Here is a 288,358-nt window from a genome sequence, read left to right as displayed (position 1 = left end):
TTTGCAACTGGTCGTTGAATATTCCAAGCCTTTTTTATCACATCACATTGCAACCAATGTTATTCCCCATTGTGAGCTCATAAATTGATGTTATCAAATACAACATATTTCTTTCCTTATACTCATAGTGTCTGGTGGTTTTTTTGTAGCTTAACTGAAAGGGTTTATGTTTTTAACGTCTTCAATATCGAGAACCAAAGGTCCTTATTTGGTGCAGTTTCACAATGTAATAATTTGCAAACTAATGCTTTAGGAATTGTGTTTATTATGGCAAGGTGCGCAATATGCGTATCCATTATGGATTTAATGCATTGAATTACTTCACATTATCATCCCTTATAGCGTAAGGGTCTCCTTCACTTAAATGGTAGTTATCTTTATGAATTTAGCTCTCAGCTACATTATTCATTATTTTTATTTTGTAAACAATACTTTGGGTTGCTTGGGAGTTCTTACTGCATTCCACATATCATGTTCATTTCCTAGGACACAAATTCCCCATTCAGTAGGTGCAACATATTCCCTAAAAACAATCAAGAATCAAGCTTGTCTAGTAACCTTTTTTGGTGATGGTGGCACAAGTGAGGTCAATGTCAGTTCCCAACCATCAAATTTTTTACTATATCCTTCCAAAGAAAAATGTTATCTCAATCTGTGCACCTATTGTTAATTCAAAATCTCTATTGCTTTCAGGTAATGAATTTCTCCTTTTTGCCTCGGGGAGATTGTCATGTTGTCTTAAACTTTGCAGCAGTTCTAGAAGTTATAGTTGAATTTATTTGGTGAAACAATGGATGGGAAATTATTACCCCATCTTCAGAATAGTTCAAATTACTCTACATATTTAATAAGTTTGTATTCCTATTTATTGTTAAAATTACCCTCTCTTCTGGAAGGGCCCTCAAATTTGATTATCTATTTGTTCCCTATTTTTTTTGGCAAATTTCCAGGTGATGGTGTAGTTGTTAGAGGGTAAGGTTATGGGATAAGAATCATTCCTATAGACAAGAACAATGCACTTTCTATGTACGCTATAGTTAGCAAGGCATGATAGATGGAAATTGATGTGTCTAAACCAATCTTAATAGAGGTATATTTTCAATGGTTTTCACATACTTCAAATTTCTTTATATGTATCACAATTATAACAATATTGAAGAAACATGTTTGTATGTCTACTTTCCTATATGTATGCATCTACACAAATGTGTATGCTTAATTATTTGTGTCTAAAGTTAAATTGCCTATGCATCCTACTAAATGCACATTTCGTGACAACAAATATTAACATACAATAATAAAAATATGAAAAATGATATTTTCAGGGTGAGATATTGCCATGGTTTGTACATTTGATAAGTATCCCTCTCCATATGTATACTAGTAATGGCACATGTCAAACAATTAAAATGATCTAGTAGTCAATCTAGGCTATCATTATATGTTCAATGGGGTTTGCTCAACCTTTACCTTTATGTCTTTGCTGGTGTTGGGACGTGGAATTGGCATCTTTTTGCATCCACTTTCCTATCCTTTCCTTACCCTTTTTTACTCTTAAGTCCACACTTTATCACTATAACAACCATTATCAACCTAGGTATGTCTCTTTTTATGTGTCATCCTTATGATCTAATTATGCTTGTAATTTGGCATGAGAACTACTACTTTAGGTTATTTTTACCATAAAACCGACAAATGGGTTGTTTTAGGATATGTGGTCTGTTGAAGTGTCATTACATGATTACACTTTCTAATTTTGCCTCGCTAAAGATGGGACAAGGACTCATTGAATGTTGTTGATACATGCGAGACTTATTTTTGACACATTAATTTCCTTCAATCAGTAATGAAGACTAATCTGGAAAAGTATATGGACAAAGTTAGTTCAATCGTCAAAGGAGATATTCATGGACAATACATCTCAAGCAATTAGGATTTTCCATAGATGGATTATTGTAATCTGGAAAATTTGTTACAACTTTTTCCCAACCATGGAATTATTTATTAAACTGTTAATGTGTATTCTTGATTTAGATCACATGATAATCAAGAGATTCTCACAATGATATTATCTTTGTATTCTGGAATTATAAAAAAGTGTTCTCTCTTCCTACGAGTAGATATAGATCGACATAGAGAGAAAAAAAGAATAGAGGGGGAGAGCAACAACATTTTAATCATGTATGTTTCATAAATGCAAATCTCAATATTCGTAGCACCATACCTTTCTGCAGATTAGCTTGTGTTTTGTGTAGTATACCAACCCCTGCTAGCGAAGAAGGGCCCTCCTTCATAGTAGGGATCATTGGTTAGGAAGGTATTGCATAATTTTTATTTATTTCCTCTTAGTTATGATTAATGTATGATTACTGGTGTTGTTACTATTACTATTAATCTTATTCATACTTTAATTATTGCATAATTCTAACCTTTGTATCGTGTAACAACATAGGTCCTGGATTGGTCCCTTTGTTAGTGTGACAATTATTTGATTCCTATTACAATTTTGTGGTGTGTTTATTTTATTTGAATGTGTGTTTCAGCATTTACTTGAGTGAATGTTTTCAAGGAGTGTTATTTCCTTTTGAATAAGAGTGATTGTGTGACAAAGTGGTTTGTTTTGTAATGTGTGTTTATTTTCTAACAATGTGAGCAAGGTTTCAGAGTGTAACATCCAGAGTGTTGGATTGTTGAGAGTGTTATTACAATGATTGGGTTTGAGATTCATTAACAATAGTCATAATTTGTCCTTGCATATACTTTGCATGATAACCTTGAAATAAAAATGCGTACCTAGATTAATAATTAATGTGAGCGTTAGATATGTTACTCTGAATTAAAAGAACAATTGTTCCACCCAACAACTGGCAAGAAGGGCTTTGTCTTGCAGGCCCTTTTGGCATTGTCAACCCACATATCATGAGCTTGGTGAACCCACAAGGCTTATGCTATGCGGGTTTGTATAGTCATCTTGCATCCATGTAAGGTGAGTATGGAATAAGGAACATTATTCATTGTATATATTACAATTATAATATGAAATTTTACAAATTTCGCAAATTGCATACGTCTTCATTATTCTTGGAAACTCATGTGTTACCATATGCTTTACAGATCAACCTCAAAGGTTTGGATGGAATCCAGGGCCTAATTTATGTGGAGATAGGATATTTTTTCAATGAGATATCATTGTATGGTTATAATCTCCCCCATCAAGAATAATTTTTGTTTGCCTAATTGTTTTTATATGTGTTACAATGGAACTAGAACGAACAATAAAGTGGACAAAAATAAATGCCAATGACACAAAACAATAAAGAAAACTGACAACACAATTCCTATCTTCAACTTGGAAGATATAGAAGAACGCGTTGAAGGTAACTTCATTCCATTTGGTGAAAAATATGCCTAATGATTGATTTTCAACTCATCTTACACTTTTCTCTTTTTTGGTCTTTTGGACTCAAGTTGCAAGATTTGATGATGAAAAATCTCTGCTCATGTCTCAAAAGAGCTTAGAGAAAATATTTGGTCAATCATATTTATTTGTTGCATCCACCCTAATGGAGAATGGTGGTGTTCATTAGTTGGTTAGTCCCATTTAATTATTAAAAGAAGTTGTCCATGTTATTAGCTATGGGTATGAAGATAAGACTGACTAGAGACACAACGTATACAAGACTTTGAAAGATTATCATATTATTTCATGCAGCTGCTTGATACCTCATTTTTCAATTAATTGTTAAATTGAATCAATATTTTGTCTGCAAGTTGGTTGGATTTATGGTTCAATCACAGAAGACATTTTAACTGGCTTTAAAATGTATGCTCGAGATTGGAGATCCATTTACCTGTATGCCTCCTCGCTCCGCATTCAAAGGGTCTACTCTTATAAATATTTCTAATTATTTGAGCCAAGTACTTCAATGGGCATTAGGTTTTGTTGAAATTCTTCTCAACCATCATTCCCTAATTTGGTATGGTTATGGTGGAAGACTAAAATGGATAGAGATACTAGCATACATAAACAGTATATTCCATTACTTATATCCCTAAGGTGGTTTATTGCACATTTCCAGTTGTTTTTCTTCTCACTGGGAAGTTTAATATACCACAAATTGTAAGTTATTTGTCCATTTTACTGTGATTGACCACTTGTGACAACTGTCATTCCAAAAGGATAGATGTATGCAATATAAAAACAATGTAGTAGTTGGATTAGCTAGATCATTTTTCATCTCTGAAATATTCTTTGATAAATATCTTGTGATTGGTACTTTTAAACTCTCCCATGCTTGTGAATAAGATAAAGAGCATATTCCATCCAATTCTTCTATTCTGTCTAGACTTCCTACTTGTAACTCGTATTGATGCGGTAGTTTTCTTATGTTTTAATTAAATTACCTAATAGTTTAAGGTGCCTAGAATAAAACTAATTTTACTGCTTAGAATTTCTAATCAATAAAAAATGCATATTTGATTATGTGTGATATGAATAAACAAAGATTTTTATTAGTGTATACATATGAATGTGATGCAAGTTTCATACTAGTATATCACTAAACCAAGTTATTCTTTGAATTTGTGATGCCTTTGATGCAGGTTATCTTTAAACGAGTGTTAGAATAACACTTCGATTCCTATCCTCAAAGTTATTGTTACTATCCCTTCATACAATTTTCTTTTGAGGACTAAATTGGTTTTGTGTGCCACACATTATAACTATAGTTGTATGCAAAGAAACTATCATCGAATTGACTTCCATGTGGTGTATTAGGTCAAGTATATACAAATTTAAAATATGCCCCCATTGACTTTGCTTCATTGGTGAGGTTGCAAAAGCGTCAAGTTGTTCACCAAAGGTGTATGCTTACTATGATTTATGCCATCTGATATGTCATACTTTATCCCTATTTTCTTGTGGACTTGAACAAATACATTAAATAGAATTCCACCAAATTTGTTAGACTACATGCACAAAATCCACCTATACAAAGAAGCAATGACATGCCACCACATGGATCTTGTTTAAAATTGTCACCATGGATAGAAAAATCATCCATATAGATTTGCATCATGGCATTACTAGAGTTAAGGCATCTATGGTGTGCTAGTGTGACCTCCTTGCATTGAAAAATACCTTATCATCTGCATTTCTCACACAAGATCACTTGGGGGGGACTATTTCTAGGTAATCTTCCTCTTTGCATTTTCTATAGGTATCCCTCCATCTTGGAAAAATAACCTGAGAACTTAAGAGAACCTTAGTGTATTTGAATATTGGTCACATTGGCTAATTTTCAGGTTTAGCCAACTACATGATGGATCTGAATTGTTCTAGTATAATCTCCATGTCATTGTCTACTTGTTCAACAAGTTCAATAATTGACGCTTTTTCCATTGGGTGATTGTTTAGGAGTTTTAGAGGTTGACAATTTGGGAGGCATGCTATTTGTAACATGATGAAAACTAGAATCACTAAATTCATAAAAAAATATTATTGATACATAAACTAATTTAGCTATTCATAGATATATAAAAATTTCTTAGATAATAGAAGAAATAAAACTCTACTTTAATTTATCTAACAATAATAGAATTTGACAAGACACATAGAATACATGTTTTCACAATACTAGCTTGGATTGCTTTAGACAATATCTATTTTTTTTTAATGTTGATCTCATCTCCCAATGGAGGTAATGAATAACCCAAATGCTACAAGTAACATTTTTCATAGAGACATTACAACAACAAACACTACTACTCTTCTACTTGTACAAGACTTAACAAAAAAATGAAAAAAACTATGAATAACCACATGTTTAATGTGAAAATTTATAAATCTACACATCAAAAATCATATTGCAATCACTGGTTTATCATCTCCTACTTATTTTACATTCAACAATTTATTTAATTATTTAAATAGCGATGAAAACACTATTTCATACTACACATACATACAGATCACGAATTGAAATGAAATGAGACAAATACACAAGGGACACCGTTATTTTTGGACAATCATCCTTGGAAAAAACCCAATTCAGGAAAAATGGTGCAACACATAGAGGGTTTGTATTACTAAGAACATTTCTGAATACAACTAGGGTGCCAAGTCCGGCTCACCCAACAGAGAATAAACCCGGCAGAAGTACCTCTATCTAGAGACATATGAACAAACCCCACAAGTGATTGCATTGTTCCCAGCACTTGGCAGTGATGGTTGCTCCAAGCTCTGCACTCGAACTACGTCATGTCCTCCAGGAGCTACATCACTGCATTAGATCTCTCCCTCTGCGTCATTGCATCAGAGCTCTCCTGGTGCTTCTCTGCCTCTCTACTATGTATTATTGGTGTTGGACTAAAGTCCCTCTACTGAACTGCCCCTCACTACAACAGATCACTTGTTCGATTTTCTCAGCAAACCTCACCCCAGAAAAATCGAACTTACTGATCTCTCAAATGTATCTCCAACTGACCCTCAAGCCTCCTCTTATACTTTTCTTGTTGATGAATCAACGACCGAGATTAAGTCCCTAATCAATGGCTAAGATTAAAACAAGCTTGATCCTCGTCACTTAGAAGTTTCTCACCCATATTCTTATTGATACCCATTAAAAATTTTATTTTCCTAAGTTTAGACTTAGGAACCCATTAAAAATATTAATTATTTTAATAACTCATCATCTGGGCGGAATTTCTCCAAACAATTTATGGGTTTTGAAGATCTCATGTGTTTTAGCCCCTCCATAAAATTTTGGAGCTAGAGCACATCTGATGCTACTATTGAGTCTTGAAAATGTCATTCATTTCCATTACACTTTCACTATTATGTCCATTATATCACCTCCATTTCACTACTATGTCACTGCATTCATCCCACTTTCATTATCATTGGGCCACATTTATGTTTTTCCAAACTTTATTAATTCTTAGCCTTTTTAAGTGAATTTGTGGTTAAAAATTAGAAAATAATGTGCATATGCTTATACCTAACAAATGGGTTGAGATTGTTGACATGTGTAGGTTGAAAGGAGGCTTCTAGAAGACCCTTATGTGGCACTCTAAGGTCAAATTCGAATTTGAGTGGAAAGAATCATGGGATCATGAGGATATCTGTCGCATCTCCTAATTATATTGTAACTCTAAGAAGACATGTGTCTTATCAGTTCCTATTTTGATTAGGACTCTAGAGGTAGAGGGAGAAATTCATGGACTCTCATTAATGAGATGGCTTCTCATCTTTTTGTATAAATAGGAGATCTCTCTCCTTCATTTGTTAGTTCTTAAGTCTTAGCTTGTTAGTTCTTAAGATTGTTAGCTTGTGAAATGGCTTTGGAAAGCTTTGGAGAGCTTTGTTGTACTTTGTAATTTTGAAGAATTTGAATAAAGCTTTGATGTTCTCAACATGGAAGGAGATGTGAAGTAGATGTCATGGAGCATATTATAATGTAAGGTAGAGTAGATTTCATTTTGTAGTTTTGTTTTGATTTCATTATGTCATTTGATTGCTTTCAAGTTTGATAGTTTAGATTTTCCATTCATGCAATTTTAATTCATGTAAGTGTGTTCAACCGGTTGATTGTAGATTAGTTTTTCTTTATATGTTTTTGCATCAACTAGTGACATGAGATTAACCTCTCTGTTGACTTTGCTTTTCTTAGTTTTTTTTAATTCCAGTTCTGTTTTGATTTCAGTCTTCTTTACTTGCTTTGTTAGTTAGTTTAGAAATCAACTTGCTCATATCATTGACGGTTACCTCCGAAAGCCATAGCGGGACTACTGGTGAGGGATCGAATTATGAATGTGTGATTTGATTTTAGTTTTACTTTTCTGCAATTAGATATTAAATTGCTCATATCATTAACGCTTACCTCCGAAAGCCATAGCGGGACTACTAGCGAGGGATCGAATTATGAATGTGTAATTGTATTTTAGTTTTAATTTTTTGCAATTAGATATTAAATTGCTCATATCATTGACGGTTACCTCTGAAAGCCATAGTGAGACTACTGGCGAGGGATCAAATTATGAATGTGTAATTTGATTTTAGTTTTACTTTCATTGCAATTTTTTATTTCTTTGAGTGCAGTAGCTTAAATCTCTTTTCTATATTTAGACAATAACAGAGATAATAGTTTCATGATCAGTAGTTCATTATTTACTTGTTTAAATAGTAGCACATTTTCCATTCTTGTTCAAGCATTACTGTCATCACTAGTATATTCTAAGACCTCCTGAAGTGTTAAGTTCTGGAAATCATTATAGAGGACATAATTGTCTTAAAATCTGTATCCATACTTGCCTTCTAGAGAGTTAGGAATAGGATTTCCATTTGCATTAGACACTTTAGGAGATCAACAAGAACAAAACCCCAAAACAAAACAAAAAACTATAAAACAACGAAGTAAGAAAAATGTTAACTAAGCACATATGGTGCACCACACTTCATCAGTTTACGATACCCGGATTGATAATTTATGTAGAGAAATTTAAGACGTTAAATTGACTAGATAGCTACCCAAAATCAACACTCTCTCTTAGCAAGGAATGTGCTCTAGTAACACTTCTCAATAGAAGTAGTACATTGATCCACAACATCGGTCCTCTGTGCTGCTGATGCTTCGCCTAATGCCCTTCATCCACTGCACTATTTCTTCCTGTACTGTTGCCTAAGACTCTGCCACTGCCACTGCTACATATGTACTACATCTCCCTCTTAAAACGTTGCCTCATGATGCCCATAACACTACCACTGCTAACCACTGCACTGTAACTCAGTTGCTGAGAAGTAAGTAACTGAAAATTCACTCTAAAATTAACATGATGGCCAGTCTAGATGCCTCGTGATGTTGAAGCTACCTCTACTACTAATCTGTGCTGACCCTTTGTTGCTATTGCGTTGTTGCAAACTGCTTTGTGTCTCTCGCACTGCTACAACATCCACTGCATTGCCTAAGACTTCGACACTCTAGCTCTGCCACTGTCGCTCCATCACACCTCACAGCAACTGACACAAGTCATTTTGTGACTGTCATTAAGGGCTCCCATAGCCATATGTGATCGAAGATTTTGGGCACCTCAAGGATCTTGCTCGCTTATGTAGCCCTCTCAACTACAACTCCATGTTTCCCCGCCTCTTCTCCAAAGGCGCATGAGCACTCATGGCACAATCATCATCCTCACCTTCCCTATCATCTTTCGCTGGAGCAACCTTCAATTCAAAATCTTTCTCCATGCCCTTCTTCCGGGGCCACTGAGTGGCATAATCTCCAAGTTCCCCACACTTGAAGCATATGACCTTGGAAATATCCTTCTTCTTCCACTTCTTTTGCCTTTGCTATCTCGATGATGTGAGATTTGCATCCTCCTCCTCCACCCTCTTGACCTAGGCTCCTTTGCTAATACTCCCCGCCTTGGTCAACCTCCTAATCTCTTCTTGTCGAAGACCTGCCCTCATCTCCTCCCAACTGGGGGGAGTTTCTCTCCCCAAGATACTTTGGACAAATGTCTCCTAGTCCTTGGTGATTGCATTCAGGGCAATCCTGACCATGAACTCAGGATCTGGTATAGACCCCACAAAAGTCAATTAGTCTCTAATCCGTTGCAACCATAGGAGGAAGGGATCGATATCTTCTCCCTTCTGCATCTGATATTGTCTCAATTGATTTTCTAATAACATATTCTGTTGGATGGAAGTTCCCTAGTACAAGGTGGTCAATGTCTCCCACGTCGCCCTTATTGTGTCCTTCTCATCAATGTGTTGTACTACATGATCTTTGACCCCATCTAGGATCATGCACTTGGCCTTCACCGGGGCCTCCTCGTAATTCTTTAACGACTCAGCGTAAACTAGAACAACAACTACTTTCAAGGCATAGTCCTTGATGTGATGTTTGTCTAGGATTGCCAGGATATTGGCCTTCCAGATGACAAAATTGGATGCTTCATCCAATCTGTCATGATTCCTCAGTCCATGGACTCCTAACTTTTCTCAACAAATATAGGACAGGTTCTCTTCTCCCTTTCCTGCTGCTAATCCAGCAAGACTTGGATTTGGATTACTTTGGTGCAAGAAACCCTCTAAGGAACAAGCTCCTCTAGACTCCCTCTAAGTCCTGATTTCCTTCATGGAAATACTCTGGCCAAATGTCGAATCACTCGTCTCCAATTCTCCTTTGCTGTTGCAACCCAGATCTAGATTACTTTGGCTAGAATTTTGTCAAGGCAATGACTCCCACTACCTCGGCTCCAACTCCACAAACATTGTTCTGCACCGACAACAACAATGTCCCACTAGCTCCTCAGATCGAATACGCTCCTCTAGCCCTGATAACTCACTGATTCAAACCTCTCAGGCTCTGCATTGGCCTAGAGAGCTGACACAATCACTGCGTAGGCTCCTCCCGGGTTCTGGGTCACCCTCTGCAGGCTCGAAATGTTGACGCAGGCGTTGCATGAGCCTCTACGTCACTTCTTCTGCACTGCGTCACTCTCCCTTTGTGTCTCTAGCTCTGGATCAGCGTTGTCACTCAGGACAGTTGCTTTTTTGCAACAAATTCTCTGGATCTCTTGGCTAGTGTCATCAGTCTCCTATGATCTACAATGCTCTAATACCATGTGAAAATTTATGAATCTACACATCAGAAATCCTAATGCAATCACTTGTTTATCATCTCCTACTTGTTTTTACATTCAACAAGTTATTTAATAATTTAAATAATGATGAAAACACTATTTTAGACTACACATACATACAGATCATGAACTGAAATGAAATGAGACAAATACACAAGGACACCATTATTTTTGGACAATTGTCCCCGAAAAAACCCAATTGGGGAAAACCATTGCAGCATATAGAGGGTTTGTATTATTAAGCAGATTTTTAAATAAAACTAGGGTGCCAAATTCGGCTCACCCAACAAAGAATAAACCTGGAAAAAGTACCTTTATCAGAGACAGATGAACAAACCCCACAGTTGATTGTGTTTTTCCCAGTGCTGGGCAACGATGGTTACTCCAAGCTTTGTGTTGGAATTATGTCACCTCCTCTAGAAGCTACATCACTGCGACACTGCGTTAGAGCTCTCCCTCTGCGTCATTGTGTTAGAGCGACACTGCGTCACTGCATTAGAGCTCTCCCTCTGCTTCACTACGTCAGAGCTCTCCTGGAGCTTCTCTGCCTCTCTGCTATGTATTCTCGGCCTTGTACTGAAGTCCCTCTGCTGAACTTCCCCTCTCACTGCAATAGATCACTTTGTTCGATTTTCTCAGCAAACCTTGCCCCAGAAAAATCGAACTAACTGATCGCTCAAGTGTATCTCCAACTAACCATAAATCCCCCTTTTATATTTTTCCTCTTGATGAATCAATAGTCAAGATTAAGTCCCTAATCAATGACTAAGATTAAAATAGACTTGATCCTTGTCACTTAGAAGTTTCTCACCCATATTCTTATTAATACCCATTAATATTTTTATTTTCCTAAGTTTAAACTTAGGAACCCATTAAAAATATTAATTATTTTAATAACTCCTCATCTTGGTGGAATTTCTCCAGACGATTTATGAGTTTTGGAGATCTCATGTCTTCTAGCCCCTCCACAAAATTTCGAAGCTAGAGCACATCCGATGCTACCCAAAATCAACATTTAAGTTGAGTGATTCAGTGGTGAATTTGTAGGATTATGGATTTAGTAATATTTGGAGCAATAATAGACTATTTATTCCAAACAAGACCACTCAACTACTAACTAATTAAAGTATTAAGTAGACATGATGAAGTTTAACAATCACTGGGCAATGTTTTTTACTTTCAATAATGCCTAAACCTAACATTTTGCTCCTCAAATGTTTCAATAATGAAGCAAAAGGTGAATTGATGAGTGACAAGAACAACTTTAAATCGTTGAGAAAGTGGAAACAAAACTTCAATAAAGCAAAAATATAGATTTCAAACTTTAAATTGGCATGGAATGCATTAGAGAACCATAAACACTTTCTTATTGTATATTCACTTTTGATTGAGTTGAAAACCATTTTCTCCTTTATTCATTAGATTATGTTTAACTTTTTTAATTTGATGAGATGTGAGAATAGATTTTTGTTGAAGTTCTATATTCACTTTGGTTGGAGTTAAAAGTTTATTTTCACTTTGATCTAAATAGAATTAGCTTCGTGACAATGTTGTCAAAGGGAAAATTTGACTTTTAGTGAAATTAGAAGTTTATTTTTTCTTTGATCCAACATCATCAAAGAGCAACTTTTACTTTCCTCGAAGTAAGAGATTCACTTCCACTCCAATGGAAACAAATTATTTCCTCTACAACATTATCAGAGGTTATTTTCCACTCTTACAAAATATCAAAGTGTGAACCTTCCTTTGATAACCCAAAACTATCGACCGACTTATGACTTTCATTGGAATTGAAATTGGAGTTTCAAACCCAATTAAGGTAGAACTTTTCTCTAAAAAATGTTGAGAAGTTATTTCTTGAAATTTTAATTATGAGTTTTATTTTTAAGTTTTAATTAATTGAAACTCGAATAAAACAAAAAACCCATTCTTACATTATCTGTAAACTGTTGTGTTTATTCCACTGGATAGTTAGTCACAACAAATATGATAATATTATATTAAAAATATAAAATTCTACATTGTTACAGTTTTATTATTTGTCTAGGTCCATAGATTTTAATGTAATTAGTGCATGCATGCAAATGGAAATTATGCAGAAAATAGAGAATGGAAAATAAAAGCTCTCTCTCACACACATAGGATATAAGATATGTTGTGGGAAACCCTTTTGGGAGAAAACCTAGCTGGAAGGTGAGGCCACTCTGCTCTCTTTCTCTGTTTGGAAATATGGATGTAGGTACAAAGAAGTATGGTTTGTGGGTCATGGGCTACTATAGTGCACAAATCCTCTATGTGTGATCTACCTCCTATCCCTCTTAGATTTTTTTCTCAACTATGGAACAAATGAACTCAAAAGAATGGAATGCCTCTTTCTCCTAGTGGTCTGATTATAACATAGCCCGATAGCCTACCAGTGGTTAAGTTTGATTATCTCAAATCTTAACTAAAGTTACAATATAGAATCTTCTAGATTCTTCTACATCATAATCATGTGGGTAGCCCATTTTCCATGTATAATGGGGGTTGATGCAACATCCTCTCGAACCATGATGGTGAAAATAGGAAGGTAAACTTCTAAGTGGCATAACTTTCGCATACAGACTCCTATTGACGCGCTTCTTGCGCCATTGGAAAAATATCTATGTGTAGAATACTGTGAAAAAGTGTGGCACTAAATCAACAATTTTTTACCCCAAAAAACATCGTTTGATGTCTTAAAACACTTCCGTAAGTTTTCAGACCTCGTTTTTCTAAACTGCAACCCACCGGTAAAAACGAACCTGTGAGCTAATTCCTCCACTTTCTCCACTCTGAATGCATCAAGATGGATGAAAAACAATATAATGATCCAATTAGGATCATTATATTTAATATTCATTATACTTTCAATTGTGGATAATCTATACTTAAACACCTCTCAATTTCTTCCTCCTACATAAGGCATTTTCCCTAGACCTTAATGTTGAATTTTCAACAATAATGCAAGTAGAAATTGATCTTATGATCTAATAATTACTTTCCAATTATTTTGAATCAATATGTCTTATGCCACATATATCATTAAGCAATTACACACAGAAAATTTCAACAATAATGTAGTGAAAATAGTGGGATAAAAAGAGACAACCATGGACAATAGAGACAACAAATATATCATGGGAAAACCTAACCTTGGGAAATACTCAACAAATTTTCTTTCTAGGAGAAATTGTTCTTCAACAATATTTACAATTAAATAATATTCTAGAAATCAATGCCAAAATCCAAGCCCAAGATACCAATCAAACCTGGTCAAAATTCTAGCTTAGTTAATGTTGGTCAAACCTCCAAAATAGTCAATTCTAGTCAAATTTGGGTTGGTCAAATTATGTCCTTGTTCAACATTGAACCTGTAGTTGATGCTTGTTGTCAACTCAGACCAATTGTTGACTTCTTGCAGTTAAGCAATGCCTTTTCTGTGGTTAAACTTACCCCTTTTCTGTGATCAAACTCTACCAACTTCTTGGTCAAACATAACCAGAATCTCGATTAAACAGAGTAGGTTAGAACTTGTTCAAATGGAAGCTTCAGCTCAGTTAATCAAAAATTCAATGGTCAACTTTAGTCAAACTTTAAAATTAGTCAAAAATCTGTAAATTTGTCCTTCTTCTACTCCCACATGTGGTTGTTGGATAAGAGATTATTGTATTATTTGAATTGGTTCAAATGAGGTGCTAAACATGTAATTTTATACTAGTCAAATGAGTTTCTTTTGACAAAAAGTTACACCCCTTCATGGTGAAGTCGATTTGACCATTATGGGCCGACATGAAGCACAAAAATGTAAATTTTATTTTTTCATTTCCATAATTTTCTTTGGCTAACTTGGGAGGCCTTTTAGCATGTGGGAATATCTCTTGATGCTACATAAAAATCAACACTAAAAGGGCATGTTGATTGCACCTTAATTTTGGAACCTTCTTAAACTAGAGGAGAACGAGATTGTTATCCCCTCTCAAGTTTTCCTCATTAGGTTTAAATTTATACATACCCTTGATCATAGGCTTCCCATTTTTGGTGGATTCCAATACTAAGCGACACTCCCTACTCCTTCCCTTACCCCACCCCTCAAAGAAACCTTAGGGAGAAGACCCTTAAACCCTAGAATTCATTCCAATCTATAAGGTTTGATAAATTGAATATTTTTTCATTATTAATGCAAATTAGAGTAACATATATAAACTTACTGGTGTTTATCAAAGGGAGAGTTAAGGGGATGTATCCCTAATAACCATTGAATTAACTGTTGAAGAAAGTGTAACAAGGTTTGATCTTCATAATGACATGATCTTTGTATCTGATGTAATAAATAGAATAAATTACTTTTGTATATCTTGCTACATGGGTTTCATGAGCAAGAAGTGTCATTAGGTCAAAGACTTCTTCTTGATGTCTTTAGGATTTTATTTATATGTCAAAGAGTCATGTCATGTATTGAGAATCTCTTTAAGAGCCTATGTAAAATATATCTATGTCAATGCTGCCCTCCAAGACCAAGAAAAATCCTCCAAGAGCAAGCACACTGAAATCTGCAAGCAAAACAATGAAGAAATCTTATGTCGGCTCCAAAAATGAATTAAAAGGAAATTATTGAATAAATGGAAGTCATATCAGCTTGGGTAATAGTCACGACCGTTCATACACTCACGTTGGCTCAAAATAGGAGCACTCACTACTATAAATACCCATCTAGGTAAATGAAACAGACAGATCTTGGGTTTTTCTCTCTGAAATTTTTCATGTGAATAGAGGAATAGATCTGCACTACAGGCAGGCATACGAAGAAGGGCTTGACTGCACCTCAGATGGGTTTAAGGTGTAGGCAAGCTACCCTTCAAATGAATAGAAGAGTAGATAGGACTACAACATACCTATGAGTGAAGGGTACAGTGAAGCTAGATCCCGAATAGATGGAGCCGAAGGATATCCGAATGGATAGACAGTCTCGGCATAGAGATGTCTCTACGCTTTCGAAGATATGGTCTTGGCATATTAAAGAACCGTAGTCACGACAGTGACATAAAGGATCAAATCATGATGGTGAAGGACAGCAACAGTCTCGGCATAATGAGAAGGATCAAACATAATGATCTCGACATGATTGTGACAAGCAGAAGACTCAGATCTATCACCTCAATTGATTTACGTTGCAATGAACAACAGTGATAAAGGTTTCAAAGAGTAAGTCTTCGATCTCAGCATAACTATGATTGTTTCATTCTTAAGATAAAAAGATCACAAGGATCTACCTTCTCGGCATTCTCTTAGTAATGACATTGTAGACGCAGCACATGATGATTATTGTATAATGGAATATAATCACAGTCTTAACATATGAATGATCAAGTAGGATCTTTGTGATATATAAGGAAACCTTATCTCTAGCATGGATAGAATATGGGATCATGATCTTAGATATCTCAGTGATTTCATTGTTCCGAGAATGTATATCAATAATGATTCTATACAAGAAGAACAACAAGTGAAGATGCAACAGTTGTGTGATAACAATGGCATGGTAGCAGAAAAGAGGATGATCTCAGTGAGGACAAGAGATCTCAAAAAGCAATAATGAAGATCTCAATGATGCAACAATGATCTTAATAATGCAGCAGTAATGGCTTCAGTAGTGCAACGAAGATGATGATCTCAGCAGTGGCAGAGTAAAGGATTGATGTCTTGGTCTTGGAGAGGCAAACTGTGTCAAGGGTCATGGTCTTGGTATTCGTCAGTTGGAATCTATATAAGAAGAATTTTGTGTGGGTTTTCCTCTCCAAGAGGGAGAGGTTTTGGCCCTGGAAAAAAGCCAAATATTTGTGTTTTTGTCTCTTTTGTTTTTGGTAGCAGTTTGATGAAGTGAAAACACCCACTAATAATAAAGGAAACATCAAGATAAGATGAATTGTATAAATACTTCACAAATTGTTATCATGTAATGAAGAATCATTGTAATTTCTGACTGCCCTAGATTCTTCAACATTAACCACACCAACCTCTTTTTCTACTTCCAAGCTAGAATCCAATACATTCTTCTCCTTAATCTCCTTTCTATATTATAGAACCTTGCAATTATCCTTCCCCACATCCTCTATTTCATTTATTGGCACCTTCATACCTTTCGATTGTTTATCATTATGCCACATCCTTCAACATTCCACTTCTTCAAACTTATCAAATATGCTAGTTTTTCCAAGATTATGAATCTCTAAAGGCTTCTTCTTCCATATTTTTGTAGAGAGCATTAAACCAAATTCACTGGCCAAATGCTAATAACAATAACACATTGTTACTAAAATGTGCGCTTATGTAATGCAATACTTGACATTATGTAACACCACCTCCCACATTACCCGGTTTCAATGGCCCGTCAAGGTAAACATGAGATTAGGACTATTATGACATGAATCAACCTCCTAGGTACAGTTAAGGAAGTGGAATCATCCAACCAAAACTTTACTGACATTCCTCAGGAGCTACAAGATCCATAAGAGCTAAACGACCACTCGAGGTGCCCAAACGTTGAGCTAACTTTCCTTTTGAGTGATCTAGACTCCCATTCGCTTGCATAACAAGAAAAAGCAACAACTATAACCCTCCAGTCGCATGGATAACCCTACCTCCTAGTGACTACAATCGCGAATTTCTAGTTCTGTGCATGGTACCCCGAAATCTGAGCCACTTTTTTAGGGCTAGGATCCAAACTTCTACCCATACTTGGTAGAACTTTACAAAATGATAAATGATACTAGGAAAAATCCATTAACACAAAACTTAGACAAGAACTTGACCTAACCAGGCCTAACCATGACAATCATTTCGTCAAACACATGGTGAACATGAAATCTACAGGTCATGAATGCATATTTGAACATAGAGATATGAAATTATCTGAGAACCACCAAGAAGGTCTAATGCCATCTCATAATAGCTGCAATAACATCTATTAGGTCACGCATTCAATAACCATTCATTCACCAATCAAAACATGATAAGATACATAACTTGATTAACCATGTTTATAACCAACATATAACCAAGATAATAACAATGATAGAACAACCATCAAATCCACATCATAGAAAGTACATTTACTCATAAAATACAAGAGCAAATTACCTATTATTAATGTTGTTGACACCTAATCCTCATGATTGGGTGAATATAATGTAAATAGATAAATAAGTAATATGAACAATCATCGAGAGATGAAGTGAACAGAGTCTCCCTCATATATATAATGAAGACCTACCTGATGGAATAAACACAAATCAATTTTTGGTAGAGGGGTTATTGCCTAGTCTGACATGGTATTAGAGCCAGCTCCATTTTTAGCTTTTATGCCCTTTGTAACTTCCTATTCTGCTCCTCTGCTCTCTATTTAAAAGCACTGCTCCATACAAAGCACTGCTCCATACAATGCGCTGCTCCATTCAAAAGCGTTGTCCATATAATATGCTGCCCATATAAATGTTGGTGTCAATTTCCTGACATTTTCTCAAGCCTACCTGCACCATTGATTGCTACTGCTACGCTGCTCGATACGTGCCTTGAACATTGCTGCCATTCTCCAAAACAAACCTAAACTCTATCAGACAGTGCAGCGAAAATGTGGTGATATCCTCGGACTTCGTGCAGTGAGCGATTCTAAAGAACGCTGGCGCGGTGAACAATTCTGAAGAACGCTGGTATACATTTCTCTTCACATATTTTTCCTTTAGACGCTACATCACAGTTTTGTTGAATCGGATTTGTCACATACTGTTACACAGTAGCACTTTTCGTGTGATTCTGAAGTATTCGCTCTCAAGTGTTTTGAATCATCTGTGGTGGATGAGCGGTTTTGCTAAGGAATTTGGTGTTTCTCTTCTCGAATTATCTGTTACTACACAAAATACACCAGCCCACTTTTTTATTTTGTTTCAGTTTTGAGCAAATGCATGCATGGGATATGTGCTCGTCAAGCAACTTTAGAGATGGGTACGCTTAGAACTAGAATTCAGTAGGTGGGTTGCTAGTTCGGTGTCTGTTTCAGAGTTGGGTCTAACAACAAGTCTTGGATAGATAGACGGGTGGACATCACTCAACAAGAAGTTCCTCCATATACGCAGTCAATTAGCTCGGAAAGAGTTGTTTTTTTTAGTAATCTTTACACTTTCAAATCGATGCTCCCGTCATCATCAATTAAATGCTCTTTGTTCTTCACAAAATTACGTTAGATGAAAACCGCCCTATATATTTATAACCGATTTTGGTTGAGCAAACAAGCGAATTTTGAAAAATCGTGCATGGGGGTGGCTTGTCCCGAATGCCCCTTTGAATTGTAATTTACAAAAAAAAAAAAAAAAACAAACAAACAAACAAACACAAAAAAAAAAACAAAAAACAAAAAACAAAAAACAAAAACAAAAAACAAAAAACAAAAAAACAAAAACCAAAAACAAAAACAAAAATAAAAACAAAAACAAAAACAAAACAAAACAAACAAAACAAAACAAAACAAAAACAAAAACAAAAACAAAAACAAAACAAAAAACAAAACAAAACAAAAAACAAAAAACAAAAACCAAAAACAAAAAACAAAAAATAAAAAACAAAAAAACAATTACCGCCAATACAATTTTACTGTATATTGGCAGAAGTATTTTTCTATCAGCAGAAGTATATTTCTTTTTATAGTACACAGTTTTTTTTACAGTACAAGATTTTACAATGCATTCAATCATATCAATTGTGGGAATAGTTCTCGCTGGCAAGGAGAACTATCCTGAGTGGTCCCGGATGATAAACACACCCTTATTTTCAATGAGTTGTGGAAAGGAGTGTGTGTCAGAGACGGAGACAAAGAACCAGAATAGCCTACCTCAGACAAAGAGCTCGTCATTTGGGAAAACAAGAACAACAAATCTTATGCATTAATCGCAACATCTGTAAATGAAGAGGTGAGTCGCCATATTTCGTCATTTTCAACTACCTTTGAAGCCTTACAAAAGCTGAAAGAACTCTATGACTCACATTCTGCACTTGAAGTTGTTCAACTCATGGTTAAACTCTTCACTCTTGAACTGCAAAATAATGATCCTCTTGCTCTTGCATTTGAAGTAAAGTCTATAATGCATGATATCAAATCCACTAAGGTTGAATTGGATATTCCTCTTATTGCTTTTCTCAAGGCACTTTATCCTACTTACTCCAATTATCTTGAGTCATTGCAAGCAAATGGAAATCTCAAAGATATCACCTTTGACTATCTTGTGAAAAAGTTTGCTGAAAGAGAGAAAGCTTTTGGAAAGAAGATAGCCCCTGAATCTTCTGAAGAGGTTGTGTGCCTTGCTCATAAAAAAAAGCATCCTACTCAAGGTTCTTTAAGAGGAAGAGGTGGTTGAAGAGGAAGAGGAAGATATTTCAGAGGCAGGGGGGGCAGACATTCTCAAGGAGAAAAGACAAATTTGCACTGCATTCGTTGCAAAAGAAATGGATCACATGATGCCTCTACATGCAAGCTACCATGGGACAAATTGAGCAGAAAAGAAACCAACAAAAAGGTAAAACTGATGATACAGACAAAGGTAAAGCACCTGAATCTGCTCACTATGTTGTGGCACAATGTAATATTGGAGTAAATGAAGATTTATTTAATGTTTCACTTGCTTCTTGGAAAAATGATTGGTTGCTTGATTCAGGAGCAACCTGCCACATGACTCATAGAAAAGATTTTTTTGAAGAATTTACTGACAATGTTGATGGAGCAGTATACTTTGCAGACCAATAAAAAATCATGCCATCAGGGCTTGGCACAATCAGGCTTAAACTGCCTAGTCTTCCAGACTTTCTTCTGCATTATGTTCTATATCTCCCACAACTCAAGAGAAACTTGTTGTCCTTGGTTCACATCTGCTAGCAAGGTAACTCCATTCATATGTTTAATGGCAAGCTTGAGGTAAGAAAAGCATCTGACCACTCACTTTTCATGAGGGGAATAGAAGAAGAAAGGCTTATCAAGCTACAAGGTACCTCTGCTCGTGCACAACATTTCTCATACAATTCTCGTTATGAAGAAGGTACACTTCCATCAAGTTTATTATGGCATGCTAGATTTGGACATTTGAACTATGACAGTCTCCGCTTGTTGAAGAAAAATGGTGTTTCTGGTTTGCCTACAATTCCTAGGAAATTTAAGTAATGTGATGCTTGTATGCTAGGAAAGCATAGCAAACAGTCCTTTCATGATTCACATTAAAGAGCACATAGAAAACTTGAACTCATTCATTCATATTTATGTGGTCCAATGTCTGTTCCTTCTGTAAATGGAAATAAATATATGATGACATTTATTGATGACTACACCAAAATGTGTTGGGTTTATTTATTGAAGAACAAATCTGATGCTTTTCAAACATTCAAGAACTTTCATAAATGGATTGAAAATGATGCACAATCTCATATTGGGTCTATTCGCACTGATAATGGAAAAGAATACACATCAAATGAATTTGAAAACTATCTTCGACAACATCGGATCAAACATCAAACAACTGTGCCTTATAATCCCCAACAGAATGGTGTAGCTGAAAGAATGAATAGGACAATCTTAAATATGGTACGATCCATGCTCTTCTTCAAAAATGTAAAGATAATGTTTTGGGTTGATGTTGTTCTATGTGCTGCATATATAAAGAATCGATGTCCATCTAATGTTATTAGAAACATGACTCCTTATGAAATGTGGTATGGACATGTTCCTTCGGTAAAGCATCTCAGGGTCTTTGGTTCCACCTGTTATGCCTTGATACCAAAGGTACATAGAGACAAACTTGGTGCTAGAAGTCGTAAATGTATCTTCTTGGGGTATTCAAACACCTCCAAAGCATACCATCTCTATGATGAAGTAAATAAAAAGTTTGTTGTATCTAGAGATATATTTTTTCTTGAATCATCCAAAACTGACAATGTTGTTGAGTGACAACTTGATTGCTTAGATAGATTCACAAAAGCAAAAACATTTCAAGAATTTGATAATCAGATTCCACATCTTGAAGGGGGGATTCCTATACTAGATCAACAAGTGGAATCTTCTTCTGAAGAACACTCTCCCCCACATGAAACTCCAACAACAGATGATGCTTTAAGTGATGTGATAGATAGAATTGGAAGACTCAATCTTGATTCAGTCCCGAATCAATCAACGAAGCAGCCTGGACCATCTGAGAAAGGTCCCCCAAAGTGGCTGACAAAGACACTTGAAAGTGTTCATCCTGATGAGGTTGGAAAGACAGGAACTAGAAATTCAAACCAGCAAAATGGAGGTGATGTGGATGACTCTAATTCACCTATTGATATGGATGTTTCTTATGATTGTGAATTGAACTTGTCTACAGATTTTGAACCAACTTCCTTCAAAGAAGCTGCTTCTCATGATGAATCGAAAGAAGCGATTCAAAAGGAGTATGATGCCCTCATAAAGAACGACACTTGGAAGCTGGTTGATCCTCCATTAGGAACCAAACCAATTGGCTGCAAGTGGGTCTACAAGAACAAGTATAAAGTTGATGGCTCACTTGACAAGCACAAAGGTAGGCTTGTGGCAAAAGGTTTTTCACATAAGGAAGGGGTCGATTATGATGACACTTTTGCCCCCACAGCAAAATGGGCTACCATCCGGACACTCTTTGCACTAGCAGCTCAGAATGGTTGGAAAGTCCATCAAATGGATGTAAAAACTACTTTCTTAAATGGAGATCTAAAAGAGAATGTTTTTATGTCTCAGCCTGAAGGATTTGCTATGAAAGGACATGAACATAAAGTATGCAAACTTGTGAAGTCCTTGTATGGCATTAAACAAGCACCGCGAGCTTGGTATGAAAAACTAACTGAGCATCTTCTGAAACTCAATTTCAAACATTATGATCTTGATGATGCAACTTTATTTGTCAAGAAAGTTGGCAAAACAGTTGTATATCTTGTGGTATATGTAGATGATCTTTTGATGACAGGGAACAATGAAAGCTACATTGCATCCATAAAGAAGGAATTGGGGAAAAGTTTTGAAATGACTGATTTGGGCTATGTTCATTACTATCTTGGTATTGAAGTAACCCAACATCCAAAGTCCATATTTCTTTCTCAAAAGAAATACATTGGGGATCTGTTGAATAGGTTTGGCATGACAGAATGCAATCCTCTTACTACTCCAATGGAACAAAACTTAAAGCTCACATCTATTGAAGGAAAAGAATTTGAGGATGCAACAAAGTATAGACAGCTTGTAGGAAGTCTCAACTACCTAACTACTATCAGACCAGACATTTCATTTGCTGTTGGAATCCTCTCCAGGTTTATGCAAAAGCCTTGTGAGGGACATTGGTCTGCTGCAAAAAGAGTTCTAAGGTACTTGAAGGGAACTCAAGACTTTGGAATCAAGTATACACAGGTGGATGCCTTCAGCTTGATTGGATACTCTGATTCAGACTTCGATGGAGACAAAGAAACTGGGGTATCTACTTCAGGATATGCTATGAGTCTTGGATTAGGAGTTGTCTCCTGGAGATCACGCAAATAATAAGTTTTAGCAGATTCCACAACAAAAGCAGAATACGTGGCAGCAACTGAAGCAAAAAAAGAAATTGTGTGGCTCAGGAAAATTCTTGAAGATTTGCAGGTAAAACAAGTACAATCAACTCCACTCATGATTGACAATACCTCTGCAATAAACTTGGCCAAGAACCCAAAGTTCCATGATCGAATGAAGCACATCAATACTAAATATCATCTAATTTGACATCATGTTGAGGCCAAAACAATCCATCTCCATCATTGTTCCACTAATGAGAAAATTGCAGACATCTTCACCAAAGCGCTTGGAAGAGAAAAGCTTGAATGATTCAAAATGATGCTTGGACTCACCAACATCCCTTCAGATTAAGGGGGGGAATGTTGACACCTAATCCTCATGATTGGGTGAATATAATGTAAATAGATAAATAACTAATATGAACAGTCATCAGGAGATGAAGTGAACAGTCTCTCCCTCATGTATATAATGAAGACCTACCTGAAGGAATAAACATGAATCAATTTTTGGTAGAGGAGTTACTGCCTGGTCTGACAAATATATTTAAAATCAAACCAAGTCAGGAGCTTCCATGTACTACTCGATCATAGATTGGGATGAACCAAATATTTCTTTCAGCCAATCACCCCTGTGCCATATTCCAAGCATGAACGTGGGGTCTCATGGGATAAACCAATGCATAACCAACCAAGTGAATCCATAGGTTAAACCACCTCCATCCTCACATTCCCGTGATCTCACCTAAATCGGTCCCGAGATCACAAAACAAAACTGAGCTTGGATTCCTCATAAATCCTTCACAATCCCTTGAGGAATTTTCCTGTCTCCACTCATCTGTTGAGGACTTCCTGGAGAAAACCCTTGGAATTTTCATGAGACCACCTCACCTAGATCAAAAACCTTCCAGAAATCCGAATCTCAACCGAGGATGAATCCCATCACACCATGGCTTATGGAAATGGGAAGGTAAGGCTGAAACCACTGTCAACTAGGAAAAACCCATGCCAATGACAACAAATGAACCAAATACACACATTCTTGTACCAGGCATTCCAAAACTAGCTAGGAAATCATAAGTGTAACATGTTATCTGCAAGTATTCCTACTGAACCTGTTTGATCCAACTCTCCCTTGCTTAATCTTTTCTTTCATTTGCTTTATTTTCCTTCCTTTGCTTGCTTTCTTGCTTTCTCCTCTTGGTGCTCTTCTCCTCTTTGAAGCTAATTCAATAACTCAACTGAAAAAAGGCCCCAAATCGATGCTCCGATGCCTTTTTATTATTGATGCCTCTAATTTCTTCATTTTCCCTCTATTTTCCTTCAATTTCCTCCTCACATGCAACCAATGACCTTTCATCTCCCATTTCTCCTATTTTCCTTTATTTTCATAAAATAAATTCCAATAATGTTTTTTTCCTTTCAAAGCCTTTGCCAATATCCTTAGCCATAATAAACAACAAGTGATGCTCATTGGGATGCTTTGCCCAACATTTAGCTTGGAATACGTGTCCCATGACCTTGGTCTTATTTTGCCTTTATTAACTTTATTGCATGAACTTCTAACCCATGGTTGTTACAGACCCCTCTCCCTTAGGGGAACACTATCCTCCGTGTTCTATAATACCTATAACCAATAAGACGACTGAAATGCAAAACATATTTCCCATAGAGCATTATAGCTCAAATCGTTGCAGTATTTACAATGAACAACTTGCTCAAAAATCAAAACCATCATGACAAACATGACAACATGACAAGCATATTGCTTATTGGAGCTTTATATCATAGATCATTGTGGTATTTACAATAATAACCATACATAAATATGTACATACACCAAAAACTCATTTGCGTCCACCGGAAAATAATGAAGGATACATAGCTTGGACTTGATCAAACGTATCCCATGTAGATTTAGCGGGCCCAAAGTGCTTCGACTACACTTTAACTTGCTCAATTACTCAATTTCAGAGCAAAGTTGTTTCCACTGCAATATGCACTGAGGTTTTGGTTGGAATTCTCCTTCTGGATCCACCTGTAACACAGACCAATCAATAAAATGATCAACATCTCTCACATATATTTTAAGCAATGAAATATTGAAGACATCATGGAATTTCATTGTCTAAGGAAATGCAAGTTTGTAGGCCACTAGCCCAATCCTCTCAAGGATATGGAAAGGCTTGCAAAACTGAGGTGCCAATTTAGCACATGATCCAATCCTCAAGGAGCTCCTCTTGGGCTTAATGCACAAGTATATATGCTCCCCAACTTGAAATTACTTAAATGTCCTATGTTGATTTGCATAACTCTTTTGTCTATCATGTGCTACCTTTAAATTCTTCTTTATAACCTGCATTTCCTAGTCCATCTCTGCCAACATGTCTGGTCCATTAAGTACTTTGTTCACTACAACACTCTGACTAATGGGAGTACTACAACTCCGCCCATAAAGTGCCTCAAACAGACTCATCCTCAATGAATCATGATAACCATGTTTTGCAGGCAAACTCAACCAATGGAATATACTCTTCCCGCCTCTTCTACTCGTGCATAACATACATCATCAACTTATCCTCCAAAATATTGTTAACCCTCTCTATCTTTCCATATCTCTGTGGATGATAAGTTACTCTGAAGGCCAACTTTGTAAACAAACCTGCAAACAACTCCTTCCAAAATTTGGAAGTGAACTTGTCATCTCTATGTGATATGATCTTCTTAGAAATACCATGTAATCTCACTATCTCTATGATGAATATTTGAGATACCTTGCTGGATGAATTAGTAATCTTCACTAGAATGAAGTGAGTTTCTTTGCTGGCTAAATTATTAGTCTTCACTAGAATGAAGTGAGCTACCTTGATGGCTGAATTAGTAGTCTTCACTAGAATGAAGTGAGCTACCTTGCTGGCTGAATTAGTAGTCTTCACTAGAATGAAGTGAGCTACCTTGTTGGTTGAATTAGTAGTCTTCACTAGAATGAAGTGAGCTACCTTGCTCAACTTATCAACAATAACCATGATGGAATCATGCTTCTTTGATGTCCTCATTAAAATTGCTTTGAAATCCATGGAAATGACCTCCCTTTTCCACTCCAGAACTAGAATAGACTGTAACAAACCAGTTGGTTGCTTACACTCAAATTTCACCTGTTGACAATCCAGAGATCTAGCAACAAAATCTGCCACTTCATTCTTCAAATTCGGCCAATAGTATAACTTCTTCACAATTGTACATGTCTTTTGATATCCCAGGTGACATGAATGTGGATTGACATGAAACTCCCTCAAGATAAGCTTCTTGAGCTCACTATCATCTGACACATAGATTTTGTTCCTAAATCTCACCAAGCCATCTGTCGTGAGATGATAATCCACATCCTGATCACCTATACCCTGTTGTTTTAACCAGTGCCTAAACTCGTTGTACCTGCCATACTATTGTCTTGCTTGTAGATATGATCTTGTAAATTTATCCCTCGAGTATCCTACTAAGAGCATATGCAACCCTGTTCTCCTTTCCTTTAATGTATTTGATCTCAAAGTCAAACTCACTGAGGGTATCCAACCATCTAGCTTGTCTAGCATTCAAGTTAGGTTAATCAAATAGATACCTCAATCCATTATGGTCACTCATAAAAAAAAACCTCCTGCTAAGAAGGTAGTGCCTCCACATCTTCAAGGCATGAATAATATCTGTCAACTCAAGATCACGAGTCACATAGTTTTGTTCATGCTCATTTAGCTTCCTTGACTCATAACATACTGCCTATCCCTCGTGCGTCAGGACTCCACCAAGTCCACTCTTGCAAGCACCTGTACACACCACAAACTCTTTATTAGGATCTGTAATATTTAACACAAAATCTTTTATAAGCAACTGCTTCAACTACTCAAAATGTGCTACACGTTCCATTGTCCATTCAAATTTATTTCCTTTCCTCTACAATGATGTAATAGGATATGCAATCCATGAGAAGTTACTGATGAATCACCTGTAGTAACTTACTAGCCCCATTGATTATCTAACCTCATCCACATTTCTAGGATCCGCCCATTACATGATAGCTCTTATCTTTTATGGATCCACTGTTATGCCTTCCTTGGAGACAACATGTCCCAAGTAATGTACCTTTGTCTGAAAGAAGCTACATTTACTAAGCTTGGCATACAACTAATGCTCTCTTAGCAATCTCAAGACTATTTCTAATTGTTGGGCATGCCCTTCCTCATTCTTATAATATATCAATATATCATCAATGAATGCAATCACAAACTTGTCTAGATAAGGACGCAACATGATATTATCAAACACATGAAAGTAGCTAGAGCATTAGTAAAACCGAAATGAACCACAACAAACTCATAATGCCCATACCTGGTCCCGAAAGCAGTCCTGTAGATATCCTCTTCTTTAATGCGTACCTGATGATATCCTGATCTCAAATCAATCTTTGATAACACTATTTCTCTCTTCAGCTGATCAAACAAGTTATCAATCCTCGACAATGTGTACCCGTTCTTGATCGCCACCTTGTTCAACTGCCTATAACCAATGCATAGCCTACGAGTACCATCCTTCTTCCTCACAAAAAATACTAGTGCACCCCAAGGCGATAGACTTGGCTTAATGTATCTCTTGTCAAGCATTTCCTTCAACTGCAACTTTAGTTCCACGAAATTTGGAGTGCTCATCCTAAAAGGTGCCTTTGATGCTGGTGCTGATCTTGGTACCAACTCAATAGGTAAGTCCACTTCCTTGTGGGGAGGCAAATCTAAAATCTCCGTTGGAAATACATCCTAAAACTATTGCAATATAGGGTACCTCTTGAGGACTTCCACATCCTCAACATCCTTACCCTTGTCACTGGAAATATGGACTACAAACAGTACACACCCCTTCCTACGACTGCACTTTTCCTGCATAGTTGTAACCATCCTAATTGATATAGGCTTCTTCTTTCTCTGCAAGATTCTCTTTTCCCCATTATCATCCACGCACTCAATAGCCTTGTCATAACAATCCACCTTAGTCATGTGGAGGTATAGCCAATCCATACCCAAAATAATACTATATGATCCCAACGGAAGCACATTTAGTTGTGTTGATTGTAGAATTTTTCTACAAATCAGCTAGCTCTGATACCATGTAGAAATTCTGGCTGTAGATTAACCTGATTATGCAATATAACTAAAGGAAAATACTTAATCTACTTCTACAATCAAACTTGCAGAAGCTTAATCGATCTTAAGATCAAGCGGAACACATATAACAAAGAAGAAGAATCAATACACATGAAACACAGAAGAATACTCTGGGGAAAGCCTCAACTAAAAACCCCACTATTTGTATTGTCATACAAGGTGGAAATATCTTAGAATTACACAAAGCTTTAGCTCACAAGCTATCCAGCTCTTAGTATAATCCCTCACTGTTGCTCATGGACATAATAGACAACACAGATGCCTTCCTTTAGTCCTCCAAGCCTCCTATTTCCTTGCGTAGTTTCTCCTGGGTCCTCTAGCTACAACCTGTGTGATTCTCACCTCACACACAACACTAACCTCTAAAATGGCTGTGTAATCCTGAAGGAGATAATTCCTTCTGCATGGATGAGTTTCCTTTATAGGAAAATTCCTCCAACTGATATTACATTGTCCCTTCATTTAATCTCAACTGGGTCTTTCTCTGAACTGACATGCATGAATTATTTATGAGAGAATATTCAGTTATCTGGAGAACACTAGTTGCATGCATGCATGCATTAACTGACTGAACTCACAATTAGTTCCTTCAACTATTTGGAACTAATTTAACTGAACTTAACTTAGTTAACTAAGCTAACTAATTACAACCCAAATACAACTCATCCTTATCTCCTTAACTAAGGGATAACTTCCTCAATCAAGGGGATAACTGTTGCATGTCTTCAAAGAGACTTCATGTTTGATTTTCTCTAACTAATTAACTCAAAATGAATTAATTAATTATTTTACAAACAGCTGCTAAGCTCAAATTCGAATTTTAATTCAGGGACTAATTAAAATTGGAATCTATCTTGAACTTCTATTTATAGCAATGTTATTTTTAACATTTCTATTTTTTTTGCTATTTCCAACAGAGTTGGAGTATATCCTGAAATGCTATTTATAGCAATGCTATTTTTAGCATTTCTTGTTGGTATATCCAATCCATACCCAAAATAATACTATATGATCCCAACGAAAGCACATTTAGATGTGTTGATGTAGGCATACCATTCAGCTCAAATACACAAGCTCTTACCCACTGACAAACTCTCTTCTTCGTACATGTAGCCAACTACACCAACCAAGACACTACATGCAGTTATTTTCTCAAACCACACTTATCCACTAGGTAAGGATTAACATAACTATAATTGGATCTAGAGTCAATCAAAATAAAAACAACTCGATCACAAAGATCACTTTCCATCTCAATGATGGATGCATGGTGATCTGTCTACTTGTTGTTTATAGCTGCATAAATTCGATAAATGCTATGACCAACATCCCAAACTGTTTGCACCTCCTGAGCACTATAGATCTAAGGCCTCCCACCCTAGTACAATGGACAATCCTTCTTGTGATGATCTTTGCCACAAATCAAACACTACAAAGGTCCCCTACCATCACCTCTATTCTACTGCTCTCTAGGATGAGACCCATGCCCCTTCTCAACTGCATTAAACTTCTTGTAAGGAGAAACATTTTATTTCTCACCTACATGCGGAGGTCTTCCCCACTTCAGTGGCCACTTCCCTTTAAATTTCTTATCCCCCTTCAATTCATGCTTAGGCTCAGCTTTACGCTTTGATTGCTCATAACAATCATAAAGTTTCCTTATGGCTTCTTCCAACATATTATTCTCATCAAACTCAATCCAGTCTCTATATGTTGCTAGAAACCCACTAATGAACATTTAAATCTCTGCCTTCTCATCATTGAGGTAAGACACATACCTCAACAACTCCAGGAACATGCTAGTATACTCATTGTTGTCATAGAACCCATCTGCAGCTCATAAAACTCCTTAGCTATGTCATTGTAATATCTCTACAATATGTACTTCTTCTTGAAGAGTCTCTCGAACTCATCCCAAATCAACTCTTCTTCTCGAATGCCTCTGACAATCTTCACATCTTCCCACCAAATATTTTCTTTCCCTTTAAGAATGAAGGTAGCTATTCTGGATTTTGTGTTCTTTGAATAGTTATTCAATCTAAAGAATTTCTTCATCCCATGCAACCATGCCTTTGCATCTTCGAACTTCTTCATCTCTCCATCAAATGTAGGAGGCTTGACTTTCTTGAACTCCTCTGGAAAGTACTCATTCCTCCTATAAGGATGATGGCGGTGATGATGGTGATGATGTCTCATGGATGAGGAACTATAATGAAACCCATACATACTAATCCTCCTGTCAGGTGTATCCAATGATCTGCCACCTCTTACTATGTCCCCTCTATCCAACCTATATCCTGACCGAGACTTGCTACCATATGCTCTATTAGTCTTCTCTTCTTATTCTTGACTAATCCTCTGTTGCCCCGTCTTTGCAAGTTTGAAAAACTCTGAAGGATCACTGCATTAACCTCTGTCTTCTTTTCCTAAGCCCTTGCAAGTCTTTCTTGAGCCTCAACCAACCTATCATTTTCTTCCTTGCAACTTCTGATCTCCACCCTCAAACTCCTCAATGTGTCTATTATATCAAGAGAATACTCAACTACTTGTTGCCCAACTAATATGTAGGGAGAGTCACGTGAAATATACTCCACCATTTTTCTCATCATCTTTGATTCCCTTCTTAAGTATGCCATGTTAGGTAAACTTAATATATACCATAATCAAAATCATACCTCAATGACGTTCAATGGATGCTTATATCATCTGCAAAATCAGTCCACATTAGCATGATACATGTATAATCATAATCATATCAATAGGGAAACATCACACATGAAAATACTAAATGCATACCATGCCCTCATGCATGAAAATCATAATAATGACAATGCATGCAAAACAACATGCATCTGACCCATCTAGTCCAAATATTTGAACCATGATCTTATACAAATTTGTAACGCCACCTCCCACATTTACCCACTTTCACTAGCATGCCGGGGTAATTATAAGTTGAGGGATACTATGACAAGAATCAACCTCATAAGTACATTTAAGGAAGTGGGATCAACCAACTAAAACTTTACTAACCTTCCTTGGGAGCTACAGGACCCACGAGAGCTAAACAACTACTCCAGGTGCCCAAACCTTGATCCAACTTGCTTTTTGAGTGATATGGATTCCCATTAGTTTGCATAACAAGGTAAGCCAATGATTGTAACCCTCGAGTCGCATGGATCACCCTGACTCCCAGTGACTGTAGCCAATAATTCCCAGTTCTATGCATGCGAATCCAGAATATGAGCCAATTTTTTAGGGCAAGATCCAGACCTCTGCCCAAAACTTAGTAGAAATTTCTAGAATGATAAATGACAATAGGAAAAACCCATTAACACAAAACTTAGACAAGAACGTGACCCAACTAGGCCTAACAATGAAAAAAATTCCTTCAAACACATGGTGAACATGAAATCTATAGGTCATGAAGGCATATATGAACATAGGGGTCTGAAACTTATTTGAGAATCATCAAGAAGGCTTAATTCCCTCTCACAATAGTTGCAATAACAACTATTAGGTCATGCATTCAATAACCATTCCTTTACCAATCAAAACATGATAAGAGCCATATCTTGAATCTATGATAAAACCATGCTTATAACTAGCATATAACTAGGATAATAACAATGATAGAACAACCATCAAAGCCACATCATAACAAGTACATTTACTCATAAAATACAAGAGGAAATTAGATCTTAATAATGTATGAAAAATCCAACTAAGTCAGGTACTTCCACGTACTAGATTTGGATGGACCAAATATTTCTTTCAGCCAATCACCCTGTGCCATATTCCAAGGATGAATGTGGGGTCTCTTGAGATAAACCAATGCATAACCAACTAAGGGAATCCAAAGGTTAAACCTCCTCCACCCTCACACTATCGTGATCTCACCTAAACTGGTCCCGAGATCACAAAACCAAGCTGAGCTTGGATGCCTCAGAATTCCTTCACCATCCCTTGAGGAATTTTCTTGTCCTCACCCGCCTGTTAAGGGATTCCTAGAGAAAACCATCTCCACCCCAACCCTTGCACTTTTTGTGAGACCCTCTCACTCGGATCCAAAACCTTCTGATAATCCAAAGCTTAACCAAGAATGAATCCCATCATGCCATGGCTATGAGGAAATGACAAGGCAAGGCTGAAACCACTATCAACAAGGAAAAGCCCATACCATTGACAATAAATGAACCAAATACACACATGCATGCCAAAACCAACTAGGAAATAATACATGCAACCTGTTACCTGCAAGTATTCCTGTTGAAGCTGTTTGATCCAATTCTTCCTTGCTTGACCCTTTCTTTCCTTTGCTTTCTTGTCCTTCCTTTATTTGCTTTCTTTCTTTCTCCTCTCGATGTTCTTCTCCTCTCTGAAGCCAATTCCAAAACTCAACTGAAAAAAGGCCCCAAACTGATGCCCTGATGCCTTTTCATTATTGATGCCTCTAATGTCTTCATTTTACTCTATTTTCCTTCACTTTCCTCCTCACATGCAACCTATGACCTTTCATCTCCCTTTTCTCCTATTTTCCTTTATTTTCATAAAATAAAGGCCATTAATGTATTTTTGCCTGTTTAAAGCCTTTGCCAATTTCCTTGGCCATAATAAACAATATGTGATGTCCACTAAGATGTTTTGCCCAACATTCATCTTGGAATACGTGTCCCATGAACTGAGCCTTATTTTGCCTTTATTACTTTATTACATGAACTTTTAACCTGGGGCTGTTACAGACCCCTCCCCTTAGGGGAACACTGTTCTCGGTGTTCTGTAACACCTATAACCAACAAGATAGCTGAAAAGCAAAACATACTTCCCATGGAGATTTATAACTTAGCTTGTTGCAATATTTATAAGGAACAACCTACTTAAAAGCAAAATCATCATGACAATCATACTGCTTATTGAAGCTTTATATCACAACTCATTGCAGTATTTACAATAAAAACCATACATAAATATGTACATATACCAAAAACTCATTTTCGTCCACCGACAAATAATGAAGGATACATAGCCCTCTTCTCATCAGACATTTCCCGTGTAGCTTCATTAGGCCCAAAGTCTTTCCATTGCACTTTAGCTAGTTGTATTGCTGAGTTCTGGAGCATGAGTTGTTTTTGCTGCAATATGCATTGAGGTTCCGGTTGGAATTATCCTTTTGGCTCCACCTGTAATACAGACCAATCAATAACATGATCAACATCTTTCACATATCTTTTAAGCAATGAAACATGGAAAACATCATGGACTTTCATTGACGGAGGCAGTGCAAGTCTATAGGCCACTGGTCCAATCCTCTCAAGGATCTTGAAAGGCCTGCAATACTGAGGTGCCAAATTTGTGCATGATCTAATCCTCAAGGAGTTCTTCATGGGCTTGATGAACAAGTACACATGCTCCCCAACTTGAAATTCCTTAAATGCCCTGCGTTGATCTGCATAACTCTTTGTCTGTCCTGTGTTGCCTTTAAATTCTTCTTTATAACCTACATTTCTTGTTCAGTCTCTTCCAACATGTCTGATCCAATAAGTACCTTTTTCACCGGATCACTCCAACCAATGGGAGAATTATAACTCATCCCATAGAGTGCCTCAAATAGACTCATCGTCAATGACTTCTGATAACCATTGTTGTAAGAAAACTCAACCAATGAAAGATACTCCTCTCACCTCTTCTATTGGTGCATAACATACATCCTTAGCATATCCTCCAGAATCCTGTTGACCCTCTTTGTTCATCCATTTGTATGTGGATGATAAGTTATACTAAAGGCCAAATTTGTACCCAAACCCACAAACAAATCCTTCCAAAACTTGGAAGTGAACTTGGAATCTCTATATGATATGATCTTCTTAAGAATACCATGTAAACTCACTATCTCTCTGATGAATATTTGATCTATCTCACTGGTTGAATTATTAGTCTTCATTGGAACGAAGAGAGCTACCTAGCTCAACCTATCAACCATAACCATGATGGAATCATGCTGCTTCGATGTCCTCGACAAACCTATAATGAAATCCATGGAAATGACATACCATTTCCACTCTGGAATCAGAATAGCTGTAACAAACCAACTGGGTGCTTACACTCAGCTTTCACTTGCTGATAATCTAGACATCTAGCAACAAACCCTGCCATTTCCTTCTTCAAATTAGGCCAATAGTAGAACCTCTTCATAGCAGTTAACATCTTATGATATCTCAGGTGACCTAAATATGGCTTGACATGAAACTCCCTCAAGATAAGCTTATTGAGATCACTGTCATCCGACACATAGATATTGTTGCTAAATCTCACCAAGCCATCGGCCATGAGATGATAATCCACATCCTGATCACCTGTACCCTACTACTATAACTTGTGCCTTACCTCCCTGTACCTATCATCCTGCTGCCCAGCTTGTAAGATATGATCCTGTAAATCTATCACATAAGAGCTCACAACTGCAACATGGTTTACCTGCACTCTCCTATTGAGAGCATCTGCAAAATTGTTCTTCTTCCTTTTAATGTATCTAATCTAAAAATCAAACTCACTGAGGGAAGCCAACCATCTAGCTTGCCTTGCATCAACTTAGGTTGGTCAAATAGATACCTCAGTCCACTATGGTCAGTCATCAAAATAAACCTCCTGCCAAGAAGGTATTGCCTCCACATCTTCAAGGCATGAATAATAGCTACCAACTCAAGGTCTGAGTCACATAGTTTTGTTTATGATCATTTAGTTTCATTGAATCATAACATAACACTTGTCCCTCCTACATTAGGACTCCAAAAATTCATCTCTTGCAAGCATCTGTACGCACTACAAACTCTTTATCCAGATCTGCAATCTTTAACACCAAAGCATTTGTAAGAAACTGCTTCAACTGCTCAAAACTTGTTGCACATTCCTCTGTCAATTCAAATTTCTTTCCTTGCCCTCTGTAATGATGTAATATGATATGCAATCTATGAGAAGTTACTGATGAACCGCCTATAGTAACCTGCTAGCCCATGAAAGATCTAACCTCATCCACATTTCTAGGATCTTCCCGTTCCATGATAACTCTTATCTTTTCCATATCTACTGTTATGCCATCCTTGGAGACAACATGTCCCAAGTAATGTACCTCTATCTGAAAGAAGTTTCATTTACTAAGCTTAACATACAATTAATGCTCCCTTAGCAATCTCGACATTGTTACTAACTGTTCGACATGCTCTTCCTCATTCTTGGAATATATCAATATATCATCATTAAATATAATCACAAACTTGTCCAAATAAGGGCACAACACACTATTCATAAAACACATGAACGTAGTCAGAGCATTATTCAACCAAAAGGAACCATAACAAGCTCATAATGCCCATACCTGGTCCGGAAAGAAGTCTTGTAGATGTCCTCTTCTTTGATGTGTACCTGATGATATCCTAATCTCAAATCAATCTTTGAGAACAATGTTGCTCTCTTCAATAGATCAAACAAGTTAACAACCTTGTCAATGGGTACGTTTCCTTGATTGTTACCTTTCTCAACTGCCTGTAATCAATGCATAACCTCGAAGTACCATCCTCCTTCTTCACAAACAACACTAGTGCACCCCAAGGCAACATACTTGGCCTAATGTATCCCTTGTCAAGCATTTCCTTCAACTACAACTTTAGTTCCACTAATTCTGGAGTGTTCATCCTGTAAGGTGCCTTTGATGATGGTGCTACTCCTGGTAACAACTCAATAGAAAAGTCCACTTCCTTGTGGGGAGGAAACTCTGGAATCTTTGCTGCAAATACATCCTTAAACTATTGCAATGACAGGTACCTCTTGAGAACTTCCACATCCTCAACATCATTACCCTTATCACTGGAAATATGAACTGCAAACATTACACACCCCTTCTTGCAAATGCGCTTTTCCTGCATAGTTGTAACCATCCTAACTGATATAGGCTTCTTCTTTCCCTCCAATATTCTATTTTCCCCATTATCATCTAGGCACTCAATAGCCTTTTCATATAGTCATGTGTAGGTATAACTAATCCATACCAAAAAGCATACTATATGATCCCAATGGAAGCACTTTTAGATGTGTTGATGTAGGCATACCATTCAACTCAAATACACAAGCTCTTACCCAATGATGAACTCTCTTCTTAGTACCTATAGTCAACTATGCCAACCAAGACTCTGCATGCAATTCTTTTCTCAAACCACACTTATCCACTAGGTCAAGATTAACATAACTATAATTGGATCCAAGGTCAATCGAAATAGAAACAACTTGATCACAGAGCTTACCCTCCATCTCAATAATGGTTGCCTAGTGATATGTCTGCTTGTTTTCCATGACTGCATAAATCCATGGAATTCTATGACCAACATCCCCGACTGTTTACGCCTCCTTAGCACTATAGATCTTAGGCTTTCCACCCTAGTACAATGGAAAATCCTTCTTGTGATGATCTTGTCACAAATCCAACAGTGCAATGGTCCCCTACCATCACCTCTATTCTAGTGCTCTCTAGGCTTAGAACCATGTCCCTTCTCAAATGCATTAAACTTCTTGTAAGGAGCAACATTTTATTTCTCACCTACATCCTGAGGTCTTCCCCACTTCAGTGGCCACTTCCCTTTAACTTTCCCATTCCCCTTCAATTCACGCTTAGGCTCAACTTTATGCTTTGATTGCTCACAACAATGCTTAAGTTTCCTGATGGATTCCTCCAGCGACCGATGCTCATCAAAATCATTCCTGTCCCTATATGTTGTTGGAAACCCACTCATCAATGTTTGAATCTTTGCTTTCTCATCCTTGAGGTAACGCACATGTCTCAGCATCTCCAAGGACCTGCTATTATACTCATCATCTGCCATAGAACCCATCTACAACTCATGAAACTCCTTAGCTCTATCATCATAATATCTCTTAGATATGTACTTCTTCTTGAAGACTCTACCGAACTCATCCCAAATCAAATCTTCTTCTCGAATACCTCTTAAATTCTTCATGTTCCTCCCACCAAATATTTGCTTTTCCTTTAAAACTGGAGGTAGCTATTTTTGCTTACATGTTCTTTGAATAGTTATGCAATCTGAAGAATTTCTTCATCCCAAGCAACCATGCCTCTGCGTCTTCTGACTTCTTCATCTCTCCATCAAATGTAGGAGGCTTGACTTTCTTGAACTCCCTTGGAAAGTACTCATTCCTCCTATAAGGATGATGGCGATGATGATGGTGATGATGTCTCCTAGAGGAGGAACTAGAATGAAACTCATACATACTAGTGGTATTCCTCCTCTTAGGTGTATCTAATGATCTTCCACCTCTGACCGTGTCCCCTATATCCGAAATGAGACCTGCTACCGTATGCCCCATTAGTCTTCTCTTCTTGTTCTTGACTAATCCTCAGTTGTCCCTGTCTCTGCAAGTTTGACAAACTCTGAAGGACCACTGCATTGGCCTTTGCTTGCTTTTCTTGAGCCCTTGCAAGTATTTCCTAAGCCTCAACCAACTTGTCATTATCTGCCTTGCAACTTTTGATCTCTGCCCTAAAACTCCTCAATGTGCATACTATATCTGGATAATACTCATCTCCTTGCTACCCAAATGATCTGTAGGGAGATTCACATGAACTTTAGTCCACCATTTTTCTCATCACATTTGACTCTCTTCTTCCTGCAAGTATGCCATGTCAGATAAACCAAATAGATACCAGAATCAAAATCATACCTCAATGATGCTCAATGGAGGCTTATCTCACCTACAAAATCAATCCACATTAGCATGGTACATGTATAATCATAATCATATCAATATGCCAACATCATGCATGACAATACCAACTACATACCATGCCCTCATGCATGCCAACCATAACCATGAAAATGCATGCATAACAACATGCATTTGGGCCATCTAGTCCAAGTATTTTAACCATGCTCTAATACTAATTTGTAACACCACCTCCTACATTTACCCACTTTCACGAACCTGATGGGGTAAACAAGAGCCGAGGGCTACTATGACATGAATAAACCTCCTAAGCACTATTAAGGAAGTGGAATCGACCAACTAAAAATTTATTTATTTTCCTCGAGAGTTACAGGACCCACAAGAGCTAAACAACCACTCTAGGTGCCCAAACCCTGAGCTAACCTGCTTTTTGAGTGATATGGAGCTCCAACTGCTTGCATAACAAGGCAAAATAGTGACTTTAGCCTTATAGTTGCATGGATAACTTGCCTCTTAGCGATAGCAATCAAGAGTCCTAGTTTTGTGCATGCGACCCCAAAATCTGAGACACCTTTTCAGGGCTAGGATCTAAACCTCTGCCAGGAACTTGGTAGAACTTTCCAGAATGATAAATGATAGTAGGACAAAGCCATTAACAAAAAAATTACACAAGAACTTGACCTAACCAGGCCTAACCATGACAGTCATGTCAAACACATAGTGAATATGAAATCTACAAGTCATGAATGCATATCTAAACATAGAGATTTGAAACTTATCTGAGAATCATCAAGAAGGTCTAATTCCCTCTCACAATAACTATAATAACATCTATTAGGTCATGCATTCAATAACCATTCCTTTACCAATCAAAACATGATAAGAGCCATAACTTGAAACTGTCATAAAACCATGCTCATAACTAGCATATAAACAAGATAATAACAATGATAGAGCAACCATCAAAGCCACATCATAGCAAGTACATTTACTCATAAAATTCAAGAGGAAATTAGCTCTTATTAATGTATGCAAAATACAACCAAGTCAAGGACTTCCATGTACCACCTGACCATAGATTGGGCTTAACCAAATCTTTCTTTCAGCCAATCACCCCCGTGCCATATTCCAAGCATGCATGTGGTGTCTCATGGGATAAACCAATGCATAACCAGCCAAGGGAATCCAGAGGTTAAACCACCTCCACCCTCACACTGTCGTGATATCACCTAAACCAGTCTCGAGATCACAAAACCAAATTGAGCTTGGATGCCTCATAATTCCTTCACTATACCTTGAGGAATTTTCCTGTCTCCACCCACCTGTTGCGGGCTTCCTAGAGAAATCCATCTCTACTCCCAATCGTTGGGATTTTCCCAAGACCACCTCACCCAGATCCAAAACCTTCCAGTAATCCAAATATAAACCAAGAATGAATCCCATCACACCATGGCTATCCAGAAATGGCAAGGCAAGGCTGAAACCATTGGCAACCAGGCAAAACCATGCCAATGACAACAAATGAACCAAATACACACATGCATGCCAAAACCAACTAGGAAATCATGAAATTATTCATGCAACCTATTACCTGCAAGTATTCCTACTGAAGCCGCTTGATCCAAATCTTCCTTGCTTGATCCTTGCTTTCCTTTGCTTTCTTGTCCTTCTTTTGCTTGCTTGCTTTCTTTCTCCTCTTGTTGCCCTTCTCCTCTTTGAAGCCAATTCCAAAACTCAATTGACAAAAGGCCCCAAATTGATGCATTGATGCCTTTTTGTTATTGATGCCTCTAATTTCTTCATTTTGCCTCTATTTTCCTTCAATTTCCTCCTCACATGCAACTTGTGACCTTTCATCTACATTTTCTCCTATTTTTCTTTATTTTCATAACATAAATGCCAATAATGTCTTTTTGCATTTTCAAAACCTTTGCCAATTTCCTTAGCCATAATAAACAACAAGTGATGCCCACTAAGATGCTTTTCCCAACATGTAGCTCAAAATACATGTCCCATGACCTTGGTCTTATTTTTCCTTTATTAACTTTATTACATGAACTTTTACCTCGGGGCTGCTACATAATATTAGCTAGTTACTTGTCTTCTCTAAAGTTGTATAGTTTGATAACCTCTCCCTCAAATCAACAAAAACTAGGATGCATGTAACTTAACATGTTTTGGATGACAATAAAGTCTTCTCCATCTTTAAAAAACTTCCAAAGTTATTTCCTATTGCCTTAAAAATTCCACCAACTAAAAATCCAATGGCAAGCTAGGAAATTACTCAAATCTATCTGATAGGAAACCTTTTCATGCGAGGATCAAATGCGCTTCCACTTCTTAAAATCATTGATGAATTTCTAGCCTCTTCTTCTTACTCATAGTCTTCTACACGTCCTCCACCAATTTGAAAATGAAATTAAACCATCCATGGACCAACACCTAAAACTTTGGAAGACACCCTGGTATTGGCAATCATTTTGACCCCATTCATTCCTTCAACAATTTCTCTATCATACATTCACCATAAACCTCCTTATAATTGCTTGATTAACTAAATCCGCCAACTAGTGCATCTTGATATCCTTTGTTGGGATTAGCTTAATCTCGCCCCCCTTCTGCCCCGACTTATTTCATTTCTTCTTTTTCATATTTAGCTAGATTGCAAAGTGTGCTTAATCCTCTTAGTAGTGACACCTCCTCCAATACCCTATATTCATTGTTTTGTGTGTGTGCATGTGTGTGTGTGTTGTTTTTCTTTGTCCCTTGATTTCAATTGGTTAAAGCAAGGCTTGTCAAAGACCCATCATTAGTTCCACCCCTCCACAATTAACAAAGTTTTTGAAAAATGCCTCCTCTAGACCACTCAAATATGGGGCATACTCTCCTCCACCATTCTACTCCGAAGAAAATGGATCGAGTGAGTCCCTAGTTAGCACCTGAGTAAAAATCACATGTTAAATGTTTTGTCTACTAGTCATCCCTTCTACAACTTAATGAAAGTTGTGTGGGGCCTGGATGTCCTATCACAAACAAATGTACCTTTCGAGTTTATAATATTAGATACTTTGCCAACCTCATGGCTATAATTTAAGGCATTTGCATTACTTGCGCCCATGGAGCCACCATGTTGTTTCCCTTTAAATTCAATAGAGATGCCTTAGTGAAGATAGCCCTCCCCTCAAGGGGATCATTTGGATAATGGATCATCACCTTATTGCCCTCCCATCATCTGTAAAACCCTATGACTATACCTCATAATGTGTTTTATATTGCTTGGATGTATGTATAATTTTTATGTTTTATTTAATTGATGGTTTACTTTTTATAGATCAATATTAATCTCTTAATACGACACACAATTGTAAATGTTTCAAAAATACCACACATGTTCTTATTAATCTATCCTAGCTTCATATAGAAATTATAGAATCTATGGGGGCATAGAGAGTATTCACAAGAAGTTAATTGTCCCATATTCTCATGCCCAACACAAATTTTCTCCACCTTTTTTATTTTGACCCTTGCGTTCTCTTTCTCATTACTTGACAAATCATATCCACTTTGAATCCCTAAACATTTATCACCCTGTCAAAGTCACCTTACAATGTATTGTAGTAGGTCACTTATGATAGGGTGCATAATAGATCCATTTTAATTGTTTTTTTCTTTTAAAATTCATTTATTCTTGACTTAACCTTTCCCCCACTCGCTTGATTGAAGGTATTCTTGTGACACACACATATGTGCTTATCATCATCCTCCCACCACAAGGTGAAGTTGTGCCCACACACTACATTAAAAGTGCCTTCTAAAAATTCCACAATGTTAACATTTTTTTCCAATGTTTTGTACCCTTATTTTGGCTTATCATCAAGACAATGAATCAATCTAAGAGAAAAATCAACTCATCTTATAAGTACCATTTATATTTAAATCATAACCTATGCAATCCACAAATGAAGGTCATGTAAGAATCAACAAAACCCAAACTCTATGCAATGACAACTTGATAATCTCTATGTTGATTTTGTTGTTGATGGAATAAGGGAGCTCGATTTTCACTAATTTATAGGCCTCCATCTTTGTTCATATTTTTTTTCATGCTCATCTATTTCAAGGACTTGCTTAAAACACCATATAACACAATGTTCTTCTTTTGCAATGACCTCAACACTTCTCAAACAAATGTGATGCTTTTTCTTGAGTGAGTGTTCTACTAAGGTTGGGATGTGAATGTGTTCATTGTGAATATATGTTTCGTGCTCGTTCATTCCCACCTAGAAGGATTTACCCATTTATTTTATATAAGATTCGGTGTGAGAACATGAAACCTGGTAAACTCCCTTGTGTTGATGAGGATCTACAGAGTCTTTGATGGAATTCATTATTTGCCTAGTGGTATTAGGAGGCTTAAATGGAGTTTTGTCTTTTCTTTGTGGAATATTGACAATTTTGTCCATGACACTCTGGATATACAATGTGAGTGCTTTACGGACCTCTAATTGCTTTTTATGGTCCATGGATTAATTATCACGTGCGCTCTCTATGTGGTTTTTCTAATGTCGTTATCTCTATAACCAATGCTTTTAAAGACCTTCAATATGTGATCTTTTTCATATTCAATATGTTTTTCATATGAAATCTTAAAAACCCCAGTAAAAAAATTATTGATGATTCTCATCTTTTCATAGGGTGGTAAATTAAGTCCCTATGCAAGTATCTTTACATATGGGTTTTCTTGCTAAAAAATTGATGTGCTAACATCTCGTTAGGTCTTTTAAAAAAATCCCTTTAATGTGGTTCACAAACACTAAGCGACCGCTACATCAACGAGAAAATCCAGGTAGATCAACTTGAAGGGATCTACTAGTCGGCCAAACTAACAAGGCCTAACCCGAGGGGTGTCGAGGAGATTTGACTCTGTGACCTCCCAATAGGTAAAGTACTTAGCAATAGGAACTCGTCCAATTAAACTATCCCTTGAAGCTTTCTTGTTAGGTCTTTTATCAACCCACACATTAAAAATCAAGATGCTCTCATTCACCTCTATCTCGAAGGTAAATTTTTATAAAAATAAAAGATATATTTATAGTGACGTAACATCTTACCACTTGGATTTATGTTTGTAGGTGACCATGAAGAGAATACACTATTTTTATCATTTATGATAATACATATAACAATCACACAATAATTCTAATGAAATATTCCATATTACCATCCACGTGAAGATAATGTATGGACAATTCAAAATTACATTGATAATCTTGAAAGTCAAATATGAAGAGATATCTACACATAAACATATTTGCAATATGAATCATAACCATTAAGTGTATACTGTAATGGTTTATTTTTTTTAATGATGTGGATCATTTCATGTAGTGCAATGAATATAATTGAGTAACAAATGCATGATATTAAGGTGGACATAAAGTACTGAGTTCGATAACAAGTATTGTTTACGCGTGGTACACATTGAATTGGGATGTAAACCAAAGTAATTTATACCCTGTCTTTCAAAACTTATTTGTTCTAAACTCCATTTTTTGGTGATTGGGTTTGATTAAAAAATGTTTATTATTACATTATTCATCTTATTGGCATGTCTTTGAAACTACAATGGCGGTTGTTGGTTTAAGGTTTTGTACATATTTTTTAAAACATATAAACAAATGAAATAATGAGAATAGCCCCAAAGGTTAGCTCAATTCGTTGAGTCCCTGTTGTTAAGTGCCTCGTTGATCGGGAGGTTACAGGTCAATTCTCCTCGATGCCTTTGGGGTTAGTATGGCCGACGAGCTTTAAAAGATTCCCTTCGGGGTTGATCTGCCCAGATTTTCTCGTGGATGTAACGACCACCCAATGTTCATGAACCACAGCGTAAAAAAAATGAAATAATGAAAACATATACGTAAACGTTAAAAATTAAAAAATTCCAAGCTTATATTAAAAACTTGTTGTTTTTCATTTTTTTTAATAGCCACAAAGAACTCGAAAAAAGTCACAAGTAGCATGGATATATATGTATTTTAAGTATACATGTTTAGAAAGCTATTGTGAGGATTTTGCTTTCATTATGAAAGCCTTTTTTTCCAAAAGGAATTCTACTCCTATTTCAACAAAAAAAAATCACCCAAATATGCATATCTGGTAAAAGAGGTGCCAAGTGGTCAACTTTCATTTCCACTCTTTATTTTCCACAACCTTAGGAGTGTGTTCTATGTGTTTTATGCTTAGATGATCATTATAAAAGCCTTTTTTCCAAAAAGAACTCTACTCCTATTTCAACAAAAAAAATGCATATCTTGTAAAAGAGGTGCCAAGTGGTCAACTTTCATTTCCACCCTTTACTTGCCACAACCTTAGGAGTGTGCTCCATGTGTTTTATGCTTATATGATCATTTATAAGTGTCAACATGCATGTCACAAATGCAATGTCCACGATCATCGAGTAAAATACTTATAAAAACTTAAAAAAAAGGTTGTATATCACCAAAACATCCAAATACTAAGTGATCCAATAAATTCATGTTTAGAGTAACAAATAAACACAAGTTTAGTGGTCATAGGGAAAGTAGGGTGAACATAAACACTCTGAAGCACTTGTACAAACAATGAGATGAGGCTATCATGCTTGCCATGGGCTAGTGCTCAAATAGTCATTAAGGGAGTACCATCCATGCTTTGGTCCCATCCATCATTAACATATTTGGGAGGGTTTGGGTTCTCATAAATGGTCATGACCAATGTCAATATTTATCATTCTTAATTAGGTGGGAGGTAGCTATGACCATGCTCTTTCCGCTCTATGACTATGCTCTTTTCGCTCTATGACCATGTTGTCTCCTTGATGTGACAATGTTGACAAGGGGAAATATTTGCTAAGGGTATCTGATACATAGTGTAAAGGGGTCCCATTCAAAAAGTACCAAAGTTGTTCTACATGTTTATTTTGGTACAAATCATGTTTGTTTACACAATAATTTGTGACGACAAGTTGACACAAGTCATGACATCACCTTACCATGAGAAAGTGTGAGAAAGCTCCTTGTCATTAAACATCACTCCATTACATTATCTCAAGACAAATTTCAACATATTCTAACAACCATGCATAATAAAATTTAAGAGCCTAAGGGATCTTTAGATACCCACTCTGTAATATGGAGTCAAAGTCAAGTAACATGACAGTTTTCTATGAGATGGAGGAAGGGAGGGAGGTATTGTTGACACAAGGCTTGAACCTAAGGCCACACTAGAAACTCTATTTCAAAGTCTCAACTCATCCACAAAGGATAATGAAGGTTTTTCACACCTAAGTAAGTTAGTATTTGGTCCACTAGAAGGCCTCCTATAATAAGAAAATTGAGAAAGACGTCCTTCTTTCGCTCAAAGTCCATTTTTGGTAGTCTCCTTAGTGAGAAAGATGCATTTTTTTCTTTGATCTTGAGCATTAAATATTGTTTAGGATATCCTTCAACCAACGGTTGAAATAAATAAATTTGTAATCCAAGGTAAGTTCGTATCTAATAAAAGTTATGTCATGTCCCTAATTTTGGTCTTGACACTGAGCCTTAGGGATTAGTAGGCACAAATTTGGGAAAAACTCAGTTAGGATGAGGGTTGTGGCCGAGTGCTTCCCCCCCCCCATGAAGTGCGCTCCGAGTGGGATTGGATCAAGAGTGTGCTCTTGAAGTCCGCTCCCATAGGAAGCGAATTTCGGGAGCGCGCTCCCACAAAAAATAATCGCTCTCTAGCTTTCTTCACAAAAATAAAATAAAATCACAAAGACATTCCGAACACAATTTTTTTCAAATAAACAAGAATTTTTGAGTGGGGAAATCTAATATTCAAGCCTATGACCCTAATATTGATATGCAATTCATGGTAATGTTAAATTTTTAAAGTAAAAGTGACATTCTCATTTATGTTTCATTTTCATTATTTTACTTAAATTTTTAACATTACCATGAAATGACTCAGGATGTCTGAGAGTGGTTTCAACCTCATTGGATTTCATACAGAGAAGTAGAATTGAAGATCTCACTCAAAATCCAACAAACTTATCAGTTTTTCAGGATTTCAGGATTCAAGGGGGATTGTAATGTTTCCATTGGATTTTGTCATGTACTAGGGTATGAAACTCGTATTTAATCAAGAGCACCAAGCCATCTATGTACCTTGATGTTAGTGACATTGGTTGTCGAACTCCTCTATCACGACCCTACTAAAAATGTACCCATCACTCAAACAAAATCTTGACTTGACAATGCTATGTTTTTTCTACCTTATTTTAATGTTTAAAGGGTGATATTATTGACAAAGATCCCAAGATAGGCAATGCTTTTGATGATATATATGTGTTTGTTGTAGCATGATATTTGTGAATCTTAGAGGCCATCTAGAGATTATTTGTTGATGTATTTTCGATTCAAAGATGGATTGCACTCGATGTTCTTTTAGTTATGTGCACCCTTACTTGCTATATAAATGAGAACTTGTAATTTGTGGACCCATGGTTGATGAAGATTATAACTACTAGATGAATGGTGTTATATGGTTTAATCCATGTTTTTTTTTTTTTTTTTTGTCACTAATTCATCATTCTACATGCTTTTGTTGACATACATGCCTCAAAGTATAAAAAATATATATTATATAAAATTCACTCTCAAAATCGCTCCTAACCCAAGAGATTTTGAAAATGTTTTTTCTCTCACGCTCCCAAGTAGCCATGGTTAGGACAACTTACTATATAAATTCCAATATGAACTTTTTTTATGTGGGGCAACTTGAATTTATGTTTAAATTGTAGTTGGGAGACACAATCCCTTATTTTTCTGTTAATCAAGGCTTTAATTGCTTGGATACTTGTTTGAACAACAATTAGGCAATAGCTAGGTTGCTTGGTTGACAACATTCGCTCATGCAAAACTAGAGTGGCCATCAAATGTAAAGATCATTAAAATATATTCTATAACACAATGAAATATCTTTCCATGAAAGAAAATGCTTCATGATTTCTCAAGCCTTATGGATGCTCTAAATCACAAACACACCAACAACCTTAACCTTAACACATGACCGCTAAGGTTTGAAAGAAAGACCCTACCATAGTTGTTGGCCCCACAAAGAGCCCCTTAACTAATATAATGTTTGACTAATATGATGTTTGAGCAAGACCTTCCATGACACTTTTACCATTACACCCCTCACCACCCTCTTCATACAAAGAGCTCGAGTCTCAATCTTGGTTTTAATGTTATCTAAGCCACCATATTCATGAGGAGTGCAACAAAGATCTCAATTGACTTTGTGAAAGACATTGGCATTAAAGTTTTTAGCCCAAAGAAAGTTATGAAATTTATACCATTCGACCTACCTTCCCAAGCTTCCTTACGTCTTTTCCACCATCCTCTTTCACATCGAAGTTGATGCGATTGGTCCTCAATTGAGAAATAAGAACCTTTACCCTCCACGAAATGCTAGCTCCATCTAAACTTTTTAATATATTAAATTGAATAATGACTTTAAAATTTTGTTGAATTTCAAATCGTAAAACCCGAACCCGAACCAAATTACTTATATTAAAAATGACTCCTAATTTATAAGTCATGCATCGACCTTCGCCCTTGCGAAGTTCCAATTAGTAATCTCTAACTTTACCCTCCACGAAATGCTAGCTCCATCTAAACTTTTTAATATATTAAATTGAATAATGACTTTAAAATTTTGTTGAATTTCAAATCGTAAAACCCGAACCCGAACCAAATTACTTATATTAAAAATGACTCCTAATTTATAAGTCATGCATCGACCTTCGCCCTTGCGAAGTTCCAATTAGTAATCTCTAACACCGAGGGAAGGAACTAAATCATGAACTTCAAAGCAGAGGCAACAAAGACCCACTAGTATAGAACGCAGGCCAAGAGTGCTGCCAGGATGAGGAACAAGGATTGAATAATGCAGGATGCTTTATCGGAAACAAGTAGGACTGAATAACGCTGTATATTGTTGAATGTCGAGAGCGCATTCTTTGGACTGTTGGTGAATTTGAAAATTCTTTAAAGGATTTCTACTATTTTCAACCAATTATCACATGAGCAATGCTTTTTCTTGGGGTGAACTCTATTGCGGCAGCGAAGACATAACAAAGGGATTTGTGAAGAAGTACAAGAATATGCAATTCTTCTGGATCCTCAGGGCAAGCCACTTTGGCATTGATGAGCAGAGCAGTGTGGTGCGCAGTGTCGTTAGCAATATGAGCAGAGCAGTGTGGGCAGCAGTGAGAGCAGCGAGCAGTGAACAGTGAGCAGTGTGAGAGCAGGGAGTTTTTATGCAATAGAAGTATCGAGCAGGGAGCAAGCAACAACAAATGCATTCAAACATGACAAAGGAACTAGACATTTCAAAACATGTGGAGACAAATGATTTAGGACAAGTGAAAATTGCCTCATCCGCCAAAGCTGGGAAGTGGGTTTGGGTCAATGCCAAACAATATCAGGGCATTTTAAAATGAAGAATAACCCGTCTAAAATGGGAGCAAACAAGGAAGAAACAGTCTAAAAAGAAAAGTAATCGAGCCCTTCGCAAAAAGCATTCAAACAAGTCTCCTCCACAAGCACATGGCAACAAGAAGTCCAAAGGAAAAGTCATTGATGATTCTGCCTTATATAGTCCCACATCCACACCTCTCACTTGGTCATCTCATCTTTATGTGAAAGAATTGTTAAATGCAAAACAAAGGTTGGAGGTTTTAGAAGCTAAAGGGCAGGAAAGAGATCATAAAATTCATATAATAACGGCTGAGAACAAGGTGTTAGCAGAAAGCAATAAAATTTTAAAAGAACAAGTGGCATTGCTACAGGAAGCTCTCCTGATAGGGAAGACAGAATGGCAATGCATGAAGACGAATGTGCAAAACATAAAGAAATCTGTAGTGGAAAGTACATAGGTGGTGAATATGAAATCATCCCAGGATAAAGGGAAAATGATTACCCAAATAAACAACCATGAAGAGAACGCAAGAGAAGAAATGAAAGAAGATTCCACCAAATTTTCCAAAACTTGGGCTCAAGTTATTAGCAATTCTACTAATAAGGAAGGAGAAACAAATATTCAGGTTGACAACATGCAAGATAGTGAAGGCAAGGAAAGACAAAATAGGGCAACAAACATAATTATTAAAGGGGTGAAAGACTATGGGAAAAATGAATGTACTCTTGACCTTGCAAGAGACTTCTTGAAAGACAAGTTGCTATGGCAAGGAAAATTATGCCAAACATGGAGGGTGGATAAGTTTAACGGGGAGAGAGCCAGGCCCATAAAAGTCATTATGCCTAGCTTGCATGATAAATATATTATTCTAAGCAAGAAACATCTCTTGAGGGGTTCTCATTTTTCCCTATAAGAAGATTTAACTATAAAACAACAAGAGGAAAGAAGGGAGGAAATTTTAAAGGTTAGGGCAGCAAGAGATGAAGGAAAGAGAGCATAGATTTATAAAGGCAAAGCTGTGATAGCACAATTTGGACCTCCTTCCAGAATAGAGCAATAAGATGGTAATAAAGAAGAGGCAACAAACTCTTCAACAAGAAATCAAAAAGCAAGGACGGTATGGGAAAATAGGGACAAAGACTCAAATGTGAGTCTTGCATGTCAAAATAAATAACAATCAAGTCATACCTAGGTTTCCTTAAGATTAGTTTGTTGGAACTGCAGAGTTTACCCATGGAGACGAGGACCTGGGTTACGGCCTATTGTGGAAAATAGAGACATAATTTGCCTCATAGAAACACATGAGCATGAAGGGTGCAAGACACCTTTGTTTGAAGGATATTGGAAGATGGCGGTGTGGAATAATGCAACAGGGAATGGCAAAGGGCACAAGGGTATCATGGTTTTAGTAAGGGATAAAGAAGGTCGTCTCATTCAGTTAGAAAAAGAAGGCTCAAATAAGCAATTCATTTGGTTTAAAATATCAGAAAATGGAAACCACATCAGAATTGCAACATGCTATTTTGCACCATAGGTTTCAAAAATCTACAAAGGTAGAGGGCTTGACCACAAAGATCCATTTGTAGCTTTAAAAGCAGATATTGCAACATATTCGCAGCTAGGTGAAGTCCTTATAGTGGGTGATTTCAATGCTAGGACTACAAATGAGCAAGCTAGCATTCTTTGTTGTAAAGATGATTGTGACCCTATTTGGCTTACATAAGAAAGTAATCATCAGTGGGAAAGAATTTCAGAGGAAAAGGGTTGCAATCCCTTTGGTGAATAATTGCTTACTCTATGTGGGGCCTTTGATTTAGTCATTTGTAATGGCTTGACTAGATGGGCAAAGTCCGGTAGTTTCACTTGCAATATTTACAATGGAGCAAGTGTGGTAGATTATGTAATTTGCTCACATGGTTTGTGTGAGAAAATGGAAGAAGTTTTGGTTGGAGATCAACTGTGGGATTTGAAATCAGATCACAAGCCAATTTATTTATGTTTCTCTTGGATTGGAAAGAAACAATTAGAGTAAAAGATTCAGCATGTCCAACAAAATCTCCCACAGGGCATAGTTCTTTTGACCCCAGAAAATTGTAATACCTTCAAAATGACACTAGAGAGGCTCTTTGAGAAGGAGAAAATTACAATTCACAGCCTTTATAGTCATGAATTAACACATTTAATTCAATGCGCACTTGCAAAGTGCAAAAGAACAAAAATTAAGAAGTCTGAAACAAATTGCTTTTCGGTTAATGCTTGGTTTGACGAAGAATGCAAAAAGGCAAAGAGAATGTGGAAAGAGTCAAACAAGGATAACATAAAGCTCAAATCTTACAAGCAATTATTAAGCAAGAAAAAGACTATTTCATGGTCTCAAGGAGGGAAGAACTAATCTTCCTTGGGAAAAATAATCCCAAATTATTTTGGAAGGAGCTCCAACTGAAAAAGATACAAATTTGAAATAATATTACAACTTCTAAATGGTTTGACTATGCAAGACAACTCTATGAGCAGGTTCCCAAGGTTGACCCTCCCCCCTGGTCAACACTGATACTGAACTCTTCACGGTACAAGAGGTAGAGATGGGTATCAAGAAGTTGGGTGTTGGAAAAGCAAAAGACTTAGCTGAACTCCAAGCAGAGTATCTAAAGTGGGGCTCAAATATTCTTGCACCTCACATTACAATAATCTTCAACAACATCATACAACAAGGGCTCCCCACAGATTGGGCAACTAGTCTGGCAATACCTCTTTTCAAGAGCGGTGACGTCAATAATCCCTCCAATTATAGGATCATCATGATAAACCCTTTGTTTGCAAAGCTATTTGGAAGCATGCTAGAAAACAAAATTAGCAAGTGGGCAGAAGAAAGAGATAAGTGTGCTAAAGGGCAAATAGGTTTTAGACCTAAGCATTCCACAGTTGATCATTGCATAACTTTAAGGCACATCATTGAAAAAGTTTGGGAGAAAAAGGAAGAAGTATTTTGTTGCTTTGTTGATTTCAGAAAAGCGCTTGACTCGGTTCCTAGGGATAAACTTTGGCAGAGAATGGAGGAACTTGGGGTTCCTAAACATTTGAGAGCAGCTGTGCATAGGCTGTATGAAGAGGTAAAAGTCAAAACTAGAACTTCAGTAGGCATTTCTGAAAGTTTTAGAAGTGATATCAGGGTCAAGCAAGGTTGCCCATTGTCTCCTACCCTTTTTGGTTTATATATCGACAAGCTTGAGGAGTGGTTAAATTCACAAGGGGGTGATGGTATCTATTTGTGCAAGTTTGTTATAAGGCTTCTTTTGTATGTAGATGACCTTATTCTGATTGCTAAATCGGCTCTTAGTTTGCAAGAGCACTTACTATCCCTTGAGCATTTTTGTAGAAGTGTGGGGATGCAAGTCAATATCAACAAAACGAAAGTAGTGGTCTTCTCTAACAAAAGAAAACATAACCAACATAAGTTCTACTTTGAAGGCAACATTCTGGAAGAAGTTGCGGATTACAAATGCCTCGAAATTGACTTCAACAAAAATCTAAGCTGGAATGGTTGTAGAAAGAAAAGAACTTTGGGGGGTTGTAAAGCATTTTATGCTTTTCAAAATAGGTGTAGAGAGGCAGAGTTATGGGACTGGAAGACCACTCAAACTCTTTTTGGGCTTCTAGTGGTTCCGGTGACTCTCTATGGTTGTGAGCTGTGGGCTAGCAGTATCTCCGACATACAGTGGAGACAAATTGAGAAAATTCAGAAGCGTTTGATTACAAACAAATTTAAGATTAAAAGTGCAGTTCCTTATGATATCTTGTTAAGTGAAACAGGGACTGCTCCTATTGAAGCAATTGCTATGATGCGACTCATAAGGTATTTAAAAAAAATTTGAGCAAATGGAAGAGGGTAGATGGCCTAAGGTTGTCTTTAATGATAGATTATGCAAGAGCTAAAAAACTTGGATGCAACAAAATAACAAATGATAGAGTTTAGTAAATGGTTTAGTAAATGGGGTATTTGCTTGAACGCGTGTCCCATAAACAACAAAGAGATAAAAGCTTTTGTTATGGAAAAGTTCCACAAACATACTTGGGATAAGGAGCTAGAAAGAAAGAAAAATTACTATATTGAAGTGTTTAATCCCACTCATAATTATCAACCAAAAGCATACATAGAGGCCAAGATCTCTTGGAGAGCCAAAATTCTTATTGCTCAGTTAAGGACTAATTCTCATCAAGTCTGTTGTGAAATAGGGCGTTGGAAAAGGCCAAAGGAAGCGTGGGAGGAAAGGGTATGCATTTGTTGTTCTTCTGGAAAGTGGAAACAAAAAAGCATTTCATTTTAGAATGTGAGGCCTTCAAAGATAACAGGGAAAGTTATGCAAATATGCTGGCAGCTAGCTCTTGGGATAATTTATTTAGCGAGGGGTTTGTCGAGAAGCTAAGAGCATTTATTGTGAAGCTTTATAAAAAAATAGCTGAATACATCAAACATATGAAGAAGCAATCTGTCCCATAAACTATTTTTAGCCTCAAAAATCAATACAAAGTATCGATGTTCACTTAAAAAGAAAAAAAAAATGATACCTCCAACCCCTTGGGTGGGGTTTCTTTAATATTTATAATCTCAAACACTGACTTCACGACATCATAAATTCATAAAAGCATTTTAGATTTTTTTTTTTCCCTTAACTTTCGACTTACGAGATCATAAATTCACACAAACATTTCTGAACTATTTTAGCTTAATTCTACTTCCTTTTTCTTTTTCCTACAATTCGACTAACGAGATCGTAAATTCACAAACGAATTTTCGAAAATTTTTGGCCTAAAGCTACTCCATAACGGAATGTTTCTGTGAACAGCCATGCGTTTGAGACTGTAACTTGAATTCTTTCGACCTTCGACAAATTCTTTGACAAGTTGACAAATAACTTCTTTACACGTAGCATTGAGAACTATGGCAGACAGCAGTTCATCAAATGGAACCCAGTCTACTGATGCCAATATACAGCTCACCTGTTTTACCGAGGAAGCTCACGATGTTACCCTGCATTTTCAGATTATAAGCCTTACTAAACAGGTTCTGTTTAATTTTATTATTTGCAGTGACGTTTTCATTGTAGATGTAATTGATATTGTTTTCATTGTTTTACCTGGCCGAAAACCTTGATGTTTTAATGGAATCGGCCTCTCCCCTATTTCGGGTCTCTATCAAAATGATTCCATAGATATTTTCAAGCTATAACAAAATGAGTTTACTAGGTCGGCAAATAGGTTTTCAACCCTAATCAATTCCAAGTTTCATAACCTGGGTTACAGTTCTATAGGCAAAGCCTTCTATCAAGAGTTAGTTTAAACTTTACCAAGTGTCCCCAATCGTTACCATGTGAGAGACATTTGAATTAAATTAAAATAAGTTTCTGTCCCGAAACTCACCGAGCATTCAAACAACAGTTTCCTGAGTACTGATACTTGTTGTACTTGGTGCTGATACTTGTTGTACTTGCATCCTGATGACCTCCTCCTTTACAAAAGAATTTTGTTGTACCCCTTCACCCATAGTTCAAAATATCTTAATCATTATTTTACTGTACCGACACCTTACCGTACCCATGCATCATAGGTTGAAACATAAAAGCTTATCCATAAATTACTTATTCGCTCAAGAACAGAGTTTCAAAAGTGCAACAGAAATATATATAGGATAATTGAATTCTTCTTCATTGAAGTTCACTTTCAATGGATAAACAATTTAATTGTATTGCTTATCCATTGAAATAGAAATAGGATAATTAAATTTGCTTATCCATTGAAGTCTGTTTACACGAAATAGTTTGAGGCATATGACAAATTTTAGTTACTTAGAAGCTTATTTGAAGGGACTAAGATTTCTACTGCCTTTCGAAGCTCATTGAAATACCTTATATATTGTATCCTTAGTTCTTGGTTCTTTCACTACCCAAAAATATCAGGTCAGTTGAAATAGAAACATGAAGCATGTACCCTTGCAGTGTTAAAGCTCTGCACCTTGACATGGATGAAAAGTAGCTCAGACATGCCATTATATTATAAAACAGTTCTCACTAGTATACAGGTGAAGATGTAAATCCTAGGGAATAGGAGTGGCAGGCAAATCTCAGGGTTCAGAGTGCTACACTTAGTCATAACCAAGAACCCCGCCAATGTGTCATTCTGGGAACATACACTTTCAACACATTTCTCAACTCACAAGTCTTTGATATAATGGTTGGTATTATGTGTATGTATTGTTTTTGCTTATGTTTTCATAAAAAAAGGAAAATCTGTTTATCTACCTCGAATTGCAGCTACCATTTTTCAAACTTTCCATGTACATATATTTCATCATCTAACTGCTGAAAATAAGAAAATCAAAATGGCACACATGCTGAGATAATTGAAAAGAAAATATTGAAAATGAAACAAACCTAAAAATATACTGCGAAAGGGAGTGGGTGGACTGTCTTGTGTCACAATGGGGGCCTCTTCAATTAACAATCCAAGCAGATGTACTCATGCCAAGACAACTGTTCCACACACATGTTTTAGGCAGCAAGAAACTGTCCTTAGATGCCCTCCAAGGTGGAAGGGGAGAGTTTTAAACTTAAATAGTAAAAAATTAGAGAGAGCCACGTTGTTCTTTCATATCATTTGGGTTGATGCCCTTTCATTAAGCCTAAGAAACAGTAACAGTGACTCTAAGTCAAATAACCAATAATTAACTCCACCTTTAATTTTGGAAAAATTGAAGCTGAGAGTATATAAACCATGCAAAGGCCTAAATAATTAATCAGTTAGGGTGCATCTATCGCTCAAATACATGCTTTTTTTCCCTGATGCTCAAATACATGCTATAGTGGCATAAACCCCCTTTTGTAAATTGAAATAGAGTTGAGAACCTACATGAAGATGTGGAAAGTGTAATATTCTAAGGGAATTTTCTTGCCCTAGGGTTTCTATGTTGGCTAGGGTTCCCAAAATATCAAAAGTTTCTACAACAGCAGTGCACATTTATTCATTCATTCAACAGTAGGCGTACATCAATACATGAATATAATAGGTCTTCACAGCAAGTTAATTGTTCACAAATCACTCTAAATTTAGGGCTGACTGCCCATTGTATCCTTAGTGCTTGGTTCTTTTAGTACCCAAAAATATCAGGTCAGTTGAAATAGAAACATGAAGCATGTACCCTTGCAGTGTTAAAGCTCTGCAGCTTGACATGGATGAAAAGTAGCTCAGACATGCCATTAAATATCAATATTATAAAACATTTCTCACTAGTATACAGGTGAAGATGTAAATCCTAGGGAATAGGAGTGGCGGGCAAATCTTGGGGTTCAGAGTGCTACACATCATAACCAAGAGAACCCTGCCAATGTGTCAATCTGGGAACATACACTTTCAACACATTTCTCAACTCACAAGTCTTTGATATAATGGTTGGTATTATGTGTATGTATTGTTTTTGTTTATGTTTTCGTAAAGAAAGGAAAAGTTGTTTATCTACTTCGAATTGCTGCTACCATTATTCAAACTTTCCATGTACATATCATTCATCATCTAACTGCTGAAAATAAGAAAATCAAAATGGCCCACATGCTGAGATAATTGAAAATAAAATATTGAAAACGAAACAAACCTAAAAATATACTGTGAGAGGTAGTGGGTGGACTGTCTTGTGTCACAATGGGGGCCTCTTCAATTAACAATCCAAGCAGATGTACTTGTGCCAAGACAACTGTTCCTCACACATGTTTTAGGCAGCAAGAAACTGTCCTTAGATGCCTTCTGAGGTGGAAGGGGAGAGTTTTAAACTTAAATAGTAAAAAAATACAAAGAGTCACATTGTTACTTCATGTCCTTAGGGTTGCTGCCCTTTATTAAGCCTAACTAACAGTAACAGTGACTCTAAGTCAAATAACAAATAATTAACTCCACCTTTAATTTTGGAAAAAGTGAAGAGTATATAAACCATGCAAAGGCCTAAATAATTAATTAGTTAAGGTGCATATATTGCTAAAATACATGCTATAGTGGCATAAACCAATGTTGCACGACCCCCCCCCGGGATGGATCCAAACCAAGATCCACCGTCGGATTCGTGGTTCGGAACTCTAGAATCGCGGATCGGGCTGACAAATACGGTTCCTGGAAATTTGAAACCATGTCGGCCCGATCCACGGTTCCAGATTTTTGAATTGTGGATCTGACGGTGGATCCGCCTCAGATCTGTGGCAGATCGGGCACGGATCTGTACGGTTCCCGAGCAGATCTGATGCCTGATGGGCTGCTCCATAGCAGTTGATCCAAAAAACTTATTTTGTTTCTCTAACTTGAGTTGGGGGTGGGTTTAGGTTGAGATAGGGAAATAATAGATGGGGATAAAGCTCATTTCCCCCTCTCATTTCCTCACTCTTGTATTTTTGGAGAGCTTGGAGAAGAGAGGAGAAAGAGAGGAGAAGAGAACTCAGAGAAGAGAGACTTAAGTAGAGCTTGGAGGAGTAAAGAAGAGCTTCCATCTATAAGAGCTAAAGAGGTAAGTGCAAACCCCAAACTCTCTCATTTTTCTGTCATTGTTGTTTATATTTTTTCTCTTCCCTCTCCTACTCTTTCCATTCTTTCTTATTACTCATTTCATTGCAGGTTGTCCATCTATATTCATATTCCAAAATGGTGTTCTTTTGGCTTCTTTGTATTATTCGAATTTTAGTTTTCATGGTGGAAAGGGGGAGTAGGAATAAAAAGAAAGAAGAACAAGAGGATAGAGGTCCCCATATGAGTGACCCAATGTGTGATGAGGAGGAAGGGTTTGAAGAGGACACTAAAATGCTAGAGCGGAAAGCTGCATTGACACCCTTGTGGAATTATGTGACCAAACTTGAAGGGGGAAAAGATGGTGGAAGATACAAGCTTTTGTGCCTTCATGGTTGTCATGGAGGAAAACCATATAGTGGATCATATACCCGTGTGAGGAGACATCTTTGCGGGGTGTTGGAAAATGATGAAAAAAAGGGTGCCGTGGGAATTGCAATTTGCCGAAAGGTTTCAACTAAACAAAGAAGAAAATACATGCAAATAGAGGAGGCTGCACAACAGGAAAACAAGAAACAAGAAACTCATTCTGAATCAAGTGCAACCTCTAGATTTGGTAGCTCATCTCCTCATGGTACTTCTGCAACCTCTGGAAGTAGAAGAATAATAGGGGATTTCCTGAATGTTGCTGGGAGGGATGATGTGGATGGAAAGATAGTCCGGTTTCTTTGTGCTTGCGGTGTACCATTCAATGTGCTTCACTCTCCCTATTGGCATGATATGGTTAAGGCCATCAATGAAGCCTCAAAGGATACAAGAGCCCCAACTATGAGAAAGCTAGAACAATGTTATTAGAAAGAGAAAAAACAAAGGTTCAAAGAGCTTTGACACATTTTACAAATGAGTGGGTGGATTGTGGGGTATCCATTGTATCAGATGGGTGGACAAATGTTAGAAACCAACATTTGATAAATGTTCTTGGTGTTTCTGCTAGTGGTACAGTGTTTATTACATGTGATGGCTCCTCCTCCATCAATGCAACTTCCCAAAACATTGTAGATCTCCTATTGCAATCAATCAAAGATGTTGGTCCTAATAATGTGGTTCAAGTGATCACTGATAATGCAACAAATTGTAAGGCAACAAGAAAAATTATTGAGCGTACTCATCCACACTTCTTTTGGTCCGGGTGCTTGGTGCATGTTACCGCTCAAACTAGCAGGGGTCCTAGGAGGGGATCCTGTAGAGCAACTACTAGGTCAAGGGGCAACAATGATGCGATAGCCCACTATCACCTTAGCGAAGGCTCCCTGCTCTTTATGGACTTTCACTGATGGGAGGAGACCCGGTATAAGGGAATCACAAGAATGGATATGTCAATGAAAGGATGAAGGACGATTCCCAAGCCCTATTCACAAGAGAGACTCAATTATATGGCTTTCTTGCTTGAAAAGCAAGGTGATAGACTGTTTAGGAAGGGCTAAGAGGATTCTTGAGGCTAGGGTTTGGGAATATATCTTGACAAGAGGGTTACTATACCCGAAATCCTTATGGAGAATTGGCCTTTATGTGATCTTTGTGAAATTAGAGTTGTAAAGTTGCGGGATCACACACGACCAAGTGGACCCAAAATTAGGTCAAGGGTATGGAGTTGGTCAACCAAGGAGGGGCTTGACCTAATTAGGGAAGAGAAGAGGATCAAAGGACAAATTTTCTTTTGAGGATTGAATACAATGATCCTAATGAGGACACTAATCCCAAATCAACCTAGGGCAAGATTTGGTCTTGGGGCTAGGGCTTGCTATATCTGGGGATTCCACCATCAGAATTGCTTGAAATTTAGAGGACGTCTAGAGATAACCCCAACGCAGTAGTGGACCAAAATTCAAGGGTTTTGAATGGCTAGGATGAATTTCGCTTGATGACCTAGGTGATATTCTAGGGTTAGGCATAGAATTTAGAAAAGTGAAGAAAAGAGGGGTAAATTTGACCACCAAAATGATACAAGGATCAATGCCTTATTGCTTGGGCTTAATGGAGTCAAGATACACATAGAACGAGAGTTTTCGTGAGCTAAGGAGCTCTAATTGATCTTTGCTACCCTCTCCAAGGGTAACTACTCGGTCAATTGGGATTTATACTTCAAATTTGTGAAAGAGATAGTTTCGAGGTCTTCAACCTAGGAGGTGCCTCTAGGAACATTAACCCAATCCCTCAAAGATCAACATATGCGTTTAATCACTTATTCAAGGTCCCAAAAGAATTTTGCATTACATTAACCCATACAAGAATAATGATAACAAGATACATGCATTTGATAACTAAGATAACAAGAATTACATCAAAAATTCAACCTACTGAGAGAGAAAGTATATCCATTCATCAATTTCGCATTAGAAAGAATCTCCAAAGACAATAGCGAAAATCCAAAAATCATAGTGCATAAAGAAAGCTCTAGAAGGTAATCCCAGCGAAAAGTGCGAATATCTCTCAAGAGATATTAATCCAATCCAAGTGATGATGAGAGAACTGAATCACCTCTCATCTATTTATACAATCTCTAATGAGTTTGCTTTGCCTAACTGGCCTAATTAAGCCCCAAATAATAAAATAATGTGCAAAAATAACATCTCTTGGTGACAATGCCACCAAGATAGCTCAATAACATAAAAATAAGCCTCTCAAGAGGGCAAAATGATCAATAAACTGAGTCGTTGGGCCTTTGATGAGGCCTAATGAAGTCTAAAGTGTGCCATGGTGAGAAAATGGACTCCAAACAGAGTGGAGAAGGGGTTGGCCCCTTGTTTTCCAAGCAAGTCACTGTGGTGCTCCCAAGTGGGTGTGGGGGCACAAGGACATCCTCATGCTAGCGCTGCCTTAGTCTCAGAGGACTCTCCCTTACTCCTCTTCCTTGGACACTAGGTCGCATAATGACCCAGCTCCCCACAGTGGAAGCACTTGATCTTGGAGAGATCTTTCTTCTTCCGCTTTTCCTAGTTTCCCTCAGATGCTAGGGCAACATCTTCCTCCTCCTGCTTGACTTTGATCCCCTTGTTGCTGCTACCCGTCTTTGACTGCCGTCTGATCTCTCGCTGGCGAAGAGCTGCCCACATCTCATCCCAAGGTGGAAGTGTCCCTCTTCCCAGTATACTATGGACAAATACCTCCCAGTCTTCTGAGACAACATTCAGGGCTGTCCTCACCATCAACTCCTAATCTGGCGTGGCTTCTATAGTAGTCAACTGATCTTGGATCTCATTTAGTCCTCCGAGGAAGGTGTCAATCGGTTCTCCCTTCTTCATCTGATACGACCTCAACTGTTTCTCAAGTAGCATTCTTCTCTGCACAAAAGTATGCTGGTACAATTTCTTGAGAGCCTCCCACATCTCAATTGCCGTTTCCTTCTCGACTATGTGTGGTACTACATGATCCTTGACCCTGTCAAGGATGATGCTCTTGGCCCTCGCCATTGCCTCCTCATACTTGTCGTTATCATTGGGGTCGACTAGGATAGCTAGTACCTTCAAGGCGAAGTTCTTGACATGATTTCTATCAAGTACGGATAAGATTCTAGCCTTCCAGACTAGGAAGTTCGACGCTCCGTCCAGTCTATCCTGGTCTCTTACTCTGTGTAGTGCCATGATGCTCCTCTACTTCCTTCCTGGAAGTTCTCTGTTCGACTCTTCCGAGTCTCTACTTCCCGTCTAGAAGTTCTCTTTTGGACTCCCTCTGAGTCCCAATTTCCCTCCTGGAAATCCTTTTGTTGTTGTCGAGATGCCTCCTACTCTGATCGTCTTGTGCAACCACACCACTGATTCGGGTTCCTCGGCTAGAAACCCTCGGTAGCAACTCCTCTTGGCCTTGCTCTGTCAGGTACTGTTTTGACTACAGTACCTCACCAACTCCACTTTGCAATATTCCCACAGACTTCTAAACCACAACAACCTGAAGGTGAGAGCTCCTAGGCTCTGTGCAATCCTGGTACCAGCAACCCGACCTCGTCAGTCAACTGCGTCAGCCCTCCCAACTTATGCGTGGCATTGGGTGAGGCCCTCTTTGCCTTCCTTAGCCTCTGCGCTGCCTCTTCCCGGCTCACCCTTGATGACGCAGGCACTGCGTCACCCTTCCCTTGTTGCTGCTCTGCTAGAAACAACTTCTGTCACCTCGGGACAACTGTTTTCTATTGCTATTGCTCCGCTCGGCTGATGTCCTTAGTCCTCCTGTGCCTGCGTCACCCTTCCCTTGTTGCTGCTCTGCTAGAAACAACTTCTGTCACCTCGGGACAACTGCTTTCTGTTGCTATTGCTCCGCTCGCCTTATGTCCTTAGTCCTCCTGTGATCTGCAATCACCCTTTGATACCATGTTGAAGTTTCTTAGTTTACTTAGTTAGAAACCCTCCATGCACTTTATCTGATTTATTCCTACCTACTTGTTATTTTACTTAACAAGTTATTTACAATGTAAACACTGAAAATAAACACTAGTGCATGCTCAACATATTACAGATCAACAACTAAAGGAAACAAAAACAATCACACCATATGACACCATTATTTTTGGACTAATGTCCCTGGAAAAACCCAATGTGGGAAAATTGGTGCAGCTATCTGAGGGTTTTCTTATTAAGCTATATCAAAGTACAATCTAAATGCTAAAACTGGTCTACCCAATAGAGAATTTCCTTGGCAGTAATACCTCTCAGTTTTTGACAAATCTCCTAGTTGAAATCCCGAATAATCCTTTCGACAGCTTCTTAGCACCAATCTGCCCCAGAAACCCCAGCGTCAACCTCTCTCTGGACCGCGTTAGCCCCTCTCTACCCGACGCTGGCCCTGCGTCACCTCAGATGGGTCTGCGTCAGCCTTAGGAGGCCTCTCTGAGGCTCTGGCATTTCCCGGCTGCCTCTGTGTGGTCCTGCGTGAGCCCTGGCTGGCTCTGCGTCACTCTCCCCGGCTACTGCACTGCTCTCTCGGCACTATCTCTGCCTCTCTGTCTCTCTGTACTCAATGCCCCTCAGCTGCAACTCCCGATCACTAATTCTATCTCTCTTAGCAAACCCCGCTCTAGAGAATAGAATGACTGATCACTCTGGTGTCTTCTCCAAGTGACCCTCAAGCTTCCTCTTATACTTTTCCTGTTGACATATCAATGGCCGAGAAGTCCCTAATGAACGGCTAAGATTAGATCTGGCTTGATCCATGTCTTTTGGACCATTCTAACACAGTTTCATATTAATAAACATTAATATTTTATTTTCCCTAAGTTTAGACTTAGGGACTCCATTAAAAATATTAATTATTTTAATATCTCCTGAACTGTTTAGAATCTGCCCAAACTCTTTTTGGGTATTGAAGATCTCATGTGCCCCAACCTCTCCACCAAATTTTGTGGCTAGAGCACATCTGATGCTACCCCAAATCATCAAGGACCCCCAGTATAGGGAGACCAAGCCCTAAATAGAGACCCACCTGCGATCCTGCATAAGATCCAACGCGTCCCCTTGCCCTTCATATAACAAATCATTGGTGTAATGAAATAAAAGAGCTTACAAGTCATGGAATCAATGGGGCACTTCATGGTGGCATGCCCTTCCATAGTGGGCTTTGGCGTGTACAAGTGTTTCCAAGCTCAATAAGAGGGTTAGTCAAGGCCCCTATTAGGTGGTTTCAACCTTTAAAGGGGGGTGACATGTCCATGGTACATCCATCAAATGGTAGGTGGCAATTTATATAGTGATGGAACAGAGTGGGGATTGGGGGAATGCTCCAAGCCACATGCCATGGGTACAAGGATAGCTATAATAAGGGAAGCCCACACCTAGGTATATGAGTGTAGGAGGGAGCAAATCATGGTACATGAGTTACCCCAACCTTTGTTTTTCCACCCTTCTTCATATGCCTTTTGCCTTTGATTGATTTTTCTTCATAACTACTTAGGGCTCCACGGGATGAGAGGATGATGTGTAGGATGTAGCAGTAGGCATCCCTTTTTTGAGGTGGGGTATTTCATTGCCCACCAGGGGTTGGGATAATCATGGGTTCCTTAATGATGGAGGGGGCTCATCTAAGGCCCATAAGAACTAGGGTGATGGCCATGGATAAGGGGTAAAGCTCATGTTTGGCTTTTGCCCACGTGCTAAGTTTGAATGTCCGGCCATCTTTTGCATTTTGTGGTACATTTCCTGTTGAGAGTGGCCAAATTATGCTTTTCTTTTCTTTTTAGCTGCATCAACCTCCGAGGCATTGTTTCAGGCCCGACCCAAGGTGTGGACAAGGGAGGGGGAAGGATAACCCTATGTGGACCCGGATGGGAAAAGAGATGAATGGGGCTAAAATGAGCGAAGGGGAGTGATATATATGGTGTCGGGAAGCGGGACCACGCAACCAAAATCGGGATTTCCCATGTAGTGCCAACCCTAAAGCTAATGGCCAGTAAAGGAGATCCCACGAGACTAGGATACAAGGCTAATCACCAAATCGGGTAGAGGAGATAAGAGTACAAACCTAGTCCACTCCTTCCGCCGAATCCCCCCACCAATCTATGCCCAACAATGTCCATGATAAGTAAGGAAAATTACTCCACTATATAAATGAAAAGCCATACCTTCGGGGTCGGAAGGCCCACCTTCAAACATACGATCATAACAGATGGGCGAGGGACCACATGGCCGACTCAAGTGGCAGAGATAGTGGCACATTGAGCTATCTGGTGGCTGCAAGGGGCTACTAGCTGTCGACTGAGGACCATCTAGGAGAAATTTTTTCTCCCATGCATGCTACCCACAGGTGGTGGGTAACAATGCACACATTGAACCTTTTGATGCATGATATTGTGAAGCATAAAGAATGTGGATGGATTAATGAGCTTTACAAGAGAGGGAAGCAACTCATTAAATTTATCACAGCGCAAACAAGGGTAAACTACTTTTATGGCACTTCAAGTTGCAGTGGCTTAAACTTGCAAAAACAAGATTTGCAAGTTATTAACTCACCTTTAGGTGGCTAGTGAAAGTGAGACAAACTTTAACTAATATGGTGACCTCTGAATCATGGGAGGACATTAACACTGATAGAGATGGTGCTAATGTAGCCAAGGACACTATTCTTGACAATTACTTTTGGTCACAAATTAAATATGTTTTGCAATTCACCAAACCAATTTATTACATGATCAAGTTTGCAGATTTAGATCGGCCAATAATTGGGGAGGTGTATGAGCAAATGGATAGCATGTTGGGGCAGATTAAAGACATTGTTGAGCCTAGAGATATCACCTTGTACAATTATATTCGTGCAGAGGTGGAAAAACGATGGGATATGCTAAACATTCCATTGCATGCCTTAGCATATGTTCTGACACCTAAATACTATCATCCATCATGGCTTTCAACACCAGCACGGGGGGGAGGGAGCAGGAGAAAACCACACCTAGATCCAGAGGTTCTATCTGGTTATATGAAAGCATTGGATAAATTAGTCCCTGATGAGGAGTCTGCCATGCTACGGAAACATTTGAGCAACTATACACTTAGCACTAGTCCATTTGGGAGCATGCATGCAATTAGAGATTGAGAGAATTTATCTTCTCTTGAGTGGTGGAACATGCATGGAGGTGCTACTCCACTTCTACAAACTTTGGCATTGCGGGTGCTATCACAGGTGGTAAACACTTCTTCTGCAGAGAGGTGTTGGAGCTCTTATTCTTTCATCCATAGTGTTAAAATGAACAGTTTGAGTTTAGACTGGGCAGAGAGCTTGGTTTATGTTCACTACAACTTGTGATTGTTGCCCCATTACTATGATGATGCAAAGACTAATAAAGACCTTAAGGTTTGGGACAAAAATCCAGAGGAGCCCAATTTGGAGGATGGAGTGTTGCGATTAGAGCAATTGGAGGATGCTCTTATCCAGGATGATGATGATCGAGTTGAGATGCCACCCCCATCCGGTCCCTTGGTTCTCAGGTTCCATGCTTCAACACCAACACCAGGGGTTTCATCTTCATCAATTCCACTGCCACAACTTCCAGAGCCACCACTTTCACCATCTTCTTCATTATTAGTTTTTGTAGCATCGAATGTGTTCTATCTTTGAAATTTGGTGGAGAGGCTAGAATACAAGAGATCTCCAAAACCTAGAAATCGTTTCTGGAAATTCCACCTAGAAATGACTTAATTAGATTATTAGCCAATTTTTAAATATTTCCTAAGTCTAAACTTAAGGAATATGGTTAATTAATCATAATTAATTAATTCAAGGCGTGAATGATCTAGAAACTCACACAGATCGACTTCAAGTTAATCCTAGCCATCGATTAAGATTTAATCTTGGTCGTTGGAGTCCCAACAGAGGATTATAAGAAGTCGTCGATGGGCACTTGGAGAAGACACTTGGCAGGTTTGATTTCATGAGTAGATCAATTTCCAAAGTAGCAACAGTCAGTTGTCAGAGACAGCTAGTGAGATCAAAGCAGTGAGAGAGGGGCATGGACAGTGAAGCCGGAGGAAGGATTCCAGTTCCGGCAAGTGCATTTGTAGAGAGGCAAGTGAGCCACAATGAGGCTGACACAGAGCAACGCAGTAGCCTCTAGAGGCAATTTCAAATCTACTGGGGAAAAGCAAAGTTTCAGTGCCAGAAGCTGGGTAGAGGTTCCGGAGGTCAAGAGAGACATTTTCCCAGACAACAACAGACTAGACAGCTTGAGGAGAAGCTGGTTCAAGCTGAGTGTAGAAGTAACTGTGCTAGGGTGACGCAGTAGTTGTGCAAAGCCAATTTGGACGGCACGACTCAATTTGAGCTGAGGTTAGAGCCCGAATTTGCCTGTGGAGTGAGGAAATTACTCACTAGATTTTTCTTGTTAGTTTTTCTTTGTAGGATTGCCAGTTTTGGCATCTAGTTGTACTCATATTATTTCACTGCTGCTTAATAATAAATCCCTTAGCTACAACACTGGTTTTTCTAAGTTGGGTTTTTCCGAGGACTTTTGTCCCAAAATAACTGTGTTATTTATGTGTATGTGCAAGCATTTCTTCCAGCGTTTATTCTTCCGCAGTTTTATTTGTGTAGATTGTAGTGTGAATTATTCAGTGTTTGCTGTCGGAAACAATAAATAAATTGTTAAATTTAATTAACAATTAGGAGAATAATTTTTGGTTGCTGCAACAGGGTTCTTGTTTGGAATCTTCACATGGTATCGGAGTGCAGTTGATCAGCCAGAGAGCTAAGAGGCGAAGAGAGGAGTTTCACTATTCAGTGTGAGCAGCAGATTGAAATTCCCAGGGGCAACACAATCACTTTGCCAAGAGGTCGAGTTACTTGAGGAGATTCGATTTTTCTGAGTGGGGCAGAAAAATTCAATCTCTCCCGATCGAGTGATTCCAGAGGTAGAGGGAGCAACTCAGTATTTTCGCAGAGCAAATCTCTAGCTAGACGCAATAGTTTTACAGCAGTTTGCTAGGGCACAGCTAGCGTCGGGTGGAAGGAAGAAGAGCACACACTCAGGGAAAATTTTCCTCACGGAACTTCTAGTCTTAAGAAGTTTGATTTTCCTTGCAGATCAACAGTTGTTGTGAGCAAATTTTCTCACTCCAGAAGGGAGTGCGAATAGCTGAACAACTGAGCAGAAGGGAAGAGGAGGTTTTCGACATTTGTTGAGATGGCCACTACTGGGCTTCATGATCAAGACAGGTTGGATGGGGCTTGCAACTATGTCATATGGAAGGCAAGAATGTCCTTCCATCTGGATGAGTTTGGCTTGAAGATGTATATTGATGGTAATAGTACCCCAAGATGTAGATCGGCTGAAAGAGTACAGAAAAAAGATGGTGCGTGTGAAGAGGTTGATCCTAGATAGACTTCGGGATCATATTGTTTCACACATAGCTGGCAAAGATACTACCAAGGAGATCTGAGAAAATCTCTCCACGCTATACTCGGGCACTTCCGAGCAGCGAAAGATGTACTTAGAGGAGAAATTGAGATGCATCTGGATGCAGAAGGGGGAAGGCATAAACCCCTTCCTCACCAGGATTCAGGAGGTCCAATACCAATTGTTAGCTATTGGGGCAACACCTCAACCCACAGAGCTAGTGCGATTGGCACTAAAGAGTGTCTCCGAGGAGTGGCATGTATTCATCCACAGTATTTTGGGCAGAGATACCTTGCCAAGGTGGGACATGATGTGGGTCAATTTGTAGTAGGAGGAGTTGAGACAAGCTCTATTGAAGAACTCCATCAGTGGCAGTAGCAATGAATCGAAGCAGGTGAAGGAGGAGGAGAATGTGGCCCTCGCATCGAAGGGTCCCAGTTAGGGACAGGGGGAGCAGAGAAGAAAGAAGGACCAAATGCTTTAGGTGTGGTGAGCTTGGTCACTACAGTACCTAGTGTCCTCTCAGGAAGAAGGACAAGGAGGAGAAGCAGGATCAACAAGCAACATCAACAGAGATCAATAGGTTGTTCTCTAGGCTGGAGGAAGACTTCACCATGTTTGCTGATATACCTCCAGGAGTGAGGTGGGGTGACTTGGTTTTGTAGCCCCAGAGTGCTACAGATGGGCAGGATCCTTGAGGAGTCCACCTCATGGATCAATACCTTGCTACGGGGGCCCACAATTTTTAGTAGCAGGATGGCTCGGTGGCAGTTGATGTAGTGAGATGTCAGAGTGACAAATGCAGAGACTAGTAGCAGTTAGATGCTGAGTAGCACAGTGCAGAGTTAGCGTAGTGCAGAGTCAGCAGTAGTGCAAATTCCTCAGTGACAGCGCAGATACTAGCAGCAGTTAGAGACTCGAGTGACAAATGAATCATACTGATCATAGTTGATTCAGTATTTAGAATGCTTCTCAGTTGCAATTGTTGCAGTTGAAACAACAACAATAGATGAGAGGGAGTTGCAGTGCAGATGTGACTCAAAATAGAAGCAACATATATAATAACTCTAACAAAATTGTACTTGACAATCGGTCAAATGTCTTCTCATAGTCCTCTCCCTCTTCCTGGGATAATCCTCACATTGTACTTGTCTATGCCATTTACCAAATGCTAGATCTTGTAAATCCACCTCGATGTCATCACTGACTTTCCATGGATCTCGGTGCAATGACATCCTTTAGCCTGCTAACTTGCCTGCTTCCTAGGAGCCCTTTCAGTATGATAAAACAATTTCTCCCTCTTGAACATGAATCACTCTAGGAAGAATCCTCTTGCCACAAACCTTGCTTCATTCTTCCAATACTTCCATTTGCTTCCAGAGCCTTGGAAATCTTCACAGTGTACCTATAATCTTCGCTAGGAGGCCAAGGAAGAACGATTATAACCCAACAAAAGAAACAAAGACAAGAGGCTAACAAAAACAAAAAAACAATAATAATCAAGGAAGACAGATATAGAGTACTTATCTTTTGAGGATTGTAGGGAATTGTCAACTCCCTCTTGCTCCTAGCCTACTTGCAGAAATCACCGAAATCTATTTGCAATCTTATAAACTTAGTAAAACATATCCTTGTTCTTATCATCAAGTACTAATGCTTTTGTAGTATCATTCTTGGATGTCTTCTGATGAGGATGTTCATCTTCATCACTATCTGCAACTGAGGCATGATGCTTGCCCTTCCTCTTCCTATCCTCCTTCCCTTCAGGCACTTGTTTATAATGACCGAACTTGAGGCAACTGAAACATTGAATATCCTTCTTTTCTTGAGGAGCTGGTCTTCTACATGCATTCCTTTGAAGCCTTCCAAAATTTATTCTTCCTCTGCCATTTTTAGAATGGGCTGTGTTGACCTCTATTGGTCAACTACCCATGCAGTGCACCCCGTTTTTCTTGACAGAAAGGAGCAGCACCTGATCAGCATGTCCGTGCCGTCCTGCCGTCATCAGCAACTTGATCATTTTGATTGTAAACCCAGTCTGCATGTATGAATTGTAAATAATCTAAGCAGATCAGAGTCATGTATGTAAAATTGCCTAGGCGGACCTATCTTTCTATGATAATCTATGTCCCGGAAGGTTTTTCGTCTCACCGATCCATGGATCGGCAGAGTTTTCCTTCAAACCTGACCCCAAAGCCGGGATGCATTTTGTTATTAGAACTTTAGGAGAATCCTAGTGTGTTGATCTGCTAGATTATCGTTGTGTCGCAGAGATGGGTGATTTGTGAGGGTCTGTATTAAAGGGGTTTTCCCCCTTAGGATGTAAATTTGTAAAAGTCATCATGAAATGTGTCTTGAGGGTCGAAAAATGTTTTGAAACCCCTCATGAGTCCTAAGTCCTAGGTCCTAGGTGATGTTTCCGAAGGCTTAGTTCAGTGATCCATTTTAAAATGAATTAAAAAATTAAAAAATGAATAAAAATAATAAAATAAAATAAAATTTAAAAATTTAAATTTTTTTTAAAAAATAATAATAAAAAATTAAGTGAATAAATCGACGGATGAGATCAAGAGATGTCTTGATCCTCATCAACGGTCGAGATCATTTCCACATGGATCACTCGAACTAGCCGTTAGGATCATTTCCTTTATATAGGGTCTTAGGGGGTCATTTCAATGCATCTGATCTGTGAGTCTGTACTGAAAAAGCTCTCTTGTAATCTGATTTTCTGGTTAATAAAAAGACTTTGGGGTCCAAATCGTGTTGGTGTTGCTCTCTGGAATTGCTGTGAGATCTTTAATTTTCTGCATATTTCAGTTTTCAGCCATTAATCATAGCTTGTTTTTAGAGTAGTGTGAGCACAGGTATCTTGTTCACCTGCTAGGGTTTGAGGGCTGCTAGGGTTTCTGAAATAATGGCAGGTATCTCCATTATTTCCTGAGATCTAGCAGCTTTCTCTCTCTCTTTGCTGATGGTTGCTTGAGATGTGCAGGAAAACATTTTTTGAAGGAAATTTTGTGGGCGTTCGGGGAAGTTCTCGGCTGAACCAGCCAGCTCCCGCAAGCATTTTTTGCTGAGCCCAGTTGGATTTGATCCTGGGTCTATCATTCGGTATATTTTTCTAAGTTTGCATGAGAGATTTTCTGAAGTTCTTCACAGTGACGATCTGAAATTTCTTTTTTCAAAATATTTTTGTGCTTACTGCTAAATCTGGCTGCTAAGGGGCTAAATCTGTACATTAATTAGCTGTCCTAGGGTTTTAAATTTTTGCTTATATACAGATTTTTCATGTGGGTTTTGTTTTCTTTTTGCAGGGTTTCTTTTCAGGGTTTTTTTTGAGCTAGTGCGTGATCCTTCTTGCTGTTGGGTTTTCATCCCACCGCCGTCAAAGTGCAATTTTGGAAAATCGAGTTGTAATCTGCATAAATGAGTTCTCAATGGAACGTATACAATGCGTGGAAATAGCCAGAAAACCTCGGGTCTAAATCTACCTACAGAAAACAGGTTTTTTAAAAAAAAAGGTAAATCAGATATTCATCGATCCTCAGGCCATCACTCAGGTATATACGCGTCGGCAGCCAGGTTTCATAAATCCTTTTCGAATTTTGCTGAGGGAGATCACGTGGGTCATCAAGCGCCAGAGGAAATTTCTCTGCGGCTTTTCGATTGCAGTCTCCAAGCCAAGGTAAAAAATCGATTCATTCCACGTCAAAATAACCTGCAAAAAATTCATTTCCGCCGCCAAATCATGGAAACCAGGTAATGCGAGTGGTAATGCATTGGTCTTGATCAGCATTTGTCTGCGTTTTTTATGTTGACGGATAGGGTTAGCATTTGTCTGCGTTTTGAATGCGTTAGCAATAGCTCCGTCGTCGCAGTCTTAGGCTCATTTTTTTTTTTGTTTAGATTTAATCGTTTCTGATGCCTTACGTATAGGTTAGCGTTAGTTTTTTTTTTTTTTTGTTAGAAGTTTTGATATTAGTTAGATTTCAGTTTTATAATTTTAGGATTATGTTAATTTTCCTTTAGTTTAGATTGTAATTTTAATTTCGATTTAATTTTTATTTGTAAATTAGATCTTAATTAGATTTCATTTTGGTTTTGTTTTGGTCCCGTATTTCATTCTTTTGATTTTAATTCTTATTTTAAAAAATTTCAAAGATATAAAAAAATAAAAAATATAATAAAAAGCAAAAAGATTTTAGGCTTTGTTTTATTTTTTTAGATTTTAATGTTTTTAGATTTCGATTTTTTTAGATTTTAAGTTTAAAATTTTATTTTAGATTTTTTATTTTCCATTTTTTATAATATAAAAAAATAAAAAGGAAAAAGGGTTAGCTTAGGCTTAGTTTTATATTTTTTTTGATTTGGATTTTAACTTTTACATTTTAGTTAGATTTAAATGTTATGTTAGAATTTATGTTTTAGATATTAATTAGATTTTAAAGTTTAGTTTTAGATTTTTTCTTTTAGGATTTTTATAATATAAAAAAATGAGAAATATAAAAACATAAAAAAAAAGGGGATTTATTTTTATTTTTTTTGGTTTAGTTTAAATTTTTATTAATAGTTTAGTTTTAGATTAACTTTTTTAGATCTTTATTTTTTAGATTTTTATTAAATTAAAAAAAAAAAAAAAAAAAAAAATTGTGGAATTTTTTCTTTGTCAGATCCAGTTATTTTTCGGGAATTATTATTTTTCACGCTGAGATCTAGATTTTCAAGCCGAGATGCGAAATTGATATCTGGTTAATGGTTATGATTCATGGTGGTTTAAAGCATTCATCTTTTAAAATTTTCAGTTGCTGGATATCGTTTTGGTCATTTTAAGAGCATGTGATTTCGCTGATACCTTTGATGATAAATGATTGTTGTTCATGGTCCATATTTTTATATCATTTAACAAGTAATCGTTTTAACAATAATCTCTTAAGGCACTGGTCTGCTAAATTAATCAAATCCTTTAGTGCTTATCTTAATCGTGTCTCGTGTCTCCCAACCAACTGGTCGACAGTTGGTCTCATCATCTCGCAGGGTCTACCCCCCTTAGCCGCGGGAGACAGGCTTAAACGGAGGGATCGGGGATCAGAGTGACAGCCCCCGGTCTGAGGGTTGTCGTGTCAATCTGCGCGACAACAGGCTGTAAATGCTTGAGAATCACCATCTTGAGGTCTTGGAATCTTCTCCTTTGAGGCAAGTCTAGATTCTTCTTGAGTACATGAGGTCCATGATTCCTCAAAACTTGATTTTACAAGTGCAATAGTTACAAGCACAAAATTATGAAACTGATAATTACTTCTAATGATATGATATTATCTTTAGCACTTCCAATTTATCATCAAACAATTACACTTTAGAAATTCAACCATAGAAAACAGTGGATAGTAGAGATCACAATAGAACAATGATGCACAAAGACAACACAAAAAAACCAACAACCTTTTCTTTAGAGAAATTATTCAATTCAACAAGAGATACAACTGATATTTTCCAGTGAAAATAAAGTCAAATAGACCAGCAAGAGAATCTTGGCCAAACCTGGTTAAACTGTCTTCTATCCAAGTCAAATTGCTGCCCAAAAAATTCTGTCAAGTTTGATCTGCTAGGCCAAATTTCAGCCTTCTTCTTCACCTCAGAAACTCGATCTGCTGCCCTATGATTTTTTCCCAGAAGAAATTCGGCCTGTCATCCACACATGAGAGGTCAACAGAGATAGAATCCACACGTGAGATGTCAACAGAGATAGAATCCACACGTGTGAAGTCAAACAGAGAGAAAAAAGAAGCTCGGTCAACTGCTGGACTTCAACTTCGGCCTCTTGGACTTGTGACTCCTCTGCTTAGATGAACAAAAGATACGTTATGTGAGTGATCTGAATTGCCAAGACGAGGAGAGTGAGTGTTCTATTTATAGTGTTTGATGAGGCCGAATGAGTGTCTCTTTCTTGAGGGCCTATTGATCATTGGGAGGGCTGACTTGATTCATTTGGTACCAAAAATTTGAATTTCAAAAATTGAAATTTCCCTTTTTAAGCCGACTTGAAATCCACATTAAATATATATTTGGAGGGCTAAAAACCTTGATTATGAAGACTGACCATAGCTATGAAATTTAACAAACATTACCCTAGTACCCACTTTAGGGTAGAAAATATTAATTCCCCCCCATGAAAATCACTTTGACTCATAAAGTGAGAAAAAGACAAGAAAAATCAGAATTAAAAAAATTGGGTACATGCCAAAAACATGTCTCCAGTCAAACTGGGTCTCTCAATCAGTTAAGAGAAGTGAGTAAGCACATGTCAAGAGGCCAAGTGGGAGGTCGAATTGGCTTCCATCAAGGGGGCTGAGTTTGCTGCCGCCTAGTGCGAGTCAGTTCACAAAAGGGGGGATGAGTTGGTTCCTTAATTGCAGGTCGAGTCCACTTGTTCGCTGCCTCACGAGTTAAAGGCCAAATTGGAGGGAGGAGTGAGAGTTCACTCCCTCTATGTTCCTACCTACTCCCTCTCCACACTACACTTGGCCCAAGCTTCTTCTCCCATGTGCTACGCTGCCCCCTCAAGGAGATATGCAACTCCACTTGGATCAGCTCGAGCTGCCTTGGGATTCTCATTCTTGACACTTGGGAACTCGTCCCTCTCATTGGGATCTTCTCCCTCTTTTGTTATAAATTGGAAGCTCCTCTATTGAGCAAAATAGTATGGACACCTTGAGAGCTTGGGGAATTGTTGCTATTTTGTAATTGTTCTATCTTTGGTTAATAAAATAATGCTTTGGACGCTTATGGTGTTGTGACTTGTGTGGTTTGCTTGGAGCTTTCATGAGGTAACCTTGTTGTTGTTGTAATTATATTCCTTTGAGTTTGTATTCTAAGCCTTAATAGGGGCTTGTTGTCCAAAGGAGAAGGTAAACAATTGTTTGTTTGTCTTCTTGTTAGTTTGTATTATTGAAATTGAAATTTACGTGTGTTTCTCGTTTGAATATCATGTTTACTCATTTTCATTATGCAAGCTACACCTATGATTACTAATCTCTTGGCAAGATTTTATTTCTCACAGGTACCTCAAGATTTGAAGATTGGGGATCTCCTTGGTTGGAGTATCCATCTTCAAGCAGATAAGAAGCTTTATTCCTGCTTTCATCATGTGTCTCCAAGTCCTTCGAAGACCCCAAATTTCTCTCTTCTCTTCTCATATAAAATTCAAAATATTCTCTCATCTATCTTGGTTTGATTTCTAAGAGTTTTATTGATAAATTTAACAAGTTAAAGGCTCATTTTTGCTGCTGTCCTAACAGCAACAAATAAGCCAAGAAAAGTTGATTAAACGCAGCTATTTTTGGTTGTCATAGAGTAGGAGATTCATTTCAATTTATTAGCATTTTACTTAGAATATTTTTTGGCTTTTGTACCAACAAATTGTGAGTGTTCCAAAGGTATTTTGGGCACTTTTCACTTGGATTTGCTTGCTGTTTTTTAGCAGGTTAGTGAGTTTACAAGGGGAGGTTTTGCTGAAATTTTGTTTGATTGAGCCATTTGCAAGCACCCAGATGGAATCATACTACCATCATTGTAGCTTCAAAACCATTTTTTTCTCCCTTTATTCACAAGGGATACCATCACTACTAAGCATTGTAACATTGAGGGAGCTAAGAGAGTCTCTTAGGCAGCCCAATCCCCCTTACCCAACAGGGCTGCCTCTCTTGTATTTTGTGTCTCATTTCCATGGTGTGTTTATTGGGCTAAAATTAACTTAACACCACAAAACATTAGAGTAGATTTCAATTTCATATATTAGATTTCATTTTATGCTTTAGATTAGATTTCGGTTTTGCAAAGTAACGAACCCCAGCAGGGTCTTTCGGTTTTGCAAAGTAACGAACCCCAACAGGGTCTCTCATGCTCTTCACCATTGTAGATCTAGCCTGATCCTTGTGCGTGACCAGAAAGGGCTTGTTGGTGACTTAGTTTAATTAGGGAAAACCAATTCTACCATTTATTGTGAGATTGGGGGAAGGTAAAGGTTGACTTGTGAAATCAGGCTAGGAGCTAGATTCTCCTAGTGTTGGATCTCCTTGCAACTGGTTGACTTGTGAAATCAGGGGAGTCATTGAAGCTAGCTTCCTCTTGTTGGATCTCCTTGTGACCCTCTAAAACCCATTCAAAGGATAAAGGTAGAAGGGGAAGCACACATTAGATTAGATTTATTTTCATTGCTCATCATATGAATCACCACATATTCATCACACTTCACTAATTGATCTAAATCCAAGTGAAATCTAATTTAATAAAATTTACCAAGAACACTCATCACAACATTTCCTACAACATTCAACATTGGGTTATCATTTCATTTGCCAGATTTATTTCCAAGCAATATTTACTTTTGGCATTTCATTTTCAAGCATAAGCATTTACTTTCTGCAAGTGTTTACTTTGGGCATTTCATTTACAAGCATCAACAATCTACTTTGGGCACTGGTCTTTTGCTACTTATTCCTGTCATTTGATTATTTGCTCATCTTGAACATTGATGGTGAATGTGATTATTTGCTTATCTATCTTTCATATGCTGTGAATTATATATTGATGGTGAATGTATTCTTGAGTAATTCAATTAACTCCTAGATTAACATTTCTTATTTTCTATAGCTTACTCAAAGCCTTAGTTTTCTTTCTCATAGTGTTCAGCCCCCTTGGCTTCGCTTGGAGTTAGCCTAGATGGAGGAGTTGAGAATTGAGTGACAACAAATCAACTTGAGACTTGCCCCCAAGGTGTGATATTCCTACTTAGTGTTTCACTAAGTGAATATCGAATTTTGCTCAATTTTGGCGTATTACATTGTTTCACTTAGGAGAAGTGGGCTTAGGGGACCCACATTTGATTTTTGGCATGAGAAGCACCCCAACATTAGAGTTCGATGGAAAGATTGCGGCTTTGGTGGAGTGTGGGGGCCACCACAAAGGAATTTCAGCCCACATGGAGAGTACGCTCTCATTGGAGTGAAATTGGTGAGGGAAATTCAATGTGGGCCCACATGGGCAGCCTTGGAGGCAAATCGACAAAAGGAAGGAGGGGCTCTCATTTTGCTCATCATCTATCATTTTCAGAATTTGTCTTTTGACAATAGCACGCTTGAGCAGTGAGCCAAGTTTGCATGTGCTCTTCAGCACACCGAGTGTTTTTGAGCAGAAATCCCAACCCTTGCTTCGGTGGACTTCGAGTGCCAGCCCAAGGAGGGAGTTCTACTTCATTCCAATTTGTACCAACAACAGCGAGTCGAGTTACAACAGTAGGGACAATTACAACCAATGTTGCAGTAATCGTTATCGAGATAATATCGGCGAGGGAAAAAATCCGTAAAATACAAAAAATTCATTTTTTTTTTTATCTAAAGCACCTAAAACATAAAATAAATACATTGACACATAAATATGATAAAAGAACTAATATATAAGATGTGTAATATCATTTCTAGTGCTACATCACACATAACAGTGAATCATGTCCTGAATAGTCAGTCCTGACTCCTGAGTCCTAACTCAACCTCAAAATGTCAAAAAAAAATATAATAATGTATCTCATATCATGAGTCATAATGTCATATACAATGAAATGAACCAAATAACTAATACCACTGATTTCCTCTGTCCCTCTTGCGAGAAAATGCAATAGCTTTCCCTCTAGATGTAGATGTCGGTGGAGTTGGCAGTGGACTTCGCTGTGCTCTAGAAGCCGAAGAACTAGGAGCTACAGGAGGTAGACCACATCCTCTCCTGGTGACAGGGGTAGCCTGGGTAGGTTGTGTCACCTCCTCCTCCTCCTCATCAAAAAATCGAGATTTTTTTTGTAATAATCGCCATAATTTCAAGTTATTGCGATTATTTTGCGAAAAAAATTCACGTAATAACCGGGCGATAATATCGCCATTTTCAAAAAACCGCGATTTTTCGATATTATCACGATTTTCGCAACACTGGTTACAATAGTGCGGGGACTGCGTAGTCGTAGCTAGAGGCATTCTGGGAAGTTGTGGAGTTAGGGGAGTTTATGGAGGAAATCAGGAGGGAAGGCTTGGGGAGCCTTCTAACAGGGTTTGTAGACATTTTTGGAGCATTCAACAGCAAAATCTTCAGGTGGGTTGATTTATCCAGCAGGAGAGCCAGCTAAGCCCTAGAGGGTCGAAATTCCAGGGTCAAGCTTTGGCCAAACCCTTTCGTGGGTTATTTTGGGTTTCTTGAGTAGAGGCCGGGATTACTTTCCCAGAATTTTGTGAGCAGTAGAGAGGGCTCTAGCAGCAAATCATTTCAGGCAACAACACCATTTCTGGCCATTTATAGCACAATACTTGGGCCAAATTTTCAACATATTGGAGGAGGGTGATTCATTGATCATTTTGGGCTTTTGCTAGCTTGCTTAGAGCAAGCCCAGGTGCACTCATTCCAGCACCTTGTTGTACACCTCTTTCCATTAATAAAATGAGTATACAACATTGTTTTGGATGCAAATTCATGGTTTGATTGTTTGTTCTGATTTTATGGTGTGTTTGTCTATTTTGCTTTGAATATTTACTGTTAATTTTCCCTCAGGGATATTACACAAGGCCACACCGAGTGGATTAAAGATTTTCTCCATGTTAGCCCATGTGTGAATAAGGTGACAACACTATCTTCGAGTTAATCTTGATCTCCCTTGCTGCTTCTTGTACCTTCCTCGGACGAGGCACACTTGAATGGAAATCCTTCTCCACCCATTCATTGAGATCTCACTGTCACTGTGTCTTGTGCTCAAGATGTATTGTGTCTTCTCCCTTGTCCTAGCCTTTCTTTTATAAGCTTGAGTTATGATTGAATCCACAACCCTTATCTCTAAAGTGATTGATGATTGAGGCATAATCTCACTGCACTTGAGATCGACAATTGAGATTCATCTAATTCACTAATACAAAACTTTTGCATTTTAGTAGATTAACTCACTTTTGTCTATTAAATGAAATTACTTTAATCACTAAAGTGAATTGCTAAGTTTAAGGGTGTGTTAGGAAAGTATTGCACGCCTAGACACTTAGGCTGGTGCAAAAGTACCTACCCGAGGTTTAAACATTAATAAAATCATCTTCAAATGTCCAACTAGTTTATGAATGTGTACAAGTTACTGCACTTGCATATGGGAGGGTTATCATATGACCTTATTAGGTGCTTCCAACCCTAAGGGGAGGAATAATACCTAGGCCAACCCTTTCAAATGTGTCATGTCCCCATTTTTGTTCTTCTTCATAGTACAACTAGGGTGGATTCCCAGGACAGGGGGTGGCTAGGTCAGTGGAGTAGGCTTATGTCATCAGGGGTCCCGATGGAGTTTTGAGGAGTTTTTATGGGATTTGATGGCATTCGCTTGGCATATTCGATTATCAGCACAATTTGCCTTTCGTTCCATTGCATTCCAACAACCTTAAAAAATCAGCATTATTATTGGCCATAACTTAATTAATTATGCTCGAGGTGGCATTCCGGGGAGATTAATCGACGGAACACCTTAGTGTAATAGCTCGTTGGAACCGGAATGAGAAGATCTACATGATGGGACTTTTGGATGTGAGTTTCAGTGACCTGAGGAGACATGGTGGCCAATTTACCCTTTTCTCACATTAGAAAGAATATTTTAATTAAAATAAAAGAGGGAAAATTGCTCCATGATTAAAATAATAATAAAATAGAAATTTCTAGAGGGGTGCACCAGATCTATAAAAGAGGAGGAGGAGGCCATTGGAGGACATCTTGGAGTTGATATTGTTTCTTGTATGTGAGGTCGAGAACGTGGTTCTCTACTCCATTGGTAGCCCCAGGACAAAAACCCTTGGGTGATATAGAGAGATTGGGCGAGCACCCATCTCCCCTTGGTGGATTCATTCAGAATCCATAGGTGTAGTGATTGATTTCATGTTTAGTTTGTAGGTCGGTGTCAGTGTTATTACATGTCTGGGAGGGTCATTCCCAGCTTTTGTATTAGCATATATTTCTATAATAAAGATGGATTTTGTTGTTGCATGTCTCATTATTCCTCATGTGGTGATCTTTTAATGAGATTTTGTGTAATTTATGGATTTATGCTTTGGGTTTTACATGACAATCTTCTGGTAAATGCATGATAATCTGATTTGAAGTGCTTGTTTCAAATTTTTTTAATTTGGGACATTACAGTGGTATCAGAGCCAAGTTCTTGGCTCAACCTGCGGGTTTCTCACTTGTGGCTATTATGGTTTGAAGGTTTCAATTGCAGTTGCTCAAGGGTTTATATTAGCAGTGTGCAATATTAATTGCTCTACAATTTTTCTGAATAACTAAATTATTAGCTAAAGACATCTCCTTGAAGGCCGTGTGAGATTGTCGCTCATTTAGTGAGTATTCGACAATTATTTGGCTATAAATTTTTTATGTTTGGCCAAGATTCATTTTGTGGAAATTCTAATGGAGCCATCTGTAATATTCCTAATTAGCCATGGCTAATTGGAATATTCGATTTTGCTCAATTTTGCCTTCTATAGTTATTTATAAATAAAAAGGTGAGGAAAGGGGGACATAACTCACTTTTTGAATAAAGTCACTCCCTAGTAGCACGACGTTGTAACTTAAAAGGGGAGCCAAGGGGGCAAGGGACCACGTAGAGAAGGGGCCCACGTAGACACTTGGAGGAACTGTGCAGATGGAGAAGGAGCACGTGGCAAAGAGAGGCTACATTGGAGGAGGTGGGCCCTAGGGTTTTGAGAGAGGCCAACGCTATAAAGGAGAGAGGAGCCTCCTCATTTTGGCATCAGATTATGTTGCATTTGAGCTAGTCACTTCGACTTAGAGCACGCTGGCTGTTTAGCCTGTCTGCAGCACTGTTTAATGCATCGAGTGTCTCCGTTTGGAGATCTCACCCTTAGCCCCGGGGGACTTCGAGTACTTGCTTGGGCAAGGTAGTTTCATCAGTATTTTGCAGAAGGAGCAGTTTTTGGAGTTGAGGAGGAACTGAGCATTTTGATGACTGTGTAGTCTTGAGAGGGGAGGACGCAGTCCCTTTTTGGTAGGAGCTCCGGATTGGGTTTATGTGGAGGATTTGAGCTTGGAGATTGAGCAAGGGATCAACCCTTACATATTGGAGGATTTTGGCAAAGTCTCGGGTAGAGTTTTGGAGGATTTTCTTCAGGGGCAGCGCAGAGCCTCGAGGGATAGCGTAGATCCTCAAGGGGGTGATTTTTTGGGGTTAGCTATTTTAGAAAAGCTTTCTGGGCTTTTCTGGGTTTATTGAGCAGAGGTTGATTCGAGAGTTTCAGCATTTTCTTAGGAGGGGAACAGCCCCAAATCCTCACTTGATTCCAACAGTAGCAGCGGCACAACAGTGCTTCGACAGCTTGGACGCAGTTCAGAGAAAGGCCATTTCCTTACCATTCTGAGTGTATTTCTTCACTTGCCTTGTGCAAGTTGAGGTGCTATCTGTCTTATCACCTCTTGTACTCTTTCCATTACTTAGTATAATAAAATGGCTTAGCATTTCTCTCTGCATTTGTCGAGTATCTGCTTATATTCCATGTATACATTATTGTATGTTGCACTACTGTTATTTTTGTTTTATTTCTTTGAGCACCCCGGCTATTATATTGCTTGTGTTTGAGGGATACACCTAAAAGGGGATATTACACCATCGAAGAATTTCAGAGGGGCTGAATAAATCATTTGACCAAGTCGATTAATTTTGTGGTCGCGTGGAGTGCTTGAAGGCTGCATTATCTCCATTAAAGGGCCGACTGGTCGGGACATTGCCAGGACTGAGTTATTGAAAGGGGGTCGTCTCTTCTATGACTACTCAAAGTTTTTTTCACGAAAGTTGTGTGACCTTCACATTTTTTGTGACGCCGTGGTGACATCCAACGCTTAAATCCGAGTAGTAGATCGCTACAATCAGGGATCGTATCCAGTGCATGATTTGTTGAGCAGGTCCATCGGTTGGTTCGAAAGATATGTGAGCCAAATTCTTGGTGCACTAACTGTGGTTATAAAGCTGAATCATGGTGAAATGGAGGGCCAAATTGCATTGTGGGGGTCGACTGTTCGGGTGATCCCATAATATGGTCGGCTTGGTGCTTAGAACAACTGTTGGAGGGAACAACATTGACAGACTTGTCAACTGAGTGGAATCGGTGGGCTCCATGGAATATTTATACACGTCAAATTTCCATTGAAAGTCAAACAAAAGCACAATCTTGTTTTCGCATCGGGACAAAGGCGGATGTGTTGTGCGTGTTGATCATGTGCGTGGACAAGTTAATCACTGTGGCTGCTCATCTGGGAAAGCTTGAGTGTGGTCGTGAACAATTAAATCACATTTGTGACGTGGTTGCACAAAGGGCTTATCTGCGCAGGGAGAGTTAAAATACGTTAACCTGTGGTCATGCATGACAGATGTTAATTTTCCCTGTAGTGGCAGAGAGCTACATTGCAAGAAACTTAAGGGAGGTTGCACTGTTACAGGCACCAGGAATCGAAGGCAATGGGATCGGGCCCTATCATAATTCTACCTGGGTCGATTTGGTGTGGTTGATTCCTATGGACATAACCTCTGCAATTAAGGCATACCTGAACTCGATGCATATGTGCCTAGAATAGAGCTGAATTCTTCGTGATCATTGCCTGACAGAAGGACTGAGGTTGAAGTGTCATGGTTGAATATGTTTTACTTTCACTGTGGTGTTCATATGTTCTCCTGAAGTGTAAAGGAAAAACGATACGATTACCTTGATCCTATGCTTGTTGCAGAGCTAGAGTGGTGTGATTAAGAGCTTTATGATTGCACATGTGTGATATATCTCTGCCCATAGATTAATTCGCATCAGAGTTCGAGGATCGATGGTGAGTGATTAGCTGATGAATGCACCTTGCAAACCTGAATGATATGTGTACATGTTCTTGTCTACCACTAGTGCGTTGGTCCAATATGGAGTGGATCGAATGTCTGGAGCAAGTGTGTGCGTGGTGATCCAATCAAAACATTTCTAGTGCATTGTCTGTTGTGGAGTAAATCGAGCATTGACCCAATTCGTGGATGGCTGGCGGGAGTCGAGTTCTTCAGCCGGGGGAACGTGATATCACTTACAAATCAAATCAAAGACAGGGAGGCTGCCAAGATTTGTGGATGTATTAAGAGGTCGTGGAAAAATCTTCTTTGGGCCGAGCAAGGACCAAGGGTGGAGTATGCCACCTGTGCATGGGTGATTGTGGCGTGTGAAAAAAGAGGGAGTCGAGAAGTAGTTCGCCGCAGAGTGTTGAAGTGTATTTTCTAGATTAATGTTAAAGTGCAGCTGTAACTGAAAAAGGGTTGCGAGAGGATCACATGCGGTGTATTCAGGTCCCAACATATGTTCTGCGGCTGAGATAAAATGCATGGTACAATCAGATTGTAGTTTAGATATTTGGGCACATGGACAAGCTAAAACTATACATTGAAGCTTGCTTGGCTGGGAGAATAGAGTGATATGAACTTGTTCAAGAAGCTGAACATTCTTCTTGTCCATTTCAGACCTCTCTGTTTCGCTGAGTTGCCTTGCTAAAGTATTTTTCCAGCTTATTTCCGAGTACCACAACAACACTCCAGAGGTGTACGGGTTTGAAAAGTTGTTGTGCATTTGCTACCACAAAGACAATACTATAGCTTGTTCTCAGTGGAGAACACTCAGTGATATGAACTCATTCAAGCAAACGTTCAACTTCTACATTTATTCCACATTACATTTCCTCGCTGATATTTGCCTTGCTGGAGGTGCCCACTAGTCAATATCCTCAGAGGAGACGAGCTTTCTGTTATGCATATCGACATCTAAAGGATCACCCCAGGTTCCTCTGTAATCCATGTTTCTATATATTTCCTTTGTCAAGTAAATTAATTCTATGTATATATCAACTTGTCATCAAAGCAATATGTATGTTAGTGATTTATGCTAATTCTGGGAATGATGTAATATCTGAGTTGTTGGTTTGAAAAATTACATGTCATAAACCAAGAATACACCTACAACAGTATAATCATAGACTGCTGGAAAAATTATTGGCAAAGAAACTCATATAACACTGAAAATATCAAGTAGGAATTTTATAAGGGCTTGAAATTTTCGAATTTATTGGCTCATGGAAGAGTCACTGAGGCAGCGCACATCCCTTAGCGCTGACCCACTTGTTAGAAGAAATTTGATAAAGAGAATTTTTGGAGGGTTCAGATCTGAAAAAGACGAGGAGCTAAAGAAAGAGCAGTCTCCAGAACCCCCAAAGAAGAGCAGAAATCAAATGAGAAGAGAGCGGATCTATTTTACATGTCAGGGAGCGTGGACACGGGATCACAAATGTAAAATTAGAGGGGATAGAGAAGTAGGCGAGACTGCTAAAATTGAAGCAGAGATGGCAAGGAACTCAAGTCAATTGATTATGAAGAAGATTGTAGGGTCCTTAGTTGAACATGAGTCTACTATAGAAGAGTCCATTGGTTCTCTTGAGCCATCATATGGAAATGTTGACAATAGTCTTGATGTGCATCCATGTTTAAAGGCCCAATGGGTGAATGTGATGCACACCAGATTGTCCTTGTGAGGGGAGGAGACGTTCGGAGAGATGAGCTCCCAGTGAGGTTTTGGCATGGACAGCACATAGAGGAGCATGGGTTAGATCAGGAGGAGATTCCTTTTGACTCTCAGGATGAGGATTCTTCTTTGGACGAGTCCTTGGATTCGTACGAGGATTCCTTCGAGGGGCACGAGTCATGTAGAGTTGTTGACAACAGGCCAGATTCTTATGATGAGCAGTGAGTGGATCCTACGAGAGACATTTAGGATGATGGATCATCAGTGATGATTCAACAGGAGCAGCATATGGTGGAGCATGAGTCAGTTATGCACGATATGCATGATGAGCCTTCTAGGGAGGGCCAGTTGGAGGTTCATATTGAACCAGTGTTTTAAAAACCGTTCTTAAAAACCGGTTACCGGTCTAACCGGCCGGTTAGCAAGCCTGCCGGTCTAAACCGGCCAAAAAACCCGGTTTGAATGCTGATTTATCCATTTTTGTGCCCTAACCGGTGAAATCCGGCCGGTTTGTAACAAACCGGCCGGTTTTAGGCCACCTGCTTGTTTGTTCCCTATTTCTACAGTAAGTTTTGGTCCTACTTCATGCAAAGTCCTTCCATGAAAATGTCTACAGTGGGGTTTTGAAGAATTGCTGCAAAATGGATTGTTATATTCCAACCAGCATGATGTTCTGCTATGTGGATAAAAGATTTGTTCGGTGCCTCTACGGTAGAAAAGGCATCATTAATCTTTCTGCAGACGTTTAATTGACAACAATATCATAAGGAGAATTGAGAAGGTCCACTGAATTCCTCTGTGTGTGGATCAATATTTAACCCGGAGAAAAAATGCAGAGATTAACTTGTTTTCAAAGAGGGAAATTGACCAAGGTGGTATCTGGTCTTCAATTGCTATTAGGAGTGCTAGTAGTTCTCAGTTTGACGAGCTTAGTGAAACTCTACTCTTCAGGTTTCTTTGTGAATGATGCAAACAACTGCAAACACTTTTACATCCATAAAGAATATCCAAATGTTACATCTGCAGAACTCTTTTCCAAACTCCAAGACATGAAGATAAAAGTAGAGGGAATTCAGAATATGATAGAAAAATCCTTAGAGGAGATGCATGGCGAAGGATCCGAAGGCCCAAAGATAGTTGAATCAGAGCGTTTGAAATTTAGTACAGTGCTTGCAGAAATTCTTGTCCCTGTGGATTTTATTAAAATTTTCCTAGATCAAATAAGACTTCCTGGGGTGCATTTGGTACCTGAAAATGCAGATATCAATACTCAGCTTAAAGATCCAATGGAAGTAGCTGGAACTTCCACTGATGAGAAAGCCAATCCACTGGCAGATTTCTTCTTTATAGAAGAAGTTCGCAAGTATATTACAGTAAAGGAAAACAGATTGGGTAAGAAGAATTTTCTTGGAGCAAATGGAACGTTCCCAAGCATTGGTCATGCTTGCTTTTCCATGAAAGAAGAACTTGAAGAATACATGGGCTATGATATTGGTGACTACTGTAAAGATGACTGGAATATAGCTCAAAAATTAATGGTTCATGGATGTGATCCTTTACCAAGAAGAAGATGTTTTGCGAGAGCTCCTAAGTATTACCAGAAACCATTTCCCATCAATGAATCCCTTTGGAAGCTCCCGGATGATAGGAATGTTCGTTGGAGTCATTACCAGTGCAAGAATTTCACATGTTTAGCAAACAATAGGTCTCGCAAAGGATTTTTCAAATGTTCTGAATGCTTTAACCTTACTAGTCATGAATTTCCCAGATGGATGCAAGTTCAAAACTCTGCCAACAATCCAGATTTTCTTATTGCTGATGTTCTGAGCATTAAACCTGGGGAGATACGTATTGGGTTGGATTTCAGTATCGGAACTGGGACATTTGCAGCTAGAATGAGAGAGTTTAATGTAACAATTGTTTCAGCTACTATCAATCTTGGTGCTCCTTTCAGTGAGACAATTTCTCTTAGAGGACTTGTTCCTCTTTATCTAGCAATCAATCAGAGGTTACCCTTCTTTGACAACACATTGGATCTCATCCATACTACGCGGTTTCTGGATGGTTGGATAGATCTACAATTCTTGGACTATGTCATCTTCGACTGGGATAGAGTTTTGAGGCCTGGAGGATTTCTATGGATCGACAGCTTTTTCTGCACCAGAAGTGATTTGGATGGTTATCATGGTTTTACATCTTAAAAATAGTTTTGTTTCATTAAAAATTAATTATTTAATGTATTTTTTAAAAACCGGTTCGTTTAGACCAAACCAGTCCCGGTTGGACCGGTTCCGGTCGGTAAACCGGTTCATTAGGTGGACCGGTCCGGTCACCGGTTCCGGTTTTAAAAACATTGTATTGAACCCGTGATGATGGAAGATGACCACCCACCCTTGGGGTCAACCATTGATGAGGAGCAGATAAATGTACAGACCGCTGGCAGGGTGACGATATTCGCTGATACTTGTCCTCAGGAGATGCTGGAGTATAACAAGATAGTTTGGCAAGAGATTGGTGGACTGGAGGAGTGTGGAGTTTCCTATCAGGCGAGGGAGATGGCAATGCATCCATCTTTGGGTCTACCCATTGATGAGGTGCAGACATATGTAGTGGCAGCCAACTGAGCTGCAACATTTTCAGGTAACAACCCTCTCTAGGAGTACATAGATAGGGCTTGCAGTACAGTTTGGCCACTTGTACCCATTATAGGGAGAGAGGGAGGGTTTTATCGATGGGTATGGATGTCCAAATAGGTAGAGCAACATAAGTTCAGCGTGGACCAATATCAACATAGTAGACTTGTTCCCTACACCGGAGTCCATGACTTAGATTGGCGGGAGATCATGAGTTGGTATCCTTTTGATTGAGTATCAACCAATGTTGCACGAAGCGGGAGCGAAGCGGAAGCGTTTTTTGGAAGCGGGGACGCCGAAGCGTCATTTTCCAAAAATCTAGGAAGCGAAGCGTCCGCGGAAGCGTCTGCTATATATATATATATTTTTTATATTTTTTTGCATTATACTCAAAACAAACATCCCAAATACCAAATTAATTGTAGAAGACATGAAAACATGCATATTTTTGCATAAATCAAGATAGATATAACATCCATTGTACATTAATGATCTAGAATCTAGATTCTTCTCCTCTTGTCTAGCCTTTGCCTCTACCTCGATTGTCTAGGGATATTAGTCAACATTGCCCAATTTTGATCAAACTACCTAATTCAAGACTTAAAATATGGTAGAAAAAGCTTAACATGTTTGATCGATGATTTTGACTTGATTGAAAGGTAATTTTTTGCTAAGGGCGTGCCGCGTGACAAAGGAGTTCAACAATTAACACCACCAACACCAGGGTACATATAGGGCTTGGTGCTCTTGATTAAATGCTAATCGCATACCTTCATACTTGATATAATCTAATGAAATGCCACAATCCCATTGATCCTGAATACCTGAAAACTGTTAAGTCTGCTGAATTTTGAATAGGATATGAAATTCTATTTTCTCCATATGAAGTCCAATGAGGCTGGAACCACTCTCAAACATTCTGAGTCATTTCATGGTAATGTTAAAAATTTAAGTAAAAGGATGAAAATGAAAAATAAAGGAGAATGTCACTTTTACTTTAAGAATTTAACATTACCATGAGGGAGCATCTGCTATATTTATATTTTTTTTTGCTTTCATTTGTCACCCTAACCCAAGGTGGACCCACCCCCAACAAGCAAACTCACCTAAAATTTAAAAAAAAATTGAAAAAAAAAAACGATTTTCTAAATGCTTTTCCGGAAGCTTTTCTGGAAGCGTACGGAAGCGTCTGGGAAGTGTCTGGGAAGCGCCTGGGAAGCGTCTAGGAAGCGTCTGGGAAGCGCCGTACGAAGCGCGCTTCGGAAGCGCCAGCGCTTCCAAATTTCCAGGAAGCGTCTAAAAATTTCGGAAGCGCGCTTCCGGCCAAGCTTCCTAGGCGCTTCCGTACGGGACGCGCTTCGGGGCTTGGAACCGGGGGGGGGGGGGCGCTTCGTGCAACACTGGTATCAACCTTAGCTCGGGGCATAATACAATAGGAGCGCTTAGATGAGGGACTTACCATATGTTTTAGTGGGCAATGGGATGTGGACCGACAGTTCATCAGTGTTTCAATAACACTATCCTAACATCAGCAGAGTAGGGTTGACCTCAACCTATGCCTGAGGTTGGATTGGAGAGAGGTGATGAGTTGGTACGTGGTGGATGGAGCAACATTCACAGCGGGAGCTATAACACAACAAGAGCCATGGAGCATTGATATTCCTTCTTGGTGGCATTAGGATCCAGGTGGATCTACTGGCAACAGGTTGAGTCAGAGATGGACATGGGATCCAGGTATTGGAGGATCCAGTCATGTTTTGATAGCTTGGAGATGTGACGTGGACCAGTGGTTCGTATGGGATCCGGGCATTGGGTCTCAGTGGCGTTGGGCCACTAGATTGGTCAACAGATTTGGATTACTCGAGGGCAAGCAATCTTGGGGCGGGAGGACTGTCATGTCCCCATTTTTGTTCTTCTTCATAGTACAGCCAGTGTCCCAGGACAGGGGATGGCTAGGTCAGTGGAGCAAACTTATGTCATCAGGGGTCCCAATGGAGTTTTGAGGAGTTTTTATGGGATTTGATGGCATTCACTTGGCATATTCCATCATCAGCACAGTTTGCCTTTCATTCTGTTGCATTCTGACAATTTTCAAAAATCAGCATTATTATTGGCCATAATTAATTATGCTTGAGGTGGCATTTTGGGGAGATTAATCGATGGAAAACCTCAGTGTAATAGCTCGTTGGAACCGGAACGAGAAGATCTACATGATGGGACTTTTGGATGTGAGTTTCAGTGACATGAGGAGACATGGTGGCCAATTTGCCCTTTTCTCGCATTAAAAAGAATATTTTAATTAAAATAAAAGAGGGAAAAATGCTCCATGATTAAAATAATAATTAAATAGAAGGTTCTAGAGGGGTCTATCAGATCTATAAAAGAGGAGGAGGAGGCCATTGGAGGACATCTTGGAGTTGATATAGTTTCTTGTATGTGAGGTCGAGAATGTGGTTCTCTACTCCATTGGTAGCCCCAGGACGAAAACCCTCGGGTGATATAGAGAGATTAGGTGAGCGCCCATCTCCCCTTGGTGGATTCATTCAGAATCCACAGGTGTCGTGATTGATTTCATGTTCAGTTTGTAGGCCGGTATCAGTATTATTACATATCTGGGAGGGCCATTCCTAGCTATTGTATTAGCATATATTTCTATAATAAAGATGGATTTTGTTGTTGCATGTCTCATTGTTCCTCATGTGGTGATCTTTTAATGAGATTTTGTGTAATTTATGGATTTATGCTTTGGGTTTTACATGACAATCTTCTGGTAAATGCATGATAATTTGATTTGAAGTGCCTGTTCCAAATTTTCTTAATTTGGGACATTACAAAATGATAGGTGTAAATGATCAACGTTATGGCTTGGGGTTTACTTCATGAAAGGTGTCCTAGTCTTATACTAGGCTATGAAAAACTCTTGTCCATGAGAGCTTTTGCAGAGGGAGCACTTAGTATTGAAATGTGTAGCTTGGGAGGTACTCCCACAACCCTTGGGGTACCGGGTTTGTGTGGAGTTGACCCACAATAATGGAGACTTGTGGGCAATGTACCCAATTGGTGGGTTTTGTACCGAGAGTTACGGGCGCAAGATCAAGATGGGAAATTGATAGTTTAATCATTGAAAGCATGAGTGGCACCTAAGGCTTCGATAGCATGGGCAAAGATAAATGAAAGAAATCTCATTTCATATGTTAGTTGGGTTTTGACAAGTTAAAGTCAAGTCGGCTTGGGCTAAAGGTCATGCTCCTTGGTGAAATGTGAGACCACCAAAGACACTATAAGTAGAGGAGAGATTGAGATCATTTGATACATCACAAGTGCAATACTATCTCAAGAATACGTCTAGCAAAAGTGATTCGTGAGCCTCAAAGAGCTGTAACAAAGAAGGGAGGAGAAATCTGGTTCGAGTTTGCTAATGTTTGAGGAGGCTTACGCTCTGTTTTGGTAGCCGAGTCCCTAAGGAAAAGAAGCCTAGTAATAGTCCAAGTTCTGTTGTTCTGTGGGAGGTTAAAGGGTGAAGCCCTAATCTACTTGGAAAGGAGGCTAAGAGGTTGGTGGGTATGCGGATGAGAGGCCTAAGTTTCCTCAAGACTCTGTGTAGGAGAGAAAGGGTTTGTTAGATTGAGTTTAGGGCTACTATAGGTCTAAAGTGTGGGGTCGAAAGTCTGTCTGAAGTTACATGTGTTTGTCTTACAGGCCGAAGTGAATTAGGTTTGTGGATGCGCTGCAAAAGAGGCTAACATCTAAGGAGAATCATTCTTGGGTTGGTGAGGAGTACAAGTCTGTCCAAAAAGTGTTTGGACAACGTGTTATCTTGCCCTAAGTTCTGTGATATTTGGTGTGTCAAATTCACAAGTGTGTGGGCTGCCTAGAAGCCTTAGGTTTTGTCATCTTTGGTGCAACAAAGAGAGTGTGAGGGCTTTTTTGTGAGCCCTAGTTTAGAGATTTGGTGATAAGAGGGCAGTGTGTAACGACCCTAAGTACAATGAGTATTGAAGGTCCAATCACATTGTTAGAGGGCAACTTGAGAAGACCCTTTGAACAATGATCTAAGGAGCAGCTAGACATTTTTAGAGGGTAGCCTAAATTCAGTGACATTGGAGGAGCAACGCCATTGATAGAAGGTGTTTCGGTCAGCTGAAGATGCAAGCAATTATGAAGTTGTGGAAATACTGGTGAGCAACAGAAGAGGTGGCAAAGGCCCTGCCAGGTGTTCAAGGTACATGGAATGAAAGGGGGTTGGTGAAGCGGTACATCACAAAGTCAAGTGTGTCTTGTTCAAGGGTAGATTGGTTGTCATATGTTGTTGACATCAAGCCCTAGTTGTTCTTGTATCAGGGCTGATTTTAAGGGTGATGATCCCTGGTATGGAAGCCCTGTGCTTGTTGTATTAAAGATTGTAATATAACAAGTTTCGGGTTGAAAATTTTTCGTGTACTACATTGATTCACTGCTGTACATTTTATCCTGTGCAAAGTGCTTGGTGTTGTGGCATTTTAGTTTGTTTATGCTCGTGTTTTAGAAATAGACATGATTCTGAAGTGCCAAGGAAAAATCAACACTTAGCTGCTTGAGTTACCTTCTCTCGCTTTTGTTTTTTTCAGCGCCCAATATTTTCCTTTTCCTTTCTTGCTTTGATGTAGCTTGTTTAACAAGTTTTATAAATTTGTCAATAATAATGATATAATACCCCTTTAATGATGGGCAATTTATTGCTTCTTTGGGGTTGGGATGTGTTGAGAAAAATAAGGGCAACAAATTAGGTGATTTCTCTTACTTTGTTAACTGGTTGTGATGTATTTTTACTTAACTTGATTGGTTTCTTCTTTCACTTAATTATAATTAGTGTTCTTATTGTCAAACAACTACCAAACAACAAAGAACAATGAGACAAGAGGACACAAGATATAGGTGATCAACCAGGGCCAAAACCTCTCCTCTTGAGAGGAAAACCCACAAAAATTCTTCTCTTATAGAACTTCAAATGACAAATTCCAAGACTTATGAACCTTGACCAAGACCCCTCCAAGACCAAGTCAAACCACCTTTTTGATCAACTCTTCTTCCACAAAGTCAACGCTGGTTGCTGTAATACTTCAGATTTCAGCTTCTATTTAGAATTTTGCCTAGTTGCTTCAAGATTGAAGTTTTCGGCCTTCGCACATATGAGATAAAGATGGTGAGTTTCTTCTTGTTTCTCCTTTGCTTGGACAATGGCTTCTTCTTCAACAATTCAACTTGCAAGATGGTCTCTCTTTCACTTGTTCAGTCTCCTATTATGACTGCAATATTTTGGTCTCTGCTACAATAAATGATGCCCAAACGTTTTCACACGTGTGAGGAATTCAGCCCTAAAACAACCCTTAGAAATTCAAATCTTCCTTCCTTGATGTCTTCTCTTCCTTCGCTGGTTTTACATCACCTTTTTTTCCTTTTATGGAACTTCTTGTGCTTGATTGTTGTCCTTTGAATGAGGCCAAGTGCTTCTATTTATAAGATTCTTTGGGTGCCCTAATTGGTCGACTTGTTCCTCTTGGTAAGCCGACTTGTCATCTTATGAAGGCCGACTTGTTGTAGCACTTTGACAAGGTCTTTGAATCAATTAAATTTTCTTTACAATATACAACGTGCCCAAAAGGGTCTTCCATACATGACAATGACTCAATTGACTTGTTAAATTAATTACAAGCCCTAGAAGCACTCAATGGGTGCTTGACCTATACAAATAATTTTTCCTTGAGCATGAAACCCATGCCTCCAGAATGACAATAATAAATTTATTTTTCTCTTTACATTCAATACATAAAATCATGATTACATATGTCATTATGAAGACCGAACCTAGTTACATATTTCAACACTCCCTCTTAACTAGGGAGGTATTCATAATTCATACAAGGTACTTGGACATTCTCAAATTGAAGAATTCTCATAAGAAGAGTCGAATTGGTAAGCCATCTCATAAGATATCTTATCAGCGTATACCAGGGCATCTCATCATATCAACCGACATTATCAAATAGTAAGGGCTTGACTAACAACTCTATCTCTCCACCAGTGTTATAAGGACTCAATTGGACCGATTGTTTCAGATTGGTCCGACCGTTTTGAGGCAAAAACTGGTTTGAACCTGTGACTTGAATTGTTTTTGTTCGGTTTGGTACAAACAAGCCACATAGAATACAACAAGTAGGGCCTATTTTGCTTTTTTTTCTTTTAATGTTTGTCTTAGCTAGGCATTAGCTTAAAAATAGGTGCCTAATATTCAATCATATGGACCTACTATTGCTATGCATTTCATGGTAATGTTAAATTCTTAAAGTAAAAGTGACATTCTCCTTTATCTCTCATTTTCAAATGAAAGATAAAAGAGAATGTCACGTTTACTTAAATTTTTAACATTACCATGAAATGGCTCAGGATGTTTGAGAGTGGTTTTGACCTCATTGAATTTCATATGGACAAAGTAGAATTTTAGATCTCACTCAAAATTCAACAGACTTAACAGTTTTCCAGGATTTCAGGATTGTGGGGATTGCAACGCTACATTGGATTTTCTCATGTACGAGGGTATGGAACTAGTATTTAATCAAGAGCACCAAGCCCTCTATGTACCTTGATGTTAGTGGCATTGGTTGTTGAACTCCTTTATCATGAGCCTACTAAAAGAATACCCATCACTCAAACAAAATCTTGACTTGACATGCTATGATTTTTCTATCTTATTTTAATGCTTAGAGGGTGATATTGATGATGAAGATCCCAATATAGGCAATGATTTTGATGATATGTAGGTATTTATTGTAGCATAATTTTTTTTGTGGATGTTTGAGGCCATGTGGAGCTTGTTTGTTGATGTATTTTCGGTTTAGAGATGGATTGCACTCGGTGCTATTTTGGTTATGTGCACCCTTACATGCTATATAAATGAGAACTTTTGCTTATTTGTGTATAAATGGTTTGGATTCATATGGATGCACATGAATATATGTGTTTTTCTTTAAAATTTGAATATTTTATGTGTTTTGGTTGAATGATTTTTTACCGGTTTCTGTACGGGTATGACCGGTTCCCGGTCCAGGGGGTCTACCAGTTCAATGACCGGTCTGGTTCTGATAACAATGCTCTCCACAAGATCAGAGCACAATGTTGGCGAGATCAATGACTGATAGACACCATCATCATTCTCTCAAGGCACATACCCCACCTAGGTGTTCACAGGGTATGTCCTTTTAGGACAATTCCTATATTGGAATAACGCATCCTCAAGGAATTTCCTCTTCGACTACTCGTACCTATTGGATGCCCTATCACATCCTCAAAGCGTATCAGAATCAATCTCAGATGCTTACCCAATCCTCCATTCTTTCTTCACAACATGAAGACAAGAATGATGTGCCTATCTCTCCCTCTCAAGTCTCAACTAGGGAAGATGTGCTCATTCCTATAAAAGGAATATACCGAAGCTCCCTCTTACCCAGGGACTTGTCCAAGCTCCCTCTTAATTAGGGCTTTGTTACCAACAACAACTATATGCTCTTTGGTGGAGATCATGGTACTATCAGCTGCTTGTAGGGCTTCTCCATTTGATGTCATTAACTTCATCTTCTTCATTATGGAGCCTTCATCTTCTAGATTTTCTTCGTAGGGCATTGACCATCCATCACTTTCCTTTTCAACGATGGCAACATTTTCTACTAAGATGCATCATGTCATACTTACAATGCTTCTCATTTTGATAGTGATCTTTAACAATAGTAGAGGTCTTTTCATCTCCTATTTCTCTTTGCTATGAACTTGAGAGACCTTAATAGTGAAGATCTATCCCTTCCTTCTTGGATTTCTTTTCATCAGGTTCTTCTACTTCTTAGGTGAGATGTGATTCATTTCTTTCTTTTCTTTTCTTGTTGTCCTTCTTGAGTCTAGGATAATCTCTTTTGAAATGCCCATATTCTTGACAGCCATAGCATTGGATCTTTGACATATCTATCTTCTTCTTTTCTAAGGACCAAACTTCCCAAACTTTTCTTTTCTCCTAGCCATGGCAGTAAATGCTTGAACTTGTTCATTTGATTCCACATCGCTTTTTGCCGTCAACCTAGTTTCTTCAATCTTACACAATGACCAAAGTTCACTAAAGGGGGCGACCTCCTCCTTTCCATAGATGTTTGATACAAAGTTGCCCCATTCATCAGGTAGTGCATTGAGCACAACGATGGTCATTTATTTATCGGACATTATTTCCCCCAACTCTTGTAGCTGGTCTCTTATTTGTGATACCCTCATAAAGTATGAGGCTATTCATTCTTCCTTTGATATTTTCGTTTTGTATAGCTTGGTTCTCAAAGATATGATTTGTCGAACAGTGCTTATGGAGAACAATTCTACTAGCTTATCATAAATTTCTTTTGATGTCTTCAACTTTGCTACATAAGGGATGAGTGGATCCTTGATGTATAAGGATCCTTTGAGCCCTTATTTCCACTTTCATATACTTTGATAATGCTTGAGTTTGCTTTTTAGATGGTTTGGAGACTTTACCATTGACATGACTAATAACTTCATTCTCTATGAGGATCAATTCTGTCCTTTTTTTTCCATGCAAGGAAGTTTGATGACCCAACCAATTTGTTGCTTTCCTTGCAAAATGAAGTCATTTTGATAGATTCAAACATATATATAAAGGTACTTACTTGTGAAGTGAAGATACTCCTAGATGATGAAGTCTTCAACTTGATTCCTTTCTTGATTTTGATGATAGTTGATGATGATAGCTTCCTTGAAGATGACAATACTTCGATGGCAATGCTTCTTCTTGCTTCCCTTGGATGTAGAAACTTCAAGATGCTTCAATGTTGTTGTTCTTTGAGTGGAGGTAGGGTCCATGAGCTTTCCAAGAATGCTTCATGTCTATAACCCTTCTTTGAATGAGCTAGGGTTTTGAGGTCTTCTTTGAGTTGAGATGATTCTTGAGATGTGATGAATAGTCTTCCTTAATGATCCTTAGATTGCTTGACCCTTCTATATCCCTTCTTGATGGTTCAATGCCCTTTTTGATTCCTTGACCTTTCTTGATATTCCTTTTGATGGTCCTTCTACATGTTGCCTTTCCTTGTCTTGTCACCTTAGCTTCGATTCCATGTTGAGAAATATAGGGGAAACACATTAGGTGATTTCTCTTACTTTGCTAACTGCTTGTGATGTATTTTTACTTAATTTTATTATCTTGTTCTTTCACTTGATTATAGTTAGTGTTCTTATCATCAAACAACTACCAAACCATAAAGAATAATGAGACAAGAAGACACAAGATATAGGCGATCAACCAGGGCCAAAACCTCTCCTCTTGAGAGGAAAACTCACAAGAACTCTTCTCTTCTTATAGAACTTCAAATGACAAATTCCAAGACCTATGACCCTTGACCAAGACCCCTCCAAGACCAAGTCAAACCTCTTCTTTGAAGAACTTCTTCCAACAAAGTCAATTCTTTTCAAAACCACTTCACAACTGTTGCAACTCTTCCTTCGACCTCAACTTTAGACCTGCAACTGGGACTACAATTTTTGGCTAGTGCAGAAACCCTTGTTTCTTCATGTGTGGGAGAATATGGTCTTCTTACCCTTGTTTCCTCCTTTGCTTGGGATTGCTTCTTTTCTTAGGAAACTCGAATCGCAATGGAGACTCCTTTGGAGACAATTCTCGACTTCCTTGTGTGACTGCAATTCAGTACTTCTGCAGCAGAAAGTAGCTCTAGAATCTTCGCACGTGTGAGGTGTAGGTGGCCCAAGAAACAGTGCCAAACTTTCAAGTCTTCCTTTTCCTTCTTTTTGCTATCTAAGAGGCTCCTTGTTCTTCCTTTTTTGCATTTCTTATTTGCTCTTGGATGCTGGATTGATGCCCTTTGAATGAGGCCGAAAACTTCTATTTATAGTCTTCCTTGAGTGCCCTAATGAGCCGGCTTGTCCCTCTTGGTAGGCTGACTTGCTCCTTTTGAAGACCGACTTGTTGTATCGTCTTGACAAGATCTCGAAGGGTCTTTTGACTCTAAATTTGACTCAAATAAATTTTTCTTTACAATATGTAACATGCCCAAAAGGGTCTTCATACATGACAATGACTCAATTGACTTGTAGACTCAATGACAAGCCCTAGAAGCATTCAATGGGTGCTTGACCTAAAAATAAATTTCCCTTGAGCATGAAAGCCATGCCTCAAGAAATATAATAATAATTTTCATTTCTCTTTTCATCAAATACATAAAATCATGATTTACACGTCATTATGAAGATCAAACCTAGTTACATATTTCAACACTTTCATCTAATGATATCTGCTTCTTTCAACATCAACGTCTTGCACATTCATAAACACATCTCCAAGACTTTCAATGTCAAGGGTCTCCTTCCTTCACAGACTTTATCAAAGTCTTCTTATCTTCTCTGTGGAGATGTCATAGTTAATGTTGATCACTAATCTTATTTGATGTGACTATAGTTGCATATTTTATGAACTCTTCTTCCTTTCTTCACATATTGCTCCCCAGGAACTTCTAAACATAGCTCCTTCATCTTTGTAAACCACCTCACATTCCATATGTGGTCATATTATGTTGATTTCATCTTATCAATATGTGAACTAGTTCAAGGTATATACCTTCATGCATCTTTCTAAAGGAAGAGATCCTTCTTCTTCGATCATGCTCATGAGATAGAGCATTCAACCATGCTATCGCAATGATATGATCACATAACTTAATCTATCAAATATATACATACCTCTTTTCTTCTTTTGGTCATCTAGACTTCCTTCGACATCTTCATTTGAAGGTACTTCAACCATCTTGACACACTGCACTCCTTTGTCATCATACCATCATCCTCTTAAACAATGGATCCCACACAAGATGGAATGCAGACCATGAATGGGATGCTTCTTCCAAGTAGAGGTGAACCTTCTAATGAAGATTCCAATGGAGGATCTTGATTATCCTCATTCTGCAAATGCTCCTTTTTGATAATGATGATGTATGACAATCTTTTTATATCATTCTAGATGACTTTCTTCCAACCATTTATACTACTATTTCGGTTGTCTTTTCATGCTTTCAAATAGGATATCATGAACTACTTCCTTTCCATTATAATGACTGCTACAACCATGTAGATTTCTACTTCAACTATCCTTTCAAGCGTCTATAATGATGTATTGAACTACTTCAATCATATGCTTCTAATATGATGCATCCTATCATACTTATGATGCTTCTAATCTTGACTGCTATCATAGTAGAGGTCTTTTCACCCCCTACTTTTCCTTGCCATGTACTCGTGAGAGACCTTAATAGTGAAGATATATCCCTTCTTCCTTCTGGGATTTCTTCTCATCAGGTTCTTCTACTTCTTCGGTGATATGGGCTTCATTCCTTTCTTTCCTTTTCTTGATGTCCTTCTTGAGTCTAGGACAATCTCTCTTGAAATGCCCATATTCCTGACATCCATAGCATTGGATTTTTGACATATTGATTTTCTTTCTTTTCTGAGGATCAAACTTTCCTTTTCTCTTGGCCATGGCAACAAATGCTTGAACTTGTTCATTTGGTCCCACATCACTTTTTGCCTTTAACCTAGTTTCTTCAATCTTACATAATGACCAAAGTTTACTAAATGGGGTGGCTTCCTTCTTTCCATAGATGTTAGATATAAAGTTGCCCCATTCATTAGGTAGTACATTGAGCACAACGATGGTAATTTTTTTGGTGTACATTATTTCTCCTAATTCTTGTAGTTGGTCTCTTATTTGTGACATCCTCATAAGATATGAGGCTACCCCTTCTTCCTTTGATACCTTCATCTTGTATGGCTCGGTTCTCAAAGATATAACTTCTCCTGCAATGCTTACGGACTCCGGAGAACAATTCTACTAACTTATCATAGATTTCTTTTGAATTCTCGAACTTTCCTACATAAGGGATGAGGGAATACTTGATTGATTCTATAAGGATTTTGTGAGCCTTTATTTCCCCTTTCATATATTTCGATAGAGCTTGAGCTTCTTCTCGTGGTGGCTTGACGATTGAACCCTAAATATTTCCAATAAATTCATTCTTTATGAGGATCAAATCTGTCCTCTTCTTTCATGAAAGAAATTTGATGACCCAACCAACTTGTTGCTGTCCTTGCAGAATGAAGTCATTTTGATAGTATATTCAGACAAAATATAAAGGTACTTACTTGTCAAGTGAAGATGCTTCTTTGATGATGATATCTTCAACTTGATGCCTTTGTTGATTTTGATGATGATAGATGATGTTTTCTTCCCTAAAGATGACAACACTTCTTTTTCTAGAGATGTATTTCTTCAAATATGCTTGAGATGTGATTTTTTTCTTCAATGTGAAGGAGATCACCTTGTTGGAAACACTTATTCTTACTTCCTTGGATGATAATGTAGAATGTGGAGGCTTCTCAAGGTGCTTCAAATGTAGAGTCCTTCTTTGATTGAGTGGAGGTGAGGTAGGGTCCTTCTTGAAAGTAGAGTCTTTGAGGTCTTCTTCTTGATGTTGCTTCCAGATTGTACGATCCTTGTGATGCTCCTTAGATCCTTTCTTCAAGATGATGTGAAGACTAGTCCTCTTGATGGTTTGATGTCCTCTTTAATGTCTTGACTTCCTTGATACTCCTTTTGATGATCCTTTCTTCAAGTTGCCTTTCCTTGTATTGTCACCTTAGCTTTGATACCATGTCGAGAAATCTAGGGGCAACAAATTAGGTAATTTCTCTTACTTTGATAATTTCTTTTGATGCATTTTTACTTAACTTGATTAACTTATTTTTTCACTTGATTATAATTAGTGTTCTTATCATCAAACAACTACTAAACAATAAAGAACAATATATAAGAGGACACAAGATATAGGCGATCAACGAGGGCCAAAACCTCTCCTCTTGAGAGGAAAACCCACAAGAACTCCTCTTCTTATAGAACCTCAAATGACGAATTCCAAGACCTATGACCTGTTACCGCTCAAACTAGTAAGGGTCCTAGGAGGGGATCCTATAGAGCAACTACTAGGTCAAGGGGCAACAATGTAGCGATAGCCCATCGTCACCTCAGCTAAGGCTCCCTACTCTTTACAGACTTTCACAGATGGGAGGAGTCCCAGTATGAGATGGCATCACAAGAATATATGGATCAATGAAAGATATGGTGATTCCTACAGCCTATTCACAATAGAGGCTCAAATGATTGTCTTGCTCGCTTTGAAAGCAAGTTGATGGGCTCTCTAAGAAGGGCTATGAGGATACTTAGACCTAGGTTTGGAGGATATGCCTTGACAAGGGGCTTCCTAGGCTTAAGGATCCTTGTGGAAAAATGGACTGTATGTAATCCATGTGGAATTTGAGTTATAGAGTTGTGGGACCACAAAGAACCCAAGTGGACCTAGACTAGGTCAAGGGTATGGATTTGATCAACCAAAGAAGGGCTTGACCTAATGAGGGAAGAGAATAGGATCAAAGGACTAATTTTCTTTTGAGATTTGAATGCAATGATCCTAGTGAGGACACAAACCCAAATCAACCTAGGGAAAGAGATGGTCTTATGGCTAAGGCTTGCTATTGTTGAATTTCCACGATCTTGGGTCTAGGATAAAATCTTAGAATCTCTGATGCTACCAAACCAAAAATCTCAACAGAACTCCTTTGCACAACAGAAAATATAAATTAGTAAATCACACATGCACAAGTATAGACAATTTTTTACAAAATATTGTACAAATATATACTACAACCCAAGCTTCGTTATCTTAAATCAACTGAGTAATACAACAGTCTAGGGCTCCCATACAAGGCATACAAGATACAATGACAATCTCGTTGCAGTCTCTTTGTCGTATCTCATCCTGCCAGTCCTTCGCTTCCATTCTGTTCTCTAGCTGCCCCTTAGCCCATCAAAGGACAACACAGAGTCTCTAGGAGGGTTGCCACCTATCACTACTGTGAGTCGCTTTTGCTTCCATGAACACGGGCTAATCTAATCTGCTCTTCTAGGCTGGCCAACACCTGAGCTCCAATCTGCCTTCTAGTAGCTTCTTTCGTCCATCAAAGAGCTACACATTAGGCTTCAACCTTCACCCAACCTTCAGCTGTCAACGTCACTTTATGACTGTTTGTCAAGGGCTACTTTGGGTGGCCAACATGTTGCCCTCCACCAGTCCAATGGCACCTGTTGTCGCGCAAACTGACACGACAACGCTCAGACCGGGGGCTGTCACTCTGATCCCCGGTCTCTCCGTTTAAGCCTGTCTCCCACGGCTAAGGGGGGTAGACCCTGAGGAAAGATGAAGGCCAACTGCCAAACAGTTGGGCCGGGAGACGAGATGCACTAAAAAGGTTTTATTGATTTGATAGACCAATGCCTTGTTAGATTGGTGCCTAAATGATTACTTTCTAGGTGATATAAGAGCATAAATCATAAACAACAATCACCATTCATTAAATGACCGGAACAAAGCTTTAAGTATCCAGCAAAAACCACAAAGTTCCTCGAATAACGATATCCGGCAAACTAAGAGAAATAAATTGCTTAAAATAACAGAGAAACCAGATATCAATTTTGTATTCAGACCACAACACAAAAGATATACGATGATGAATAACTGAAGGTGGTAAGAACAATTTTCCACAGAAAAGAAATTTTTATGCCTTTTTTAAATTTTTTTTTTTTTTTTTTGAAACTGAAATAAAAAAAATAAAATCTAATTTAAAAAAAAAAAAATCTAATTAAAATCTTAAACTAAGTAAAAGAACAGAAACTAAAAATTTGAAACGAAACCCTTCCTTTACTTTTTTATTTTTTTTATTTTTGAACTTATGTCATAACAAAACTTTAAACTATTTAAAAAAAAATAAATTTGAAGTCCTAAATCTAAAAAATTTAAATGGCAAACAAAACAAAACTATACGCAATGGTCACATATGCGTAAATCTGCACAAGCTAACCCGAGTCTAAGACGTGACCACGTAATGACTACGCCCAGCAAGCGAAGCGCAGGTAAGGAAACGATATTTTAACCAGCACGCGGGGATGGAAAGCCAGAAGGGGCGTAAGACTCAGACTCAACGTGAAAACGATTTACGCTAATCCAGAAATGCACAGAACGATTTGGAACCGAGAACCCAAACGCTAAATGCGATATGTGACCCTTAGCTACAGCAAACAGAAGAAAATTTGACGCGGAGAACCTGAACCCTCGACCAGGACAAATTGACGGCGGCGGAAACACATAAACGCACCGGCTTTGAAGCTCAATCGTGATGCTGCGCAGGTGGAGGGTGGCGTGGCTATGGCAGACGTAACCCTGAAAGAAAAAGGCCAATGTCCAACTGCGTATAAGATTTCAATGAGACGGGAAGAACAACGATTGTTTGAAACTTACCTGGACGGATTGGATGGCAGGCGGCAACAGCATATACACAGTCGGAAAGAGTATTACGTGACGGCTTTTGAGGGCGAGATGACCAGACGCGTGAGAGCGATGGCTCAAAACGCAAAACGATTTCGTTACAGGTTTTACAAATTTTTTTAAAAGGGGTGAACGCTGGTATTATGGACGTCTGAGGCACAGCACTGACCATACGCATGAATAGACTCGAAACCCCGACCCGTGGCCACGCTAAACTTTGACACCCAATGGAAAATAAAAAAATAATAAAAAAAAAGAGTATGCAAATTGCCGAGAGACCGATAATGAGAACGCAGCCTTATTTGTAAATGAACTTGGAGATTTCGCTACACGGCTTGAGGGATCAAGGAAATCGCAGAACGGAAAAGGAAAACCCCAGCCGTCGATGGTTAATGATTTTGACAATCGATTATCACCTGGTCACTAATGGAGAAAAACTCACCTGTAAATTTCGTCAAGGCAGGCAGAGAAATAGCTTCCAAACACCTTTATGCCAATTTCCCAGAAACGCTTTTATTCTCAAGACAGCAGTACGATAACCCTGAAAAAACAGACAACAAGATGCTCGCAGATATATGCAGAATTTTGGAGTAAAACCCTTCAAAATTATCTAAAATCAAAATTTTACAGCTCTAGAACAGCCAGATTTAACCATGATTGCAGTAATGTTTTCAATATATCAGAGATTTGAACTTTGCTGTGAACGGAAAGAGAATCTCTCATGTAAAACAGAAAATAAACTTTAAAAGATTAACCCAGGGAACAATCGACTGGGCTCTGCACAGAAAAGCTAGTGGGAGTTGGCTGGTTCAGCCTAGAACTTCCCCAAACGCCCACCTGTACCTTTTACCTAAAGATCTCCTGCACACTTCAAGCAAACATCAGTGAAGAGGGCAAGAAATGCTGCTAGATTTCAAGGAATAATGGAGATACCTGCCATTATTCTAGAAAACCTACAACATTCAAACCCTAGCACGTGAGCAAGATACCTGTACTCACAATGCTCTGAAAACCAGCTACTATTAACTGCTGAAAACTGAAAATATGCAGAAAAATGAAAATCTCACAGCAATTCCAGAGAGTAACACCAGCCTGTTTTGAACCCCAAAGTCTTTTTATTAATCAGAAATCAGATTACAAGAGAGCTTTCAGTACAGACTCACAGATCAGATATCTTGAAATGACCCCCTAAGACCCTATATAAAGGAAATGATCCTAACGGCTAGTTCGAGTGATCCATGTGGAAATGATCTCGACCGTTGATGAGGATCAAGACATCTCTTGATCTCATCCGTCGATTTATTCACTTAAAATATTATTATTTTATTAGTTAGGGTTTTTGCTTGATTTTTTAATTTTTTATTATTTTTCATTATTTTATTATTTTTATTCATTTTTTAATTTTTTAATTCATTTTAAAATGGATCACTGAACTAAACCTTCGGAAACATCACCTAGGACCTAGGACTTAGGACTCATGAGGGGATTTAAAACATTTCTCGACCCTCAGGACACATTACATCATGACTTTTACAAAATTACATCTTAAGGGACAAACCCATTGAATACAGACCCTCACAAAACACCCAGCTCTGCGACACAACGATAATCTAGCAGATCAACACACTAGGATTCTCCTAAAGTTCAAATGACAAAATCAATCCCGGCTTTGGGGTCAGGTTTGAAGGAAAACTCTGCCGATCCATGGATCGGTGAGACAAAAAACCTTCCGGGACGTAGATTATCATCAGAAAGTTAGGTCCACCTAGGCAAATTACACACATGACTTCATGTCTGCTAAGATTATTTACAGTTAATACATGCAGACTGGGTTTACAATCAAAAAGATCAAACTGCTGATGATGACAGGATGGCACGGACATGCTGCTCAGGAGCTACCCCTCTTTGCCAACAGAAAGGAGGTGTACTGCATGGGCAGTTGACCGGTAGTGGTCAACATCTGGCTCTACTTGGGGACACGTTGCTGCACTGGTAGGAATGTGAGAATCCAGAATCTGCATCCATACAACACACAAATAAAAATAAGTAGCGTCCATTCCCAAATCATCATATGCATTAAGTACAAGAAAGATAAAAGCTCTTCATTTATTGACTAACTAATAACATGAAAAGTAAATCTAATCCTAAAAACAGAAATGAAATGCTGAAAAGACAAGGAGTAGGGATAGAAATACAATACAAAAGATGCCCCATGGCATCAGATATCATCTCTGAAGAACAGCTTGAGCATTTGGCCGTTCGCTGGTAGATGAAGTGGCTCACCATCCAATCTGCTCAAGTGGAATGAGTTTGGTCCAGCTATGTCTCTAATGATGTACGGTCCCAACCACAAGCTGTCAAACTTCTTATGCTTTCCCGGTTTTTCATTTTTGCGATCCCAAAGTAAAACCGTATCTCCAACCTGCAAAGATCTAGATCGAGAGCATTTATCAAAGCTTTTCTTAATATTAGATTGATTTTTGCATATAGTTTCAAAAGCTGTCCGACGAGTCTCATCTAATTCCACAATCTGATCTATCCTATTCTGAACAACATCTTTATCAGTGGAAAAATTTTGGAGAAGCTGATAGGCTGGCAATTTTAGGTGCACAGGTAAGGTAACATCCAAGCCATAAACCAATTCAAAGGGAGATCTACCAGTAGATTTCTTCTTAGTAATTCTGTCGGCCCACAAAGCATACTTGATTTTGCTGTCCCAAGACTTCTTGTTATCTCCTACTATCTTCTTTATAATGGTTATTAGATTTTTATTACTTGATTCAGCCAAACCATTACCCTGAGGATAGTAATTCGACGAATGAGATAAGACAATGCCATATTTGAAACAAAAAGATGTAAACTCTGAAGAACTAAAAGCCTTGGCATTGTCCGTGGTTATCTTAGCGGGGACACCAAATCTAGTAATGATGTTACTCTCAATGAAATCCATAATCACCTTTTCAGTGGCATTCTTAGCAGGAATGGCTTCTACCCATTTAGTGAAATAATCTGTAGCAGTCAAAATCCAAGAGTAGCCATTGCTAGAATTTTCATGGAACTTCCCTATGAAGTCCAGACCCCAATGCTGAAAAGGTGCCTCTACAATAACAGGTTGTAGAGGAAGGGCAGCAAGCTTCTGTTTCCCAGTGAACAGTTGACAGGCTTGACACGTTCTAACATACTTGTGCACATCAGAAAAAATCGAAGGCCAATAATAGCCAGCTCTCAGGATTTTGTGGGCAGTAGTTCTAGCGGCATAATGACCACCACAAAATCCTGAATGAAATTCGGAAATTAATCTTTTGGACTCAACATCGTCAACACACCTAAGCACTATGCCCTCTGGATTTCTCCATCCAAGGCCATCCTTCATAAGGCAGTACTTAGTGGCTTTTAGTCTAAGAGCCCTTCTTCTATGAGTGACTAAGTGGTTAGGACATGCAAGATTTGTTAAGTAGTAAACTATGTCCTTATACCATTCATGCTCAGCTAACCTTCTTAATTCTGGTGAAGATAGATCGTCAAGGCAGAACAAACCAAGAGTCTTTTCATTACTTTCAGCTAACATTTGAGCTAAACCTTGGCCTTTGATCAGCTTAGTGGGTCTAATCTCTAAATCATACTCCTGTATCTTAGTAACCCACCTAGCACGAGTCCCTAAGCAATCAGTTTGAGTTAATATGTCTTTAACAGCAGAATGTGGGACGAAAGCGATGATCTTAGAATAACCCACATAAGTTTTAAAATGCTTAAGAGACTTGACTAAGGCATAAGCCTGCTTTTCCATGGTATTGTACTTCAATTCGGAGTTTTGAAGTGCTCTACTCATGAAAGCGATAGGCTGCTCATGACCATCTTTATTCTTTTGAAGTAAGACACCGGCAATGGTATCCTCAGAAGCGAAAGAAAAAATCATGAAATCTTTGGAGTAATCAGGACTAACAAGGACAGGAGCTTTCGCGATAGCAGACTTGATTTCTTGGAAAGCCCTTTTGCCCTCTTCCTGCCAGACAAATTTCACATCTTTCTTCAGAAGACTTTGAATGGGCTTAGCTATTTCCGCATAATTTGGGATAAATCTTCTAATAAAATTTATCTTTCCAAGGAAAGACTGAAGGGACTTGAGGTTATGCGGGAGAGGAATCTTTTGAATTGCTTCAACTCGTTCAGGATCGACCCTGACTCCTTCCTTAGAAATGATATGACCCAGAAGTTTCCCTTCAGTTACCCCAAAGACAGATTTAGCCGGATTCAAAGAAATTCCATATTCTCTACATCTATCGAAAACTTGCCTAAGATGATCTATATGACTGATACCATCTTTAGAGAAAACAGTAAGATCATCTTGATATATTTCGATAATTTTCCCGATTAACCCTTTGAAGGCATAGTCCATGGCCCTCTGGAAAGTAGCTCCAGCGTTTGTTAACCCAAATGGCATTCTGATGTATTCAAAAGTGCCCCATGGTGTTGTGAACGTGGTCTTGTGTCGATCTTCCTTTTTAACCCAAACTTGATTATACCCTGAAAAACCGTCTAGCAATGACATCATTCCAGACCCAGTTACTCTTTGCAACAAAGTTTCCATTTTTGGCAAAGGGTAATTATCCTTCTTGCACGCTAGATTAAGGTTTCTAAAATCGACACAAAGTCTTATTGTACCATTCTTCTTCCTGACAATCACCAAATTCGAACACCATGTCGAATGCCTAGTTTGAGCGATGATTCCTGCTGCAAGCATCTTCGCAAGCTCTTTTTGGACCAGGGGGGCTAACTTAGGATTAATCTGCCTAAGTTTCTGTCGAAAAGGTTTAGCATTTTCGTCTTTTAAGGGAATAGTATGCTCCATAATATCTTCCCTATAGCCCTTCAACTCATCATAGGAAAAAGCCAAAACATCTCGATATTCACGAAGTAAATCAATTAACTTTTTCCTTTCCTCCAGACTAGTACCTTTACCGATTTTAACCATTTTCGGATTTTCAAAAGTACCAATGTTAACTTCAAGGTACTCGCCTGGGTCCAACTTGTCTTCTTCTCTCAGCTTCGTGGCATCATGCCGATCAAAATATTGCTCTAAGGCAACTACATTTCTGGGAGTGGGATTTATGATATGTCCTTGATCTAAAGACCCATCCTCGCCAGAAACTAACCGGAAATCCTCAAACTCATCTAAACTATTGAGAAAACGAACGACTTGCTTTTCATCATTAAAAATTTGCCAATGCTCTGAGTTGTCTGGAACAGATGGTCTGAATATTACTTCCATTTTAATTTTATCGTTAATTAACTCGTCAGACAACTGGAAAGTGGTAGCAGCTACGGCAAGCTCATCTGCCAAACTATTTAGACCTCTAGGAATTGCTTCAAGGTTAAGGGCATCGAAGTGCTCCATAGTATCCCACACAGCATTTCGATAGTTTCTTAATCTCTGATTTCTACATGTGAATTTGTTTTTAAGCTGCATGATAACCAGATCGGAATCCCCCTTGATGCTAAGCAATTTAACCCTTAAAGCCTTGGCCAATTCAAGACCCAACAATATAGCTTCGTACTCAGCAACATTGTTGGTTGCTTCAAATTCTAAACGATAGGCAAACTTGAATACGTGACCGAGGGGAGATTTAAGCACAACTCCCGCACCTTTACCATGACTAGAGGACGCACCATCGAAATACATATACCAGACTTCATCCTTAAGATCTTTAATCTCATCATCGGGAGGAATTATGAAATTGGACATGATAGCATAGTTCCCGATGTCAGATTTTTCTTTAATTATTTCGTTATGAGGCTTTTTAGGATTTTCAACATGAAATTTCCTCTCAGGCTCTCTATTCAGTCTAACAAAACCGTCACCGCTAGGAGAAGGAATCATAGCATATGACCAATTCATCTGAATGCTTCCCCCCAGATCAGAGGCCCACTTTCTGGATAACAGCATACCCCAAGCATCAGGTACATCAACGACAACAATATCCATAACAACCATGATGTCTGGGTAAACCGAAAGATGGACTTGCAAATCCTTGATTAAACCATGAACTTCGATTTTCTTAGAATCCATGGCACATATATTATAGTAGGGTCTGGAAACTCTTAAGTTAAGCTGTTCCATAACCCTTTTAGTCATAACACAAGCAGATGCACCTTAATCCAACATGCAGTTATTCAATTTATACCCATTGACTAACAAGGTGATAAAGAAGGGTTGATGATCCTTGTTATCAGCATCTACGCTTTGCAGATAAATAGGAGCATCATGATAGTCAACCTCACGAATCTTCTGTTGAGAAGCGTTGACTTGGGGACCCTGAATTGCTTTTAGTAATTTGTCTCTTTGGGAAGGGATCTTAGCGATCTCAGAGACGGGAACCCAGATTTTAGCATTATTAAACCAACTCCCCAAATCGACATCTATTCCCGAATTTATAGCAGGGTTTAAAGTTCGAGGAGGAATTTGATTCCCGCTCTGATCCTTATCCCTTCTCTGGTATGTCAAACCCTTATCTCTAGCAATTTCCAGAATTTTCTCAGGAGAAGGTTTCTCACCATATAACCTAGCCAAAATGTCATCTTCGTCTTCAAGGTTATTTATACTAAAAGCGGATTGAGGATTCACAACATCATAGCTTCTTTCCTTAACCTCTATCCAATCATTCATGGGCAAAGGAAACTTGCTCCCTACCACGTTTATTTGCTCACCTGTCCCAAACATTCCATTATCGAAAAGTCTTTTGATAATGGGACAAGAGGATTCTTCGTGAAAATCAGCACAAGCACGACAGTAAGGAGGAGCATCATCCACCAGATTGGTAAGCGGATTAGGGGGCCTCTGCTCACTAGTTTGACCCTTTCTTTGCCAGTTACTATTTCTGTTATTATTATTTCGAGGCTGAAAATTTTGCGGTTGCGCTCTTTCCATTTGAATTAACCTATTCTGCAAAGTGTTTATCTCCTTATTATGATTGATTTCCATGGTTTCAATTTTCTGAAGCAATTTGAGAACAAGTTCATTTTCAGGCTCTTGGACTGCTTTTCCCTTAGGTTCCTTTAGTTTTGTAGCAGCCCTATCAAAACCTGGGATTTCAGACTTCCCAGAAGCTGCCTTGTCCTTTTCAAGTTCTACAGCTAAGGCTTGGCAATCTCGATAATCAGTAAGTTTAGCACGCCTTAACTCGTAAGATGGTTCAGGACCAAAGGCGTCAATATAAAAATCTTGGAGAGTTTTATCTGAAGGTTTATAGTCTTGAGGTAATTCTCTAATAATACCATTAAACCTTCTGTTAAATTCTTCAACAGTTTCGTCTTCTCTCTTTTTCATCAGAGTAAGAGCTCTTACAAGATGTCTTCCCTCTCTCTTATCTCCAAATTTTTCTCTAAATGCATTAATGAGTGATTGTAGAGAGTCAAAAGTATTAGGAGGTTTTCTGTATACCAGTCATGAGCATCACCTCCTAGAGTCAAGACAAAAAGGGTCATCCTGACATCTTCATGATCAAAATCAGGAGATCTAACATACTTAGCCATCCATATGTTGAAATCTCGTAAATGGGAATTAACAGTAATGGCATTATCTCCATGAAAGCTAGGCAATTTGTCTATCCCAACAGATGGAATATCATTGGGGGCTCCAGGAATGTTAGAAAAATTACAAGGGGCAAATAGACTCATGGTGCTGCACTTAACTTGACCTTTAAAGAGCAAATGAATATCGGAGAGGGCTTCTTGTCCAAGATTTCCAAGAAGTGTACGAGAAGCGAGTTTGTGTGATCGCACCCTATAAACCTTTTCAGGATCAGGAGTAGGATTGCACAAACTGCTCGGATGTCTTCTAGTGTACACTCTTGTAGATAATATAGGAAGTGGAGTCGCCACTTGAACAAGAAGCTAAGCACAGAAAAGCTTGAAAAGCAAGAACCAAGGACAGAAAAACTCTATCCCCGGCAACGGCGCCAAAAAATGTTGTCGCGCAAACTGGCACGACAACGCTCAGACCGGGGGCTGTCACTCTGATCCCCGGTCTCTCCGTTTAAGCCTGTCTCCCACGGCTAAGGGGGGTAGACCCTGAGGAAAGATGAAGGCCAACTGCCAAACAGTTGGGCCGGGAGACGAGATGCACTAAAATGGTTTTATTTATTTGATAGACTAGTGCCTTGTTAGATTGGTGCCTAAATGATTACTTTCTAGGTGATATAAGAGCATAAATCATAAACAGCAATCACCATTCATCAAATGATCGGAACAAAGCTTTAAATATCCAGCAAAAAAAAAAAAAAAAACACAAAGTTCCTCGAATAACGATATCCGGCAAACTAAGAGAAATAAATTGCTTTAAATAACAGAGAAACCAGATATCAATTTTGTATTCAGACCACAACACAAAAGATATACGATGATGAATAACTGAAGGTGGTAAGAACAATTTTCCACAGAAAAGAAATTTTTATGCCTTTTTTAAATTTTTTTTTTTTTTTTTTTTGAAACTGAAATAAAAAAAATAAAATCTAATTTAAAAAAAAATAAAATCTAATTAAAATCTTAAACTAAGTAAAAGAACAGAAACTAAAAATTTGAAACGAAACCCTTCCTTTACTTTTTTATTTTTTTTATTTTTGAACTTATGTCATAACAAAACTTTAATAAAACTTTAAACTATTTAAAAAAAAATAAATTTGAAGTCCTAAATCTAAAAAATTTAAATGGCAAACAAAACAAAACTATACGCAATGGTCACATATGCGTAAATCTGCACAAGCTAACCCGAGTCTAAGACGTGACCACGTAATGACTACGCCCAGCAAGCGAAGCGCAGGTAAGGAAACGATATTTTAACCAGCACGCGGGGATGGAAAGCCAGAAGGGGCGTAAGACTCAGACTCAACGTGAAAACGATTTACGCTAATCCAGAAATGCACAGAACGATTTGGAACCGAGAACCCAAACGCTAAATGCGATATGTGACCCTTAGCTACAGCAAACAGAAGAAAATTTGACGCGGAGAACCTGAACCCTCGACCAGGACAAATTGACGGCGGCGGAAACACATAAACGCACCGGCTTTGAAGCTCAATCGTGATGCTGCGCAGGTGGAGGGTGGCGTGGCTATAGCAGACGTAACCCTGAAAGAAAAAGGCCAATGTCCAACTGCGTATAAGATTTCAATGAGACGGGAAGAACAACGATTGTTTGAAACTTACCTGGACGGATTGGATGGCAGGCGGCAACAGCATATACACAGTCGGAAAGAGTATTACGTGACGGCTTTTGAGGGCGAGATGACCAGACGCGTGAGAGCGATGGCTCAAAACGCAAAACGATTTCGTTACAGGTTTTACAAATTTTTTTAAAAGGGGTGAACGCTGGTATTATGGACGTCTGAGGCACAGCACTGACCATACGCATGAATAGACTCGAAACCCCGACCCGTGGCCACGCTAAACTTTGACACCCAATGGAAAATAAAAAAATAATAAAAAAAAAGAGTATGCAAATTGCCGAGAGACCGATAATGAGAACGCAGCCTTATTTGTAAATGAACTTGGAGATTTCGCTACACGGCTTGAGGGATCAAGGAAATCGCAGAACGGAAAAGGAAAACCCCAGCCGTCGATGGTTAATGATTTTGACAATCGATTATCACCTGGTCACTAATGGAGAAAAACTCACCTGTAAATTTCGTCAAGGCAGGCAGAGAAATAGCTTCCAAACACCTTTATGCCAATTTCCCAGAAACGCTTTTATTCTCAAGACAGCAGTACGATAACCCTGAAAAAACAGACAACAAGATGCTCGCAGATATATGCAGAATTTTGGAGTAAAACCCTTCAAAATTATCTAAAATCAAAATTTTACAGCTCTAGAACAGCCAGATTTAACCATGATTGCAGTAATGTTTTCAATATATCAGAGATTTGAACTTTGCTGTGAACGGAAAGAGAATCTCTCATGTAAAACAGAAAATAAACTTTAAAAGATTAACCCAGGGAACAATCGACTGGGCTCTGCACAGAAAAGCTAGTGGGAGTTGGCTGGTTCAGCCTAGAACTTCCCCAAACGCCCACCTGTACCTTTTACCTAAAGATCTCCTGCACACTTCAAGCAAACATCAGTGAAGAGGGCAAGAAATGCTGCTAGATTTCAAGGAATAATGGAGATACCTGCCATTATTCTAGAAAACCTACAACATTCAAACCCTAGCACGTGAGCAAGATACCTGTACTCACAATGCTCTGAAAACCAGCTACTATTAACTGCTGAAAACTGAAAATATGCAGAAAAATGAAAATCTCACAGCAATTCCAGAGAGTAACACCAGCCTGTTTTGAACCCCAAAGTCTTTTTATTAATCAGAAATCAGATTACAAGAGAGCTTTCAGTACAGACTCACAGATCAGATATCTTGAAATGACCCCCTAAGACCCTATATAAAGGAAATGATCCTAACGGCTAGTTCGAGTGATCCATGTGGAAATGATCTCGACCGTTGATGAGGATCAAGACATCTCTTGATCTCATCCGTCGATTTATTCACTTAAAATATTATTATTTTATTAGTTAGGGTTTTTGCTTGATTTTTTAATTTTTTATTATTTTTCATTATTTTATTATTTTTATTCATTTTTTAATTTTTTAATTCATTTTAAAATGGATCACTGAACTAAACCTTCGGAAACATCACCTAGGACCTAGGACTTAGGACTCATGAGGGGATTTAAAACATTTCTCGACCCTCAGGACACATTACATCATGACTTTTACAAAATTACATCTTAAGGGACAAACCCATTGAATACAGACCCTCACAAAACACCCAGCTCTGCGACACAACGATAATCTAGCAGATCAACACACTAGGATTCTCCTAAAGTTCAAATGACAAAATCAATCCCGGCTTTGGGGTCAGGTTTGAAGGAAAACTCTGCCGATCCATGGATCGGTGAGACAAAAAACCTTCCGGGACGTAGATTATCATCAGAAAGTTAGGTCCACCTAGGCAAATTACACACATGACTTCATGTCTGCTAAGATTATTTACAGTTAATACATGCAGACTGGGTTTACAATCAAAAAGATCAAACTGCTGATGATGGCAGGATGGCACGGACATGCTGCTCAGGAGCTACCCCTCTTTGCCAACAGAAAGGAGGTGTACTGCATGGGCAGTTGACCGGTAGTGGTCAACATCTGGCTCTACTTGGGGACACGTTGCTGCACTGGTAGGAATGTGAGAATCCAGAATCTGCATCCATACAACACACAAATAAAAATAAGTAGCGTCCATTCCCAAATCATCATATGCATTAAGTACAAGAAAGATAAAAGCTCTTCATTTATTGACTAACTAATAACATGAAAAGTAAAGCTAATCCTAAAAACAGAAATGAAATGCTGAAAAGACAAGGAGTAGGGATAGAAATACAATACAAAAGATGCCCCATGGCATCAGATATCATCTCTGAAGAACAGCTTGAGCATTTGGCCGTTCGCTGGTAGATGAAGTGGCTCACCATCCAATCTGCTCAAGTGGAATGAGTTTGGTCCAGCTATGTCTCTAATGATGTACGGTCCCAACCACAAGCTGTCAAACTTCTTATGCTTTCCCGGTTTTTCATTTTTGCGATCCCAAAGTAAAACCGTATCTCCAACCTGCAAAGATCTAGATCGAGAGCATTTATCAAAGCTTTTCTTAATATTAGATTGATTTTTGCATATAGTTTCAAAAGCTGTCCGACGAGTCTCATCTAATTCCACAATCTGATCTATCCTATTCTGAACAACATCTTTATCAGTGGAAAAATTTTGGAGAAGCTGATAGGCTGGCAATTTTAGGTGCACAGGTAAGGTAACATCTAAGCCATAAACCAATTCAAAGGGAGATCTACCAGTAGATTTCTTCTTAGTAATTCTGTCGGCCCACAAAGCATACTTGATTTTGCTGTCCCACGACTTCTTGTTATCTCCTACTATCTTCTTTTTAATGGTTATTAGATTTTTATTACTTGATTCAGCCAAACCATTACCCTGAGGATAGTAATTCGACGAATGAGATAAGACAATGCCATATTTGAAACAAAAAGATGTAAACTTTGAAGAACTAAAAGCCTTGGCATTGTCCGTGGTTATCTTAGCGGGGACACCAAATCTAGTAATGATGTTATTCTCAATGAAATCCATAATCACCTTTTCAGTGGCATTCTTAGCAGGAATGGCTTCAGCCCATTTAGTGAAATAATCAGTAGCAGTCAAAATCCAAGAGTAGCCATTGCTAGAATTTTCATGGAACTTCCCTATGAAGTCCAGACCCCAATGCTGAAAAGGTGCCTCTACAATAACAGGTTGTAGAGGAAGGGCAGCAAGCTTCTGTTTCCCAGTGAACAGTTGACAGGCTTGACACGTTCTAACATACTTGTGCACATCAGAAAAAATCGAAGGCCAATAATAGCCAGCTCTCAGGATTTTGTGGGCAGTAGTTCTAGCGGCATAATGACCACCACAAAATCCTGAATGAAATTCGGAAATTAATCTTTTGGACTCAACATCGTCAACACACCTAAGCACTATGCCCTCTGGATTTCTCCATCCAAGGCCATCCTTCATAAGGCAGTACTTAGTGGCTTTTAGTCTAAGAGCCCTTCTTCTATGAGTGACTAAGTGGTTAGGACATGCAAGATTTGTTAAGTAGTAAACTATGTCCTTATACCATTCATGCTCAGCTAACCTTCTTAATTCTGGTGAAGATAGATCGTCAAGGCAGAACAAACCAAGAGTCTTTTCATTACTTTCAGCTAACATTTGAGCTAAACCTTGGCCTTTGATCAGCTTAGTGGGTCTAATCTCTAAATCATACTCCTGTATCTTAGTAACCCACCTAGCACGAGTCCCTAAGCAATCAGTTTGAGTTAATATGTCTTTAACAGCAGAATGTGGGACGAAAGCGATGATCTTAGAATAACCCACATAAGTTTTAAAATGCTTAAGAGACTTGACTAAGGCATAAGCCTGCTTTTCCATGGTATTGTACTTCAATTCGGAGTTTTGAAGTGCTCTACTCATGAAAGCGATAGGCTGCTCATGACCATCTTTATTCTTTTGAAGTAAGACACCGGCAATGGTATCCTCAGAAGCGAAAGAAAAAATCATGAAATCTTTGGAGTAATCAGGACTAACAAGGACAGGAGCTTTCGCGATAGCAGACTTGATTTCTTGGAAAGCCCTTTTGCCCTCTTCCTGCCAGACAAATTTCACATCTTTCTTCAGAAGACTTTGAATGGGCTTAGCTATTTCCGCATAATTTGGGATAAATCTTCTAATAAAATTTATCTTTCCAAGGAAAGACTGAAGGGACTTGAGGTTATGCGGGAGAGGAATCTTTTGAATTGCTTCAACTCGTTCAGGATCGACCCTGACTCCTTCCTTAGAAATGATATGACCCAGAAGTTTCCCTTCAGTTACCCCAAAGACAGATTTAGCCGGATTCAAAGAAATTCCATATTCTCTACATCTATCGAAAACTTGCCTAAGATGATCTATATGACTGATACCATCTTTAGAGAAAACAGTAAGATCATCTTGATATATTTCGATAATTTTCCCGATTAACCCTTTGAAGGCATAGTCCATGGCCCTCTGGAAAGTAGCTCCAGCGTTTGTTAACCCAAATGGCATTCTGATGTATTCAAAAGTGCCCCATGGTGTTGTGAACGTGGTCTTGTGTCGATCTTCCTTTTTAACCCAAACTTGATTATACCCTGAAAAACCGTCTAGCAATGACATCATTCCAGACCCAGTTACTCTTTGCAACAAAGTTTCCATTTTTGGCAAAGGGTAATTATCCTTCTTGCACGCTAGATTAAGGTTTCTAAAATCGACACAAAGTCTTATTGTACCATTCTTCTTCCTGACAATCACCAAATTCGAACACCATGTCGAATGCCTAGTTTGAGCGATGATTCCTGCTGCAAGCATCTTCGCAAGCTCTTTTTGGACCAGGGGGGCTAACTTAGGATTAATCTGCCTAAGTTTCTGCCGAAAAGGTTTAGCATTTTCGTCTTTTAAGGGAATAGTATGCTCCATAATATCTTCCCTATAGCCCTTCAACTCATCATAGGAAAAAGCCAAAACATCTCGATATTCACGAAGTAAATCAATTAACTTTTTCCTTTCCTCCAGACTAGTACCTTTACCGATTTTAACCATTTTCGGATTTTCAAAAGTACCAATGTTAACTTCAAGGTACTCGCCTGGGTCCAACTTGTCTTCTTCTCTCAGCTTCGTGGCATCATGCCGATCAAAATATTGCTCTAAGGCAACTACATTTCTGGGAGTGGGATTTATGATATGTCCTTGATCTAAAGACCCATCCTCGCCAGAAACTAACCGGAAATCCTCAAACTCATCTAAACTATTGAGAAAACGAACGACTTGCTTTTCATCATTAAAAATTTGCCAATGCTCTGAGTTGTCTGGAACAGATGGTCTGAATATTACTTCCATTTTAATTTTATCGTTAATTAACTCGTCAGACAACTGGAAAGTGGTAGCAGCTACGGCAAGCTCATCTGCCAAACTATTTAGACCTCTAGGAATTGCTTCAAGGTTAAGGGCATCGAAGTGCTCCATAGTATCCCACACAGCATTTCGATAGTTTCTTAATCTCTGATTTCTACATGTGAATTTGTTTTTAAGCTGCATGATAACCAGATCGGAATCCCCCTTGATGCTAAGCAATTTAACCCTTAAAGCCTTGGCCAATTCAAGACCCAACAATATAGCTTCGTACTCAGCAACATTGTTGGTTGCTTCAAATTCTAAACGATAGGCAAACTTGAATACGTGACCGAGGGGAGATTTAAGCACAACTCCCGCACCTTTACCATGACTAGAGGACGCACCATCGAAATACATATACCAGACTTCATCCTTAAGATCTTTAATCTCATCATCGGGAGGAATTATGAAATTGGACATGATAGCATAGTTCCCGATGTCAGATTTTTCTTTAATTATTTCGTTATGAGGCTTTTTAGGATTTTCAACATGAAATTTCCTCTCAGGCTCTCTATTCAGTCTAACAAAACCGTCACCGCTAGGAGAAGGAATCATAGCATATGACCAATTCATCTGAATGCTTCCCCCCAGATCAGAGGCCCACTTTCTGGATAACAGCATACCCCAAGCATCAGGTACATCAACGACAACAATATCCATAACAACCATGATGTCTGGGTAAACCGAAAGATGGACTTGCAAATCCTTGATTAAACCATGAACTTCGATTTTCTTAGAATCCATGGCACATATATTATAGTAGGGTCTGGAAACTCTTAAGTTAAGCTGTTCCATAACCCTTTTAGTCATAACACAAGCAGATGCACCTTAATCCAACATGCAGTTATTCAATTTATACCCATTGACTAACAAGGTGATAAAGAAGGGTTGATGATCCTTGTTATCAGCATCTACGCTTTGCAGATAAATAGGAGCATCATGATAGTCAACCTCACGAATCTTCTGTTGAGAAGCGTTGACTTGGGGACCCTGAATTGCTTTTAGTAATTTGTCTCTTTGGGAAGGGATCTTAGCGATCTCAGAGACGGGAACCCAGATTTTAGCATTATTAAACCAACTCCCCAAATCGACATCTATTCCCGAATTTATAGCAGGGTTTAAAGTTCGAGGAGGAATTTGATTCCCGCTCTGATCCTTATCCCTTCTCTGGTATGTCAAACCCTTATATCTAGCAATTTCCAGAATTTTCTCAGGAGAAGGTTTCTCACCATATAACCTAGCCAAAATGTCATCTTCGTCTTCAAGGTTATTTATACTAAAAGCGGATTGAGGATTCACAACATCATAGCTTCTTTCCTTAACCTCTATCCAATCATTCATGGGCAAAGGAAACTTGCTCCCTACCACGTTTATTTGCTCACCTGTCCCAAACATTCCATTATCGAAAAGTCTTTTGATAATGGGACAAGAGGATTCTTCGTGAAAATCAGCACAAGCACGACAGTAAGGAGGAGCATCATCCACCAGATTGGTAAGCGGATTAGGGGGCCTCTGCTCACTAGTTTGACCCTTTCTTTGCCAGTTACTATTTCTGTTATTATTATTTCGAGGCTGAAAATTTTGCGGTTGCGCTCTTTCCATTTGAATTAACCTATTCTGCAAAGTGTTTATCTCCTTATTATGATTGATTTCCATGGTTTCAATTTTCTGAAGCAATTTGAGAACAAGTTCATTTTCAGGCTCTTGGACTGCTTTTCCCTTAGGTTCCTTTAGTTTTGTAGCAGCCCTATCAAAACCTGGGATTTCAGACTTCCCAGAAGCTGCCTTGTCCTTTTCAAGTTCTACAGCTAAGGCTTGGCAATCTCGATAATCAGTAAGTTTAGCACGCCTTAACTCGTAAGATGGTTCAGGACCAAAGGCGTCAATATAAAAATCTTGGAGAGTTTTATCTGAAGGTTTATAGTCTTGAGGTAATTCTCTAATAATACCATTAAACCTTCTGTTAAATTCTTCAACAGTTTCGTCTTCTCTCTTTTTCATCAGAGTAAGAGCTCTTACAAGATGTCTTCCCTCTCTCTTATCTCCAAATTTTTCTCTAAATGCATTAATGAGTGATTGTAGAGAGTCAAAAGTATTAGGAGGTTTTTCTGTATACCAGTCATGAGCATCACCTCCTAGAGTCAAGACAAAAAGGGTCATCCTGACATCTTCATGATCAAAATCAGGAGATCTAACATACTTAGCCATCCATATGTTGAAATCTCGTAAATGGGAATTAACAGTAATGGCATTATCTCCATGAAAGCTAGGCAATTTGTCTATCCCAACAGATGGAATATCATTGGGGGCTCCAGGAATGTTAGAAAAATTACAAGGGGCAAATAGACTCATGGTGCTGCACTTAACTTGACCTTTAAAGAGCAAATGAATATCGGAGAGGGCTTCTTGTCCAAGATTTCCAAGAAGTGTACGAGAAGCGAGTTTGTGTGATCGCACCCTATAAACCTTTTCAGGATCAGGAGTAGGATTGCACAAACTGCTCGGATGTCTTCTAGTGTACACTCTTGCAGATAATATAGGAAGTGGAGTCGCCACTTGAACAAGAAGCTAAGCACAGAAAAGCTTGAAAAGCAAGAACCAAGGACAGAAAAACTCTATCCCCGGCAACGGCGCCAAAAAATGTTGTCGCGCAAACTGACACGACAACGCTCAGACCGGGGGCTGTCACTCTGATCCCCGGTCTCTCCGTTTAAGCCTGTCTCCCACGGCTAAGGGGGGTAGACCCTGAGGAAAGATGAAGGCCAACTGCCAAACAGTTGGGCCGGGAGACGAGATGCACTAAAAAGGTTTTATTGATTTGATAGACTAGTGCCTTGTTAGATTGGTGCCTAAATGATTACTTTCTAGGTGATATAAGAGCATAAATCATAAACAACAATCACCATTCATTAAATGACCGGAACAAAGCTTTAAGTATCCAGCAAAAACCACAAAGTTCCTCGAATAACGATATCCGGCAAACTAAGAGAAATAAATTGCTTAAAATAACAGAGAAACCAGATATCAATTTTGTATTCAGACCACAACACAAAAGATATACGATGATGAATAACTGAAGGTGGTAAGAACAATTTTCCACAGAAAAGAAATTTTTATGCCTTTTTAAATTTTTTTTATTTTTTATTTTTATTTTTTTATTTTTAAACTGAAATAAAAAAAATAAAATCTAATTTAAAAAAAAAAAAAATCTAATTAAAATCTTAAACTAAGTAAAAGAACAGAAACTAAAAATTTGAAACGAAACCCTTCCTTTACTTTTTTATTTTTTTTATTTTTGAACTTATGTCATAACAAAACTTTAATAAAACTTTAAACTATTTAAAAAAAAATAAATTTGAAGTCCTAAATCTAAAAAATTTAAATGGCAAACAAAACAAAACTATACGCAATGGTCACATATGCGTAAATCTGCACAAGCTAACCCGAGTCTAAGACGTGACCACGTAATGACTACGCCCAGCAAGCGAAGCGCAGGTAAGGAAACGATATTTTAACCAGCACGCGGGGATGGAAAGCCAGAAGGGGCGTAAGACTCAGACTCAACGTGAAAACGATTTACGCTAATCCAGAAATGCACAGAACGATTTGGAACCGAGAACCCAAACGCTAAATGCGATATGTGACCCTTAGCTACAGCAAACAGAAGAAAATTTGACGCGGAGAACCTGAACCCTCGACCAGGACAAATTGACGGCGGCGGAAACACATAAACGCACCGGCTTTGAAGCTCAATCGTGATGCTGCGCAGGTGGAGGGTGGCGTGGCTATGGCAGACGTAACCCTGAAAGAAAAAGGCCAATGTCCAACTGCGTATAAGATTTCAATGAGACGGGAAGAACAACGATTGTTTGAAACTTACCTGGACGGATTGGATGGCAGGCGGCAACAGCATATACACAGTCGGAAAGAGTATTACGTGACGGCTTTTGAGGGCGAGATGACCAGACGCGTGAGAGCGATGGCTCAAAACGCAAAACGATTTCGTTACAGGTTTTACAAATTTTTTTAAAAGGGGTGAACGCTGGTATTATGGACGTCTGAGGCACAGCACTGACCATACGCATGAATAGACTCGAAACCCCGACCCGTGGCCACGCTAAACTTTGACACCCAATGGAAAATAAAAAAATAATAAAAAAAAAGAGTATGCAAATTGCCGAGAGACCGATAATGAGAACGCAGCCTTATTTGTAAATGAACTTGGAGATTTCGCTACACGGCTTGAGGGATCAAGGAAATCGCAGAACGGAAAAGGAAAACCCCAGCCGTCGATGGTTAATGATTTTGACAATCGATTATCACCTGGTCACTAATGGAGAAAAACTCACCTGTAAATTTCGTCAAGGCAGGCAGAGAAATAGCTTCCAAACACCTTTATGCCAATTTCCCAGAAACGCTTTTATTCTCAAGACAGCAGTACGATAACCCTGAAAAAACAGACAACAAGATGCTCGCAGATATATGCAGAATTTTGGAGTAAAACCCTTCAAAATTATCTAAAATCAAAATTTTACAGCTCTAGAACAGCCAGATTTAACCATGATTGCAGTAATGTTTTCAATATATCAGAGATTTGAACTTTGCTGTGAACGGAAAGAGAATCTCTCATGTAAAACAGAAAATAAACTTTAAAAGATTAACCCAGGGAACAATCGGCTGGGCTCTGCACAGAAAAGCTAGTGGGAGTTGGCTGGTTCAGCCTAGAACTTCCCCAAACGCCCACCTGTACCTTTTACCTAAAGATCTCCTGCACACTTCAAGCAAACATCAGTGAAGAGGGCAAGAAATGCTGCTAGATTTCAAGGAATAATGGAGATACCTGCCATTATTCCAGAAAACCTACAACATTCAAACCCTAGCACGTGAGCAAGATACCTGTACTCACAATGCTCTGAAAACCAGCTACTATTAACTGCTGAAAACTGAAATATGCAGAAAAATGAAAATCTCACAGCAATTCCAGAGAGTAACACCAGCCTGTTTTGAACCCCAAAGTCTTTTTATTAATCAGAAAATCAGATTACAAGAGAGCTTTTCAGTACAGACTCACAGATCAGATATCTTGAAATGACCCCCTAAGACCCTATATAAAGGAAATGATCCTAACGGCTAGTTCGAGTGATCCATGTGGAAATGATCTCGACCGTTGATGAGGATCAAGACATCTCTTGATCTCATCCGTCGATTTATTCACTTAAAATATTATTATTTTATTAGTTAGGGTTTTTGCTTGATTTTTTAATTTTTTATTATTTTTCATTATTTTATTATTTTTATTCATTTTTTAATTTTTTAATTCATTTTAAAATGGATCACTGAACTAAACCTTCGGAAACATCACCTAGGACCTAGGACTTAGGACTCATGAGGGGATTTAAAACATTTCTCGACCCTCAGGACACATTACATCATGACTTTTACAAAATTACATCTTAAGGGACAAACCCATTGAATACAGACCCTCACAAAACACCCAGCTCTGCGACACAACGATAATCTAGCAGATCAACACACTAGGATTCTCCTAAAGTTCAAATGACAAAATCAATCCCGGCTTTGGGGTCAGGTTTGAAGGAAAACTCTGCCAATCCGTGGATCGGTGAGACAAAAAACCTTCCGGGACGTAGATTATCATCAGAAAGTTAGGTCCACCTAGGCAAATTACACACATGACTTCATGTCTGCTAAGATTATTTACAGTTAATACATGCAGACTGGGTTTACAATCAAAAAGATCAAACTGCTGATGATGGCAGGATGGCACGGACATGCTGCTCAGGAGCTACCCCTCTCTGCCAACAGAAAGGAGGTGTACTGCATGGGCAGTTGACCGGTAGTGGTCAACAGCACCCAATACTTCACTGCAAGATCTGCTCCTTGTTGGGGTTTCATAACACTCAAGACCACCCCAACACATGGCTCCCACAGGCTGCATATAATTCTGTCCAATCACTGATCTTCACTGTGGAAATTGCCCACTAGTTAGGGCTTCTAACCAAGACATTAGCCCTTCCTCCTTGGCTTCCACAGACTGCACTAATCTGATCCAAATGTCCAACCTAGGACCGATCCACTAGCAACAATTTCAACACGAAATCATCCACATACCTGTTTTCTTGAGCTGGTACCCCTGCTATAGAAGCCCAATCTGGTTAGAGCATCATCACAGATCATGACATCCCTCTCTAACCCCTTCAACAGTCCTCTTTTTGAACTCGGCTTATCTCCTTTTAGTGGCTTCATTCCACGCTGCCTATTCCTCTGCTTCAACACTAAGGAATAGGCATTACAGCCCCTCCAACAAGCCTAGAACAGGCCTGCGGTGCCTCTGGAATACCTACAGGGCCCGCGGCCTACCAAAATAGGGAGATTTCACCCTTAACCAATCATCAACCAGCCCAGAACTTGCATGGCTAGCCTCTGCTGCACCTCGTCATGGTCAAACCCATAAAAATGTCCCTAAATCTGCCTTAATGCTCCTCAACCTTCTCTTTTTGTGCTGCGGCTACCTCAGAGGATGATATCTCTATGAAACATTGCACTTGGATGCTCTGAATGAGCCTTACACACCTCATATTTATATCACTCGATGAGGGCTTCAATAAATCATTGCCAACTGTCAACAAGTCCTCCTAAAGCCTACCCGACTTGCACAAAACATAACAACGACAAAAAAAAATTATTATCTCATGATCTAGAGCTCCGATTTGAGTGATTTTCGAAGCGTTGGATTCACCATGCCATCCTCTATCACCTCAAATTTTCTCATGCCCATATGACTCATGGTTTTGGTCTAACTCCTTTGGGTACAAAACCCCAACCTTGGGTTCCAAGCCCACAAATGACTTTTGTGGTGCTTCACCCTCCAATCCCTGAACTCTAGGGTTTGGAGTACCTCCTAAGCTACTAAAAAGTCAACAGCTATGTCTCGGGATTCCATTGTCAAATGTGCTTCAAACTTGGAGGACCTCTTGAGCAAATTCTAGCGCAGTAGTGGACCAAAATTCAAGGGTTTTCGATGGCTACAAGAAATTTTGCTTGATGCCATAGGCGACCCTCTAGGGTTAGGCCTAAAATTGGGAAGGGTGAAGAAAAGAAAGACAAATTCGACCACCAAGAGGATGTGAGGATCAATGCCTTGCTTAGGGGGATTAATGGAGTCAAGATACATCTAGATCGAGGATTTTGTGAGCTAAGGAGCCCTAATTTACCTTCGCTAGCCTATTCAAGGGCGACAACAAAGTTATTAGAGATTTATACTTCAAATTTTCCAAGGAGATAAAGTTTTGAGGTCTTTTAACCTAAGAGGTGCCTCTAGGAACATTCACCCAATCCCTCAATAGCAACACATGCATTGCATCACTTATTCAAGGTCCCAGAAGAATTTCACATTACATTAACCCATACAAGAATAATGATAACAATATACATGCATTTGAGAAGTAAGATAATAGGAATAGCATTAAAAGTTCACTTACATGAGAGAGAGAGTATATTCATTCATCAACTTTGCATTAGAAAGAAGCTCCAAAGACAATAGCGAAAATCCAAACAACATAGTGCATCAATAAACTCCAAAAAGTTCATTCCAGCAAAAAGTGCGAAAATCTCTTAAGAGATACTAATCCAATCCAAGTGATTATGAGAGGAATGAGTGAGCCTCTCATAAATTTATACAATCCATAAGGGATTTCTAATAGCCTAATTGGTCTAATTAAGCCCCAAATAATAAAATAATGTGCAACAATAACATTCCTTGGTGACAAGCCCACCAAGATAGCTCAAAATAGAAAGATAAGCCTCTCAAGAGGGCAAAATAGTAAACATGATGAGTCGTTGGGCCATTGAGAAGGCCTAGTGGAGTCCAAAGTGTGCCAATGTGTGAGAATAGGCTCCAAACATAGTGAATAATGTGAAAATTCCTAGATCTAACAATCTCAGGAATCCTACTACAACCAGCTGAATCTACTTCACCTAGATTGTAAATTACATTACAAACTTATTTCAGATTTCTTCTTGAAGTATTGAAGTAAATTACCGAAGCAGCCTACACCAAATTAAATATGATTCTGAAACATAGAAATTAAGCAAGGAAATACAAATACATAGGACACCATTATTTTTGGACAAATGTCCCCGGAAAAACCTAATGTGGGAAAACCAGTGCAACAACTCTAAGGGTTTATTATTATTAAGCAGTAGCAAATTCTGAATACATCTCTGAATACCTCACAGGGTTATTCAGTTACAGAGAGAAATACTGGCAGAAAGAATTGTGAGGTTACCTCACACTATCACTGGAAATCCTCGCTGATCCAGCCCCAGACTGATTGCCCCTGACTTTTTTGGCTACCTCTGCACAATGTTTGCGTCAGCCCAGCGTCAAGCTCTCTGGGTGCTACGTCACTACTGTGGCTCGTCAATTTGCTGCTCAGGAGATTCGATTTCTGCCTCCCAGTCTCACACCCCGAATCTCGACTTCTGAAACTCGAATTCCTTTGCAAATTTCAGACTCCTCACTGGCTTCTGCACTGCCTCTGCATGGCTCTGCGTCAGCGCCTCTAGCTCAACACTGTAACTGCTGGATTACCCTCTGCCTCTCTCTGCTGATGATTCTTTGACTGAGAAAATCACTCTCTCTCTGGAAGCTGTCCCTGCCCCTCTACTGCAAGAAATCTCCTCAATCGAATTTTCTTCCTGAGAACTTCTCACTTCAGAAATCGATTTCTTGATCTCTCTTGGTGTGTTTTCCAAATGACCCTCAGGGCCTCAAGCTCCCTCAAATAATCTTCTCGTTGACATTCAACGACCTAGATTAAAAGCTAATCAATGGCTAAGATCATTTTAGCTTGATCCTCGTCTTCTTCTAGAAGTTACACCCACAATTAGATTAATACACATTAATATTGTTAATTTTCCTAAGTTTAGACTTAGGAACCCCATTAAAAATACTAATTAGTTTAATATAATCATCTCTAGGTGGAATTTCCTAAAACAATTTCCGGGTTCTTTGGAATGCATGTGCCCAAGCCTCCTTGCAAAATTCGAGGCCTAAAGCACATCCGATGCTACCCCAAATCAAGACTCCCTCTTAGCGAGGAATGTGCTCTAGCAATATATTGCTGCTGCATACTGCTCTGACTCTGAAGCACCGTCCTCTACGCTGCTGATGTCTGACATGCTGTCCACCAACTACTGTACTGCTGCTGCAACTTTTGACACTGCCACTGCCACTGCTACATCTGTACTACAACTCCATCTCAAATGCTGCATCTGCTATGCTGCTAGCGCTGCCACTGCTAGCACTGCATCTGTACTGCAACTCAGTTGCTGTGAGAATCAACTGAAAAAATCCAAAATTACTAAACTAACTGTGTTCAGTATGATACCACGTGAATGCTGGAGCTTGACTGCTGCTAGTCTCTGCGCTGACCCTCTGAATATACTGCGCTGCTGTTGACCTCTGCTTTGTGCCATCTGCACTGCTGCCAACTCTGCTCTGCGCTGTTTAGTCTTTGATGCTCCTAGCCACTACAACTGTCTCCTCGACACTCCTTGGCACCATCCGACATTAGGCCATCCTGCTACTACTGATTTGGGCTCCCGTAGCAAGGTATTGATCCGAGAGGTGGACTCCTCAAGGATCCTGCCCATCTGTAGCTCTTTTGAACTACAACTCCAAATCAACCCACCTCCCTCCTGGAGGTATCTTGGCTCATGGCGAACTCCTCTTCGATCTTTGTGAGCGCAACCTTTGGATCGTGTTTCTCATCCTTGTCCTTTTTCTTGAGAGGACACTGAGTAGCATAGTGACCCATCTCACCACACCTGAAACTCTTGATCTTTGATATGTCCTTACGTCTCCGCTGCTCCTGCTGTCCCTTCGTTGCAAGAGCTGCATTATCCTCCTCCTCCTTGGGCTTCGACCCATTGTTGCTGCTTCCGTCAAGTTTAACCTTGAACAGGGCTCTCCTCAGCTCCTCTTGTTTTAGAGCTGCCCACATCTCATCCCAATTGGGCAATGCTGCTCTGCCTAGGATATTTGGACAAAGACTTGCCACTCATCTGAGACAAAATTTGAGGGCCAGTCTCACTAACTCTGAACCCTGAGGTGTATGCCCCGCAACCGTCAACTCATCACGGGTCTCCTTCAGCTTCGTGAGGAATGAATCCACACGTTCTCCCTTCTGCATCTGAACAAATCTCAGCTTCTGCTCCAAGTACATCTTCCGCTGCTCGGAAGATCCTTGATACAACGTGGCCAAAGCATCCCACATCTCCTTAGCAGTTGCTCTACTAGCAACGTGGCACACCACGTGATCTTTGACTCCATCCAGGATCATCCTCTTGGATTTTGCCATCTCAGCTTTGCATTTCTTCAGAGAATCTGCATCTGCAGGTTCAACTACCACACTATTGACTTACGTCTTGAGGGCATGCTCATCTAGAAGGAAAGACATTCTAGCCTTCTAGATGACGTAGTTGGAAGCTCTGTCCAACTTGTCTTGATCCCTCAAGCCACTGGTTGCCATATCCTCCGAAAACTGTCAAACAACTCCCTCTTTCTCCCTACTGCGTAGCTTCTAGGCTGGCTTACGTACTCCCTGATGGAGCTGGTAAGTTTGTTGCTCCTCTACTGCCCAACAAATGAGAAATACTGATTTCCTCGGTAAGAAATCACTGAGGAAGTATTCCCTCACTATGCGATCTGCTTCCTTCTTCCGACGGTTTTTCTGCCCAACACTCAGCTTGCAAAAAACTGCGTCCCTCTAGCTCTGCGCTGAGGCTCAATGTGGCTCCCTTTGCCTTGGAAAATTCTTGATCTGACAATCGTACCTCTCTGTCGACTCACTCAGAGAGAGACAACCTTGAAAATATAACCCTCTTGGGTAGAACTGCGCAATCCCTTAGGGGATTCGAACTGCCGCTTGCTGCAGCAAGTTGGTCCTTGCTTCAGTGCTAGATCTACTCTACCTGTTTCACATCAAACGCTTCGATACCATGTGAAAATTCTTGGATCTAACAATCTCAAGAATCCTATTGCAACCAACTGAATCTACTTCACCTAGATCGTAAATAACATTACAAATTTATTTTAGATTTCTTCTTGAAATATTGAAGTAAATTACTGAAGCAACCTACACCAAATTAAATATGATCTTGAAACATAGAAACTGAGCAAGGAAATACAAACACATAGGACACCGTTATTTTTGGACAAATGTCCCTGGAAAACCCCAATGCGGGAGAATCAGTGCAGCAGCTGCGAGGGTTTATTATTGTTAACCAATAGCAAATTCTGAATACATCTCTGAATATCTCAAATTCTGAATACATCTCTGAATATCTCACAGGGTTATTCAGTTACAGAGAGAAATACTAGCATAAAGAATTGTGTGGTTACCTCACACTATCACTGGAAATATTGGCAGATCCAGCCCTAGATTGATTGCCCATGGATTTTCTGGCTGCCTCTCCACAGTGTCTACGCTAGCCTAGCATCAAGCTCTCTGGGTGCCATTTCACTCCTCTGGCTGGTCAATTCGTTGCTCATGAGATTTGATTTTTGCCTCTCGGTCTCACACCCCAGCTCCTGGCTTCTGAAACTCGGATTCCTCTGCAAATTCTAGACTCCTCACTGGCTTCTGCACCACCTTTGCGTGGCTCTACGTCAGCCCCTCTGGCTCAGGGCTACCACTGTTGGATTACCATCTGCTTCTCTTTATTGATGATTCTCTGGCTAAGAAAATCAATCTCTCTCCAGAAGCTATCCCTGCCCCTCCGCTGCAAGAAATCTCCTCAATCGAATTTTCCTCCTGAGAACTTCTCACTTCAGAAAATCTATTTCTTGATCTCTCTTCGTGTGTTTTCCAAATGACCCTCAAGCTCCCTTAAATAATCTTCTCTTGACATTCAACGGCCTAGATTAAAAGCTAATCAATGGCTAAGATCATTTTAGCTTGATCCTCATCTTCTTCTAGAAGTTACACCCACAATTAGATTAATACACATTAATATTTTTAATTTTCCTAAGTTTAGACTTAAGAACCCCATTAAAAATATTAATTATTTTAATATAATCGTCTCTGGGTGGAATTTCCCAAAACGGTTTATGGGTTCTTTGGAATGCATGTGCCCAAGCCTCCCTGCAAAATTTGAGGCCTAGAGCACATCCGATGCTACCCCAAATCAACAAATAAGGGGTTGGCCCCTTGATATTCAAGCATGTCATATGTGGTGTCCTAAACTGGGTGTGGGGACACAATGACATCTTCATGGGTCTCCAAGTGGATCGATAGTGCCCGTAAACCATTTGTAAAGGTTAGGATGATGACATAAGCCCTCCCTTTGTCTCCCACAGTGAGACACATCCTCATCTAGACCCTAGAACATCTTACATGTGTATGGTGCAAGTGTGAAGCTCACTAGGCATGGTGATCCAGGTGCATCATCCTCATCCAAAAGGTGGAACACGAGCAATCACTAAATGGTACTGGGGATCCACGAAGTTCTTTATGCTATGGTGGAGGCCCATGGCTCTAAACGCCCACCCCACAAGTACCACTGTAACCCTCTAGAGGGCTTGGACCCTGTATAGGGAGACCGAACCCCAAATGGAGACCCACCTGCAATCTTGTATAAGATCCAATGCATCCCCTTTGCCCTCTAGTATAACAAATCATTAGAATAATCAAGTAAACGAGTTTACAAATCATAGAATCAAATGGGCACTTCATAATGGCATGCCCTTCCACGGTGGGCTTTGGCATGTACAAGTATCTCCAAGCTCAATAAGGGGGTTAACCAAAGACCCTATTAGGTGGTTTCAACCTTTTAAGGGGGTGGTATATCCATGGTACATCCATCAAGTGGTAGGTGTCATGTGGTATAATGATGGAATGGAGTAGGGGTCAGGGGAAAAAATCCAAGCCACATGCCATGGTACAAGGGTATCTATAATAGGGGAAGCCCACACTTGGGTATATGAGTGTAGGAGGGAGAATTCGTGGTACATAAGTTGCCTCAACCTTTGTTTTTCCACTCTTCTTCATATGCCTTTTGCCTTTGATTGATTTTTCTTTATAACTGTTCGAAGCTCCAGGGAATGAGAGCATGATGTGTAGGATACAACAGTATATAACCCCTTTAAGGTGGGGTAGTTCATCGCCCACCAGGGGTTGGGACAGTCATGGCTTCCTTAATGTGGAGGGGGCTCTTATAGGGCCCATAGGAACCAAGGTGATGGTCACAGATAAGGGGTAGAGCTTATTCTTGGCTTTTGTCCACATGCTAAATGTGTATGTCTCGGCCATCTTTTGCATTTTATGGTACAATTTCCTGTTGAGAGTGGCCAAATATGCTTTTTCTTTTGTTTTTAGCGGCATCAACCTACGGGGCATTGTTCTAGGCCCGACCCAAGGTGTGGGCAAGGGGAGGGGGAGCTAACTCCTTATGGATTTAATGGACACAGATGGGAAATATGATGAATGGGGTTATAATCAACGGGGGGAAGTGATGTATATGGTGTCAGGAAGCGGGACCATGCAACCAAAATCAGGATTTCCCATGTAGTGCTAGCTCTGGAGCTAATAGCCAATAGAGGAGATCCCATGGGACTATGATACAGGCTAACCACCAAATCAGATAGAGGAGACAAGAGTACAGACCTAGTCCACTCTTTTTGCCAAATCCCCCCACCAATCCATGCCCAAAAGTGTCGATGATAAGTAAATAAAATTACTCAGCTACACTAATGAAAAGACATACCTTCGGGTTGGGAGGCCCACTTTCAAAATACGATCATAATAGATGGGCGAGGGACCACATCGCTGGCTCAGGTGGTGAAGATAATGGCATAGTGAGCTATCTGGTGGCTGCAAGGGGCTGCTAGCTATTGACTGAGGACCATCTAGGAGAAACATTTTCTCCCATGATAACACCCATGGATAGTGGGTAACACCTGGCTCCAACTGGGACATGAGCTCTTGGAAGAGTGCATGAACATACTTGGACAGGAGGTCATGAGAACACCAACAATCTCTTGGGACCACAAACCTGTTACCTGCACATATCAAAGATCAAGCACACAGGGCAACATGTTTTTTGGTGTCTTATGATCACCCATGCTTAGTATTAGGCCATAAAATCAACAAGAAATAACATTTTATTATAACTGCAATTTTTAATCGAAGTGCTGGTAGTCTATCATGATAAGATCATATGATGTTAGTTCTAATGAGAAAATTAGCATTCAATGCTTCCTACCTTGACATGCATATGATACAATGTCAAGTGCCCTCAGGGTAATACTCTTTAAGGAACTGCACATTCACAGGTAAAGGAACAGACTCTCCATCAAAAGTTTTTGAATGGTAAGAATTTATGCTTGCTATGTCAACTATCCTGAAGGGGCCTATCCATAGGTTATCCCATTTATTATGCATGCTAGGCTTCTCTCTTCTTTTATCCCACCAAAGCACCAGGTCACTGAGTTTAAAGGCCTTATTTTGGACGTGTTTGTCAAAAACATCCTTCATTTTATCATCACCGTGGCCAAGTTGATCAAGGGCTTTCCTTCTATTTTCATTAGCCTCAACAAGTTGGTCAATACGAGCTTGAATAACGTCTTGTTGGTCGGTCGAGGAAAAATTTTAGGCATTCAAGGGTGGGCAACTGGAGTTGGATAGGTAATTTAGCTTCAACACCGTAGACTAATTGAAATGGGCTAAATCTAGTTGATGCCTTTACAGTCGTTCGGTCGGCCCATAGAGCATACTTAATCTTGCTATCCCAATTCCTTTTATTTTCCCCAATTGTTCGCTTGATTATCTTTATGAGGTTCTTATTGCTTGATTCAGCTTGGCCATTTCCTTGAGGGTAATAGTTAGATGAATGTGACAATATTATACCATATTTATTACACAGGGATGTCAAAGCCATGGAATCAAATGCCTTAGCATTGTCAGTAACAATCTTGGCGGGAACACCGAACTTGGTAATAATTTTTTCCTCAAGGAAATCCATGACTACTTGGTCAATTGCTTTCTTAGTTGGTATGGCCTCAACCCATTTTATGAAATAATCAGTGTCTATGATAATCCATTTGTGCCCATGGCTAGAGTTATCCTTGAATTCACTAATGAAATCAAGGCCCCACTGTTGGAAGGGTGCATCTACAACAACATTTCTTAAAGGCATGTTAGTAAGTTGTTGTTTCCCAACAAATAATTGACATGGTTGACATCGTTTTTCAAAGTCCAATGTATCAGTAAAGATGGTCGGCTAGTAATAACCAACTCTCAAGATTTTGTGGGTCGTAGTCTTAGCAGCATAATGTCCTCCACAAAATCTAGCGTGGAATTCTTTCATTAGCTTCCTAGACTCTTCCTTACTAACACATCGAAGGATCACTCCATTAGGACTCATCCAACCAAGACCATCTTGGGTCAGACAAAACTTAGATGCTTTCAATCTTATGGCTCTTCTTTTGTGATTAGTGATGTGAGGGGGAGCTGACAAGTTGCGTAAATAATAGATGATGTCCTTATACCAATCATTTCCTTCCAATTCAATAGAGGTGGAACATACCTGCTCTTCTTCTCCTTCTTGAATGGCTTCGTTATTATTTTCGGTCAACATCTAAGCAAAGCCTTGACCCTTGAGGATTTTCTTAGGGCAGATATTAATGTCATATTCCTGTATTTTGGCCACCCACTTCCCCCTATATCCAAGGCAATTAGTTTGTGTTAGCACCTCTTACATCGGGGTAATGGACATATAGCATGTATCTTGTTGTATCCCACATACGCTATAAAATACTTTAGGGACTTCACAAGGGCGTAAGCTTGATTTTTAGTGATAATGTACCTTGTCTCAACATCTCGAAGTGGTTTACTCATGAAAGCTATTGGAATTTCTTTCATCCTTTTGCATGAGTATACTAGCAATAGTGTCTTTAGAAGCAAATGAGTAAATAATGAAATCCTTGGCATAATCAGGGCTAGCTAGGATAGGGGCAGAAGCAATTCTTTCTTTGATTGCTTCGAAAGAACTATTCTTAGTATCGTCCCATATGTTGGGAGTGTCTTTCTTCAAGAGGTTGTCTATGGGTTTGACGATTTCTGCAAAATTTGGTATGAACCTTCTCATAAAATTGATTTTACCAAAGAATGATCTTAAGTTTCCTTTGTCATTTGGGGGAGGTATGTTCTTGATCACTTTGATTCTCTTAGGGTCAATGCTAATTCCGTCCTTGGATACCACATGCCTAATTAGTTTCCCCTTATTGAACCCTAAGACAAACTTCTTGGGATTGAGCGATATGTTATATCGCCTACATTTTTTGAATACCTTTTTCAAGTGCTTGCCATGTTCCTTTCTTTCTTTGGAAGCCACAGTTAAATCATCCTGGTATATTTCCATGATCTTCCAAATGAGGTCTCTAAAGGCGAAATCCATGGCTCTTTGGAAAGTGGATCCGACATTGAGCAAACTAAATGGCATCCTAAGGTACATGTAAGTTCCCCATGGTGTGGTAAAGGCAGTTTTTAGACTATCTTCCTCATGTACAATAACTTGGTTGTACCCAAAAAAACCATCAAGAAATGATATCATTTGTGACCCAATTATTCTTTGCGAGAGGTTTTCCATGTTTGGTAATGGGTAGTTGTCCTTTAGGCACACCTGGTTAAGATCCCTAAAATTGATACACATTCTAATGTTGCCACTCTTTTTGCGGGTGATCACGGGGTTAGAAATCCAAGATGAATGTTATATGGGAGCGTTAATTCCAGCGTCAACCATCTTTTGAAGTTCTTCTTCAACTAGGGGGGCAAGCTTGGGATTCATCCGTCTTAACTTTTGTCAGACAAGCTTGGCTTCTCCTTTGAGAGGGATGGTGTGTTGTATGATCTCACGGCTATAGGCTTTGAGGTCATAGTAAGACCAAGCAAACACATCCTTGAATTCCCTTCGTAGTTTTTCAAATTCATCCTTTTCTTCTTTGGACAATCCTTTCCCAATTTTAACCATTTGAGGGGAGGTCTCAGATTCAATGTTGAGGTCTATCTTATCAGATGAATCGTGGGTTTCAGGCTTGGTTATGTTATTCTCATCCCTATCGAAATGCTGCTCATTAATTAGATCCTCCTTCCTTTTGGATGGTTCTTCATGATTTTGGAGGAAGTTGTTTATCTCCTTGTCATTTTCAAATATGGGCCAATGGTCTTCATAGTTAGGAATAAAGGGTCTGTAAATGGTGTCAACCACACATCTACCTAGCTTTAAAGTATCATTGTCAACTATCAAGGAGGTAGACGCTGCCACAGCTAGGGCATTGGCCACACAATTAAAGGATCGGGAAAGGGTTCGGAAGGAAACCTCGTCGAATTCTTTGATCATGTGAGTGATTATTTCCCTATATGGTTTCAATCTCTCATGTTTGGTGTTGAAGGTTCCTCTTATTTGTGAAACAACCAAGTCAGAGTCCCCTATTATTAGCAAATGCTGAATTTTCCTTGTTTGTGCAGCCTCAAGTCCTAACAGTAAGTATTCATATTCAACGATATTGTTAGTACATGCAAATTGGAGTCTTAAGGCAAACATAAAATATTCCTCAGATGGAGAAATGATAACAATACCAGCCTCGACACCCGACTTAGAATGAGCTCCATCAAAATACATTAGCCAAATTCCTTGAGGAGGTGGGGCTCTAACAAGCTCATTTTAAAAGATCCTCCATTCCCCGAGCTTGACATTTTCTTCCTTAAGGTCTTCGTTAAGATTTTCTGACAAAGCAATCATGGGGGAAAAAAATTCATGCCTAGGAATGGATGTGTAGGAGTTCTCACTCATAGGGAGATACACTAGATTTTTCTTCGTTTATGGACATTCTTAGATTCTCAATTAGTTGGTTTGATATATGATCATTCCCCTTCCATTGCCCTAAGTACCTTGACTTCTTTGAAATTTAGGACCAGCTTATTGGTGCATTCTTTAGAAAAATTTAGTCCAAGCTTTTTCATTATACTTAAGGGCATGATGTGGATAGGGCTTCCAAAATTCAAGATGCAATTCCTCAAGGTGTGACCATTGATACCCATGGCTATGTAAAATGGGTCATTCATATCTAAGGCTAACCTTAGTGGAAGACTCAAGGTAGCTTGATCTGGGGGTTTTTTCTTTGTACCCTTTCCTTTTTCCCTTGTTAATTTTGGGCAATGTTTTCTCTTTAGGAGGAGGTGAGTCCTCACTTCTTGTGGGCATGTCAGGGTCATCAATTTGCACTATGTTAATGGATGTTTCCTTCATGGCTTGATCAAGGTCTAAGGTAATGCTTTGGGTTTGGAAGAGGTTAGTGGGCTTCTTGTTTCTAACATCTAAGGCCAATTTCCCAGTGAAAGCATTGAAGTATGCAGCTAGGGTCACCTCCTTTGGCGGGCTCAACTCTTGGGGAATAGAATGGATCATCATGTTGAATCTTTGGTTGAATTATGCAATGGATTCATTATCACCCTTTTCACTAAATAGGAGGCCTTTGTACAATTCGACTACATTCCTTTCATGAAACCATCTCTTCTTAAACGTTGTAGCAAAATCACCCTAGGAAGAAATGGAGGATGTGAGTAAGGACAGATACCAAACTCGGGCATCTCCTTCAAGAGTCATGGCGAAGGAGATCATATGGGTGCATTCACTAGGATGGATCACATACCTAATATTTGAAATTTAAGAGATGCTCTTGGGGATCCTCCTTTCCGGTGAATTTTGGCCTATCTGGGTCTTCAGGGGGAAGACGAAAAAGGGCCCCAAGAACATTGGAAAAATTAAAAGGAACAAAAAATTCGTGCTTATGCTTCCTTTTATTGAGTACCTTGTTAAAGAATGGAGTATGAGGTGTTTCATTATTTCTCTGGTGGTATGTTAAGGTTTCAGGATTCTCCATTCTAAGAAAGGTGTTGTGGAGTCGCCAGAGGAATATCTATGTTGTCGTTAGAGAATCAATTCCTGAATGATTCACTAGGGAGGTAGACCTGCTTCCTCCTTGGCAACGACGCCAAAAATGTTAACGCTCAAACTAGCAGGGGTCCTAGGAGGGGATCCTATAGAGCAACTACTAGGTCAAGGGGAAACAATGGCGCGATAGCCCACTGTCACGTCAGCTAAGGCTCCTTGCTCTTTACGGACTTTCATCGATGGGAGGAGTTCCAGTATGAGATGGAACTACAAGAATATATGGATCAATGAAAGATATGGTGATTCCTAAAGCCTATTCACAAGAGAGGCTCAAATGACTGGCTTGCTTGCTTTGAAAGCAAGGTGATGGGCTCTCTAAGAAGCGATATGAGGATACTTAGATCTAGGTTTTGGAGGATATGCCTTGACAAGGGGATTTCTAGGCTTAAGGATCCTTGTGGAAAAATGGACTCTATGTAATCCATGTGGAATTTGAGTTATAGAGTTGTGGAACCAGAAAGAACCGAAGTGGACCTACACTAGGTCAAGGGTATGGATTTGTAATATTCCTAATTAGCCATGGCTAATTGGAATATACGATTTTGCTCAATCTTGCCTTCTATAGTTATTTATAAATAAAAAGGTGAGGAGAGGGGCACATACCCACTTTATGAATAAAGACACTCCCTAGTAGCACAACATTGTAACTTAAGAGGTGAGCCAAGGGGGGCCAAAGAACCACGTAGAGGAGGGACCCACGTGGACACTTGGAGAATAAAAAGGTGAGGAGAGGGGGACATACTCACTTCATGAATAAAGACACTCCCTAGTAGCACAACGTTGTAACTTAAGAGGTGAGCCAAGGGGGGCCAAAGAACCACGTAGAGGAGGGGCCCACGTAGACACTTGGAGTGACTGCGCAGATGGTGAGAAACACGTGGCGAGAGGAAAGCTACGTTGGCGGAGGTGAGCCTTGGGATTGAGAAAGGCCAGTGCTATAAAGGAGAGAGGAGCCTCCTCATTTTGGCATTCGATTATGTGCATTTGAGCTAGTCACTTTGACTTAGAGCACGCTGGCTGTTTAGCTAGTTTGCAGCACTGTTTAGTGCATTGAGTGTCTCCATTCGGAGATCTCACCCTTAGCCCCGGGGGACTTCGAGTGCCTGCTCGGGCAAGGTATTTCCATCAGTATTTTTGCAGTAGTTTCATTAGCATTTTGGCAAGAGGATTGAGCATCTTGGATGACTGCGCAGTCTTGAGAGGGATGACGTAGTTCTTTCTGGCAGGAGTTCTGGATTGAGGTTTTGCAGGGGAATTTGTGCTGGGAGGTTGAGTAGGGGATCAACCCTTGCATATTGGAGGATTTTGGCTGAGTTTCAGGCAGAGTTGTGGTGGGTTTATTTCAGTGGCAGCGCAGAGCCTTTAGGGATTGCGTGGGTCCTCAAGGGGGCGATTTTCGGGGGTCGGCCATTTCAGAAAAGTTTTTTGGGTTTTTCTGAGTCACTTGAGTAGAATCCGATTCCAGAGTTTCAGCATTTTCAGAGGAGGGGAACAACCCCAAATCCTCATTTGATTTCCAGCATGGCAGCAGCAGCAGTAGCACGACAGTTCTCCAGCAGCTTGGACGCAGTTCAGAGAGAGGCCATTCCTTTGCTATTCTGAGTGTATTTCTTCACTTGCCTTATGCAAGTCGAGGTGCCATCTTTCTGATCACCTCTTGTACTCATTCTATTACTCAGTATAATAAAATGACTTAGCATTTCTCTCTGCATTTCTTGAGTATCTGCTTATATTTCATGCTTATATTATTATATGCTACACCATTGTTATTTTTATCATTTTGAGCTTCCCGGTTATTATATCATTTATACATATTTGGTTGGAGTTTACTGGGGTTTGGGGAATATCTCGGAAACGGGATATTACAGGATTTGATCAACCAAAGAAGGGCTTGACATAATGAGGGTAGCGAATAGGATCAAAGGACTAATTTTCTCTTGAGATTTGAATGCAATGATCCTAGTGAGGATAATAACCCAAATCAACCTAGGGAAAGAGATGGTCTTACGACTAGGGCTTGCTATATCTTAGGATTCCACCATCAGATGTGCTTCAAACTTGGGGGACCTCTTGAGAAAACTCTGGCGTAGTAGTGGACCAAAATTCAAGGGTTTTGGATGGCTACAAGAAATTTTGCTTGATGCCCTATGTGACCCTCTTGGGTTAGGCCTAGAATTGGGAAGAGTGAAGAAAAGAAAGATAAATTCGACCACCAAGAGGATGCGAGGATCAGTGCCTTGCTTAGGGGGCTTAATGGAGTCAAGATACACCTAGATCAAGGATTTTTGTGGGCTAAGGAGCCCTATTTTACATTTGCTAGCGTATTCAAGGGCAACAACGAGGTTATTAGAGATTTATACTTCAAATTTGCAAAGGAGATGAAGTTTTGAGGTCTTTCAACCTAAGAGGTGCCTCTAGGAACATTCACCCAATCCCTCAAGAGAAACACATGCATTGCATCACTTATTCAAGGTCCCAAAAGAATTTCACATTGCATTAACCCATACAAGAATATTGATAAGAATATACATGCGTTTGACAAGCAAGATAACAAGAGTAGCATTAAAAGTTCTCTTACATGAGAGAGAGAGTATATCCATTCATCAACTTCGCATTAGAAAGAAGCTCCAAAGACAATAGCGAAAATCCAAACATCATAGTGCATCAAGAAACTCCAAAAAGTTCATCCTAGCAAAAAGTGCGAAAATCGTTTAAGAGATACTAATCCAATCCAAGTGATGATGAGAGGAATGAATGAGCCTCTCATCAATTTATAAAATCCATAAGGGAGTTCGAATAGCCTAATTGAGCCCCAAATAATAAAATAATGTACAATAACATTCCTTGGTGACAAGCCCATCAAGATAGCTCAAAATAGAAAGATAATCCTCTCAAGAGGGAAAAATAGTAAACATGATGAGTCGTTGGGCCATTGAGAAGGCCTAGTGGAGTCCAAAGTGTGCCAATGTGTGAATAGGCTCCAAACCAGTGTTACTTGGGAGCGGGAGCTAAAGCGGGGAGCGGGAGCGACATTTTCAAAAGCTCCCGATTTGGGAGCGAATCCCAAAGCGTTTTTTATATAATATATATTTTTTATATTTTGATACATATATGTCAACAAAAACATGTAGAATAATGAATTAGATATAAAAAAACATTAAAAGACATGGATTGAACCATATAACAACAATCATCTAGAAGTTATAATCTTCATCAACCACGTCCACAAGTTAGTAACATAGTAACATACAACATATTGAGTCTCGTGATTCATCAATCTTAAAGTTTCAAGCTTTCAAAATTCAATATATAACATTTATCATCATTGATCACCAAAGTTGTACTTGTAAGCTAAGTGTAACCATTACAACAAATAATATCTAGCATGAAATGAAATGTTATAAAATGAAATGAAATGAAACAACATTCAACTTTCATGAAGCATCATATTCATAATTCATTACTAATGAGTTAAAATTGCCAACTTTAAATTTAAATTGTCATATATTGTTTAAAAAAATATCATAATAAATATGAAAGAGTCAATAGTTATAATTATAAAAGCTACTAGAAATTAGAAAAGAGAAGTAAGTCTATTATCTATTTCTTATGCTTGGGCCTTTTGCCACCATGAGAAATGTCTAATTTTTCAGTCTTGTTGGAAAATTAGGATCTTTGTCATTAATATCACCCTCTAAGCATTAATATCTAGAGGTATCTTTGTCATTACCTCTGTATCTATATAGGGATCTTTGTCGTTAATATCACCCTCTAAGCATTAACATAAGATAGAAAAAGCATAGCATGTCAAGTCAAGATTTTGTTTGAGTGATGCGTATTTTTTTGGGAGGGTCATGATAGAGGAGTTCGACAACCAATGTCACTAACATCAAGGTACATAGAGGGATTGGTGCTCTTGATTAAATACGAGTTCCACACCCTAATACATGAAAAAATTCAATGGAAACATTGCAATCCCCCAATCTTGAAATCCTGAAAAACTGATAAGTCTGCTGGATTTTGTATGAAATCTAAAATTCTACTTTCTCCATATGAAATCCAATGAGGTCGGAACCACTCTCAAACATCCTGAGTCATTTCATAGTAATGTTAAAAGTTTAAGTAAAAGGATGAAAATAAAGATTAAGAAGAATGTCACTTTTACTTTAAGAATTTAACATTACCATGAATAGCATATCAATACTAGGGCCTAGACTTGATCATTAAGCTGCCTCACTCAAAAATTATTTGTTTCTTTCAAAAAAAATTGCATTTCGAACATTACTACAAATTTTTTTTTTCAAAAAAGGCAAAACGCTCCCGAAAAGGCAGGGAGCGAAAAAAATTTCAGGAGCGTGCTCTCGACCCGCTCCCAAGTCTCTCCCACCCGGAGCGCATATTAGGGGTGGGATCGGGGGGGGGGGGGGGGGGGCGCTCCCCCGCAACACTGCTCCGAACATAGTGAATAAGGGGTTGGCCCCTTGATATCTAAGCATGTCACATGTGGTGTCCCCAAGTGGGTGTGGGGACACAATGACATCCTTATGGGTCCCCAAGTGGATTGATAATGTCTGTAAACCATCTGTAAGGGATAGGATGATGAAATTGTTGATTTGGGGTAGCATCGGATTTGCTCTAAGCTTCAAATTTTGCAGGGAGGCTTGGGCACATGTATTGCAAAGAACCCAGAAAGTGTTTTGGGAAATTTCACCCAGAAGTTATTTTATTAAAATAATTAATATTTTTAATGGGGTTCCTAAGTCTAAACTTAGGAAAATTAAAATATTAATGGGTATTAATCTAATCAGGGGTGAAACTTCTAGAAAAAGCCATGGATCAAGTCAAATCGATTTGAGCCTTTGATTATGTTTTAATCTAGGCCGTTGGTTGTCCAACAGGAAGATATAAGGGGCTTGAGGGTCATTTGGGAAACACACAGATAGATTGAGAAAATCAATTTTCTAAGGTGAGAAGTTCTCAGGAGGAAAATCGATTGAGGAGATATTGTAGTAGAGGGGCAATGAGAATCTGGGAGAAGGAATTTCCAGATAGTACAAGGCAGAGAAAGGACAGAAAGATGTCCATAGGAAGGCTGACGCTGGCCTACGCAGTGCTAACGCAGAGGCAGTGCAGTTAGTGAGGGGAAGTCAACTTTTGGGTGAGGGAATTCGAAGTTCAGTTGCCAGAAGCCAGGGTGTGAGTTTGGGAGGCAGGAAAGTCGATTTCTCAGCGAGCAGAGAGGTAGCGTAATACCCAGGAAGGGTGACGCAGTTTTGCGCAGAAGCCACGCAGAGGTTCCAGAGCTGAAGGATCAGTCATTGATTCGCAAGTGATAGGGTGAGATCATTTCACCAGTCTTTTGTCCAGTATTTTCTCTATAAAGGATTGCTAGTTGAGCATCTTAGATTTGTACTCAGAATTTTCTCCTGAATAATAATAAACCCTCAAAGCTGCTGCACCGTTTTCTTGCATTGGGTTTTTCCGGAGACTATTTGTCCAAAAATAAATGTCCTATGTGTTGCATTGTTCTTTCTTGCTCATTATATTGTTTCTGCAAATATATTAATTAAGTGAAGGCTGTAGATGTATTTACTTCGAAATTTACCATAGAAGACAGTAAATTACTTGTATGATTTAATCAAGTAGGAGAAGTAACATCAATTTGCTGTAGTAGGGATTCCAGTGTAGGAATTTTCACATGGTATCAGAGCTGTTGATGTGAAACAGGAAAGAATAGATCTAGTATTGAAGCAAGGCCAACATGCTGCAGTAAGCAACAGTTTGAATCCCCCGAGGGATAGCGTAGTTCTAGCCAGGAGGGCTACATTTTTGTGGGTGTCTCTCTCTGAGTGAGCCGATAGAGATGTAAGACCTCCAGATCGAAAACTTGCCAAGGCAGAGGGAGCTACGTAGAGCCACACAAAGCTAGAGGGACGTAGGTTTCTACAAGCTAAGTGCTGGGCAGAAAAGCTGTCAGAAGGAAGAAGCAAATCACATAGTGAGGGAATACTTCCTTAGTGATTTCTTGCTGAGGAAATTAACATTTCTTGCCGAGGAAATCAACATTTCTTGATTGTTGAGTAGCAGAGGAGCAACAACTTACCAGCTCCATCAGGGAGTGCATAAGCCAGCCCAAGAGCTACACAGTAGGGAGAAAGAGGGAGCAATTCGACAATTTTTCGGAAGAGATGGCAACTAGTGGCATGAGGGATCAGGATAGGTTGGACGGGGCTTCCAACTATGCCATCTGGAAGGCTAGGATGACCTTCCTGCTTGATGAGCATGCCCTTAAGATGTACGTTGACAATGTGGTGGCTGAACCTGCGGATGCAGATCCGCTGAAAAAGTACAAGTCTAAGATGGCTAAGGTAAAGAGGATGATCCTAGACAGGGTCAAGGATCATGTGGTGTGCCACGTTGCAAGCAAAGGGACCACTAAGGAGATGTGGGATGCCTTGGCCACATTGTATCAGGGATCTTCCGAGCAGCGAAAGATGTACTTAGAGCAGAAGCTGAGATCTGCTCAGATGTAGAAGGGAGAACATGTGGATTCGTTTCTTATGAAACTGAAGGAGACCACTGATGAGTTGTTAGCGGCGGGAGATACTCCTCAAGACTTGGAGTTAGGAGAGCATAGTGGATGAAATGCTTCAGATGTGGCGAGATGGGCCACTATGCATCCCAGTGTCCTTTGAAGAAAAAGGACAAGGATGAGAAGCATGATCTGAAAGTTGCAACTGCAAATATTGATGAGGAGAAGTTCGCCATGACAGTCGAGATACCTCCGGGAGGGAGGTGGGTTGATATAGAGCTGTAGTCGGTAGGACTACAAATGGGTAGGATCCTTGAGGAGCCCTCCTCTTGGATCGACACCTTGCTACGGGAGCCCATGATCAGGAGTAGCGGGATGGTGGAGTTTCTGTTGGTGCCATGGAGTGTTGATTTGACAGATGCAGTGGCTAGGAGAGCTAGATACTGAGCAGTGCAGAGCAATGAGGCAATAGTGCAAGGAGGCATAGTGCAGAGCTTCAACAGCGTAGTGGCTTCATAGGCAGCAGTCAGGACTCAGGATGTCAACACCGAGGTGTATCCACTGGCTACTTATCCAGTTTTGGGGTGTTTTCAGTTGCTTCTCTCAGCAACTGAGTTGCAATACAGATGTAGTGTTAGTAGTGGTAGTGTTAGCAGCATAGCAGATGCAACGTTTGAGAGGGAGCTGCAGTACAAATGTAGCATTGGCAGTGGCAGTGTTAAGGGCAGCAGTATAGTGGCAACAACAACGCAATGGTTGATGGACAACATGTCAAGCATCAACAACGCAGAGACGATGCTACAAAGTCAGAGCAGTATGTAGAGAGGCAGTGTATTGCTAGAGCACATTCCTTGCTAAGAGGGAGTGTTGATTTGGGGTAGCATTGGATGTGCTCTAAGCCTCAAATTTTGCAGGGAGGCTTGTGCACCGGTATTCCAAAGAACCCATAAAGCGTTTTGGGAAATTCCACCCAAAAGTGATTTTATTAAAATAATTAATATTTTTAATGGGGTTCCTAAGTCTAAACTTAAGAAAATTGAAATATTAATGGGTATTAATCTAATCAGGAGTGAAACTTCTAGAAAAAGCCATGGATCAAGTCAAATCAATTTGAGCCTTTGATCATGTTTTAATCTAGGCCGTTGGTTGTCCAACAGGAATATATAAGAAGGGGCGTGAGGGTCATTTGGAAAACACAGATAGATTGAGAAAATCGATTTTGCAGCAAAGGGGTAGTGAGAATCCGGGAGAAGGAATTTCCAGCGAGTACAAGGTAGAGAAATGACAAAAAGACGTCCAGAGGAAGGCTGACGCTAGCCTACGTAGTGTTGACGCAGAGGCAACACAATTAGTGAGGTGAAGTCGAGTTTCTGCTGAGGGAATTCGAAGTTCAGTTGTTGGAAGCCAGGGTGTGAGTCTAGGAGGCAGGAAAGTCGATTTCTCAGCTAGCAGAGGATCTAGAGTAGAGAGGCAGTGTAATACCTAGGAGGGGTGACGTTGAAGCTGCCCCGGGTGACACAGTTCTGTGTAGAAGCCACACAAAGGGTGACGCAGAGCCTCCAGAGCTGAAGGGTCAGTCATTGATTCTCGAGTGACAGGGTGAGATCATTTCACCAGCCTTTTGTCCAGTATTTTCTTTGTAAAGGATTGCTAGTTAAGCATCCTAGATTTGTACTCAGAATTGTCTCTTGCATAATAATAAACCCTCAGAGTTGCTGCACCTGTTTTCCCGCATTGGGTTTTTCTGGGGACTATTTGTCCAAAAATAACTGTCCCCTATGTGTTGCATTGTTCTTTCTTGCTCAGTATTTTGTTTCCGCAAATATATTAATTAAGTGAAGGCTGTAGATGTATTTACTTCGAAATTTACCGTAGTAGACAGTAAATAACTTGATTGATTTAATCAAGTAGGAGAAGTAACATCAATTTGCTGCAGTAGGGATTCCAGTGTAGGAATTTTCACAGACATAAGTCCTCCCTTTGTCTCTCGCAGTGAGACACATCTTCATCCGGGCTCTGGAACATTTGCGAAGTGTATGGTGCAAGTGTGAAGCCGACTGGGCATGGTGATCTAGGTGTATCATGCTCATCCAAAAGGTGGAACACGAGCAATCACTGAATTGTATTGGGGATCCATGAAGTGCTCTCTGTTATGGTGGATACCCATGGCTCTCAACGCTCACCCTACAAGTGCCAATGTGACCCTCTGGAGGGCTTGGACTGTCGTGTCCCTTCCTAAATTAATTTGGAACAAGATTAATTATTGCATTTTGGGTCCAATTTTGGAGATAGTGGGGCCCATTCGATTTTATTAGGATATTAGACTTAGGAGAAGTTATTTTGTTGTTGTTAAGTTCCACGTGGGGGCCACCCACACTAGAGATATACGTACTCCCTAGTTCAAATTGCATGGAGGGGAAAAGTCGATGGTTAAGTGAGGGCCCACGATGGAGGGAAAATTAGAGGGAAAAGTGCTCCACGAAATCTATATGAGGAAGACAACTCTCCTCATTTCATCATCTTTTGGCATATCAATTTCTCTTTGGTTGCTTGAGTTGCTTAGCCGAGTCACTTGTTGTTTAGAAAGAGTTTTTCAAGCGAAGAGCTCACCCTTTCTTCAGGGGACTTCGAGTGCCACCCTAGAATGGTTTTTCTTCATTCTTCTCGAGGAGGATTTCGTTGTGATTTCCAACAATTGCATTCATCTCCAGGTGGTGCGTATTTCTGGAGGATGCAGTGAAGAGGAGGTCGAGTTTGCTTGTGGTGTCTTGCAGTGGATTTTGGTTGGGAAATTTTTAGGAGAAGAGGCATAGGAGTTTTACTGCCCTTTTGGAGAGTTTCGAAGCTGGAGGAGGGTGCTCCTATTCAGTGTGACTTTCGCACTTCCTGGGCCAGCGCAGAGGCAACATCTTGTGCACACGTGGGAGGTAGAGTATCAGTCTTTGAGGTTAAACTTTGCTGGAGGAGCTAAGGGAGGCATTTGTGGAGGAGACTGCTACATTTCCGGAGCTTGAGTGGAGGATTTTGCTAGTTTCCTTGCAGGCCATACTCTTGAGCAGTTTGGAGGGCATAGGGCATATTGGAGGCTGAATTTGGGAGGTTGGATTCAGACCAAACCCTTTCTGGGTTTTTGTGGGTTTTGGTCAAGGAGCTTGGGGTTGATTTTGTAGCATTTTTCAAGCAATGGAAGTGGAGTTTCTTGCAGTTCCTTTCTAGCCAGCAGTGTAGTTTTCTGGGCAGCGCAGAGCATTAGAGGAGCAGTCATTTTCCAGTACTTGATATCATTGTCTCATCACCTGGGTTCTGTCACGCTTGCCATTGAGGCAAGCCCAGGTGCATTCCTCCATACTATTGTACTTGCTCCATTGATTAATAAAATGGCTCAACTGGTTCTACTTTTGGAGTTTTTATGAGCATTTACTGATTGTTGAAATTTTTTGTGTATAAATCATTTTTGCTTTGCATATCACTGTTTATTTAAGTTTGGAACATTACATGGACCTCGTATAGGGAGACCAAACAACAAATGGAGACCCACCTGCAATCTTGTATAAGATCCAATGCGTCCCCTTTGCTCTCTCGTACAATAAATTATTAGAATAATCAAGTAAAAGAGTTTACGTATCATGGAATCAAATGGGCACTTCATAATGGCATGCCCTTCGATAGTGAGCTTTGGCATGTACAAGTGTCTCCAAGCTCAATAAAGGGGTTAACCAAAGACCCTATTAGGTGATTTCAACCTTTTAAGGGGGTGACATGTCCATGGTACATCCATCAAGTAGTAGGTGGCATGTGCTATAATGTTAAATTGGCAACTAGGGCCAAACTCCATGTGGCTCGGCTTATTTATGGCAGCTGATATTTTTATTGGATCCCTCTCGTCGAGAGGTGTAGGATTGATCCAAAGATCATCCGATTCCGATAAGTATTCATGGAGATATGAATTTATTTTTGTTTATGTAATTATTATCAAGCCGACCAGCTCTTATGTAGGCTCTAGAAGCCCATCCGACGTGTCTATTCATCATCCTCATTTTTAGTATAAATAAGAGAAGCCTTTAAGTCATTTGATACACATTCATTATGGGATCTCCTCTCCACGTCTTGGGTTTTTGGAGAAGGAGATACACTAATGAAGGATGCCCTAAAATGATGCCCTAATCCAACGTAGATCAAGGAGACCTATACGCTGTTCATAATAGAGACATACGAGACTTATACGCTGTTTGTTATGGAAGAAATCCTAGATGGAGAAGTCTACACGCAGGCAAAATCAATACATATACGCAGGCAATGGAGATACATATACGCAGCAATGGCGATATATATACACAACAATAGAGATCAATACACGCTGTTCATGATGAGGATATATGCAGGTAAATATGGACACCTTATCCACCGTGAATGAAGACATATATACGCTGATAATAGTGCCCTAATACGCAGATCAGCCGCAGTGCAAACATACATATATATGCTGATAATAGTGCCCTAATACGCAGATCAGCCGCAGTGCAAACATACATATATACGCTGGTAATAGTGCCCTAATACGCAGATCAATACACTGGTAATAGTGCCCTAATACGCAAATTAGTATGCTGGTAATAGAGACACATACGCAGTTCATATATGTTGTTCTTTATGCAGGGTTGAAAGATTAATACGCTGTTCATATACGTTGACACATATACACTGTTCATACGCAGAGCACAGGGTCATGATAATGAAGCCGCAGTAAGTAACAAAGCTGCTGTCAAGGTAAAGGAATCCACAGTAGGGCATGGTGCAGTCATGGCACGTAGCAAATTGTTGACACTCTCGATGTATGTGGATCCGACAACATAGATCTAGGAATAGAGAATCTAGTCACATAGTTTCATGAAGACAGTTGGCAGTCTATGGAGACTCTATACGATGCAGGTCATGGAGACATCAAAGCACTGTCATGGATATACACAGTCATGGAAATATACATACGCTGTTGTACACAGTCATAGACATATGTTGTAGTAGACAGTCATATATATAATGGAACGCTGTCAACAGGGATTATATACTGTGTTCAGAAAGTGATATTGCTTAGGTATATAAACTTCGGTGGCATAGAGATAAGAACGTTGTGTGATATGGGCACATATATATAATGCAGTCTTGGGCAGCATCATGATATATTGTAGATGGGCTGTGAAACGAATACATGGAGCATGGGCAGCAGCATGATGGGAAGCACTATGAAATCATGTGCATGAGCAGCACAATGATACATTAGCATGGGCAGCACTATGAGATCATGTGCATGGGCAGCACAATGATACATTAGCAGGGGCAACAACATGATGATGATGCACATTAGTTTGAGCAAGATCATGGACATGGACAGCCGCATGATGTAGTATGCAGTGGTGCAACTAGAGAACCAGATGCAGCATGATGATAGGTATCAGTTGAAGCAAAATGTCTTCAACTGATCTCATCGTTATAGGAGATGATCTATGCTTAGATCTAGATAAATTCAAAGTGTTGACTTCTGTTGTAAATGTACTCTCTCTCTCTCTGCTGAATTTTGAAGATAAAAGAAGATTTGATCAAAGGGTTTCCCCACACATTGTGGGGTTTGTCCCTGGCTCGCGCCATATCTTGTGTCCTCTTGTCTTGGCTTGTCTTCTGCGATTTTATATTTATGTTCTATCTGCAGTTTATTGCAATGTTGATGTGATTGCTAACTATGAAAATTTAAATAAATTGCTCTAGCATAGAACATACCTAAACTTAACATGGTATCAGAGCTGAGGTGAAGACAATGCCCAAGGAAGAGTGAAAGAGCAATCACCGAAGACAGTTGGGACAAGACAGAAGGATCAATGGGTTCCTCATAATTCACCTAGGGTGAAGTCAAAGCAGAGAATGTTGTTAGAATGGCGCAGCGGAAGATTTTGATGGTCCATCTTAAGATCACTTCATTGGGAAGTTCGGATCTAAGGGTGGAAGGAAAGGTGGATGCCTTGTTGAAATAAGTTCGGCTGTTATGCGAAGGAGTGTCTGAATGGCAAAGACACATCTCTTGATGAAGATAACAATCAATCCTGGGACATCCTCAATGATCAAAAGAATGACTGGTAATGCAGGTCATCAAGGAAATGGTCGGCTCTTCCACGAAAGCAAGGAACCCCAAAATCTCTTTTATGTACCTGATCGAACCTGGTTACAGGGTGGCACTTATCGATGGAAAGGTACGTGTTTGAAAATAGATCTTTTAAAGATGTTTTTGAATTTAGGGTTGTATCAAGTTGCAGGAAGTCCACTAGGGACCATGTCCATTGACTCAACTCCGGAGGTCTGTGAGTCAGATGGTGACTAGGATGCCTTAATTCAAAAAGAAGCATGAAGGTACATGTCTGAAATGCACCGAAGGAAAATATTATAAGGGGACCATTCCCCTCTTACAGCAGGTCCACAGGCTTGGAACAACCCAAGGAGTTTGAGACTCATGATCAGGAATCTCATGTATACAGGTGGAAGAAAGCCCTTTATGGCTTGAAGCAAATCACCTCAGGTGTAGTATGAGAGGGTTGATAGCTGTCTAATGCAGCTGAGATTCACTAGGAGTGAAACCGATCCAAAACCATTACTCGAAGGTTGTGGATGCTAAACCTCTCGTACCGGCACCTATGTCTGACAGGTGCAGACCCTCTCATTTATAGGAGACAGAGGGAGTTGGATTCTGAATGTGGGAAGATAAGCTGCAAGCTTGTGACTGCCTCGAGGATCTTAACTTTCAGAAGTTATATGGTAATGATGTCGGACCAGATTTGGGAAATGCCTCTGAGTTTCATAAACTCATTCGTGTTGATGTTTTTGGAGAACCTCTGTCCGGACATCTGTGTTTCAGTTAGCATGGTGAGCTCATATTTGGTTGAGCCTCACTAGATTGGTGCCAAGAATCTTCTAAGATATCTTCAGGGCACAATCTCTCATGGATTGAGATACACTACCGGAAAGAAGAAATTGCATTATTATTCGAATGCTGAATGGGCAGGCAATATGGAGGATCACTAGAGCACTTTTTAGTGTTGGTTCTCTTTGGATTCTGCTACGATGCAGGAAGCAGAAGTCGGTTGCTATGAGCATTGCCAAGACTGAATACATGGCTACGAGTATGATCTCGTATGAAGCTGCATGGTTGCGGAAGCTCTTAAGTGAGCTGTTTTTTCTCAGTGACAACCAGAGGTAGGATTCAATTATTGAGGAATCCTGTATTTGACAATTGCTCCAGTGGATAGACATCCGATACTGCCTTATCTGGGATATGGAAAGTCGATGAGCAAGGAGGCTCCATCGCACTGAGATGATGTACAGGTCGCTAAAGCCCTGGGGGAAAGATCAAATTTGTGATTTTCCCGAACGACTTGGAGTCGTCAAGAGACCTTTGTAAAAGGGTCCTGCATGTTGCATACATTGAGCTCTAGGAGCTTTAGGGGGCTTGCAGTTCTTACTGGAGCAACATACGACCATAGGGTGACTCACCCTCCCCTGGTGGTGCGCACTGAAACAAGATGATTCGCTCTCTTGTGGGACAAGATGATTCGCTCTCTTGTGTAGCAGGATGATTAGTTCTCCTGTGAGGCCTGGATTGATGTGTTCTCCATGGTGGCCTGGATTGATGTGTTCTCCATGGCGATTGTAGCAGGATTGATGTGTTCTCCTGTGAGGACAGGATTGATTAAGTTCTCCTGTCGAGGCATCCTACCCATGTAGTCTGGGACTCATGGGAAGTACCTCTCATCTGATCAATGAGCAGGGAAATGAAGTTAGGGACCATAGTAGTACCGATGGACGCATTGTTGTATCTACCGTACTCCCTACGCTAGGATGTCCTCCATTGATCTGGGATAAATGATACTGGTCTGGGACCAGTAGTAGGAGTTGTACATACTATGACGCTGACTTCGGGTCGGCTGAGACTGGTCTGGGACCAGTGGTACATACTCCGAGACTGACTTTGTGTCAGTGCAGGACTGGTCTGGGACCAGTGAGAGTCGTACATACTATGACGCTGACTTCGGGTCGGTTGAGACTGGTCTGGGACCAGTGAGAGTCATACATACTATGACACTGACTTCGGGTCGGTTGAGACTAGTCTGGGACCAGTAGTACACTCTCTGAGCTTGCGATACTGGTCTGGGACCAGTGGTAGGAGTTGTACATACTATGACGTTGACTTCGAGTCGGTTGAGACTGGTCTGGGACCAGTGGTACATACTCCGAGACTGACTTCGTGTCAGTGCAGGACTGGTCTGGGACCAGTGAGAGTCATACATACTATGACGTTGACTTCGAGTCGGTTGAGACTGGTCTGGGACTAGTAGTACACTCTCTGAGCCTGCGATACTGGTCTGGGACCAGTGGTAGGAGTTGTACATACTATGACGCTGACTTCGGGTCGGCTGAGACTGGTCTGGGACCAGTGGTACATACTCCGAGACTGACTTCGTGTCAGTGCAGTACTGGTCTAGGACCAGTGAGAGTGGTACATTCTATGATGCTGACTTCGGGTCCGCCTCTAAAACTGCGATACTGGTCTGGGACCAGTAGTAGGAGTGGTACCTACTATGACGCTGACTTTGGGTCGGTTGAGACTGGTCTGGGACCAGTGGTACGCACTCAGAGTCTGACTTTGGGTCAGTGGAGAATGGTATGAGACATTCTCGATCAATTCTTCTTCTTCATAGTTCAGCAGAGCAGAGTTAGCAGAGCCAACAGATCTGAGTAGAGCAGAGCTACCAGAGCCAGCAGAGCTGAGCAGAGTAGAGCCAGCAGAGCTGAGCAGAGTTGGGTAGAACAGTGCAGGGCACTGATGGCAGAGATAGTACAGTTGGACTTATGGATCAATGGATGGAGTTCTCCCTAGTTGAGAGGGAGTGTTAAATTGGCAACTAGGGCCAAACTCCATGTGGGTCGGCTTATTTATGGCAGCTGATATTTTTATTGGATCCCTCTCGTCGAGAGGTGTAGGATTGATCCAAAGATCATCCGATTCCGATAAGTATTCATGGAGATATGAATTTATTTTTGTTTATGTAATTATTATCAAGCCGACCAACTCTTATGTAGGCTCTAGAAGCCCATCCGACGTGTCTATTCATCATCCTCATTTTTAGTATAAATAAGAGAAGACTTTAAGTCATTTGATACACATTCATTATGGGATCTCCTCTCCACGTCTTGGGTTTTTGGAGAAGGAGATACACTAATGAAGGATGCCCTAAAATGATGCCCTAATCCAACGTAGATCAAGGAGACTTATACGGTGTTCATAATAGAGACATGCGAGACTTATACGCTGTTTGTTATGGAAGAAATCCTAGATGGAGAAGTCTACACGCAGGCAAAGGCAATACATATACGCAGGCAATGGAGATACATATACGCAGCAATGGCGATATATACACACAGCAATAGAGATCAATACACGCTGTTCATGATGAGGATATATGCAGGTAAATATGGACACCTTATCCATCGTGAATGAAGACATATATACGCTGATAATAGTGCCCTAATACGCAGATCAGTCGCAGTGCAAACATACATATATACGCTGATAATAGTGCCCTAATACGCAGATCAGCCACAGTGCAAACATACATATATACGCTGGTAATAGTGCCCTAATATGCAGATCAGTACACTGGTAATAGTGCCCTAATACGCAAATCAGTATGCTGGTAATAGAGACACATACACAGTTCATATATGTTGTTCTTTACGCAGGGTTGAAAGATTAATACGCTGTTCATATACGTTGACACATATACGCTGTTCATACGCAGAGCACAGGGTCATGATAATGAAGCCGCAGTAAGTAACAAAGCTGCTGTCAAGGTAAAGGAATCCACAGTAGGGCATGGTGCAGTCATGGCACGTAGCAAATTGTTGACACTCTCGATGTATGTGGATTCGACAACAAAGATCCAGGAATGGAGAATCTAGTCACATAGTTTCATGAAGACTTATTCATGGAGATAGTTAGCAGTCTATGGAGACTCTATACGATGCAGGTCATGGAGACATCAAAGCACTGTCATGGATATACACAGTCATGGAAATATACATACGCTGTTGTACACAGTCATAGACATATGTTGTAGTAGACAGTCATATATATAATGGAACCCTGTCAACAGGGATTATATACTGTGTTCAGAAAGTGATATTGATTAGGTATATAAACTTCGGTGGCATAGAGATAAGAACGTTGTGTGATCTGGGCACATATATATAATGCAGTCTTGGGCAGCATCATGATATATTGTAGATGGGCTGTGAAACGAATACATGGAGCATGGGCAGCAACATGATGGGAAGCACCATGAAATCATGTGCATGAGCAGCAAAATGATACATTAGCATGGGCAGCACTATGAGATCATGTGCATGGGCAGCACAATGATACATTAGCAGGGGCAGCAGAATGATGATGATGCACATTAGTTTGAGCAAGATCATGGACATGGACAGCCGCATGATGTAGTATGCAGTGGTGCAACTAGAGAACCAGATGCAGCATGATGATAGGTATCAGTTGAAGCAAAATGTCTTCAACTGATCTCATCGTTATAGGAGATGATTTATGCTTAGATCTAGATAAAGTCAAAGTGTTGACTTATGTTGTAAATGTACTCTCTCTCTCTCTCTGTTGAATTTTGAAGATAAAAGAAGATTTGATCAAATGGTTTCCCCACACATTGTGGGGTTTGTCCCTGGCTCGCGCCATATCTTGTGTTCTCTTGTCTTGGCTTGTCTTCTGCGATTTTATATTTATGTTCTATCTGCAGTTTATTGCAATGTTGATGTGATTGCTAACTATGAAAATTTAAATAAATTGCTCTAGCATAGAACATACCTAAACTTAACATATAATGATGGAATGGAGTGGGAATCAGGGGAAAAACTCGAAGCCACATGCCATGGTACAAGGGTAGCTATAATAAGAGAAGCCCTCACTTGGGTATATGAGTGTAGGAGGAAGCAATCGTGGTACATAAGTTACCCTGACATTTGTTTTTCCACCCTTCTTCATATGCCTTTGCCTTTGATCGATTTTTCTTCATAACTGCTCGGGGCTCTGGGGAATGAGAGCATGATGTGTAGGATACAATAGTAGATAGCCCCTTTAAGGTGGGGTAGTTCATTTCCCACCATGAGTTGGGGCAATCATGGCTTCCTTAACTTGGAGGGGGCTCTTCTAGGGCTCATAGGAACCAAGGTGATGGTCATAAATAAGGGGTAGAGCTTATGCTTGGCTTTTTCCCACGTGCTAAGTAAACAAAATTACTCAAGTACACCAATGAAAAGCCATACCTTCAGGGTTGGGAGGCCCACCTTCAAACATATGATCATAACAAATGGGCAAGGGACCACATCACTGGCTCAAGTGGTGGAGATAGTGGCACATCAAGCTATCTGTTGGCTGCAAGGGCTTGCTGGCTGTCGTTTAAGGACCATCTAGGAGAAAAAAATTCTCCTATGATACCACCCATGGATGATGGGTAACATGACCCTTGACTATGACCCCTCCAACACCAAGTCAAACCACCTTTTTGATTAGCTCTTCTTCCACAAAGTCAACGCTGGTCAAATTTACTGTAATACCTCAAATTTTGGCTTCTCTTTAGAATTTCGGCTAGCCGTTTCAAGACTGAAGTTTTTGGTCTTCATTGCAGAAACCTTAGTTGGCACATATGAGATAAAGATGGTGAGTTGCATCTCTTTTCTCCTTCTCTTGGACAATGGCTTCTTCTTCAACAATTCGACTTGCAAGATGGTCTCTCTTTCACTTGTTTTCGGTCTCTTATTGTGATTGCAATATTTCGGTCTCTACTACAATAAATGATGCCCAAGTTTTTTCACACGTGTGAGGAATTTAGCCCTAAAACAACCCTCAGAAATTCGGTTCTTCCTTCCTTTATGTCTTCTCTTCCTTCGTTGGTTTTAGGTCACCTTTTCTTCCTTTTATCGAAATTCTTGTGCTTGGTTGATGTCATTTGGATGAGGTCGAGTGCTTCAATTTATAAACTTCTTTGAGGGCCCTAATAGGCCGACGTGTTCCTCTTCGTAGGCCAACTTGTCATCTTATGAAGGCCGACTTGTGGTAGCACTATGACAAGGTCTTGGAGGGTCTTTGACTCAATTAAATTTTCTTTACAATATACAACATGCCCAAAAGGGTCTTCCATACATGACAATGACTCAATTGATTTGTCGACTTAATGACAAACCCTAGAAGTATTCAATGGGTGTTTGACCTATAAAAATAAATTTTCCTTGAGCATGAAACCCATGCTTCAAGAATGACAATAATAAATTTATTCTTCTCTTTACATCAATACATATAATCATGATTACATATGTTATTTTGAAGACCGAACCTAGTTACACATTTCAACAGGATGTTTACAGAGAGTTCCTTTTACTTTGATATGTGTGATATGCATGGACACTCTTTGGGACGAGTAGCTATATAAGAGGGGGTAGAGCTCAAGATACTTTTGGCTTTTACTTGCTTTACATCCCTTGCCATTTTTTTGCATTCCAAAGTTTTGGCTCATCCTCTTTCTTTTCTTACAACTAGGTCAACCTCGAGTATATTCAACCCATTCTCATAAAAGAAGGCCAGTAGTGAACCAACATGAGTGACTGACAACAACCAATCAAGAGATGGGATATTGGATATGGGGATGATGACAAGTGTTAAGTGTGAATAACATGGAGCGCTACCATCTTCAGAGACCCCTATTTGTGCCCCTCCTAGACAATGAAAGAAAAGACTCAAAGGAAAGTGACACATGATAACCACCAAGGTGAATTAGGGGAACAAGTACGCAACCAATAGTTGTTTATAATCCAATTTCAACTTGTGATGCATACTAGAATGCCTCAAACATTAAATAAAAGCACTTGAATGCAAAAATGGTTAAAATACCTCACAATAGATGACCCATCTTCATTGGATGAGTTGTATAGATTAATGAATATATTGACTAGATCATGGATGAGAGGCATCTAAGGCTGACTATTTGTGAATCATGTTAAGGCTGCTGCCTGGAAAGCTGCAACATAGATTTTTTTTTTTCTCCTAGGGTTACCCATGTATTTGGATGGGTAACAAGAAACACCTGGAGTCCAGAACAATGTGGGGTGTTTCTCCATTAACATCTTGCTAGCAACCACATAATTAGTTGTATTATTTGTCATGATCTGCACAACATGTTGCAAACCAATCTGTTGGATGGAATGATCCATCAACTCACATAACAATGTTGCATATTTTATATGTGTTGATGTATGAATATATTTGATAAACACTGTACCCCTAGGAAAATGTACCAAGAAATTAAGAAGGTCCTACCCTTTCCATCTATCCAACCATCGGATACCACCGTGCATCCATTGGCCTAAATTGACTTCTTTAGGTCCTCCAATCTAGTGATGATGTCATTCTTTTCCACTTGAGGAATTGGCCTTGAGAGCTCCTTATTGGTAGGGCACTTATACCCTACGCCAACAATAATGATAATGTCACAATTGGTTGGAAAGATGGATTGGTCTTTGTGATGCTCAAAGGTATGTTGCTCTAGAAAAGACACCTCTCAACAACATTTTTTGCTTCTTGGTTCTCCTTTTTCTTAACCATTGACTAGATGTGATGTTGTACTCCATGTTTAGTTTTTGGAACAAAAAAATGTGAAATCCTTATGGAAGGTGGATATGTGGAGTCCCTCTCACTGGCATGTGACTCGAATCTGCATATGGTTCTTGAGGATCTAGCTATTCTATTGGTGGCAAGTTCAAGTTTGGTAGCAACTCCCTCTTCCCTTGATTTATCCATTTCATCAATAGCATTGTGGATAGCTCGCATAATCTCTGGTGTTGATCCACCACAAATCCCAACATCATCCCCTAGGATTTTTGCTAAGTGGTATTTCAATCAGCTAACCCCTCTTGCCATTTGCTGCCCACAATTTGTCCCATCTTCTAGTTCACTCTATTGCCAAAATGGGTCCAAAGGCTTCGACATATTGGCAATGCAATACTAAACTTCCAACTTCAAGCCTAAAGGCAAAAGAAAATGGAAAAATGAACATCGAACACTATTGGAAAAAAAACAAAGTAAAAAAATTTAAAAGTGAACCTCTAAATTGTTCTATGAGCCATGAAAAATGATTATAAGAGGCAAGGCAATATTTGGTGATCAAACACTGCTTGACAAAAACAATGTTCTAGTTAAAAAAACAAACCTCTAATTGTTCTATGAGCCATGAAAAATGATAATAAGAGGGAAGCAACATGGATTTTGAAAATCTAAAAAATACAAGTTAAAAGGATGGAATTTAAAGAAATACTTGGAATTTGAGAATGTCAACATTGTAGGCAGATAGGAATGTTGAGAAATGTGGCTCAAGCAAGAACTTCTTGTGTAGTTTTTGGTGTGAATTTGCAATAAGTGGTTTGATGCATTTTATTAGTGACCACTTAGGGAAAGTGATAAATAATTCTATTTTGTAATTTCACTTAAAGAATATAAGAAAAGTGAAAGTCTAATGTTTTGAAGTCAACTAGTCTTGGGATTCTAAATGAAATGTTCAAGAAGTTCTTGACATGCATGTCATAATTAAGATAGGTGGCAGCTAGAACTGAGGAGATTTGTTATCATTTAACAAAGCATAAATAGGACAAGATTAGGATAGTTGAATCACACACATGAGAAGACAATTGGAGATTTGGAAGAGGGAAGAGTGCATTCAAGGAGAAGAAGAGGACCACATTGCTGAAGTGACTAGCAAATATGTTGATGATAGTAGCATCCGATAGGTACTTGCACACATGTCTAAGTTTCTAGACGCGTGGAAGTCATGCAAGGAACCTTTAACCTTAGCAATTTCTTTTTATTAGAAAAAGCGAGTCTAATCTAATGAAATGCAAAGGTTATTTGCATTAGTGAATTAGATAAATCTCAACCATTATCCCAAGTGAAGTTGAGCTCTAATTTCAATAGTGAATAATTCCAGAGTTTAGAGTTGTGGATTTAATCATAACTCAAAGTTATAAAATGAAGGTTTGGCTAAGGGAGAAGACACGTATTTTAGCCCAAGACACAATGAGATAGTGGGATCTCAGTGATTGGGTGGAGAAAGACTTTCATCAAGTGTGTAGTGTTAGGGAAGAATGCCAGGGGTAGTGAGGGAAGGATCCAATTTAGCTAAGTAATATTGAAGGATAGATCTGTAGAGAGTTTGGTTAGCGGGGTCGTTTCCAGGTTTTTGTTGTATGTGTTTTTTCTCAGAGGGCCATTATAGGAAGAGAGCCTTTGTATGTTGTAGATTATTAGAATGAAACAATAGATTTTGAAGGGCAAAAATCTTCTGTGCATGTGTTTGAGATTGGTGTCTTAATTTGTTTCCGCTATTTTATTTTTATTTACTTGTTAAAATTCCAATAGTGCATTTATTTGGTAATCTATAGTGAATTAATTTATAGCAAGTGATTTACTTGGAAATAAATTGCCATTAGCTTAGGTTAAGGAAAATTAACATGGTATCAATCTTGTAGATGCTTCTCCTTGATGAGTGTTCTTGAGTTGCCCCTTCCTTGATGTGTCACCTTCCCTTTGATACCATGTTGAAGAATCTAGGGCAAAGTAGTGTAGTGTGATTCTTCGTTACTTGATAACAATTTGTGGAGTCTTTTTACTTTTCTTTATTAGCTTATTCTTCTTCCTCTTCTTATTAGTGCATATGTGTGTACTTCATCAAACTGCTACCAAAGCATAAAAACAAGAACACAAGATGTTGGCTCTCTGCTAGGGCCAAAACCTCTCTTCTCTTGAGAGGAAAACCCCTTCGTGAATTTTTCTTAGTGAAGCTTCTATTGATCAATGCCAAACCCTAGACCCCTAACAAAGAGATCCTCCAAGCACAAGTCAAGTCTTCACTCCTTTTTGCACCATATACCCTAGCATTTCTTCCGGCACTTTGCTTCCCGGCACTTCGTTCTTCTTTCAACTTGCTAGTAACCTTGTTGTACTTGCTCTAGAGAAGATGCCTTTAATGAGACCCTTTTCATATGTTGATTCCCTTCTTGTCTTCACCAATCAATGAACTTGTAAGAGTACAATGGGAAGGCTGTTATGACAGCAGAGACAACCTCTTTAACTTCACACGTGTGACTGTTTTCTCTATGGTGTAGACCTCTTCCTTCTTCGCTTGTGAGAGCTCCTATGCTTGAGTGAGGGGCCTTATAGGCTTGCTTAGATTGCCCAACCAATGATATTATGTGACTGTAAAGATAGTGCTGTTGTGACTGCAGGAAGAGGTCTGTTTCTCGCACGTGTGACTATTTTCTACCCTAGAAAACAGTCCCTTCAACTTCGGTCTAGACTCTTCCTTGTACGCTGCACTAGAGGCTCCTTTTCTTGTCACTTGATCACCCTTCTTCTTCCTCGTTTTCTGTGCTAATTTCAGAGCTATGAATGCGTTGTATTGGAGTGGAGTATGACCCTTATATATAGGTGTTTGCTCCTTTTAGGCCGACTAGATAACTTGTTTGTAGGCCGACTTGAGGACTGCTCTTATGCTTTGGATTTTTTCTTTCAGGGATGTTGTTGCTTGGAGGATGCTTGTGACTTTGCTTGGAGGTATTCTCTTGACCATAATACATATACATACAAGGTATAACATGCCCTTAAGGTCTTCAACTTATTCTTTTGACTATTTGACTCACCTATAGCACTTTAAATAGTGCTAGACCTATTTCAATGAGCAAGAAACTCATTGACATATATTATAAAAATAATATTTCTTTTCTTGAATAAGTACAAATATCAAAAGTACATTTATGAAGACCGAACCTAGTTACATTTCCTTCAACAGGAGGTTGATTTCAAAGAATTCCCTGTGTAACCAGCTGTGATTAACGAAGGCCATCCTTCAGAGGGAGATCATACCAATCAGGGGTTTGGAAGAAAATCAATTTCATGGGTGTTTTGAAGGACCAAGGTCCAAGACATAAATCCATGAGGAGATCTTGGCAGATATATAAACCAACAACATTTATTTTATTCTTGTTGGTGCTAGGAGCCTAGGATTTAGCACAAGGCAATAATTATCAGATCTAGAGATGGTAGCAACCAATTTGAGATTTGAGGATGGGTTGGATGGAGCATCTAACTTTCTGCCTTGGAAGGCAAGGGTTACCTTGTTGTTGAAAGAGAATGACTTTTAGGAGATTGTTGATAAGGATGGGAAGCCCATGAAAAGAAAGAAATTAGAGCTTAGCAAGTCATCATGGATGCCATGGAGGATCACTTGATCCCTCACGTGGCAGAGAAGAAGACAACTAGGCGGATGTTTAAGGCTCTAGTGGAACTATTCCAAATTGACAATGTGAACAAGAAGATGATCTTGAGAAACAAGCTCAAATCCCATTGTCACATGGTTTGGGTTCAAGTTCGAGTTCGACAATGATAAAGTTCGATTCAAATTCAAATCTAGTGATGAGGTTCGGATAAAGTTCACCATTAGATTCGACTATATACACATTTTGAATTTTCAAAATACATATAACACACACTCAAATATATATATCAAATTAACAAAATTTACAATAAAATTGAACCTATATATTAATAAATTTATATTCTGTATATATACTATTAGTCTGTAATATGTATTATATATTGAATGTATAAATTTTATAATAACATTGAACTCATTTCTTATATATATATATATATCAAATTAATAAAATTTATAATAACATCGAACCATTTTTTTTTGTGTGGTTCACAGACCCTGGAGATCGTTGACTACCATGTCCACAAAATGTTTGTACTAGCCAGATCCACCCGAAGGGATCGCTTCCTACTGGCTCATCCACGAAGCCTGAGCCCTAGAGTGTTGAGAGAATTGAACCGGTGACCTCTAAATAGCAAAGGTGCTTTAACGACGAGGACTCGACCTTAAGCTAACCCTCGGGGCAATAACATCGAACCTAGATATCAATGAATTTATATATCATATGTAAAATTTATTAATTTAGAATATATATTATATACCAAATTAATAAAATTTATAATAACATTGAACCCATTTGTAATGTGTATAATTTAAAATATAATTTACTTTGTTATTTGAAATGGTTTGACTTACCCAACAATAACCAGATAACTTTCCCTGCCTAATTGCCGTTAAGCTACCCCTATTTAATTGGCGTCGACTCCCATTGTTGAAATTCAGATAGATGATATAATTTCTTATCAGGGTAATTACTTGTGACTGATATACATATTTTTCTTAGCATTTACTTTGATTAGTTATGTCATCAAGCAATTACACATTAACAAATTAGAGATCATAATGCACAAGAGACAAGAGACACCAGAGATTAGGCCAAAGGCCAAGGCAAAAACCACAAGGGGAAAACCCATCAATCCTTTCCTTATAGATTCTTCATCAACAGGAGAAATCTAAGTCAAACTAACCACTGATCTAAGTGCCAAGTCAATCCCCCAATCTTTGCCATGATTTATCTAGAAGATAGTCAACCAAATTGTTTATACATGTCTGCCACATCACAAAGATATAGGTGCCATAGAAAACCTACTTTATTACAGTGAAAGATGCGACAAGAAATCACATTAGCACAAAGATATACCATAGGAACTTCATATCATCCAGGAGAGACATATCACAAAATCTTGCATTATTATCATCACAAAAGCTTGCATTATCAAGGAGAGACATATCACAGAAACTTGCATCATCATCATCACAAAAATTGGTGTCTTCCTATAGTTCGCATTTTCAGAGATAGAAGGTCTCACAACTTGATTGAATACTACTGAAGTTGGTGCCTCAGATTCCATGCCACAGACCCGAATTGCTTTTCCACAAAAGGCCACCAAATTAGTTGCCAAATGTTTGAGGATAGGTGTCAACATATAATTGTTCCTTCATCCAAAATGACACGCCTTTTGGGTAGGCCGACTTATCTTCTTGGAGGGCTGACTTGGCAACTTGGAGGGACTAATGACACTTACAAAATTCAAATTTTCTTGCAAGGGTCACAAAGAACATGCCCTTTTATATTTTCTTTTGACCAAAACAAAGCATGAAGAACATGCTTGACAATACAAATCATAATAATAATAATAATAATTTTTTCTTCTTTTTGTTTTTACATGAAATACATATTGACACAAATACAACAATTATGAAGACTGAACCTAGTTACAATTTCAACACTTGTAACCTACCCCTGCGTAACTCATATTGATTTCTTGTTTATTTTTACCCTGTAGATACATCAAAGCACCTGTTGGTTTTGTTAACATTGAGGCCCTCTTCATGGAGTAACTCACAAGTTATGTCACTTTATCAAATTGCTTGCATTCTCATATTTCTAAACACATGATCTCCCTCCTCCATTGACAGTTTATCAGTTAGAATTGGTGGCGACTTGCAAAGTGTTCTATTGATGTTTTGAATAGCCACTGAAATTTGTGCCAAACCTATGTGAAAATTTGCTAAACCTAAACCAAAGCTTTTAAATTCAGTTGAATTTGAACCAGTGTTGTTAAAATCGCGATTTAATGAAAAAATCGCGATTTTTATACGAAAAAATCGCCTACTTTTTTTTTTGCCGATTTTTACTGAAAAAATCGCGATTTTTTCGAAAAAAGCGCGATTTTTAACGAAAAAATCGTGGGGGCTCAGGACAGCATAGTTTTATAACTTTTTTTGGGTTTTTTCATGCAATGTTTTTTGAAAGAAACAAATAATTTTTGAGTGGGGTAGCTTAATGATCAAGTCTAGGCCCTAGTATGGATATGCTATTCATGGTAATGTTAAATTCTTAAAGTAAAACTGACATTCTCCTTAATCTTCATTTTCATCCTTTTACTTAAATTTTTAACATTACCATGAAATGACTCAGGATGTTTGAGAGTGGTTCCAGCCTCATTGGATTTCATATGGAGAAAGTAGAATTTTAGATTTCATTTAAAATCCAGCAGACTTATCAGTTTTTCAGGATTTCAGGATTGGGAGATTGTAATGTTTCCAGGTGACACCACCTGCCCGGGCTACCCCTGCCACCAGTAGAGGACGTGGTCTACCTCCTATAGCTCCTACTTCTAGTTCTTCAACGTCTAGATCACATCAGACTCCACTGCCATTTCCACCTGCACGGGCACCAGCATCTACATCTAGAGGGAAAGGGAAAGCTGTGGCATTTTCTCGCAAGAGGGGCAGAGGAAATCAATAGGATTAGACTTTCATTTTATTGTATATGACATTATGACATGATGAGATACATTATCATATTTTTTGTTGATATTTTGAGGCTGAGTTGGGACTTACTATTCAGGACATGATTCAATGTTATGTGTGATTTTAGCGCTAGAAATGATATTAAACATCTTATATATTAGTTTTTTTATCATATTTATGTGTCAATGTATTTATTTTATGTTGTAGATGGTTTAGATATTAAAAAAATTGAAAAAAAATGAAAAAAAATGAATATTTTTGTACCAAACGATTTTTTCCCGCTTTTTTCCGATTTTTTCCCGATTTTTCCGATTTTTTCCGATTCGTTCCCCGCGCCGATTTAATCCCGATCGCGCTTTTAACAACATTGATTTGAACCTCTTGCCTAAAATCCATTGAACCTTGTGACATAGGATCCATCTAAATGTCAAGGTCTGATAACGTTACTAGTTACTTAATGGGGATCACCCAAACACAGGATCAACTTGTAGCCATTGGAAAGAAAGTGGAGGACGTAGACCTCGCAAATGTGACATTGAATGTTTTTCCCAAGTCATGGGAACCATTTTTCAAGGGAATTTGCGCTTGAGAGAAACTTCCCAACTAGGATAGGCTTTGGAATGATTGCATTTAGAAAGAGACTTAGGAGGAGTCTAAGGCCAAAAGGAAAGGAGATGGAGAGGAGAACTTGCCCTTGGTCAGTATGGCCAAGAAGGGCAAAGGGAAGAGTTCCAAGGGTAACAGTGAGGGGGCAACCTCTCAGCTAGGTAAAAAAGAGGACTTGAGCAAGCTTAAGTGCTTCATTTGCCACAAAAATGGGCACTATGCATCATAGTGTTTGGAGAAGAAAAAGGGGAATGGGAAGTCATAGTATATAATAGCATCAGTAGAGGTTCAACTAGATGAGTTTGTAGTGATGTTCGAGATCTCATGTCTATCCACCAACACCATGACTAGGAATGCTTGGTACTTGGACAATGTTCCGTCATGTCATAGGAGAGAAGCCCAAGGATTGTTTAGCAGTCTGATGGAGAAAGACTCAGAGATTCATGTGGAGCTTGGTGATGATGCCAAGTATTCAGTGAATGGAGAGGGAACCATTAAGTTCAAGCTTGAGTTAGGGGGAACATTGGAAGCCAAGGATGTGCTTTTTGTACTAGGATTAGAGAAAAACTTGCTCTCAGTCTCAATGATGGAGGACATGGGATATAAGGTCATGTTCAGGAACCTGCAAGTGCTCATTCATCCAAAGGATACTAGCCTAGACATAGTAGTGGCCATCAGGGTTAGTGAGAGCAACTTGTATAGGTTGACAGGCAGACCTGTTCAGACATTGGTACATGATAATGACAACTTGTGTGAGCTATGGCACATGAGGACAAGACACTTGCACTATGTGGTGTTGTCGATCTTGAGGGAGATTGTCACTGGTCTCCTAGATTTTAGTATTAAGCAGTAGGGCATGTGTAGAGGGCGTGCACTTGGCGAGAATACCAAGGCTACTTTTCCAAGCAATGAGAGTAGGTCCAAGGGGATCTTGGATCTCATTCATTCATATAAGTATTGATTGTTGCCAGTGGCATCAGTGTAGGGAGCACTATACTATGTGATTCAATTGCATATTTTTATTGTTTTTCATGTGATTAATTAATGCTAGGGTTTTTCTTGTTCCATGTCTAAATGCACATTATTTATGGAATGTCTTGGTTCATTGTTGCATGTTAAATTCATCTTCCTTGAAATCCATATAGGACCTCCTAGAGAGCTTCCCCTATTTAGTTTCTCCCCTCACAAAGAAGATAACTAGGGTTTGTCAAGTAAATAGTAGGGTTTACCCTCTTACTCTAAGCATTAATTCACTTTCTCTTAAATTTTGCCCTAAAGACTCCATCACCCAGGTAGGAATAGGCATTGGGAGTCCTTGTATTGGTCAAAACTTAGAAAAAACTTTGATATGTTTCTTCCTTTATTCTTCTAAGTCCTTCAAGGCAAACCATTAGGGCTATTTTGGTAGGGCCGAATTCAATTAGGACGTCTCTAGGTGAATGTTGGAGCTAAAGAGGCTTGAATTTAACCTTGTTGAGCTATCTCACTCGAAGTCTAGCATTTTACATGGTTAAAGTTGCCCTAGAAGGGTTGATGCCATCTTACCTAAGTAATTTGTGCCCTAGAAAAACCTTAACCCTAGCTAGGGTTTAATTTGAGGGGTTTTCTTGTTTGTTTGTTGATTATATCATTTGAAAACCCTTTCTTTGGTGCTTGTAACCCCAGATATTCCTTTGTTGTTCTATATCTTGAAACTCTAGGTAACATGTGCCTCATTTAGGGCTTGGTATATGATACATTGCTCCTATACAAAAAGAATTGTGTCCTTTTCCATTGAAGAGTATCTTTACCTTGTCTACATTTACATCACCTTAAGCCATATAACCTATAATACCCCTTTTAGGTCATCACTTGGAAGCCTCTCTTGTGGTGCGATTCCACTAAAGTGTAGGAGGAAGATCGATGAGGTGACAATAGCAATCTCCGTCATTGTTGCAACAAGGTTTGGCCTTTGCCTTGTGAAGCCTCTCACAAGGCTTGCTAGATTTTTGAGTCAACTATCACTAAGACTAAGTTTACTTAAAAACATTAAACAAGATAATTATATTAATATCCAACAAATGACCACAAAAGTAGGTCAATGGGACTGCTAAGTACAATGATGTCAATACAAAGTAGGAGCACTTAAAGCTGTCGTATATTAAGAACAAGAAGTAATGTAGAAAGATGAAGTTTACATGTGAAAACACGGGAAAACCATCAGATCCAAGTGTGGGCAGCCTCAATGGGAGAGAGATATGCAGATGGAAAGGATTTAGGGATTGGGTCATGGTCTAGTTGATCTACCTCTCCTAGCATCCGAGGTCGAATGAATAAAACTCAAGATACAATTATGCCTTGAAGAAGAGCTAGGGGAAGATTTGGATCTTCTGCTACATTGCTGGTTTGCCAGTATAACTTGCTCTTGATGTCTATGTGATTTGATATGCCTGTTAGTAAGGGATTTGGTTTAGCAATGTCTCTTAGGTCTTTAGCGAGGGGGAATGGTCCCTCGTCCACACTAATATGGATCTAGAAGGAGTGCTATCGTCAACCTATCTTTTATTTTTCGTGTGAAATTAAAAGATGGAATTATTTCCCACTTTTCCTAAGAGGTCACGTTACAAATAATGAGAGGAAATGAAATAATGGGAAATCTAGACCTAAGACATAACTTTACTTTGTCCATGAGGTCCTTATCTTGAAGTAGTCTACCAAGTGCAATGTAGATTCTCCCACTCAGTTGTGGGTCCTGTTGTGTCATCTTGTCCTTTGCATCATTCCTTAAAATCTCTTAAACCACTCTTTACATGTTCATAATGAAGCCTATGCAGGAAGTTCTTGTTTGAGCTAAATTTCTCAACACTCTTCTTAGTGATGAAGGAATTCTGCACCAATCCAAGGTTGTCTTTAAATGCTTCAAACTTCCATTTTGCTAAGGGCTTGGTCAGAATATTAGCTACTTGATTTGTGACAATATATTGGGTCTTCACTGCCCCCTTTTGATCTTGTCTTGCATGAAGCAATATCTATTTTTTATGTGCTTGGGCCTATCATCAAACGTTGGATTCTCAAGGAGCTTGATACAACTTTGATTATCAAAGTAAATGATTGTGGGAGCTGACTCCTAATCAAATAGTCCCGCAAGTAACTTGCAAAGCCAAATGGCCTTACAAATAGTAGTCCTGGCTGTCATTTATTCTGCCTCTATTGAGTTACATACCATGGGAGTCTGCTTCTTGCTGAACCAAGATATCATTGCTCAACCCAAGCTAAAGCAACAGCTTGAGGTTTTCTTCCTATCTGCCACATCGCCTGTTCAATATGAGTTTGCATACTTCTATAACTTCACTTCACCATTTCCAAGATATCTCGGACCATACTCTATTGTGCCCCTCAAGTACTTGAGCACATCTTGCTTCTATCCAATGCCCTTGCCTTGGCTTGACAATGAATTGTCTCAAGGTGTTCACTGCAAAATATATCTTTGGCTTAGTGTTGACCAAATACATTAAGGAACCTATCAACTGTCTGTACAACATGAGATCCACCAACTCTGATCTGAGAATGATGTGACATTTTTAAGATAAGATAATCTTATTAATTCCCACAGGTGACCGCAAGAATAGGTCAATGGGACTTGAAAATACAACAGTTATAAATATAATGTTGGATTGCCAAAGCTACTCCTTGAAGCTAAATAATGAAGAGATATAAGAAAGGTTGAGCCAAGATGGTAAATGCTAGAAAAGAGAAGGAACCACTGTGCCACTTTAGATATAGAGGTAGATGTAGAGGAGCAAACAAATACATCTTCATTTGCATAATCACTATGGAGGTATAAATGCAATGCTTGATGGTGTTCTTTGGTGATTGCGCAAGGCTGAGAGGGCGTCACTGTGTGATCCTGGGAGGGGCCCTGTGGTTGTCACTTGAAGCTCTCCTAACTTTCAAAGCTGAAGAGAAAAGTCTAGTGATGGGTGTGTAGTTGCTCGACCTGGGCTGAAAGGCAGCTCTCTGCTGACGGTGGGCACATCGTTGTGTCCTTGTGAAAGTGGGTTGTCTGGACTCTGAGAACAGAATGGGAGGATGTCTCCTGTCTTGCCAATCTGGTATCACCTGCATCCATAGCTAGAGAGTCTGTACTGTACTTAACTCCTCTAATTGCCAAGATAGGTTGGAAGAATGAAGTGCTCAACCTGGTGGGATGGGGTCTTGATAAATTATGTAAGGCATGCCAGCGAGTATTCACCGTGCGCATGGAGAGCTTGGTAACCCATAACATAATCCACTACACTGGCACTGCTGCTTTGGGGAAAACAGGTACCATTTGATTATGTCTAGTATGACAACCAGTGGAACTATTTGCTGATCTCTTTATACTGGAGATAATTGGTCAGTACATTATGTTCAAAAGCAGGCATTCTTTAATACAGATTTTACAAAAATTTTGTGACAATATATTGGGTCTTCACTGCACCCGTTTGATCTTGTCTTGCATGAAGCAATATCTATTTTTGGGCCTATCATCAAACGTTGGATTCTCAAAGAGCTTGATACAACTTTGATTATCAAAGAAAATGATTGTGGGATCTGACTCCTAATCAAATAGTCCTGCAAGTAACTTGCAAAGCCAAATGGCCTCACAAATAGTAGTCCTGGCTGCCATTTATTCTGCCTCTATTGAGTTACGTACCATGGGAGTCTGCTTCTTGCTGAACCAAGATGTCATTGCTCAACCCAAGCTAAAGCAACAGCTTGAGGTGTTCTTCCTGTCTGCCACATCGCCTGTTCAATATGAGTTTGCATACTTCTATAACTTCACTTCACCATCTCCAAGATATCTCGGACAATACTCTATTGTGCCCCTCAAGTACTTGAGCACATCTTGCTTCTATCCAATGCCCTTGCCTTGGCTTGACAATGAATTGGCTCAAAGTGTTCACTGCAAAATATATCTTTGGCTTAGTGTTGACCAAATACATTAAGGAACCTATCAACTGTCTGTACAACATGAGATCCACCAACTCTGATCTGAGAATGATGTGACATTTTTAAGATAAGATAATCTTATTAATTCCCACAGGTGACCACAAGAATAGGTCAATGGGACTAGAAAATACAACAGTTATAAATATAATGTTGGATTGCCAAAGCTACTCCTTGAAGCTAAATAATGAAGAGATATAAGAAAGGTTGAGCCAAGATGGTAAATGCTAGAAAAGAGAAGGAACCACTGTGCCACTTTAGATATAGAGGTAGATGTAGAGGAGCAAACAAATACATCTTCGTTTGCATAATCACTATGGAGGTATAAATGCAATGCTTGATGGTGTTCTTTGGTGATTGCACAAGGCTGAGAGGGCGTCACTGTGTGATCCTGGGAGGGGCCCTGTGGTTGTCACTTGAAGCTCTCCTAACTTTCAAAGCTGAAGAGAAAAGTCTAGTGATGGGTGTGTAGTTGCTCGACCTGGGCTGAAAGGCAGCTCTGTGCTGACAGTGGGCACATTGTTGTGTCCTTGTGAAAGTGGGTTGTCTGGACTCGGAGAACAGAATGGGAGGATGTCTCCTGTCTTGCCAATCTGGTATCACCTGCATCCATAGCTAGAGAGTCTGTACTATACATAACTCCTCTAATTGCCAAGATAGGTTGGAAGAATGAAGTGCTCAACCTGGTGGGATGGGGTCTTGATAAATTATGTAAGGCATGCCAGTGAGTATTCACCGTGCGCATGGAGAGCTTGGTAACCCATAACATAATCCACTACACTGGCACTGCTGCTTTGGGGAAAACAGGTACCATTTGATTATGTCTAGTATGATAACCAGTGGAACTATTTGCTGATCTCTTTATACTGGAGATAATTGGTCAGTACATTATGTTCAAAAGCAGGCATTCTTTAATACAGATTTTACAAAAATTTGTGACAATATATTGGGTCTTCACTGCACCCTTTTGATCTTGTCTTGCATGAGGCGATGTCTATTTTTGGGCCTATCATCAAACGTTGGATTCTCAAGGAGCTTGATACAACTTTGATTATCAAAGAAAATGATTGTGGGATCTGACTCCTAATCAAATAGTCCTGCAAGTAACTTGCAAAGCCAAATGGCCTCACAAATAGTAGTCCTGGCTGCCATTTATTCTGCCTCTATTGAGTTACGTACCATGGGAGTCTGCTTCTTGCTGAACCAAGATATCATTGCTCAACCCAAGCTAAAGCAACAGCTTGAGGTGTTCTTCCTATCTGCCACATCTCCTGTTCAATATGAGTTTGCATACTTCTATAACTTCACTTCACCATCTCCAAGATATCTCGGACAATACTCTATTGTGCCCCTCAAGTACTTGAGCACATCTTGCTTCTATCCAATGCCCTTGCCTTGGCTTGACAATGAATTGGCTCAAAGTGTTCACTGCAAAATATATCTTTGGCTTAGTGTTGACCAAATACATTAAGGAACCTATCAACTGTCTGTACAACATGAGATCCACCAACTCTGATCTGAGAATGATGTGACATTTTTAAGATAAGATAATCTTATTAATTCCCACAGGTGACCACAAGAATAGGTCAATGGGACTAGAAAATACAACAGTTATAAATATAATGTTGGATTGCCAAAGCTACTCCTTGAAGCTAAATAATGAAGAGATATAAGAAAGGTTGAGCCAAGATGGTAGACGCTAGAAAAGAGAAGGAACCACTGTGCCACATTAGATATAGAGGTAGATGTAGAGGAGCAAACAAATACATCTTCATTTGCATAATCGCTATGGAGGTATAAATGCAACGCTTGATGGTGTTCTTTGGTGAGTGCCCAAGGCTGAGAGGGCGTCACTGTGTGATCCTGGGAGGGGCCCTGTGGTTGTCACTTGAAGCTCTCCTAACTTTCAAATCTGAAGAGAAAAGTCTAGTGATGGGTGTATAGTTGCTCTACCTGGGCTGAAAGGCAGCTCTGTGCTGACAGTGGGCACATTGTTGTGTCCTTGTGAAAGTGAGTTGTCTGGACTCTGACCACAGAATGGGAGGATGTCTCCTGTCTTGCCAATCTGGTATCGCCTGCATCCACAGCTAGAGAGTCTGGACTCTGTACTGTACTTAACTCCTCTAATTGCCAAGATAGGTTGGAAGAATCAAGTGCTCAACCTGGTGGGGCAGGGTCTTGATAAATTATGTAAGGCATGCCAGCGAGTAATCACCATGTGCATGGAGAGCTTGGTAACCCATAACATAATCCACTACACTGGCACCGCTGCTTTGTGGAAAACAGGTACCATTTGATTATGTCTAGTATGACAACCAGTGCAACTATTTGCTGATCTCTTTATACTGGAGATAATTGGTCAGTACATTATGTTCAAAAGCAGGTATTCTTTAATACAGATTTTACAAAAATTTTAACACCCCCCACCCCGTCCACCACCCCCCCAGACCAGTGTTAAAAATATGACTCCTAATAGCCATTCCTGTCATCATTAGTAAATGAAACGATAGAATCTCCATAGTTATGCTAATCTATTGACGATCTTGCTTTGGATTCAGTACTTAAGCAGTAGTATTTGCAGGACAATTTTTTTGGTTATTGATTGGAGACATTGACATCGTTGAAATAGAATACTCTTTAATGAATCACGTTGTTGTCCTATGCAGATATATATTTGGATTGGGTGTAATTCAGCAAAGCTTGGCCATTTATATGCAGGTGCAGCTACTCGACCTGTAAGTACTCTCTCTTTGCTGACTTTTACTTCGGCTGTTTAGGAAGTTCTTGCTGACTTTCTCGTCTGACTTTTATATCAAGCGTTTGATAAAAGAAGGTAAAATGAGAGAATTTGTAGAGTATGGTGCTTCCAAATTTATATCCTTTCTCCATTAGGTTTAATTTTACATGTATGTATTTTTTACAAATTTTATTTGTACAACTTGGTTTTTGCTTTTGTTCTGAGGTCTTTTCTTGGACAAGTCTTGGTGTCTTGGCACTATCTTTATTATGGCTCTCTGCATTTAATTTTTGGTTGATTTCTTTGCAGTCTTGGATTTGCACTTTCCAGAATTGTAATCTAAACCTTTTCTACATTGATTCACTTGTGTTTTTTCTAAAGAAATTAGGTGCTTAGATCAAGGCCCATGCCACTGATTAAACCAGTAGCTCAGTTAGAGTTGATATGACGTTAATGAGGAAGCCATGACATTGATTTGTGTATTGACACCTATACCCTGGGCCCACATCGTTAGATGGTATGGTATGCGACTAAGTTTAAATGAGCATTGGATCTCCTCAGAAAACCCTGAACTAGTTTGTGTCATTTGCCCTCTTTGACAAAGCCTGCAACTTATTATTGTTTAATATAAAAAGTCCAATGTATTGCAGCAACTTTGTAATGATAAGTTTGGGGGATTTTGTCACCTTGGCAATGTCCACCATGTTGAAATATGTAACTAGGTTCGGTTTTCATAATGACATATGTGATGATTATTTTAAATTTTTATGTATTCAATGAAAAGAGAAAAATAAATTTATTATTATTGTTTTTGAGGCATGGGTTTCATGCTCAAGGGAAATTTATTTTAGGTCAAACTCCCATTGAGAGTTTCTAGGATTTGTCATTGAGTCTATAAAGTCAAAAGAGTCATTTCATGTATGAATAACCCTTCTTGGGCATGTTACATATTTATTTGAGTCAATATGAGTCTAAAATTGTAAAGGAAACCCCTCCAAGATCAAGGATGCAAGCCACAAGTCAAGTCGACCTGCCAAGAGAAGTCGGCCTATTTTGGAGCCCAGCAACGCCGCCTATATAAAGGAGGACTCAGCCTCTTTCAAGAAGACACACAAAAACAGCACAGAAGTTTGATCTAGAGACAAGGAGGATCCTCATACCCTAGCGAAGAAAGAAGAAAGATAAGAAAGGAGGTCTTAAATCCAGAATCATTTCCCTATGCGGAGGGGATGAATGGAGGGAAATCATTTTACTCGAAAAATTTAGGGTGAAGATAGCAAGAAGAGCTGCAGACCTTCAATTTCTTAAAAATTGTTGTGACAATATCTCGCAATTAAGCTCTTCTACTATCAACATTCAAAATAGTCCTGATGATGGATCCCTGTTGGGATTTGAAACGTTGATGAAAAATGGTTTTTACTGTGGGTTCTCCGGTTACTAAGTTACAAGAAAGAAGGAATCAGAATTGTTTGGGCCTGTTTTGGGACATCTCTCTCACACGTGCAGACTTTATCTAGGGCACACTTTCAGCTGCAAAAGGACAAAATTACAGTCAGTTCAAAAAGGAATATCAAGTGTCAAAGAAGTGTGGGAAAGTAAGCTGAATTGTTGCAGAAAAAGTCTATATTCCAGCGAAGAAGAAAAGAGAAGAATTTGTCCATGTTTTAGGTCACACGTGTGACCTAGAGTTTCTGCAGTAGGGCTGAGCTGCAGTCAAAAAGTTGCAGGTCTGAGAAAGTGTAATATTCCTAATTAGCCCCAGCTAATTTGAATATTCGATTTTGCCAAATTTTGCCTTCTATAGTTATTTTGTAAATAAAAAAAGTGAGAAAGGGGGACATAACTCACTTTTAGAATAGAAGTCACTTCCTAGTAGCACAACGTTGTGACTTAAAGGGAGAGCCAAGGGGGCCAAAAAGGGGGACGCAGAAATGGAGCCCACGCAGACACATGGAGGGACTGTGCAGGAGGGGAGGAACATGTGGCAAAAGGGGAATCACGCAGGAGAAGGTGAGCATTGGGATTGAGAGAGGCAGAAGCTATAAAAGAGAGAGGAGCCCCATCATTTTGATCATTCGGTTATGTGCATTTGTGATAGGCATTTTGGTTTAGAGCACACTGGCTGTTTAGCTAGTCTGCAACACTGTTTAGTGCATTGAGTGTCTCCGTTTGGAGATCTCACCCTTAGCCCCGGGGGACTTCGAGTGCCTGCTCGGGCAAGGTATTTTCGTTGGCATTTCAACAACAGTATCTTCAACATTTCAACAGTGGTTTTATCAGTGTTCTGGAGGACTGCGCAGCACTGGGAGAGGGATGCAGTTCTTTTTGGGAGCAGTTTGGATTGAGGGTTTGTGGAGGATTTGAGCTGAGGGATTGTGCAAGAGATCAACTCTTGCATATTGGAAGAGTTTGGCAGAGTTCTGCGTTGAGTTTCGGAGGGTTCTATTCAGTGGTAGCGCAGAGGAGTGAGGAACTGCGCAGAACCCCAACGGGGTGATTTTCGGGGGTTGGCCATTCTAGGAAAGCTTTTTGGGTTTTTCTGGGTTTCTTGAGTAGAGTCCGATTCCAGAGTTTCAGCTTTTTCTGAGGAGGGGAGCAGTCCCAAATCCTCATTTGATTTCTAGTAGCAGTTTTCCCAGCAGCTTGGACGCAGATCAAAGAGGGGCCATTCCTTTGCTATTCTGAGTGTATTTCTTCACTTGCCTTGTGCAAGTAGAGGTGCCATCTTCCTGATCACCTCCTGTACTCATTTTATTACTCAGTATAATAAAATGGCTTAGCATTCTCTCTGCATTTCTTGTGTATCTGTTTATGGTTTATTTGATATATATATAGTATCATTGTTACTTGTATCTCTGTGAGCATTCTCGGCTATTATACCACTTGTGTGTTTCTATTATACTCTTAGACAGAGTCTGGAAAGGGCCAGGTAGCCTCCGGATCTCGTCCTCTTTTTAGAGGCGACATATCTGGTAAATGCCCTCCCAGTCCATCTCTGGTTGGAGTTTTCTTGTGTTTGGGGTATATTCCTGATATGGGATATTATAGAAAGAGGTCCGACTAGGTTAAAGAATTGTTGAAGAATGTGCTCGGTCTTCATAATTGTACTTGAGTCAATATGTAATATATTTGTCAAAAGAAAGCAAAAATAATTTTATTGTTAATTGACTTATTAAAGCATGGATTTCATGCATGGGTTAATTGTCATAGGTTAAGTCTCCATTGTAGGCTTTAGGATTGTTTGTTTGAGTCAAAGTCTATCTTGTCATGTTAATCTCCTCCATCAAAGTGTTCGATCCTATTACAGTGCACACGTTCGGATAAATCACAGTGATATTTTCGGTATACCTTTCTGAGATACAAATGTGGATTACAATGGAGAATAAAGACAATTTTAGTGATATGTCAGAGTGAATGGTTCGATGCTATTTTAGTGGAGATATTTCGGTACTACCACAGTGAATAATTTTGGTGCTAGTGCAAACACAATGATGAAGTCTCGGTGAAAACAAAGTGATAAGGATTTGATGCAAGCACAATGATGAGGTTTCAGTGCTATCATAGTGGACAAGTTTCAGTGCTATCATAGTGGACAAATTTCAGTGCTATCTCAGTGAGTAAACTCGGTGTTATCACAGTAAAGATGGTTCGATGCTCGGTTCTATCTCAAGATCAATGAAAAATGAATCTCTGATCACTCGCAATTAATCACGAGTCAAACTCTGCTCTTCGATCAAACGATCCGATTCAACTATGGGCGAGTCAAACTCGCGTTGACCGTGTTTGACTTGTGGTCAACACGAGTTTCACTTGCGACTCATCGATTAATTGCGATTTAGGCCACTGAGGTGATTTTCAACCCTCAACTCGAGGGGCACGGGTTTTAACTTTTAGGGTTCCTGCATTTTTTGTTGTGTAGTTTAGTTAGGTTAAAAATTAAAAGTCGGTCTGTAATTGACTTTTCTCACTGCTCAGGCCTACAACTCATACGTCAAGAAGGTAATAGAGGCATGGTTTCAGTTTCAATTTACTCCACGTAATAGAGTCATAGTGTAATAGAGGCGTAGTGTGCAGTGCTCCATTGTAGCTTCAACATGTGCTTGGTCAGAGATTTCAGTAGCAAACCATTATCGTATCATTTTAGTAGCAATCAAGAGATTTCAGTTACTGCTTTTTTACTGATTAGTATGCAGTATTTTATAAAATTTTAGAAGCAGATGCTTCTGGTTCGATGTAGTCACAGGTTAGGAGTCAAGACCCAATACTTTGGATCATGTTTGGACTCATAACATACATGAGATAGTTATTCATTCATGATATTTTGGACATCTATTGATATTATGCATTGTTTGGACATGGCTTTATTGAATACCAATGAAGAATGTTTTTGTTTTTGTTTTTGTTTTTTGTTTTTTGTTTTTTGTTTTTTTGTTTTTTTGTTTTTTTAATTCAATATGTGTTTATCTTAAATTATTGAATTCACTGATTTTTTCCCGATTTTTCCCCGATCCGATTAAAACTCTTCGCTCTTTTGCCTCGCTGATTTATTGCCGATTTCGAGTCTGGTAACATTGCTCAAGATACAAGTTCGGTGCCATTGCAAGGACTGGAGTGTGAAGAAGGATGACTGCTACAGGAGCGAAGAATGATAGAATTGAAGAATGACATGACAAGGTTGACTTGATGGATGGAGGTAGTCTTGAGTCTATGTTGTGAGGGTCTTGGTCGTCTCATCTTGAATCTACTGAAGGAAGAATTTTGATCGGGTTTTCCCCTAGAGAGGGGTTTTGCCCTGGCTGCGTGCCTACATTTTGTGTTCTCTTCTATTTGTTGCTTGGCATTAGTCTTGATGATAAGAAAATATAATTTGAAAGAACAAATAATAATAATGAAAAACATCACAAGACAATGTCATAATAAGAGAAATCGTTTAACTACCACACTTTGGATTTCTCAACATGGTATCAGAGCTATGGTCATGGTCAAAGGTAGTTTGAAGACCACTTATACATCTTTGAAGTATTCTCAGTGAAAGGTTCTGTTTGCATTTGTCTTGAAGAACATGATAGCTAGATCAAGATCCCAGCTTAAGAAGGATATTTCTGGCTAATAGAACTAAGATTACAGTGAGCTAGTTCAGTCTTTATTCACCATATCAAGACACCTTAAAGAAGAAGGAGGATTTCGATATACCATAGTAAAGGAATTCAGATCAATCTTTAGAGAATAAGGATTGGTGAATTCACAGTCTAGAAGAGATATAACTTGCTCAAATTACAGAGAAAGTTTTCGGTGGAATCAAGTGACACAGTTTCAGTATACCACAGGGAACTAGTTCAGATTAAATTCAGAGTGATGAACTCGTGAGCTCTCAGAAGACAAGTTCAGAAATCAGTAAAGTCACATTAACCTCGCTATATATTACAATGAAGGCTATAACGAAGACAGGATGACACTATATGGATATTATTACAGAGATATAACTTTGTCATAAGTTATCGAATAGAACCAAAGTATGAAGCATATGATTGAACTGTGTCATCACATAAAGAATCCAAAGCTTGTCCTATGGAAACTGAAATTCAAGTCTCAAGGATCTAAATTGATAGTCAGAGTACAAGGTACTGGCTAAAGGAAATCAAGTAAGTATTGTCACTTAATAAGATGCACATGCAACAAGTCTCATAAGCTATCAAATCAGAGGTACGTAAACACAAGGTACGTATATTCGTAAGTTTCTTCAATGTATCTAATGGTTCATATAATCCTTAATTATAGCTAGTCTAGGATAAAAATTGTAATCCTTAGATAACATACGAAAATCTCATCTTCTAGGATTTACAAGTAATATAGGATGTCAAGTAAAAGTCCTAATGTTGATTGAAAGAATAAATAACTTGATCTTCAATATCATAGGATTCCATCCTTCATGAAGATCGAACTTGAGAAATCAAATCATGTTCTTCGTATCACATGTTTTACTTGAAAGTATGCATTACAGGTATAAAATGTCATGGCTTAATACAAAGAGATCACTTCAAGGAATCCTTACAATGTATGCTTTGAATTACAAGTTTTTCTCTCTCCATATTCATTCCTGATAAACTATTACTAACATCTTTTTGTCTGTCTTCCTTGAATCTTAAAGATTCTTGATTGGGCGATTCATCATTAGATAAATCTACCCTCCTCACATCTCTGATTGCTCTTATGGAACCCTAGAAAGGTTCATTGTAAAACTTAAGGGTATGTCGACGACTGTGTGAAACCCTAATCTACTTAGGGTTATTGTTGAAAGAAATTATCTAATGTTTGGATGAAGTAACTGACTGATGCTTGGATGATGTCTTGTTTGGGGTTTTGGTATGATTATGGAAACCCTAACGTGTTAGGGTTGAATGATAATGTTTAAAATCCCGAACCTTTGAAGTATTGGTAATTTAGGGTTTGCTATGTTTTGTGTTGAAACCCTAGATCATTAGGGTTTGGTAGAGTGTATAGGCAATACCCTTATAATGTATTAGAAATGAAATCCCTGGCATGCGTGTGTTTGTTCGATCAAACCCTAGTTTGATCAAGCTTGTTATATGTCTAACTCTTATTGATATTTGTAAAATGGGTTTGACTAACACATGATATGAAATGCCTATGCATGATGATGAAGTCCTAGATGTATGAGTTGACTTGTTTGTCAATGGTCATGAGTCCTAGGGTTTGGAACTAAGCCCTAGTCGAAGTTTGTTTCTCTAGGATGATAATATTTGTGAATTCTAGGGTTTTGAGAGTTAAACCTTAGTAGAAGTGAAAAATCTCTGATGTATGATGACAATGTGATAATTTGAGATTTGTGTAAATCTGAGTTTTAGTTATGATTGATGAGAAAATCTAGGGTTTGCAACAAACCCTAGTGGAAGCTAGTCATGTTGTTGATTGAGCTGTGATTGGTTTTGATTGTTAAATCTCATGTATGAAATCTAGGGTTTGTATGAAACCCTAGTGGGAAGTCTAACATATGAATTCTGAAAGTTGTTAGATACTTTGTAGATCTATATTTGTTTGAATTGTTTCTAGGGTTTGCTATATGTTGTAGTAGGGTATGTCATACCTTTGGAAGAAACATTGAAACCCTAGATGTAATGAAAGTTGTTATGAAATAAGCCTTGATGAAGTAGTCTAGGGTTTATGACAAAGTCCCTAGCAAGATGTTGAAGAGTATGTGTCTCTTGTTTGTAAGTTTGGGCATCTGATATATAAATTTGAATGCTTCCGTGATTTTGATATGGTTAACTTCATGCTTCTATAGATTTGGTTATACTTGCTATCTATGTTGTGCAACTACTCGATCTTCAAGATAGTGAAGATGTTCGTAAAGAAAAGTTGATGTGATAAGCATGATGTGAATGGTGATGGTAATGATAACTCTAACGAGAAGGATGGAAGCCACAAAAGATTCTCTGATGTCATAAAGAAGAAGTAGAATTCCCTAAAGTTAAGAGGGATCTTGGATGAAATCTCCCTAGGTTAAGTGGGAGCTTGATTAAAAGAAATCTCCCTAGATTGATAGGGAGCACAGATGAAAGGAATCTCCCTAGTTGAGAAGGAGGTCATATCATAGTCATGATGGACACCTTGATAGATGAAATTGGAGAATTTGTTGGAATTCCTAAGTCTATTCGTTAGAAATTCTTCCTTGTACTATTTGGCTTATTTCTTCCTACTTGTTCAGTTAGTTAACAAGTTATTTACCATGTAAATACTGAAAATAAATACAAGTATAGTATCAACACATACCGATCATCAACTGAAAGGAACAAGTACACAAGTGACAATGGTTTTTGGACTAATGTCCCCGGAAAAACCCAATGCGGGGAAACCGGTGCAGCTATTCAAAGAATTTTATTATTAAGCAGTTTTAGAATACAATCTAAGTACTAGAAATGGCTCACCCAACAGAGAATGCCCTCGGCAGTAGTACCTCTTAGTTGGAGACAGATATTCTGGCTAAATCACTGGATGAACGATCCCACAACAACACTGCAACACTTCTAGTGCTCTCTGTCACCTTGATAGGGACTGCGTCAACCTATCCAGCTCTCCAGCTCCAATCTATCCCACGAAATCTCCTAGCGTTAGACTATAGGGTCTGCGTCAGCCTCTCTGGCCTAGCGTCAGCCTATTTGGCCCAGCGTCAGCCTCTCAGGGCTCTGTGTCAGCCTCTGGAGCCTTTGCGTCTCCCACGCTGGCCCTCCTCAGGCTCTGCGTGGCCTCTAGCTGGCTTTGCGTCAACCCTCTCCTGGCTTCGGCGTTGGTGCTCCTGGTACTATCTTTCTCTACCACTGTATTCACTGCCTCTTAGCTGCAACTCTGATCACTCATTTGATTTCCTCAGTAAGCCTTGCCCCAAAAAGTTGAATTCTTGATCAACTCGGTGTGTTTTCCAACTAACCCTCAAGCCTCCTCTTATACTTTTCTCGTTGGTCCATCAATGACCGAGATTAAATCTCTAATCAATGGCTAAGATTAGATTTGGCTTGATCCATGACTTTTGGACCATTCTAACCCAGTTTTATATTAATACCCATTAATATTTTATTTTTCCTAAGTTTAGACTTAGGAACTCCATTAAAAATATTAATTATTTTAATATCTCCCAAACCGATTTGATTTTGCCCAAATGATTTCTGGGTCTTGGATATCTCATGTGCTTTAGCCTCTCCACCAATTTTCGTGGCTAGAGCACATCCGATGCTACCCCAAATCAACAAAATGTATTTTTTTGAAGGGCTGCTGAGTTAAGAAAAGCCGGATCGATTTATGAAATATGTTGCTGCATGAGAAGTAGGAAAGGAAGCTGCATGGTTGAGGAATCTTTTGTCAAGATTCATTGGGAGAGCTCTAAGTTACACTATGGAAAGTTGAGAACCAACGTCTAGTTGTACGAAAGACCCCAAAGGTTTGTAATTATTTATGTACATTTGAAAGTGTATTACTAATTGGGGTTGTGTTTGTACAAGTAAATCTCTCTAAGTTTTGATAACATGCTGATTACCGATCAATTTGATTGGGAGAGATTTGTTGAGGCTTTGTGAGTGAAGCATTGCCTAGGAGGACATCTAGCTGACACCTTGTGTTGATGTCTAGGTCCCGAATTTGGGAGGGTGGTGTTGGTCATAGAGCTCTAACCTTAGATACACACCTATATCCCTAGGTTGATGGTTAACAAGTAAGCTTGATGGTACTTAGAGAGGATGAAAGCTTTAGTCCATCTTAGTCCCACTCGGACAGATTGCGTTGGTCAGGAATCTAGTCCATGGCATTGCGATGCCTAAATTGTTGAGAGACCTTGGATAGATTGCCCTGGTCAGTGATCTAGTCCGTGGCATTGCGATGCCTAAATTGTTGAGAGACCTTGGATAGATTTCCCTGGTCAGGAATCTAGTCCATGGCATTGCAGTGCCTAAACCTCTTCATAGATTATGTGTTTTGAGATCTTCCATGTACTTCTACGGTTATATGTAAATATGAATACCTCCCCTAGTTAAGAGGGAGTGTTGAAGAATGTAACTAGGTTCGGTCTTCATAATTGTACTTGAGTCAAAATGTAATATATATGTCAAAAGAAAGCAAAAAGAATTTTATTATTAATTGACTTATTAAAGGATGGGTTTCATGCTTGGGTCAATTGTCATAGGTCAAGCCTCCATTGTAGGCTTTAGGATTGTTTGTTTGAGTCAAAGTCTATCTTGTCATGTTAATCTCCTCCATCAAAGTCTCCTTGGTGTCGGCCTCAAACAAAATCATCATCAAGTCGGCTTCCCTCAACAAACTCAGGTCGGCCTATAGACACTTCTCTCAATTGAACTCATGTTGGCTCATTTCAAAGGGAAACAACTATATATAAGAGCATGACCTTCGCTCAAATTACAGTGCAGCAATTCGATGATCTCAGAGATAAAGTTCGGTCCTATTACAGTGGACAAGCTTGGATAAATCACAACGATATTTTCGACATACCTTTATAGACACAAATGCGGATTATGGTGGAGAATAAAGACAAAATTTCAGTGATATGTCAACATGAATGGTTCGATGCTATTTCAGCGGAGATATTTCGGTGCTACCACAACGAAATGATTTCGGTACTACGATAGTGAATAATTTTGGTTCTAGTGCAAACACAGTGATGAAGTCTCGGTGCAAACAAAGTGATAAGGATTCGGTGCAAGCACAGTGATGAGGTTTTGGTGCTATCACAATGGACAAGTTTCGGTGCTATCACATTTGACAAATTTCAGTGCTATCTTAGTGAGTAAACTCAGTGTTATCACAGTAAAGATGGTTCGGTGCTTGGTGCTATCTCAAGATACAAGTTAGGTGCCATTGCAAGGACCGAATTGTGAAGAAGTATGACTGCTATAGGAGTGAAGAATGATTGAATTAAAGAATGACATGACAAGGTTGACTTGATGGATGGAGGTAGTCTTGAGTCTATGTTGTGAGGGTCTTGTTCGTCTCATCTTGAATCTACTGATGGAAGAATTTTACCAGGTTTTCCCCTAGAGAGGGGTTTTGCCTAGCTGCGTGCCTACATTTTGTGTTCTCTTCTATTTGTTGCTTGGCATTAGTCTTGATGATAAGAAAAGATAATTCGAAAGAACAAATAATAATAATGAAAAACATCACAAGATAATGTCATAATAAGAGAAATCATTTAACCGCCACGCTTTGGATTTCTCAACACCACTGCCATTAGAAAGCAAGTTTGACTAAAGTTGACTTTGGGAAAGGGAAGCACATCAAGGAGAAGGATTTGACTTGGTGTTGGAGGGGTTGTTGGTCAAGGGTCTAGGTATTGGAATTCATCAATTGAAGAGTCTATAATAAGAAGAGTTCGGTGGGTTTTCCTCTCAAGATTGAAGAGGTTTTGGCCCTGGCTGATAGCCTATATCTTGTGTCCTTTGTCTCATTGTTTATTATGTTTTGGTAGTCGTTTGATGAAGAAAATACACTAATAATCTAGCTAAAGAACAATATAATCAAGAAAAGTAAAAAGTCTTCACAAGCAGTTATCATCTAATAAGAGAAATCACCTACTATTATTGCCCCTAGATTTCTCAACACACCAACACAACCACTTCCCTAAGGGCTTGTGTCAATTATGCTAGTCCCAGTCATCTCAAATGCTTTCTTAAGTTCCTTGGAATAAAAAATGGATTTAACTCTTACTTAAGTTCCTTGGATTTAGCAACAACCAATGGGTAGACCATACTAGATATTTTTTCCCTTTAATAAGCCCTAGAAAGGGAAGGTTTTAGCTTTGACTATATAGGTGCTGTTGCCGCAAAATCTAGCAGGCCTTGTGAGGGGACTCACAAGGCAAGAGCTAGACTCTGTTGCAACAATGAGGGAGATTGCTACCTGTTGTCGCGCGGATTGGCACGACAACACTCAGATCGGGGGCTGTCACTCTGATCCCCGATCCCTCCGTTTAAGCCTGTCTCCCGCGGCTAAGGGGGGTAGTCCCTGTGAGATGATGAGACCAACTGTCGACCAGTTGGTTGGGAGACACGAGATACGATATAAAAAGCACTCGATGGATTTGATTAATTTAGCAGACCAGTGCTTTAAGAGATTGTGGTTAAAACGATTACTTGTTAAATGATGTAAAAATATGGACCACGAACAGCAATCATCTATCATTAGCTAAATCACAATGCTCTTAGAATGACCAAAACGATATCCAGCAATTGAGAATTTAAAAAAAAAAGAATGCTTTAAACCACCATGAATCATAACCATTAACCAGATATCAATTTCGCATCTCGACTTGAAAAATCAGATCTCAGCATGAAAGATACGACAATTCCCGAAAATGACTGGATCTGACGAAGAGAATTTTCCACAAAATTTTTTTATACTTTTTCAAATTTTTTTTTTTTAAATATTTTTTCAATTTTTTTTTTATTTTTTATTTTTTATTTTAAAACAAAAGTTAAAAATGAAATCTAAAAAATTTAATCTAAAACTAAACTATTTAAAAAAAATAAAACTAAATCTAAAAAAATTATAAATCTTTTTTATTTTTTATTTTTCATAAAATTTAAGTCTAAACAAAATAAAGTCCTAAACTAAAATAAAAAATATAAAAATTTAACCTAGAATCTAAAACTTTAAAATCTAAAACATAGAATAAAAATCTATTTAAATGAAAACTAAAACGTTAATTATACAAAAGCATAAACCTAAGTCTAATTTTTTTTTTTTTTAATTTTAATTTTATTTTTTTTATATCTAACAAAATGAAATCTAAAAAATAAAAGAATTAGAATCTAAAAAATAAAATACGTAACTAAGGACTAAACTAAAAAAAACTATTTAAATCTAAACAAAACTATACGAATTGAAATCCTAAAGCTAAAATCAAACATAAAAATACAAACTAAAAAAAAAAAAAGGGGCGTAATTACCTTAGCCTAAAGCGTGAAACGGCTAAACATTACCTGCGTTGATGGCCTGGAACAAACGATCGAACGCATCCATCGAATTTTTGCTTGGTTTATGATTTTGCAGGTACGCAGATTGATGGCTGGGCGATCAGAAACGCATACGATCAAGGAAGAACGCTGAGACGAGATCAACCCTCAACAAAGAGAATCGAAAAACGCTGAGGCGCGTGACAGAACTCTGCTACAATGCTGGCGCTGAAAACCCTTGTCCGCTGGTTCGATTTACCCGCAGAGAGATGAACGCGTGAAACAAAATTTCGAGCACAGGCACGGGTAACGACGGACAGAGACGCAAATCGTTTTTGCTTGAACACGCAGACGGAGGTTGGGAGGTGATCGATTTTGCAAGCGTGTAAAAATTTACCTGGCCTGGTGCTGTCGGCAATTTTGAAAACGATGTTGGAGTAACCTTTTCTACACAGTTGGTGCATGGCTGCGATGATGCCCAATAAAGAAAGAAAGAACCATCACCCCGGTGACGCATACGCTGAAAGATCACCAGAGCATTTGTGCTTGGATCAAGTCTGAGGAATTTTGGATCGATTTGCAGATAGATTCACAGTGAATAAATCTCCGATAGCAGCTCGGATATATATTTTTGCTTTTAGAAACCCTGATTTCTGCGTGTGAATAGATCGGAGCTGACGCTGAGCCTTTGTGTGAAATGATGAGCCCAGAGATTCAAACAGTGAAACGCAGTCACGCTTGCCTTAAGCGCAGTCAAATGTGATAAACAGTTATTATGTGTGTCTGATGTGCGTGAATGTGAATAGATGGTTCTGCCCACGCTGAAACCACTGCTCGCCTGACGCATATAAGCCAAGCGAAATTCTGAGTGAAGACAGAAAATCGCAGCAAAGGGACAGGATATGGCTCAGAAGGAGACAGCGTGTGAAAAAGATCTTAGAATTTGTCCAAAGTTTGGCAGTTTTGATGAGGAGCCTGCAAATTTCAAAGAAACAAAACCCTAATGAAAGCTGCATAAAACAAACATTTAAAACCCTAGATCAGAAAAATTAAAACCCTAGAACAGTTTATTAATGTACAGATTTGGCCCCTTAACAGCCAGATTCATCAATAAGCACAGAAATATTTAAAAAAAAAAGGAAATTTCAGACTGTCACTGTGAAGAACTTCAGAAAATCTCTCATGCAAATTAGAAAAATAAACCGAATGATAGACCCAGGATCAAATCCAACTGGGCTCAGCACAAAATGCTTATGGGAGTTGGCTGGTTCAGCCGAGAACTTCCCCTAACGCCCACAATTTCCTTCAGAAAGGGTTTTCTGCACAGCTCAGAAACAACCATCAGTAAAGAGGGAAAAAATGCTGCTAGATCTCAGGAAGTAATGGAGATACCTGCCATTACTTCAGAAACCCTAACAGCACCCAAACCCCAACAAGTGAACAAGATACCTGTGCTCACAATACTCTACAAAAAGCTATTATTAATGGCTGAAAATAAAATATGCAGAAAATTAAACAATCTCACAGCATTTCAAGAGAGTAACACCAGCGAGATATGGACCCCAAAGTCTTCTTTTATTAACCAGAAACAGATTTACAAGAGAGCTTCTTCAGTATCAGACTCACAGATCGAATTGTCTGAAATGACCACCTAAGACCCTATATAAAGGAAATGATCCCAACGGCTAGTTCGAATAATCCATGTAGAAATGATCTCGACCGTTGATGAGGATCAAGACATCTCTTGATCTCATTCGTCGATTTATTCACTTAAAATATTATTTTATTTTATTTTTTTAAATTTTTAAATTTTTTATTATTTTTTATTTATTTCATTTTTTAAATTTTTAAATTTTTTGAATTTTTTATAATTTTTTATTTATTTTATTTTTTAAATTTTTTAAATTTTTTATTATTTATTTATTTATTTAATTTTTTAAATTTTTAAATTTTTTATTTTATATATATATATATATATATATATATATATTTTATTATTTTATTTCGTTTTTTAAATGGATCATCGAACTAAGCCTTTGGAAACATCACCTAGGACCTAGGACTTAGGACTCACGAGGGGATTTAAAACATTTTCAACCCTCAAGACACATTTCATGATGACTTTTTACAATTTACATCTCAAGGGGACAAACCCACTTAATACAGACCCTCACAAAACACCCAGTTCTGCGACACAACTATAATCTAGCAGATTAACACACTAGGATTCTCCTAAAATTCGAATGACAAAATCAATCTCGGCTTTGGGGTCAGGTTTGAAGGAAAACTCTGCCGATCGTAGATCGGTGAGACGAAAAACCTTCCGGGACGTAGATTATCATTAGAAAGTTAGGTCCACCTAGGCAACTTTACATACATGTTTCTGATCTGCTAAGATTATTTACATTTCATACATGCAGACTGGGTTTACAATTAGATTGATCAAGCTGCTGATGACTGCTGGATGGCACGGACACGCTGATCAGGTGCTGCCCCTTTTTGCAAAGAAAAGGGGGGGTACTGCATGGGTAGTTGACCAGTGGTGGTCAACATCTGGCTCTACTTGGGGACACGTTGCTGCTTGCAGGAATGTGAGAATCCAGAATCTGCATCCATACAACACAAAAATAAGTAGCGTCCATCCAAAAATCAGCATATACATTAAGCACAATAAAGATAAAAGCTCTTCATTTATTAACTATCTAAAGCAGAAACGAAAATGCGGAAAAAACAAGGAGTAGGGTTAGAAATACGATACAAAGGATGCCCTACGGCATCAGATGTGTTCAATATAGTGCATACTGAGCATTTGCTTGCTTTCAGGCAAATCTGTCGGCTGCTTGTCGGATGTGCCATGTCCAATTTTGCATATGGTAGGACTCTTTCCTATCCGAAAATCAAGCTGCTCGTGGCCGTCTGATGCGTCAAATCTTCTTCTTATTTTCTTTCTCTTACGCTTTTTCTTTCTGGTAGGTTGAATTACTGATGACCTGGAACTTTCTGTTTCAAAACTATCAGATGAATTATGCGTGATATGTCTTTCTTTATCCTGCATCTGATCTTTATCATTCTTAAGTCTGTCCGGATCACCTTCAATTAACCATCTTTCAATCGAATCAATAACCTCCTCATAATAAGATGGAGCTTGTTGCAACAAATGAAAGGGCTCCTGATCTGTTGATGTTCCCTGGTTTCTCTCATTTTCCAATTGCTGAAACCTTTGAACCTGTATTTTAAATGCATCTATCTGACTAGAGTGTTCAACCTTTATAGCGCTGATTTGTCCGGCTTGGTGTTCTTGCATATCTTTTATTACTTTAACATTCTCCTCCTTTATGTCCATCAAGCAATGCTGCATAAAATTTATTTCTTCTTTATGATTCGCTTGCATGTCAGCCACTTGATCATTATGATTGAACGTCATGATGATCATTTCCTCATCCATAGTTAATAGCTTGTTTTGCATAGAGTCAATTTCCTTATCATGATCAGCTTTCATGGTCACCATATTTTCCTCTAAGACTGACATCTTGCTATGCATGTTTCCAATTTCTGTTTCATATTTAGTTTTCATGGCCTCAATTTCTTTAGCATGCTGATTTTGCGTGACCTCAATCTCCCTATTACGTTTTTCGAGGTGGGTGCATAAAGTTTTCACATCATTGACATAATTAGTTTGATTGATTTCCATATTTCTCACCAGCATCATTAGATCTTGTAAAATTTTCTTTTGCTCTTCCCTTTCATTGTCATTTGTCCCTGATTTTTCACTATCATGAACTTGATCTGCAATATTTCCGGTGGATGACACATTCTGACATGATGAATCGTCTTGGGATCTTTCAGCTGGACCTCTTATCAAATTACTTACATTCTGCTGCACAATTTCGGAAGAAGGCAAGCTGTTTGGATAACCATATCTATCTTCAAAAGCATTGATAATATCAACCAAAGAAGTGAAAGAATCCTTAGGAAAATTGTTAAACCAATTCAAAGCATCATCTTCTAAAGAAAGGACAAATAGACGCATTTTGATATCATCATGATGAAACTGAGGGGGTCTGCAATATATGATCATGATGCGAATAAACAAGTCTAGATGCCTTTTAGCAGCGATTGGATCACCATCTGAAAAAATAGGTAATTCAGGAATGGCCTCCTCCGGAAAATCATGGAGACGGTGAGTAAAACGACATGGTTTAAATGAATAATCCATGATGAACAATAAGGGATCAGATGGATGATAGAACTAGCTCTTTGCTCAAGAAAATCAAGAGATGAAAGAAGTGGAGTCGCCACTTGAACAATGAATCTGATTCTAAGATCCAAAAAGGAATCACAAGCAGATATGAGGAAGGCTTCTTGTCTGGGAAAAATGAGAAAATGGAGTCGCCACCCAAACAAGAAACAACCCCAAGAGATGCTGCTGATATGGGATGAAAAGATGCCAAAAATATTGAATCTGCCAGCTCAACTGAGAGATGAGAGATGAGAAGATGAATGTCGATGAAACACCGAGAATAAAGTATTCTCCGGCAATGGCGCCAAAAAATGTTGGCGTTGCCGGCTCAAACGAATGATATACAGATGAACGATGAATGATGAAAAGATGATGAAATGCCGAGAAAACAAAGTCCCCGGCAACGGCGCCAAAAAATGTTGTCGCGCGGATTGGCACGACAACGCTCAGACCGGGGGCTGTCACTCTGATCCCCGATCCCTCCGTTTAAGCCTGTCTCCCGCGGCTAAGGGGGGTAGTCCCTGTGAGATGATGAGACCAACTGTCGACCAGTTGGTTGGGAGACACGAGATATGATATAAAAAGCACTCGATGGATTTGATTAATTTAGCAGACCAGTGCCTTAAGAGATTGTGGTTAAAATGATTACTTGTTAAATGATGTAAAAATATGGACCACGAACAGCAATCATCTATCATTAGCTAAATCACAATGCTCTTAGAATGACCAAAACGATATCCAGCGATTGAGAATTTTCAAAAAAAAGAATGCTTTAAACCACCATGAATCATAACCATTAACCAGATATCAATTTCGCATCTCGACTTGAAAAATTAGATCTCAGCATGAAAGATACGACAATTCCCGAAAATGACTGGATCTGACGAAGAGAATTTTCCACAAATTTTTTTTATACTTTTTCAATTGTTTTTTTTAAATATTTTTTCAATTTTTATTTTTATTTTTTATTTTTTATTTTAAAACAAAAGTTAAAAATGAAATCTAAAAAATTTAATCTAAAACTAAACTATGTTAAAAAAAATAAAACTAAATCTAAAAAAATTATAAATCTTTTTTATTTTTTATTTTTCATAAAATTTAAGTCTAAACAAAATAAAGTCCTAAACTAAAATAAAAAATATAAAAATTTAACCTAGAATCTAAAACTTTAAAATCTAAAACATAGAATAAAAATCTATTTAAATGAAAACTAAAACGTTAATTATACAAAAGCATAAACCTAAGTCTAAATTTTTTATTTTTTATTTTTTATATCTAACAAAATGAAATCTAAAAAATAAAAGAATTAGAATCTAAAAAATAAAATACGTAACTAAGGACTAAACTAAAAAAAACTATTTAAATCTAAACAAAACTATACGAATTGAAATCCTAAAGCTAAAATCAAACATAAAAATACAAACTAAAAAAGAAAAAAGGGGCGTAGTTACCTTAGCCTGAAGCGTGAAACGGCTAAACATTACCTGCGTTGATGGCCTGGAACAAACGATCGAACGCATCCATCGAATTTTTGCTTGGTTTATGATTTTGCAGGTACTCAGATTGATGGCTGGGCGATCAGAAACGCATACGATCAAGGAAGAACGCTGAGACGAGATCAACCCTGAACAAAGAGAATCGAAAAACGCCGAGGCGCGTGACAGAACTCTGCTACAATGTTGGAGCTGAAAACCCTTGTCCGCTGGTTCGATTTACCCGCAGAGAGATGAACGCGTGAAACAAAATTTCGAGCATAGGCACGGGTAACGACGGACAGAGACGCAAATCGTTTTTGCTTGAACACGCAGACGGAGGCTGGGAGGTGATCGATTTTGCAAGCGTGTAAAAATTTACCTGGCCTGGCGTTGTTGGCAATTTTGAAAACGATGTTGGAGTAACCTTTTCTACACAGTTGGTGCATGGCTGCGATGATGCCCAATAAAGAAAGAAAGAACCATCACCCCGGTGACGCATACGCTGAAAGATCACCAGAGCATTTGTGCTTGGATCAAGTCTGAGGAATTTTGGATCGATTTGCAGATAGATTCACAGTGAATAAATCTCCGATAGCAGCTCGGATATATATTTTCGCTTTTAGAAACCTTGATTTCTGCGTGTGAATAGATCGGAGCTGACGCTGAGCCTTTGTGTGAAATGATGAGCCCAAAGATTCAAACAGTGAAACGCAGTCACGCTTGCCTTAAGCGCAGTCAAATGTGATAAACAGTTATTATGTGTGTCTGATGTGCGTGAATGTGAATAGATGGTTCTTCCCACGCTGAAACCACTGCTCGCCTGACGCATATAAGCCAAGCGAAATTCTGAGTGAAGACAGAAAATCGCAGCAAAGGGACAGGATATGGCTCAGAAGGAGACAGCGTGTGAAAAAGATCTTAGAATTTGTCCAAAGTTTGGCAGTTTTGATGAGGAGCCTGCAAATTTCAAAGAAACAAAACCCTAATGAAAGCTGCATAAAACAAACATTTAAAACCCTAGATCAGAAAAATTAAAACCCTAGAACAGTTTATTAATGTACAGATTTGGCCCCTTAACAGCCAGATTCATCAATAAGCACATAAATATTTAAAAAAAAAGGAAATTTCAGACTGTCACTGTGAAGAACTTCAGAAAATCTCTCATGCAAATTAGAAAAATAAACCGAATGATAGACCCAGGATCAAATCCAACTGGGCTCAGCACAAAATGCTTATGGGAGTTGGCTGGTTCAGCCGAGAACTTCCCCTAACGCCCACAATTTCCTTCAGAAAGGGTTTTCTGCACAGCTCAGAAACAACCATCAGTAAAGAGGGCAAAAATGCTGCTAGATCTCAGGAAGTAATGGAGATACCTGCCATTACTTCAGAAACCCTAACAGCACCCAAACCCCAGCAAGTGAACAAGATACCTGTGCTCACAATACTCTACAAAAAGCTATTATTAATGGCTGAAAATAAAATATGCAGAAAATTAAACAATCTCACAGCATTTCAAGAGAGTAACACCAGCAAGATATGGACCCCAGAGTCTTCTTTTATTAACCAGAAACAGATTTACAAGAGAGCTTCTTCAGTATCAGACTCATAGATCGAATTGTCTGAAATGACCACCTAAGACCCTATATAAAGGAAATGATCCCAACGGCTAGTTCGAATGATCCATGTAGAAATGATCTCGACCGTTGATGAGGATCAAGACATCTCTTGATCTCATCCGTCGATATATTCACTTAAAATATTATTTTATTTTATTTTTTTAAATTTTTTATTATTTTTTATTTATTTCATTTTTAAAATTTTTAAATTTTTTGAATATTTTATTATTTTTTATTTATTTCATTTTTTAAATTTTTAAATTTTTAAATTTTTTTATTATTTATTTATTTATTTAATTTTTTAAATTTTCTATTTTATATATATATATATATATTTTTATTATTTTATTTCGTTTTTTAAATGGATCATTGAACTAAGCCTTTGGAAACATCACCTAGGACCTAGGACTTAGGACTCACGAGGGGATTTAAAACATTTTCAACCCTCAAGACACATTTCATGATGACTTTTTACAATTTACATCTCAAGGGGACAAACCCACTTAATACAGACCCTCACAAAACACTCAGTTCTGCGACACAACTATAATCTAGCAGATTAACACACTAGGATTCTCCTAAAATTCGAATGACAAAATCAATCCCGACTTTGGGGTCAGGTTTGAAGGAAAACTCTGCCGATCGTAGATCGGTGAGACGAAAAACCTTCCGGGACGTAGATTATCATTAGAAAGTTAGGTCCACCTAGGCAACTTTACATACATGTCTCTGATCTGCTAAGATTATTTACATTTCATACATGCAGACTGGGTTTACAATTAGATTGATCAAGCTGCTGATGACTGCTGGATGGCACGGACACGCTGATCAGGTGCTGCCCCTTTTGCAAAGAAAAGGGGGGGGTACTGCATGGGTAGTTGACCAGTGGTGGTCAACATCTGGATCTACTTGGGGACACGTTGCTGCTTGCAGGAATGTGAGAATCCAGAATCTGCATCCATACAACACAAAAATAAGTAGCGTCCATCCAAAAATCAGCATATACATTAAGCACAATAAAGATAAAAGCTCTTCATTTATTAACTATCTAAAGTAGAAACGAAAATGCGGAAAAAACAAGGAGTAGGGTTAGAAATACGATACAAAGGATGCCCTACGGCATCAGATGTGTTCAATATAGTGCATACTGAGCATTTGCCTGCTTTCAGGCAAATCTGTCGGCTGCTTGTCGGATGTGCCATGTCCAATTTTGCATATGGTAGGACTCTTTCCTATCCGAAAATCAAGCTGCTCGTGGCCGTCTGATGCATCAAATCTTCTTTTATTTTCTTTCTCTTACGCTTTTTCTTTCTGGTAGGTTGAATTACTGATGACCTGGAACTTTCTGTTTCAAAACTATCAGATGAATTATGCGTGATATGTCTTTCTTTATCCTGCATCTGATCTTTATCATTCTTAAGTTTGTCCGGATCACCTTCAATTAACCATCTTTCAATCGAATCAATAACCTCCTCATAATAAGATGGAGCTTGTTGCAACAAATGAGAGGGCTCCTGATCTGTTGATGTTCCCTGGTTTCTCTCATTTTCCAATTGCTGAAACCTTTGAACCTGTATTTTAAATGCATCTATCTGACTAGAGTGTTCAACTTTTATAGCGCTGATTTGTCCGGCATGGTGTTCTTGCATATCTTTTATTACTTTAACATTCTCCTCCTTTATGTCCATCAAGCAATGCTGCATAAAATTTATTTCTTCTTTATGATTCGCTTGCATGTCAGCCACTTGATTATTATGATTGAACGTCATGATGATCATTTTCTCATCCATAGTTAATAGCTTGTTTTGCATAGAGTCAATTTCCTTATCATGATCAGCTTTCATGGTCACCATATTTTCCTCTAAGACTGACATCTTGCTATGCATGTTTCCAATTTCTGTTTCATATTTAGTTTTCATGGCCTCAATTTCTTTAGCATGCTGATTTTGCGTGACCTCAATCTCCCTTTTACGTTTTTCCAGGTGGGTGCATAAAGTTTTCACATCATTGACATAATTAGTTTGATTGATTTCCATATTTCTCACCAGCATCATTAGATCTCGTAAAATTTTCTTTTGTTCTTCCCTTTCATTGTCATTTGTCCCTGATTTTTCACTATCATGAACTTGATCTGCAATATTTCCGGTGGATGACACATTCTGACATGATGAATCGTCTTGGGATCTTTCAGCTGGACCTCTTATCAAATTACTTACATTCTGCTGCACAATTTCGGAAGAAGGCAAGCTGTTTGGATAACCATATCTATCTTCAAAAGCATTGATAATATCAACCAAAGAAGTGAAAGAATCCTTAGGAAAATTGTTAAACCAATTCAAAGCATCATCTTCTAAAGAAAGGACAAATAGACGCATTTTGATATCATCATGATGAAACTGAGGGGGTCTGCAATATATGATCATGATGCGAATAAACAAGTCTAGATGCCTTTTAGCAGCGATTGGATCACCATCTGAAAAAATAGGTAATTCAAGAATGGCCTCCTCCGGAAAATCATGGAGACGGTGAGTAAAACGACATGGTTTAAATGAATAATCCATGATGAACAATAAGGGATCAGATGGATGATAGAACTAGCTCTTTGCTCAAGAAAATCAAGAGATGAAAGAAGTGGAGTCGCCACTTGAACAATGAATCTGATTCTAAGATCCAAAAAGGAATCACAAGCAGATATGAGGAAGGCTTCTTGTCTGGGAAAAATGAGAAAATGGAGTCGCCACCCAAACAAGAAACAACCCCAAGAGATGCTGCTGATATGGGATGAAAAGATGCCAAAAATATTGAATCTGCCAGCTCAACTGAGAGATGAGATATGAGAAGATGAATGTCGATGAAACACCGAGAATAAAGTATTCTCCGGCAACGGCGCCAAAAAATGTTGGCGTTGCCGGCTCAAACGAATGATATACAGATGAACGATGAATGATGAAAAGATGATGAAATGCCGAAAAAACAAAGTCCCCGGCAACGGCGCCAAAAAATGTTGTCGCGCGGATTGGCACGACAACGCTCAGACCGGGGGCTGTCACTCTGATCCCCGATCCCTCCGTTTAAGCCTGTCTCCCGCGGCTAAGGGGGGTAGTCCCTGTGAGATGATGAGACCAACTGTCGACCAGTTGGTTGGGAGACACGAGATACGATATAAAAAGCACTCGATGGATTTGATTAATTTAGCAGACCAGTGCCTTAAGAGATTGTGGTTAAAACGATTACTTGTTAAATGATGTAAAAATATGGACCACGAACAACAATCATCTATCATTAGCTAAATCACAATGCTCTTAGAATGACCAAAACGATATCCAGCGATTGAGAATTTTCAAAAAAAAGAATGCTTTAAACCACCATGAATCATAACCATTAACCAGATATCAATTTCGCATCTCGACTTGAAACATTAGATCTCAGCATGAAAGATACGACAATTCCCGAAAATGACTGGATCTGACGAAGAGAATTTTCCACAAATTTTTTTTATACTTTTTCAATTTTTTTTTTTTAAATATTTTTTCAATTTTTATTTTTTATTTTTTATTTTTTATTTTAAAACAAAAGTTAAAAATGAAATCTAAAAAATTTAATCTAAAACTAAACTATTTAAAGAAAATAAAACTAAATCTAAAAAAATTATAAATCTTTTTTATTTTTTATTTTTCATAAAATTTAAGTCTAAACAAAATAAAGTCCTAAACTAAAATAAAAAATAAAAAATTTAACCTAGAATCTAAAACTTTAAAATCTAAAACATAGAATAAAAATCTATTTAAATGAAAACTAAAACGTTAATTATACAAAAGCATAAACCTAAGTCTAAATTTTTTTTTTTATTTTTTTTAATTTTTTAATTTATTTTTTATATCTAACAAAATGAAATCTAAAAAATAAAAGAATTAGAATCTAAAAAATAAAATACGTAACTAAGAACTAAACTAAAAAAAATCTATTTAAATCTAAACAAAACTATACGAATTGAAATCCTAAAGCTAAAATCAAACATAAAAATACAAACTAAAAAAAAAAGGGGCGTAATTACCTTAGCCTGAAGCGTGAAACGGCTAAACATTACCTGCGTTGATGGCTTGCAACAAACGATCGAACGCATCCATCGAATTTTTGCTTGGTTTATGATTTTGCAGGTACGCAGATTGATGGCTGGGCGATCAGAAACGCATACGATCAAGGAAGAACGCTGAGACGAGATCAACCCTCAACAAAGAGAATCGAAAAACGCTGAGGCGCGTGACAGAACTCTGCTACAATGCTGGAGCTGAAAACCCTTGTCCGCTGGTTCGATTTACCTGCAGAGAGATGAACGCGTGAAACAAAATTTCGAGCACAGGCACGGGTAACGACGGACAGAGACGCAAATCGTTTTTGCTTGAACACGCAGACGGAGGCTGGGAGGTGATCGATTTTGCAAGCGTGTAAAAATTTACCTGGCCTGGCGCTGTTGGCAATTTTGAAAACGATGTTGGAGTAACCTTTTCTACACAGTTGGTGCATGGCTGCGATGATGCCCAATAAAGAAAGAAAGAACCATCACCCCGGTGACGCATACGCTGAAAGATCACCAGAGCATTTGTGCTTGGATCAAGTCTGAGGAATTTTGGATCGATTTGCAGATAGATTCACAGTGAATAAATCTCCGATAGCAGCTCGGATATATATTTTCGCTTTTAGAAACCCTGATTTCTGCGTGTGAATAGATCGGAGCTGACGCTGAGCCTTTGTGTGAAATGATGAGCCCAGAGATTCAAACAGTGAAACGCAGTCACGCTTGCCTTAAGCGCAGTCAAATGTGATAAACAGTTATTATGTGTGTCTGATGTGCGTGAATGTGAATAGATGGTTCTGCCCACGCTGAAACCACTGCTCGCCTGACGCATATAAGCCAAGCGAAATTCTGAGTGAAGACAGAAAATCGCAGCAAAGGGACAGGATATGGCTCAGAAGGAGACAGCGTGTGAAAAAGATCTTAGAATTTGTCCAAAGTTTGGTAGTTTTGATGAGGAGCCTGCAAATTTCAAAGAAACAAAACCCTAATGAAAGCTGCATAAAACAAACATTTAAAACTCTAGATCAGAAAAATTAAAACCCTAGAACAGTTTATTAATGTACAGATTTGGCCCCTTAACAGCCAGATTCATCAATAAGCACAAAAATATTAAAAAAAAAAACGAAATTTCAGACTGTCACTGTGAAGAACTTCAGAAAATCTCTCATGCAAATTAGAAAAATAAACCGAATGATAGACCCAGGATCAAATCCAACTGGGCTCAGCACAAAATGCTTATGGGAGTTGGCTGGTTCAGCCGAGAACTTCCCCTAACGCCCACAATTTCCTTCAGAAAGGGTTTTCTGCACAGCTCAGAAACAACCATCAGTAAAGAGGGCAAAAATGCTGCTAGATCTCAGGAAGTAATGGAGATACCTGCCATTACTTCAGAAACCCTAACAGCACCCAAACCCTAGCAAGTGAACAAGATACCTGTGCTCACAATACTCTACAAAAAGCTATTATTAATGGCTGAAAATAAAATATGCAGAAAATTAAACAATCTCACAGCATTTCAAGAGAGTAACACCAGCAAGATATGGACCCCAAAGTCTTCTTTTATTAACCAGAAACAGATTTACAAGAGAGCTTCTTCAGTATCAGACTCACAGATCGAATTGTCTGAAATGACCACCTAAGACCCTATATAAAGGAAATGATCCCAACGGCTAGTTCGAATGATCCATGTAGAAATGATCTCGACCGTTGATGAGGATCAAGACATCTCTTGATCTCATCCGTCGATTTATTCACTTAAAATATTATTTTATTTTATTTTTTTAAATTTTTAAATTTTTTATTATTTTTAATAACCTTGACCTAATTAATTATGATTAACCAATTTTCTTAAGTTTAGACTTAAGAAACATTAAAAAATAGGTTAATAATCTAATTAAGTCATCTCTTGGTGGAATTGCCAGAAATGATTTTTGGGTTTTGGAGATCTCATGCATTCTAGCCTCTCCACCAAATTTCGTGGCTAGAACACATCCGATGCTACAAAAACTAACACTCCCTCTCTGTGAGGACTGTGTTCTAGTGCTGCACATCTTGCTACAACACTCTGCCTTTGTATCATCCTCTGTCACGCTACTAATGTCTGGCCATACTACCCACCAACCACTATGTAACTCTGATCCTACATTTGTGCTGCTGCTGACACTGCCATATTGCTGCGAACACTGCATCTGCACTGCAACTCCCTCTCATCTATTGTTGTTTCTACTGCAACTACTGCAACTAAGAAGCATCCAAAATACCGAATCATCTGCGTTTACTATGATGCATCTGTCTCCCGATTCCTGGCTACTATTGGTCTCTGCACTGTCACTGAAGATTTTGCGCTATTGCTAACTCTGCACTGAGCCACCTGCTCTGCTGTTAACACTGCACTCTGCTCCTCAACACTAACTGCTACTAGTCTGCAACTGTCACTTTGGTACTAACTACATCAATTGCCACTAATCCATCTTACTACTGAATACTGTAGGCCCCCATAGCCAGGTGATGGTCCATGAGGTGGACTCCTCAAGGACCCTGCCCATCTCTGCAACTATGGGACGATAACTCCATATCGCCCCACCTCACTCCTGGAGGTATAGCTCCAAACATAGAGAAGTCTGATCTACTCATATTGCTGCTGCTACTTCTCTGATGCTATCTTTGCACTGCTGCTGCAACTATTGCGATAATGAGTTTGATCTCTCATATCCTGAAGCACTAGCTTCCATAGGGCTCCGTCTGAAGCTAGACTCCCTCTGAGTCACGATCTCCCTTTGGGTAATCTCTCTTCTCCATCTTGGCAACTCACACTGTCCTCTTGTACTGGAAACTGGATTGCGTCAATGTTTTAAAACTCCGACTCCGGTTCAGAAATGACCGAGGGTTAGCTCCGACTCTGACTCCGACTCGGTATTGACTTGGCCGGTTTGATTTCAATGACTCGGTCATTGTAAAAAATACATTAAATATTTTTTTTAATTATAAAAAAACATAATTTTAAAGATTTTCATTCATGTTTTCGAACACAAAGCTTTTGAATATAGAGAGAAGACAACATATGATCAAAGTAGGTTCATGAATATATCCGTTATATCAAAATGACACCCAGTGCACTGTCCAATACATACATGAATGATGATATAGAGATCAAAACAAAAGCACATAACTAAGGAGGCTAGAAATGGCCTCTACAATAAAAGTAAACTGTGAAACATCACTAGTCACTAGTACTACTGGCTACTGTTAGACGAGCCAACATCATCTGGCTAAGACTCTGAATCAGAGTCAGACAGGGAAACCCATGGCTCCTCCTCATCATATCCAACTGCAACTGTTGAAGTGGTAGCACTAGCAGGCCGTGTAGCAGCTACATGCTGAGATAGACAAGATATGCGCTTCCATCGTGGCTGAGTAGAGGAAGCCCCTGCAACTGGAGGACTTGGGGTTGGGCCTGAGGCTGGTACAAGTGGATCTGCATTCAACTGAACATTTTGTTCAACTAATGCCTCCATTTGTAAATCCAAATCAAGACCAATATCCTCATCATAATCAAACTCTACTGGATGACTCTCGACTACCCAATCTGATGTTGGATCAATATCTTCCAACACAATGGGATTTGAATCAGGTCTTTTGTTCAGCAATTTGTTGCGTTTGAGCTGGAGGTTGTATTGGACATAGACTAGATCATTTAATTGTTTTTGATCCAAACGTTTCTCTTCTTCGTGTGAATCCTCTCAAAGACAGACCACTTGCGCTCACAGCTAGTAGCACTGCAAGTTTGACTCAAAATACGAATTGCAAACTTCTGTAATTGAGGACAATGGCTACCAAATGCCTCCCACCATTGTGCTGCGAAAAACATAGTTGTGTAATGAGTTAGCTAAACAAATTATATTCAACTTTGAAATTATAAACAATTTAACAAAATAAGAATTTGAAAATTGAAATTGTTTGTTTACCTGGCTCATTTGCTTCCCTTGCAATCCTTGCTAGGTTCTTGCCAAAGGTACCCGTGGCTCTGTTGAAAGAAGTGATCTGTCGGTGTATCTCCAACTGATCACTCTCCATAGGGACCATACAATCAATGCAGTCAATCAATCCATCTCTAACCTCCCTAGTCAAAGCTCTTGCCTCCAGAGCTTTATAATCATACCTTGGGTTCAACAAAAACCCAGCTGCATGTATAGGGCGATGGAGTTGATTGTTCCATCTTTCATCAGTGATTTGCCCAAATGGGCCCATACTTAGCCACTCTATCCTTGTATGTTGCCTTTATTTTCTCCTTTGCTTGATCCATAGCCTCATAAATGAAGCCCATAGCCAATCTTTCCCCATCCAACAACCGCAACACCTTAACCAGTGGATCAACAACCTTCACAATCTCTGCTGCCTTCTTCCAAAATATTTCTTCATTAACTTTATTTTTCAAATCGTTTCCATCTTGTTTGTGAGACCAATGGCTTTCGTTCCATTCATCACTAGAAAACAACTTTTGCAAGTTTCTATGTTGGGAAAGCATAGATTGCAATATCAAAAAATGAGTTGCAAATCTAGTGATGGCAGACCTAATAATATCCCTGCCCCCTCTGTGTTTCCTCATCAGGCTCAAAATCCATGAATGATTGTAGATACATTTTGTTATTCTTTTGGCATGCTTTACAGTGTTCTTGACCCAATCTATTTTGCCAATATCCTCAAGCATGAGGTCTATGCAATGTGCAACACATGGGGTCCAAAAGATGGTTTTGTGTTTTTCCTCTAACCATTTACTAGCAAGAACATAGTTAGAGGCATTATCTGTGATGATTTGAACAACATTAGCCACCCCCAGCTCCTCAACAACCTCATCCAACAGCTGAAACAACAATTGTTCATCTTTCACCCTATCAGATGCCTAAACTGATTTTAGAAACATGGTTCCCTGTGGGCAAAAGATAAGAAAGTTTATGATGGTACGATTCCTTTGATCAGTCCATCCATCTAACATGATGGTACATCCTGTTTTTGCCCATGAGCTTTTGAAATCTTTCAAATACTAATCAATGGAGCAAATTTCTTTTCGCAAAAGAGACCCCCTTAACTCATGCATAGTAGGGCCTTTGAAGCCCTTTCCAGCAACAAATATGGCATCAAACATGTTGGAAATACTGAGGGGGGGGGTGAATCAGTATTTATTATTTTTCGTTTTAGTGATTGCCAAAAGCATATATAGATATGTATATGTATATACTGAACACAGAAATCAACAACTGGAATAAATGCTTTTATTAAAACTCAAGACAATGCAATAAAATAAATACAATATATAGATGGTTACAATCAGTTGCCAAGCTCCAACTTGGACTTCAGTGAGGCTCCAACCTCCAGAGCACCAACTCTGTTTTGCCAAGACACCAATCTTGGACTTAGGAGCACCAACTCCCAAGGACTTCAATCCTGTTCAATTCTGAGGCTCCAACCTCTTGGGCTCCAACCCAACTTTGGTATACACTGGTGTGCTGCTGCACTCTTTTCAGCTTCCGCTGCTTCTGCTGCCCCCTTTGCCTCTACTGCTACCACTATCTCATACTCAGGTTATACCACACACCAACAACTCCTTCAGTTCTCTGTTTTTGCTGCTTTTATACATTCCATGCCTCTGTCCATTCATTTCCTCTTTCTCGCTGGCTCTTTGGCTTCCTTTCTCCGCAGGCTCTTCGGCTTCCTCAACGCTCGCTTACCCTGTCAGTTACCTCCTCTCTTGCTTGCTTCTTCAGCTTCCCGGACTTCATTTCCCTCTGTCTATCCAACCGTTCCAATATTCACAGGACACGTACAGGAGGAAGAGAGGCCGCATACACTCAGTTGTCATAGCTTAACGGACAGCCACGTCCTAATCGCAATCATTATCGCCAGAGTCAGTCTCCTGAACTATTGGGAGCATTATCGTATGCATTTTTGCCTCAGAGGTGCGCGCAGGCCAAATATCAAATTACACAGGAAATATATGAAAAAACAGGCGACAGTGCTAAAGGGCGGACTTCAAGGATCATAGCACCCGTATCTATAATGTATCGGGTTCGCAACATTCATCGCAATCGGCGATCGCAAAGGGCCGATGGCCGATGGGCCAATCCACTTGTGGATGCAATATTGCATTTAACCCTGTTTTATATGTCCGTCGGGTCCGTTCCTTTCATCGCTATCGACGATCGCAACATAACTGTAGTCACCAATGGCCGATGGCCGATGCGATGGACCGGATGCGATATATTATTCAATCAAACTTTGATATGCCATCGGGTCCGCGTATATTGTCGCAATCGGAGGCAGGGCCTTTACCACTCCCGATACCCGCTCCGAAATGCCGGATGCGATATATTATTCAATCAAACTTTGATATGCCATCGGGTCCGCGTATATTGTCGCAATCGGAGGCAGGGCCTTTACCACTCCCGATACCCGCTCCGAAATGCCAGATGCGATATATTATAGACTGTTTTTAATAAGTCCATCGGGTCCATGCCTCTATCGCAATCGGCAGATTATAGCGTCATCCCTTATGTCTTGCGATCACTGCGGATGCGATATGATATTAAGCCACAGTCTATATTCCCGTCGGGTCCGCAGCCTTATCGCAATCGGCGATCGGGAGAGTGTCATGCCTTTGTGTATTGTTGCGATGGGCGGATGCGATATAGCATTCAACCATAACATAATTCTGCATCGGGTCCGCATTATTATCGCAATCGGAGGTTTCAGTGGTGGCACATAGCTGAACCGCCGATTAGCGATGTCGCCGATATACATATATATGCCTTTATATATAAACTTCTCCGCCGATAGTGTGTTTGTAATATGTGCCCGCCGATAGTTGTGAATGCATATATATATGGTTTTTAACCGCCGATAATGTTAAAGCATGCATACATGGGTTTTACAAGCCCGATAACATATCTATATGAGTTCTGCTCCCGATGGCTCCCGATAGGCTGTTATGTGCATGTTTATATGATTTCTGGCCGCCGATAGTGTTATCTGTGGCATATATGGCTCTGTTTGCTGCATTTGCTCCTCCGATGGCTCCTCTTGCTCCGATATGTTCCGATAGCTCCTCTTCTTTGGCATATATATGGCATATATATATGTGGCTCCTCCGATATGTTCCGATAGCTCCTCTTCTTTGGCATATATATGGCATATATATATATGTGGCTCCTCCTATAGCTCCTCTTTGCTCCAATGTGGCTCCTCTGGCTTGGTCTGCTCCTCTTGGCTCCATTTGCTCCTCTTGGCTCCGATATGCTCTGTCTCTTCCTCTTGAATATTGCCATATCTGCTCCTCTTGGCTCCGATATGCTCTGTCTCTTCCTCTTGAATATTGCCATATTGACATCAATGGCAATCTGTGTCCAACAAAACATAGGCTCATAATGTGGTGAACAAGAAGCATTAAAGGGGATATTAACATTATACGACCATCTAGCTATGTAATTACAAGCAATCTCCCTCATTTCTTTCTTCCAATGGTCATCTAAAGTGGGCTGCATATGACTTCTACTAGCTTGAGGACCATGTGCATCTCTGATAGATAGGAGGGTGTGATAGTGAAATAACTTTTGATATTCATATCACCCTTCTTTTTCATTTTACCCTTACCCTTTTCTTGCATGGACCCCAAAGAGGGAGGAACATAGCGGAAGGGGTTGGATGCATTAGTACAAGGGATAGATGAAGAGCCCTCAAAATCAAAATGGGGGTTGGCAACCATCATTTGTTGTATACTCCTCTTCCTCCCAATTTCAACTTCTATTTCTTTTTGCCTAGCTTTTTCTTGCTCAAACTTCTCAAAACTATTTAACAACTCCTTTCTAATCTTCCCAATTTGTGCTGATGGTGCTTCACATGGAGTAATTTGGCCTCTAATTACCAGCCAAGTGTTGTTTCAGCCTATAAATGCCTCTAGGACCCTCCTTAATTTTTCTATGTCAAAATTTGCAATGCATTTGATTATCAATCATTTCAGCATATGCCCAAGCAACATCTTTCACTCTAGGAGCCATTTTTTGACTTGGAAATGAAAGGAAAAACTCTGAAAATGAAAACAAAAAAATAATATTGCTTCAATGTTCATTTCTTTAACAAAAAAGACTCTTTTCAATGTCAAGATTTGCACAAAGAAAAAACAAGCAAAAACAAATTTTAGAAATGAAAAAAAAAAACCTCTAGGCACAAACTGTCTCCTCAACGCTGCTGCAACAAACCAACTCCTCAATGTTGCTCTAATGGCTTCCCAAGAAGCTCCTCACTGCGACTTCAATGCTTGCCCAAGACTCCTCACTGCTGCTCCAAGAACAAATTCGAAAACTCTTCACAAAGTCCTCACAAATTCTCACACAAATGCAATGAGATAGCTGTGAGGAAATGAGATGGGGTTGGGTAGCTTTTATAGGGTTGGGATAGGTAAATGGACCTCAAAACACCCTAAAGCAAATTAGAATTGACTGTGGGGTCCAATTTCCCCCCCAAAATTACTCATCGGCTGTGCGCGTGGGTGGTTGGCCGAGCTGGTCGGTTTGTTATCGAGCTGGCCGAGTCGGTGACTGGCTCAGCCGACTTAGTAACAAATTGGACAGCTGGGTTGTTACTCCACCGAGCCGAGCCGACTAGGCCTTGGCTCGGTCTGGCTTGGTCGAGTCGGAGTCGACTCGACCGTTTTTTAAAACATTGGACTGCGTAGCTCTGCACTGGGAATATTCTAGCTGGAATTGTACCAGCGTACTACAATTGGGCAATTCACACCGCTTTTGTCACTGCATCTAGCTCTGCAAATATCTTGCGTGTACTTACTGCAACTAGATCTACAACTATCATCTAAATGATTGACAACACCTGCTAACACTGAATCTGCTACCATACACTGTGGGCTCTCGTATGAAAGGTGATGATCCTGCTGCAACGATCTAGAACTAATCTGACTGATCTCCTTGTTGTTTCTGTTAGTGTTAGTCTTTTCAGCCTTCCTCCAGTGATCAAATATGCTCTTACAAAGTTGTCTCAGAGTGTCAAGGTCAAATTTTGTCATTTCAGTGAGTCTTCAAGCAAAATTTGGTCACTAGGCATTAGGTCTAGGGTTTGCCCAAATGTCAGTCCATGTCATCATTCAGCTGAGTCTATCATCATTCATAGGGTTGTCATTATCATGTCAGTGTCTAATGAGTCATTTTACATCTCGTTCATGCTTCAGTTGTGCCTTGGCAAGGTCATTTCCCTCTCCTAGGGTTTTGAAAGCCAATTTCTCTTGGACGGTCAAATCATCGGCAAAACTTGTTTCCTGATGTTCATACACCTTCCCCTATCCTTAAAGTACCTTATCAAACACTTCCCATCCCTTAGATCCGCCAAATTCCTCATTTTTGCACAAACCCTAGTTTCTAGCTACAACCTGGCAATTTTCTAGGTTGGGCCTGTGTTTTTCCCTTTTGGACCCCTTCCCCTCACTCAATCTCTGAGATTTCACTTTCCCCTGCTTCGTAACATCCCTCCCTACTCCCAAAAATTTCCCCAAGAATTTAGAAGCCCCTTATCCCCTTCATTTCGCTTCATTTCGACAAAATTCCTTGTTTCACACATCGGGACAAGTCGCACTCAAATGATGTTCTAGAGCAATAAAAGATGAAGTTTGGAAAACTGAGAGAGGTTTTTGTCCACAACATGCCAAAGAAGAAAAACCTCCTTCAATTTTTGCACAGGTGTCATGGTTTTAGAGAAATGTCAAAATTACAATCGCCGGATCCAAGGCGGTTGGCCAAGGCACAAAAAAGGAGAAAGAGGCCCGATCCCCTCCGTATCTTGGCCGAGGCTTCTCTCACTCACCATGATACTCATTAGCCTCTTCCTAGCAGCTAGCACAAGAAATTTTGAAAGTTTTGAGGCATTTTTGGCATTTTTGGGAAATTGACAGGTTTTGGCCTTTTAACGGGTCTCACCCCGCGCGCGACCCTACATGGGGGCAACTCAGAACGGGGAAAACTCAGCATTTTTGGAATTGTCATGCAAAGTTACACCTACCTGTGGATGGACTTCAGTTTTTATGGAGATTTGGGCCTCCAAAAGGTCAAAATACATGCAAATTTTGACTTTCTGCCCCTATTTTGAGTTGCAGAAAGCTGTCTTGGGAGAATTGAGTTTTGAGGGGTCAAATCAACTCCAAATTCAAAAATTCCGGTGGGGTTGGAAAGTAGACTCGCAGACCTTTCCAATGAGCTATCTTTCACCTGATTTGGACACCGGGAAGGCCCCCAAACAGGCCTCTCAATGTGCGTGACCCGTCAGGCACATGTGCGCGACCCGTCAGGGAATTTTGCCTGTTTTGACCAGTTCGGCCAGAAAAACACTGTTTTCACTTGGTTCAATGTTTTGGGCATGTAAATGATGGATTTTTGTGTAATTTTCATGGCTCTATGATGCTTTTACTCTCCTTGATCACTTCTAGAAGATTCTTGAATGTAAATGGTAAAAATTTAATGCATGGATAGGTTTCCTAAGTTTTAGAGGCAAGTTGTTTTGACTGCCTATTATCTAGTGCTCAGTTTAGAATTAGTTGAAACAGCTCCTAGGAAGCTGAGCTCGACCCCTAGAGGTGGGGAAAGGAGTTAGATCATTTATATTATGCCTTCTCTTGTTCATTTTCATGGTTGGACTCTTGAGGGAGGAACTATCATTGTATATTTTGCTTGTATCTCTGCAATTTTTGGCTAAGGAAGACCAGGGTTTTGCAGTCATCATTGGGATTCTTGTGGACTCATTGTGTTGATGGTGTGTCTCTTCATGTTATTGTAAGCTTTGTTATGTGATTCATTTCCTTTCTAAACTGCTGCATATTAAACAAATGAAGTGATAAAGTTAGAATTCATGCTTGCATGCTCTGCTTTCAAATTTGTTTAATTTCTATGTTTTCTACTGTCTAAAGAGAATTCAAATCCATTGTTTGCTCTCTTTAGCCTTCTTATCTTTCTTCTAGATCATCCATTTCAGCTAAAGACATCTACACAATCTCCTACCTTGCCCCAAAGACTTCCCTGCAGAAACTGTGTCCAATCCCCGCACCCTAAATTGCAGTTCCTCAATTTGCCACCAAAAACCCCAAAAAACCCCCAAATCAACCTTCAAATCAGTTTACTAGCCTAATATCTGTGTTACCTTGATTGGTCATCTCTTCCCATTGAAAATTTAACGAGATTGACCGGAGAGAGCCTTCTCCTGCCCCGTAGGGCTAGCTACGAGGCTGAATGGTTTGATGTAGCTTTTGAGATTTGCCTTTTCAGCCTGAGGTGAAATTTCAAACGCTAACATACTAGCGACCATACTGGGGAGAACAAACTTGTTTGTGGATTGATGTGTTTGTTTCATAAGTCTTAGACGGAGCCTGAAGTTATGCCAGGTAGCCTTCGAAAACGCTCTTGTTTTACATCAGCGTTAGTAGATAAACGCTGCTTTAGTCAATCTCCGTGAGCTTGTGAACGTAGCGCTTCATTGACACTTTACCCCAGTACATGTATCAAGTTCAGATCTGATTGTTGATGGTGAACAACGATCAGACACTTGAAAGGCTGAAATCATTCACTGGCGACTCCACTGAAAACTCCAGAGATCAATGCTTCATGGTGACTTCACTGCAGAGAGATCAATAGCTGTAAGATGGATCGGATCGCAAGAAGATATGCTCCCTTGAGCCGAGATCACATCCCCGGTTTTCCAAATAAAATTCCGAAGGTAGATTGGTCAAGGAATCTGCCTATATTTAATGATGATGGTAAGAAGGATGCTGCTTTACATCTAGTTAGATTTCACATGCATATTCGCAAGTTGAAGGTTGATTTTCCTGAAGATTTGTTTGATGAAGATATTCTTGGCCACTCTGGAAGGTGCAGCCCAATCATGGTATGAAAGTTTGCCGCCTGCTTGTATTTACTGTTTAAAGGATTTTCATGCTATGTTCATTGAAAGATATATGGACTCTTATCCATCATTACATCTAGTTCAAGACTGTTGCAAGCATGCTTATAGTTTTATTGAAAGCCTTGAGAAGTTTTATGAAGATGATAATTTCATGGATGAAGAGATCATGGAAGCCCTGTATGAAAAGCCGTTTCAGCAGCACATAGAAATCTTAGAGGATACTTGTCAAGATCAGCAGGTTGAAGATGGCCATATGGCTGTAATTGATGAAAGCGAAGAGCTTGTTTCAGATCTGCCCACAGAAGAAGACAGCATGCAGATTGAAGAATGTGATAATGTTAGGACAGCGACTTCAGTTCTAGATTCAGATCATGATGACCAGGAATATCTTGTGCTGAAGCCCATCAAAGAGAGCTCTACTGTTGAGATCATAGACAAAGTTCTTGATCCAAATGTCCTTATGCCATCAGAACAGAGCCTGCATGAGGAGGTAATTCAGCCAGCTCATGAACATCAAGATGAGATCTTTGTTCAAGTAAGTGAAAACTCTTCTTTCAATCATAATTTGGATAGTTTGATTGCCATGTCATATGAAGATGATCAACAATGTTTCCAAGTTTCAGAAGATTAGGACTGTCATTCAGACTTTTCATGTTTTGAAATGTTATTTCAAGAAGACAAGACTTGTTTGAGCAAAAGGAAACAGAAATTCTTATCTCCTTTGTCTGAAGAGGAGATAGATCAGCTTTCGAAAGGTCATGCTACAACCCAAGCTAAAGCAAATCGGCAGTGTGCACATGGTCACGAAAGTGTTGGTGAAACTTCTTCCTCTTTTGAAAATGATGACAGTGTTGTAATTAGTTTTATAGATCAGCAAACAGATAATATTTTCTTTCATGAAGATGATGAGGCTGTCATGTTTGATGATCTTGAGGATTGTTTTCTGTTTAAGAATGATTTAGACCATGAAATTGAGGAATATAAGCTTGAGAGAGACAATATGTCAAAATTTCTCATGGTCAAGGAATTTACAGCCAACACTCATATGGCAGAAGCTTATACTTCTTTGTGCCTTCCTATCAATCAGCAACCCACTGTTCTTTCAGATCAGAATGAAGCGAGTACTTATATTTTTGCAGCTGGATCTCCAAACAAGGTAGTGCTTCAGGATTATCAAGATCCCTTTGGCATTCTTCTGCAAGCATTAGAAAAGATAAATGTTGCCTGGTTCATTATCATAAGCTTTGGTTTCAGTGGTTATTTTGAGTTGCCTACAGGTTCATCGTTTTGCCTGCTCGAGATAAGCAAGAGCAGAAATTTGGTATGTAGCCATCTGCTGGATTGGTTACATTGGAAAGCTCATTATACATGATTGTACATATTTCATTAGTATGCAGGTGGTTGTCATCATGATTCCAAATCTTGATGGATTGCTGCCGTTTTTCCAAAAGCTTTGTAAAGTTTTGTTTTGAGTCGGTCATGAGTCATTTGTGTTTGGTCTGTTGAGTGAGTTTTTCAAGTTATTTCAGTTTGCTATCGAGTCGGTTTGAGTCAAGTTCCAGTTAAGTTTCAGTTAGTTTTCAGTCAAGTTTTCATTCAATAAATGAGTCAAAGTCTTGTGTCGTTTGCCAAAATAATGACCCCATCGCCCAATGGTTGCAAGCACTGGTCTGCTCTCCCAGAGGTCTAAGGTTCTTGGCACCTCCAAGGAGCTACCATCCCCATTGGAGTCAATGTTAGTGTTAGTCTTTTCAGCCTTCCTCCAGTGATCAAATATGCTCTTACAAAGTTGTCTCAGAGTGTCAAGGTCAAATTTTGTCATTTCAGTGAGTCTTCAAGCAAAATTTGGTCACTAGGCATTAGGTCTAGGGTTTGCCCAAATGTCAGTCCATGTCATCATTCAGCTGAGTCTATCATCATTCATAGGGTTGTCATTATCATGTCAGTGTCTAATGAGTCATTTTACATCTTGTTCATGCTTCAGTTGTGCCTTGGCAAGGTCATTTCCCTCTCCTAGGGTTTTGAAAGCTAATTTCTCTTGGACGGTCAAATCATCGGCAAAACTTGTTTCCTGATGTTCATACACCTTCCCCTATCCTTAAAGTACCTTATCAAACACTTCCCATCCCTTAGATCCGCCAAATTCCTCATTTTTGCACAAACCCTAGTTTCTAGCTACAACCTGGCAATTTTCTAGGTTGGGCCTGTGTTTTGCCCTTTTGGACCCCTTCCCCTCACTCAATCTCTGAGATTTCACTTTCCCCTGCTTCGTAACATCCCTCCCTACTCCCAAAAATTTCCCCAAGAATTTAGAAGCCCCTTATCCCCTTCATTTCGCTTCATTTCGACAAAATTCCTTGTTTCACACATCGGGACAAGTCGCACTCAAATGATGTTCTAGAGCAATAAAAGATGAAGTTTGGAAAACTGAGAGAGGTTTTTGTCCACAACATGCCAAAGAAGAAAAACCTCCTTCAATTTTTGCACAGGTGTCATGGTTTTAGAGAAATGTCAAAATTACAATCGCCGGATCCAAGGCGGTTGGCCAAGGCACAAAAAAGGAGAAAGAGGCCCGATCCCCTCCGTATCTTGGCCGAGGCTTCTCTCACTCACCATGATACTCATTAGCCTCTTCCTAGCAGCACAAGAAATTTTGGAAGTTTTGAGGCATTTTTGGCATTTTTGGGAAATTGACAGGTTTTGGCCTTTTAACGGGTCTCACCCCGCGCGCGACCCTACATGGGGGCAACTCAGAACGGGGAAAACTCAGTATTTTTGGAATTGTCATGCAAAGTTACACCTACCTGTGGATGGACTTCAGTTTTTATGGAGATTTGGGCCTCCAAAAGGTCAAAATACATGCAAATTTTGACTTTCTGCCCCTATTTTGAGTTGCAGAAAGCTGTCTTGGGAGAATTGAGTTTTGAGGGGTCAAATCAACTCCAAATTCAAAAATTCCAGTGGGGTTGGAAAGTAGACTTGCAGACCTTTCCAATGAGCTATCTTGCACCTGATTTGGACACCGGGAAGGCCCCCAAACATGCCTCTCAATGTGCGCGACCCGTCAGGCACATGTGCGCGACCCGTCAGGGAATTTTGCCTGTTTTGACCAGTTCGGCCAGAAAAACACTGTTTTCACTTGGTTTAATGTTTTGGGCATGTAAATGATGGATTTTTGTGTAATTTTCATGGCTCTATGATGCTTTTACTCTCCTTGATCACTTCTAGAAGATTCTTGAATGTAAATGGTAAAAATTTAATGCATGGATAGGTTTCCTAAGTTTTAGAGGCAAGTTGTTTTGACTGCCTATTATCTAGTGCTCAGTTTAGAATTAGTTGAAACAACTCCTAGGAAGCTGAGCTCGACCCCTAGAGGTGGGGAAAGGAGTTAGATCATCTATATTATGCCTTCTCTTGCTCATTTTCATGGTTGGACTCTTGAGGGAGGAACTATCATTGTATATTTTGCTTGTATCTCTGCAATTTTTGGCTAAGGAAGACCAGGGTTTTGCAGTCATCATTGGGATTCTTGTGGACTCATTGTGTTGATGGTGTGTCTCTTCATGTTATTGTAAGCTTTGTTATGTGATTCATTTCCTTTCTATACTGCTGCATATTAAACAAATGAAGTGATAAAGTTAGAATTCATGCTTGCATGCTCTGCTTTCAAATTTGTTTAATTTCTATGTTTTCTACTGTCTAAAGAGAATTCAAATCCATTGTTTGCTCTCTTTAGCTTTCTTATCTTTCTTCCAGATCATCCATTTCAGCTAAAGACATCTACACAATCTCCTACCTTGCCCCAAAGACTTCCCTGCAGAAACTGTGTCCAATCCCCGCACCCTAAATTGCAGTTCCTCAATTTGCCACCAAAAACCCCAAAAAACTCCCAAATCAACCTTCAAATCAGTTTACTAGCCTAATATCTGTGTTACCTTGATTGGTCATCTCTTCCCATTGAAAATTTAACGAGATTGACCGGAGAGAGCCTTCTCCTGCCCCGTAGGGCTAGCTACGAGGCTGAATGGTTTGATGTAGCTTTTGAGATTTGCCTTTTCAGCCTGAGGTGAAATTTCAAACGCTAACAGTTTCTGCACTAGACCTTACCCATTTGATACACTGGAGTCTCATACTCCTCCTCTTCTGGATCTGGTGCCTCACGATCTCCTTTTGAGCCTAGTCCTTGGCTGGGACCCTTCTTCGTTCTGCAACTCACACTTCGTTTGACACCTGTCTTTGGTAATTGGAAGTTGATCTATTGCCAAGATATGCATTCTAGCTAGCTCGCATGGCCTCTTCTAGCATCCTCGTACGACCATCTCTAGAAAGCTGCAAAAAAAACTATGAAAATCAAATAACTGGAGAACTAAATAGGAATCTCCTCCCTTTCCTGCTAGACTATCAACTCTGAAATTCACACTCCCTCCTAGAATGCACAAAACAACTAGTATCTTCCTATCTCTCCTTCAGCTGCTCTCTGAGACTACTCACTCAGCGTTTTCGAATGTCCTTCTCCGGAAACTGGCACATGAACTGCAATCCCATCAACTTGAACTAGCTGCTTTGGCAAACCCGCATTGCAACCTGACAATTGGAAATCTAGGATCTCCTCCAGAAAACTGGATCTGGAAACCCTCTGAGAAATTTGGAAATTCCTCTGTGTGTGTGTGCAATTTCTCTTCTTCTTCCGCTCGAATCTATTTAACGATTTTGCTGCACTGCTTTCCAGAATTACTTCCTGGCTCTACCTCTGCCTGCTGGAGTCTTGCTTTGAACAATTCGAACTTTTCCTACTTGATGAAACTGGAAATCAAATTTTTGCTCTGCCACTTGTATTACCTAGTTAGGCTGTGTGTAGACCTTGGAGAAATTGTGCTGCTACTCCCTTTGAACAACCAATTTCTCCCTCTTCATCCTTGAGCTACTGATCCAAACCTCGCTTTTATACCATGTGAAAATTTCATCTATCACAACAACTGGAAATTATTTTCCTAATTTTTAATTTATTCAACAATTTATTTGTAGTTTGCTATGACAAATATCAAATAATTCATGCTGTGATTTTGACAAATAAATATTGCAGAGGAAAAATAGTGCTAGAACTGAGAAAATCTAGCGCACACATAAAAATGACATTGTTATTTTTGGAAAAATATCCCCGGAAAAACCCAACTTGGGAAAACCGGTGCAACAGTTGAGGGTTTTATTATTATGCAGTAGTGAGAAATTCTAAGTACAATAATCTAGATGCCGAAATCTGGCAATCTTGCAGAGAAAAATACTAGCAAAAATACTAGAGGGAAATTACCCTCACTCTGGACAAGTTCGACACTGAACGACTTCTAAAGAGCAAGGCATTCAATTGGGCATGCGTAGGCTCTGCGTCACTCTGAAGCTGCCTACTTTGCGTGCTGCCCGAACTGACTGCTATTCAAGTTGTCTTGCTTGCGGCTGGCTAGGAAAATTCTTCTTCGACATTCTGGGACTCCTTCCCGGCCTTTGGAACTGAAGATGTCTTCCCTCTCTCAGCAAATCGAACTGCCTTCTTGAGGCTCTGCGTTACCTCTGCGTAACCTCCTGGAGAAATCTCAGCTTCTCTGCAAATGCACTCGTTGGATTTGGAAATCTTCCTTTGGCCCCTCACTGTCTCTGCCTCGATCTCTAACTCTCTAGCAACTGCTGCTGCTCTCTGGAAATCGATCTGCCAAGGAGATCGAACTTCTGAAGTGTCTTCTCCAAGTGCCCATCGACGACTTCTTATAATGCTCTGTTGGAGCACCAACAACCAAGATTAAAACTTAATCAAGGGCTAGGATCATCTTGAAGTCGATCCTTATGAGTTTCTAGACTATTCTCACCTTGACTTAATTAATTCTGATTAATTAACCAATTTTCCCAAGTTTAGATTTAGGAAACATTAAAAAATAAGTTAATAATCTAATTAAGTCATCTCTATGTGGAATTTCTAGAAACGATTTCAGGGTTTTGGAGATCTCATGCATTCTAACCTGTCCACCAAAGTTCGTGGCTAGAACACATCCGATGTTACAAAAACTAACAAAAAACCCTAGTGGCTTGCCCTAAAAGGCTTAGGAAAATACAAAGGATGAAAAATATTTAGTTTTTCAAGGTTTTTGATCAACACAAAATTTGTTGGGGCCTAGTCCTACTTGGGTGATGGATTCTGAGGGCAATTTTTAGAGATAAATAACAAATGATTGGAGTAAGGGGGAGAACTCTTTTTTCCACTTAAATAAACCCTAACTATCTTCTTTGCGAGGGGAGAAATTAAATAAGAGGTGCACAATAGGAGTTATCCTATGGATTTCAAGGAAGAAATATTGAAAATGCAAAAATTAACCAAGATTCTCCATAAATAATTTGCATTTAGACATAGACTATAGAAAAATCCTAACAATAAGTTAATTACATGTAAAATAATGAAAAAAATGCAATAAACTTACAATTATTCCATGAAAATACCTTCTTTCAATCCCCAAAAGGCGTCTCCAATACATAAGCCAATCTCCAATAGCAAAAAGCTCCAAAAAGTCACATCTCCACAAGTAGCAAATTACATAAAGGCTAAGTTGAGCTCTAGAAAAGAGGCCGAAACTCAAGTCTGATGATAAATAAAGTAAATCGAGGGATTGTCTATATATAAGAGGTCTATCCCTCACTTTTACAACATAAAATTACCCTACAAGCGCTAAAACAAATTTTGAGTGTTCATCAAGATAAGGGGTTACAAACCAACCCCATAGCTCAAAATAAACTATGCCATAAAATCCCACATGTGTGGGTTGATATCCTCCATAAACATTACGTCATGCCCTTTTTGGGCAATAAATGATGTGAAAGTGCATGGATAGGCTAGTGGGATGTCCGATCACCATAATCAACTCCAATCCTTGAAGGGAAGCCCTCAAGAGGTGCCTCAAAATGCCTCCAAATGTAAAAATTGTGTTTTTGGTGCCCTATGTCACAGTGTCACCTTCTCAAGGGCTAGAAGGGTGACATGGCATCATCTTTCTCAAGTGTTGGGGGTCCAAGTGCTAGTACAAGCCCTTCCTTGTTATCCTAGGGATGACCATCATCATTCAGACTCCGGATCAAGTCATGGCTATCAAACAATGTTAAAGCTAGTTGGGGGCATGCTGGGTCTGCTAGGTACATCATCAAGAATATCCAACACCAAGCAAGAGGAGCTCAATGTTTCAACATCTGGGGGTGCCTTAGTGGGTCTATCATCTGTTGGTGTGATCAGAGTGCCCAACAATTTGCACTAGAGGGGTAACACTACATCTGCAAGGTCGTCACCGCTCTTGGGAAATGTAAAACAACCTAGGCATAATGTGTAATGGGGACATGAAATCTGCCCTCAAGGCCTCTACTGCTGTGTGAAATACCGCCTGGCAAAACCATCTCAAAATGAAGTGAAAGTCACCAATCATTAGGGACAATGACTATAGATGCATCATAGCTAACCACACTTAATTGTTAAGGGCATAATAACAACTACATCTGCAAGGTCGTCACCGCTCTTGGGAAATGTAAAACAACCTAGGCATAATGTGTAATGGGGACATGAAATCTGCCCTCAAGGCCTCTACTGCTGTGTGAAATACCGCCTGGCAAAACCATCTCAAAATGAAGTGAAAGTCACCAATCATTAGGGACAATGACTATAGATGCATCATAGCTAACCACACTTAATTGTTAAGGGCATAATAACACTTCAAATTGGGATCATCTTCAAATATCTAAATAGACCAAGTTCTGTAAAAGTGTTCCTATTTGTGTTAAGGTGGGCTAGATGGTCAACCCTTTTAGGTGCTTTGAGCCCCTAAAGGGAGGTGACGTGTCCTAGGTCAACACTTCAATCCTCAAATGTTTATGAATATGTTGGCAATGGAGGGGAAATGCTTCATGGGAAGTTGCCATGGTCATGACACCAATTAATGGAGGTCTGTCACCTTGAGTGTATAGATGTATGGAGACAACAATTGTGGATGCATGAGTTACCCCTTTCCTTGGCCTGCTTTTCCAACCCTCTAGTGCACCTTTTACTTCTTTTTGATATTGCTTTTATAGGGAGTGTCACCCACCACTAGTGGCTGATCCCATAGGAGAAATTTTCCTCTTGGATTTGTCTTCAACCGGCAACCAACAACACTTTACAGTCACCAGTGTAGCCAATGTTGAGCCAAATGTCTCCCCTCCTTGAGCCAATCATATGGCCCCTCGCCCATCTGTCGATATCGTATGTTTGAAGGTGGGCCATCTAATCCTAAAGGTATGTCTTTCATTGTGCAATCAGGTGCTTAAGCTTGTTTTTCTTGGGCACACTTGGGTATGGACTATTGGATGACGTGGAAGGAGGAAGGGTTTCGACTGTAGTCTTGTTCCCTCACCTTAAATGGGCGGTTAATCCCCAACCCTAGTCCCATGGGATCTCCCCTACTGGCTCATAGCTTTAGGATGGGCACTACTTAGGAAACCTTGATTTTGGTAGCGTGGTCCTGTTTTCCTGATCCATATTTTTCACTCCCTTTCACACATTACATGTCCTATTTCATCATCTTCCCTCTCTAGGTTGGGCCTGGAACGATGCCCCGAAGGTTGATGCAGTTAAAAGAAAAGAAGATAAAAACATAATATGGCTACATATAAAAGGAAATTATACCACAAAATACAAACGATGGCCAAGACAGTAAAGTAGCGTGTGGGCAAAAGCTAAACATGAATCTACCCCTTACCATTATGGCCATCACCCTGGTTCCTAGGGCCCCTACGAGTGCCCCTTGCATCATTAAGGAACTCATGCATGTCGCAACCCCTGATGGGCGATGAACTGCCCCACCTTAGGGTGGGTAATCACTGCGATATCATACACAACATGCTCTCATCCCTTGGAGACCCGAGCAATAAAATAAAAGAAAAATCAATAAAAAGTAAAAAGGCAAATGAAGAAAGGTGGAAAAATAAAGGTTAGTGTAACTCATAAACCATGATTTCTCCCTCGTACATTCATACATCCAAATATGTGGACATCCCTCATCATTACCATCATTGATCCCATGGCATTTGGCCTTGAGACCCCTATGTCCCAATCCATTTCATCATTATTCACATGACACCTACCACTTGAGGGATGTACCTTGGACATGTCCTTCCCTTTAGGGGCTGGGAACACCTAATAGGGCTGTTTATTAACCACTCCGACCTAGGGAGGTAACACCATTGTATGCCCAAAGCCCCAAATTTGGAAGGGAAATCCACTATGAAGTCTCATTTGTGCCCTTGACTAACAAGCTTGATTCACTTAGATGCACTAATTAATTATTGTACCTGAAGGTGAGGAGACACATTGGATCTTATACGGGATTGGTAGGTGGTTTCGTCATGGGATGGGCAACTTAACTGGGGCCCAAACCCACCAGAGGATCATATTGACACTTGTAGGGGAAGCGTTGAGAGCCATGGGTTTCCATCATGTGATATGGCATTATCTCATCTTATGGGTGCCCTCAACACATTCAACCGCTTGTTTATTGCCCCACATTATATATGAGATGATGCACTTGGACCAACAGTGCCCCCAACTGACTTAGTAGTATATACAGGATTTGGTAGCTGATTTGAGGCACAAAGGAGGTTTTTTCTCAACCTTGAGACATCGGATTGCAAACATCTTCCGTGCCGTCATTTGGAGCAGTCTACAGGGTTATTTATCATTAGGAGACCCATGAGACCATTACTTGTGCCCCAATGCCATCTTGGAGCACCACATGATGTTTTGCACAGAGATTTAGGGGCAAGCCCCTTGACCATCATTTATGGAACCCTCACTCTCATTATGGCACCTTGAGGGTTCAATGAGGCCATGCAACGACCCTTCTACACCATATTTTCATCATTTCGTCTCATTTGAATGGCTTATTCTTCACTTTGCGAGCTAGTTGGTGGGCTTGTCACCAAAGATATGTTATTTTGCACATTCAAATAATTTTAGGGGCATCTTAGGCTAATTCAAATAGGATAGAGGATCATATATATTTAGATCTCTCCCATCGAGAGAAATCATCATCTTCACACTTGGATCTATTTTCTCTTATAGAATTTCACTTTTTCCTTAGATGTCTATTGGATATCTCTTGATGCATTTCGATATTTTTGGGAGCTAAATTCGCTTTCTCTCGGAGCTTCTTTCTTGATCTTGGATCAGATATATCTCTTGTGATATTATAAGTGATTTTTTGAAGACTTTTCATGAATAATGTCTAATGTGTGGAATTATTGCAACTAGCTAGTTCTTTTATGCCCTAATTTATTGAAAATCATTGTGAAGATTGTTAGATTGTGAAATTGCACATGTTACTCATTGAATAACAAGTAGATGAATGTTCCTAGTGGATTGAAACTTGTTTTTCTTCCATAAAAGTCCATAGATCTTGGGTGGGTAATTGTTGAAAAGTAGGTGTTAGGGCATTGCTTTTTAGCCTCCTTGAGGAATGATTTAGCTAAATTTCGAATCACATAGACTCCATAGCCCAAGGGTAAGGCACTGGTCCAAGAAAATTTGGTGATCACCCTTATTTTCCTCCTCTGAAATTTTTTAGCCCCTCTCCTAGACAGCTTAGGTAGGGCTTCCTGTGAATTGCATTAGAGGAGGTGTCCTTCAAAACCGTTTGGACTAGTATCTGCACTGGTGTCTCCTCTAGTGGTTCTCCAGTTTTGGAGCAATTCTCACAATTGGTTTGTGAGAAAACTCAAGCCCTAACTTTGATTTTGGAATCTTATCTCCAGCGTCATATGTTGAGAGGTCTTCTTGAGGGTCATTTGCACATAAAACTCAAAGGAAGTCAATCATTCTTGACACTCTTCTCTTCCCTTGCTGGACCTAGTTATCATAATGGAGTATTTTCTCCCATGATTACTCAAAAACCTTAGTTCTCGCTTGGATTTCTTTCTAGATCTCTCTAGTGGAGCAAAAACCCTATTTTGAAAAGGAATAATCTTGCAAAGCCCCTAGAGAGGTCTTGCCTCACCTTGGAAGTCTTAATCCTAGATATACTCATCATCATTGAATATTTCATAACCTTAGGTCTTGACTCTCCTCTTAGGTCTTTCTTGGGGAGCTTTTATTTCATTAGGGCATAATTGAGTCTCTCCTTTGAATGGGCCTCAGAAATCACTTCATGCCTTGCCTTTGATCCTATCATTATAAGTGATTCCCTTCATACTGGTACTCCTCCCATTGATGAAATTCCATAAAGAGCAAGGGACACTGACTGAGGTGATAGTGGGTCGTTGTCCCATTGTTGTCATTTGGCCTAGTCGTTGTCCCTTAGGTACCTTTCCTAGGACCCTTGCTAGATTGTGTAGCAATATTTTTGATGTCGTTGTCGGGGAGGGAGCAGGTCTACCTCTTTGGTTAAACTCATTTGAAGAGGCAATTCTTACAATGACAATATAGATCCTCTTATGGCGACTCCACTCCTTTCCCATGGAGGTTGAAAACCCAACCATATTGACATACCAATGAAGGAGTGATGAAACACCTCACACCCCTTTCATGGATAGAGTTGCTAAGCGAAGAGACCTTTCTCCATGGGAAAAATGGTTGCTTCGGCCATTAAATTTTGATAACATATTTGGAGCACCTCACCTTCCTCCTGATGATTATTAGGAAGTACCAAAATTCCGTGGGAGGAAGGACGAAGAAGCCCAAGATCATTTGAGACAATTCAAGTTTTTCATAGGTGGTAGAGGATTAAAGGAGGATGTAGTCATGACTCTGTTTGCTCGCTCCTTTCAAAATGATGCCAATGTCTAATTCCAATCTGAAGGGGCTGCCTCTATTTCCTCTTTGGAAAACTTCGTTGCTAAGTTAAAAAAAAATATGGGCTAAAGAACAAGATGTAGTTGAACTATACAAAGACTAACTCTCTAGCAATAGAGAAGAAAAAGAGCTTGTTAGAGAATTTAACCAAAGGTTCAACACCCTTGTGTACTTTATCCCTGATGACCTTAAACCTCTGAAAAAGGTCATCCTTGCGGCCTATCTTAAGGCATTTACCGGGGAGACGACATTTGCTATGAGGAATAAGAAGCCTACTGATGTCCTTTAAGCCCAAAATATTGCCTTTGATCTTGATCAAGCTATGAAGGAAGCCATAATCAACACAGTGCACTTTGATGATCAAACTGACTCCCCACTTATGCACTCAAGAAAAGATGACCCATCTCCTAGTAAAATCCTAGTGTGGCCCAAAACTAAGAAAAAGAATCACAAAGAAAAGCGTCATGAAATTACAAATATTGATCCTCCAATTATGGTAAAGTTGGATAAGCAAAACCCATTCTACATTACTATGAACATTGATGAAAGTATTCTGAGGAATTGCATCCTTTATTTTGAATCTCTTGCCAACATTATGCTGTTCAGGATAATGTAAGACCTAGGACTAATTATATTTAGGGAGTATTGTAATAAGCGCATAATTGATTCCAAGGAAGTCGAAATTCATGTATGATAGAAGGGAAGGAGATATACTTATAAAACTACCTTCAAAGAAAAATCATTATCGATATTCTTGTGATAAAAACCCCTCCTTGCGGGGAACACTCTTATCCGAGCAATTGGTAGAAGATTTAAAAGTTACCACAAATGAAGATAGGTCCAGTATTAGCGTTCCCATGGGAGAAAATTCTTGTGCCATAATACCTAGATATGATTTCACTAGGCCAATGATCACTTGTTCATTAGAGTTTGATGAAGAACTAAGAGAGGAGGATTACGAGTTTGGTGAGTGGAGGTTGTATAAGAATGAACCTAATGCCAACCCAATGCTTGGGATGTGGACTATGTATTTTGATGGAGCTTGTTCAAAGGTTGGTTTCGGGGCTGGTGTGGTCTTAATTTCCCAATCCGAGTTTATACATTGTTTTCTCTGAGACTTGAGTTTGAATGTACTAACAATATAGCTAAATATGAAGCCCTCTTATTAGGATTTGACACTGCTCGATCAAAACAAATTGAACGTTTAATTGTTATAGGTGATTATGACCCGATTATCTCTCAAGTAAAGGGATCTTTGAACAGTACGCATGAAAAGATGAAGCCATATAAGGAAAGGGTTACAAATATAGTTAAGGACTACCGAGAGTTCTCCATCCAAGCTGTTCCTAGAAGCCATAATTCTGTTGTTGATGCCCTTGCGGTGGGTGCTTCGAATTCCCAATATCGTAATGAGAATATTTCTAAATTAGGGAGTTGTGTGATGGACACCATATATCGACTGACCATCCCTGATTATGATGAACATTGGCCTGTTTTCAAAAATGATGACGAGATGAATGGCTTCCTTCAAAACCATGATGAATCATATAGCTATGAGGATGATTTGGTTAATGAGAAACAATTTGATAGAAACAACAATCAGGGTTGCGGGGGAGCGGCTCCCCCCCGGAACCTACCCCCAGAGCGTGCTCCCTTTGGGAGCAACCCCGTGAGCGCGCTCCCGAAATCGCTCCTGCGGGGAGCGAATTTTGGGAGAGATCCTAGGAGTGAAGTTTTTGTTCCCTAGCCTTTTTTGCAATTTTTTTGCAGTATCATTCCAAATGCAATTTTTTTCAAAGAAACAAATAATTTTTGAGTGGGGCAACCTAATGATCAAGCCTATGGCCCTAGTATTGATATGCAATTCATGGTAATGTTCAATTTTTAAAGCAAAAGAATTTACTTAAATTTTTTAACATTACCATGAAATGACTCAGGATGTTTGAGAGTGGTTCCGACCTCATTGGATTTCATATGAAGAAAGTAGAATTTTAGATCTCATTCAAAATCTAGCAGACTTATCAGTTTTCAAGATTTCAGGATTGGGGGGATTGCAATGTTTCCATTGGATTCTGTCATGTATTAGGGTATGAGACTCGTATTTAATCAAGAGCACCAATCCCTCTATGTACCTTGATGTTGGTGACATTGGCTGTCGAACTCCTTGATCATGACCCTACTAAAAATGTACCCATCACTCAAACAAAATCTTGACTTGACATGCTATGTTTTTTCTATCTTATGTTAATGCTTAGAGGTTGATATTATTGACAAAGATCCCTATACTGATCGAGAGGTAATGACAAAGATACCTCTGGACATTAATGCTTAGAGAGTGATATTAATGATAAAGATCCTAATTTTCCAACATGACTCAAAAATTAGACATTTCTCGTGACGGCAAGAGGCCCAAGCATTAACAATAGATAATAGATTTACTTGTCTTTTCTAGTTTCTAGTAGTTTTTATAACTATTGACTTTTCATATTTATTATGATATTTTTTGTAAACAATATATGACAATTTAAGTTTGAAGTTTGAAGTTGGCAATTATAAATCATTGGTAATGAATTATGAATATGATGCTTTGTGAAAGTTGAAAGTTGTTTCATTTCATTTAATTTTATAACATTTCATTTCATTTTATAACATTTCATTTCATGTTAGATATTCTTTGTTGTAATGGTTACACTTAGCTTACAAGTACAAGTTTGGTGATCAATGGTGATAAATGTTATATATTGAATTTTGAAAGCTTGAAACTTTAAGATTGATGAATCATGAGACTCAATATGTTGTATGTTACTAACTTGTGGACGTGGTTGATGAAGATTATAACTTCTAGATGATTGATGTTATATGGTTCAATCTATGTTTTTATGCTTTTTATATCTAATTCATCATTCTACATGCTTTTGTTGACATATATGCATAAAAATATATATTATATAAAAATTCGCTCCCCGATTCGCTCCCGAACCGGGAGCTTTTGAAAATGTCACCCTTGCTCCCACTCCCAAGTAACCTTGACAACAACAGTGTATTCAAGCCTGAATTCCATGACTCATCCAACACCATAAATCTCATTCAGGGATCGTGGTCTCTCCCCAAAGAGTCAAAATAGGAAAGGGGTTATCTAAACAAGAAAGGAATGCATTTGAACAATTGCTAAGAGAATTTAAGGATGTATTTGCTTGGTCCTACGATGACTTGAAGGCATATAGCCTTGAGATTATACAACATACTATCCCTCTCCAAGTAGGGGTAGAGCCGGTTAGTCAAAAATTACAAAGGATGAATCCTAAGCTCACCCCCTTGGTCAAAGAAGAACTTCAAAAGATGGTAGATGCCAACATTATTGCCTCCATCTATCATTCTTCATGGATCTCAAATCTGATGATCACTCTAAAGAAGACTGGGAACATTAGGATGCGCATTGCTTTTAGGGATCTTAATTAAGTGTGTTTAAAAGATAATTACCCATTGCCCAACATGGAAAACCTATTGCAAAGAATAACTAGTTCCCAAATGATGTCATTCTTGAATGGTTTCTCTGGATATAACCAAGTTGTGGTTAAAGAAGAGGATCAATTGAAAACCGCCTTTACCACTTATTGTTGCCTGAAGTGTACACCTAAGGCGCAACGTTTAGAACAAAGGCTGTCACTCTAAATCCCTACTCACTCCGTTTAGATTCTCTCCTAGCTAAGTCAAGGGGGATATATATGGGAGAAAAACTCTATTAATTATTTCGTGTTTAGAAATACAAAATAATTAACGAGGTTAAAAAACTCCCTCGGATGAAACTCGTTAGCATAAAATTCTTCGCTTACCTAGGTGTTTAACATGGCTTTATAGACATATTAGAATCATTTTTACAATGGAGGCCCATAGGGCTGCAAAATTTGGAGTTACAACTTTGATGAATTGATGAATGATGATGATAAATTCTAGATATCTGGCAACTCGAACATGGTGGAATTCCTTTGCAAAAATGTGCACTGCTATAGGGTATTTGACACAAAGTGGTCAACATCTGGCTCTACTTGGGGACACGTTGCTTCACTGAAGGAATGTGAGAATCCAGAATCTGCATCCAAGCAACACACAAGCCTCTATTAGTAGCGTCCATCCAAGCAACACACAAGCCTCTATTAGTAGCGTCCATCCAAATATAATCCACAAATCATCATATAATATTAACTACATGAAATAGAAGCTCCATAACAGAAACTATTGAAATTTAATCTATGAAACACAATGTTGAAATGAAAACTACTCTAACAACAAAAATAACAAAGAGTAGGGTTAGAAATACAATACAGAGGATGCCCTATGGCATCAGATGTCATGTTTGAAGAACAACTTGAGCATTTGGCCGTTTGTAGGTAAGTCAAGTGGTTCACCCTCCAATGTGCTCAAGTGAAATGAATTTGGTCCAACAATGCCTCTGATAATGTAAGGACCCAACCACAAACTGTCAAATTTCTTGTGACTTCCTGGTTTCTCATTTTTGCGATCCCAAAGCAGCACCATGTCTCCAACCTGCAAAGATCTAGCTCGAGAAGATTTATCAAAACTTTTCTTAACATTAGATTGATTTTTACACATATTATCAAAAGCTTTTCTTCGAGTTTCATCTAACTCCATAATTTGATCAATTCTATTTTGGACAACATCTTTATCAGTGGAAAAATGCTGAAGGAGTTGATAAGCTGGCAATTTAAGGTGCATAAGCAGAGTTACATCCAACCATAAACCAATTCAAAGGGACTTTTACTAGTAGCTTTTTTCTTTGTAATCCTATCTGCCCATAATGCATACTTGATTTTACTATCCTAGGACCACTTATTATCTCCTACTATCTTCTTAATAATGGTTATAAGATTTTTATTACTTGATTCTACAAGGCCATTACCTTGAGGATAGTAGTTAGATGAATGAGATAAAAGAATGCCATACTTAAAGCAAAAAGATGAAAACTCTGCAGAACTAAAAGCTTTGGCATTATCAGTGGTAATCTTAGCTGGGATGCCAAATCTAGTAATGATTTGATTTTCAATGAAATCCATAATAACCTTTTTAGTGGCATTCTTAGCAGGAATGGCTTCAACCCATTTAGTAAAGTAATCAATAGCAATTAATATCCATGAGTAGCCATTGCTAAAATTTTCATGAAATTTCTCAATGAAATCCAGACCTCAATGCTGCAAAGGCGCCTCAACCACAGGCTGTAAGGGCATGGCAACTAGTTTCTATTTCCCAGTGAATAGTTGACATGCTTGGCAACTTCTAACGAACTTATGCACATTAGAAAAGATTGAAGGGCAGTAATAACCAACTCTAAGAATTTTGTGGGAAGTAGTTTTTGCAACATAATGACCACTACAAAATCTTGAGTGAAACTCGGAAATTAGCTTTCTAGACTCAACTTCATCAACATATCTAAGTACTACACCTTCAAGATTCCTCCATCTGAGACCATCCTTCATGATGCAATACTTAGTTGCTTTCAATCTAAGAGCCCTTCTTTTCTGAGGAACTAAATGGTCAAGACATGTAAGATTTAACAAATAATAAATGATGTCCTCATACCAATCATGTTCTCCTAATCTCTGTAGCTCAAGTGAAGCTGAATCATTAAGACAAATCAAACCAAGATCCTTTTTATTACTTTTAGTCAACATTTCAGCCAATCCTTGACCTTTGACAAGCTTAGTGGGTCTAATTTCCAAGTCATACTCTTGAATCTTAGTCACCCACCTAGCACGAGTCCTTAAGCAATCAGTTTGAGTTAATATATCTTTAATAGCAGAATGTGACACAAAGGAAATGACTTTGGAATAACCCACATAAGTCCTAAAGTGATCAAGGGACTTGACAAAGGCATATGTTTGCTTTTCCATGGTTGTATAATTTAACTCAGAGTTCTAAAGTGATCTACTCATGAAAGCAAAAGACTGCTCGTGACCTTCCTTATTCTTTTGTAACAAGACACCAACAATTGTATCCTCTGAAGCAAAAGAAAAAACCATGAACTCTCTTAAATAATCAACGCTGACTAGAATAGGAGCTTTTGCGATAGCACCCTTGATTTCCTGAAAAGCCTTTTTACTATCTTCTTTCCATAAAAAATTAGCATCTTTCTTCAGAAGACTTTGAATAGGCTTGGCTATCTCTGCATAATTTGGAATAAATCTCCTAAGAAAGTTTATCTTTCCAAGGAAAGACTGAAGGGATTTAAGATTATGAGGAAGAGGAATCTTTTGGATTGCCTCAACCCTTTCAGGGTCTATCTTGATCCCATCTTTGGAGATGATGTGACCAAGCAACTTCCCTTCAGTTACTCCAAATACAGATTTAGCAGGATTCAAGGAGATTCCAAACTCTCTACACTTGTTGAAAACTTGTCTGAGATGATCTATATGACTGATACCATCTTTCACAAAAACCGTAAGATCATCTTGATATATTTTAGTGATTTTACCAATTAAACCCTTAAAAGCATGGTCCATAGCCCTTTGAAAGGTAGCTCCAGCGTTAGTTAATCCAAAAGGCATTCTGATGTATTCGAATGTTCCCCATGGTGTGGTGAAAGTAGTTTTGTGTCAATCCTCTTTCTTAAACCAAACTTGATTATATTCTGAAAAACCATCTAGCAATGACATCATTCCTGAACCCGTTACTCTTTGCAACATGGTCTCCATGTTTGGCAAAGGGTAATTATCCTTTTTACATGCTAGATTAAGGTTTCTAAAATCGACACAGTCTGATTGTTCCATTCTTTTTTCTAACAATCACCAAGTTAGAACACCACGTTGAATGCCTAGTTTGCACAATAATGTTGAATTTTTGAGTAACTAAGGAGAAATTTCCCTAGAAATCACTTTATGTGGTTAACCCCTTTCACCCTTGAAGCGAATTATTTCTCAAGAGAAAATTATTTTTCATAAGAGCATAAGTTATTTCAAAAATATTTTACAAAGAAATTAGACGTGTGCAAAATAAAATCACTTAGTGATTCAATTAGACATGCAAAATAAAATCACTTAAGTACTTAGCTCTTGTATTGATCTTGCTCCTAAGATATTCTATGCTTGATATTGCTTTCGCACCAAAGTTTGATTGTTGGTATATTTCCCTCTATTCAGTAGCATTATGTTCTTGCATTTGAAGAATATTGCTCTCAATATTTAGCTCTCGTACTTGTGCACTTTGTTCACGCACTTGTGTCTACTGCTCTTGTTTTGGAAGCCTTTGGAGGGTTGTGGTGGTATTTTGAAGCTGTCATATTAAAAAGGGTTGTTACTACTGTTATTTTTAAAAGGGGTTTTGTACTTTGATTATGTATCTCTACTGAACATTTGAAGATGATCTAATAGAAGAGTATTTAAAGAAGGGTTTTCCCCCATAGTGGGGTTTGTCCCTGGTCTTGGACCAAATTCTGTCTTGTTTTTCATTAACTATCTTCTATAGTTTATGATCTCAAAAATTAAATTTTAAATTTGCAAAATTTAACAAATAATACCGGTTGCAAGCATCTTTGAAAATTCTTTTTGAACTAAGGAGGCAAACTTAGGATTTATCTGCCTAAGTTTTTGACGAAAGGGTTTATCATTTTCATCTTTTAAAGGGTTGGTGTGTTCCATGACATCTTCCCTATAACCTTTTAACTCATCATAAGAAAATGCTAAAACATCCCCTATATTCATGAAGTAAATCTGTTAACTTTTTCTTTCTTCATCACTAGTAGCTTTACCAATTTTCACAATTTTAGGGTCACTAGAGGTACCAATGTTAACTTCAATGAACTACTCTAGTTCCATCTTATTTTCATCTTTCTTCTTTGTGGCATCATGCTGATCAAAGAGTTGCTCCAAAGTTTCCCGACCTTTGGGAAGAGGGTTTGCTATATCATCACCTTGAGCATACTTACCTCCCTCTTCTTTATAGCCAATGCTAAAGTCTTCAAATTCCTCCAAATTATTAAGGAACCACACAAGTTGACTATCATCATTAAGCACTTGCCAATGCTCAAGATTATCAAGAACTAAAGGTATAAATATAATTTCTATTGTAACCTTATCCTTCAACAATTCATCAGATAACTGCAAAGTAGATGCTACTACAACAAGTTCATCGACCAAGCTATTCTTTTCTCTCGGGATAGTTTCAAGATCAAGAGAATCAAAATATTCCATAGTATCCCATACAACATTTTGATAGTTTTGTAATCTTTGATTTTTATATGTGAATTTATTCTTAATATGCGTGATAATAATCAAATCAGAGTCTTCGTTGACACTAAGCAACTTAACCTTCAAATCCTTTGCCAATTCAAGACCCAACAATAAAGCTTCATACTCAGCAACATTGTTGGTTGCTTCAAATTCCAATCTGTAGGCAAATTTGAAAATGTGACCAAGGGGAGACTTTAATACTATTCCAACACCTTTACCATGCCTACAAAATTCATAGACCATGCTTTATTTTTTAAATCACCCACCTTTTCATCAACCTTAATATCTGAAGGAACCATGGAGTTAGACAGAATAGCATAATTCCCAAGGTTAGGTTGTTCCTTTATAATCTCATTATGGGGGCTCTTGGGATCTTCAACATGGAATCTTCTTTCATGCTCTTTGTGAAGTCTAACAAATCCATTACCTCTAGGAGAAGGAATTGTAGCATATGACCAATTCATTTGAATAATTCCTCCTAAATCAAAAGGCCACTTTTTTGACAATAACATACCCCAAGCATCTGGTACATCAACTACAACTATTTCCATCACAATCATTATGTGCCGGTAAACTGATTAGTGCACTTGTAAATCCTTGATTAACCCATGAACTTCAATCTTTTTAGAATCCATGGCACATATGTTGTAGTAAGGCCTAGAAATTCTTAAATTGAGTTGCTCCATGACCCTTTTGGTCATAACACAAGCCGAAGCACCAGAATCCAACATGTAGTTTTATAATCAATAACCATTAACAAGTAATAAAAAATGGTTGATGATCCTTGTTATCCGAGTCCATACTTTGCAAATATATTGGGGCATCCTGATAGACAGCTTCAGGAACCTTTTCCTAAGAAACATTAACATGAGGAGCTTCAATGGCGTTCAATAACTTAGCCTTTTGGGAGGGAATCTTCAATATCTCGGTGACAGGAACCCAGATTTTTGCATTATTCAACCATCCTCCCAAGTCAATGTTTAAACCAAAATTAGAACTTAAACCAGGGTTAGAACTTCGAGGGCTAATTTGATTATCGCTTTGATCTTTATTCCTTCTTTGATAAGTTAACCCTTTATCTTTCACAATCTCCAAGACTTGCTTTGGAGAAGGCTTTTCACCAAATAGTTCAACCATCAAATCTTTTTCTTCACTAAAGTTATTGATACTATAAGAGGATGTAAGAGTCTTGACATCGCAACTATTTTCCTTAAGTTCTATCCAATCCTACATAGACAAATGATATTCTTCACAAATAATATTTATCTGATTGCTTGTCCCCAACACTCCACTATCCTACAATAAGGCGGAGCTTCATCCACAAGATGTGCATATTCAAGTGGATTTGGCAGTCTCTGCTCATTAGACGGGTCTTTCCTTTGCCAAGCATTATTTCTTTGATTATTATTATTCCTAGGTTGGAAATTATGCGCTTGAGATCTTTCCATCTGGACCAACCTAACCTACAAGTTGCTTATTTCCTTAGCATGATTTGATATTAACTTTGCTTGATTAAGCTCCATACTTTCAAGTTTCTGCATCAATTTCTGCAAAGGGTCATCATTAGATTCTTTAATTTCTTTTCCCTTAGATTCTTTCGATTTACTTGGACCCATATCAAAACCCTGAATTTTAGTCTTCCCTTATACTTTTCAATCTCCTCAACCAATGCCTGGGTAGCATTATAATCATTAGTTTTAGCATGTCTCAACTCATAAGAAGTATCAACGTTGAAGGCATCAATATAAAGATCCATAAGAGACTTGTCAGGAGGTTTATAATCTTGAGTTAACTCTTTAACAATACCATTAAACCTTTTATTGAATTCCTCCACAGTCTCATTTTCTTTCTTCTTTATGACACTGATAGCTTTAACCAGATGCCTTTCTTCTCTCTTATCTCCATATTTGTCCTTAAAGGCAGTAATAACTGATTGCAATGAATTAAATGAATTAAACAAATTATCAAGCTTTTTTGTAAACCAATCCAAGGCATCTTTCTCCAAAGAAAGAAGAAAGAGGCTCATCTTTACATCTTCATGATTATAATCTGCGCCTCTAGCATATTTACCCAACCAAGAGCTAAAAGCCTTGAGATGAGTTGTAGCACTAACCACAATATTGCCTTAGAAAGAAAGCAACTTGTCAAGACTCAAGACCACTGTCAGGAAGGTCATTTGGATAACCTTGGATGTTAGCAAAATTACAAGGGGTGAACAAGTCCATGATGTCTTGCTCAACCAGGTCAGGGAAAAGCAAATGGATATTAGAGAGAGCTTCATGTTCGAGGTTAACAAGAAGTGTATGTGAAGAGGGCTTGTGTAATCAAACTCTGAGAACAAGTGGAGTCGCCACTCGAACAAAAATCTAACTCTAGAAACCCAAGACACTAGAAACGAAAGTTAGTAAAGGGAACCAAGGACAAGAAACTTATCCTAGTGAAGGATGTCAGAAACCAGGAATAGAAAAACTCTATCCTTGACAATGGTGTCAAAAAGTGTTGTTGCCTGAAGTGTACACCTAAGGCACAATGCTCAGAACAAGTGCTGTCACTTTAAATCCCTATTCACTCCATTTAGACTCTCTCCTAGCTAAATCAAGAGGGGTACATCTGGGAGAAAAACTCTATTAATTATTTCGTACAAAATAATTAACGAGGTTAAAAACCTCCCTAGGATGAAACTCATTAGCAAAAAATTCTTAAGCTTACCTAGGTGTTTTACATGGCTTTATAGACATACTAGAATCATTTTTACAATGAAGACGCACAAGACTGCAAAATTTGGAGTTACAACTTTGATGAACTAATGAATGATGATGATGAATTCTGGATATCTTAATCTTCGAACATGATGGAATTCCTCTGCAAAAATGTGTACTGCTATAGGGTAGTTGACAGGAAGTGGTCAACACCACTCCTTGGGGAACCTACATGTATCTCAAAATGCACTTTGGTTTTACTAAACGCTGGTTCCACTTTCCAAAGAGCCATGGATTTTGCCTTCAGAGACCTGATAGGAAAAATCATGGAAATATATCAAGATGACCTGACTGTGGCTTCTAAAGAAAGGAGGGACCATTGCAAACATTTGAGGAAGGTGTTTGAGAAATGTAGGCAGTATAGCATATCCCTCAATCCTAAGAAATCTATCTTTGGGGTTGCTCGAGGTAAGCTTTTAGGCCATGTGTCCAAAGAAGCAATTAGTATTGAATCTAAAAGGATTGAAGTGTTCAAGAAAATTCCCGCCCCCAAAGATAAAGGAGCTTTGAGGTCATTCTTTGGAAGAATTAACTTTGTAAGAAGATTCGTACCCAAATTTGCTGAAATTGTCAAACCTATGAATAACTTGCTGAAAAAAGATGCTCCTTACATATGGGATAGCGCTAAAGAGAATCTTTTGAGGAGATTAAGGAAAGAATTGCCTTTGCCCCTGTTCTAAGCCACCCCGACTATTCTAAAGATTTCATCATCTACTCGTTCGCTTCAAAGGACGCGGTTGCTGGTATACTCATGCAAAAGGATGATGAAGGAAATGATCAACCCATAGCTTTCATGAGCAAGCCATTAAGCAATGCTGAACCCTGATATACCATCACTGAGAAACATGCTTATGCCCTTCTAAATCACTCAAATGTTTTTGGGCATATGTATGTTACAACAAGATATATGCCTATGTTCTGTACCAATGATCTAAAACTCTGACTCCGACTCCGACTCGACTGAGGGTTGACTCCAACTCCGACTCCGACTATCGACTTGGCCGGCTCGATTTCAATGACTCAATCGTTGTAAAAAATACATTAAATATTTTTTTATTTTTTATAAAAACACATAATTTTAAAGATTTTCATTCATGTTTCCAAACACACAACATTAGAATATAGATAGAAGACAACATATGATCAGAGTAGGCTCATGAATATATCCATTATATCAAAATGGCATCCAGTGCACTGTCCAATACATACACGATGATGATATAGAGATCAAAACAAAAACACATAACCAAGGAGGCTATAAATGGCCTCTACAACAAAAGTCTGTGACCAATACTATTGGCTATTGCTAGAGTTGCCAACATCATCTGGCTCAGTGTTACTTGGGAGCGGGAGCGAAAGCAGGGATCGAGAGCGAAAACGGGAGCGGGAGCGACATTTTCAGAAGTTCCCAGTTTGGGAGCGAATCCTAGTGGAGTTCGACAACCAATGTCACTAACATCAAGGTACATAGAGGGATTGGTGCTCTTGATTAAATACGAGTTCCATACCCTCATACATGACAAAATTCAATGGAAACATTGCAATCCCCCAATCCTGAAATCCTGAAAAACTGATAAGTCTGCTAGATTTTGAATGAAATCTAAAATTCTACTTTCTCCATATGAAATCCAATGAGGCCGAAACCACTCTCAAACATCCTAAGTCATTTCATGGTAATGTTAAAAATTTAAGTAAAAAGATGAATTTTACTTTAAGAATTTAACATTGCCATGAAATTTGAATAGCATATCAATACTAGGAGAGGGAAATGGATCCCAAAGACAAAAAACCAATTAATAAAACCATTTGGAGTCCCCCACACTCAGAAAAAACATAAAAAAATCAAAAACATTGCGTTTTTGGGGGTTCACTAGCAGCTTTCCTTGACCCGGCCGAGTTGATATGGACTTGGCCAAGCCAGCCGAGTTAATACCAAGCCAGCCGAGTCATGCAATGACTCGGCCGGCTCGATATTAACTCGCCCGGCCGAACCAGTTCAACCATTGAATTGAAATTTTTTTGGCCGACTCGGACCAACTCGGCCAAGTCGGTTCCGAGCCGGTCGGGTTTAAAAACACTGTTCTGTACCCGACCGTGAAAGAGGTGTTATCACAAATTGACTACCTTGGGTCAAGGGGAAAATGGGTAGCAAAAATACAAGAATATGATTTGGACATCTGTCCTGTCATGCCCCTTCCTAAATCATTTTGGAACAAGAATAATTTTTGTATTATGGGGACAATTTTGGAGTTAATGGACCCCATTTGTTTTTATTAGCAGATTAGACTTGGAGAAGATGTTTTGTTTTGTAGTTCAGTTACGCATGGGGGCCACCCTCACTAGGGAATTATGCACTCCCTAGTTCGTTGTGCATGGAGGGGGTTAACTTTTGCATGATGATGGTTAAGTGAGGGCCAATGATAGAGGATGAAATGGAGGGAAAAGTGCTCCACGGAAACTATATAAGGAGGGCAATTCTCCTCTTCTGGGGCATTCATCAGAGTATATCGATTTCTCTTTGGTTGCTCGAGCTGCCTAGCTGAGTCACTGGCCATTTAGTATGAGTTCTTGAGGCGAAGAGCTCACCCTTTCTTTGGGGGACTTCAAGTGCCACCCTAGGAAGGTTCTCTTCATTTCTTGAGGAGGAGGATCACATTGTGATTTCCAGTGTATTACTGGAGGATGGAATGGGAGAGGAGGCTGAGTTGTTGTGGTGCTTAGCAGTGGAGTTTTGATGTGAGATTTTTCGGAGAGGAGGCTAGGGAGGATTGTCAGCATTTGGGAGAGTTTGGGAGCTGATTGAGCTTCTTGCTTAGCAGTGTGACTTTCTCACTACCTAGGCAAGCGCAGAGGCAGTATTGGGAGCTCACTTGGTGGGTAGAGCATCAGTCATTGAGGTTGAGCTTTGCCGTGGAGGTTGGAGGAGATATTTGGTGTGGTGTTTGCTTCCCTTTCAGAGCTTGGAGGAGGACTTTGTGGCCATCTCTTGCAGGCCGTATTTCTGGAGCTGTTTGGAGGGTGTGGGCCATATAGGAGGTCGAATTTGGGAGGTTGGATTCAGGCCAAACCCTTTTTGGGTATTTGTGGGTTTTGGCCAAGGAGCGTGTGGCTGATGTTTCATCATTTTCTGAGCACCAGAGACGGGGTTTCTTGCAGCTCCTTTCAGCCAGTAGTTGTAGTTACTGGGAGACAAAATAGATCATTAGAGAAGCAGTTACTTTCCAGCATTGAGATTACTGTTTGAAACCTGGGTTCTGTTAAGCTTGCCCTTGAGGCAAGCCTAGGTGCATTTTCCACATTATTGAACTTGCTTCATTCCATTAATAAAATGGCTCAGTTGGTTCTCATTTCTGATTTGTATTGAGTATTTGTTGATCGTTTAATTTTTTTGTGTATGAATCGTATTTGCTTTTGTATATCATTGTTTGTTTAAGTTTGGAACATTACAATGGTATCAGAGCTTAGATTTTGGCTTAGCCGTGGGGAAACTTTTCTATGAGTGAGGAGGACTAGCAAAATATTACTTAGAGAAGACAAAGGTACCGGAGCAGGGAAAGGGAGTTGGAGATTACTCCAGACACGGAGGATTGTGGGAATACTGCAGTAGCAGAAGATATGGGTGAGCCCAAGAGCAGGGAAGAGATGGCCTTCAATAGCCTCTTGAAGGCTTTGAGTGATTTGGCGAAGGGGCAAAAGGAGATGCTGGACGAGATCAAAATGCAGAACCGGGAGCGAAGCACTCACTGGGAGTTCGTAGTTGGAGAGACTTCAGGGGCCTCTCAACAGTTCGATCACCTTTCACCCACTGCGCAGGACCATCCTTGAGTGAGCCAACTCGAGCTACTTTACCCTCTTTCATACCTTTCGTGCAGGGAGAGACTAGTGGAGGTAAGGATGCATCGTTGATGGGGGAGCATTTCTGGGAGTGGCAGTCCATGGGAGTAGAGTTCAGAGAGGCTCTGACCTTCAGAGATTTTTGTAAGCTCAAGCAGAACGAGAAGGGGAAAGGTTATGGTACACAGAACTATGAGCTACATCGTTATATTGGGAAAATGTATTTCCCTACATATGATGGCACTTCCAAGTGCACAACATGTGCTTGGGTAGAGAAGCTAGACACATACTTCCAGCTGAATCGGATGACAGAGGTAGAGGCCATCAAGATGGCCACATTGCACCTGGAGGGGGAGGCACACGATTGGTGGTTTCATGGTTTGTCCACTCTGGGGTATGCTAGCGTGACCTCCTCTGAGGAATTCACATGGAGAGTAGTGGAGCGCTTTGATCGAAAGGATCCAGAGACTCACTTCAGAGAGTTGACCCAGCTCCGACAGACAGGACATTTGGAGCATTATATCTCAGAGTTTTTGAGGTTCTCAGTCATGGTGTTTGATTTGTCAGATGCGAGGAGAGTAGACACATTTGTAGAGGGATTGACAGAGCCATTGCGAGGACTAGTGAAGTCTCGCAAACCATCTACTCTTCTAGAGGCAGTGTCTTGCACTCAGGATTTGCAAGGGGTCATTACCAAGGCTCGAGCTCCATTTCCTGCACGCACTCCCTATCCTCAAAAGGGAGGTGACACTAGAGTAACCACATCATAGGGAGCAGCTCAAGGGCGTGGTCAGTTGGATGACGAGACCAGGAGAGACCTCAGGAGGAGGAAGCTATGTTTTACATGCCGAGAGCCTTGGGCACTTGGTCATCGGTGCACAGCAGGCAAGGTCCATTACATCGAGGTCTTCTCAGATAGTGATCAGGAGAATGATGAGGAGTTGGAGTTTGGTGGCGGAGATAGTGAGGAGCTAGCAGGGAGAGGACCACCACCACCACCACCTCAGGGAGGAGCATCTTTCGCACCAGCAGGGGGAGTCCTAGCTTCTTTGTGTGAGATTCCCAAATTTTTGACTATGAGGATCAGAGGTACGGTGCAGGGGCAGCGTGTCTCAATTTTGGTAGACAGTGGGGCCACCCACAATTTTATTGATGCTCAGATGGTCCAGAGGAGGGGCATCACCACTACAGAGTTTGAGGGGTTTTCAGTCCTAATACCAGGAGACAAGACTATGTAGTGCACTTGATATGTTCCCGCTCTGACAGTGACTATGGGGAACTATTCAATGACAAACCACTTTTTCGTGGTGGATGTACCAGACACCAATGTGGTGCTGGGTGTCCAATGGTTGTATTCCCTTGGTCGGGTTACCACTGATTGGAAACAATTGGTGATGGAGTTTGCTGGACCGGATGGTAAGCCGGTGGTCTTAGGGGCATGCATTTGTACCCCCCTCAGACAGTTTCGGCCCACCGGATGGAGGCCAATTTGAGGCATGGAGACATAGCATGGGCAGTAGAGCTGAGGATTTCAGAGGCTGGGGGAAAGACCACACCACCACATCCAGACATACAGGCAGTATTGGATAGATATCCGATAGTTTTTGGAGATATACCACCAGGGCAACCACTTGACAGAGGATTTGAGCACACTATAGAGTTGGAGCTTGGTGTGTAGGCGGTCATCACCACACCCTATAGGCATCCCAAGGCCTATAAGGACGAGATCGAGAGAGCCATCAGGGAGTTGTTGGCATTGGGTCACATCAGACTGAGTTCTAGTCCGTTTGCTTCTTCGATTGTGCTGGTGAAGAAGAAGGACGAGACTCTCCGCATGTGTATTGACTATAGGGCCCTCAACAAGAAGACGCTGAAGAACAGGTATCCCATTCCACGCATTGATGAGTTGATGGATGAGCTTAGAGGAGCCAAGTACTTCTCTAAGATAGATCTACAGTGAGGGTATCATCAGATCCAGGTGAGAGAACAGGACATTCCGAAGACAACCTTCAGGTGTCATTATGGGCATTTCAAGTTCCTGGTCATGCCTTTTGGGTTGACCAATGCACCGACTACTTTCCAGTCATGCATGAACCATGTGTTCCAAGGCCAGCTGAGGAGGTTTGTACTGGTATTCTTTGATGACATCTTGATCTACAACAGGACATGGGAGGAGCACTTGCAACACTTAGAGACAGTTTTGCGTATATTGGAGGAGAAATAATTCTACGCTAAGATGTCTAAGTGCGAGTTTGGGATAATAGAGATGCTTTACTTGGGACACATCATAGGTGTAGGTGGGGTCAAGGTGCATGAGGAGAAGATTCAGGCAATTCGGGATTGGCTAGAGCTCCGAGATGTGACAACGTTGAGAGGATTTTTGGGCATCTGTACTTATTATCGGAAGTTCGTGAAGGGCTTCTCACAGTTGGCAGCACCCCTTACTGATCTGACTAAGAAAGGGGCCTTTGCGTGGACAGAGGGAGCTCAGGCAACATTTGATTGCCTCAAGGAGGTGATGAGTTGTTGTCCGATATTAGCACTCCCAGATTTCACTCAGCCTTTCACATTGGAGTGTGATGCATCAGGTGTAGGGATCGGGGCAGTCTTGTCCCAAGGAGGGCACCCCATTGCTTTCGAGAGCTGAAAGCTTCTACCTCATGAGCTGTCGTATTCCATTTACGACAAGGATATGTTTGCCATAATGCATGCATTGGCCAAATTTAGACAGTGTTTGGTGGGGAATCGATTTCGGGTGAAGACAGATCACAACAGTCTTCACCATTTCATGGGGTAGTAGGGCCTCAATGACAGACAACAGAGATGGGTCAACAAAGTGCATGTCTACGATTTTGATATTGAGAATATGTGGGGGAAGCACAACGTAGTGGTGGATGCACTATCTAGGAGACCAGTCGGGCTTTCACTCATGACTCATGAGTATTTGTCATGACTGGAAGGCCCAGTTATTGGTAGAGTACTCCAAGGATCATCAGGCATGTGAGATCTTGGAGGGTAGCTATGCAGATGAGTGCTACAGAGCGATGGACGAGGTTATTTATTATAGGGGGTGCATATTTTTGGTTTCAGGATCATAGTTGAGAGAGCGTGTCCTTTGAGCAGTTCATGATTCTCCTTTGGCCAGGCACCAGGGGTTTAGGAAGACAGACATGGCAGTGAGAGAGTGCTTCACTTGGAAGGGCCTCAAGGGAGATGTATTGAAGCATGTGCAGGAGTGCGAAGTCTGCCAGAGGAACAAGGGAGAGTTGACCCATCTCGCAGAATTGTTGCAACCTCTTTCCATCCCTGAGGGGAAATGGGAGAGCATCTATATGGACTTCATTACTAGACTTCCCTCGGTGCAAGGGAAGGATTGTATTTTTGTAGTGGTCGACTGATTGACCAAGTTTGCACACTTCTTTGCCATACTGACACGATATTCAACCTCACAGGTGGAAAAGTTGTTCTTCAGGGAGGTCTTTCGTCTGCACGGAGTCCCTAAGACCATAGTCAGTGACAGGGATAGCTAATTCATGGGAGGATTTTGGCAGGAGCTCTTCAGACTAGTCGACTCTGAGCTCAGCTCGAGCACCAACCATCATCCGTAGACCAATGGTCAGACAGAGAGGGTGAACCAGTGGTTGGAGCACTATCTTAGGAATTATGTGACAGGGCAGCAGAGAGCTTGGATTCGATGGTTGCACCTGGGAGAGTATTGTTACAACACCACCCATCATATGTCCATTTTTTTGACTCCTTTACATGTTTTATATGGTTATGACACTTTGTCTTTTGCTGATATTGTTTTTGGAGATAGCAAAGCCCTAAAGGCCAAGGATTGGATCCTAGAGAGCCAAGATATCCTCAAGGCTGTTAAGGATAACTTACAGACAAACCCAAAACCAACAGAAGATGTATGCTAATCAGAATCGAGTAGAGAGGCATTTCAAGGAGGGGGACTTGGTCTACCTTTGATTGCAGCTATACTGATAATCCAAACTTAAGCAGAAGGGGGTCGAAAAGCTACAACCGAGATTCTTTGGGCCGTACAGAGTGAGCAGGAGGGTTGGAGAGGTGGCTTACGAGTTGGAGCTACCACCAGGGAGCAGGATTCATAACATCTTTCATGTGTCATGCCTCAAGAGGGTGTTGGGGCAGCAGGTTACAACAGTCATGGAGTTGCCTCCACTTGATGATGAGGGGCATTTGATCCTAGAGCTAGAAGCCATTTTGGAGACCAGGGAAAGGAAGCTCAAAAGCAGGATCATCAGAGAGTATTTGGTGCGATGGAAGAATTTACCGGATGAGGATGCCACTTGGGAGGGAGAGCACATTCTTGAGCATCCGACATTGAAGTTGCTTGGGGACAAGCAACATTTGGGAGGGGAGGACTGTCATGTCCCTTCCTAAATCATTTTGGAACAAGATTAATTTTTGTATTATGGGGCCAATTTTGGAGTTAGTGGACCCCATTCGATTTTATTAGGAGATTAGACTAGGAGAAGATGTTTTGTTTTGTAGTTAAGTTACACATGGGGGCCACCCTCACTAGGGAATTACACACTCCCTGGTTCGATTTGCATGGAGGGGATTAACTTTTGCATGATGATGGTTAAGTGAGGGCCCACGACGGAGGACGAAATGGAGCAAAAAGTGCTCCATGAAAACTATATAAGGAGGGCATCTCTCCTCTTCTGGGGCGTTCATCCGAGTATATCGATTTATCTTTGGTTGCTCGAGCTGCTTAGCCAAGTCATTGGCTGTTTAGCACAAGTTCTTCAGGCGAAAAGCTCACCCTTTCTTTGGGGGACTTCGAGTGCCACCCTAGGAAGGTTTTCTTCATTTCTTCGGGAGGAGGATCACATTGTGATATCCAGTAGTAGCATTTCCTTCTAGGTGGTGCAAATTACTGGAGGATGCAGTGGGAGAGGAGGCCGAGTTGTTGGTGGTGCTTAGCAGTGGAGTTTTGATGTGAGATTTTCCGGAGAGGAGGCTTGGGAGGATTGTTAGCATTTGGGAGAGTTTGAGAGTTTGAGAGCTGATTGAGGTTCTTGCTTAGCATTGTGACTTTTGCACTACCTGGGCCAGCGCAGAGGCAGTGTTGGGAACTCACTTAGTGGTATAGAATTAGTCCTTGAGGCTGAGCTTTGCCGTGGAGGTTGGAGGAGATATTTGGAGTGGTGTTTGGGTCCCTTTTAGAGCTTGTAGGAGGAATTTGTGTCCATCTCTTGCAGGCCGTATTTTTGGAGCTATTTGGAGGGCGTGGGCCATAGAGGAGGTCGAATTTGGGAGGTTGGATTCAGGCCAAACCCTTTCTGGGTTTTTGTGGGTTTTGGCCAAGGAGCTTGTGGCTGAAGTTTCATCATTTTCTGAGCACCAGAGACGGGTTTCTTGCAGCTCCTTTCCAGCCAACAGTTGTAGTTACTGGGAGACAACACAGAGCATTAGAGGAGCAGTTACTTTCCAGCATTGAGATTACTGTTTGACACCTGGGTTTTGTCAAGCTTGCCCTTGAGGCAAGCCCAGGTGCATTTTCCACACTATTGTACTTGCTCCATTCCATTAATAAAATGGCTCAGTTGGTTCTCATTTCTGATGTGTATTGAGTATTTGCTGATCGTTTAATTTTTCTGTGTATGAATCGTATTTGCTTTTGTATATCACTATTTGTTCAAGTTTGGAACATTACACATCCTAAGAAGATCATCAAGGGGAAATGTTTGGATGAAATGTTGACTAAGAATACAGTGAGGCCATCCAAGAAAGGAAGAACGAGCAAGTGTGGGCCATTGCCATTGAGCTTGAGAATGATGAATGGTATTCTGACATCGTCTACTATCTATGCAACTTGACTACCCCTCCTGGCTTAATAGATCTTAGCAGAAGAGCCCTTAGATTAAAAGCTGCAAAGTATTACCTAACCCAAGAAGGTCTTAGCTGGATGAGCTCGGATGGGGTAATTCTTGATGTGTAAGGATGAGGCCCAAAACGAGGGTTGCGGGCGAGGCCCACCGCCCCTCTCATTAGCTCCTGGAGCACGCTCCGCTTGGGAGCAGATAGGGAGCGACCTCGAGAGCGCGCTCCCGAAATTCGCTTTCTAAAAAAAATTGCACTCCTTGTTTTTAAGTGAGCGGTCGAGAGTGGTCATTCCTTGACCGCTCCCTTTCGCTTCGAGAGCGAATTTTTTAAGGAGGGAGCGATCGGGGAGTGAACACTCCCTCCTTAAAAAATTCACTCCCGCCGGCGGAAAAATCCGTGCGGCAGACGAGCGACAGACGAGCAAGGAAGGGGAGGGAAGGGAAGGGAAAAAAAGATAAAAGGCACCCCTTCCCTCTCATTATTCACCATTTGCATAGTGAGATAGCAAGAGAGGAGGGCTTTTGGAATTGGAGGCTTGGAGATTGAGTTGAGGCAAGAAATTGAGAGAAAGAATGAGAAGATTGCTTGGGAGCTTTAGGAGCTTGTGATTGAAGGCCAAAGAGGTAGGATCTACACTCTAATCTAGCATTTGTGTTTTTTATATGTTCATTGCTAAATGAAAATGTTCTCTTCTCTCTTTCCCATTCCCATTACTCCATTTTATTGTAGGCTCAAAAAATCAAACATCATGGCTATATCACTTGGCATTCTCTTGTTGGTTCCTTTTTTTGTTATTATGGTGTTGGAGAGTAGGAGGGTTGATCATGATGGAGAGGATGAAGAAGTTGGTTTTAGTGGATTTGATGAAAACCCCGGAGAGGAGGAGTACCTTGGTGAGGAGGAAGAGGAGAGTGGAGATGATGAGGGCACAAAAACTAAATCAGACCAAACCCCATTATGGAAATATCTTTCTATGCCTGAAGGAGGGAAAGGGGGTGGAACCACTAAATTTACATGCCTCCATTGCAAAAACACTTACATAGGTTCATACACCCGTGCCAGAAGGCACATCTGTGGGAAAAGGCCATGGGATGGAGATAAACAAATAAGAATCAGAACTCGTTTAAGTGTGTCAGCAACACAAAGAGCCAAATACATAAGGGAAGAGGAGGAATCCCAATACAGATCTAAAAGATCAAAGGGTGCCTTTGACCATGATAGCCCACAATCACATGCACAAAGAACTCGATCAACATCATCCCATGGCGGTGGATGGGGAGGCGTAGGAACAAACATCTCTTTAAGGCGTAGAACCATATCATATTTCCTTGAGGAAGGGTGTAGGAATGATGTGGATTCAATAATTTACCTGTTTCTCGATGCATGTGGGATACCATTCAATGTTGTTCACTCACCTTATTGGCATGAAATGGTTTCTGCCGTTAATGATGCCCCCAAAGTATACAAGAGCCTTGGGTATTACAAGGCTAGAACTGTGGGACTTGATCATTAAAATAAAAAATATCACATTATTTGGCTAAAATGACAAATTCTTCGAATGAGCATGCGGTGTCCATTGTATCTGATGGATGGACAAATGTAAAAGGAAAGCCATTGATAAGTGTTCTTGCTGTGTCTTTTAATGGTGCAATCTTACTTTAAGCATACGATTACTCAAAAAAGTTCAATACCGCTATCAACATTGTAGAACCATTACTTGAAACAATTGAATGTATTGGGCCATACAATGTCATCCAAGTCATCACTGATAATGCTTCTAATTGTAAGGCAATGGGTGCAATTATTGAGGATAGATACCCCAACTTATTTTGGTCTGGGTGTTTGGTTCACACAATGAAACTTTTGATACATGATATTATTATGAACAAAAACCATCAATACAAATGGATTGGTGATTTGTACAAGAGAGGCAAAAGAATGATAACATTTATTACAAATCATAGCAATACCCATGGGATTTTCCACAGTCACTGAAGATTGGAGTTGTTGAAGATTGTGATGACTAGATTTTCTAGCTATTACCTCACCTTCAGGGGCCTTTTGAAGGTAAGAGAGTGATTGGCTAGCATGTGAAAATTTCTGAATCTAACACATCAGAAATCCCTACTTCATTATCTGGTTTATTATCTCCACTTGTTCTTTCCATTAACAAGTTATTTATTAATATAAATACCGAAATAAACACAATCGCAACCTTCACACATATACAGATCAACAACTGAAATAAGCTGAGACAACACAAGGGACACCGTTATTTTTGGACAATCATCCCCGGAAAAACCCAATGCGGGAAAAACGATGCAGCAGATATGAGGGTTTTATTATTATTTAGTTTTCTGAATACAACTAGGGTGCCAAAAATGGCTCACCCTTCAGAGATTTTCCTTGGCAAAAGTACTTTGCTTCGGAGACAGATATTTTGGCTGATCAGCAACCGGATGATGATTCCCACAGTGACTTCGACTGTTCCTCAGCGAGACAGCGAAAGCTGATCCAAGCTTCTCTATGGAACTGCGTCACCCTCGAGGGACTGTGTCACCCTCTATGGCTCTGCGTCTGCCTCTCAGCTCTTAGTCTGCCCCACGAAATCACCATAACACAACTCTTTCTGCCCAGCGTCAGCTCTGCCAGCCTCTGCGTTTTCCTGCGTTAGCTCTACGTCAGTTTCTCGGCCTCCTGCATCACCAATGTTGGCCCTCCAAACCTCCGCGTTAGCTCTGGCTGACACTATCTCTGCCTCTCTGCTATGTATTCTCGGCCTTCTGCCGAACTGCCCCTCGCTGCAACAGATCACTAACTCGATTTCTCAGCAAACCCTGCCCCATAAAATCGAATTGACTGATCAACTTGGTGTATCTTCATCTGAACCTCAAGCCTCCTCTTATACTGTTCCTGTTGACGATTCAACGATCGAGATTAAGTCCCTAATCAACGACGAAGATTAGATCTGGCTTGATCCTTGTTATTTAGAACTTTCTCACCCATATTATATTAATACCCATTAATATTTTAATTTTCCTAAGTTTAGACTTAGGGTCTCATTAAAAATATTAATTATTTTAATATCTCTCCATCCAGGTGGAATTTCCCCAAACGATTTATGGGTCTTGGAGATCTCATGTACCTTAGCCTCTCCACCAATTTTCATGGCTAGAGCACATCCGATGCTACCGAAAATCAACATAGCATGGTATCAAGTCAACACTAGTAGGTATTAAAGGGTAGGTCTCCAACCGCAGCTGACAGGCAAGGTTTTGAACAGGTGGAGGAGACCGCTCGTGATGGTCTGTTTTGGGCACGTGTGAGGGAAGTTTTGCAATTCACCAAGCCCATTTATAGCATGATTCATTTTTTAGATACAAATAAACCGGTGATTGGGGAGGTGTATGAGCAGATGGATAACATGTTGCGGAAAATAGAAGATATTGTTCAGGAAAATGATCCCAACTTGTATACAATGATTCACAATTGTGTGTGTGCATGGTGGAATAAACTTAATGTTCCACTACATGCCTTAGCATATATCCTTATGCCAAAATACTACTCTCCATCTTGGTTGGGCCAACCTGCACCTGGGGGTAGGGTTAGGATCAAACCCCATATGGTTCCAGAGGTATCTAAAGGATATATGGAAGCATTATACAAGTTGGTCCTTGAGGAGTGTGCTAATTTGCATCTTGAATTAGGCAAATACTTCAGCGGCACTGGTTCGTTTGGTTCTTTGCATGAAATGGAAGATAGAGACAGGTTTGATGCTCTCACATGGTGGGAAGCATATGGTGGCTAGAGAATTTTGCCAAAATTGGCAAAAAAAGTGCCCTCACAGGTTGTAAATACTTCTTCTGTAGAGAGGTGTTGGAGCACCTACAACTTCATCCATAATGTGAGAAGAAACAGAGTCAATGAAAACCGGGCAGAAAACTTGGTTTATGTGCACTACAACTTGAGGTTGTTGAGTTATTATTGTGATTGGGCTTATGTGGATATATTGTATAAATCTTGGGACAACAACTGAGAGGATGATAATTTGGAGGATGCCACTATACATCTAGAAGAATTGGAAGCAGAACTTTTGAACGATGATGATGAAGCAAGAGTAGCCATGCCACCCCCACGATCCAGTAGCAATGCTCGAGTTCCAACAACTTTTCCTTTGCTGTCGCCGCCTCCATCTACATCCTCACATGGAGGGCATGTGACTTTTGGTTCTGGTCATGCGACTATGCGGGAGGAGACTCCTAGAAGACCACCACGACCTGCTAAGAAATTAGACATTTCTCATGGTGACAAGAGACCCAAGCATTAGCAATAGATAATAGATTTACTTGTCTTTTCTAGTTTCTAGTAGTTTTTATAACTATTGACTCTTTCATATTTATTATGATATTTTTTGTACACAATATATGACAATTTAAGTTTGAAATTTGAAGTTGGAAATTATAACTCATTGGTAATGAATTATGAATATGATGCTTCGTGAAAGTTGAAAGTTGTTTCATTTCATGTTAGAGTTTTTATATAATTTTGGTGATCAATGATGATAAATGTTATGTATTGAATTTTGAAAGCTTGAAACTTTAAGATTGATGAATCATGAGATTCAATATGTTGTATGTTACTAACTTGTGGACGTAGTTGATGATATAACTTCTAGATGATTGATGTTATATGGTTCAATCTATGTTTTTATGCTTTTTATATCTAATTCATCATTATACATGCTTTTGAGATTTGTTGACATATATGCATCAAAATTACATTTGTAAATTCCATACCTAGTTACACTTTCTTCAACAAATTTTTATATAATTGGCAGGCACAGAAAAAATGATAGGATGTTTAGGGTAGGGGAAAGCCAATGAGCATAGGTCTAGTTAAAGAGTCAAGATCATGAGCTCTTCTTGAGCATATTTGTAATGTATATGAAGCTACCTAGTGTCTAAGAACAACCCTCCAAGACCAACATAATATTCCTAAAGACAAGTAAGCAAATTGATGGAAAACTCTGTCACATTGGCCAGCGAAAATAACTTAAAATGAAGTCATGTCGGCTAGCTAAAAGGACACAACGGATCACTTGGTTATGTCGGGTCATTATGGAGGCATGACCACTATATATATACCCACCTAGGGTCACCGCATATAGGAGGAACAGGATCTCGCATTCATCTGAAGCAACTTGGATAAGAACTAGGTCTACAACTCCGCATACAAAGAAGTATATTCTCGGATCGGATAATGTGGAACAGGATTTTGGTGATAAGGTATAGTAATACCTTCGCATTCTACTGTAAAGATCTCAGTTAAGTTCAAAGTGCTGGAACTTGGATGGTTATAGAACTATGTCTCTTCACATAAGGAGTAGTTTTCAGACAATATCTCTATGATCTCAGATAAGAACTATTATAATGATTACCTTCTCGACATAAGTCTAAAGACAAGGATCTCGGTGCTACTCTCTACGGTCACAACCTTAATCACAATGATGATTTCAATAGTGACTCTGTCTCAAAGATATAATCTCAATAAAGGGGCAGCTATGGTGAAAATAGTGAAGATCTCGATGGTGCAGACACAGTGATGATCTTGGAAAAGGCACAGTGATGATGATGATTTCAACAGTATGAAGAAGAGGATTGATGTCTTGGTCTTGGAGTGGCTCAGTTAGTCAAGGGTCATGGTCTTGGTGTTCGTCAATGAGAATCTCTGTAAGAAGAATATTTCAACAGTATGAAGAAGAGGATTGATGTCTTGGTCTTGGAGTGGCTTAGTCAGTCAAGGGTCATGGTCTTGGTGTTCGTCAATGAGAATCTCTATAAGAAGAATTATGTGCGGGTTTTCCTCTCCTAGAGGGAAAGGTTTTGGCCCTGGCAGAATGCCACTTCTTGTGTTCTTCTCTCTTTGTTTTGGTAGCAATTTGATGAAGCAAACACACACACTAATAATAAGAAGATCAAGCTAAGATAAATTGTAAAAGCACTTCACAAATTGTTATCATGCTAAGAAGAATCACTCTAACTTTAAGTGCCCTAGATTCTTTAACATGGTATTAGAGCTAAAGGTTCAGAAGTCCAAGAAAGGACAGCAAAGAGACACTTAAAGGATCGGATTCAAGGAGGGCATCAAAACAAGTTGAAGGAATTGAAAGATCAGTCTTCAACAAGAAATATACAACAGCAAGACAATTCAAGATCAAGTAATCTAAGATAAATTGAAGTCCCAATACCATTGCTCAGAACTTGGATCATAGTCAAAAGTACCTCTCATAGTTTCAATGCTAACCCCAAATTGGGTGTCATTACAATCTATGTCATACCACAGAAAACACAGAGCTCGGATTTGTCTCTGATTTTGAGATGGTAGAGAATTTCAGACTTTCGGAGGGTAGTCATAGGAGGTATTTCAGAAGACTGGGAGGTGTTTGTCCAGAGCATACTGGGCAGGGCGACCCTTCCAGATTGGGAGGAAACGTGGGTTGCTCTTCTCCAAGAAGAGATCAGAAGGCTGAGCAAGGCAGGAAACAGTGGCAAGGGGATCAGAATCAAGAAGGAGGAGGAGGTGGATGCTGCCCTAGCATCTGAGGGAAAGCAGAAGAAATGGAAGAAGAAGGACCTCTCCAAGGTCAAATGCTTCTACTGTGGGGAGCTGGGTCATTATGCGACCCAGTGTCCAAGGAAGAAGAGCGAGAGGCCTCCAAGACCAAGGCTACACTAGCAAGGGCAAAGAAGGAAGTGGAGACAGACGATGACTGTGCCATGAGTGCACACACACCACTTGAGCGGAAGTGGGGAGACATCGAGCTGTAGTCAGACGGACTATAGATGATGAGGGGCAGGATCCTCGAGGTACCCAGCCTCTTGGATTAGACCTTGCTACGGGAGCCCCGAAGAGGAGTAGCAATACTGGCGGATGTTAGTAGAGATAGATGCGGATGGAGCGACAAAGGGAGCTACAGTGTAGGATTCCTAGGACAACATGAGGTAGCAGTGCGAGAAGCATGGGAGTGTTGCACCAGTGCAGGATGGCACAGAAAGGTGTGCAACGGTGCGAGATGCATGGAGTTGTTGCAACAACGCAGAGGTCAGAGAGGGAGCACTTGTTAGCGACAGAGGGAGTTTCAGCATCAAGGGTGTCTCTAGCCCAGGGTTGCAGGAATCGCCCCCCCCCCCTCGGATCCTAACCCGGAACCGCGACCCGTGCGGAAGCGTTCCGGAATCCATAGAGGAATCGCGATTCCGTTTTTAAGGTTGCGCGCTTCCGCATTTTTAAAACGATTCCTGCCAAATGAGGTTGCGCCCCCCGGAATCGCGCTTCGGCATGCGGTTCGGGCATGAGGTGGCGCCACGCAACCTGCCCGGAAGCGCACGCCACCCGCACGCCACCCGGGCGCAACCCGCACGCAACCCGCGCATATCAATTTTTTTTTTTAATTTCATTTAAAATCTAACTTAACTAAGCATGAGGGGGTGGGTTAGGGGTGGGTTAGGGTCACTTTAGGGTGAGTTTAGAAAAGAATAAAGCCCCCATTCTCTTCTCATTTTCTCACTTTGAGTTTATGAGAGTTGGAGAAGAGAAGAGAGGAGAGGAGAAGAGAAGAGAGGAAAGGAGAGGAGAAGAGAGGAGAAGAGAGGAGAGCTTGGAGGAGTGAAGAAGGAGGAGCTAGGAGAAGGAGGAGGAGCTTGGAGGACTTCATCTACAAGAGCTAAAGAGGTAAGTTCAAACCCCAAACTCCCTTGTTTTTTTGAAAAAAAATTGTATTTTTCTCCTCCCTCTCCTACTCTTTCCCATTGTTTCTACTTGCTCCTTTATTTACAGGTTGTCCACCACCTATATCCATATTCCAAGATGGTGTTCTTTTGGCTTCTATGTATCATTCCACTCTTGGTTTTAATGATGGCAAGGGTGAGGAATAGAGGGGAAGAGGAAGGGGATGAACTTGGTCCTAATAGTAGTGACCCAATGTATGATGAGGAGGAAGGGTTTGAAGAGGAAGGGGATGAACTTGAAGAGGACACTGAAGCACAAGATGGGAAAGGTACATCAAATCCCTTGTGGAACTATGTGACCAAACTTGAAGGGGGAAAGGGTGGTGGATCTTACAAATGGATGTGCCCTCATGATTGTCATGGAGGAAAACCATATACGGGTTCATATACCCGTCTGAGGAGGCATCTTTGTGGGGTGCTAGAGAGTGATGAAAAAAAGGGTTCTGTGGGGGTAGCCATTTGCCCAAAAATTTCAAGTGAACAAAGACAAAAATACATCAAAATAGAGATGGCTGCACAACAAAAAAACAAGAAACAAAAAACTCATTCAGAATCAAGTGCAACCTCTAAATTTGGTAGTTGCCCATCTCCTCATGGTACTTCTGCAACCTCTGGAGGTAGAAAAACAATAGGGGATTTCCTTAATGTTGCTGGGAGGGATGATGTGGATGGAAAGGTAGTCCGTTTTCTTTGTGCTTGCGGTGTACCATTCAATGTGCTTCGCTCTCCCTATTGGCATGACATGGTAAAGGCCATCAATGAAGCCCCAAAAGGATACAAGGCCCCCAACTATGAGAAAGCTAGAACAGTGTTATTAGAAAGAGAAAAAGCTAAGGTTCAAAGAGCTTTGACACGTTTTACACATGAGTGGGTGGATTATGGGGTATCCATTGTATCAGATGGGTGGACAAATATTAGAAACCAACATTTGATAAATGTTCTTGGTGTTTCTTCTAAGGGTGCAGTATTTATTGCATGTCATGACTCCTCCTCCATCAGTGCAACTGCACAAAACATTGCAGATCTCCTATTGAAATCAATCAAAGATGTTGGTCCGAATAATGTGGTTCAAGTGATCACAGATAATGCAGCAAATTGTAAGGCAGCAGGAAAAATTATTGAGCGTACTCATCCACACATCTTTTGGTCTGGGTGCCTGGTTCACACATTGAACCTTTTGATGCATGATATTGTGAAACACAAAGAATGTGGGTGGATTGCTGAGGTTTACAGGAAAGGGAAGCAGCTCATTAAATTCATCACAGGGCATACAAGGGTAAACTACTTCTATGGCACTTACTCCAAGTTGCAATTGCTTAAAATTGCAAAGACAAGATTTGCTAGTTATTACCTCACCTTTAGGCGGCTAGTGAAGGTGAGACAAGCTTTAACTAATCTGGTGTGTGCTGAAACATGGGATGAAATTAACCAGTGTACAGATGGTGCTACTGCTAATGTAGTCAAGGACACTGTTCTTGACACTTACTTTTGGTCACAGGTTAAATATGTTTTGCAATTCACCAAACCAATTTATTACATGATCAAGTTTGCAGATTCAGATCGACCAGTAATTGGGGAGGTGTATGAGCAAATGGATAGCATGTTGGGGCAGATTAAAGACATTGTTGAGCCTAGAGATACCACCTTGTACAATTATATTCGTGAAGAGGTGGAAAAGCGATGGGATATGCTAAATGTTCCATTGCATGCATTAGCATATGTTTTGACACCTAGGTACTATCATCCATCATGGCTTTCAAAACCAGCACCTGGGGGGGGAAGCAGGAAAAAACCACACCAAGATAAAGAGGTTCACGAAAAATATATGGCTGCATTGAGTAGATTAATCCCTGATAATGAGGAGGCTGCATTGGTACGGAGACAGGTGAGCAACTATACGCTCAACACTGGTCCATTTGGGAGCATGCATTCAATTGAAGATCGAGAGCATTTTTCTGCTCTTGAGTGGTGGAACATGCATGGAGGGCCTACTCCACTTCTACAGAGTTTGGCATTGCGGGTGCTATCACAGGTGGTAAACACTTCTTCTGCAGAGAGGTGTTGGAGCTCTTATTCTTTCATCCACAGTGTTAAAAGGAACAGGTTGAGTTTAGACCGGGCAGAGAGCTTGGTTTATGTTCATTACAACTTGCGATTGTTGTCCCATTACTGTGAAGATGCAAAGTCTAATAAAGACTTGTTGACTTGGGACAAGCATCCAGAGGAGCCCAATTTGGAGGATGGAGTGTTGCAACTAGAGCAATTAGAGGATGCTCTTATCCAGGTATGTCCATTGTGGTATGAATTTTCCAATTTTCCCTTATAAAGCATTTCTCTAATTCATGTTTTTAATTTTTTTGTTAACTAGTGTTTTTTTTTTTTTGCATGAATTTTTTGAGCGATTCTAGGATGATGATGACCGTGTTGATATGCCACCACCCCCACCCCCATCTGGTCCTAGGTTCCATGGTTCAACACCAACAGCAGGGGGTTCTTCTTCATCAGTTCCAGTGCCACGACTTACACAGGGACCATTTTCTTCATTGCCACCACGTGGAGGCACGCCATCACGTTCTATTCGTGGTGGAAGGAGGAGAGATTAGTAGATATATTCACAATCTACTTCTTTTTGTCATAGTCTATAGATTACTCATTAGACTTGTAGACTTGTGAATTTGAATTTTGAACCTTTTTGGCTTGGCGGTGACCAAGTGACATATTTTGTAAACATTATTATTTGAATTTTGGACATGACAAATGTTGACAGTTGCTCACTTGCTAGATAAATCATAATATGCTCTATGTTTTATGTTTTATAATATGCTTAAATGTTTTATGTTTTATAATATGCTTAAAAATTTGATGTATGTTTGTAATAGCTAGAATATAGATGATTGTTGTACATACTAGTAACTACAATGGAATCATGGATGCCATATCTATCTTGATTTATGCAAAAATATGCATGTTTTCATGTCTTCTACAATTAATTTGGTATTTGGGATGTTTGTTTTGAGTATAAATGCAAAAAAATATATAAAAATATATATATATATATAGCAGACGCTTCCGCGGACGCTTCGCTCCCTAGATTTTTGGAAAATGACGCTTCCGCGCTTCGCGCTTCCGCTTCGCGCTTCCGCTTCGCTCCCGCTTCGTGCAACATTGCTCTAGCCTGACAGAGATGTTAGAGTTGGGAGATCAGTTACTTACTTCTCAGTAACTGAGTTGCAGTGCAGTAGTTAGCAGTGGTAGTGCTATGGGCAGCACGATGCAGTATGATGAGAGGGGTTGCAGTGCAGATGTAGCAGTGGCAGTGATAGGGCCATGGGCAGCAACACAAATGCAGAGGGAGTTGCAATACGGATGCAGCAGTGGTAGTGGTAGGGCCATGGGTAGCAGTACAAGATGCAGTAGTGCAGATGATGGGCAGCAGGCCTAACATCGGCATAGGGATCGATGCGGATGATCAGGGTGATAGTCAGTAAGGAGTATTACTAGAGCACAATCCTCGCTAAGAGGGAGTGTTGATTTGGGGTAGCATCGGATGTGCTCTAGCCATGAAAATTGGTGGAGAGGCTAAGGCACATGAGATCTCCAATACCTAGAAAGGGTTTGGGCAAATTTTAAACAGTTTGGGAGATATTAAAATAATTAATAATTTTAATGGAGTCCCTAAGTCTAAACTTAGGGAAAATAAAACATTAATGTGAATTAATATAAAACTGTGTTAGAATGGTCCAAAAGTCATGGATTAAGCCAGATCTAATCTTAGCCGTTGATTAGGGACTTAATCTCAGTCGTTGAATTGTCAACGAGAAAAGAATAAGAGGAGGCTTGAGGGTCACTTGGAGAACACACTAAGAGATCAAGATTTCGACTTTCAGGGGCTGGGTTTGCTGAGAAAGTTGAGAGAGTGATTAGAGTTGCAGCTAAGAGGCAGTGAATACAGAAGCAGAGATAGCATTGGGAGGATCAACGCAGTAGCCAGAGAGAGGGACGCAGAAGCAGCCAAGGGTTCACACAGAGCCAACCAGGAGCTGCACAGTGCTTTAGAGGGCCAGCGTGGGTGACGCAGGGGGCCAGAGGACTAACGTAGTGCCTCTAGAGGCTGACGCAGGCCAAGCCAGAGTGACGCTGGGCTAATGTTGGGCCAAAGAGAGGCTGACACAGTCCCTAGAGGTCGACGCTGGGGTTTCGTGGGGCAGATTGGAGCTGTGGAGCTGTCGGAGTGTTTATCTGGGGTTTTAGTGGAAATATCTGCTTCCGAGTAGAGAGGTACTACTACCGAGATTTTTCTATGTTGGGTGAGCTATATTTGGCACCTAGATTGTATTCTGAAACTGCTTAATAAATCAAACCCTCAGATAGCTGCACTGGTTTTCCCGCATTGGGTTTTTCCGGGGACATTAGTCCAAAAACAATGGTGTCACTTGTATGCTTGTTTCTGTTTCCTTCAGTTGATGATATGTAATGTGTTGAGCATGCACTTGTATTTATTTCCAGTATTTACATGGTAAATACCTTGTTAATTAACATAACAAGTAGGTAGGAATAAATTAGAAAGTACATGAAGGGTTTCTAACGGGTTAGACTTAGAAACTTCAACACAATAGACATGTGAGATATTCCTTGGACAGGGAAGTATGCAATTGAGATCTTGAAAAGATGGAGGATGGAGGATTGTAGACCTATGTGGACATCCATGACCACCAACTTTAGGACGCTGAATGCTTTTGAGTCAAGTTGGTGGATCCCACATTGTACAAGCAACTGATAGGTTACTAGATATTTGCTTTGTTGTGAATACAACCTATTTATGGTGGAGCTGAGGAAGGTTCACTGGGTGGGAACTAAAGCATGTGCTTAGGTATCTTCGAGGTAAAATGGAGTATGGACTCAAGTATGTTAAGACTGATGGAGTGCGGTTAGTGGGCTATACGAACTCAAATTGGGTTGGGGGTGTTGTAGATAGGAAAAGCACCTTAGGGTGCTGCTTCAATTTGGGATCAACAATGATTTCAAGGCAAGAAGTAGAGTTTAGTGGTGCTTAGTTCAGCTGAGGTTGAGTACATGGCTATGATTTTGGCGAGTTGTGAGGCCATTTGGCTTTGTAAGATGATCACAAGGTTGTTTGTTCTTGAGTTGGATTCGACGGTAATTCACTGTGACAAACAGAGTTGCATTAAGGTCTCTAAGAATCTAGTGTTTCATGACAGGTCCAAGCATATACAGATTAGGTATCACTTCATTGGAGATAGGGTTTAGACGGGAGTTGTAAAGCTTCAATACATATCCATATAGGACTAGGTTGCAGATATTCTAACCAAGCCCCTAGTGAAGAGAAGGTTTGTTTTCTACAGAGATAACCTAGGGGTGGTGCAAAATACTTTCCTCGCTAGGAGGGAGTGTTGATGTTATTAGCTCGGACAAATGCTTCTCCATAAGCTCGATGTCTACCATGCAAAAGATGTCAAATTGCCTTTTTAGGTTGCTTGCTTGAGAGGAGTAAGTGATTATTATGATTTATTTCCTAAGTTTAACTTAGGAAAAGTGAATTAATTACTGAATTAATTAATGTTGACTATTATTGTGATATCCCCAACTAAATAAATTCTGCTAAGTATACTCCCATTTTTGCAATTTTGATATTAGAGAAGGATTTTGATGATTTGGAAATTAGAAAAAGTGGGTGTAGTTGATCCCACTCTGATTTTGGAGGCAAGGAAAACCCATGCACATTAGGAGAAAAGGGGAAATCGATTTGCTAGTGGAATGTGGGGGCCACAAGAAGGCAATTCGAACCAAATGAGGCAATTCACGCTTGTGGAGGAGGAGAGAGAAATGAGGTGTGAGTTTGTGGAAAATGGGGTCCACCAAGGGAGAGAGGACTAGCCTCAATAAATAAGGCAAGGAGGCCTCCATTTTGCATCTTTTGTCTATCTTATCTTAGAAATCGAACTCTCTTGGAGCTGTTGAGCACAAGAAGAGAAGTATCGTTTAACATAGGAGTTTCAGGCGAAACTCCACCCACATTTAAGAGAACTTTGAGTGCCTCCCTAGTGAGGAAGTTGGGGATTCTATTACCGGGCTTCCACAATGCTTTATTGTAGGTGTTTACCCATTTCTTTGCACTACCTGGCCGCAAAAGCAGTTCAAATTGTTCCATTGGGGATCAACTACAAAGAACTGGAGCATCGGAGGATTTGCAGGAGATTTCTCTCATTTGAGCCAGTGATTTTGTAGGGTTGAAGAGCAGGGGCATTGAGGGACAAATTCTCTTGCTTTTAGGCAGTGCACAGAGGTTTGTGGCAGGGCCTGCCCACGGATTGAAGGAAGAGGAGTTTGGAGAAGTTGAGGGCTGGAGAAAGGAGGTATTTCCGGAGGGGAATTTTACAAGAGACTTGGAGGCATTCTAGTGGAGATTTTGGGCACTAATCAGCAGAGAAATTCCTGAAGTGCACACAGCTAGCTAGTGAAGCACAATTCACACTTTTTGGGGGCTTCTGGGTCAGCTGGAACCAACCCAAACCCTTTCTGATTTTTTGTGGGTTTGCTGAGAGGAGGTCAGAGCTATTTTTGCAGAATTTTCTGAGCAATTTTGAGGGAAGAAACTCCAGTTCTATTCCAACAACAGTTTGCAGAATTTTCTCGGCAGTGTGCAGATTTTGTGGGAGCCATTACCAGCACTTGGGTCATCATATCTCCACCTGGGTTTTCATAGCTTGCAGTAGCAAGACCAGGTTCTATCTTCCTGTCATTTGATGTATTCAACTTCCAATATTAATAAAATGGCTGAGTTCTTTCATCCTATTTCTTTGGAGTACTGACTTATGTGTGTGTTTAAAGTTTTAATTGCTGTTCTTAGTTCATGTTTTTGATATTCACTGTTATTTTCCTTGTTGGAATATTACAATTATTCTAAGGAGAAAAAAATAAATTATTTAGGTGACAAATCTAAATCTATAATGTTGATTTGAAGTGAGGCGTAGGGTCTATTTCTAGCAATTGATTACTTAGGAGATTAGGATTAGGGATTTAACCTAATGAAATTATAAAATAAGTCTAGGGGAGAGGTGAAAGATACATTATGATCACGAGAGTGATTTTCTGAAGGAGTGAGAGACTCAAGGACTGAAGAGAAGGGTAAAATTGTGTAGTAAGGAATTTTCGGGAGTGAAATTCAGGTAGACTGAGCTTGTGGAGGAGGCTGAGTTTTTGGAGAGAGAGGCTGAGTTCTTGGAGTAGGTCGAAACCAGTGAAGAGAAGCCAAATTTTTCCATCCAGTTTTGCACAGAGGAGGGATGCTGAGTTCCCTAGTGTGCAAGAGGCTGCATAGGTGGAGAAGAAGGAGGCCGATTTTTGTAGGTGGAGGAGCTGAGATTTCTAGGGCTGCTTTTTACATTGAGGCTGAATTTCTAGAGGATCGAATTTCTCTAGATGCCGAAATTCCAGTGGGCTGAAATCTAGGATCCAATTGTGTTGTTTTCTCTATGTATTCTCTGTGGGTCAAGGCCCCAATTTTCTAGATTTAATAAAGTGAAGGAGAATTTGCTTGGGCATAATTTTTTGCTGTTCCTGTGGTTGATTTTCCTATTTTATTTCTGCTGTAATTTTATTTTTGAAGTTAAAAATACCAGTGTATTTATTTTCCAACAGTTTTCAGAATTTATTGAGCAAAAGAGTTTTCTGGGTATAAACTAATTGCCGAGGAAAAATAAATCACGCCTACTATTAAAAGTTAACATCGTTGTGTCCTCCCACTTGATATCATGAGTTATCACATCCAGCATTTTGTCCTTAATTCTTTGATCACAATCCTCGTGCCATGTAGAATTCAAGGAGAACAACTGTCATATCTATGATTATCAGATCTAACATCATAGCCAATTGGGTGGAGGCACAGGGAACTTGGCAGTGTGACTTGCCAACAATGATAAAGTCCTAGATGAGCTGTTCATTACACTATTCGGTTCTTTTTGACCCTATTAGAGATCAGGGAAATGGATTTGTTAATTGGGTTGGGTTATTTCACATCTGACATTGGGTTTGTGGTAGTGAATAGGAATTACTCTCCTTGGATCCCATTGTTAATGGTTAGGATGATAATACAAATAAGATCTTAAACTTGGCCTTGATGAAATCTGAATTATAGGGAAAACGATTGGCAGATAATTTATACTATCTGGCACACCCTTCCATTTAGTATATGGCTGATGGTTATTGCATTTGAGTACATTGGTTTCAAATTTCTGATAACTGTCAATGAAAGATTGAGAGTCAGTTCAAGGAAGGTGTCATCAAAATTATTTGATGATCTAGTTTCCAATGGGGAAATTTTGAAGTAAAAAATGGATCTCAACACCAAAAATGTACTAACAAAATCAACTTTAAAAGACCCAATAAGTTTCAAGATGATGATGTCATCCCCAGGGTTACATATTTTTGGAGGGAAAAGAAGAAAACTATTTTTTTAATTGTATTTTTGACTGATCTCCTTATAGATTTTCTTAGATGTCAAGTGTCGGCACCCGTTTGACGAGTTTCCACCTTTCATACTCTTGAGAAGACCCACACCGAAAAAATTGAAAATCATGTATTTTCAATTTTTTTGGTGTCGTTTTTCTCAAAAGTATGCAAAGTGGGTACTCATTGGATATGGAATTAAAATTACTGATCCAATGGGTGCCTACACTTGACATTTGAGTAAACCTATAAGGAGATAAGTCAAAAATACTATAAAAAAATAGTTTTATTTATTTTTCTTTAAAAATTTATAGCTCTTATTTTATTAATTTAACTATTATTTTATTATTTTTCTTAGGAGGCCCATTTTAGATCTCAAAATCCCCTTAATGATTATCTGATAGCAAATTCCAAACACAACTGTGCAATCTAAAAATTCATTAGTTAGAACTTAGGAGTCAGGATCCTGTTGGATTGAAGAAATTCTGGAGAGTGGGGCAGTTCAAAATGATCCAAATAGATGAAATTAGTTTGTTTAAATTGACGAAGCTTCATAATTTTGAAATTGCATTGAAGTATCAGGGCAGGGTAATTACTATTCTGTCTAAATTTTGATTTTTATAAGCTGCTCATTCTGTTTATTCTATGCTTCTCTTCTGTAGTCTTTCCGCTCTTCAGCGATTTTCCAGATCCCAGAAAGGTTATATTGAGTGGGTTTTACTTGCAGGCTTACCATTACAATAGTAAAATGAAATAGTAGCTTGGGGTGAACAACTCTGATTCCAGTAGTTATATCACTAACAAAACTATACATTTGTCAATGGTGAAGGCTAGTTTGTCCCTATGACTATGGACTCCAGCAACTTGTGTGCTTACTGCAATAAATGAAATATATTGACTTTGACTATGTGCAGAACAACACAGCCAGTGTAACATCTTTACTTGGTGGAGGTGCTGATAGTACAGGAGCAGGCATTGCTCGCAGGCTTGGTATTTTTTCATCTTACATGTCTAATACCTATCATTACGTTTCTTATTGTCTAGCAATGGCACACCATATTTATTCTCAATGGGATTACCAAAGCTTAAATATAAACTTCCTGATAGATGTGCATGCTTGTGTTTATGTGCAGTACTGAGAACAGGACTAAATATAATACTGGCATGCAATATTCCAAAAAACAGTCCAATGCTTGAGGTACTTTCGAAAATGTGTCGGCAAAAACTGAATTCCATCTTTTCTCAATCCTATTAAAAGTATTTTATGCTATGTGCTCTCTGTTATACTGTAGTTGATCATGTAATTGCATTACACACTCTTTTAAAATCTGAACAGGTACTCTATTTGCATCGTCCAGATTTTGACCATTGTCATTTCAAATTGAAACACTTTGCTTTCAGGCACTTGCAGAAAGAATACTTATACAAAAACTGAACAGTCTGGGTTATTCCAAAGATGGCCAGAAGAGGGTTTCTGGTGTCCATGCCACCTAGCATGCAGGAATGTGGCGATAGAGGATGAGAAAGGGCAGTGTTAATACTTCTACTCCTTTAGGTTATTGTGTGTTATAATTTATGCATTTTGTCTTCTGACGGTTTCTTCCATGTTTAATGTTTCATTCTTTGAATAAAATGGAGCAGAAAATACTTGTGATAAGTACTTATAAGGGTTTTAATAAGAGCCAAGTTAGCGACTCTTAACTCTTCATATTGAACTAAAAAAAGGTGGTAATTCTCCATTGCACTTTCATATTATGTTGAAGATGAGGTAATTGTATCTTTTCCTAAGAAAGATGTTTTATGACAAAGCTATGTTACATCATACCAAAGAAATGCTTATCCAAAGATAGCGAATGATTATTGCAGAAAATAAATGACGGTTTTTCACAGAATTATAAGCATGAACTGATAAGTAGTCTAACTTGGTTAAAGGGGTTGAGATAATACTGATTGTATCTTCTTGCATGAGGTGACTTTCAGAATTGTCTTCTTCATCATCCTAATTTTTTTTAACCAGACGTCATTTCCTTCTACAGATTAGAATTGAAATATTCACTTCATTTGATTTGTATGCATGTAGGGAACCTTTGCAGGTCTGTGTAAATGGGTATAGATGGATTGATACTGTTCTGCAAACTCATACTAATGTTTACGTTCTATTGGTAATGAAATGCTTTATAAATAAGGCCATTCACATTCTCAATAATTAGTATGAAGTCAAAAGTTGACATCAAACAGTTTCAATATGGGGCTGTAAAATTTCTAAGCTTCAATCAAGTTCTGGGAAAATCTCACTATCAAAAGTTATGGGGAAGGCCCTTAGGCTAGGCTTTGTTGAAGCTTATGGTAGCTTCGGAAGGTCTTCTACACGAGACTGGTGTCTTAGTTTGTAGGAGATGGTTAGTTGCCTCTTTAGGTGCTTGCTTGGTGGAGTAAGTGATTTATGACTTCTTTCCCAGGTCTAAGTTAGGAAAAATACAATAATTAAAGTCAAGTAATTATTATGGACTATTAAGTCAATTTGTAAGGATAAATAATAAAATTATTTAAGTAATTTATAAATGATCTCAACTCCTGATCTCCTAGATCTTCTAGAAGGGAGATTAGGTTTAAGGATTTGGGGTTGATGAAGATTATAAATGAAAGCCTAAGAGAGGTAAAGACACAACAGCAAGAAAGCAGCTACTGCATTTTGGGAAATCGATTTTTTCAAAGAGGGAGAGCGATTTCTCTAGACCGAGAGGCTCATCTAGATTGAAGAGAAAGAAGAAGATTGCAGGTTGATTCAAAAGCATTTCCAAGAGGTCGAATTGTTGGAGATTGCAGAGCCGAATTGTTGAAGTGAGGAAGTCGAATTGTTGGAGGGGATGATTTGCCAACACTGAAATTCTTGAGGTGGAACGGTTGTTCGAGGGGAATGTAAGAGGTGGGCTGAAATTCTCTATCCCGAATCTCTTCAGAGGCTAATATCTAGTAGGCCAAATTCTTTTAGTGGGGCTGAGTTACATGTTCCAATCAATGCATATTTCCTTGTAATTAATCTGTGGGTCGAAACCCTGATTTTCTGAGATTGATTAATGAAGGAGAATTGTTGTGGGTATTTATTTGTTGTAATGTGTGATTGGTCTCTCTGATTTTATTTCTGCTGCATATACATTTGTAGAGGTTAAAATACCAGTGATTCCATTTTTCAACAATTCAGAATTTATTTGGATAATAAAATAAATTTCTAGGATTAAATAATTGTTGGGAGAAAATAAATCTACGCTGGTATTAGGAGATTTAACATGGTATCAAAGCTCTAGAAAACTCTGAGAGAGAGATCCGAGATCACTAGGGTTTGTAACAGCGAATTACTTCTTTTTATCAGTGTTCCACAGGGACGCATCCCGCAGGGTTGGGTGCGCGCACCCCTCGCACCCCACGCACCAAGGACGGGGGGATGTTTGGGGAAACGTTTCCCTACGTCCCTCTTTTGGGGAGACGCGGGGAGACCCAGGGGGGGACATTTCCCCATTGTGGGGGACACGACTCCCCAAAAGGCGTCCCCCCACAAAATGGGCTATGCGTCCCCCCTTAAATTTGCTTGTAAACAATGATTTATGACAGGGAAAACGTAGTATTTGACCATATTTCCCTACTAATGCTATGCTATTCATGGCATTGTTTTACAACCAGGCCGAGTCAACTCGGAAACGGCCTGGTCAAACCGAGCCAATAAAAAAATTTACGACTAGGCCAGCTAACCGGCTAGGTTGGCCGAGTCAACTATGACTCGGCCTAGTCATCCAATGACCAGGCCGAGTCATAGTTGACTCGGTCAACCAGGGCGAGTCCGTATTGACCAGGCCGGGTCAATGAAAACCGGCTGGGCAGCGTAAATCATGATTTTTTTTCACTTTTTTGGTGTTTTTTGGTAAAGTTAAATAGGGTTTGTGGATTCCAAAGGGTAATGGTAAATTGTTAAATGCTTTTGGGGTCCATTTCCCCCTCCCAAACTCTATTTAAGACAGCCAAATGCTCTCATTTCACTCACAGCAGTCTTATGCATTTGAGTGAGAGTCTTCTTTGAGAGTTAGTGAGCAGTTCTTGAGCTTGTTTTGGAGCAGCAGTGAGGAGTCTTGGAGGAGCATTGTAGCTGGAGTGAGGAGCTTCTTGGGCAGCCATTTGGAGCAGCATTGAGGAGCTGATTCTTGGAGCAAGCTTGAGGAGGCAGTTTGTGCCTGGAGGTATTTTTTTCCACCCTTACAAATCTGTTTTTGCTTAGTAAATTTTAGGTGCATATCAAGAAAGCTTAGAGAGTGTTTTTTGTCAAATAAATGAACATTGAATCAATTTTTTTTTTTTTCATTTTCAGATTGTTTTCCTAGTCAAAAAATGGCACCTAGAGCAAAAGATCCTGCTTGGGCATATGTTGAAATGGTTGATAGTCAAATGCAATGCAAATTTTGCCATAAGAAAATTAAGGCAGGTCCTGGGGGGATTCATAGGCTGAAACAACACTTGGCAGGGATTAAAGGCCAAATTACCGCATGTCCCTCTGATCAAATTGGGGAGATTAGAAAGAATTTGGTGGAAAGCTTTGAAAAATTTAAAGAAGATAAGGCTAGGCAAAAAGAGATACAGGATGAAATTGGGAGGAAGAGGGAGATACAAAGAATGATGGCTACCAACCCCCACTATGATTTTGAGGGTTCTTCCTCTATCCCTCAAACTGAGGCATCCAACCCTTTCCGTTATGTTCCTCCCTCTTTTGGTTCAGTTCAAGATAAGGGAAAGGGTAGAATGAAGGGTGATGTGACTATCAAAAGTTATTTCACTCCCTCCTCTCCATCAGATGCACATGGTCCTGAAGTTAGTAAAGGTCAAATTCATCCCACTTTAGATGACCATTGGAAGAAAGAATTGAGGGAGACTGCTTGTGACTACATAGCTAGATGGTGGTATGATGCTGATATCCCCTTTAATGCTGCTCGTTCACCATATTATGAGCCTATGTTTGATGCCATACATGCTGCTGGAAAAGGCTTCAAAGGCCCTACTATGCAAGAGCTAAGGGGGGTTCGTTTGCAGAAATAAATTCAATCCATTAATGAGTATTTGCAAGAGTTCAAAGACTCATGGGCAAGAACAGGGTGTACCATCATGTCAGATGGATGGACTGATCAAAGAAACCGTACCATCATAAACTTTCTTGTCTTCTGCCCACAGGGAACCATGTTTTTAAAATCAGTTGATGCATCTGATAAGGTAAAAGATGGCCACTTGTTGTTTCAGCTATTGGATGAGGTTATTGAGGATGTGGGGGTGGCTAATGTTGTTCAAATCATCACTGACAATGCCTCTAACTATGTTCTTGCTGGTAAACTGTTAGAGGAAAAACACAAGACCATCTTTTGGACCCCATGCGCTGCACATTGCATAGACCTCATGCTTGAGGATATTGGAAAATTAGATTGGGTCAGAAACACTGTAGATAATGCCAAAAGCATAACAAAATTTATCTACAATCATACACTGGTTTTGAGTCTCATGAGGAAACACACTGGAGGCAAGGATATTATTAGGCCTGCCATCACTAGATTTGCTACACATTTTTTGACATTGCAATCTATGCTTTCCCGACATAGAAACTTGCAAAAGATGTTTTCCAGTGATGAATGGAATCAAACCAATTGGTCTAACAAACCAGAAGGCAGAGAATTGAAAAGGAAAGTCCATGATGAAACTTTTTGGAGAAAGGCAGCAGAGATTGTGAAGCTTGCTGAGCCACTGGTTAAGGTGTTGCGGTTGGTGGATGGGGAAAGGTTGGCTATGGGCTTCATTTATGAGGCTATGGATCAAGCAAAGGAGCAAATAAAGACAGCATACAAGGATAGAGTGGCAAAGTATGGGCCCATTTGGGCAATCATTGATGAAAGATGGAACAATCAACTCCATCGCCCTATACATGCAGCTGGGTATTTTTTGAACCCACGGTATCATTATAGAGCTAAGGAGTCAGGAGCTTTGAGCGGGGAGGTCAGAGATGGACTGGTTGATTGCATTGAACGCATGATCCCATCGGAGTCTGATCAGCTGCAGATACATCAACAGGTCACATCCTTCAGCAATGCAACAGGTACCTTTGGGAAGAACCTAGCAAAGATTGCAAGAGAAGCAGATGAGCCAGGTAAACAAAAATTTCAATTTTCAATTTCTTAATGGTTTTACAGTTTTACTTTTTTTATTAAAGACTAAAGTTTGTTAAATCATTTATAATTTGAAAGTTAGATATAATTTGTAATTTTGTTGAGCTTCAGCCTTCATCTAACTCATAATTCATTACTCTCCTATGTTTTTTGCAGCACAATGGTGGGAGGCCTTTGGTGGCCAGTGCCCTCAATTGCAAAAGTTTGCAATTCGTATTTTGAGTCAAACTTGCAGTGCATCTGGGTGTGAGCACAATTGGTCTGTCTTTGGGAGGATTCACACAAAGAAGAGAAACCGTTTGGAGCAAAAACGGTTGAATGATCTAGTTTTTGTCCAATACAACCTTCGGCTCAGACGGAACCAATTGCTGAACAAAAGACCTGATTCAGATCCCATTGTGTTGGAAGACATTGATCCAACATCAGATTGGGTAGTGGAGAGTCGTGCACCAGAGTTTGATCCTGATGAGGATCTTGATGAACTTGAACTGGAACATCCACTTCAGCCTGTTCAGTTGAATGCAGATCCCGATCCACCAGCCTCAGTCTCACAGCCAACAAGGACTCCGAGGAGTAGGACTCCAGTTGTAGGTGCTTCCTCTGCTCAGCCATGACAGAAGCGCAGCCGCATATCTACTCTATCTCAGCTTGCATCTGCTAGTGGTACTGGCACCACTTCTACAGTGGCAGTTGGAGACAATGATGATGAGGAGGCATGGGGCCCCTTGTCTGACTCTGATGATGATGATGAGTCTGATCCAGAGATTGGTCGAGATGATCTTGGCTCCTCTGGCAGTAGCCAGTAGTACTAGTATTGGAGTCTGGTCAGCATCACAGTTTACTTTTGTTGTAGAGGCCATTTCTAGCCTCCTTGGTTATTTGTATTTTGTTTTGAGTCTTTCACTTTGATCATGTATGACAGTTGACTATGTAGCCATTGGGGACCATTTTGATATAATGGATTGGTTCATGAGCCTACTTTGATCATATGTTGTCTTCCATCTATATTATAATGCTATGTGTTTGGAAACATGAATGAAAATCTTTAAAATTATGTTTTTTTATAAAAAAAATAAATATTTAATGTATTTTTTACAACGACCGAGTCATTGAAATCGACTAGGCCGAGTCATTACCGATTCGGAGTCGATCCTCAGCCGAGTCGGAGTCGTAAAACACTGAATTCATGGTAATGTTAAATTCTTAAAGTAAAAGTGACATTATCCTTTATCTTTCATTTTCATCCTTTTACTTAAACTTTTAGCATTACCATGAAATGACTCAGGATGTTTGAGAGTGGTTTTGACCTCATTGGATTTCATATGGAGAAAGTAGAATTTTAGATCTCACTCAAAATCCAGCAGACTTAACAGTTTTCCAGGAATTCAAGATTCGATGGAGTGCAATGTTTCCATTGCATTTTGTCATGTACAAGGGTATGGAATTAGTATTTAATCAAGAGCACCAAGCCCTTTGTGTACTTTAGAGCAGGGTTGCAGGAATCGCCCCCCCCCCGGATCCTAACCCGGAACCGCGACCCGTGCGGAAGCGTTCCGGAATCGACAGAGGAATCGCGATTCTGATTTTTAGGTTGCGCGCTTCCGCATTTTTGAAACGACTCCTGCCAAATGAGGTTGCGGCCCCCCGGAATCGCGCTTCGGCATGCGGTTCGGGCATGAGGTGGCGCCACGCAACCTGCCCGGAAGCGCACGCCACCCGCACGCCACCCGGGCGCAACCCGCACGCAACCCGCGCATATCAATTTTTTTTTTTAATTTCATTTAAAATCTAACTTAACTAAGCATGAGGGGGTGGGTTAGGGGTGGGTTAGGGTCACTTTAGGGTGAGTTTAGAAAAGAATAAAGCCCCCATTCTCTTCTCATTTTCTCACTTTGAGTTTATGAGAGTTGGAGAAGAGAAGAGAGGAGAGGAGAAGAGAAGAGAGGAAAGGAGAGGAGAAGAGAGGAGAGCTTGGAGGAGTGAAGAAGGAGGAGCTAGGAGAAGGAGGAGGAGCTTGGAGCAAGAGCTTGGAGGACTTCATCTACAAGAGCTAAAGAGGTAAGTTCAAACCCCAAACTCCCTTGTTTTTTTGAAAAAAAAATTGTATTTTTCTCCTCCCTCTCCTACTCTTTCCCATTGTTTCTACTTGCTCCTTTATTTACAGGTTGTCCACCACCTATATCCATATTCCAAGATGGTGTTCTTTTGGCTTCTATGTATCATTCCACTCTTGGTTTTAATGATGGCAAGGGTGAGGAATAGAGGGGAAGAGGAAGGGGATGAACTTGGTGACCCAATGTATGATGAGGAGGAAGGGTTTTAAGAGGAAGGGGATGAACTTGAAGGGGACACTGAAGCACAAGATGGGAAAGGTACATCAAATCCCTTGTGGAACTATGTGACCAAACTTGAAGGGGGAAAGGGTGGTGGATCTTACAAATTTTTGTGCCCTCATGGTTGTCATGGAGGAAAACCATATACGGGTTCATATACCCGTCTGAGGAGGCATCTTTGTGGGGTGCTGGACAGTGATGAAAAAAAGGGTTCTGTGGGGGTAACCATTTGCCCAAACATTTCAAGTGAACAAAGAGAAAAATACATCCAAATTGAGATGGCTGCACAACGAAAAAACAAGAAACAAAAAACTCATTCTGAATCAAGTGCAACCTCTAAATTTGGTAGTTGCCCATCTCCTCATGGTACTTTTGCAACCTCTGGAGGTAGAAAAACAATAGGGGATTTCCTTAATGTTGCTGGGAGGGATGATGTGGATGGAAAGATAGTCCGTTTTCTTTGTGCTTGCGGTGTACCATTCAATGTGCTTCGCTCTCCCTATTGGCATGAAATGGTAAAGGCCATCAATGAAGCCCCAAAAGGATACAAGGCCCCCAACTATGAGAAAGCTAGAACAGTGTTATTAGAAAGAGAAAAAGCTAAGGTTCAAAGAGCTTTGACACGTTTTACACATGAGTGGGTGGATTCTGGGGTATCCATTGTATCAGATGGGTGGACAAATATTAGAAACCAACATTTGATAAATGTTCTTGGTGTTTCTTCTAGTGGTGCAGTATTTATTGCATCTCATGACTCCTCCTCCATCAGTGCAACTGCACCAAACATTGCAGATCTCCTATTGAAATCAATCAAAGATGTTGGTCCGAATAATGTGGTTCAAGTGATCACAGATAATGCAGCAAATTGTAAGTTAGCAGGAAAAATTATTGAGCGTACTCATCCACACATCTTTTGGTCTGGGTGCCTGGTTCACACATTGAACCTTTTGATGCATGATATTGTGAAACACAAAGATTGTGGGTGGATTGCTGAGGTTTACAGGAAAGGGAAGCAGCTCATTAAATTCATCACAGGGCATACAAGGGTAAACTACTTCTATGGCACTTTCTCCAAGTTGCAATTGCTTAAAATTGCAAAGACAAGATTTGCTAGTTATTACCTCACCTTTAGGCGGCTAGTGAGGGTGAGACAAGCTTTAACTAATCTGGTGTGTGCTGAAACATGGGATGAAATTAACACTGACACAGATGGTGCTAATGAAGTCAAGGACACTGTTCTTGACAGTTACTTTTGGTCACAGGTTAAATATGTTTTGCAATTCACCAAACCAATTTATTACATGATCAAGTTTGCAGATTCAGATCGACCAGTAATTGGGGAGGTGTATGAGCAAATGGATAGCATGTTGGGGCAGATTAAAGACATTGTTGAGCCTAGAGATACCACCTTGTACAATTATATTCGTGAAGAGGTGGAAAAACGATGGGATATGCTAAATGTTCCATTGCATGCATTAGCATATGTTTTGACACCTAAATACTATCATCCATCATGGCTTTCAAAACCAGCACCTGGGGGGGGAGTCAGGAAAAAACCACACCAAGATAAAGAGGTTCACGAAAAATATATGGCTGCATTGAGTAGATTAATCCCTGATAATGAGGAGGCTGCATTGGTACGGAGACAGGTGAGCAACTATACGAGCAACACTGGTCCATTTGGGAGCATGCATGCAATTGAAGATCGAGAGCATTTTTCTGCTCTTGAGTGGTGGAACATGCATGGAGGGCCTACTCCACTTCTACAGAGTTTGGCATTGCGGGTGCTATCACAGGTGGTAAACACTTCTTCTGCAGAGAGGTGTTGGAGCTCTTATTCTTTCATCCACAGTGTTAAAAGGAACAGGTTGAATTTAGACCGGGCAGAGAGCTTGGTTTATGTTCATTACAACTTGCGATTGTTGTCCCATTACTGTGAAGATGCAAAGTCTAATAAAGACTTGTTGACTTGGGACAAGAATCCAGAGGAGCCCAATTTGGAGGATGGAGTGTTGCGACTAGAGCAATTAGAGGATTCTCTTATCCAGGTATGTCCATTGTGGTATGAATTTTCCAATTTTCCCTTATAAAGCATTTCTCTAATTCATGTTTTTAATTTTTTTGTTAACTAGTGTTTTTTTTTTTGCATGAATTTTTTGAGCGATTCTAGGATGATGACACGGGTGTTGATATGCCACAACCCCCACCCCCATCTGGTCCCTTGGTTTCTAGGTTCCATGGTTCAACACCAACGGCAGGGGGTTCTTCTTCATCAGTTCCAGTGCCACGACTTACACAGGGACCATCTTCTTCATTGCCACCACGTGGAGGCCCGCCATCACGTTCTATTCGTGGTGGAAGGAGGAGAGATTAGTAGATATATTCACAATCTACTTCTTTTTGTCATAGATTACTCATTAGACTTGTAGACTTGTGAATTTGAATTTTGAACCTTTTTGGCTTGGCGGTGACCAAGTGACATATTTTGTAAACATTATTATTTGAATTTTGGACATGACAAATGTTGACAGTTGCTCACTTGCTAGATAAATCATAATATGCTCTATGTTTTATGTTTTATAATATGCTTAAATGTTTTATGTTTTATAATATGCTTGAAATTTGATGTATGTTTGTAATAGCTAGAATATAGATGATTGTTGTACATACTAGTAACTACAATGGAATCATGGATGCCATATCTATCTTGATTTATGCAAAAATATGCATGTTTTCATGTCTTCTACAATTAATTTGGTATTTGGGATGTTTGTTTTGAGTATAAATGCAAAAAAATATAAAAATATATATATATATAGCAGACGCTTCCGCGGACGCTTCGCTTCCTAGATTTTTGGAAAATGACGCTTCCGCGCTCCGCGCTTCTGCGCTTCGCTCCCGCTTCGTGCAACATTGCTTTAGAGTGACTTTTAGACTCATCACTCCATTGTTTTTGAGTTTTAGTTATATCAATTTACTATTCCAGTCTTTAGATTTCAGTATCTATTATAATCTATTTTGCTTAGTACTAATTAGAATCTAGAATGATGAATGATGAATTTTAATTTTAAATCAATTTAGAATCTAGAATGATGAATGATGAATTTAATTTTTAAATCAATGTAGATTCGAGAATGGTGAATAATGAATATTGAATATGGATCAGAGTATTTCATTATTGAATCTCATGGTTTATGGATGAATCATATATGTATTAGTAAGGATGATGAGTATGGATCAATGTATTTCATTATTTAATTCAATTATGTATGTATCATTCTATTTATGCTTTCATTATTGAATATGAATTTGAAATATATATATATATATATATATATATATATATATATATATATATATATATATATATATATATTAAGAAGGAAAGAAAATTATATACCCTGACATCCCCCCGTCCCCCTTAAATCTCCCTAAAATTTGAGGGTACTCCCACATGTCCCCCTTGTGCATCTCCCCGCACTCGCGTCTCCTCGTCCCGGAGTCTTGGTGGAACATTGCTTTTTATGGTAGCAAAATTATTTTAAATTGTGCAACTAGGGTTTTGTGGCCAAGTTACCAGGTCAATTTGTGAGATGGGATCACTGAATAGTTTGAGATATGAAGATAGGTTGGATGAGGTTGCTTACTTCAATCCCTGGAAGAAGCATATCACCATAGTTTTAAAAATGAATGGTCTGTGAGATTTTGTGAACACACAAATCCACGTTCCTTTAAACCCAAACTAAGTAGTCGAGCATAACCTTAAGGATGTGAAAGCCAGGTATATAATTTTGGATGGTGCGAGGGATCGTATAATTCCTCACATAATAGGGAAGGATACAACACATTAGGTGGTGGTAGCCTTAACCAGTCTTTATTAGAGTTCAAATGAAAACAGGAAGATGGTGTTGCGGGAAAAATTAAACGACATTAGGATGAAAAAAATCAAAGACCATAACATCTTACCTCATAAGGATCCAATAGGTTCGTGATGAGCTTTCAGTTGTTGGGGAGGCAATGAATAATTCAAAGCTTGTGAAAGTGGCTTAGGAAGGATGCGCCAAGCATTGAACCACCTTTGTGGATGGGATCCTCGCAAGGCAACAACTTCTTGATTGTGGTTGGTTGTGGGATGTTTTCATCCAGAAGGAGATTTGGGAAAATTCATTAACCAAAGGATAACGAAGGAGTGGTGAGGATAAAGAGGGGCCTAATCTTGTTGCACAAGCGAAAAAGAGCAAAGGGAAGGCCAAGTAGAACTAGAGTGGAGGTGGACCTTCATAGGGTAAAAAGGACATGAGCAAAGTCAAGTGCTTTGCATGTCACAAGTTTAGACATTTTGCTAGTTATTGTCCAAATAGAAAGAAGGGCAAGGGAAAGACAACCACAACAACCATTGAACAAATGGAAGATTTGGTTGAAAAGTTCGAGAAGAACTTTGCTTTGGTGTCATGCCTTTCTAGAACCGCCATGAAGAGTGTTTGGTTTGTGGACAGTGGAGCATCTCATCACATGACATGATTTTGAGACATATACACCAACATGACCAAGGAGCCTAAAGATATACATTAGAGCTTGGTGATAATGCCAAGTATGCAGTAGAGGGCATTGGTAGCATTGAGTTTTAGATTGAATCAGGAGGTATCATGGAGGTGAGTGAAGTGTAGTTTGTACCGGGTTTGGACAAGAATGTCCTATCGCTTTTGGCCATGGAGGACAGAGGACTAGAGGTCAACTTCATGCGAGGTGAAGTGGCTGTTGGGGCGAAAGGAGCTGATCCCAACAAGAGGCGAGTAATTAGGAGAAGGGAGAAGAATCTCTATTTGTTGACAGGATATGCAATGAAGGCTCTCATACATGAGAGTGACAAGAAGAGCGAGCTTTGACATAAGAGGGTGGGACACCTACACTATAGGGCTCTTCCTATGTTACAAAGAATTGTTATAGGCTTTCCAGAGATCAAGATGGAGCAAGAGGGAGTGTGCAAGGGGTGTGCACTTGGCAAGCAGGCCAAGCTAATGATGCTGTTGATTTACCATGGGTCAGCGTTGCTAACCAGGATTATGATATTTAGATGATGCTGATGATAAATGATAAGTTGTTTTAACCTTTTCTTAGAGAACTTTGTCAACAAGAGAACATCTGGATAGGCATTATGAATACCTCCCTAGCTAAGAGGGAGTGTTGAATTTTGTAGCTATGGTCGGTCTTCATAATTAATATTTTAGCTCTTGAAATATACGTAATAATAAATATAAGACATGTTCTTCATGTCAGTTTCAAAAGAGAAAATTTTGATTTTTTGGCTCGAAGATGATCAAGTCGGCCCCAGTTAAAGTGGCACCCATTCGGTCTCCCAAAATTCTATATATAAGGAACTCAATCTCCTCCTCTTGTCACATTCGAATCACACAAGAAACAAGCTATCTTTTGTTCATTCAAGCGAAGGAGATAAGACAAGAAGGATGAAAAAGGACAGAGACATTGCAAGCACACACACACACACACACACACTCTCTCTCTCTCTCTCTCTATTTGATCTTGCACGTGTGAAACCCTTCTCTTCTGCAACCTCACACGTGTGGAGTTTCTAGGCATTTCTGGGCAGCAAATGTGAGTTTCGTGGCACAGAGGAAGGTCAAATTTTGGCCTAGGTAGATCAGAAAGGGATAAGTTGATTGGGCAACTTTGTGACTTGTCAAGTGGGCAATTTGTATTGTTGGTTAGTTTGACTTTGTATTTGACTAGAAAAATTAGATGTATCTGTTGATGAGCTGAATAATTTCTCCAAGGAAAAGGTTGTTGGGTTTTCCCAGTGTAAATCTTGTTTGTCTTTGTGCATTGTGATCTCTACTGTCCTACTGCTTTTTAAGGTTGATTTTTTGAAGTGTAATTGCTTAATGATAAATTGGAAAAGGTAAAATAATCTCTACATCATTGGAAGTAATTATCAGTATCATAAATTAGTGCTTGTATCTATTACACTTGAAAAACCAACATGGTATTAGAGCTTTGGTAAAAACAGGGCAATTGAGATCACTTCCTAAAGACATTCTTCCTACAATCAGATCTGTGATCAAATATTTCACCAGATGGCTTCTTATGTGAAGTATGAACATGAGTTGGAAGGTGCATCAAATCTCAAAGCTTGGAAAACTAGAATAGATCTCATCTTAGAAGAAAATAATGTTATGAAATATGTGAAAGGCAAAGTTTCTGAACCGTAGAATGATGGAGAAAAGGTCCAACACAAGAAAAAGGAAATCAGGGCCAAAGGGATTATTGTCGAATCCATCAAAGACTATCTGATTCCATTGGTTGAAGGATTACAGACTTCAAAACAAATGTATGACACTCTGATAAGGTTATTCTCAGTCAACTATACTGATCAAGAGAATGATAAAAGGAGACAAAAGTCTCATAAATTATAGGAAGGAAATACAAGAAGAAATATTGCTCCTATTCTGAATCATAGGAAAAAGAATATTCAATGTTACTGATGTCTCAAGTATGGTCACTACAAACACGAATGTACTGAATAGAAAAGTCTTAGTGAAAGGAAGAGTGAATCTTCTACTTCAGCAATAGACATTATTGAGCGTCCTCAACATAAGAAATCAAGATATGACAGATCAAATGACTTTGAGGATGAAGATATGTTTGACTGATTTCTAAGCAGGGAGCAAGAAGGAATTCATCATCAACCTCCTTGAAGTTTGTCAGATAAGTCTTATTTTGAAGTTGAACTGAAAAGTCTGATTGTTAATAAGTATTTTCTCAGAATTTAAAAGTATTGATAATAGTATTTAAAGCATTTTTGTTTTGAGATTAATATGGCATATTAAATTTTGACCCCTATTTTCTAGTCTCATGATTTGAATTCATGTTTATCACTATGCTATGCAATTCAAGTACAATGATTGAGTTAAATAAGAAAAAGACGAGTTCCTTGTTAGCCTTGTGTAAACTGAAAACCTCTTGAAGATCAAGTCATTGTAAAGGACAAATGACTACCATTAGAAAAGGTTGAAATCATTCATCTCTGTTTTTATAAATACTCTGGATCTTACTCATAAACACTGATCAATGAAAGGCATGGAACTCCATGATTTGAATTGTCCCATCTGTATTACAACACAATTGCTATGACACAAGTTGATAATTATTCTATAAGTTGCCATGAAGAAATGAGATCATCACACTACTCAAACCTTGAAGTATGGTTCAAAGTTCAAGAAGGCCTAATAGAAAAATGAGATCTGAAAGGGAGATAGATCTGGTATGAGAATGCTTGAAGCATGGCATTATACTACAAGACACAAGTCTTTTGACACACTAAGCAATAATAATTGTATAAGATGAAAATATGTTGATTCATCGAGATCAATATATATGGCATAACTTCTGGAAGTATGGCAATTTTATCAAGGGATACATCCCTAATTAATCCACTAAGAAAGTTCTTCCTTGAGCCATAGGGAGTTATGAAGGACATCAAAATGAACGTGTGCAAGTAATATTGTCATTAAAAAGTATAGGACTGCCCGAGCCAAGAGGACATATTGTTTGGAGAAGTTATTCAATCTTTGAGAAACACTGCTAATCTTTTTGACGTCTCTTGTTGAGACAAAATGCATCTTGAATATACTTGTTTCAAGTATCATGAGCTGATAGGGCATTTTTATGATTTGAATTTAAAGGAAAAAAATGTTTTTCTTTTGTGCTGTGATCAATTTTGATAAACATACTCAAATTATAACTGTTGCTACAATGAGGAGTCCCAGGACCAAAGGTAAGCATCTAGTTTACACTACTTAGAGGACAAAATTTGCTTATGCCTCTCCCATGAAGGAAGTCTACTTATTAAGAGTTGGTTAGTGGAGCAAGTTTTCTTGTAAAATGCTAGAGAAGACATTGGAATGCCATTCCCTCATTGAATATTTGTCTCTATGATTCAATCTACTATACTTGTCCCTTGCTGCCTTGATACATCTTTGATTGATGACATCACCCAGGCATGAGAACTCTATGGCTTTGGACTTCTGGTTATAAAAAGAAAATTTTCTTATGACAATGTATGTTGAAAGATGTAGATGAAAATTGAAAATCTAGGGTTTGTAAACTCTAGCAGATTTGGATAAGCTCTTTGATGATTTCATCCTAGCTCATGCAAGGAAGGAAGGGAAGTAATTGATGAAGAAGACAAGGATGACGATGTTGATGATTTCAAGATGGCAAGGATCAAGAGGGAGTTGTCAATTCCCTTCAGTCGATCAAAAGATAAGTAACTTGTATCTGTTCCTTAATTATTTTTGTTGTTGCTTTACTATTAGTTAGCCTCTTGTCCTTGTATCTTTTTCTTGGTTATAATTATTCTTCCATGGCCTCCTAGTGAGGATTGCAGGTACATTGTGAAGGCTGCCAAGGCTTTGACAATGGATGGAAGTAGTGGAGGAACAAAGCAAAGCTTGTGATGAATAGACTCTCCCAAGAATAGTGATTTGTGTTGAGAAGATATTGTACTAGATGAGACCTTAGCTCAGAGGGAGCAGGCATGTCAACAAGTTTAAAGGATGCCATGATAAAGAAAATTGTGCTGAAAAGAAGTCAGTGGTGACTTCCAAGATAAAGTATGTTGTAGATGACAACTTAGAGAAAAACAAAGCAAGAGTCGTAAGAATTCTCCTAGTAAGAGGGAGAAGGCTATGAGGAGACATTTGATCTGGTTGTCAAGCACACTTTTGTTAGAACTATTATTTTTGCTGTCTCTATTATGTATTTGAAATCTCATCAGGTGGACATAGAGACCACTCTCCGCAATAAAGTAAATTGAGGAAGAAGTGTACAAAAGATCTACACACTGAAGAAAACGTTGATCATACCTCGGGCATGGTATGGATATCTAAGGAGTCTTGGATGACCTTGTTTTGATGGGAGTAGGAGGACTCACGATATATGAGTAGTCAACCCCTCCTCAGTGACAAAGGGAGTTAACCTTTGGATTCAAAATGAAGGATCTTGATTGTTAGACTAAATAGCTAATGCACTCCAGTGACTAGATAACAATAGTGGCAGAGGGAGCAACGAAAATTGCCACAGCAGGATCTAAATGAGCACCCAGTTAGGGTACCCAAAAAGCAAGCATGATGATGGCTCCAACAAAGGAAGTTGTCCAGTTGATGGTTGAACCAAGACATGCAACTCAACTTGTGTTGAAGTACCTTCATAGTACACTTGGACATAGATTGAAGTGATGAAGTAAAGCTGCAGGGATTTAGATTGGACAGTGAGTGTGAGAGACAAAAATAGTACATTAGGATGTTGCTTTTGTTTAGGCTCCGCTATGATTTCTTGATAAGCTAGAAGCAGACATTTGTTGTGCTCGTTATTGTAGGTGTTGAATATATTGCAACTTGATTGGCGAGTTATGAAGCGGTATGGCTTTAGAATCTATTTGTTGGATTGTTTGATCAAGTACAGGAGACAACCTTGATGATAGGTCAAAACACAATAAGATCTACTACTGAGACATGGTACAAAAGGGCACAGTGTGGCTGTAATACTATTCTTCAGACAAGCAGATTGTTAACAAAGCCTCTGTCCCAGGATGAAGTTTGTATACTTCAAGGACAAGGTTGGAGTGATTGTGATCTAGGTGGATATTGGTGGCCACCCGCTTATTCCACTTGGACTGTTATGAATATAATTCATAACAAATAATAAAATAAAATAAATATAAAAGTTCAAATAATTAAATATTAATTAGGTTAAATAGTCTTTAAGTTAAGTGAAAAGGCATGTCTAAAAGACATGCCCATTCACGAAAGGTCACCTGCTGAGGTATAAAAGCAGGGCCTCATTGTAACATTCAGATCATCTTATATCATCATATACAATTTTATATATTAATAAATTATTATTATTAAATACCTGTGTGTATTTTTACATTCAAGTCTTCAAGCTATCAGTTTTCTTGCTTAAGCATATTTTTTATGCTACAGTGGTATCAGAGCCATGGCACACGATATCACCATGCGGGCCTTAGAACGTAGTTCGCCGCACAATGTGCCATTACGTTCACATCTTGATTACATTGAACAATTTAGTATTCAAGAAGTATTTCAGCGTTTAGAAAAATCATGTGCCGAAGCTGCAACATGTTTTAAAGAGAGTTATGCAAAAATCGATAATAAGGAAGATAACAACAACAATGAAGAAACAAAAGAAGATGAAGCAATAGATGATTATAATGTTGAAGATGAAGATGTCGTAGGCAATGATCAAGATGAGGATCCAGATGAAGCTGGTCTGGATGTGGGTGAAAGTAATGTCGATGAAGGCAATGTAGGCCAAGGGAATGATTCAGATGATGATGTTTCCTTGCATATGAAGGTGCAAGGTGGTGAAGTATGCTCTTTGAGATACGACTTTACTGTGCCTTTTGCACGATATCTGGCTATGCATGGTATCAATAAATTGGAAGGATACCACATAGCAAGGGTCTACAGGAGGGATAAACCTTCTAAGGGATGTTACCGTGAATTCTATCAGTGTGATTTTGATATTGCTAGGCAGTATTCCCCAATGGTACCTGATTTTGAAGTGATGAAGGTTTTGGCTGAGCTCTTAGATGAACTAAACATCGGGCACTACGAGGTGAAGCTGAACCATCGAAAATTGTTGGATGGAATGTTAGAGATATGTGGAGTACCTCAGGGAAAATTCAGAAGTATTTGCTCTGCAATTGATAAATTGGATAAGCAGCCATGGGAGCAAGTTCGGAAAGAAATGGGAGTGCCTTATCGACTTTTGCCCAAGTTTCAATTTCTTCATATTATACAACATCAACTGTTTTACACTACATAGTGTCACAATTTACCAGGTGATTTGTTTGAAGATATATTGGCATGGCTGCCAACAAAATATCTGTATAGATTTGCTACTGTGTGCAAACAATGGAACACACTCTTTTCGTCAAGCAGTTTTATCAGGAGATAATGGGCAAAGGTGCCTCCAAACAAAAATCCATCGCTTGTTGTGGGAGCTATGGAGGAAAACAATTGAAATTGTTGGACACACTGCTCTTTCGCACCTAGTTGGACGAACTCTTATTTATCCCTTGACTCTTTAGTTCCAAAAAGCCGCCTAAGATGGTGGGAGGAACCTACACCTTTTAAATATCAAGATCAGGCGTATAACTCTTCTTGATGCAACCCAACTATCCCGACTCCATCTATATCTGCAATCCTCTCATAGCCAAGTGGTTCATACTCCCACCAGTGGCAAGCACGAGAATTTTTTGGATAGGGGAGATGCGCATTGTTGAAAAAGGGGAATACGTGTACGAAATGTTGGCACTATCTTCGCCCATGGAAACGATGTGTGCTCTCGTTGAACTGGATGACAACGATAGGGATCTCACCTTAGCGTTGCTGTCACCCTATCCTCAAGTACAACTTTCGGATCTTAAACTTATTAAGGTTTTGGCATCGTGGGTTGAGGATTACAAGGATAGGATCGGTGACGATGCCCTCGTTTGTCAACTCACGACCTTGCTCTATTCAGAGCATATCAAAATTCAGAGAAGAGCTGCTTGTGCCATCTTGGGCATGTTTAGAATTTTCGGAAGCGGGGAGAAAAGGATAACAAAATATGTTGAGACAGCAGCCGATGAATATGAATGAAAGTATGCATTCTCGGGCTTTCACCTTCTGGAATTAAAGGAACTATCTGACCATAAGTGTGAAGAATCCATCACGTGTGGCATTTTTCGGCAAGGAGGACTAGAGCTAGTCATGGATCTCTTCGTCTCGCCCGATGTTCAACACGACCCAGAGCTTGCGACACTAGTCGCCTGCGTATTCAAAAACCTAGTGGACAACCCTATCAGAGCGGCTCGTTTCATCGAGATGGGTGGCATCCGGTTGCTGAGAATCGCCAGATTGCACGATGACTTCTCGAGGATGGTCGTTGCACTGTCTTGTTGGAGAGAATTGCTATTTAAATTGGACCACCGCTCGACATATACGACCAGGTTATGTCTCACGCATTTGAAAAACCCTAATTATGACATTACCTTTTTGCTCGACAATAACACCAAGCAGTTCTCTGCCCACCATATCATTCATAACGTGCACACTTAATTCAGGGGTCAACCACCATATTTCCCAAGTCGCAACCTTTGGCTACACATATTAACCGATGAATTAATTATTGGTTTATAACTATTATATATATATATATATATATATATATATATATATATATATATATATTCAAAAAAAAGAAAAAGAACTTGAGTTATTAAAAAAAAAAATTATACAAGTTGAGTAGTGACATCAAGTTACTTAATATTCCAGGGTGATAAAATGCAAGTGAAGAAAATTCTTTTGGATTAGGGTGAAGGAAACTGCCAACAATACAACTTTGAGTACAAAGCTTCTGAAGGAAGGGGCTATGTTATGAATATAATTCATAACAAATAATAAAATAAAATAAATATAAAAGATCAAATAATTAAATATTAATTAGGTTAAATAGTTTTTAAGTTAAGTGAAAAGGCATGTCTAAAAGACATGCCCATTCACGAAAGGTCACTTGCTAAGGTATAAAAGCAGGGCCTCATTGTAACATTCAGATCATCTTATATCATCATATACAATTTTATATATTAATAAATTATTATTAAAATACCTGTGTTTATTTTTAGATTCAAGTCTTCAAGCTATCAGTTTTCTTGCTTCAGCATAGTTTTTATGCTACATGGACTCTCACTATTTTTTCTTTTAGTTTTTCAGTTTCCTTAATTATATCACAGTTTACTATTTTTGGCAGTTTTTTGGGTCCTGAACTTCTGGAACCATTTTGAGGCCCTAAATGACATTTTTTGGCAAAATTCCTTTGGTGATTGCTATTGCAATCGCGTTGGCAGTTGTATTCCTCAGAGAGATATTTCCAACGAGTTATCATACGCGTCAAACAAAGATAATATGACCAAGTTATGACCCTGCGAAGTTGGTTGTCCAACTAACCCAATGGGGCCCATAAACTCTTGGTGTTACATCTCCTCGGGTTAGAGTTTTGGTTGTTTAGGGTTTTCTCTTATTGTTCAATAATAAAAAGGCCCTTGAGCCTCATTATAACTTAGTTCAGAGGCATGTAGCCGCCACATCTCTTCTCAGAGATAAGCTACCATCACCCGAACCATCTGATTTCCATTCTGTTTGTAAGCATAGTTCAATATTTTTCTATTAATGAAATGAAGTGTGTTTCTGCTGCATCTCTGGGTTTATGATTATATCTGTAATTTGTAGCATTATTGTTTAAGTTCAGATCAATGGTATTAGAGCAGTCTGCTCTTTCTCTATTTTTCTTTGCATGTCCCCAACGAGGTCAAGGTATAAGGACTTAGGGCTCGATCTGGTTGAACCATTGCAGGATCAGCCTCACAAAACCTGACGACCTCCCATGGCAGAAGAAAAGAAAGACGAGGGGGCATGAGATCCTTTCAAAATGTTGCTTGAGGAAGTCGTCGAGTGACACAGGGACGCGATGATGGATAACTTCACCCAGATCCTTCGACAGCTACCCACAGGCGATGCATCTTCATCTAGCAGCCACTATGGAGGTGCTACTCCTTTTAACGTACAAGTTAACTTCAATATTCCCATATTTGAAGGCCTGATAGATGCAGACGTCGTAGATAAATGGTTAAATCTGTTGGAAGGATATTTTTCAGTTCATGACTTTTCCAATCGGGAAAAGATTACTTTTGCATTTCTCGAAGCCTCCCCGCACGTCAAGGACTGGTGGGAAACCTACTGTGAACAAAAGGACAAGAGTGAACCCTCCCTGTTTTCAACCGCACCCACTTGGAATTCTTTCTGAGACACTATCAAGGAACAATATTACCCTATCGGGAGCTATGAAGATAAATACATAAAGTGGACCACGCTATAGTAGGGAAGGGACCAAGATGTGCCAGAGTTCACAAATACTTTCCATACCCTTCGCACGAAGCTGGGTATCAAGGATACTGAGCGACATTTGGTGCTCAAGTACCGCGATTGTCTACACAAGTACATCCAGGACGAGATGGAGTTCCTAGACATTTCCTCGCTCAGCACGGTGTATCGGTATGCTGTAAAGATTGAGCAGAAGTTTAAATAGAAGAAGCGAGACTTTGGATCTGTGAATCCAAAGCAAGGAAAAGGCGCCCCCAAACCACAGAACAAAGGACCAAGCCAAGGCGGGGCTACCTAGGACAACCCGCCGAAGCCATAAGCAAAGAACAACACCACGAAGACGAAGAAGGACACGGGAAAATGGTGTGAGTTCCATAAGAGCTCCACTCACAATACAAGTGAGTGTTAGGCCAAGCAGTCACTGGTGGCCGAGCTGAAGGCTTCCGAATCAGACACAGGTTCTGACTCTGAATCAGAACCTGATAAGGGAACTGACAAAGGGAAGCAGATCATTGATGCGGAGCCCAGTGCCACCGTGGCCACCACAAAGATCCAGAAAATTGAGCTTGAAGATCTAGAGGAGGGGGAACGTCTCTTCCATTCACAGATGTGGGTGAAGGGTTCTCTGTTGTAGTTCATTGTTGACAACAGGAGCCAAAATAACCTCATTTAAATAGAGGTCGTGAAGCTGCTGGGCCTAAAGACTACAACACATCCACAACCGTACACCATCGGGTAGCTTCACCAAGGACGATGTTATGCAATCAACTCACAAAATAGAAGAAAAGATAGATCAATGACTTCAAAATCAGCCTCTTCGAGGTGGCAACCTCTTTTACATTACACAAATGAACAATTCTTGGATGATATAAATGACAAAACCTCCTTTCTATATATAGGAGTCTAAGGGGCCACAATATAATCAAAGATGACATAACAATAATAATATAAGGGCACAACAATAACAATAAGGGGCTTCTATAGAGTACAATAATAACAATATGGGGACAATAGGGGCACAACAATAACAATAAGGGCTACAATGACAATAGTAATGGGGGAATCATTAGTATTATAGGGACCTAACATGCCCCTCTCCTTCAAAAAGTTTTGTCCTCAACGTTTGAGTAGTTCTGGGTGCTTCTGTATAAAATTCTCATCCTCCCATGTGGAATCTTTAGCAGGTAAGTTCTTCCACTTAATGAGATACTCCGAAATTGACCGATTTCTCAGCTGTCGAGTTCTTGTTTCTATGACTGCTTTAGGTTCCGATATGATTTTTGCTTCCTCGTCAAGTTCTGGCAATATTGTTTGAACTGGGAGCTTGTCACCTATAACCTTCTTTAGCATGAAACATGGAAAACTGGGTGCACTCGGGAAGCTGCAGGAAGCTCCAATTTGTATGCCATAGTACCAATCTTTTACAACACCTTGTATGGACCATAATACTTTGGGGATAATTTATTATCCTTCTTAGCTTGCTTAAGGGGCATTTGTTTATATGGTTGTAGTCGTAGAAATATCCAGTCATCTACATCAAAACTTCTTTTGCTGCGATGTTGATCTGCCTGTTGTTTCATTCTATTCTGAGCCAAAGTGAAGTTATCCTTTAAGAGTTGGGGAACTTGTTGTGATCTTCCACAGCTTGAACCTTAGAATTTTCTCTTAAATATGATGTGATGGACGGTGGATGATATCCATAAAGTGCCATAAATGGGGTCATTTTTGCTGCAGTATATTCAACCAGAGGCAACCATTTGACCTATTGTGTTTGTTTATCAGATACAAAGCAACGAAGATATCCTTCCAAACATTTGTTTATTGTCTCAGTTTGCCAACATTTCCTTCTCATAAATAACTTTGTGTAAATACTTTCCTTTGATTGGATGACTTTCAAAAGCAATGGGTCTTTCTTCTTGTATTAAAACAACACCAATTCCATTTCCTGAGGCATCACATTGAATAATAAAGGTTTTTGTGAAGTTCGACATAGCTAAGACTGGTACTTGGCACTTTGTCTCGTTAAGATGTTCAAAGGCCTTCGTTGCTTCTGGAGTCCATGAAAATGCATCTTTCTTCAATAATGTTGTTAGAGGTGTTGCTATTCTCCCATAATTCTTAACAAACTTGCGATAATACCCTGCCAACTTGAGAAATCTTCGCAGATGATTTATGGATGTGGATATTTTCCATTCCTTAATGGATTTAATTTTGCTAGGGTCTACTTTAACACCTTCATGAAATACAATATGATCAAGATATTCCACCTCTTGTACTCCAAAGAAACATTTGGAGTTTTTTGCAAATAATTGTTTCTCCTCCAATAGTTTGAGCACCTTGTCAACATGTTGAACATGATCCTTCCAAGACTTGCTGTAGATTAGTATATCATCAAAAAATACTAACACAAATTTTCTAAGGAAGGGTTTGAAAATGAAATTCATCAAACCTTGAAATGTAGAAGGTGCATTGGTAAGGCCAAAAGGCATGGCCAAAAATTCATAATGACCCTCATGAGTTCTAAATGCTGTTTTCGGAATGTCTTCAGTCTTCATTTTGATTTGATGATATCCTGAACGTAGATCCAACTTGGTGAAGTAAATTGATCCATGCAAGTCATCCAATAATTCATCAATGTTAGGAATGAGAAATTTATCTTTAATAGTGAGCTTGTTGAGCTCCTTATAATCCAGACACATGCGCCATGATCCATCCTTCTTGTGCATTAATACTATTGGAGCAGAGAAAGAACTTTAATTAGGTTGAATTATACCAGCCTCTAGCATTTCTGCAACCATACGTTCAATTTCACTCTTTTGGGCATAGAGATATTTGTAAGGCCTGATGTTTGGAGGAACACTTCATGGAATCAAATGAATAGCAAGATCATGATCACGAATAGGTGGGAGGCCTTTGGGAGTCTCAAATACCTTGGAATGATTGTCCAAGGGTTTTTTGAGATCTAGAGAAATAGATGATTTCAATGTGGGAACCTCTAGCGAACATAATTGTGCAATTATGCCTCGTTGTTCTTTCTTTAAAAGCTTTGTCATTCCATTAGAGCTGATTATATTTCCCAATTTCCCTGCAATACCCCTTAATTCAACTTCCTTTCCTTTTGAAGAAACTTTCATGAAAAGTTCTTGAAAATTAAAAGCTATCATACCCAAATATTGTAGCCATTAGACTCCTAGTACAACATCAGCACCACCCATTGGAATGGAAAGCATTGGGCTATTCAATACATATTCTCCCATGGATAGCTTGATATTATGGCAGTTTCCAGAGCAATTTATGGTTCCTCCACTTGCAACCATCACTTGATACTTTGGTGCTGGATATAGGAAGTAATTCAATTCCTTGGCTATCTTACAATGAATAAAAAATTATGGGTACTACTCGAATCAATCAACACTATTACCTTTTTCTTCTTGATATGTCCTTCTATCTTGATAGTTTGAGGAGTGTTAATTCTGGCCAATGCATTACAAGATATGGTCGGATTCATTTCTTCTTTCTTTAGGGTTTTTCTCCTGGTGTATATCCTCTTCTTTTGACGTTTCTTGTTCCTTTTCTTCCTCCTCTTCACATCTATGTAAAATAATTTCTTCTCGGCGCACTTATGACCTTTAGTGTATTTGTTATCACAATTGTAACAAAGCCATTTCGCTCTTTTTTCTTCCAATTCTTGTGGTGTCAATCTTGTAGGTTGTGGAAGGCTAGGGGCAACAACACTCCCATTTTTATAGTTGTGAGTGGTAGGCTTCCTTGTTGCCATAATTTTGCTTTCCTTTTTTCTTGCTAACCCGAATGCCTTATCTAATGAATCAGGTTCCCAAAGGCGACCTCATGTTGGATGTTATCTTTTAAAGTCCCTATGAACACATCAATCCTATGGTCCTATGAAATATCTTTTACCATTATATTCAATTTTTTGGAAGTCCTTAATGTGTCCATGATGGCCTGTTTGAAGCAGCGAAACCCTAGAATCTAGAGCTCTGATACCAATTGTTATGTAACCAGCTCACAAAATAGAAGAACAGATAGATCAACGACTTCAATATTAGTCTCTTCGAGGGGGAAAACTCCTTTATATTACACAAATGAATAATTTTTGGATGATACAAATGACAAAACCTCCTTTCTATATATAGGAGTCTAAGGGGTCACAATATAATCAAAGCCGACATAACAACAATAATATAAGGGCACAACAATAATAATAATGGGCTTCTATGGGGCACAATAATAACAATATGGGGACAATAGGGGCACAACAATAACAATAAGGGCTACAATGACAATAGTAACGGGGGAATAACTAGTATTATAGGGACCTAACAGACGAGATCTTCACGTTACCCAGCAGTTCCGCCTTCCCTACAACATCAAGCTCTTCACGGATGAGGTACTGTGTGACGTTGCTCCTCTTGAAGTTTCTGATGTATTGTTAGGACAACCATACTTGTGAAAGCGACATGCTATACATGAGTCTAGACCTCGTTCCATGATTATTATTTTGGCTAATAAGTTGTACAGGATACCCGAGGTAGCCCCGCCTACTGGCATCTCTTTGATCATTGCAAAGTATTGTAGTAAGATCATTTCCTAGACCAGGAAATTTGTTTTTCTTATGATTCACCCCCAAGGCAAGAAGAAGGTAGTGGCCACGACTTCCAGGCAGGGCTCCTCTGCATAATAATAGCAGATGGACAAGGTCGTGGAAGAGTATAGGGATATTTTTGCCTCACCCCTGCACAACAACAACAGATGGACAAGGTCGTGGAAGAGTACAAAGATATTTTTGCCTCACCCACAGGGGTACCTCTGCACTGTCAGGTCAAGCACTCCATCAATTTGACCCCAGGCGCGCCGCTGCCCAATGGATCGATCTATCAGAGCTCTGTTTTGGAGAACGATGAGATCAAGAGGCAGATTCAAGAATTACTGCAGAAAGGGCACATCAGGCCAAGCTCATCACCCTGTGGGAGCATGATTGTATTGGTATAGAAGAAGGATGGCACCTCGAGGCTCTGTATTGACTATTGGGTCCCAATCTCGCGAATTGATGACCTTTTGGACTAGCTCAAGGGGGAAAAATATTTTAGCAAGATTGACTCGAAGTCAGGTTATCATTAGGTGCCTATCGAACCCTCCGATGTGTGGAAGACTTCCTTCAAATCCAAGGAGGGCCTTTTCGAATGGTTGGTCATGCAGTTCAATTTGATGAACTCCCCTACAACCTTCATGAGACTGATGGACGACATCTTGCGACCCTTCACCAATGTATTCGTGGTGATGTATTTAGATGACATCTTGATCTTCAACTAGAGTTTGGAAGAGCACCTCCACCATATTAGATAGGTCCTTCAAACCCTTCGATAACACAAGCTTTGTGCTTAGTTGGAGAAATGCACCTTTGGCCTGACCCAGGTTCAACACATGGGGTACATCATCGATGAGTAGGGTGTACATGTGGACCCATCCAAGATACAAGTCATTCGGGATTGGCCAGGCCCAACCACTCTAACAAAGCTCTGCAACTTTTTGGGTCTTGCCGATTTCTACCGTAGGTTCATGTTGGGGTTCTCTCATATCACTTGGCCTTTAAGTCAAGTCAGCAAGGGCGGAGCGAAAGTAAAGTTCTTTTGGTTGGAAACTCAAGAATGAGCATTCTCTAAGGTGAAGAATCATCTCTGTTTTGCACCAGTGCTCACATTACCAGACCTGCAACAACCATTTGAGCTTGAGACAGATGCCTCCGGCTATGCTTTTGGTGCGGTTCTTACTCAACATGGGCATCCAATGGCTTACCGCAGTGACACTTTCATACATAGTCCGAAAGTACCACACTTACAACAAAGAAATGTATTCCATTGTGCAGGCATACCGTCAATGGAAGCATTACATTATGGGGAAGGAAACAGTCATCCACACAGAACACCGACCTCTATAGTTCATACAGACAGAAGGGAAGTTGCGGAACGATTGCCATCAGAAATGGTCCACCTATTTGCAACAGTTCCATTTGAACATTAAGTATAAGAAGGGCAACATCAATAATGTTGTTTATTGCCTCAGTCTACCACCGGTCATGGCGCTAATCACTGTGCTCGATCCTGTGGGCACGAGACATCGAGGTGGCCGCATCTTTATAAGAGCGATCCAGAATTCGACATCATATATCAGACACTCCTGGAAGGGAAGCAAGTTCCAAATTTTCACCTTTAGGATGCACTGTTATGCCACTTAGGACACATCTGTGCTCCTTCAAGTGAGCGTGCCAAGATGACTTGGGAGGCGCACTATAGTTGTGTCGCTGGACATTTCGGAGTAAGAAAATAGTGGTAGTATTGCAAAAATATTTTTATTAGCCGAAATTTCGTCAGGATGTTAGGAAGTACATTAGATCCTGCATCGCCTGTGCCATTACCAAACCAACCATCAAGAAACAAGGCCTGTATACTCCTCTACCTACTCCTAGTCGGCCTTTGGAATCTGTCTCCATGGATTATATGTCGGGCCTTCCTTCTACTAAGCATGACAACGATTGCATTTTTGTGGTCATCGACAAATTCTCTAAGATGGCCATCATGGCGACTTGCAAGAAGAGTATCACAGCAGAGGCCACTGCTAAGCTCTTCTTTGAGCGAGTGTGGGTACACTTTGGGATCCCACAGTCCATTATCTCAGATCGAGACAACAAATTCCTGAGTGCATTTTAGTCAAGTCTCTGGTCGATGCTGGATAAAAAACTTACTAAGTCCACGACTTTCCATCCCCAAACTGATGGCCAAACAGAGGTTGTCAACAAGATGATCGTACACATTCTGCGCATGTACAACTCAAAGCATCCATACACACGAGATGAAAGTCTCCCCTATGTGCAACACAACTACAGCAACGCTCTCCACAACTCAACATGCCACAACCCCTTTCAGGTAGGGCTGGGATTTCAACCATTATGCCCCATTGATGTGGCCATACCATTTGCAGCCACTCAGGTAGATTCTGCTCACGTGTTGTTCGAAGCTGAAAAGGCTAACAATTTCATTGAGCGCATTCAACACATCCGTCAACATGTCCATGATATACTGGACATAGATAATGCTAAGTACAAGCAACAGCATGATCAACATCGAGTGCCACACAAGTTCTAGGTGGGCGACAAAGTTTGGCTACATTTGCAGAAGGAGCGCCTTGCTGGACCCCACCGCAAGCTTCGCCCGCTTTGATACGAGCCATACACCATCATCAAGGCCGTCGGTGACAACGCCTTCGAGCTCAACATCCCACCGTTTCTTGGTCTGCACCCAGTGTTCAATGTAGATCGCCTACGACCATACTTTCCACCATTGTTGGACACCTCTGACATTGCAGAACAACTCACACCAACAAAGCTCAACCCGGACTACATGGAGCATGCCACGATCAACTCATGGACACACAGATCAAGAACACTCGACAATAGAGGATACAACTATATCGAGTTGTCAAAGCAGTCCAACTCCTTCACCAAGGCAAATGGCTCACCAGGGACCAAGTTCAACAGAAGTTTCCTCATCTCATGGAGGAACTCAACGCAATGGGGACCATTGCTTCCTAAGGGGGGAGGACTGATCCAGGTGGATATTGGTGGCCACCCGCCTATTCCTCTTGGACCCTCACCATTGTTTCTTTCAATTTTCCAGTTTCCTTAATTATAACACAATTTACTATTTTTGGCAGTTTTTCGAGTCTTGAACTTCCAGAGCCGTTTTGAGGCCCTAAAAGATGTTTTTTTGGCAAAAATCCTTGCCATCACCGAATCACCGTTGTAGTCCTCGGAGAGATCTTTCCAACGAGTTATCATACATGTCAAACATAGATAATATGACCAACTTACGACCTTGGGAAGTTGGCTGCCCAACTAACCCCAACGGGGCCCATAAACTCTTGGTGTTACATTTCCTCGGGTTAGGGTTTTGGTTGTTTAGGGTTTTCTCTTACTGTTCAATAATAAAAAGGCCCTTGAGCCTCATTATAACTTAGTTCAGAGGCATGTAGCCACCACATCTCTTCTTAGAGATAAGCTACCATCGCTCGAGCTATCTGATTTCCCTTCTGTTTGTAAGCATAGTTCAGTATTTTTCTATTAATAAAATGAAGTGTTTTTCTGTTGCATCTCTATGTTTATGATTAAATCTGTAAGTTGTAGCATTCCTGTTTAAGTTTGGATCATATTGACAGTGCCTCTCTCAGTGAGAGGGATTGTTGATGTTGATGTATCAGGGATAATCATTCTCCCTGGGTCAAGTATGTTGACTAGGATTAGGGAGAATGGTCCGGATAGGGACAATCATTCTCCTTGGATCAAATATGTTGACCAGAATTAGGGAGTATGGTTTAGAGCATACAAAGGCCCAAAATTACTCAATCGTAGGGTTGAGTGGGTGCCTTTCAACATAAAGCTCAAAATTACTCTCCAGATTGATTAAGTGAGAACATTTAACATCAGGCCTAGAATTACTCATGTAGAGTGAGGCCTTTAGGATTGGGACAAGAATTACTCGATTGAATTGAGTGTCCCTAGGGTTTCACCATGGGTCAAAAATGTTGAGCATGATTATGGTAAACCATGACTAGTCTGTATACCATGGGTCAAAAGGACCATAATTATGGCGTCTAGTTGATGCTAATGATGCACCATCGGTCCAAAGGACTAAAATAATGGTGACTAGTTGATGCTAATGATGTTGTTGATTTACCATGGGTCTGAGTTGCTGACCAGGATTATGGTAATCAAATGATGTTAATGCTGATGATAAATGATAAGTTTTTTTAATTTCTCTAAGGAAAAGGTTGCTATGTTTTACAACAAGTGGGTTTTCCTAGGGTAAATCTTGTGTTGTCTTTGTGCATTGTGATCTCTACTGTCGTACTATTGGAAATACTGAGAGGGGCGTGAATCAATATTTATTTTCAATTGTTATTATTATCAGTTTAGATTCTTTACAATCTTAATCAAAGAAATATAGAAAAATATTGAGTACAATATTTGATGAATTTTGCCAAGCACCAACTTGGATTTTGATGAGGCTCCAACCTCTAGTGCTTCGACCCTACGTTACCAAGGCACCAACCTTGAATTTAGGAGAACCAACTCCAAGGACACCAATCCTTCCAATTCTGAGGCACCAACCCCAAGGGCTCTAACCCTATAGATTTACTTTGTCAAGAAATGTTTGATTGTATTACACTAGTCCCAAGGACTTCTTTACCAAACCCTGTCCTTGTAGTCTTTGTAACAGATCGTTGTTAGCCCTATGGCTTCACTTTGGGTCTAAGCCTTCCAAGATGAACCCGGTCAAAAGATTTGTCTTCATGTTCTGTCTTCGACTTCCTTCTTCGCTCTACCTTCAGCCTCTGTTGCACCTTCGACGTCTGCTAGACAGGGGTCTCTCGACCTTCGACTTCACGAGTTGTGTGTTGTTTCACTTTTCCCGTAATGGATACCCGAGATCAATGTTCTTCAACTTTAATGTTCCGGTGTATTTCTCCTTTGATCGACCTTTGGTTGCTTATCCTTTGTTTCTGCGCGTCCTTTGGCTTTCTTCGAGTTCATGAGTTATGAACTATTACTTCCTATTCTGATGCCTGAGATCGATACTTAAGGTGAGGTATTATAACTTGTATTTATACGGATTTCCCCAATACCTAAGTGACACATTCATTTGGAAGGAGAGGTTGGCTAATGAATATTCATCCAATTACTCATAAACTTGTTTTATTTACGAAAAATTTCATAGGAGAGACTGTACCTAATGAGGTCTCACATCCACGTCATCAATCGCATTTGCAACTTTCGAAGGTCCCGCAATTGCAACCTTTAACATTACCAATGTAACATAGTCGATACTCATACTGCTGATGAAGCAGATGCGATATAATATTAAATAGTCGTCAATAGATCCGTCGGGTCCACAGCTCCATCACAATCGATGGTTCGTCGGGTTTATCGCAATCGGCGGTCCGCGGTCCATGCCCTTATCGCAATCAGTAGTGTGACATCCTTTAAGACTTTGCGATATGACAATTCCGATAGGTGGATGCGATGTTTCTTTAAGGTGAATTGTAATGGTCCCGTGGGTCCGTATATATATCGCAATTGCAGATTTTGGGCGGTGATACATAATAAACTTTATGGTTTGCGATTATGCGATGAATGCGATATCATATTGAGTCATATTATAGTGGTGCCGTCGGGTCCACAGTAATATCGCAATCGGTGTTTTAACGTTACATCCCTTTAAGTCTTGTGATATGAAAGTTTCGATACGATGGATGTGATGTTTCTTTAGGGCTTGTTATCATGGGGCGATCAGGTCCGCACCTTATATTGCAATCGAGGTTTTATGTGGTGGCATATAATAGAACTCGCCGATATGATATCTTAACTCCTCTAGTTTGTGTTATGCGCTGTGAACTTTTAAAAAGTTTCCACAGTTTATTCCTTCCTCCGATATTGTTCTTACTCTTGGCATATGCGATAGATCTGCTTTGTCTTGGCTCGTTGCTCCTTTGGTTTCTCTTCACTCCTATGACTTTGGATACACTGCTCTGATAGCTCTTCTTTGATGGCTTCCGATGAACTCTTCCTCTTACTCTTTGGCTTCACGATGGCTTCTCCTCTTTGGCTTCTTGCTTCTGTTG

The 288,358-nt window shown here is 39.5% G+C and overlaps 4 protein-coding genes across 4 annotated transcripts; all 4 read left to right on the top strand.

Annotated features, from left to right (window-relative positions):
• Positions 1-53,394: 53,394 nt before the first annotated feature.
• Positions 53,395-256,986, top strand: LOC149151327 (proteasome assembly chaperone). The gene is made up of 5 exons (XM_089439804.1): positions 53,395-53,754; positions 170,493-170,561; positions 256,093-256,168; positions 256,312-256,376; positions 256,580-256,986. The coding sequence occupies exons 1-5, from the start codon at positions 53,632-53,634 to the stop codon at positions 256,670-256,672; spliced, it is 426 nt and encodes a 141-aa protein (XP_089295930.1). The 5' UTR covers positions 53,395-53,631; the 3' UTR covers positions 256,673-256,986.
• Positions 84,530-85,900, top strand: LOC149151329 (uncharacterized). Its single transcript, XM_089439201.1, has one exon. It carries the CDS (start codon positions 84,530-84,532, stop codon positions 85,898-85,900), a length of 1,371 nt encoding a protein of 456 aa, XP_089295327.1.
• LOC149151328 (uncharacterized) lies at positions 246,666-249,423 on the top strand. Its single transcript, XM_089439566.1, has 2 exons — positions 246,666-248,996; positions 249,121-249,423. Exons 1-2 carry the CDS (start codon positions 246,792-246,794, stop codon positions 249,313-249,315), a joined length of 2,400 nt encoding a protein of 799 aa, XP_089295692.1. The 5' UTR covers positions 246,666-246,791; the 3' UTR covers positions 249,316-249,423.
• A 6,118-nt stretch (positions 256,987-263,104) lies between the features above and the next one.
• LOC149151326 (uncharacterized) lies at positions 263,105-266,249 on the top strand. The gene is made up of 2 exons (XM_089440730.1): positions 263,105-265,750; positions 265,873-266,249. Exons 1-2 carry the CDS (start codon positions 263,981-263,983, stop codon positions 266,074-266,076), a joined length of 1,974 nt encoding a protein of 657 aa, XP_089296856.1. The 5' UTR covers positions 263,105-263,980; the 3' UTR covers positions 266,077-266,249.
• Positions 266,250-288,358: the final 22,109 nt, after the last annotated feature.

Source organism: Pinus tabuliformis, chromosome 9 (genome assembly GCF_031772625.1).
Source record: "Pinus tabuliformis cultivar Carrire ecotype Pingquan chromosome 9, CPIR1, whole genome shotgun sequence".
NCBI lineage: Eukaryota > Viridiplantae > Streptophyta > Pinopsida > Pinales > Pinaceae > Pinus > Pinus tabuliformis.
Note: the sequence above shows the minus strand (reverse complement) of the source record. Positions and strands in the feature narration are given on the sequence as shown.

Coding starts and splice junctions, on each gene's coding strand:
- LOC149151327 (XM_089439804.1), top strand. CDS start 53,632: ATGGCAGACAGCAGTTCATCAAATGGAACCCAGTCTACTGATGCCAAT. Junction 170,562..256,092: donor CAGGTGCAGCTACTCGACCT/GTAAGTACTCTC, acceptor GACTATGTGCAG/AACAACACAGCCAGTGTAAC. Junction 256,169..256,311: donor AGGCATTGCTCGCAGGCTTG/GTATTTTTTCAT, acceptor GTTTATGTGCAG/TACTGAGAACAGGACTAAAT.
- LOC149151329 (XM_089439201.1), top strand. CDS start 84,530: ATGCAGAGATTAACTTGTTTTCAAAGAGGGAAATTGACCAAGGTGGTA.
- LOC149151328 (XM_089439566.1), top strand. CDS start 246,792: ATGGTGTTCTTTTGGCTTCTATGTATCATTCCACTCTTGGTTTTAATG. Junction 248,997..249,120: donor TAGAGGATGCTCTTATCCAG/GTATGTCCATTG, acceptor GAGCGATTCTAG/GATGATGATGACCGTGTTGA.
- LOC149151326 (XM_089440730.1), top strand. CDS start 263,981: ATGGCTGCACAACGAAAAAACAAGAAACAAAAAACTCATTCTGAATCA. Junction 265,751..265,872: donor TAGAGGATTCTCTTATCCAG/GTATGTCCATTG, acceptor GAGCGATTCTAG/GATGATGACACGGGTGTTGA.